At 39.6% G+C, this 288,358-nt stretch overlaps 1 protein-coding gene across 2 annotated transcripts; it reads left to right on the top strand.

The window, feature by feature from the left end:
• The first annotated feature begins 85,832 nt into the window (after positions 1-85,832).
• sema3b (sema domain, immunoglobulin domain (Ig), short basic domain, secreted, (semaphorin) 3B) lies at positions 85,833-251,861 on the top strand. 2 transcript variants are annotated; one of them, XM_041798958.1, is made up of 19 exons: positions 85,833-86,308; positions 158,413-158,490; positions 196,632-197,095; positions 204,514-204,671; positions 208,524-208,586; positions 228,101-228,220; positions 228,777-228,870; positions 230,528-230,647; positions 230,766-230,908; positions 231,140-231,254; positions 233,872-233,941; positions 234,064-234,208; positions 238,422-238,641; positions 238,754-238,845; positions 238,926-238,967; positions 241,740-241,897; positions 242,040-242,095; positions 245,161-245,300; positions 246,074-251,861. In XM_041798958.1, the coding sequence occupies exons 3-19, from the start codon at positions 196,918-196,920 to the stop codon at positions 246,584-246,586; spliced, it is 2,427 nt and encodes an 808-aa protein (XP_041654892.1). In that variant the 5' UTR covers positions 85,833-86,308; positions 158,413-158,490; positions 196,632-196,917; the 3' UTR covers positions 246,587-251,861. The 2 variants fall into 2 exon arrangements, with proteins under 2 accessions (XP_041654892.1, XP_041654893.1); XM_041798959.1 differs by lacking the exons at positions 85,833-86,308; positions 158,413-158,490 and adding an exon at positions 180,063-180,817.
• The last annotated feature ends 36,497 nt before the right edge of the window (positions 251,862-288,358 follow it).

The raw sequence follows: 288,358 nt of genomic DNA, 5'->3' as shown, positions 1-288,358 counted from the left end.
CTGCCAATTTCTGCATATTTTTCTGTCTCAATTAACCCTTTTTTGCCAGTTCATATGCATTTTTCATCCCATTTCACAAAGTTTTCACCCATTTTTGCCAATTAAAAGCCATTTCAGTCACTTTTTAATCCCCTTTTACCACCTTTTATACCCACGTTTGTCATTTTTTAAATTTTTTGCCTCTTATCTAACTTTTACCACTTCTAACCGATTTCTGATTCTTTTAAAATCCAGTTTCACCACCTTTTCCATGTTTTTTTGCCCTTATTTACTCATTTTAGCCATTTTAATTCTGTTTTTAACAAAAGGGATCTACATTTTGAGAAGGCTCATTCCTGCACAAATGAAAACAAATTGTGTCCTTGATAAGAGTGGTCATTTTTCAGGTTAGATATAAAATCTGGATATCACAGCTCAACTTCACAATGGACCATGATTTTTCTGACCTCAATGGGCCCCCAGTTTGGCTGGGCTCCAGAAAGGCCCCAGACAGCCTTGTCTGCACATGACTATTATTGAATGTGTGAGGCCATGTTCAACCACCTTCAGGTACAGTGGGGATCCCCGGTCTCTGGCACCTTTATTTTTGGGGTTGAAACTGAAAAGGTTGAGAACCACTGCTCTAAATAATATAACAAACTCAGAAGCATGGAATCCCTCATATTATTTTAAAGCAGATGAAACACCTGACTGCATCTCATTTCAACATCAACAGGCCCATGGGTGCTAATTTCCATCTTACACTGCATGGGAACTGAGCATGAAAATAACAACTCACAGTGACCTGGTGTAGACCGGGCACCAGGTTTCAAGTAACTCTGAGAAAATGCTGACAGTAGCCAGTACATTCACTAAAGCTGCAATCTGACTTCAAGCCTACATGTGTCATTTTAAAGTAGCAGTTCGACTACAGTTGTACCGTCCACAGCTACAGTTTTACTTTGTCGCTCTACATTCAGAGATCAGAGGAGGGTATCTGATAGGCAGGTGCATACAGATAAACACACACTCTCTGCAGGCTCACCCACATGCTAATCAGAGCTGACGGCAACAGAAGTGGAATGCCATGCTGGACTGTAATCAGGATGTTGACCCACATACTGATTACAACACTGCAGCTCCAGCCACTGTAAAAGCACCGCACTTAGCACTTTACACTTTCCTGTCAGCAGTTTTTTTTTAAATCTATGTATTTACTGGACAACAAATTGAAATGGAGTTTTTATTTTAGCATATTTACCCTGGCTTTGGTAGACCTCTATTAGAGATGAAACACAGGAAAACCAAGAAGCAAAAATAGCCTCAGTAACTTGTGGAAATTGAAGAATTTTCTGCACATTTTGCCTGAAATCAGTTCTGGGCTTTCTAGCTTTGCTCTCTACAGTTCCCCATTCTACTGCATTTTCTCTCACACTTTGATCCTATTTCAACAATACACCAACATGACTCTTAAATGCAATTCATGTGTTGCTCCCTCTTAAAACACTTTGATTTTCACATCAAAGCATGACTGAGTCATTTCCACCTGCATCTGACATTGTGCAAGGAAAGCCCCTTGTGTGGTTTTGTTTGCATGCATTTTTATGTGCATTTATGGCAAAAATTGCAAGTTTAATTTAAGGTGGTTTCACCATGTTCACACTGCAGTGGAAAGTGACCCAAACCTGATTTTTTTGCCAAGCTTTAAAGTGCAAAAAACAAAAATATTCCAGAAGATACTTTTGTGTCCTGAAAGTAGTGGCAGGCAAAGGGAACAAAAGTTAATGAACTCATGGTGAAATGGCAGCAGGCAGGAATTTCAAATGCCTCAGTTTTAAGCCTGGACAAGCAGTGGCTCAGCTCAGTATATCTGGTTATTTGCCTCTTAAATAGTCCTTCATTTTGGGACAGATTGGCTTTTTAAAGGTGGGTTATAAAATGACAAAGGATGGAGGAAAGGAAACCGGCACTCAAATGGGAGCTAGCTACAAAATTATAAGCCACTTTGTAGAACAGGCTCATTCTGGGACAGTATATCATTACTCTGTCATTACCTTGCAAGGTTTTTTTGGTTGATAGGACATCACCATTTCAATTAAAAGCAGCCTCTTAGCTCAGTTCAAGACTCCTCAAGATTTTCTGTCTTCAACTGGGTAGAAGATGCTTGACATGAAGTCTGCACGACTAATTAATAAAGCATAATTGCAGCATGCAGGTCCATAACAAATTTGCAAAGTGCTAACTTTCCTTTGTTCTCCTTCATTTCTAAAAACTGTCCCCCAATTCCTGTTAGGCATTCCTGTGTCACTGGGATCCCGTGATAGCAAACAACCTATGGGGACCTGGTTCCAAACTTGATCACACCTAACACAAAAGTCTGGTTCTATTTCGTCAGTGTGATCACAAGCTTACTGTACTAGAGTATGGTGCCTGAGCCCACTTCAAGAGGAAGTCTCAGACATACGGTGTAAGGGAGATGTGAATGCAACCACGCCTGAGTACTGGGTACTGTCAGCAAGTAAAGTTGTAAGGTCAATTCTGAACATCCCCTGTCTCTTCAAAACCATCATAGCAATGCAGAAAAGGCCCAGTTCATCCTCTAGCCAGGACAGTAGATGTGGAAATAGAAAAAGGGTTGTTGTTGGCATCTTGAAAATGATACAAACTTTGATGGCAGTCTACAGGACAGACTCAAATGTGTGTACAAGTAGTTGCAATGGTTGTCTCTTTTCTTTCTTGTTTTTCTTTCTAACCATCTATACATATACTACCACCTAGTGCATTGGACTGTGTGCATATGAAAGTGCTTGAGCACAGAGGGATATTAATGTAAAAGCAGACCAGCTGGGAAAGGATGGATGGGTAGCAACCATGGCCGAGCATGGCACTGAACAGTTTTGCCGAACGTTAAAACCCCCTTACACTCTTGAAATCATTCAATATTTGTTGATATTTGTAACAGTATGATATCCAGCACAGTAAACATGTAAAATTCTAGTACTTCCTGGAAAGTCAGACACTTGTAGGTTAAAGGAAGCGTGACCTATTTCCTTAAAGAGCATTTGCACTCTATTTGTCCTGCTGACAGGATGGATAGAGGGGAATGTTATCAGGTAATGTCCACATATTTCACACGGAAAGGGGCCTGTCTGTTGTGATGAAGCTCTGTGTTCACTGCGTTGTTGACAGATGCACTCGCCTTGATTAAAGACCTGTTTCCTTCTCTGCTTTGTGTGCGAGCATGTTAATTTCTTTTTACGACCTTGTGAAAGCTCTGTCCTCACACTGTATGTGTTTGTGTGTTTTTTTTTTTTTGCATCTTCCCCAGGTTAGCTGTTATCTGTTCGGGGAAACTCAATAGAAAATTATTGTATACAGTCCAGTTCCAAAGCTGACACACAGTCATTTTCTGAGAGTGACGAAAGCTTTGTACCGTAGGAGCAGCTGCCAAGCAGGAAAAGAGGTTTTCCACCATCACTCAGCTCCATCTTATCTCTTCCATTTACCACAAATCTTACACCTTGTTTTTGTTAAGTTCATGTGTGGGCACCCTCTGCATGTATTTCCTGGGTGGAAGGTGTGTTTGATTTATTGTTTCTTCATTATCACATAAAATTAATCTATAAATTAGACCTGGATTCACCAAAAGAAAATGCATCCTAAAAATTAGATAATGGGTAACAGAGCCTTTAACAGGTTTCTTTATATCATAAGCATGTTTGCTTTTAGTTTAGTGGTATAGATGAGGGAGGCCATAGGATGATTGTTGGATAAGGAAAGCAGGAGAGATGAGAGGTGAAAAGAGAGAAGAGGAATGTGAGAGGAAGACAAAACAGCTGTTGCTCTGCGTTTCTGTTTCCGTCTCCGCTGTGCTCTACTAGCCTCAACACATTTGGGCTGAAAACCACCTGGAGATGGATGGTCACATTTAGCCAGGCGGAGGTGACTTTGCGTGTTTGTGCACACACAGGCATTTCTGTGCATGTTGTTGCAGATGGAGAGGGATGTATAGGCTGTTAAAGGTGCGTTTTTTTGTCCTCTCGGAGCGGTCAGAGATGGATGTGCGAATCTGAAGCCATTAGAGGCTGGAGGAGGCTTTAGCTGACAGACTGTGACCACCCGGGTTTGCCAGCCACTGTGTGTCCTTGGGATTCAGAGACAATGAAACAAGAGATAAAGCACTTAGACAGCTGTGATTAGGCCAAGAAAACCCATTTCTCTCATTTTCTCTCTACTTTCCACTCTCTTTCATTTCAGCATCCAGACTGCGACGTGAAAACCACATAAACACTAGGTTCAATGCCGATGTAAGTCATTTGGTTCTTTGGATTAATCTAAATCAGTTCTGTTTATCGAGCAATACTAAGTTCTTTGCCTGGGCTTGGACTTGTTTTGTAGAGTATCCCTTTAATTCTGATTGATTCAGACCATGGAGTGATGTGAACTAGCAAGAGAAAATGAAGTGCTAAGATGGATGAAAGTTGATGGATGCCAAGTGGATAAAACTTTAATAATCAGGCAGTTATTGACTGTTGTCTAATCAGAATGAAGCAAACAAAAGACTCCCCCCCACCATAGCAATTTGTACAATAATTACTACTCACTCTATCAAGAAACACATGATTTGCAGTCATAAATAGATTTTTTTTATTAGAAGTTGTAAATTTGCACTTCATTTCTGTTAATCATATGTGGCTGTTCTAGAAAGGAGAAGCTGGGGTGGAGGAGGGTTGTAAAAAAAGAGCTTGGAGAGGGAACAGCAAAGCATAGCCAGGTTAGAGCAGTTTAAATATGGCAGCATAAGTGTGTGATTAGCCAATAGCATGCTTAAAAGCAAATCAGCCAGCTGACAGTTGACGAGGGCTTGTGTGAGATCAGCTGATCTCAATCATGTAGCAGCCTGCCTGAACTAATGATATATGCTTGATTTACTTTAACATGATTGAAATTGGCAATTATGTATAGATATGGATTTGGTGTGCCTTGAAATTTTGGCTTCATCTTTGATGTGCCTTGGGCAAAAAAATGTTGAAAACCACTGTCCCATAGAGTCCACACTGAAGAACAGCATAAACCATAGTATAGCAGAAGTCTGACTTCTGTTTTCACCATGAACTAGAGGGAGAGCACTGTATCACTTAACTTTGTGCTTATTTGGTCTGTTATGATATGTAGTTGAATCAAGCTAATGTTGCAAAAAGACATGTTGCATAATTTTTGGACTCACTGTAAGGTGTAAAAGTGTGCTACAACAAAACTCCATTCAAAAATCTGTTCTGTTTTGGAGAACAGATGGATTTAATGTGTTAAAAATTCTTCTGTTTCAGAAAATTCTTAAGGAGAATTATTTTATTCCTGAGCATAAACGTCTTTATTTACTGCATCTAAATGAACCCACTGATGTGGGTTCTGTGCTACTTACTGTCATGATGTTGGCCTTAATGTCTTTTTTCACAGTAATGCAGGGATTTATCCTGCACCTTTTCTGGATTTATGCAAATCTTCTGGCAGTTAGACTCATCACCACCACTGCTGCATCTCAGTGCTTTTTCTCTGTGCTTGTCTACCCATAATGCATCTTCAACTAAACAGACCCTTAAATCCTGCTTTTCTGCTTAGACTGATTTAATGGTTCTTAGGTTTGGGGATGAAAGCCACCCAGGCCCTTTGCAGTGATTTAACTTTAATGTTTCACTGAAGCGAAGTCTGAAACAATTCATTTCATGCATGTGACATTGTATACCACTTTGTAGGAATCAATCAAATCCAAAAAGTCAGGCCAGATATCTTTCATAAAAGCCTTCCATGCCAAGTAATTTGCCTGCAGGTTATTTAAATAGTTCCTGAAAGAACAGAGCTGTATTGTTAGGCAACAGCAGAAAAGATCTGAAAAGATTAACAGGATTTATGGTTTACTTTTGAAGAAGCCAGACTCAGAGATGACAGGTGTGATAGTTTTGTTTTCAAAACTTCCATAACTGTTCCTAGGATATTGTTAGAATAATGAAAACAGAACAAGCTTGGCAAACAGGATTTTTTGCATTACATGAATGAGCATGCTGCCTATGCTGTTCAAACATAAGTGAGTTCTGATGCTGCGTGGCTTTTGTTCCTTTTCTGTGGTTATGACCGTTTTCATGCCGATGCTTGCAAAGACTTCAAGCCTCCTTTTACATTATAACTGTGCCTGGTGGTTTCTTTATTGAGTGTATAGACCTATTATAAGAAAACAATGCAGAAAATGTTCCCACAGTGTACCAGAGTTTAGCTCACATACAAAAAATGCTGAGAAATTCCTTTCCTGAGACCCTGGGGTACAAGTTCATGGTGACACTTCATGCTGTGGCTGCTATATTGTGCTTTTGTGGCAAACTTAAAAAGGGCACTTCGACCCAATTACAGAGGAAACACTCTCACAGTATTAATGGTATGGTGCCTGCACAAAAAATAACAATCTTCCTAATTCAGCCAAGAAATAACTGCATCCGCTAAACAAAGAAGTGATGATAATAAAACAGTTTCTCTGCACAAATTCCCACTAAGCTCCACAGAATCCCATTACGCTCCTTCATAAGAGTTTTATGAAGCTTTTTTTGGGACTTAATTCTCCTCCTTATGTCCTCTTGCCACCTAATGCCTCCCCCAGCTGAACTTCTCTCTGATTGGATCAGCCCACACTCTTGCTGCACGGTGACCTTGTGTGCCATTGGTCAGTTTTGGGACGCGAGGTATGAAACCACCAGCAGAGCTTCATTAGGGCTTGGGCTAAAATAACAAGTATTTCACTCACACACAGCCAAACCCATTCCTGTCATTCCCCGGTCTTTAAGAGAGCTGAGTAGAACTTGAACACTTGGGATTAGTTCAGACATGAAGGATTTATAACCAACAAATAATCCTTTTCTTCTCTGTGTGGCATGATCCGTCTCTCTCCTTTCCCTTCTGACAGAAAGGAAAGGAGAAGGAGCCTGGAGAGGGAAGGGAGGATTGTTACCTACAGAGCTGGAAAGAGGAGAAGATGAGAAGCTAGATGCTTAAAATCAAATTTGACGCCCCCCCCAAAAAAAAAAACAAAAAAAAAAAACTGCTGTTGTACTGAATATTAGCACTGGTTTGTAGTGACTACTGGCTTGTAAAAACCAAAGCAAGTGCTTCAGAATCTCGATTTTGATTAAGAGGCAGCTGCATCCTCTCCTCACTGCTCTCCACCAACAGTTCCTGATGGCATGATCCTGACAGAGTCTGGCTACTTTGAGCGGTTGTATCGGGCAGATCTTCCCAGAGCAAAGCTCCAAATGATTGCAATGGATGCAGTGGGTGTGGACCACCTTGTAAACTGTGATCCACCAACTGTCGAGGAGACTCGACAGGCGTGGAACAAACTGAAGGCTGGGAAAGCTCCAGGTCTATGTGGGATCCAGGCTGAGATGCTCAAAGCAGGTGGTGAATCTCCCTCCTTTGGTTGCACTCTCTCATCTGCTCCATATGGAGAACAGGTAGCATCCCTACCGACTTGCAAGGGGCATTGTTGTTCCAGAGTGGAAGGGAATGGGTGATGTACAAGAGTGTAACAACTACAGGGATATTAAACTTGTCTCAGTGGTGGGCAAGGTCCTTGTGCTGATATTGCTGAACAGGATCTGTGATCTGCTGCTCCAACACCAGGGGCCTGAATAGTCAGACTTTTCACATAATAGGTCTATGGTAGACCACATCCTGGCACTGCGGGTCCTCACTGAGTGCTTTCTGGAATTATTGTCTGCTCTATATTCTGGTACAGAGAGCGCTGTGAAGTATGGTGGCTCCACCTCTGATTCTAGGGTGAAAACTCTTCAGTACCTGTATGGACTGGATAATGGGGTGGTAACAGCAAACTGTGGAGTGTTTGATGATGTCTAGATCATGTCTCTTAACTTACTAAGTGAGGAAACTGAGGTGTTGAGAATGCATATCTCCTGGGCCAAAACAAAGATCAGGGCATTTGGGGATGACTTGAAAGCTGTCATCAAATCTGTGTCTGTGAATGGTGAGAGCATGGAAGTTATGCAGTTCGTTTACTTTGGCAGAATAATCCATTGATCCACTGCAGACTTGGACTCAGACGATGGCTTCTCATTATCTGAGCATGCAGACTAAAGTCAGAGACTTTCGCTCCTTGGTGCCCCGCCCCCAGGCTTACCAAACTCTTGTGAGGCTTGACTTATGATCAGAAGCGCTGGCTGGACTCCATTGTGACAACTTCTCTGCAGCACATCTTTGGGTAATGCTGATGTGCTCAGGTGAGTGGAACCTGTAGAGATGGGGTATGGGCCTGGCACAAGCCTGGAGGATGGCCATCAGGAGGCCAGAGCAGTGCAGGACCAAGGTTGCCCCGACAGCCCTGTGATTAAAAGTCTCATGTCCTATCGATTGAGCTAACTGGGCCTTGGATGGTGTGAGCAAAGGTTTTGACATATAGAAAAACAGTTTATTTTGTCTTTGTTGAATCATGTTTTGCCCCCATCTAAGTTCCAATCTAGAATGTTTTATCAAATAAACTTCAATGATTGAAAGTTTTTTTGAAATTCAGGTTGCAATTTCTCATTCAGGAGGTTGTGGTACTTCTTTAAACTGCGATAAAATCAATTAAATCTAAAATATTGATTACATTTCCCCTGCATTTTGACCTGTGTAATTAGACTGTGTTTTTGTTTGTTATCAATGGTTTTGATTATATTGGAGATCAGGCCTGTGTTCAACGTTGGCAAGTTTTGGTTTCTTTGTACCAGACTGTGCTTCTGTGCCATCACTGTCAGGCGTGGTTGCTATGCCAAGTCACTGTGTGTGTTTCAGTTTTCCCAGCTGTGTTTACAGTACCAGGAAGGTGTTGGCAGTGATTTTTCCAACACGTGGAGGGTAAGCCAGCGTGTGCTCTGTGTGTTCAGAGGGTAAAGCAGCATCAGTCAGTGTGCCACACCTTATTAAGTCAAAGCACAAACCATCAACACACACTTACAGCAAGTCATATTTATATTTCAACTGATTCTGCTTTCCTTATATGCTCAAACTCATAATTTAGATCGGTGTGAATTATATAATTATGGATGTGGGTATACTCACACATTTTAGGAACCCTTTTCAGCTGCATCTATTACACGTTATTAAATGTTTTATAATCAGTCAGCTTTGTAATGGCCCTTTATTCATCACTTAACAATGTTTAAATGAGCTAAGATTTAAAGCTAACATGTGCTAATGTGCTTGAGGCATCCAATTTTTCCTTAAAATTGCTTCACATAAAACAATCCCTCATCATCTTATGCAACTGCTCTTCCTAGGAAAAAGATCATCAGTCATTTTAGCAAATATCATGAGCCAACATGCTGTTTGATCAAGTGACAGGTCTTCTCACGGATAGAATTAGAGCAAAGAAGGCAGTAAAGTAATTTCTTAGCAGCTAAATTAAATGTATATTGTTATACACAGTTCATAATTTACCTTTACATAATGTTCATTTGTCTTGTAGGTTTGATTTAGAGTGGGAAGCCCAAATGCTGTTATGAAGTCTTGATGTGTTTGTGGTTATACTGTAGCTCATACATTCTAGTGAAGTCAACAATTCATTCTCACGGCACTGCATCTGGATTGATGCTTTAACTGAAAGAAAATAGATGCTGAAAATCTCAAGGAAAATAGGCTGTATCAATCTGGAGAGACTACACTTCAGTTTAACAATGATTTGTTTTGAGTTTTGAGATGTTTGAGATTGTAAAATCTTTTGCGACTCCATCGTGATGTCTTTATGAACTTGAAGGCGTAGAGAGGCCAACAGCAAGATAGTAGACCCCTCTTAGAGTCTACTCTAGACACTGGTGGTGGTGATGGAAAGAGGAGGATAAGGCCCTGTCCACATGGAAATGAATTCAGGTGTATACGCAAAAGTTTTTTGTCGGATCGGCGTTTCATCCACACGAAAACGACATTTCAGTTGACTGTAACTGATACTTTTTGAAAACGGGTCCCAGAGTGCATAGATCAGTAAATGACTACCGTTTTGTCTCCGTGTGGACGGCCATCCGCATCTTTCTTGAAACGATTACGTCACACACATAGCATATCTCCCTTAAGGCACCTGCGTGTGTCTGACCAAAACAAACATGGCGGACTTCAGGGTTGTGCTGCAAAAGCTACTGAGCTTGTTATGGCTTTTAATGCAAAATCTGATGCTCCTTTACCACCACCGCAATGGCATAAACCATATGTTCTTAAATCCAATGTGGAGAACAACCAGAAGGGTAACTAAAAACAAGTTTGTGTCAGTTTTCTGTGATCTTCATCTTCTTTGGTGCATTTCCATGGCAGCATTACAATGCCATGTACAGGCTTGGCATATGCACTACAGTGTTTTCTGTCGTTTCAGTGGTTCCTGAAATGACTCTGTGTTTACGGAAAACTTTTTCAAAACAAAATGGCAATATATAATTTTGGTCTCCGTGTAGACGGGGCCTAAGATGAGGACTAACTTCTGAGGAGCTTGACCCAGACACTGATAAGATTACTTGGGAGGAGTAATTAAGAGATGCAGGGCAGAGGAGCAGGACTTGGACACCAATGAGGTATTGGAGGTGGCCGGGGTGGAGGAGAGTGGCAGCAGTCACAATGAAACAACAGACTGTGGAGAACAGGAGACAGATTTCAAAATATGACAGCTGCAGGGTGATTGGATTGAAAAGGTTGTGACAGAAAAGAATAGGCTCAGAATTCAAGTGAGTAAATGCCTACACCAGCTGATTACTAGAGTAAAGTGATTAATAAAGTTTGAATTAAATTGAATTATCAAGTTACCTGTCGGTGTCAGTCCGGAAAATGCGAACCCATGCTCGGGATCACTCCTGCTGAAAACTTTCAAATGAAGTTTCTCTGCCCCCCTTTAGCCTGCGCTGTCTGTAGAAGTTCTTCTTCGGTGTACTCCGGTTCATACAAATATCCTTTCGTATTCACAGTAAACAGCAGAAACGAGCATATCTATCTGCTTTGCAAGGTTAAATAACCACAGGATCAACTTCCACAGAAATCACGCTGTGGTACTAAGTACCTCATACGACCCAACTTCAAAAATCCAGAAATATCCTTTTAATACAGAGAGGTATATACTGTATACAGGTTTTGATGATATTTGTTTCCATCTAGACAATGTCTCTTTCAGCGATGCTCCTGCTTACTTCAGTGAAACAATTCCAAGTCACATTCTGCACAAGTTACAACAGCATGGCTTCACAGAAAAAAAATGCAGGTACTAGATGTCTCCCATTGAAAATGTATGGCTCAAAATGAAGCCCAGGATGTAACGAAATCCCTGCACTGTTAAGTCACATCAAGCAGGAAAAGAAAATGACTTACTTTAATTACTTCAACAATTAGTGTCTTCAGTCCACAGACATTTAAAATTTTAAAAGTTGATGCAACACAGTGGTAAACATGCTCCTGTCCCAACTTTTTTGGAGAATGTTGCATGCCCCAAATTAAGAATTTGAGTGCATCTCCAAATAAATTCTAACGTTTCAGTTTGATAAGAAATCCACTGTCTTTGTGCTGTATTACATTTAATAAAGGTTGAAAAGGATTAGCAAGTTATTGTTTCACATTTTGTTCACAAGGTCCCAACTTTTTTGGAATTTGGATTTGCATACTCTGTGACTCCAAAAATGTTTTCTTTGTGATTTAAAGTCTTAGGAGTACCTGGTACATTCTTTTAATGGTGAATCGAGCAGTGTAGTACAATGTTTAATGGAGTGTCACCAGTTCGTACAACACCAGTTAAGCTGTGACATCGGTTCTTTGCATCAAACAAAATAGATAAAATAATTATCTAAATTCAAATCAGATGGTTTGATAGTGTAACTGATTCGTTTTACTGCCAAAACCTGACCTCAGCTTTGCCACATTCCAAAACCATTCATAATAATTACACCTGGTTTTAAAGGGAATGAAAGCTCAAACTCTTCTTGGCTTGATCATGTTACACCCAAAACACAAAAGACTTAATCCAGCCCTTTGGCATCATGTCTCACCAAGCATCCAGACTGTGCGCCACTCAATTGGCAAATGTAGTCAGACACACCTCTGTAAACTTCACACCATGCACTCCAGATTATGTGCTCCAGATCTTTAAATACGGCCAAAAGTATTGAGAAGACTCTGTTTGTAGTGCTGTGCTACTGCACATTAAGGCTCAAGGCTATCATGCTTAGATTACTAATCCCAGCGCCATTATAAACCTAATCTCTCCTCTCTGCAGCTTAGCATGGATCAGCTCCTTCACACATATTTCCAAACAGCTGTCTATCATCACATGTCAGTTACCTAGGGGATGCTGTCATCACCTGTCAGTTACCATGGTGACCTGTCAGATGATCTAGTTAGTTTTCTGCTGTCCTGCCAGTCACCGCTGTTTGCTCAGCCAGGGGGATCAGGATGAGTGTTTACAGGCCCCACCGGGTCGAAGGACACCCTGACCTTTGACGTTTGACCGTGCTTGTTTTTAGGATGTCTGTGTTTGTGGTTTTCTCTTTTGGTTAACCTGTTTGTCTCTACATGTGTCTGTCTGCTGGGTTCCTGGGCAGGTTGGTACATTTAATGTTTTCTTAGGGTGTTTCTCCAGTAATCATACACTCATTCTGAGTCACTGCAGCTAAACTTGGATTTCGTTAGCATCCATCAGTCTAGGCTTTAAAAAGTCCCTTCTAGGCACTGTATTTTTCTTTGGCTTGTCTCACACCTTCGAGTGAAACTTAAATCCTTCTTTCTCGCTTGCAGCAGGTCTTTGTTGCTACATGACTTGCTTATGTTGCACTTGTCAGCTCATCAATTTTATGACTGGGATGACAGTTAATGTGTAGGTGGGTTTGTGTTTCCTCTATTGTTTGATTATATCTGGTTCACAGACACAATGTATGTGATCTATAGATATTTATACTATATGGACAAAAGTATTTGGCCACACCTGTTAATTTTTTATTTCAGGAGTTCCAATCAGACCTGTTGCCACAGGTGTATAAAAACATGCACCAATATGCAGTCTCTACTGCAAGCATTTGAGATAAATTCTGAAAAGCTCAGTGACTTCAATGTGGTTCTGTGATGGATGCCACTTTTGCAATAAGACAGTGTGAGAAATTTCATCACCTCTGGATATTACACAGTCATCTGTAAGATATTAGAGAGTGGAAGCATTTAGGAATAACAGCAACTCAGCCACAAAGCTAAGGCTGTGCAGAATCACATAGCGGGGTTGATGACTGCAAAGACACATGGTGCGTAAAAGTCACCAACACTCTACTCAATCCATAGCTGAAGAGTTTTTGACCTCCACTTGCATTAATGTGAGGTGGGAACGTTTAATGGCCGAGCAGCTGCATGCAAACCTCACATCACCAAGTCCAAAGCCAAGCGTTGATTGGAGTGTTGTAAAGCACACTGACACTGGACTGTGGAGCAGTGGAAACATGATCTGTGGAGTGATACATCACACTTCCCTGTTTGACAGTCAGATGGGTGAGTCTTGGTTTGGCAGATGCTGGGAAGTGTTGCCTGTCCGACCACATTGTGCTTACTGTGAAATTTGGTGAAGGAGACATAATGGCATGGGCCTGTTTTTCAGGGTTTGACCAGTGATTCCCAGTCTTAATGCTTTAACAAACCAAGCGTTTTTGGACAATGCTATGCTTCCAACTTTGTGGCAACAGTTTGGGGAAGGCCCTTTATATTCCAATATGCCTGTCCCCAAAGTGCACAAAGCAAGGAGTAGAAAGGCATGGTTTGATTAGCTCAGTATAAAAGAACTTGACTGGACCTTAACCCCATCAAGCTGGAATGAACTGGAAAAGAGATTCTAAAACAGGCCTTCTTGTCCAACATTAGTGCCTGACCTCATAAATACTAAGAGGGGTTGCATTCATTTTGGTTGCAGACTGTACATTTCTGCACTCTCGCGGATCATTAATGAGAAACAATATATCTCAGAAAGGAAATGCTGTGATTTAGCATTACAACATACTGCTAGTTTGAGATTTATTTTTGAAATTAAACTTTTTTCCATAAACAGTTGAAGTCGGGAGTTAAATTCATGAAATAGCCAAATTGCAAACATTACAGACAAGGAAACATTTCATAAATCAAATGGAGAAAAAGGTCAGAGGTCTAATCCGGGATTAAATTATGCGTCAATCCATTTTAGAAGTAGTTACACAAACAGTGGTTCACATTAGGCTAACATAGCTATGCTAGCTACATAATTAAAGTTACCACATAAGCAAGTTATTTAAGTTAGCTATAGCAATGTGAGTTTTAGGAAATGTCGCTAAAGCTTATGTAGCTACATACTGTAGATAACATATCTACCTAGCTTACATAGCTGCTTTGTGATCTTAGCTTTAGCCACATTTGGTACATAGCCCCATCATCTATAGCTAAGTTAGCAACGTGAGCTTTAGCAAACGTAACTTAAGCCAACTTAGCTACACAGATAATGAAGATATGTAGCTGCTTTGTGAGCACTCTTTAGCTCAGCTAGCTATGGAGCTCCATTATCTAAGTAGCTTACACAGCTAATGGAGTTGTATAAGCTACACTGGCTGTGCTGGAATGATTTCATGGAGGATGACCTTTTCTCCTATAAGCAGACTTTGAACTTGGCCTTAATAAGGCTGATAATATGGCCTAATTACATTTTGTAATTAGATTTTGCAGGCCAGGTTTTTGATTTTAAACTTTTGGTATCCTAACCCTTACCCTAACCCTTAAATGGAAGTCTAATCTGCTTTTTATTTTTTTATTTTTATTTTTAAGTTTGAATATGTATTTCCGTTCTGTGATATATGGCTTCTAAGATGTGAGAGTGGCTGTAAGAGATGAATGGGCTGCAGCCAGACTGTCTTGGAATGAATGGGCTCAAATTCCCACAGAAATAATGTAAATTCTTGTGGAAAACTTCCAAGAAGAGTGGAGATAGTTTCAGCTGCGGAAGCAAGGCCAAATCCATATCAAAGTACGTATTGCTGGCATCAGGCCAAAACCTCATGTCTCCATATTTCATGATTCAAAATTTTTTTTCATAAGTCAGTGCTATTGGTCATCCGTTATGTCTGTGGGTTGTCCAAATTTTAAACCAATAAAAAGTGTCGAAAAAATGCTGATTTTGGAGATAGGAGGTTTTGGCCCAAAGGGAGCAATGTGTTTGAATACAATGTCATCACAGTCCCTGCTGGTGTAATGGTCAGATGTCTGAATACATTTGTTGTTATAGTGTATATGTGTCTTCTGAAACACACAGACACAATTCTGAGTGTTACACCTATGCTGTAAATGCTGAGTTTTAGCTTGTGTGTTCAGAAAAACATGAATCAGGCCCTGGGGGTGCAGAGGCAGGTTTGTGCATATCTGTTTCTTTACTGCCCTGCTCATCCTGACCTCTAACCTCTAAGTTTTGACCTTTGACCCCCCCCCCCCTTCAACTAAACAGACACACCACAGGTTGACCTCAGGGACTGCAGGTAAGTTTATCACATGGTGGTTTTCTTGAACATGAAATATGGTTTTCTCTAAACGTGCTTTCATTGATCTAGCGAACAGGTGGAACCATAACGATCAGGTCTTTTTGTTTTATCTCCTGTCAAAAAAGGGATTTACACTTAAAAGACACATTCATCAGACAAGTCTGGGTAAAAACCTTGTTTTACAACACAAGGGACAAAATAGACAGGTCTAAATTACATGTAAAAAGTACAAACAGCTGAAAGAGAGAAAGTGGGGGAAAGAGTGGAGAATGACAAGCAGGGAATTTTATTGTAATGAGATAAATTTCCCTGAAATAACATCCTCACATGTATAGTAAATTTGTCAGGAGCTTTTTGGTGTAAGAAACAAAGCATGGATGAGGTTTAGGCTGACTTTAATCTGTATGAGTACTGTGTTGTTCACATTTCAGGTTTACTGTATGCATCAGGGGTCTTTAACCCAATTCTTCCACCCTCCATCATCTCTCCTTCCCCCCCGGTGACATGAAGTGAGTTTCGACCACATTGCCTCAGGGAAAATGAGCTCATTTGTAACTTCACCTCAGTCCTTCCTCCACCTACTTCTCTTCCTGTCCACAAACAGGTCCTTACCTGTCCAGGTGAAGCAATAGCCTTCAGCTCTTACACTTAATAGTTTTACTCTTCTTAGAATGGTGCAGGAAGTAGATGGGTGGGCTTTCTTAGTATTTAATATGCATTTTTCACTGGAAATAACTCATTAACATTCCCTGATGTCATATTTTGGGCAAAGCTGCACTTACATTTTTGTCTCTAGTTTTAACAAGTTGTACAGTACATATGTTTACATCAATTTAACATAGGCAACCACCATAAAACACCACAAAAAGCATTTTTGAATTTGTTATTTGTTTAGAATAAAGGAAAATTTAACATCTTTGGGATCAAATATGGATGTTCATTAGAACATTAGAAATGCTCCTGAGCTATTTTCCCCCCTGATGCTGCAGACTTGTGTAAACCAGGAGCAAATTTCATCTTATTCAGACATGAATTTTGAGTCGCACCACTTGGAATCGGCGCTGATTTTCAGTCTGATCGTGAGTTGTTTGTCCCACAGTGTACAGGAGGAAGCGATGGCAGACCAAGACATAACTATGGACCGACTAGCCGCTTCTAAGTGATCAGAGATTTCAACGTGCTTGATACACGCTCCCACAGAAGGAGCAAAGCCACAAGCAGAATCTTCAACTTTGAGGCATTTTTCCTTTGCAAACTGTCAGATCATGTCTGAAAACTTTAACAAGTTTTTAGACAGTCTAGATACCCTTTACTCTTTCCTTGTCTTTTTTTAAAGGCCAATTTATTAGAATCTGATCAATAAAAAAACAGTTATTGTTTTCAAACAGGAAGGAGTCAGCAACAGAGCTCATCAAGTCCTGCCCTCCTTGCTTAGACAAAGAGCCAATCTAGATGCGATACTTAATGAAGGTAAAACCAAGGCCAAACCGAACTGTGCATGTAAACACAGAGTGCACAGTGACTTATTTTATTTTTACTGTCATTTAACCTTAATTTAACCAGGAGAAAACCTCATTGAGATTAAAAATCTCTTTTTTCAAGAGTGTCCTGGCCAAGAAAACGACAGTGAACACAGTTTCAGACATACATAAAAACAGTCGTACAGCATAATACAAGATATGTAGTCCATATTCTATTCTATTCTATCATATTCTCACAGTACACAGTATAGCATTTAGAAAGAAGAGGTTAATACCAAAAATGTTTATTAACAACACAACAAAACTCACAATGTTTTTTGCACTCACTAATTTTAGTTTTCGTATTACCTGCTTCTCCTGCTTCCAGTGAATTCTAAGTTAATCTGTTAAGTCACTGAAACAACTTAATATCTGCTAACTGTAGCTGCTGTCTCCTAAAGTTTAAGTATGACATATCGTGCTGCTGGAGACATGTTTAAATAGACTTAAACAGATGATTAATGAAGTTTTTTTTCACATATACTCAACATAATTTTAACTTCAATCCTACATTGTTGACAGTCTTTATACATTCATCTCATTAAGTTATAACATTTCAAGACCAGAGGCAAACTCAGTAGGCAGTCCTCAGATTTCAAAGCAGACTCTTTAAAGAAAGCCTGCAAATTCAAAGTTTTCAGAGCTCTAGAGAAGGTATCCTAATTTCATCAGTGATTGGCATGTGGCCTGAATACAGTGAAAACTGATCTGCTTCCCATCATCCCTCATGCTGTTGGAGGAAACATTTTCTCAGATCTTGCTCCCAGTTATTTTGTTTCACAATGGTTAAAAAGGTGACAATAAAGATTTGTTTGATGATTGGCATGATGTGACCTGGATTCAGTGTAAATGGATCCTAACTCTACCTAAACAAGCGGTGCTGTTAAGTGTCTGAGACAGGTCATAAATCTCTTTTGTTGCTGCTCCAGCTTCTTTCACACGTGCTCAGACCTCATATGTAGGAGTATCAATAACATCCTTTAGGCAATCTGGGATGAAGGGAAAACTTTTTCTTTTTTCTTTTTAGTCCATTTTGATATTTTCTTGCAATGTTGGCTCAGAAGGTTTGTGCTATTGTATCTGTTTTTCTGTTTTTTGTTTGTTTGTAGTGATTCATGAATAAATAAGTTATCAGACATACTGAGACATAAAACAGGGCTCTTATTCATCTAGTGATTAGGCAAACTTGTGTCTTGAAATAGTTCCATACCATAAAACTTTGAATTAAAGCCCTGTAACACCTGCCAACATAATAACAGCCTGCTAGTGTAATTAATCACATACTATATGTAATAGAGATCTTCAAGTTTTGCCGCAAAAGCCACAATCATAATAAATCTCCCACAAATGTAACTGCAGTTGCCTCCAACAAATGTAAATGTCTGTAAATGTAATTGCTATTACATTTTCAGGGTTTTAATCATGTTTGTGAGAAGGTGAAAATCTTCAGCTTACAAATTTGTTCCAACAAATGTTATTTTAAAAATGAAATTATTGCTGTGGTAACTATTACAAATCATAGTAAGTTGTGTCCAATTAGTAATATACATTTGTCTTTTACTTTTTACCAAAATGAATGCTCAAAGTATAAAATCGATGCCAAAAATACAAATAAAATAAGCATGCAGATAACTGCAAGCCTTTTTGAATTAGGCCCAACTTGTTCTAGTGTGCCCTGGCTTGATTGCTCCCTTATTGCCTGCCCAAGCTAGGATTGGGCAGTATTAATTTTTTAATACTGCAAACCCTCACAAAATTTTTACTGGGGTAGACGATATTATGTAACATTACGACATGTGAAGTAAATACTTGGAACTATTTCTTGAGTAAACCACTGGGTGGAGTGACACAGTGCAGCAGCCATGTCTGGAGTGTAGTTCTGGCTTTGAATTTAACTTTAAAACATCTCTGTCTCATAATGTTACATGACTATTTCATAGCGTCGTGAATGTGCAGGTCACGGCTGTCCACGAGAGCGTTTTGGAGTTGTTGGATTGTGTATTTCATGAGTTTGATGAGGGAAAGCAAAAAATACCGTCTGCTTCCATAGCGTTAGCTGTGCAGCTGGTATATCGGTCCCCCCAGATCTAGAAACAGCTAGCACCGACAACTGACAGAAACGAACCTATTACTAAGACTATAGGAATTATGGCAATGGGCAAATTTGCCAAAATGTTGAAGTATCCCTTTAACAAAATGTTTCAGCACCAAAAAAGCAATGTTTATGAGGTGACCTTAAAAAGGGGCACTACAAGTGATTTACATCTAGAGTATTGTTTCTACACTCTACAGGTAAACTCAGTGACATCAGGACAGAGGATAGAACAAAGCTTCTTTATTTTTACTCCCCTTTAATCGTACGTATGTGCTTTTTCTCCATCTTCCACCCTCCCCCTCAGAGCTAAAATTAAAAAAAAATTAAAACACATTATCATAAAGGATCTGGGAATGTGAAGAAATGTACTGTGGGCTTTTAAACAGGCAAAGATTGGCATTAAATGTTATTTATTTAAGTTGAGCAACAATGGTGAGGCCCGTCCAACTGCAGGATCCCTTTACAGGGAGCTTATTAAGTTATGGACTAATTTAGTGCATAAAATAACCAACAAGTAGCCTACTTATAAACTTCATCTCCATTTCACATAAACAGGACTAAAGATAGTTTTAAATGTTTTAAAAAACTTTTTTATGGTTTTAATTGTACCCTATGTTGCGTATGCAGCACACAGCAGAAAAGGTTATTAATAATTTCATCTCTCATTACTGTTCCACATTTTGAAGGAAGAATTGAGGTGCTTTAAAACTCACATTGCTGTGGATCACAATACAACCAGTGGTGCACATTAAACAGTTTGACTTCAGAGAGGGCCAGAGTGCTGTGCCGGCACTGTGCCATGCCATGGTGCCAAAGTATAAATGTGCGTGTTTGTCATTTGCCAAATTGATCCCATATGAACTGATAGGAGTTCTTTCATCACTTTTAAAGCACCTTTACACACTGGTAGATGTGCTGCCTGGGATATAGACACAATTTTCATGGGTAATTTATTGTAAATATACACTGATTACAGAGCACCGTCTTGATAACTGTAATTACAGCAATACCGTGGCTGTTTTTTCTGATGCCCCAGGATACTGTAATACCGTCTATTCCTAGCCTGAGCACACTTGGGTTGAAATTTATTTTTGCAAAGTGCAAACAGTGAAGTCCATCCTGCAGGCTTTTTTCATTATTTCTAAGTTGCTGACAATCATCATCTTAGTACTTTTACATCAACTGTGCTGCTTAGAAAATAAATGGACAGATACAATGACTTTTGAAAAGAGACGTTTGCCATTGTCTTTGCAGTGCATCCCAGTTGTGTTCACATCTCCCGTGTTCTGTACCTGTAGCCCCTTAAAATTGACTCTTGAATTTGTCCTGGGCATGGTACCCGAGAGTAGTACGCTTGCATTCACTTGGATCAAATGGACTTTGGGCTCAAGTGTTCTTGGATCCAGGTCAGTTTCACCTTGTGTCTGTAGGGTGAGAAGTTGGATGACACTTTTTAAAAATAAATCAAGATAAACATTACATACATAATTTCATACCGATACTGTTGACCCCATTTGTCAATTCACTCTCTGCTTTGGCTTTACAGGATGGTGAAGAACATGGAACAGCAGGAACTCCACACCAACAGCACTGCAGTCCTCTGATGGCTCTGCTGTTCCTAAGGTACGCCTGAGAAGAAAAATTCTGGAAATTTATTGCAAGAGAGAAGTGGCAGTGGCAGTGGTGGTGGGGATGGGTTATTTGTACTATACTGGCATGTGACTTCTGCTCTCTCTGTGTACCTAATGAAGTAATTCATTATATTTCCTGCTTACCAGTACATACTTGTCCACTCTTGGCAGATGCAGTAAGTTTGATGAACTACATGTAGCACTGACACAATGGCAATGAATTTTGAAAGAGATGAATTGAAACCACTCGGTCAGTTGAAAGCAGAGTTACAGTAAGAACTCCTCTCTTGCTATGAATAGAAGAAACTTCCTTTATACAAGTTAGTAAATGCACACCTGCCCATACAAAGGATGGTTTAAAAGCGTTCTTGTCGTCATGTCTGTTTCCACTTTGTGAGTGAGAAGCCAAGCTGAACTGAAGTCAGGTTTAAATGAATGTACCTGCTCCATCCTGACTAGCAGTCATGTTAACCCTTCTCCATCAGAGGGAGATTTATGGTCCTGTCTGCAGTGAAAGGTTTATTGAGCCTCGTGGCTCAGCCCGGCTTGTTCCATGATGGAGCAAGTCGGATGACTAAGAGGAAGTATCGGAGTCGCAGGGACAATCGGGCATGTAGAAGCTTTTCTGTGTTAATGAACTCATTTACCTGAGGAAACTGTGCTTGTGTCAGTCCACAGGGCAGTCTTTGGGTTAGGGTTAGACTGTTGTGAGTTGACCTGCTCTAGAGGGTTACTGGGAGTGCCCAGTGGAGTAGATATGGCCACATTTATAGCTATTTTACTTTAGTTTAAAGAAAGTTTTGTTTCCTGGAAGAACTAGCAATGTTTCATTTGAGGATAACATCTGAGACGGATTGGATTTTGTAATCATCCAAAACTTGAGTGAGAAAACAGTCCAGACTCCCATATGGTCCCCATGCGAGTAAAGAAAATTATGATTGGTGGATTTCAAGAGAAAGCATTATACTACATTATATTAATATACTAATTTACATCAACAGTATGTTAAAATAAAACTGTATTGTCTTAATAAATATTGATCCAGCAGTTAATGTAGTATGATGCAGTTTTACAACCCCTTTCAGGCTGCTTCTTTCCATGCTGTTGCATGTCAGAGTGAGCGTGAGAGAGAAACATAGGAGGAAAAACAACTTGACATGAATCTTGATGTAAAGTGCTTCCTGACACCCATTTACACTGGAGGGCCTGTCCACTCCATTCCCATTAAGTAGTTTGGTCTGTGTCAGAGAAAGTGACTTAGAGAGTGCTGATCCTGCGGGAGCTGCCTGGCCTTTTTTTACTCATGTGGCAACATGCCAGTCAGTCAGTACTTTACATGCAGAAAAAAAGTTCAATTTATTGTTAAAGTAAAATGGGAAAAAATGTTAGACTGACTGAAATCAGACCATGTCAGTTTTCTCAAGACAACTCGATCAGTCAGATCCAAACTGGCCTGGGTGTTCTGTGCATGCTCCACATTTGTGAAACTCAACCTGCATGCAACTTTACCAATCATCTAATTATAATTAATCCCAGGTCTTACATGCTTTTTTCAGAACCTGAAAATACATTTCACAGTGCTACACTAACCTCAGCTAAAGAGTACAACCTGACCCCAGAGCCAGTGATCCCATAACCTCCTGCCTCTGCCTATGTGACACATTTAAAGTGAAAGTGTTACCTGAGCTGTGTGGTGAAGACTCACCTCCAGATAACAGCTCAAACCACAATTAGCTCACTCTTGGATGGACCAACAAGGGTTTAAGAATGTGCAACACAAACCTATGGCATGGTGATGTATTAAAGAAAGAACAATGCACACAGACACAGTCTCTTACTTGTCTCCAGTGTCTCCCTGGTTTCATGGCATCCCTTTCCTCCTAGCCAATCATAGGTGTAACACATGAAAGCTGATTAGTCAGAACCACCAAACACCTGACATGATATCAGTCCTGACTCTGCCTCTGCCTACTAACCTCTCCTACTGATGAAGACACTGATGCCAATCAGTAACTTATCAGTACTGATTTTGAGTCATAAGCTTATTTGATCTATGTCTAGTCAAATCATTGGTGTACAAACATACATCGGTTCTTGCAAGGGTAAACCCAGCCTCTAAGCACATCAGCACTGTGTAGCAATCTGACCATTTAACCATCTCTGGGCTGAAAAACCCCTGTCAACTCTGTCTTTTTCTGCCTTAAGGGTCTTGCTAAAAGTGTGGATGCATTTTGTACAGGAGGAGTCTGAGTTTTTTTTTTTTTTAAGTTTGTTCAAAAATTGTGATGATGTTAACCTGACATGCCAGATGGATTTGTTTCACACTTCCGTCTGGTAAACAACTCACAGACAGCGTTTGGGGAAGGGCAGAGCCTTTAAAAAAATAGGAGTGTGATTGGATGTACTTCTGGCTGTCACATCTTTACGCACCAATCAGAGCAACAAAACATGTGACGTAGCCGCTATATAGAGCTGTGTTCCTACCAAAGGAGTAAACTCCAAAACTGCCTAACATGAACCATGGCGACTGTAGACATGTCTGTACTTGACTTTTGTCATTTTTGAAAAGAAAACAACTCAATGCTGTTCTTTGTTCTTCTTTTAACAAAGACATTTGGTCAAGGTCTGATAAAACTGGCGCTTTAGCAGCATCCAAGCTAATGTCTTCCGCCACAGCTGCACCGGTATCTTGTTGGTTGAGGCTTACGTCACTACTCTGCTGCGCCTGAAAGTACTACCCCTCGTCACTGATTGGTCCTGCCACTTTCTAACCGGGCCCAAACGGTTCAGACAAGAGCTTTGCAAGATGGATTCACCAGTGAGAAACACGGAAACAGGTGTATCCATCTGCTTTGCAAGGTTATGATGATGTAAAGACAAGGAGCTCTTATAGGCATCATGAATTACGTCGTTGATGTCAGGTCAGGATGTCGAACTAGAGGATGATGCAAGAAAATTTCTGACTTGCTAGTCTTGTTGAATTGTGGTTGTGGGGCGTCTTGGATGCGTCATCAATGATGTCACTCTACGAGAGCATTTGTCATTCCCAACGCTCATAATTGGTCCCGTTGGGTGTGACGCTGAGCCATGATTTTGTGGTCAGGTCGAAGTCTTGCTGAATTAATGATTTCTGAGCCAGCCTTCAGTTAAAAATAGTAGTCAAATGTTGAAATCTGCTTTGATTTCAACAAGATAAAAGGTGGTTGACTAACAAATCAAGGTGATGTGAGATATCATTATGATGTGTTTAAAGCTTGAGTATGTAACATCAGATGAGAATCATGTAGAATCAACTCTATTCACCTTCTCTTCCTGTTCTTCTCCGTGTTTGAGCTTCGTAGCTCTGCCCCTCTTTTCACATACCTCCTCGCTGATGGGCATGTCCGCTGAATCCAATACTGACGGTGGCAACGTTCTTGTGGAGTGATTTTGCTCCATTTTTCCACTGAAATCAATGGCTGGATTACAGACTTCATCTCAGCATTAACAGTTTCTACACAGGACCGAACACTGCTGGTAACTCCACCATTTTTTTAACTTCTCACTGAGCTGAGTGGTGGAAGCGCACCTACTACAGCAGCCAATAGGAACGCTTCTTCTGATCTGAGCTGTGATTGGCTGCAAGTACTAGCCTCCTCATTGGCTGGAGCATCGTCCCTTGCTGGTTTTCCTCAAGTGAGAGTGCAGTGCGAGGAGGTGTTGCAGAAGTGTGTTGTTCTGTTAGACGGCTTTAATAACAAGACCCTGACGGGTTGTGTTGTTTTTGTGGGCATACGATACTAAAAAGTTACGCTTACTGCAACTTTAAGATTGACTGTTTTTTGAAGAACATGTCACAAATGTGTTTATTAAATTAGCCTTTGAAAAAGAAAATTTATCTTGGGTGTGAAACTGCAAAGAAAGATGTTTTTGAAAAGTGGCTCTTGCAAAAATATTCATGTCAATGTCAGAGTAGTTTTTCTTTGTTCCTTTAAAAGTGTGAAAGGATGGTCGACCTTGGATGGTACTAATGTGAATCAGAAAAAAGGAGCAGTTTTTATGCTTTTGCTTTGCTAAAGATTAGAAATGACTTTTTTTCCACAGTTTTTTTTTGTAAATGTAGCAGCCATTCCGCTTTTTGTTTGACTGAGGAGAGATTAAGATGCATCACATCTTGTTTGAGTCTATCATGAAATAATTTGAGGTGCAGATATCCTGATGCATGACGTGATGTTTTCTTAAACACGTATAACTTTATGTCTAGTTTGGGGAAGCAGCTTGTGCAACAAGATTATTCTGTCAGTCTGATTTATGGCTCAGGAAATGATGCCTTCTGTAACCAGGATGATGCCGTCATTATAAAACACTTACGACCAGGGCTCTAAGTGAAAGAAAATTGATTTGGTACATCTGACAGGGTAAATATGCCCAATAGTTTAAAGTTTTAGATTATTAGAGGGAGAGGGAAGATCTGAGAGGCACAGAATCCAAAGTGCTTGAAGTCCAATGTTTTCAGTCCCCTTAGTGATGGTTTGATGTGCCATGTCACGCTGCTGTTGGTCCACTTGTCTTTATCAAGTCACAAGTCAACACTGTCAGCCGTCTACCAGGAGATTTTAGAGCACTTCATGCTTCTATCTGCTGAGAAGCTTTATGGCGATACTGATTTCCGTTCCCCCTGCTCACAGTGAAGCCAAGACTAAAAGAAACTGGTTTTCTCACCATGGTGTTACTGTATTTGATTGGCCAGCAAACTGGTGTGACCTGACCCCCATGGAGAATCTCTGTGGAAATGTCATGAGGAGGATGAGAGACACCAGACTCAACAACACAGATGGGCTGAAGGCTGCTATCAGAGCAACCTGGCCTTCATAACATCCAGCAGTGCCACAGGCTGATCGCCTCCATGCCATGTTGCATAGATGCAGTTGTAGTTATTGTAATATTTTTGAGATAGTGGATGTTTTATTTTTGTGAGCTGTAATCATCAAGATAAAAACTAAAAAGCGTCGGCATATTTCAATTTTTTGAAGATATACAGTATATAGAATAAATGAAAGTTTCACCTTCTGAATTGAATTCACAGAAGTAAGAACTTTTCATGATATTCACATGTTTAACATGCACCTGTACATGTGCAAATGCAGGTGATCAGAGGTACAAAAACAAAGAAAGATAGTTACATTTACATCACTCTTGTTAATGCATGAGGTGAGACATCTTATGCTAAATTTAAACTCTTTCAGCCATTGTTTTAACATCCTGCTGCTGATGCCATGGATTTTATTACGTTGCCTTCTCTTGATTTCAGATCATTGAGATACACATCAAATCCTAATTAAGAGATAAGTCACCTTTTGTAAGCCTGTTACTTTGTCATTAATGCTTAAGACAAGTTGTGATTTCAAATGTGACCCTAAATGTTCATTGATAAAGTAAAGAGAGGCAGAGTGGGAGAGGCGCTATGCATTTTAAGTCAGTGATTCTCAAACTTATTTTGCCCAATCCACACCTAAGTTCAAGGCACATCATCTCTATGTCCATAAAAATTGCCTCTTTGAATTTTCTTACGGTATTTTTAGTTGGTATAGTTGCTGCAAGAACACAGGGTTGTTCAGATTCAAAATCTGGGAACAACTTAATTACACAAATACATGCTAATATTTATATTTTTGCAGCATTTACATATTTAACCTTATCAGCCTTTGTCACAGCTGTTGATTAAAGCAATCTATTGTAACTGATCCAATTTTTTGTACCTGTTTTAGGTTAATTTTAAACCAAATTATCCATAAAAACATCTATATGAAACAAATGTACAGTAAAAATTTACTAGAAATACTCTAAAAAATGTTGGTTTTCTAAACGGTTGTCTAATTTCTTGATACTTGCACTGACATAGCAATCATGATTGTATAAATTCTCAAGGTACACCTAGGCTTGCCTTAAAGGCACAACATTTGATAACCACTGTTTTAAGTTGTGTTAGTTAAGTTTAGATAGTGAACCTTAAAGGAAGTAAATTTAAAGCGGTAGTGAACATTTTAACATTTTTTTCAGCCATACACTAAAGTATCTGACTGAACTATGATAAAACACATGAATGCTGGATGCACCAAAATGATAAAATCTACATTTTATGGTTTTTAATTAGCATCATCTGCTTTAAGAAATCTTTTCTGAAAAGGCATTACTTATGTGACATATGTCACAAACTTTATTTACAACGTAGAATGTTACCGCCTCTAACTGACTTTACTATTCAGAGACCATCCCATCCTCTCCTGCACCTGCACTGCTTCAGCTCTGAGAGCTCTGGTTTTAGTAATGCTGGTGCTGGAGGCAGCGACCCAAACAGGTAGAGCTCAGGACCACCACGGTCCATCATCACACTACAGCCTTCTTCAGGGGAGTCTGGAGGAGAAAAATCCTCCACCTCTAAAGATCGCTCTGAGGCAGCAGTGCTGCGGGACTCTGTGTCACTTTCTAGCGAGGGGACGTCACTATCACTCCCACCTCATCTGGAAAACCCCATCCTTTTCCCCTCCATCCTCTCAGAACCAAACTGCCCATTATTGCGCATTTGAACATATACACTAAAGCTTTAAAGGGGCAACGCTTTGTTCACAATGTCCTGTGCAGCCTCCTTTGACTGTGAAAGGTGCATAAAAGCCGCACAGCCATTAAAAAAACAAAACAAAACAATACAACCCCAGAAATTTGAGATGCTGATTAGCATTGGGTTAGTAATACATGTGGACAACTGTGCTGAAATATAGAGGGTAATTTGACCTGAAAATTTTACTTTACAAAAACAGACATGGTTGTTTTATACAGCATTAAATCACAGAAATTGTGAGCAGTTATTTCAAAGTACCAGAGGTCCCCAGGTAAAACTAATCCTTTTCCTAAAGGGGCTAATAATACAAACAGATGAAGACTTTCTGTAAGTGCAGGATGCAACACTCAATTCAGTCTAAAAATACTTTCTCCTCTGAGGACTTCCTCTGTGTTATTCTCAGACATCTGATAAATCCGTTCTATAATTCTCTCTCCTCTGCTGAACACCTATAGGAGCTTAAAAAGGGTGCAACCAAGGTCCTTATTTGCAGTAAAGTCATAGTTTTTAGTTAAATTGTCTATTCAGTCCTTTGATAAGCTTGAATATTTTTGTGATAGAAATGTAGTCACCATCACATAACAAATATGAAGCAAACTACTGGAAAGATTTCATCTACACACATGAATGCCAGCAGGTGCATCCTTTACTAATTTGACATATTGTGACTCCTTTGTGGTCCAGTGCCTTTTGGTGCACACAAATACACAGGAAAGTTTTTTTTCCCTAACAAGAAATAAGGTGAAAAAGCTGCTGTTTGTTTGGAAAGGAAATGAAGCAGAGCAGAACTGCTGGCTGAATAGACATGAGAAAAGAGAGAGTTGAGAGGTGAAAGCAACAGCAGGAGAGGACAAAAAAAGTAGCTTGGGTGATAAAAGACAAGCGGTAGGTGTGTGTTTTAGGGGTGAGAGCAGAACCTCAGGGTCAGACCGCCCCAAAGTACCTCCACAACAGGAGCAGGATGAAGGCGGACCACACAGACCACAATAGATCCTGACAAATCACATAGTTGAAATTGCTTCCGATTTGAGAAATGGCTGAGTTGGTGTGCTTTTTGGCTGTCCTAGAATGTGATGTTTTCACTTCTGAGGCTGTCTGAGTGGGAAGATATCTCAAAGAGTCATTCAGACCTTTTAGCCTACAGTAGAGGAGGCAGAAGGTCACCATGTCTTTCATCTCCTTAGAAAAATGAGGAACTCTCAGTGATGGATGGATTTTTTTTCACAAGAAAGAAAGGGGACTGAACGAGGCTTTAGAGGCAATTTAATTACCTAAAATCAGAAAATAATCCTAGAGTATTTAGTGATTTATGTTGCTGATATTCATATTCTGGAGATTTCAAAGTGAAAATTGTAGCTAACCTATGCAGTGTGGAGAAAATCACTTCATGTGATGAGAGAAGGACCATCAGTCGCTCCATCATGGATGTTAACTGCACATTAGTGGATTCTTGCCTCTTTTCAGTGACGATGAACCATTTAGTACTTTCTCTGCTTTAGACACAACAATGTGTGTGGTCAGGGGGCCTGAGATTTCTGCACACAGGGCAGGAACTTTCAAAATGTGATGGCTAGTTAACCCTGAATGACACAGGCAGGTGTGTATACTAGTGCATCTCAAAGAATTAGAATACCAAGAAAAGTTTTGTTTTCTTTTCATTTAATTTGAAAAGTTAAACCTCAAATATATTTTTGATCCATCGAAGACAGTCTGGCTGCAGAGCGTTCACGTCTGATGGCCACTCTCACAGACCTTTCATCTGAAACGCTACATAACTAAGAATGGAAACACAGTAAAACTTTCAAAATGAATTGGAAATTTTGAATGAAATTCTGTTTAGGGTAAAGGTATACCAGAAGTTAAAAGTCAAAAACTGACCTTCAAAATGCGATTACAAAAATTGTAAAGCTTAGTTAACAGTCTGCTTACAGAAAATAGCTTGTCCATGAAAACATTTTCTCAAAGCCAGCAAAGCTTACATGGCTCTATTAGCTGCTTAGCTACGTAGATAACAGAACTATGGACCTTACAGAGCTAAAGCTAAGCTCACAGAACAGCTGCATAAGCTACATATTCTATATGTGCAACCCTGACAGTTTCCTGCAGTGTACTGTCATGCCTTCCAGACACTGGATTGCACCTGCCACTTTTTAGTGGCTCATGCTGAAAGTCTTGTCTTGCATAAAAAACTGTAAAGTCTATTTAGATGATATTGTTGCATACTCCAACACGTGCAAACCCTTCATGTCATTTTTGAACGACTGCAGAAAGCACCCCTAACTCTAAATCCGGCCAAGTGGGACTTGGTAGGGCTGCTGTTACCTATTTGGGTAAGGAGGTAGACCAGGGTTAGGTGCACCCTCTCTGTGCAAAATCCAGTCCATCCTAGATTACCCTGCGCCTCAGACCTGGTGCCAGCTCCGCTGTTTTCTTGGAATGGCGGATTACTATTGAGGCTTTTGCAAAAATTGTGCGGATGTTGTTGCACCTTTAACCAGTCTGACAAGCATTTCACACCACTTTGTTTTAGTGTTTGTTTGTGCTCCTTGTCCTGACTTTGTACACTCCTTTTAAGCAGAGGTCGCCTCCAGTGCTTGTGGTGCTGGTGCGGGGTTGCTGCAGGAGGATGTGGTATAAACCATCCAGTTGCGTACTTCTCTAAAAAGTTCAGCTGACATCAACCTCAGTACAGCACAGCTGAACAGAAGGCACTGTTGTTGTTGTTGCTCGCCCTGCAACAATTTGAAGTATACATGGGCTCTGCTGGTTCAGATTGAGTGTTTCAACTGTTCAAATATTAAGCCTTCTTTCTCAGGTGCAGAGGTAGTAAGTACTTAATTTTCGAAACCCAACTAAAGGCTGATCCTGAAAAAAATATGACTTTATTAAAAGATTAAAAGCACTGGTAGTCAAACCTGTATTAATGTCTTCTGTGTATTAATGTAATGCTATCATTAATTGATGTCTGGTCTACTTTCAGCACAAATATAGCAGTGGCCTTGCACGTAGAGGAGGTAGAAAGACAGAAATGTACATCAGGGATGGTTCAGCAGGTTACAGTCTGAATGATAGATTGAACTGAACGCAGAAATGAAACGAAAATGAGGTTTTCAAGGACTTTTATCAGCTGGAGGATGGACTGATGTGAGGGTCGGAGGAGTGAAAGTGAGGTGAGAGGTGTAATGAGCAAGTGAACTGATAAAAAAAAAGTAAAAGTAAAAAGGCGACTCATGGCTGGAGAGAAACAAAGGCTTTTAAGGCTTAAAATGGAGACAAAATATGACAAAACAGCCACACACATCTAGACATAGCTGGTGGATGAAAAAGTCTATTTTTTCTGAATGTGTGGTTTGCCAAAAGATCTTGTTCAGTTGCCTGATTGCAGCATGGATGTGCACATGAATTATTTTTCTGGCCATAAATTATTCAGTCATCATATACATGAGTCTGTCTGCATGCATCTGTGCACTCAAGTCTGCAATAAAGCTGACATGTAATCAAAACATGTGGCATTGTGTTAAAAAGATTCTCCACCAGATTTGCTTTAGCAGGTGCAGACTTGCAAAAATATTTTTCTGTTAAGCTCCAACCCTATCAATACAGTGTCATTAATGTTATGGAGAGATGCCCATCCATCCATACATCCATTTTCTCCCACTTATCCGGGGCTGGGTTCTAGTGGCCACAGCTAAGCAGGTCAACCCAGACATCCCTCTCCCACAGCAACATTTTTTAGCCCCTCCTGGGGGACCCTGAGGCGTTCCCAGGCCAGATGGGACATATAATCCTTGCAGCACATTCTGGGTCCGCACCAAGGTTTCCTCCCTGTTAGAAGTCGACCTCCTCAAGGAGGCAACCAGTTGGGTTGGAGGATACCCGAACCACCTCAACTAACTCCTTTTGATGCAAAAGGGCAGAAGCTCTACTCCAAGCTCCCCCAGGATGTCAGAGCTCCTCACCATATCTCTGAGACTGAGCCTAGGGAACTCTGAAAGAATGCAACCGTAGGTAAGGGTAGAAGATAGAGTTAGGAATTGGCACTTTACAAATAAAGATTGAATGATTAAACTGACTCAGCTGTCGCTTCACCACGATGGTCAGGTACAACGCCTGCAATACTCCTGATACTACACAAATAAATGACTTGTGGATGGCTTTATGAATACATTTTCAAAACTGAATCCCACTGTCTGTCCAAGTGATAAAAACTTGTGGACACAGAAGCTTTGATAATAATGTTAGGTGTGAAATTTTTCACTGCACTGATTTTCTCTCAGAATTCGGATCTTCTTCTATGCCGACATGGTTTGTGAATTTCTCTGATCACTGCGGATTTATATGCAGCGATTTGGACCTTCAATTCAACATTCATAGAAAAACAAGGATGCATTTTTGATGCTATTACTGGATAAAGCAGGCAGACATCTGCTTTAGCCATGAGAGTTTACACAGCAGGTTAACTGTTAAAACACGGTGAGGCTGCCATATGGAGGGGGACTGAGAGGGAGTGTGAAAATTAGGGAACCTGGTGGGTGTTAAAAACAAAGCAATGAAACCACATGAGGAGAGAAGACTAAGTCTGGTTACACAATATTTGATCTTTATGTTTTTTAAATTGTTTTGAATATATAGGAGATCGCAGACATAAGAACAGATTAAGTCATTTTTAACATAATCTTTATGAACAGAAAACTAGGGAGAGGGGTGTAACTGCAGCTCTCAGACACCCCCTCTTGCAGACCACTCCTCTGAGACACCACCTCTGTCAGGACAGGAGTGATGCAGCTGGTTAATTTTGCCATTTCAGACATTAAAAAAAAAAAATTCAACTTCTCATACAGTCTGATGGATAAATTCATGAAATAATGTTCTCAACATAGCAGACTAAACAACCTTTTTATAAATAAAATGGGAAAAGCGTCAGAGGCTAATCTGGAATTAAATTACCTGTTAAAGAAGTACCTACATGAACAGTGGCTGAATTTAGCTTCCTTATGCTAACTCTTAGTTATGCTAGCTAGGTAGTTAGCATTCATATATAAACTAATGTTGTGTTTTAGCTTCAGCTTTTACCCAGTGTGCTTCAGAAAATGCAGCTAACGCTAACGTTGATATGTTAGTTAGCTTCAGCAAACAGCATCAGGTAGAGTTACTAACAAACCTTCTTTATCGTTTGCTATGCTAGCTACATAGTTATTTTCTGTTAATATAGGCTATAATGAGTTTACTAGATTTGCAAACCAGTAAAAGGTGTACAGTCTTCAGCTACGTTACCTACATAGCTAACGTATCTTTGTTAGCTTTAGCAAAGATAGCATCAAGTAAAGTCGCTAACATGCCTTTTTCAGCCTTAGCTATGCTAGCTATGTAGCTGCTTTGTGAGAATATAAAATGAGCTAGTTAGATTTGCAAATCAGTAAAAGGTGTAAAGTCTTCAGCTACGTTATAGCTAAAGTATCTTTGTTAGCCTAAGCTATATTAGCGTTGTTCGTGTTTTTTGGAGGATACGATTGTTTTTTCGTTGAGCAGACAGTTTACTTTTCTTTATTAAATGAGTGTCCGCATGTCAAACACGATGAAAAATCCTCAGACACACCATTTTGTGGTCATCCTGTGTGTTTCTGCCTGGATGTGAATTTTTTACAGGCGTGGACGCACAAGACATCAAAACAGATGTGATTTTTGAAGACACTGCCCCCTAGATTTTGGGAAAATATTGTGTATACTGAAAGCATTACAGAGCCTTAATCCTTACCCTGACCCTAATTCTAACCAGAAGTTTAATCTGATTTTATATTTTAAGTTTTAGCATGTACTTCCACCCTGAGAAAGGCTGCATCTCCAGGTTATAGTCTGCATGAGGGGTGTCAGATCTTCAGTCAGACTGTCTTGAATCAGGAATTATGCAATCTGGCCAGACTATGACACCACACACCTGCAGTTTGTATTCGTAATGCCAAAAAGTTGTGCTCTTATGTTATGCTTAATCCCAAAATCGCACAGACATGAGCATGGCAGGCTGGAGAAGGTGCTCACAAACAAGAGGATGCTGTGGAAAACATGAAGCTGTGGTTACTCTGAACTTGTTTGTAGACTAAAGTTTTGCCTGGCGTGAGCTCCTGTGTGTCTTAAATTATTCTGAACTTTAGTGTGTAATCTTTCCTGTGCTATTTTGTCATTTTCCACTGTGTCCCAAGTGTTTCATTCTAATTATTCTCAGGTTTAGTGTCTACATTTTACTGTGTTATTTCATAGTTATTTCCTAGAGTGTTTTGTCTAGTTTTCCTTCTCCTGTTGTGTCTTTCTCTCTTCTTTAATTTCTTCATCTCTTCCATCTATGTAGTTTAAATCCAATCTGATTACCCATAAACTGATTCCTGTAAACCAAAGTTTTTGTTCCTGGCTCTGTAACAGGATATGATTGTGTATCAAATACAACAGTAAGATCCAACAGACCAAGCAGATCATTGGACTCTTTAACCAATGCAGTTTCAGTGCTATAATGAGATCACAGTAATCTAGTCAGGATGGGATAAATGTATGGACAAAGTTTCAGCTGCAGGGATGCAGGCTATGTTATTCAGGTGAAAGAACGCAGTTATAGTGAGTTTGGTGACATGCTTTTGAAATGAGAGTTGAGAGTCAAACATGATGCCAGTGTTTCTGATGTGGGTGGAGGGGATAGGGTGGAAGTGTTAATATGTAGGCTGAAGTTATAATAAAGCAGCTGAAGTAGCTTCCTTAAATTTCACTACAGCTCTGTAGGTTAAACTTCTACACAACATGTTTTTTTTGTGTGTTTTGAGGTCTATAAAATGATATCAAAAATAACCTAGAAATGATCTGATAAAAAGAGGACTGTCTGGGAACACAAGTTATTGATCTTAAGGCCAAATGCTAGAGTATGGTCCAGGGTGTGATTTAAGTGGTGTTTAAGTTTGTGAACAACCTGAGAAAAGCTATCTAAATATAATAATGGCAAGAAAGCTATGCTAAGGCTATCATTCAATATCCACGCTAATGTTGAAGTTTCCTACAATAATCATCTTATTGGTATTAAGGACTAAAGTGACCGTGTCTTCTAAAGATAGAAATAGGCCATATCCAACACATACAGCGTAATCTGTGAAGGAGGATGGGGGAAAAGCTATGTGGCACACCATGCAGGAGACAGGGAGAGGCCATCGTGGAGCTAAATGCTAAGCTAAGCTAGGCTAAGCTAAGTTAAAGTTCAAAGAGGCTGGCTATTGGAACAGCCGCTAAACAGCAAGAGCGCATGATGGTGACTGTGTGTATCTAAATGTACAGCAATCAAAAACAGCTGTGATCAAGGGTTAAACAGAATGAAAAATTTAAGTTAAATTTGACTTATGCTACAGCAACACGGCAGTACAAACAGGAAGTGATGTTATTTTCTCTGTAACATTAGGAAGCCCTCACATTCCAATAAAGTAAATCAATATGAATACATGTTCAAATAATTTAATAACAGGTGAATCACAGTCAGTGGAGTTAAATGTAATGGCTGAATCTCAGAGGAGCATACGACAGTAGCTTTGTCTGCTGGTCTCAACTCTGGACTGCCATAGTTTATCCACTGAAATCAGCCATGCTTTCAAATGAACAATCTCCACCATCCAAAGTAGGATGAACTCGGTTCCCTTAAGACCAGGCTTTCCCATAACTGAAACGATAGCTGGAAATGACAGCCAGCTATGTAGAAAGCCCATATCGTCTGCTGGACACCACTTCAATAGCCATGAAATGGGACATATTACTGCCACCATTACTGAGGGATCCAGAAAACACATTAAAATTTAACCCGCTGGTATCCCTAAAAATTACTGCCTCATTTTCCTCCTAGTGTGAAAAAAATGCACAGGGGGTTATTACTGTATATAAAAAAAGTTATATTAGTTTATTTTTAATTGTTTACATTTTTCCTTGATTCATCAACTTGTGCCATTAACAAAAATGCCAAATACTCAATAATTGTCATATCTTTTAACCCTTTAATTGCCATGTTTGTAATGTAAACAAACAAAATGTTTTAATGAAAAAAAACACAAATGGATTTTTTTCAAGATACTACACTGAAAGTGAATAACTTATTTATGGATGATTGCAGCCTGGCATATGTCATTGATTAGTATCAACATTGGTTGAAACACATTAATATTATTTTTTTTTGTGAGGTCAATTGTTCTAAAATACTCATGTTTTTCACCCTTCTGCGCAAAAAATGCACACCTTTAAATCATGTTATAAATGTCATACATTTCAAAATTGCTTTACTGTTATTGAATTATATTTTTCTCATTTAAGGTCAACCCTAACCATAAATCTCAAATATTCATCTTATTTTCATGTAGTAACAAAAAAATCATTTTTTGTGTATTTTGCATCTAAAAATGCCTCAATGAAACAGGGCATTTAAAAGGTTAAAAAAATTAAAATGAATAACTTATTTTTTGATTATTGCACAGACACACTAACAGACTCACACCCTGATCTGCACTTAAACAAAACCTCAGAGAGTTAGTGAGAAGGGGAGCAGAGGGCAGTATAACACTGAAATCTGGTGGAAAAAACATCTATTTCCTGCCCTCGCCCATATATGGTAAAAGTGATGTCACAGGGTAAAAAAATGGTCCAGGTGCAAATGTAAAGCCCCAACTCTCAAATGAAGCCCAGAAACCAGAAAATGCATGATCCATGCCTTAATGGTGTATGGATCAAAAGAAGTGGTTTGAATGGGTTTCAATGCACAGTTTTTGCACACCAGGGATATTAACTCTATAAAAAAGGTTTACTTTATTTATGTTGGGCTGATTGTTGTGGCTGGGACAGAATTTTGAAAATTGTGCAAAATTGAACAAAAAATAAAATGCATGATAATATTAATTGTGAAAGAGGACAAAGTTAAAAAAAAAAAAAAAATCAACTAAGTGTGCATTTTTGGCACAAGGGGTACCAGAGGGTTAAGTTCAAGTTTTAGAAAATATACATTTCACTACATCTATACTCACTTTATATTTGTTTAATCCAGATTCATTTTCATGTTTCGGACTTGCATTTGCCACCAAATTGAACTAGATGTTGCCAGCTCTGGCCTCTGGGTAGATTATTACTGTGTTGCTCATGACTACGTTTGTTAGGCCAGCCACCATAGCTGATGAGGGCTGGCTGACTACAGCAGCTAATGGTGATCTGGTTTCTGTGCCATTGCTTCAAATATAACTCATTTCTAAAGCTACAAAGCTAAATAAACTACATTTACTACAAGTACCAGTACCTCTAAGAAGACTAGGTGTGGCTGAACATCTGATGCACTGAGCAGGACAGAACACTAGAGAGAGGTGGAAAAAGAAGCCATAGTGATAGTACAAGCTAACTGCTAAGCTAAGAGTCAAAAACCATTTATATGTCACCAAAGGGAGACAGTTCTTGATGGTAACTTGTGTTTGATTTAATGTACAGCAGTAAAATGAAAGATTACAATTAATTAATCAGTTTTAGCCTTTAGTCATACAGCTAGATGCACACACAAAAAAAAAAACAAGAGGTGATGAGATATGCTCATAGAGTAAGGTGCTAAGCACTGATTCAATGTTGAGTAGTTGGGGAAAAAAAGTTTATAACCATAATAATATTTTTACAGGTAGAAGTTAAAAAATGACGAGCTATCCTTAACCTGTCAGTTTCAGTTGTTCCTTTCTACTCTGGTTCTTTGTTGGAAAGCCAGGAAGGCGGGATATGTAGGAGATGTTTTGTGGGAAAGTACAACTGAGATGAAATATTGGAGACTTTGTTGAATCTGCTGTCACTGGAGGAAAAAAAGGACATGTGCAAGCAAAAAGTAGTGGAGCGAGTAACAGCAGCATACTGCAACAGATAAGGTGAGACCTATGGTCAGTCCCAGTCCAAAGTTTGGCAAGGACATATTAATAGATGTGTATTTGTCAGTGTCACATAGAGCATAGTCACGGTAGGATGATCCTTATTTACAGCGTGTTAAACTTAAATTTTGTTTTCGGTTTTTAACACATGCAGTTCATAGGTTCAATAGATAAACTTTCAACCAAGAGTTACCTTAAATCTTTGCTTCATAGTAACATTTTAAGCATCTGTGGTGCTAGATTTAGGATGCCAGCAAATTCATTTTAACAGTTTCAATGCACAGATTTGGTTTTTAACTAGACTCCATCAGCATGCTGTTATTGAGACATGAATTTGATGCAAACCTCAAGATGTTTGTGCACATCTGGGCCTGTGCTACATGACAATGGTTTTTAAAGAGACATGAGACATTTAGACCGCTTCTGCAACTGTATTCACTCACAAGTACCCCAGTGGTTATGTTCATATCTCCAGCAGACTGTGCTCAAGTGTGCATGAATCATGCTGAGGACCACCTCAAAGTCCCAATTATTCATGGATCCAGGCTGGGATCCCTTATGTGAATCCACCCTCTAACCAGGTGAAATGTTTTGCTAATGAACATGAAACACAATGTAGATATTTCTCAAAGTCAAGTCTCAAGTTTTGTCCTTACATGGTGACTTGAAGGGAAACGAGGGAGAGGCAGAGGTTGCTGAGTGAGTGGTTTCCAGAGAAGAGTAGCACGGCTCACATCATGGAAAATACTGGCAGAGACAAAGAGGCTCAGCTGATGGAAAGAGTCGGTCGGGTGAGACAGGGAGGAAAAAAGGTTAGCTTAAGGTTGCTGACTGTGAAAGTTATCTGGAGCAGGCAGAGTTGCCCACGGTGTGGCATAAAGAAACATAGCAGGGATGATTACATGCAGCTTATTTAAATTTTAGTGTAATTGGTCCTGACTCATGGCCGAGAGCACAGTGTTCTTTTTAAGAACAATGTGGATGATCGTCCTGAAGGGCATCAGCTGTTTAATACATGAGGTGGTGATTTTTCATTTAATCATTTATTTGGGCTGTTGTACATATCTGTTGCACCCATGACTTATTAAAGACTCCTCAAAGGAACAACTGACAGGGCTGTAGGTGCTGTTAAGCAGGGGCGCCATCATCATGCTTTATCTCATAGTGACACAAAGGTGGAATCTTACTTTTTAATGTGAGAATAGGCTTAAAAAAAGGATGAAAACAAAAAAGTGTTAATAAATAAGACGATAAGAGCTCCGCTCAGTTCAAAAAGTGACAGAGTATGAGAGCTTCCACTCCCAGGTGGAATCAATCCTCAAAACAAGGAGGGCGGAACAAAACAATCAGACACAACCCATGAAACACCTGAGACTGGAGCTCCACACTGGGTCTGCCATCACCTGTGCAGTTAGTTCTTTTATAAACCTTTGACCCTATACACATCACACAAACTGAACAAAAATACATGTGCCCAATGTGCACATATTTCTGAAAATGGAGGTTTTTCTCTGTGATTTGGCTTCTCGTAGACAAAAAACAGCATCTTAGCTTGCATCTGTTCAACTCAATCCAGGGTGATTTTAAGAAACCCCCTTTACAGTGATTATTTGTAACACAGGCATAGTAGGGCGACTCTTAAAAAAATCAAAAGAAGTCAGAAGAACTAAGAGTTTATTCAGCTTTAAATTTATGAAAAAACGTAGAATTTTGTCATTTGTAAGAGTTGTAAATTTAAGAGAAAAAAAAAGCCATAGATTAATGAGAAACAAAACTCAAAACACCTGTTAGATCAGAGTCTTTTTCTGGATTCTGTCAGTGTTATTTTCTTCTAAATAGTCCCACTTTACTGCATGTCTCTTCAAAGTCTGGATGCTAATGTGAAAATTCTGAGCTAAAATTACAGCTTTATTGCTTGGCTGCATGGCAAACAGCTTCATCTGGTATGAGTTTCTTCAAAGCTATTTTTGACTTCATGTAAGCTTTAAAATCACAAGTTTTGGTTCTAGTTAAGTCAGAGGTTTTACTAGAAAATTTTGAGTTTTTTTTTCTTGCCAGTTTTCAGCTTAATGAACTAAAAAAAAAATCAGTCTGGTTTCTCAAAACCTAAATCTTTCTAATCTTAAAAACTTCAACATTTTTCTTTTTTTATAGAAGGGAAAATTTGATGTGATCATAATGCTTTTTCCTATGATCTGACCTAGCATAAGTAAAGTGTCGTCTTATGATTATAGAAAGGTGCGGTCAATATACAGGACAAGATGTGTCCTCCTCGGAGCTGAATTTTGTTTGAAAGTAAAAAAGTCCAGAGTTTATTTAAAGCTTAAATTTATATGTCTCCTTTACAGATTCAAAACATTGCTTTGATGCTCAAGAGCCCTGCAACACTTCCTGCAGCTTTCTTCTTACTTCCTGTGTTGGCGGTGTGCAGGTGGGCTTTCATGCTAACTTGATGAATTTACCACATTGAGAATGTGCTACCCAGTGTGACTTTATCCAGAACACTGGACTTTTGTCAGGGCTCATAAAACACATTACACTACAACATAGGCACATGTGAGAGGTGTTAATACTCTGCTTGGACTTTGAAGGAAATTTTCATTCCTATCTGACTTAAATGAAATCAGTGTTATGGGCGTCTTTGAGCTGTTATAAATCTGTCATCTGGAGTTTGATGTCAGAATTAAAAGCTGTTTTTTTTTTCTTATACAGTGAGCATGATTTGACACACGTGCTAAATGACACACACAGCTTGTATAAATCAGGCTGCAGGCAGGACAAGAGGAACCATGAGCGAATTAATGATGAAGAAATGTAAGTTGGAATAACATAAAAGTCAGTTATGAAATGCAGTGAGAGGAAAAACAGACGTTTGATTTCTTTCAATGAGTCATTGTTCCCTCTGTTCGCTGCAGATATACAACAGAAATGGCAGCCTCATGGGTCAAGAATGAAGTGGGTGGCTTTGACTAAATACTGGTTCAGACAAGCGGCAGCCTCCAATGTTGGATATAAAGCCAAAACTGCAGCTCCAGTGTCCATTCCCTTTAGGCCCTGTGCCAAAATGTCCATTTTACAGCCTGCTTTAGTGAATGGTTTTAGTCTAGAGTTTTTGTATTCTTTTTCTATTTTATATATATACTCATAAAATAGATATAACAGGAATAAGAGTCTTCATAAATTCTTATTATTGTTATTAGGGGCAGAGCTGATGGCTTACATGTAACAGAAGCTCCACAGGCAGCCATTGTTGTTGTTTACTATTAGTGGAGCCAAGCTGGTAAATCAAACTCATGCTGAAGCTGTTTGGAGAAGAGCAAAAACATTTTTTTCCAACAGGAAACAACTGTCGTTGTGGTCCTTTGCTCTTCTTTTATGAAGAATATGTTGTCTAGGTCTGATATACCTATAGTGGTATAGCCGCACCACTACTAATCTTTAAACCAGCCACCATTGTTTGTAGGCTTGCAGTTCATCCAAACCAGAGCTGGTAAAAGTTGCTTCTTTATCATAGCTAATTCAAGCTAATCCATACAATGACTGCTATTTTTACTGGCTTACAGTAAAACTAAACTTCACCCCTAGCTTTTGCCTTTTTCTCCTCATATGATGCTGACTGACCCTGTCATTCTCTGGCCTGGAACAATCATTTAATCTTGAATCTTTGCAAGATGGACTCGCCAGATTGCAGACATTTGATAGAGCCAGTTCATCTGCTTTCCAAGGTCAGAGTCGTATAGCCTGTGTGGACTTCTGTTGCAAACCAAATTACCCATGGGGTCTATAAAGATTCCCAATCTAATCGACTAAATGCTCATCTATGCTCTACATTTGACAGACCTTTCTGTCCGTACTCTGCGTTCTTTCTTGTACATTTTTGTCCGTTCTCTCTAAGTTTATGGATATGGACCAAACGTGGCAATACCAAAGCCAATTGCGGGGGCAGCGTTGAGCGATGTAGCCAACATTTCAATCCAGAAAGGCAAAACACAACAAGGCACAATCAATTGAAAAAGTGACAGAGCTAGTTCAAGTTTTCTGAGGAATATTCAGTGAGGTGTTAGAAAATACAAACATATCTATGATGTAAACTCACCTGGGTACAAAGACAGTCAATTGCAAGAGCACAACTGGGCAGAGGATGGACCATTTGTTCTACAGTTCATGCCACGGACGGAGCAGCAACAAAGGAGTTGTGTGGCTCAGTGAGGACAGTGACCTCAAAGACATTGTAAAAGACACTTATATGAGAACAATGATGGTTGTAACATTTGATACACACAGATCTGTTTTTGTACACATGTAAAGCATAAATGAGCTTTGAGGGATGGTTTCAGAATAGGGACCTTGGCCTTACCCCGGTCCTTCCAGTCTCATTACACTCTTGTAAGTCCTGGATGTTGACTGATGGCTGGAGGTGCTGACTGATCACCTTTGTGACAACGTCTCTCCGGTGCATCTTTGGTTGTTCTTGGAAAGACCATGTGTCTAATGTGCTAAGGAGTGCATGAATGGGAAGGGTCAGCTACCTGATATGGGAATGGCAGATGTGCTTTTATGGACACCTTGCACCCTTTCCTGGGCCTTATCCAGCTCACTGCATACTGGGTGCCCAGGACCCGGTGGGCTGCTACAGATGCCGGGTTTGACAGCGTGCGTTGTGGAGGGGGCAGCTGGGTAGATACATGGAGAGATAGGGCATTGGCTTGGCTGGCCATCAGGAAGCTGGAACAGTACAAGTGCTAAAATGTGCTGAACTGGCATATGCCTCCAAACCTGACTTGACCCCAACCTGGATCCAAGTTCACAGGAATTCCAGCATGGGAATATAGAGTGCAATCGTACCCTACTCAGGCCCTGTGCCCGAATCCTCTTGAAGAGGTGGTCTGTTGTTTAGGCATGCTTCATGTGGACTCGGATATGATATTGAGATTAAGAGCAGTGTTGTGAAGGCAATTCTAATCCTCTCTTGTCTCCTCCAAATCTGTCATATCAAAGCAGCATAGACCAGTGTCATCCTGAGCTGCATGGTATATGTGGAAGTAGGAAAATGGCTATTGTTGGCATCTTGAAAAATGATAAAATCTTCCAGAGTAGTTTACAGGAATAACTCCATTGTCTGCATGTAGGATAAAAAATTGATTGGTTGCCATGCTTGTTTGTTCTTCTTTTCTTCTTGGCAGATTTTAAAACCAACTACAGGCATACTGCCACCTACTGTTCATCAGGTTGTGTATGCATGCAATTGTGCAGGTGCAGAACAATGTTAGTAATGTGAAAGCAGACCAACGGGGGAGAGAGGACAATCATGCTCGTGCATGGTACAAATGGCGTGTAATGTGATTTACCCTAAGACAACACTTTAAACTATGGAGGTTAGAAATGATTGAAATTTGGCCAGAAATTGACTGTCATGTTCACCTAACCCAGGGGTGTCCAAACTATGGCCCAGGGGCTAAATGCAGCCCATGGTCCAGTTTTGACCTAGCCGCAGCAAATTTTAGGAATAAAATGATAAATGACCAACATTTGAACATGAACCATGTGCTTGACTTTATTGTACTTCATAGATTCAGCACAAGGCAGTGCTACCATGCTATTTCTGTAAACAAACATCTTGACAAGAAGAATTTATTGATGCATTTTTTGTGTGACTAAATTGAGACAACTACATGGGAAACATACTGCCAACCAAAATAATATCAATATCTTATTTTCTAACTCACTGATGGGTTATGGCAGCAAATAGCAGTACCAGTAATTTTTCAGGGGCAGAGCCAGTAGTTGTATCTAAACAAAGCCCCCTAAAATCTGATCCCCCCCAAACAAGGAATTGATTGTCTATTTGCCTTGTCAGCCATTAAATCAAGTGTTTAGCATTATTTCAGGCAGGCCATGGAGTCATAATCACACAAGCCCTCATTGGCTGACAGCCAGTTGATTTGCTGTAAGCATGCTATTGGCTAATTGCTCTCATGCTGCCTTTTATGAACTGGTCTTGCCTTGCTTTGTTGCTCTCTCTAGAAGCTGCTCTTGCAACCTGTTTCCACCCCCACTCCTCCTTTATTCTGCTTCTGACTTAATGAATGTCACTCTGTTCTCACTGATGCCTGCTCTGCTCTAAGTTGTTGCTGCTTCCTGAATGAACTAGCCATATACAAACCTTCATTTACCTCACCTTGTGGATATTAAAGTGGCCAATCACATTCTTATATATTTTTGTATGTGGCCCTTAGTGGAAAAGTTTGGACACCCCTGATCTAACTGCTTTGCCTGTACGATAGCTGGAAATTAAGCAGGGTTCATTTTCTAATATAGTGACCCCACTGTGGAGTTCAAAACTCATCTGCAGAAACCAGCTAGTGATGGCAGTGAGACTACATATGCTTTACAGTCAATGCGTTCAGATCACAAAGGAGTGTTCTCTTGCTTATTTGTCTGTACCAGTGATCAACACTACTGTAGAGGTAAATACATACCTGATTTAAGGTGTGTCTCTTGACACTGATAACAGACCGTCTTGTTTTGTAGCTTTGGGAAACAATCCTCATGTCCATAAATACAGGCTACATGGTCCAAAATGATGGCTTTAAAATGATGACTTCCCCCTTCACCTGTGTAATTTGAGAGTTACTTTGTCATTTGTTACCTGGTCAGCGGTTTGAGTTTGTCATTGTCGACTCTATTGTATATCAGCAGATGACATCAGTGTCAGCAGGGGTGGTTCAATAAAAGGATGAGCTCATTGCTGCACGTAACACGACAACACAAGCTCTTGTTATTGTGTCTCCTCCTGATCTATCGTGTTTTATCTGCACATCTTACAGGGTGGTAAATACAGGGTGTGTGTCTGTGTGTGAGTGAGAAACAGAAGAATAAAAAAATGTTAGAGGGTAACAGTGATGTCATCATCTGAGCGTTTGCTTTTCACGCACACGGACCATCTTTAGATCTTAGTGGCTAATAAAAAGCATTTTCTGATAGGTATGACAATGACATCACTTCAACCTGTTTGGACTTTTTAGACTCCTCTGCTGCTCATGTGGCTGTGTGTTTGAAAAAGAGAAACTTGAGCTGGAAAACATGTCGGCGTTTGTGTCTGTGATGGAAACTTTCTCCTGATAATTTAATGTGGTCATTTGTTTCAACATTTTTGTCGTGCCGCTGCAGAGTAACTAAATAAACAGTTTTTAACAAGTCATCCATTTTTCCATTTAACTGTCAAACACATTTTATGCCTCCGACTTGTCGTTGGAGCTTGATAGATGGAAAAAGGAGAGGAGGTGTAGGCGGGAAAGTTCGGCAGATGGGCTTTTTAAAACATTTTTTTCTTGTGTACATTACCTGCATAAAACATATCATATCAATAGAGCACTGGTGTCTCTGGATTGTGGGTGTGGATGGCCTGTTTCTGTCCACCTGCCCAAACTTCAACTATTAATATCTGCCTTACACCTATGGTAGTTATTACTCTATTCTTAAGGTAAGCATGGTTGTGTCATTTATGCCATGCTATGGGGATGGCCTGTCCCCCCTCCCCTCTCCCCCACTAGTCTGTTATCACATCAGCAACATTTTCCATGCTTCAGCACACTTTCTGATGCAGAAAGGCAATATGCATCAAGTTAGTTTGCAAATCCACCAAGAAGAAGAAAAAAGAAGAGGTGGCCATGGAAACCACGAACATAATGAACTTGTTGATATTTATTTATGGGAGCTATGAAGTCTATCCTGCGATTATGGATGTTCTTACCATTTGTGAGATTCCAGCAGTGACCCCTTTCCTACTCCCACATCTCATCCAGCTCAGAGGATGAAATTAGTCTGTGCTGCAGAGAAGGTACAGATTTTAAAAGGCAGGGGGTGATTACAGTTGTGTTCACAACTCTACTCCTACACTGATCAAATAAATCAGACTTTGGGGTCAAGTCTACTTGGATCCAGGCCCAGGTTCATAATGTCAAACCACCCTTAAAAGACAGCAGTTTACTTTCTAATTCGACATACAGTATATTTGCCATAAAGACAGTCTGTAAGCACTCAGCTGTGCCGCGTTCAAACTCATAAATGCAGGACAAAGACAATGCTGTATTTTAGATTCAGCTGTGAAGGCTTGGTGATAATAAGTGAGATTTTCCAGGTTTCCAGACCTATCACTAATCCCACTTAACTGCCTGCACCTGTGTGTTTTGCTTTTTGTCTATCGAGGTAGGAATAGCATTTTTACAGGAGTTTGACGTTGAATCTTCAGTGAGCTGCTGAGAAACCCACAAAGTACCCTCAAAAACCTTAGACAGGAAAGATCAGTAACACACTACATGAACAAAAGTATTCAGCCGTCTGACCATTACACCGACGGGAAATGTAATGACATTGTATTCAAATACAATGAATTTGCTTGTCAAATTGAATTTGTATTGCCCCCCCCCCCAACCATAACAGCTTCCACTCTTTTTGGAAGGCTATCACAAGATTTCGGAGTTTTTTTTTGCCCATTCATTCTGTAGAGCATTTATGAGGTCGGGCACCAATTCTGGACCAAAAGGCCTAGCTTGCAATCTCTGTTCTAGCTTATCCCAAAGGTGCAAATGGGGTTGAGGTCAGGGTTCTTCCACACCATACTCATCAAACTGGAGATAAAGAGCCTAACCCAAGTCCTGAAAAACAGCCCCAAACCATTATGCCCCTGCCACCAAATGTCACAGTTCACATAACGCAATCAGGCAGGTATGTTCTTCCAGCAACAGCTGATTTCAGACTCGCCCATCTGACTGCCAAACAGACAAGTGTGTCTCATCGCTCCACAGAGCACAGTTCCACTGCTCCACAGCCCAGTGTCTGTGTGCTCTACACCACTCCACCTGACCTTTAGCATTGGACTTGGTGATGTGAAGTTCCCATGCAACTGCTCAGCCATGGAAACCCCTTCCATGACGCTGCCCCCGCTCACTTTTTCTTCTTACATTAATGCCAGTGGAAGTCCAGAGCTCTTCAGGTATGAAATCAGCAGAGTTGGTGACTTTTATGCACCATGCATGTTAGTACCTTAGCACCTGGTTTGCAAATGGAGGCCACATGGTTAGGTGCTTCATTTTTAAGACCTGTGCCAGGCCTGCTGGGTCCCCGAAAACCCCAGAAAATAGTCTTCCCCAGTTATGCTTTTACAATGATGTCAGTGCATGTGTGTTGGATCAGTAGCATCAGTGCTAGCAACCTTGCTAACAGTTACTGCATGTTGAAGTGAAAAAGAAGAGTGTCAAGCTATTATTGGGCCTCATGTTTAAAATTATTTATTTGTGCTTTTGAGTTCATTTCAGCACTTTTTCCACCCATTTCTGCCACTTTTAGCTCATTTCTGCCCTGTTTTTGCCCCTCTAAATGCATTTCACCCATTTTTGTTTTTTTCACAATTTTTAGTCCTTTTCCAGTAAAGTTGACTCAGTTTCTTCCATTTTATTTTCTCTCATTTTGATGTTTTGTACACATCATGGCTTAGGTATGAAGTCTGTTACTTGTTTCACAACTTTTCCAACCATTTTTCCCACTTTTGTTTATTGCTGTTTTTACCCAATATTGCTGCTTTTTGCCCATATTTCCCTTTTATGCCACTTTTTATCCATTTATTGCCAACAGTTCCCCATTTATACCATTTCTTTTTGCCACTTTAAACCCATTCTTGCCACTTGTTGCCCTATTTTACCATTTACCACTTTTTAACTGTTGTTGCCCTTTCTTTTGCTAATATTAACAATTTTTCCACCTCTCTGCCCACTCCTGCCACCTTAACCCACTTTTGTCACTTTTTTGCCAATTGTAAGCCATTTTTGACCACTTTGCATTTTGAATTGGCTATATTTTACCACATCATGAATGAAACTTATTGTTTTTCTTTTTTTTTCTTTTGTTAAAAGGAACCCTGCATGATCAGACAAGTTTATCTTGTTGGATAGATATTTGTATCTCTCAAATGTAAACTGAAGTAAAAAACTCACTAAATGTCCCAGATATCTGCAGTTTAAGTAAATTTGAGCTCATAAACTCACCAGGAGGCCGCCATGTTTTGTTCTGTGTGACGTCACAGTGCCGCAGTGATCTTCGCCGTTGCTATTAACCATTTTTCAGATGGTTTTTCTGCTTGCAGTTGTTGCTGCCATAACAGCTTTCATACCAGACACGAGTTTACTGCGTGTTGGTTTTGTCTCCCTGCTGTCAAAGGTCTGTCATTCCTCCTAGTTTTACCTCAGTAAAACTCCATGCAAATGACTACATTCAGTGTAGCGGAAGCGTGCCAGGAGCTTTTCAAAATAAAAGCACTATGTACATACATAAAGAGTTTCTTCAAAGAAATGCTAAAGTGGACTTTTACTTTGAAAAGCGCAAACCTGAAGTCACACGTTTGAATAGTGTGTTTATCTTTACCTGAACCGTGTGGAAACAAAAAGCTTCATAAAGAGTAGACGTTCAGGGAACAACTTTCTTAAACAGACGCGTTTAGATTGTGGCCTTTATCTGGTTCATCAGGAAAAGGATTTCAAACATATTCTGCAGATATGGACATAAGTATTTGCTACAAGAAGGTAAGTATGGCTCTGCATTTATCGTTTTCCTGTCTAGATAGACAGATAACCGCTCGTGGTGCAAATAATAGAGGAGACCTTAAATTTTAGAATTCTCTGTGTGTAAGACGTACTGCGTCTCAGAGATGCAGCCGTAACTCTGGCTGCCAGTATGCATCAGCGGTCACTGCATAGGAACGGCGAGCGCTGTGGAACTGTGATGTCACAGTGCATGGCGGCCTCCTGGTGAATTTAAAAACTCTAATTACTCAAAGTGCAGATATCTAGCGAGTTTTTTTGTTCAATATGTATATGAGGGATACAAATATCTATCCAACAAGATGAACTGGTCTGATCATGCAGGGTTCCTTTTAAAGTGTTTTTAATCAGATTAAAATAAAATATAAAATATGGTTTTCACAGCTTTACTTTACAATAGATCATGATTTTGCTGACCTTCAGGGGACTCCTAACCTGACATGCCAGATGGATTTGTTTCAAACATCCATCTGGAAAACGTCCCACAGACACTGTTCAAAAAAGGGAGCCTTTAAAAAAAAAAACTTGGATGGTGACTGGATGAACATTCTGTCTGTCACATCTTTACGAGCCAATCAGAACATGTTATGTGGTAGGTGTGTAGTGCCACCGAGGAGTATACTCCATAGAGAGCTGCATAACGCAAACTATGGCGACTGTAGACATGTCAGTACACAACTTTTGTCATTTTTGAAAAGAAAACAACTTGGTTCTGTTCTTTGTTCTTCCCTTTAAGAAGAAATGTCGTCAAGTTCTGATAAAACGTACACTATAGCAGCATCCATGCTAATGTCCTCCATCATGATTGCACCGGCCTCTTGTCGCTGCTTGCTTACAAGCCCGAAAATAAAGCCTCTTACCCCTGATTGGTCATGTCACTTTCTAACCAGGCCCAATTTGTTCAAATGGGAGCTTTGCAAGATGGATTTGCCATTGAGAAACACAGAGATGGGCGAATTCATCTGCTTTGCAAGGTTATGGGCCCCATATTTGGCCGGGCCCCTGAAAGCTTTCCCCTTTATCCCCCCTCATGGGCGACCTTTCCTGTTGCAACGGGTCAGACTGAAACACCTGAATTCAACAATTAGCGGGTGTGGTCAAATACTTTTGTCCATACAGTGTATCAGTGGTTCTGGCCTTTAGGGGGACTGCAGCCTTTATTGTTTATAAAAAGAGTGAAACATAATGAAAACCAAAATGCATACACTTTAAATTGATCTTGTTTGCTCTGGTTCCTGCTCGGCAATTTGGCTCCTGACCCCGTGTGACTTCAGCTGACTTCAGGAAATCCTTCAGAGTAATAAACGGAAAACTGAGACTTTCTGTAAATAAAATCTGTCATGCTTTATCCGTTGCTGATAAGCAGAAAGCTTTGTAAGTTGTTAACCTTCCAAATGTTGACTCAATTTTCTTGTAAATGTAAATAAGTTTGTTTGCAGGAGATTTTTCCCTTGTTGTGGTTCTCTGCCTCCTCTCTGACCTTTATTTATACATTTTTCAGCTAAGCCTGCACAGCAGATAACTTCTTGTCCAAACTCAGACTTTATTTAATGTAAATCTAAAGGTTTGGGATTAATCCATGCTGCATGCTCTGCCTCTATCTTTCCATTGATTTATATTCTCTAAAGCCGTCTCTGTATCAGCAGTTCTGCTTGTGTTTACAGAAGTGTGTCTGCACATCCAGGCTTTTGTCTGAGTGTGTACATACACTCCTGGGAGATAACTGGGACACTGGCCAGCCCGTCACTGGTCCTGTCTTTGTGCCTGTGTGTTTTTGTACATGTGCATTAAAACAGAAGTAAACGGCCATGACTCTCATCTGTCTCTGCAGGGCCCTTACATAAGCCTATTTAGCTTCCTGAGGGGATCCTCACCTTCCTCCATGTCTTCCTCTTCCCTCCCTCCTCCTCCTCATCATCCTCTCTTTCTCTCTTGATCCTACTAACCCGCCCACTCATCCCTTTAGCGAGCAGTCTTCAGCACAGGGTTTTACCCATGCTTAGGGGTTTTTGGCCGATGCTTTAATCATGTCTGGCACAAGTTCACAGTCTTGAACAATGGTGATATCTATCCCCTATCCTATATCTAACTGTCTATCCTGCACTGTTTCTCTCCTCGGCATCTCTTTTTCTGTCTCAATCTCTTATCCGATCCTACTGGCATCCAAATCTCTCATCTGATCCGTCTGGCATCCTTCCCCTCTCCTTTAGGTCACTTTCTTATCCCGTATGAACACATTCAAGTCATCCCATCCTCCACGAAACCCCATTCATCCTACCTTTGCCTCCATCCCTTCACCCTCATAAACAGCATTTACCTTCCTCCTCCTCTCCCTCCAGCACTGAGACTCAATCCTCCCATCCAGCTGCTCCCTTGTCTCCTCTTTTTGTTTTTCATTTGGGGGGATCATTGAATCCCTCTTCATGTGTTTTCATCTCTGACTTATAGCCTTGGATGTAGATCTTCCTTTTTGGGAAGCACATCACAATCACGCTTCTTTTCTTTGTTAATATTCCAGTCTTCAGTATTTTGTTGAAAAACCTTTCTTAACAAGATGTGCATATTCCTTACACTCTGTATGACCTTTCCAGCATCTCTAACTTTTAACCCACTTTTTACCATTCTCCCTGCCTCTGATCTCAAACTGTTGAAGTACCAAAAATCTTGAAAGCACATGGCTAAAGTTTTTGAACCTCTGGTGAATTAGCAATTATGAAATTTCTTGGCCCTTAACAGCATCCTTACCCAATCTGGATCCAGATCAGGTCATAATAAAATATCTGCACTAACACCTGTAATTAGGCTCGCCTGCAGATTTGGCTGCAGAGCTGATAATGTAACAATGATGCATAATGTCATAACTGGTTGATAATGTTGCAAAATGCTGCTGTTGTAGTGTAGTCTGCAAGAAAACCACTCTTTCAATATTTTATATTTAATTTAAGACTACAAGTAATGATAATTTAAGATCAATAATAAGCTTGATAAAGCTTATAGTTAGGACTGGCTCAGTCCTAGCTTTAAGCCTGTGGCAGCATAACTTACTAAAGGCTGGTCCAGACCTGGGCTAGCCATGAGGAACCATTCAGTGCAGCAGCTGTTGCTAATATGTCTATTTTTATAGAGCTGTGGCTGTGGGCAGGCCTTAGATGCTGCTTCCTGTAAGCACTGTCCACAAATCTTAACCAGCCAATCACAAGCCAGTCTGCCTGATTTCCTCCAGGAAAGTTCAAACTGTGTAGAAATGTTTAAGAAAGTGCAGTTAAATCACAATCTCTAGGGGGTGCTATGATAGTAGATACACTGGGGTACGCTGAAAATCAGGTCAGGCTTCAAATAAGGACCATCAACCAAAATGAGAAAAAATATTATTTAGATGCTAACAAGCATTAACCTGACTCGCCGGATGGATTTGTTTCAGACATCCATCTGGTAAACCTTCCATACACAGTGTTTGGGAAAGGGAAGAGCCTTTGAAAAAAACTCAGAGGGTGATTGGATGAGTTCTGTCTGTCACATCTTTACGGGCCAATCAGAGCAACAAAACACGTGATGTCTTAGCCGCTACAGAGGGGTAAACTCCATAGAGAGCTGCATAACAGGAACCATGGTGACTGTAGACACGTCAGTACACGACTTTTGTCATTTTGAAAAGAAAACAACTCAATGCGGTTCTTTGTTCTTCTTTTAACAAAGAAATGACGTCAAGTTCTGATAAAACTGATGCTTTAGCAACATCCACGCTAACGTCTACCGCCATAACTGCACCGGCCTTTTCTCACTGCTTGCATACGTCACAACTCTTCCGTGCCGGAAAATACTATCCCTCGTCGCTGATTGGTCCTGCCACTTTCTAACCGGGCCCAAACAGTTCAGATGGAAGCTTTGCAAGATGGATTCACCAGTAAGAAACTTGGAAATGGGCGAATCCATCAGCTTTGCAAGGTTAAACAAGTATGGATACACTTTCCAAATTAGCTGGACTTTGGCATGGTCTGGCCAGTCCCCTGAGGTCCAGGTATTGTTGGGATATAGTCAGTTGAACTGTTTGGCTATAAGTCAATGCAGGCCCAGATGTTTGTGTATGAACTTTTTTTTTGTCTTAAATTAAATTAAAAACTATTGAAAGGGTACTTAAGTGCAAACTACACTCTTTTGTGACTTTTGAAACAATTACTGTGATAATCTATAAATTATTGAGTCACTCAATAATGTAATAAAATTATTACACTGATACATTATCAGCTTTTATCGCCCCTAAAAAGACTAGTGAATGAGCCCTCTGCTCTCTGTGCATGTGTGTTGGACCAGTTCTGTTGGTGCTAGCATCCTAGCAAACAGTTCACTCATTTTGGAGCTTAAAGTTTTTCAAGCTATTCTAAGGTTCTGTTGTTGAAATTAAATAATCGAGCCACTTTTTAACACCTTTTCACCACTTTTTCCATTCAGTTATGCTTCTTATAACTCACCATGTTTTTTGCCACTTCTAACCCACTTTTAAATGATTTTTGCTATTTCTGCTACTCAACCCATGTTCACCACTTTTTGCCCCTTTGAAGACAGTTTTGCCATTTCTTTGCCACTTTTCACATTTCAAATTTAGCTTGGGAAAAAAGGCCTGCCTAACAGTGAGAAATAGAAAAGACATTTTCCAGGCCAAAATGTAACCAGTTTCAGAGTATGGAGACACTCTCTATACACATGCAACTGCTTCTTTGATGCTGTACATCCCAGTGCTCTTTGCTTTTACACTGGTGACAGATTTAATTCCCATCGTGGTGAGCTCTGTCAGCCGACCCAGCTCTGTGTTCTGTGTGATTGTGTGTGTGTGTGTGTGTAAACATTTATGACTTTTTTATTTGTTTGTGTATTTACTTGTCTAGCTGAAGGGCAAATAAAAGGGTAAATAAAACAGTTGATAAAAATAAATGCTATGGCCAAATGTGTTTCTATGTATTGTATGTCTGTATAGGGACAAGTATGATAGAAGTTAACCATAGCCACACAGGGGTATCCAAATGTGACCAGTGTTCATTTTTCAAATGAAATATAGCCTGTGTTTCAACATATAGCTTGTTAGCTGTAATGAATTTCTTAGATTGGACTCCAGGCAGTGCTGCCTTGTTAAATCTGTGAACAATGTGTCAGGCAAAACTCATTAACATAGTTTTTACATGACAAGGTTGAGAAAAAAGCATAGATAATCATAGTAGTAGTAATCATACTAACAACCAAAACAACAATGAGTTTATATTTTTTAACAGCCTGTTGAATGAAAACAATAGGAAACAGCAGCGCAAATCCACTCCTTTGCTTCGCTATTGGCTCTGTCTCGAGGTACAATTTACAAAGAACATTACAAGATTATTTTTCAAGCACAAACACTTAAATGAAGTTTCACAGTTCTGTGCATTGCTGGAGAGTTTCTCACATCAAGAGCACTACAGAAGACTCCAGAAGCTCCCAACTGCTTTGTCGCTTTTATATGCAGCCCCTCCCTCTGACATCTCTTCATAAGTGCATGTATGCATTCCTGACCTCTGTGTATGAAGCATGTTCGAAAAATCCGCGTGCAATAATTTAATTTCCCACTGGGCATTAATAAAGAATAAAGTCTGTCTATAAAGTATGTATAAAGCCACACGAACTGCATGCTTTCCTCTACTGTGGCTTCATTTACATGTAATAAGTGACTTTATTAATTGTACTGAATTTGAAGCAAAAATGCAATACTTGCTCTCTGCAGCAGTAAATATTGACTGACTATAAAATAGTATGAAAAAAAAATTGATAATGTAGAAAGAAATCTCAAAGTCAGTAGCATTTCAGGAAAACTTATATCAGGCATACCCAAAATAAAATGAAAGCTGAGTTTGAGTTTGAACCATACAAGCACATGCAATGTTTCTTTGAATAGGGTCTGAGCTAACTGAAGAAGACTAAACATCAGGTACATAACAAAAAAATAAAATTATTTTGACAAAAATATATATTTTTTAATTTAGTTCGTTTAATTATTACAAACATAATTAGCCATGTGCTTGCCATCTGAGGTGATAATCAACCCCAGCACCAACAGTGGGTGGAGTCTGATTTGACGATTAGACTCAGAGTCGAATCAGACTCCTCTGAAGCGAATCGTCGAATCGCCGACTGACAGTTATCAAAGTCAGCCAGCTGCCACTCACAGGCTCCAACTGTTTTTCTGTACCAAATATTTGGAAAAGGCAACAGCTGATGTACTGTAGGTGAGAATTTTCCTCACTAAAATTAAAAATGTCCATTAAAATACAATGCAACAGTTGAATATGTGGCTGGTTGAACTTAAATTAAGTTGCAGTAATAATTCAGATTTCCTTTTTTTTAATCCTCACTCATGGTGTTTTTTAAAAATTAATCTATAATTCTTTTGACAATAAATACGTGACTGTAGTTCCTTGCACTAATAGAGTAACTTTGTTGAAACAGCATTACATTGTTTGATGTAGATTTCAGATTGGGCCTTAAAGCCCACTTTAATGTCACTTTTGAGAATACTTGGCTTTCTTTTAATTTAGTCTAATGAGATTAATTTTAAATATGTAGGTTGATGCTTTCTTCAATATCAAAACAACTTTGTTATTAATAGAAAGTATTTTATAGCAGTTAAAACTCATGTTTGAAAAGCTTTAACATGTAATACAAAACTAAGAAGTTTTAATAAATATCTTGTATTCAATGCAGTTCTGACTCTGGTTTTATTTTACAGGTGAAGTGACTTTGGAATGTATTTTGATGCATTTGGGAATTACAGTTTGGTCTTTGAACTATGTTCTGGGTTTAATAAAATGTTTCCCTTTTAAATAATTAAACAATTTAAGTGGAAAAAGTTTCCATAAAATATTTAATTAAGGTCAACATGCTATATGTTTGAGTTGGTCTAACATAAAGAAATTAATATCTCTAGTTAGTGTTAAGTATATCTGTTCAGTTGGCTCAACTTAAAATCATTACAATACTGTAGCCCAAGTTTAATGACTAACACTAAATTAAAAGTTTTGCTTTTAAACAAAATTAAACATTTACGTGGAAAAAGTTTCCACAAAATATTAAATTAAGGTCAACATGTTATTTTTTTTTGAGTGTAGGGTTTAATTTCCAAACTGAAAGAATATTTTCTACTCTGAAGAAAAACATTTTGAGAGTGGTTCTGTGGAAGAATATTACTTTTATCTGCAAACTCCAATATACACAGTCTACTTCCACCTTACAATTTCTTTTCCCCTCTTGCATTTTTGCTTCCTCCTATCTCTCTTTTTAAATTAAACAGACCTACACACATGCACAAACACAAACACACACCCTTTTTACCTGGAATAAATCAGTACGCACTCTTCGAGTACAGGGTGTGTGTAGAGATAAAGTAGGGAAGGCAGACCGATTTAAAAAAAAAGGCATGGATGATAATAGGAAAAGACAGAACAGAGAGCGAGGGACGAGAGCCAAGGACAGGACACAGAGAGAGAGCATGCAGGAGAAAGTGATATAAGAAAAGACAGAGCGCAGAGGGACTGATAAAAGCCAAGGACAGGACATAGAGGAGGAAGAGGAGGAGGGGGGGAAGGAGATGGAGCAGAGGTATAAAAATATGGGAATAAAGCATGGGGGAATTGGATGGAAATAGAGTGTCACTATAGGTGAACAAATTTGTGTACTTTATTGTGTTTTGTCTACACAGCCTTCAGGGTTTAAAATGAAATAGTCTATCTTGCATTGTAGAAAAAAACAGCTTATCTTTTGGCAATAATAAGTGCTTATTTCCTTGTTTTTATCTGCTAGAGTGAGAGACACTTTGTCTGACTGCTCTCAAGGTTTCAAGGTGTGGAGCTGTTGTGTCGTTCCACTTATCAGCATTTAAGTGTCCTTGAGTAACACTGAAAAACACTCACATGCATTTACTCACACAACCCTGAGCTTCTCTGTCTGCACTGACATTTATTCCAGCTGTTAAATGAAGTGAAGCCAGCTAGATGGGGAGTATATGAGGATGTATAATAGAGACAAAGAAACTATTTGGTTTGGACAGTGGGACATAAAGAAACATGGGTCTGGTGTGTCAACATCAACACACATACAGGTCACTCGGGTTTCCCACGGCGCGGTTTGAGTGTATTTGGTCTGCAAGCGCCAGGCTTATCAGTCTGTTGTGTCATAACAGCTCTGTGGTATGTGGGATAGATAGATACATGTGTGCATACACACAGACTCTGTGATACATGCAGGAAAGCTTTGGCACTCTGCCTTTGAAAATGTTAACATAGCTGCAGACAGGAAGTAATATTACTACAACAGATAACCTTCACTTACCAGCATTTGCACTTGTTTACTAGTTTGTTTACTTATAATGAGTTCTTATGGGGCGACGGTGGCTTAGTCAGAGTCGGCCATCTCTCAATCGCAAGGTCAGAGGTCGGGCCAAATCTCCTCTTAAGTCACATGTTGATGTGTCCAAGGGCAAGAACCTGAAACTGCTCCAGCTGCTGTGTCAGTGGCTTGTGAATGTGAATAAATATGTATGAATGGGCCAAGTAAGTACCGATGGACACTCTACATAGCAGCCTAGCATGGAGTCATAGGATATTGAGTTTTGTGTTTAAAAAAAAAAAGTTATTAAACAGCCACTGAGGCGGTGAAATAAAATAAAGTCTGACAGTCGGATAACTTCAAAAAAAAAAAAAAAAAAAAGAGGAAAAATGGAAGGAGTTGGGATTTTAATTATGGAAATTATGAAGTTACTGATCTGCTGCCTGAGTTTAACACCACCAGAAGACCGCTCTGTGTGGTTACTACATCATTACACCACCATGAATGACTGAACAATATTCCTCTGCAAATAGGATGAGTGAAAGACACATACCCTTCTCTTTTGCTATGTTTGGATGTTTTTTCCAAATAAAACTGTTTTATTGCTGATTTTACTCTGTGTCTGAAGACAGTCTATACCAGTGGTACTCAACTGGTACCACTGGTATAGACTGGAGCACCATGCATTTTTAATGTCCATCTTTTCAAAACGACATTTATATGTTTATATCACCTGGCAATCACCTGGCAATTAAAAAAAACCCAAAGGTATCTCTTGTAAAGCCAGAGGCATGGCAGCAGATGAGTCCGTAAATGTAACTCACCCTCAACTCCTTTGTAAATAGACGGCTTCTTGGGGTCAATGGAGGAGTGGATTTATTTTGCTAAGTCTAATATGAACAAATGTTCTAATGAGAGCCCCACCATTAAGATCTTAATGAGTTGACTGTTTTATTAGATATTCTCTAGGTTTAGCTAGAAACACATGTTGACATGATTTAATCAAGGAAATAATCCATATTATCCATGTGGTCTGAAGCTTTAAGTCAATGACAGTCTGAGGTAAGGAATGTTTTATCCAGCTGCTTTGCAAACATACTCACTGTGGGGACTGCTACACACAGATAGCATTTGTTCTGTTGGTAATTGAATTTTTGAGGTAATTAAACACAGACTGGACTATTTCTCTGTCTAAATGAACCGTTAAGCCTTTTTAGTGAGTGGGAAGAGGAAAGCGTTCTTGAATATGCAGCACCTGCAGACACTTGGCTACCACACTATCATTGAGAACAACACTCATAAATTTAACAATTTCAATCACATGCAACGGTTTAACTGATAATTTTTTTAATGTGCAGTGTGGAATATTTAGCCTAGTAGGATTCAGCTGAACAAACTCGGTTAAAACCACGGTATTTTATGAATTGAAAATGAGCCTTTTATTTATAAATAGAGACAGTTCCCTCCATGGATTTCTGAATCTTGCATGTTTCTACAGTACCACAGAAGAGATCACATAATAGATATATTTACATCAACTTGTTGTCGGTGACCACCAGAAATGAGCATCACAATCTAGAATCTGACTGTCAGATGTCCATAATATTCCCAAGTAAACACAATGTGTTTAATTGATCAAAACACTAATTGCCTATTGTAGAGGAAATTTGAACTTTGAGAACAGACTTTATAGCCGTTACTGTGCTGTCAGCTGGATAGTCTTTCAGTATGTATGCCTTAAAATGATCTCAACTAGGATCAAGCTCTCAGACTTCTGGGCAAAATTCAAGTGGAAATGAAGTTCCTTCCTCAACATCTACTGTGAAGCTCAGAGGATGAAATAGGCCCATGTGTTTGACCAGGACACACGTAGAAATTCCTTTGCAACTCTTCTTGCTGATGGTGACCCTAACCTGGGGCATGGTTGGATCAGCATCTCCCATGTACCACACCTGAGTCTACATGATCTGAGACCACCTCTTCAAGCGGTAGAGTGCGCTTCGATCATGCTAATCAATTAACTGGACTTTGGGGATAAGTCTGGGACCCCACATGAAACCATTCTTAATATTCCAGGCAAACACAGTTTTCACAGCCTGTAAACAGCTGATCTGCTGAAAATACGGCAGTTTATGTGCATTCACAGTGACAAAAGTCTGGGTTTTCCAGCAGTGGATACCATATCTCTTATCTAGGTCAAGGTGAACACAACGGTCATTATTAACTATTCAGCAGATCTACGATCAGTAAGGAGCTAACCAAGGCTAAAGAGAGACTGCCTTTCTTTAGGGCTTCTCCCTTTTGTTGTCTAAGCTTTCATGCTTTCTTTTTCTCTTAAAGGTCATCCTAGATGAGGTATTTGGTTAAAGGCCAGAGGACAAGGGTTAGTTAAAATAACAGGGGGGAAGGAAATTGTGTCAGGTAAATATTTAGATGACATCAGAAATTATTGCAGGTGAGGAAATGAGTTGGAAACTAAAACTCTCCAAGCTCCAAAGAAAGAACAGTCTGTGAAAGTCCAAAGTATCATGTTGCACCTACAGGTCAGTGTCCTATTTGGCCCTGATTTCTGTCAGCATTCCAGGGGCAAGGAAGGAAATTGAATGAAAAACGGACGAGATTGCAGCCTGAAATGAAAAAGAGAAAATGGAAAAAATTTGAAACTGATAAACTTGTTGAGATTCCATTCTTTACATATTTTTAAACCGTATTCACATCTCAAAATCTCAGACATATTTTACTACATCTGCTTCAACAAACAAAAACAATGTGTGCCTAAGTCGCAGATATCCTGCATCTCTTTTTCATTAGCTTAAAATAAAAAACAGCTTAAAGGAAAAGATGTGGTTCAAGAGAATGTTAGTCGCTCATATAATCCAAGTGAGTTAAAGCAAGAAGAACAGTAAAGATGAGCTGTAAAGTGCTTTTACACCTGTAGATTTTCACCTTTGTTCTGATTCAGATGATACAAGGATACTTCAACACATTTTTCCCCAGGGTTGGTTTGTGTTCACATTGCAATATTGTAAAACCAGTCCACTCTTCTTTGCAGAATTGTTTTAATTCCACCACACTGGAGTTTTGTTCTTCATTTTCTAACACGATTATGCTGTTTAAAGTCATGCCACAGCATCTCAATCAGATTTTAGTCCAGACTTTGCTGATGCTACTCCATCACTTTCATTTTGGTTTTCTTTAGGCATTCAGAGGTGGACTTGTTGGTGTGTTTTGTATCATTGTCCTGCCATATTGCCAAGTGAGGCATGCAGGTCTTTAGATTATGTTCTTGCTTCTTTTGTGACCTCCTGGATGAATTGCTGACATACTTTTGGAGTAATTTTGGTGGGCTGGCCACTCTTGGGAAGATTTACCACCGTTTCAAGTTTTCTCCTTTTGTGAATAATGGCTCCCACCATAGTTTGCTGTTGTCCCAAAGCCTTACAAAATGGCTTTGCAACCCTTTTGAGACTGATAGCTTTCAATGACTTTGTTTCCCATCTGTTCTTGAATTTCTTTAGATTGCAGCAGTGTTCATTTTGACAGCTATTTTTAATTTTAGTCTTAGTCTTTAGATTAAAAACCTTTTAGTTTTAGTTACATTTTAGTCATTTCAGGTCTGTTCTCAACTGGTCTAACATAACGACCCACCAGTATCTCCTTAACAACACATTTCTTACATTTTGCAATCATAACAAATGTATTCAATTAAAAATGTGGCAGTTACTTTTTCACATAGGGCCAGGTAGGTTTGGGGAGCTTTTTCCATTAATTAATAAAATCCTCATTTAAAAATGCATTGTACAGTTATTGTGAAGTGAAGCTCTAAAAGCGGTATGTAAAAGTCATGATAAGAAAAAAATCCACTGATTTGACAAACTGGATAAAACAAACCAGCTGTTGAACCAGTCAAGTTTTGTGCTGCTCTGATGACAAGACTGTTGCTGTTTTTATGCTAATTAGTTCCTGATCACATAAAGCAGCGTGAAAACCCTAAATTTAATAACTATGAATGCTAGTAGCTGTATTGTATGTACTGCTTACATTATTTGCTACACCCCAGACAAACCACTCCAGGGTTTTGACTTGAAGCAAGCAAAGGACTTCAAAGTGACCTTGGTTTGGTTGTTTTGTTCCAAAACAGAGTACGATTGTAGAGTTCACATATGTCCAGATGACCTTGGCCACAGTCTCTATTAACAGCTTTCTCTTTTATTACCATTGTAGCTGCTAATTCTAACACAGCATTGACGTTTTCTATCAATCATAGCTGTTACTGATGATTTTTTCACATTGTGCTACCATCATCAATAAAGTTATAGCAATATCCCACAGAATGGAACATAAGTTTATGGTCACAACTGCCGTGAATTAACGGGGCTAAATACTGCTATGGTACTCATGGTGATTAACACTAGTCTTTTATAATAGAGTGTAGTCTTTATTATAATATCAATGATTAACACTGATCTATTATATTCCAATACAGGGAGTATGGTCTAGACCTAATTAGTTAGAAATTTAGAATAAAACCTGAGGGAAAACAACAGTTTATCTGAATTAAAAGTCAACAGCTACAAATGGTGTAAGTGAAAAGTGTTTTTAAGCTAAATTTTGAATTTAAAAAATACCCTCACGTGCAGTTTTAATGCTGCCTAATGGATGGAACAAAGACAGAAACAAAGGGAGACATACAGGCTGAGAAAGGCAGAGGGGGTGTAGGAAGAAAAACACGGTGTAAGTGACGGAGGATGAATGAGGGAGTGGAGGAGATAAAGAAGCACGGTGATGGGTAGAGCGAGCCGTCCAGTCTGCAGCATGTGGAGGAAACATGGATAACTGATGGTGTAAAACTCATTTAGAGAAGGGAGAAACATGCAGGTCTTGTTCAAGCATGTATATTCATGTCATTTATCAAGGGATTATTGGCTTAGTTAAAGGAAACGCTAAACCCTGCCAATGGTAAATGATGTTTTTTTTTCAAACAATCATCAGAAATTGTAACTATGTTACCTTTATTTGCCATATTGAATATTTTCCCCCCTTTTCTGCAGGTATAACAAGGAGTTCCCAACATTTAAAATATATTGTTTTATACTGTTAAACTATGAATTTGTTGAATTATTCCAGCAACATTTGCAGTAGTTTGCTAATGCTCAACCGTAGTCTTGCATTGTTATCCAAGTAAAATAATATTCTTTATTCTTTATTTATATTCTCCTAAATTGCCCGTATGTCTGAACATGAGCATGCATGTTTGTTTATCTGTATACATCAGCTTTGACTGATGGCCAGTCCAGATCAGTCAGCCCCACCATGAGACAACAGCAACACAAACAGGAAAGTGCCCTCCCGGAAGCCCACATAGTAGATAAACTTATTAAAGTCCCCCTCAGGGTGCCTTCAAAGTCTAACACTCACAAAGTGTCCCTTTGGGTACTGTCCAATGGGCCAAACTTTGACAAAGTGCTCTTTTGGGTACTGTACAGGTGAAGAAACTTTGACAAAGTGCTCTTTTTGTGCCTTCTTAGTGGACAACACTAGCAAAGTACTCTTTTGGGTACCGTCCAAGGGGGCATAATTTGACAAAATGCCCTTTTGGGCGCTGGCCAAGTGGGCAAAATATGGTGCCCTCTTTGTGGGAATAACAAGATAAGTTTCCCTCTCAAAGGATGCAATCTGATCAGTAGCCTCTAGAGGGCACATGCCCAGTAGTGAGAAAATACAATTATGTGCCATGAAGTTCATGTTCACTGACATTCTCATTTGTGTATCTTTATGAGGAAAATAGTAAGATAGTTCATTCCTCATCCGTTGCAATACAGCAGCAGGTAAAATTGTTTTGAAATAAAATCTTAACTAGGGTTTTATTATTATTATTATTATTATTATTTTTTTTTAATTTCTGCAAATTGTGCTGGTGCACCGCTGCATACAGCAGGTTCCCTTTTATATCATTGGTGCCCCTGCCCCTCAAACATCCTGAGTCTGCCACTATAAAGCAGATATGATTTTCGGAGAAAAGGTAAATCCATGTTTTTTATTTGCACCTGCACAAAGGTTGCTGCCAGCCTTACATAGGTCAGTGCCTCAGGTGCGCCACTGCAGTCAGAAGAGTCTGCCTCATCCGTGTTGTTCATAAAGCCACAATTTTAAAAGCAGCTTCCACAGCAATGAGGTGAAAGGTTAAACTGAATGTATTTAACTACAACTTCTTGGTTCCTTTTCTGCTGAAATGACATCAAATAGAGGAGGACTTTGATCGTGAACATATGTTGTTTTGGTGCACTCCCTGATAGCTTAAAGAACAGGGCAGTCTGTGGGAAATGAGAGGTTGGAGGTTGAAATGAGAAGAAAACTTATGACATAAGGACAGATAAGTCATTGAACAGAGAGGAGCTGAAGACCAGGGCAGGGTAAAGTTTAGATACAGAAGCTCCTGATTTGACTGTTTGGACAGGCAGTTCATCCAATTAGAGGGGCCCTGCAGTGAGCCACAGAGGGAGGAAAGAATGTTCAGACAGGCATGTTAACATGGGAAACTCCTGGATTCCTGTCCTCCCTTTAATGGGAGGTTCTGACACACAGATAAGGAGAAATGACGAATAAGATGCTGCTGGCATGTGTGATGTAAACATCTGAGATAAATCCTGGTTGTGCAACTTCTTACATCTTTCCAAGGTATAAAAGAAAAAGACTTTCTGTTCTATACAAAAAATGGGGGGTCTGATTCTTGGGGGGGATGTTGGAAAAGCCAGGGGCACATATTCTTATTAGAAAAAGCCTGAAAAAGTGTATTTTGCATAACATGTGACCTTTAAAGCCCCATCAGTGCTTGAACTGATTTGAAAAATACTGATGAAAATTTTGACAGCACAGTGGAGATAAATCATAGATTTTGAATGTTTGACAGTTGTACTCTTATTTTAGTTTCCTTAACCAAAATTTCATCTACTTTGACAAAAGTTCTTATCACTGAAGATCTAATTTTGCTAGTCTTAAACTAGTCTTCCTCATAGAAAAAAGGTCAACAAACATTTTTAGTCATAGTTTTAGTAGATGACACTACTGCTGCCCACAGTTTTTCTCAAGGTGGAGAAATTAGAACCATCATTGACTGTGAATGATCAGGCCTTGTCCCAACATTTTTGGAACATTTTGCAGGCTTAAAATTCAGACTGGTGTGTAGTTCCAAAAAAAAAAAAAAAAAAAATATCTACCAGTTTGGATATTTGAAATCTTGTCCATGTGCTGTATTCAACTAAATATAGGTTGAAGTGGATTTGCAGATCTCTGTGTTCTGTTATTATTGACATCTTTCACAGTGCTTTTGGACTAGGATTTGTAAATAAAATGGTGTTGATGCTTTTGAATTTGAATTTTCCTTGGTTGCTTGGACTGGTTTAAAATGGTCAAAATACACTAAAGCTATTTTCCTTTGGCTGTTCTCTCAGTTGTTGGACCCCATTGGACCTTTACATGCTCTAGCAGTGCGTCTTTTACCGTAAGCTTCATTGTGGCTCTGTCCTGCGCTTTGGATCACTGGCTGTTAGTTTTTGGTTCTCGGTTGACCTAAAATCCAGAGAGAATCGCCCAGAGCTCTGGGATTCATAACGAAGCACAGGGAACACATTGTCCATCGCTCTTTCATAGCATCCTTTCCTCCTCATTCTTCTCTCACTCACTTCCTTTGTCTTTTTGTCATGGATCACTGTGTCCCATCCCAGACTGAGAGAGAGAAAGAAAGAAAGAAAGAGAGAGCAAGAGAGAGAGAGATTGCTGTGGGCTTGAATGTCAGGAAGTCACGGGTTTCCCAGCCAGGCAATTACACACATTGCAGGAAAACAGTGACACAGACACCCATGCACGCACAAAGGCTTAGACACACCACGCACAGCCATCCCACATATGCACATGGTCTCACTGCAAAACTCACACTTTAGAAAAAGTCATAATTTCCAAGTCCACACACATGCAACATTTTCCGGTTGCAACCTGTCACTCAGTCGGAGCGCTTTAACACATATACACACACACACACTCAGTGAGGTCAGGTGGTTTTCTAATCAACCCAGCTGTGCGCTCCTCAGAGCAGTAAAATGGTTTTAGGTGCAGCGTTGGCTGGCTTTGATGAGTCTAACACACCACTGAGTTCTGGTCCATTCTATCTGCCTACAAAGGCTCTGACAGACGGCTGCTCTACTGTTATTAGGCTCTGCAACTGCACCTGTTTAATGTGTTTGAACACACTTTAAACACACAAAGTAGCACACATGCACACGATCCAGTACTTCTTTTTTGCATGCATTTAAGGCTCATAAGAGAAAAGACTACAAAGAAAAATGGACTGGGCTCCCGCTGACCTTGAAAAAGCTCCATGCAGGCCAGAGAAGACATTGAAAAAAGGCCTTGAAAGTTTTTCTTTCTTTTAAATAATAACAGCAAACTTAAGAGGCACATGAGAGAGGTGTTTAAAGTCTAAGAGTCCTTGATGACACAAGAGTCTCTGTTCTTTAAAGGAAATTTGAAGCCAGTAATCCTTTGGATATAAAGAAATGAGCCTGCATTGAAACATTTTCTTTCAAAAACAGAGCTAAAACTAAGGTTTCAACCTTCTACTATGTAGCTTGGCTTTGGGCTGGCAATGAAAACTTACCGCAAGTCTGTCCACCTTTTGTCTTAAAACAGACTTATGTGCATAAAAGTTATTCAGACACCTGACCATTTGGCCAACAGGAAATGTAATGACATTGCATTTTAATACATGTACTTTAATATGGAGTTGGGCCCCCTTTTGCAGCTATAACAGCCTCCACTCTTCTCGGAAGGCTTTCCACAAGATTTTTGAGTGTTTTTGTGGGAATTTGTGCCCATTCATTATGTAGCGCATTTATGAGGTCAGACACTGATGATGGGCAAGAAGGCCTGACCAACAATTTCTGTTCCATTTCATCCTAAAGGTGCTCCATGGGGTTATAGTCAAGGCTCTGTGTGGTCTAGTCAAGGTCTTCCACGCTGAACTCATCAAACCATGTCTTAATAGTCTTTGCCCTGGGGACAGCCATGTTGGTCTAGAAAATGACCTTCACCAAACTGTTGCCACAAAGTTGGAACCATAGCATTGTCCAAAATGTCTTGGTAAGCTGAAGCATTAAGATTGCCCTTCACTGGAGAGCCCAAACCCTGAAAAAACAGCCCCACACCATTATCCCTCCTGCACCAAACTTCACAGTTGGCACTATGCAGGCAGGCAGGTACTGTTTCCCTGGCATCGGCCAAACCCAGACTCCCCCATCTGACCACAAAACAAAGAAGTGCGATTCGTCACTTCAAAAACACATTGCCACTGCTGCTGCACAGTTTTTGTGCTTACATTAACACCAGTGGAAGTTCAGAACACTTCAGCTATGTAAGATTGTGTGCCTTTGCAGTTGTTGACCTGCTCTGTGATTTCTTTTTTTTCCATAAAGATTATTTTTGGGTCTTATTGTCTTTATTTGACAGTACAGCTGAGGACAGACAAGAAAAATGGGGAGAGAGGCTGGGGAAAGACATGAACCAAACTTGCGCCAAGACCAGGAATCGATCTAGCAAACATAGATGACTACAACGTCTGTATATGGGTGCCTGCTAACTGAGCTTAAGTGGCGCCCCTGTTCTGTGATTTTATGTGGTCTTCTGCTGCGTGGCTGAGATGCTGTTGTTCCTAAACACTTCCATTTTCTAATATTATCACTTCCAGTTGACTGTGGATTATCCAGCAGGATACATATTTCATAAGCTATGTTATTGCAAAGATGGCATCCATCACAGTACCAGGTGTTAAGTCACTGAGTTCTTCAGAATGACCCATTTTGTATCACAAATGTTTGCAAATAGAGACTGCATAGGTGCTTGATTTGATACACCTGTGGCATCAGGTCTGATTAAAACACCTGAATTCAGTAATTAACAGATGTCACCAAATACTTTTGTCCTTAATGTGTAGTTTAAAGCTGGCTCAGACTCCATGTTTTATTTTGGTCCTTTATGATGTCAGACTACAAACCAATACTCTTTTCGGTTCTTGGCCTACAGAATGGCCACACTAGACGAGTGATCCCGACCACTCATCATATGATGATGTCACCACTGTCTCAGCAACAGTGTGCATCTTCACAGGTCACAGAGGGGTCAACAACATCAACAATGTCAGGGGTCAACAACATCAATGACATCACAATGTCAAACAAGACAATGCAAGAAAAATTCTTGCATGCTATTCTTGTTAAATTGTTGCCATTGTCACATTACAAGAACATTTGTTGTTGCTGATGTTCATAATTGGACCCAATACTTGACAATGAATTGTGGCGTTGCAGTCAGGTCAAAGTCTTGGGGAATTTGTGCAGTCTGAGCTGGCCTTCAGTCAAACCATCTTTTCAAATTAAAATTTTTGGTCTTCCTCAATCAGACATCAGTGTTAACTGTCACCACAGCCCACCCAATTAAAAACCATTAACATTAACTGGCTAGCCTGCTGATTTTCTCAGTTTGTGATAGGCCAGTTGGCCTAGACACTGTCCACCTCTGCTGGTGGCTGCTTGTCTCACATTGAGGAATCTTTTCAATTCATCCAGCAAGCCACAAGATTTATTAACAGTATTTTACTATTTCTTTTAATGCAGGGTTATGACCTAATGACGGAGAAAAGCTGCCAAAAAGTGACACAGTCTGGTCCTTATTGCTTTATACCCGAGCACACTTTGCGAAACAAAATGAATGGGGTGATTCTGAATCATGTCAGATTACATGTAGTGTTTGGTGGCTGCACATACAGTCATGATGGCCCACGTGTCAGCATATTATACTGGTATACTGGTGGAACCAGTATATAGGACGAAAAACACTTTTTAGATTAAAAAGGCACCAAAAGTGTGTCTTATGCACTGAACTTTAAGCTACTTGATAGATTTTCATGAAATTTGGCCAACATAATAGTAGATTCTATGTAGCATGACTTTTAGAGGTTTCTTTTACTTTTATAGTAGCATTACTTTTCCTTAGTAAAAGAACTGATTAAGAGAATGTATGAGTTTAACTCCTTATCCCAAGGCTTTAATAGGTCAACTTCACAGTCTCTCCTATGGGATACTTGTGAAAATGGGGTATACTAAATCAAAACTGACAATAAAATTATCAGTTTAATCTACAAAAATGACCACGATCTTATTTTTCTTTGCTGAATAAGTTAATGCAAAAAAATATTCGGTAACACTTTATTTGAAGTTTTATTCATAAGACTGACATTATGCTGTCATAATCAAAGTTGACATTTTTTCAGAAGGCATAATCATGATAACTTGACATTTGCGGTAAAGGTGTCATAATTTAGCAAATGACACTTAATGACACTTGATGGCAACATTCATGAAGCCCTATTCATATTAATGACGGGTGTCATGTCATGATTATGACAGCATAATGTCAGTCTTATGAATAAAACTTCAAATAAAGTGTTACCAAATATTCAATATGGACGGGCTTTCCTCCAGTCCTTTCTGCAGGGGCTGAGCTGACAGACATCTCCTGTGGCTGATATACTTCCTATTGACAAGCACCTCTGACAGCCCCTCTTCAAAATTGCCAAACTCTCCCTTTGCAGTGCTTCTGTGCTGAAATATTTAAAGCCTTCAATACACAGTGACTGTTCTAGAGTTATCATTTCTTCAAGAAACCATCTAATATCATTGATTTGGAGTGTCATTCTATTGGTGCTGCATTGTTTCAGATGTGAGGAAAAAGTGGTGTCACTTAAGTCACTGAAATAATATTTCATGGTCATCTGGAGACTTTTACTCATCCCTTGTCTGAAGATCTGATGTCCATGTAGCGGTGAATCATTTCATATAATTATAGGAGAGATCAGGGGAAAATAAATTCTTTCCGGACAGTTTGGCCTCCTGTGTACCATGACACTCATTTCCCGGAGTTATAAAAATATTCTGTTCATTGGATTTTCTTCCTAATTCAGTGTCTGAATATGGCAAATACATCTGGTGGTTGTAGACAATGAAACAGCGTTCCCAATTTATGCCTCCAGAGGTTTTTATACTCTTTGTCCGGAGAAACCTAAAGAGGAAGTAGATTGTGTTAAATGATACTGGTGTTATTTTTGTTGATCCTCTGGCCTCTTTTGATATTCACATGAATATACATGAGACCTCTGCAGTATCTGTGTTTTGGTCAAGCAGGGAGCTATAGGAGTGTTTTGGAAAGCAGAATCTATCAGCTCCTCTCATCCTCGTGACGTAAATCATTAATGAGGTGTGTGGATCTGCCTGCACCTCTCCCTGGTCAGTCCCGGGCCTGCAGTGCACAGCAGAGAGTGAGAGTGTGAATGTTGATCTATCTTTTGTGTGCCTAAATGTAAAATGTGCTCATTTCTTAGTTCATATTTCACCTGTACATGTGTGCGTTTGCATGCCTTTGCATGCTACTTTAAATCTACCACTGAAGTGTGTATTGTTGAGTGTTTGTGTTTGTAGTTGGAGTGTGTGCAGGAGTGTGTGCATGAGGGAGTGATGCATACACTGGGGTCTTTGAAGTGTAAAGTAAGAGGCCTTTTTAAGTTTAGGATGTGAAATATTTATATGAGCAGGAGTGCTGCTCTGGGAGGGTGAGTTAAGAGACAGAGAGATGGACACAGAGATGAACTGATGTGTAAACAACACTTAAGAAGAGATCTTGGATACCTTTGGTAACCATTTCATTATTAAATCGACCTGAAAGGATTTGGCTGAGACCCGTGTCTGGTCAGGTACTGCTGTTTTGCACTGTAAAAAACTGTAAATTGGATTAGCTTGATGAAAGAATTGTTAATTATGAATCATGTGTCTTTTTCGCTGAAATTGTCTAACTTTGCAAGGCAGATGAACTGGCCAGATTCCATGTCTGTCATCAGGTGAATCTGTATTTGAAGTGATTGTTCCAGGTCTGAGAATGGACCGGACCAGTAGACGAGGCAGCAGCTATGGAGCAATAGGGGATAAGCTGTACTGGTAGAGGGTAGCACATTCATTATGGGCACATGCAGCTCTGGTAGTAACCTAAGCTTGACTGACAGCCACTGCCGTCCGTGGCTGATATACAGTGGAGCTTGTTGGTGGATAAAACTCACACTGAGGCCAGTCGGGAGAAGTGCAACATCTTCTCTGCCTAGAGAAGCTTTCAATGTGGCTCTTTGTTTTTGTTTTTAAAAAGAAATGTTGCCCACAGTTCTGATAAAACTATTGTGTTTTATTAGCACTGGACCACATTTCTTTATTAGATAAAGAGCAAAGCTTGTCATGATGGAAAAGATGTTTCAGCTCTCCTGCTGCTTTGGTGTGAGTTTGTGTTAATATTTTGTTTTCATGTTCAACCTTTGCTTTTAAAATTTTTACAAACCCCACTACTACAGAAACCACCTCAGCTCTTCTCCTGGACCATTCACCACACTTTCACTGTCTGGTGATGGTAAATTTTACAGAGAAAACTGTAGATAGGTAAGTAAATGGGCAGGTAGATAAAATAGAAGAACAGTAATATGAAAGGCCAGATAACCCGATAGCTCTATAAGACCTAACTGTCCCTTTAAATCAAATGCATGAAAAAACCTTGGAAGATCAGCGGTATGTCTCTGGAAACTTGTTGACTTGCTAATGAATATTAGATGATATCACCCAGATGTGCCAATCACTGCAGCAAGGCACAAGAAGACAGGCGTTAAACAACTTGTCTGTGCTGGTTTTAGAAAAGCAGCTGGATGTGATAGCAGACATTGCAGAAGTTAATACATTTTTAAGAACAAGCGTGTGCATGCAGCAGTAGAGGACTCCAGCTTCAAGTATTCATCTGAAGTGCACAAGAGAGGTTATAATGTCACATCCAGTGTGCACATGTGCCAGGGCGGGTCTCTGCCTTTACTGGCATGCAGTGGTTTAGCACATGTAGCCTCCAACAACAGACGGCAGAACCTCTAGTGGCAGTAAAAGCTATAGAAAATCACAATGACAGCACAGCTCAGCAATTTAGATTGGTAATAATTCACTTTAAGAGGAGCTAATAATCTCAGAAAGAAGTTAATAATGATACTTTGCTCCGAGAGGTAGGTCTAATTTTGAATCATGTTTGTTGTATTTACGTTATATTTTCAAATCAGTATAGCTTTGTGTTTTGCATCAAATTTTTTTGTTTTGTTTTGTTATACTCTACTGGTTTCATCAACTATTAGAGGTAATTAGCAATGAAATCAGATGGAAATAACCTGCACTACTGCCACCCTCACTATGCGAGCTAAACCTCAGGTTGTGTTATGTTCACTTTTTATCAACACTTTCTTAAAGTTTTGGAAAGTTTATTAGTTTAGCTGATAAAATGTTTCATGTCCTGTCAGAAGTTATTCCTAGATCTCCTCACCCTTGTTTTATAAAGGGTGTAAGATCTATGCCTCTACAATAAAGCAATCAAACTCTGACGACTCACATAAATTTGCTGTGTGGCCCACTTAATGTTATGTAATATACAAGGATAAATGCACCAGCTATCCAGTAAATAGCAGCCTATTAACAACCGACACTGAACAACATCCTTGCAGATTTGCTATCTGTGCTCAGGGGTTGTCCTTTTCAGCATGTTAGGTGTTCTGGTTTTTGTTTGGTGGTCTGAACTGCACTGACCAATCACGTATCAGCAGGCTTTTGTGTATATGGATGAAACATTCTGTGTTGACAACAGTAAACAAGTGGAACTTTGTCCCTCCTGCATGAGGACAAACTCCATCAACAGGTTTTTATGATTTATTTGTGTCTATAAACAAAAATTGGCATCAAAGTACAGCTGACAATCCACCATAAATCAAATATTTGAACTTGAGCCATGGATCTGCCTGACACTGTGTACAAAGCCAGTCAGCGGTGAGATTATCTTACTACCTGACACATTTCCACATGTACAAATACCCAAGACTACTTTGTCAGCTCTTAGAAGCCCAACATAACTTAGAATCATGACATTGTAAAATTTTGACGTGTTCAGTCCGGGTTTTCCCTAAAAAGTAAAAGATATGCTCAGTATTGGTGCAATATCTGCGCTTTTGCCCCAAATATGCATTTCTTAATGCAAGCCATTTTACTGCACATCCATCTATTCATTATTTCATTACACATCAAATTTTATTTTGCTTGATACTGACATATTTTCAGGCTTATTGAGGGGACTGGATGGTGCTGTTGGGACAGGGGTCCTCATCAGAGACCTTTTTTGGGTGATAAAGCCCTATTTTATACTATTTTTTCCACCCTTTGTTCTCCATCCATCCCAGCTGTCATTGGGCGAGAGGAGGGGTAAACTCTGGAATGGTCACCAATCAATCCCAGGGCTGACATATAGAGACAGACAATCAGGCACGCTCAAACTCCTAACTAGCATGTCTTTGGTGGTGGGAAGCTAGAGTACCAGGAGAGAACCCACGCATGCACAGGGAGAACATGCAAACTCTGCACAGAAACACCCTGACTGTTGCTGTGAGGCAGCAGTGCTAGCCCCTGTGCTGCCGTGCAGCCCCCCTTTTGTTCTTTAATTACATAAAAAATTTATATTTTTATGAGTGCGCATGGCCTAGTGCAGGGGAATCCAAACTCTGGCCCGGGGGCCAAATGCGGCCCACAGCAAATTCTAGAGATTAAATGAAATATGGCCCACATGAAATGATGAAGCTTGTGCTCAAATGTATGGTACTTTTTAGTTTCAGCACTAGGCAGTGCTACCATGTTGATTCTGTAGACAAACATTTTGAAAAGAAGATATCTTGATTAACACTGTCCTGATAAATTATTGCAGGAAATGGCAGCACCAATAGCATTTCAGGGGCAGAGCCAGTGGTCGCCAGGGCCAAACAGGGTCCCCTGAAATCTGATTGGCTCCCTCAAATCCTGAAGATGACTGTCTCTGTGCTTTGCCAGCCATCAACAAGCCCTTGAAGTGTATTCAGTGGCTAAGCATGTATGAACTTACATTGGATTGGCCTTACTTACCTAAATATCCTCAAGGTGAGGAATATGGAAGTGGCCCCACCATTCTCATATATTTCTGTATGTGGCCCTCAGTGGAAAAAGTTTGGACACCCCTGACCTGGAGGTTGGGTTGCTCACCATGTGCATGGCTGGCCTGAGTTTGGGTCTGGCCTTTGGCCCTTTTTCCTGTGAGCCTTTCCCCCATTCTCTCATCCCTGACTGGATCCACTGTCCTCCTCCATAAAATAAAGACATATACTGCCCCCAAAAACAAATCTTAAAAAACACATTTTTGTGTATATCTTGAAACTGAAGATATACCATTGTGCAAGGCGATGTGTACTTACAGCGGTAAAGTTAAAGTCAAGACTTAAAAGGTACAATAATTAGTGAAGAATTTACCATTTGTGATAAATCAAATTGCACCATGGTGTACACTGTCCTGCATATGAAAACTCAGAGCAGATATATCAATGTACAATACAACACTATAATTTAGAACACCTGAAAAACTGGACTCAACTTTGCAACTTTTTGACATAAAAAAGAAAAACGTGATTTGTTTCTGTCATAAAATCCCCTTTAAATATTCAGCTTTTGAACAACATGCTGAATATGTTCCCTGAAAAAGGGAGCCAAGTGGATACCATCTCATTCTTTAACCGTCCTTAGCAACAATTTGTCAAGGACAATGTTCTTGAAGATGTAAAAAATACAAGTTTAGTCTTAAAACCACTTAGAAAAGTTGCAGCTGACAAAGCTGTTCAGATGAAATCATGCATGGTGAAGATTTGTAAAAGCTTCTGCTGGCATTGGTTCACAGAGGCAAATAATTGTATCATCAGCATAAAAACAAAAGGAAGAAACTGGAATAATCTGTCCAGTGCATTACGTATAGATATAAATAATAGTGGCCCTACAACTAAACTTTGAGGTACTGCCTTGTGAATCTGTAGCACCTCTATGCTAATACCCTGTATAACTGAACAGGTTGGGTTGTACCAGGAGTATCCTTTGCTAGACTGGCTGCTAAAATGTGGGGCATTAAGAAAGAGGATAGCCACTTCTGCAGTCACCACTGCATCACTGATGATAGACAATGACTGCCAAGGTTTCCCAGACTGAATAAAGCAGACTTGCAGCTGACCTCAGGGCATTGTTTATGTGCAAAATGTGGGGATTTCACTGCACTTTTTTTGGCTGTTTTCATTTTTAACAGAGGCAACATGCAAACTGTGTGTTGTAAATGTTGCTTCTATATGCATTACACTGCCCTGTCTATTTGAATCAATGGATCCAGACCTAAAAGAGCTTGGAAGGAGACCTGGTAAACTTGGCTCTCCTTTAAGTGTGTATCTGTGCATGTTTGCGGGGAGTGTTAAAGGCTAAACTGAGCGATCAGAGGATAGGACAAAGGACAGGAGAGCCTGAGACCTTTATGGAGAGCCGTGTGTACCTATGGGTGCATGTTTATGAGTCTGTGGGTTTGTGTGTTTTTGCTCACATCATGAGTCTGTGAGTGGGTGTGAGGCCAGACGTCAGTATTGACAATGGCCTGTTGAGACCTGGGAGGAGACTGGCTTCGTTAAAAGAGGCCTTGAACAAACAGAGAATAGAGACGGAAGGATAGAAGGTGGGAGGGAGGGAGATAGAGGGATGGGTGGTGGGCAGTGATTGGGGGGGTAAAGTAGAAAAGAAAGACAGAAAATGGGGATATTATGAAGGCACTATATTTATATTTTTATCTTATTTCTAGTCAAAATATTTCATTACGCTCATTACACCTCATCCATCTGACAAGTCCACTTTATTATCTCATTTTAACATATGAATAGTCAAGAATAAGGCCTTAAATGCTTGTAATATTTTGGATATTTTCACCCCCTTGGTTGTTTTACACTTTTATTGATCTTAAAATCAATCATGGCAATATAATTTTGTTTTATTGACCAAAAAAATTACAAAAAAAAACTCATGAATGTTTAAGTGAAAACAGGTTTCTACAAAGTAATGTCAATTAGATAAAAATATGTAATGTAAAATAAATGACTGCATAAACATTCAGGCTGCAGTCACAGCACTGATTCTGTGTGGATAGGTATCAATCAGGCTTGTACATAAGGACACTGCAATTTTACTCCATTCTTCCTTGCAAAGCTGCTCAAGCTCTGTCAGGTTGCACGGGTATCAGGAGTGAACAGCTCTTTTCAAGTTCAGTCACAGATTCGTAATTGGATTGAGGTCTGAGTTTGACTCGGCCACTCCAGAACATTCATCTTATTGACTTTAAACCATTTCTGTGTAGCTTTCACTTCATGCTTTGGGTCATTGACTTACTGGAAAATAAATCTTATCCCAAGCCATAGATCTCTTGCAGTCTGAATAAGATTGTCCTCCAGGATTTTTCTAGAATTTGCCACATTAATTTTACCCTCTACTTTACAAGCCTCCAGGCTGACTGCTGAGAAGCATCCCCACAGCATGATGCTGCCGCCACCGTGCCTCAAGCCTAGCGCCTTGTCTGATGGTCAAAAAAGTACAGTCTCGGTTTCATCAGATCAAAGAACTTTCTTCATATCAATGGGACCATGGAGTCTCCCACATGACATTTAGCATCCTCTATTCGAGATTCAATCTAAGTTTTCTTCAACAGTGGCTCTCTCCTTGCCACACCCCCATGAAGCTTTCACTGGTGAAGAACCTGGGCAACAGTTGTATGTAGAATCTCTCCTGTCTCAGCTGCTGAAGCTTGTAACTCCTTCAGGGTAGTCATACGTGTCTTGGTGGTCTCTCTCACTAGTCTCCTTCTTGCACGGTCACTCAGTTTGTTAGGATGACCCAATCTAGACAGATTTACACATGTGCCATGTTACTTCCATCTCTTGATGATGGATGTAACTGAACTCCAGGGGATGTTCATTGCCTTGGATTTTATTTTTGTTTCTATCCCCTGATTTTTGAATAACTTTTTCTCTGAGTTGCTTGGAGTGTTCTTTGGTCTTCATGGTGTAATGGTAGCCAGGAATACTGATTAACCAGTGACTGGACCTTCCAGACACAGGTGTATTTATACTATAACCACTTGAGACACATATATTGACAGTGATTGAATAAAAAAGGATAAATCATCCAAGGATTTTTTAAAGGCACTGTAAGTCTGGCAGGGAGGGCTGCATGGGTGTTAAAGTGGATGGAAAGAGGGATAAATGGAGGAGTGGATGAATGACACAAAGACTAAATGGATGGTGTAAAAGAGGGATTATGGAGGTAGTGGTGCTACAGAGAGGAGAGGCATATGAAGTCAGAATATGAGACCAAGTTATTAAAGACCGAATGACAGACAAAAGAAAAAAAGGATAAGAAGGAAGAGAAGCAGGGTGGGGTAATGAGGGGTTGGATGAAAGGCAGTTAGGATGGATGGATGACAAAGAGATAGAAGAACTTAAAGGGGAGGGATCTTTAGAAAAAGCCAGGGGAACTGAAAGACATATCAATGAGTAAAGGTTAGCTGTGACGAGGGAAAAAAGGCGCCACAGTCACACACTAACACAACTGTATGTGTGGAACCCGGTGCGATGGGGAAACACAAAGAGACAACAGCCTCCAACATGCTCCCTTTTTCTGGGTGAATGAAAAAGTGAAGGAAGGGGCTGCAGAGCATGCATGAGTGCGCCAGTGTAGCAGGAGTATCAAATCAATAACTGATAAATAAATTATAAGCCACAAAATTTCAAAAGGCACCGATAAAACTGATGATTCCAGTGCTCACGAGCTTTAAGAGGGAAGGATGGGCAGCCTGGAAGTGCACTGTGTGGGTTTTTGTGTGTATATTTGTGTGTGTGAGTCTTTTGTTTCTGTTGTTGCAGTGGAAAATGTGTCGGATCAGTTGAGTTGTTGATGTTGTCAGCAAGGCGTGACATTTTGACACCGCAGCGTCCGGTTTGTGACATCAGAGGGGGTTTTACATGCTTATCGGTCCCTGTGTTTGGTATCAGATATCAGTTTATGTGAAAAACTTCATTCAGTCACGCAGAACAGGGCCGCACATGTGTTTAAGAAAGAACAGAAAGAAGGGCGGAAGGCAGGAAGGAAAGAGGGCATTAAAAAAGCAACAAACACATGGTGATGGGAGCCATGGTGGAAGGGAACTGATCAATAGAGGATTTAATCAAGTCTAAATAAGACCCCCATTTCCTTTAAAGAAGAACATTAGAAATATTGCCAATTAGAAAAATGTGCTGTCTGAGATTCCAATAAAGCTACAGATAGCCTGCTAAAAGTCATAATGGCTGATTCAGGAGTTTTGTTTGGCACTTGGGTTGGCCAATTAGATTTGGTGTCCCAGGCCATGCATGCCATTCCCTAAATACGGCTTTGTCATTGAGCCAAAATAACATGCTCACCCCTACCCAGTCATTTTCTTTATTATTGCTACGCCTTAGCTTTGCTGTTGTGACCTATGCTGCCTAAGCTCTGCATACTTGTGCATTGGTGTGTATGCATCACTTTGCTGTACTCTGCTGAAACACTACCCAGCTATTTTTATGCCAGTTCCTGGTCCCACTGCTATATTGATGCACATTTCCATCCACAGCAAATTGTTGTTTTTATAGTAAACCCACATCACACCTGTAACAACAGTCAGATTCCCTTAGCATGCGTTTCTCTTTTCCAGTCCTCTCATTCACACCTTTTCTTGACCCTGATGACCTTTCATCATGGTCAAGTAAAGGCAGATAGCAGAGGACTGAGGAAGTAATTCTTTGGACATTTCAAACAGACCAAGAGACAAGGGTGAATAACTAAACCCGAAATATGTGTAAAACATGATCTCAGATAACTGATTGTCCATTTTTAAGAAATTGTAAGGTGTCTTAAATAAGTATAATGTGACATTTTTGATTTATGTTACACCAATAAATAAACTTGCTCATACTGAGTACAGGCAATGTATTTGCCTTGATTTGACAAGGATCCATTTTGACCCAAAACCTGATTGTATAATAAAAGACACTTGTACAAAAATATACCTAACCTGCTGACTGGGAATTAAAAGCCTCCACAGTTATACAAGCAGGAAGTTTTGTCGAAACCAAATTAAATATCAGGTGAAATTTCAGAATAAAACACTCTGTGTTGATGCCATATACGTAAATGCTGGAGTGTATTTCACTTTACTAGGTGAAAAAATAATAGGATATAGCCAAGCCCAGAGTCAACAAGTTAGAGAGGCAGCAGGTTTTATATGTGCTTTGCTAGCTAATGCTAACTCTACAAGCTTATAGTTTGCTGCTACTGCTGTTTTGGCGAACGTGCAGATTTGTGTTGAAATGGCTGTATTTTCATGCAGTACCGCGCTCGTTTGTGACTTTAACAGGTTACTTGAATTACCTACGCACATGCTGAGGTTTTTACTGACTAATTTTTTATTTTATATGTGATCTTGCAGTTTTACAAAAAATGTAAAATTCTTCGTTAAAGCCAAGAAAAGTCAACCCTCTTGTTTTATGGGAGACCTTCACAATGTTATAATAATAACAATAATAATAATAATCTTTATTTATAGAGCACTTTTCAAAACAAAAGTTACAAAGTGCTTCACAAAAAAGAGAAATACAATGCAATAAAGGAAATACAATGCAAATAAAATACCAGTAGTCAGGCAGCAAAGTGGGCACAGGTAAAAAGATCTAGACATGTCAAACTCAGATAAAGTCAGGTAAATAAGAGGAGTTAAAATTTAAGACTGTCAAATGTCAAATATTTGCAGAAAGGGCAGTACAATAAATATTTTTTCGTTCACATATGAAAAATTAGAATATGATTCTCCAGGCATGGGTCAGAGTTTGCCCAAATTTTAACATCACGTCTGTTTTCTACAGATTATATACTTTGTGTGGGAAGTGGTGCTTGCCAACCTAATGCCCAGTTTTGTAGGTATGCAACCTTTATTTATTAGAGCCTAAGATCATTCACCTCCAAAATGCAATGATTTTTTTGCAAAGTTTTAAGATGATTTCTGAAAATGTTCTTGATATCCTGTTCACAAGCGAGGGATTGGCAAGGGTCCAAACAGCTTGATGTTTGAAATCAAATTACTCCATTCTTGAGTCAGAGGAACGTTTATGCAAAGTTTACAGAAAACCAGGCAAAGCTATTATGGGATATCCTGTTCAGAAGTGATAGGTCCATTGACTGTGGTCTCTGTCTTCTGACGTTCAGGATCCAATCAGTTCATTCTGGAGTCAGAGTGGACATTTGTGCAAAGTTTAAGGAAGTCTGTCAGAATACTCTTGAGCTATTAGGTTCACAAGCAAGAGGTAAACGCTGACCTTGATCCCTGACCTATGACCTCTAAAATATATCAGTGTAAGCCCAGAGCTCAGCTACCGATTTACAGCTGGTAGAATGGTACTAAATGAGCAGCAAAGCTGCACAGACACTGCCAGTTAGTGACTTTACCTAGAAAAATTGCTATGCAGGAGATCTCAAAAACAGACTGCAGCTTTCATACCAAATTTATTCATCGCCTGGATTTTATGGTAAAAGTTGACAAAAGTTAAAGCAGGTCAAATTTGATCAAAACAGCATACAAGGATAAAGTCACACCTCTGTATTGGAAACAATACAGTGTAAAGACTCATCAGTCATTTCAGTTTAAAATCTGTTGTTTGCTCCTGTTATATTATATCTATTATGTAATCTCACCCTTGTCTGTATTTCTGTAGTTTCTTCTGTTTTATTCTTGTCATGGTAACAAGAAAGATAGCAGCAGAGTCAGATCTTCAGTTGACGCTCAGAAATAAACTCTTCTTCTCCGAGCCTGCAGTCTCAGCGGACCTGCCATGTATGTGCATGTGTGATAATTAAAGCTGCTGACTGGCAGATGTGATTGGCTACCTCTGCGTCCTCTAGAGATGGCCGTCTGGATGGTGCCCGCTAGACGCCAGACAGGCGGCACACAGTGTGTTCCTCTGTTTGTGTGGGTTTGTGTGTGTGAGACATGGTTGCATGTGTTTATGATTACATGGACATCCCTTTGGCAGGTGTTGTGTGGGTGTACATGTATACCTGCCTGAGCTTGGATATCCATGTGTGAGTGTGAACGTCTCCATCTGCAGTGTGTGTTTCTGTGTATGCGTCACTGATACTGTGCAGCGCCTCGCTGTCTGGGATCTGATTATGAATGCAATAAATCAGTCCATTTTTGGGAAAGTGTGTCCCAAAGGATGTGGGTTTTCACCTTGTTTCAGACTCACAATCGCTCTATTTTGGTCTACGTCTCTATCTCTGTCAATCTGTGTCTCTCTTGTGTGTTTACCTTCAAATAAACAATATAACATTGTTATGAAGAGTGGAAGTTGTAAAAGTGAATCATTAACAATTAGTAGGTAGTAAAAACTTCAGTGGAACTTCAAAGTAGGTCTACTGACAAAGCAACTAGCTTTAATTTATGTATCGTTTTTGCTTCATATACATTTTTGAGTCAACCTGAGGTGAAATAGACATGAACTTGATTAATTAAAGGACTTGATTACTGTTTTCCCTACCTCTTTAATGTTAATATAATCCTTCTTTTACTCTTTAGCTCAGTCCCCTCTGACACATGCCTTCTGTTGCTCTAATTGGCCTGTAATGAATGTGACAGAGAGAGCGTCTCTGTTAAGGTTCTACCCTTCCTAAACACTGGGTAACTGTGGCTCAGTAGATTGAGTTGGTTGTCTCACAACTGGAAGGTCATGCAAAGTCACTGCCCCAGTTTGATGCATGGGTGTGACCTGACACGCCAGATACCCATTACATGGACATATTTCCTATACCAAGCATTTGGGAAGGGCAGGACTTTTAAAATTCTCTGAAATGATTGGATGATTGTCCTGTCCGTCACATTCAGTATGGGCCAATCAGCGCGTAGAGACAAAATGAGGCAGTAGACTAGCTCAGCTCTGGTAGCCTGAGCTTGGCAAGTAGGTGCTGTCATGCTATATCATCAGTGGAGCTTGTTGATGGATAAAACTCATGTTAAGACTGGTTAGGAGAAGTGCTAATACATCTGAGTGGCTCTTTGCTCATTTTGATAAAGCAATGTGGCCACGTTCTGATACTGTCCCTATTGATAGAAACAGTGTGATGTCACTTCCTGCTCTCCAGAGTGACCATGCCCCCTTTTGGGTGAAAACAAGCTCCATGTTTTAGTGGCAGTAGATTGGGAAACAGTGACTCTGTCTCTGAAGCTGTCTGTAGTCTGCTTACCTATAAACAGATTTTTCACACATTCATCAGTGTATTAAAGACCCTGTAAAGTGAAAATGAATCTGTTTATAGCTACACCTGCAAAAACCTGGGCATCAGTCTATCTTATAAACATCTCTAAGTTTATGAAATAAAGCTTCAAAATCATGAAAAATGAGGGAGTAAAATCTGCTCCAGGATGGTGTGGGCATGTCTGTTGAAAAAGCTGAAGCCACGCCCACTCAGGAGAAATAAGATCCTCTCAGATTTAAAAATGTAACAATCTGAATGTTGACCTTATGATCAGAGTGCAGCTGCCTGGCCCTATAGCAGAGAAAAGAAACGTCTGTTTTTGGCTCAAATCTCTTTTATGATGCTTTAAATGATCCATAGACCACTGTGGCTGATATATTTGGCAAACTAACTTCACAATGAACAGCAAAACCAACACTTAACTGACTGTTAGCTTTCAATAAAGGCAGTGACATCAACTAACAGCAGACTGTACTGAGATGAACTGCTCTGTGATTTTATATTGTAGTGTTAGAGGGGCGGGCTCATTCCGTACAGTGGGCTCATGACATCATGGGCCCACGTATTTGCCCCGCCCACATTACACCAAGCCAGAAAAGAGGTGGAAACATTTTAACAGTCCAAATACAGAATTCAGTCAGATGTAGATCTCAGTGTTTTAACATGTTTACAGCAACTATATTTCAACATATCTAGAGTGTTAAGACAAAATTTGGATTTTACTTTACAGGGTCTTTAATGACGTTTTAAAAGTTAATGAACAACTCACTTAACAAGTTGGTAATGCATTCATAAGGTATGTAACATTGGTTTATGGCACCTCTGGTCACAAGATAGGGTAGTTTGTCCAGTTTGATTGAGAGTCTGAACAGACTTTCATATTCAACTCAAACTTTGTTCATTTTTATACTTTTAAGATGCCAGTCATTATTTTGAAATATCATATTTTCATACAAAACTCATTTGCTATCAGATTTGGGCTCTAAAACCATTAAACCATTCAGTTTTCATATTTTAAGCTTATAAATCACCAGTGACCCGATCTTTCCCATTTACCACCATTCATTTTGATGGACGCTTTCACCCAGAAACGGCAAGTCTTGCAAAGTTTGGGCCAAGTACCCGGATGGGTTGAAGCTATCAATACTATAGCTTCATCTGAGCTAATCGCTACACTGGCGGCAGCCATTACTAACAGCTTCCAGTACAACTAAACCCCACATGGAGCTACTGCCTCGTTCTCCTCAAATTCTGTTCTCACACAGGCCAAATAGCCTCAGATTGGAGCTTTGCCAGATGGATTTGCCTGATGACAGACATGAAATTTGACCAATCCATCTGCTTTGCAATGGTAATGTCAGTGGTGCACGAACATCTATGCCTTCATATGAATGGGTTAGTGCATACTGATGGTCTGTCTATGTAGCAGAGCTTTGAGTAGTCAGGTGACTAGAAATGCCCTATACAAGGTCAGGTCCATTTATCATTTACACCATCTCTGGGCCATATCCCAGATGAATGTCAAACATATTCCATGCCATATATATGTGAAACCTTCTATCTAGTGTGTCAATTTTAAAATAACCAAACATACCCAAAAAGTTCTTTTTTTTTTCTTTTTTTCATTTTTTATACTTCTCTTCTGTCTTGGCCAGATTTTAATAGAACAAATTTTGATTAAGAAATCAAATCAAATTGTTTTGAAATCATTTCTAATCTCTACAATCACAAGATTTAATCAAAAATGATAGATACAGCTTTAGTAGACACTGACATGTGAGGGAAAATTCTCATTGACTCATTCTTTGTAACGGTGTCACTCTCTCAGGGAAGGAAGTACTGGTATGTAAAGGTAAAATGACATAAAATGTTCTGTGATTGGGTGCTGGGTGGCCTTGTGGTTAGTTGAACCTCATGTGGCAGTTCTTAGGGCTGATGATCTGGGTTTGACTCCATTCCTCATCTCACTGACTGCATGCCATCCCTTTTACAAATCTACATTATTAAAGTAACCTGAACCCGAATCCCCATACACAGTTATTTTCTGCAGTAGCTTTTCGGTTGGTGTGAAGTTTATTTGTTACATCCTACTGATCCTACAGCATTTGACTTTATGGGGTACAGACAGGCAGATAAATAGATGGACAGATGAACAAGAGCAGAAGATAAAAAAACAATGTTTAACAATAAAGCTCATAATTATCATGGAACTAAGCCACAGTTTCAGTATTTTGCACTCACCCTTGCAGTTTGCATACGTGCACCATTCTTGTATGAGAAGGCATAAAAAAGAGGTTGGTTCTCACAATTTTTTCCCCTATAAAGTCTGGGCTAGGCACGCCAACCTTCCCAAAGTGAATCCTGATGTTCTCTCTGTATGAGTGGACAAACATGTCGCACTTCTTGTCTTTGAAGCTGCAGACCAGAGTAAGTGTCGCAGACACAAAATTAATGTGTGCTTTCGTAATAATACAGTCGCCAAAACCTCACCAATCCATAACCATAATTTATGTGTAATAACCATAGTCTTTCCCTGACCTTAACCACAACGTAGATGCAAAATTGCAGACATTGCATGATCTTTTCATGCAGCACATTCCTGTGTGTTGCAGAGTTGTTCAATATTGATGTTCTTGGCTGGAAGTGTTGTTTGCCAGTTGTGAAAAAACCACAGCTTCAGAAATTAACAAAAGAATAAAACCATGATATTCAGGATAACAATAGCGGGATTTGGCTATTTGGGTTGTGTCCCATTCCAAATGTGGTAATTTTGCATGTCTTTAAGAAACTTTTGAGTTGAGCAGTGACGAGGGAAGTATGGGGGCTAAGGGGTTGGTTTTATGGGGAAACTGTGATGACCTTTTTCTCTTTTTACTCTAAAAGTCTGTTACTTAACTCCTGTGAAGAGAAACAACTTATAGAGGGCCAAAGCTTTATGATCACTGGTCACGAATCTCATGTTGTCAGCATAATCGAAGAAATTACAGACATCTGACACCATATCATGTTTTGCCACACTTGGTCTAGTTTAGACTTCTGTGTTGAAGCTACACCAACGTGATCTACACTTTTGTGATTTATGACACTGCAAGTACAACGTGCTTCTTTCTTTGTGTGTCTGAACCACCTTGCAATGCTCCATCCAAACGTTACTCAGCAGTGCAATTGTCATGCCAGTTCCCAGTCCTGCTGCCACATTTTCTGTATGTCTGTGTACAAGAAACCATGCCAACTAAAAACCAGGAATACTATGTTGGAGGTGGAGGTGATAAATGTTGAGCAGGAGCTAATTATACTGAAGTTTTTCCTGGTGGTTTCATTGTAAAGCAGATGGATTGCCCAGATTCCATGCCATCTGACAAATCATGCAAAACTCCCATCTGAAATGATTGTGCCAGGTCTGAAAATGGACCTGACCAATCAGCTTCATTTGAGGAGATCAAGGTGATAGCTATGAGCAGAGTTAGTTGTACTATAAGCTGATAGTAATGGCTGCCACTGGATGTGCCTGTAGTATAGCAGCAGTTTTATCAGAAGTGGGCCACATTACTTTATTACAAGAAGAGCAAAGATCCACATTGAAAGCTTTTCTTGGCAGAGGAGATGTTTTTACACTTCTCCTGACCTTCCTCAGCATGGCTTTTATCCACCAAGAAGCTCCACTGTTCATAAACTACTGCAGCAGATGCCTGGAGAGCCCAGGTTACAACGGGAGCTGTGCATGCACACTACCTTTTTTTGTCACTCTGATTGGCCCATAATGAATGTGACAGACTCTATGTTCATCCAATCACCTTTGAAGAATTTTTGAAAAGTCCTGCCCCTCCCAAACACTTTGTTTGGGAGGTTTCTCAGATGAATGGGAACTATATCCAATGCATTGAATATGAGAAGTCTATACAATTCTGCTATTTTGTTTTCTTGTTTTAATGAAATACTTGAAGAAAAGGAAATCATGTGACCAATTGGGAAAGGTAAAAATTTCAAATTAAAGCCCTCATGTCAAAATTCAAGCCACCCACTGTGTTTTACAGTATAATAATAAGCCTAATTACTTCATACACTGTATTAAAATTTCTGTGGTGGTAAAAGTACTGGTGATTTAATGGATTATCTTAATGTTAGGATGAAAATAAATAAATATATAGAGAAATAAGCCTGGACTGCTCGAGGTATCTATCCATGTACTCAGCAGGAGTCAGATTTTTAATTTATGTTTGTATTGTTTGGTGGAAAGGTTTATTTATTAGTGTGTGCACATAATAAATTAGTGAATACATAAATAACTGAATAATCAGAGCAAAATCAAATAAACAATCAGTCTGATAGGTTAATGTCGGCTTTTAAAGGGCTTTTATTTTGAAATCCTCACCTTTCCAAATGGGTAACATGATTTCCTTTTCCTCAAGTATTTCATTAAAACAGGAAAAGAAAATGATGGAATTAAAAAATTTAAAAAATTGACTCCTTTTTCCAAATTGTATTTGATTTTCCATTTTTCCATTTGTTCTGGTTTCAACCAAGAAATGGATCTGCCAGAAAATACTCTGACCCAAAACACTTCCTAACTTTGTAAGACATTAAAATGGACTTCTCTAGAAAGACTTCTCTCTGTATCTTGAGTGACACAGACTTCCAGCATCCCTGGAACTGAGACACATTTATGTTTGGAAAAATGAAAAGAAGCATCAACCCATCCATACTTTTTTGGCTTGACCTTTGGCTCTTAAGCTATTTAAAAAAAAAGCTTTATAGCTGAAGACGTCTTACACCAACTTCTACTAAAAAGACAGCAATGCTGTGCTACATCAGACTGAATGTAGCATTACGCTGCAGAGCAGAGGTTTAAAGGTCAAGGATGTTAGGCGAGATTAGCACACACTGAAATCTGAACTTGATCCACTTAAATAAAATCATACATTTTTACAAAGAGAGAAGAGAGTAAAAACATTTTGGAGCTACAGGAAAGACCTTAAAACTAAATAAAGACCAAGTCCAGATGCAAGGTGCAGTTTCTTATCCCTGATCCTTATCACAGCCTGATCAGCCAAAAGATCTGCTGGCTCAATAACAAACACTAAGAAACACAAATCCACACAGCTTTAAGTGTCTGGGGATAAAACATGTTGAACCATAACAGAGAAAGACACTGCAGCGAGGGTGACACAGCGAGGGAGTGACTTTACCTCTGGACTGTGTGGCAGAGGGAGTGGCACTGAAAGAAAGAGGAGGGTGCACGTGTGCGTCTGTGAGTGTGACAGGGAGAGCTTTGCTTTCACGCCTTGCCGAGCACTGAAAGAGTATCTGTCACAGAGAACAAGCCAGAAGACAGAGCGTAAAAGTTAGGGCGAAAAAGAAAGAGACAAAGGGGGGGAGAGAGAAAGAAAAGGAGGAGAGAGAAAAGATAGAGAAAGAGTTTGCTGAAAGCAGCTTCTGTCTACCGTCCCACCCCCCTGACTGTCTTCCCCTCCTCTCTGCCCGGCCGGGAGCGGAGAGGAAAAAAGAAAAAGGAGAGCAGAGGAGAGAGAGAGGGGGAGAGAGGGAGCTGAACCACGCTCGCTCTTTAGCGCAGGACTCAGGAATTCCGGGACCTTTGGAGTTGTGCGCACGCACGCACGCACGCACGTACGCACACATGCTGGTTTTCTCATGGTGATACAAATCTGAACAAGACTCAGGGAGGGAGTATAAGAAAGAGAGAGAGAGAGAAAATTAGAGAATAGCCCTTTCCAACCCTTTCCTGTGGACTATCTGACCATGATGGCACCTGCCAAGGGGAAAGAGTGAGGAGGGGCTGAGGAAAGAAGCTGCTGATGAAGGTGAGATTTTGATATTATTACTAAATCCCCTATACTCTTACATTTATGTCTTTTAGGGCTTGTGCATGACCATATACTAGAAATACTCTATAGGAGGTCTTAATGTCTCAGAAAGTCATGTGGAAAGTAGTTTTGCTTACAAGTATGACTACAAGATGAAATGTTTTGCCATTTTTTTACTTTTATGATAAATTTAATGAGTCCTTTTAAATTTTTCCCTTAAATGTGGTAAGATTGAATGACTGTAAGTCATGCTAGAGCTGGGAAAACCCTGTGTAGGTGTTTGTGTTGGACTTCTGCAGCTCTAAATGTGTGCCAACTCTGCTGAAATTGTGTTTTCATGTCTGCTAATATAGAGACAGCATGGCTGCTGGACATTTTTAACAGGAGAATTTGAAAGTGATGACACTTTCTGGATTTGAGGATCTGCTTTCAACTCATCTTTGCATAAATAAAGAAAGCAGAAATAGTTTAGGTGCGTGTGGAAGGGTGTCTGCCTTGGATGTTTCATTTCCTGATGTTACACCAGTGGAAATGAGGGATTTGGAGGGAATCATTACTGCTTGTGCAGAGAATCTGTCATTGTCAGATGGCGCTGATAAATACCAGTGAAGTAATGATTACAGTTTGAGGACATGATAAAGCTTTCATGGATGTTTGAGCTTTGAAACGAGCCAACTTTGTGCTTTAAATGCTTTTATGCACATCTAAGGCGCTCAGATTTCAACTACAAAAAGGCATTATAGGAATTTTTAAAGAGTGTCATTCAGTGATGTACAAAGAAAGCAGTGGACATATAGAAGATTAGAAGTCTTTGGTTCCTTTACACCTGCAGTTATTGTGTGCTTCATCCCTCCACCCCTCCCTCCACCCTCCATCCTGCCACACTCTGCCACTTTTGTTCTCTAATCTCATTTACTTCTGCCTTTTCTGCAGGTTTTTGCTTAAATCCCACAACTAATGACAGAGGCTTATCCCATGCCACTCCGCTTTGCTCTCATTCTCTCTCCCTGTCCTTTTTTATGACAATATGTCTAAAGCTTTAAATATCTGCTCTCTTTCATACTATTTGTAGCATCTGCTTTTTTTTTATACCCACTTATCATCCCAGTGGTTTTTGTGACTGGGTGCATATGTGTTTTCAGTCTCGCAGGTGTGCATTCTGTCTGTCATCTCAACTATTCAGTCTTGTAATCCCAGGTCTCAGTGGTCTTTATAACCCCTCCACCCAAAAACCCACCTTAACCTGCGCCATAACCCCTCCATTACCATACCATTGAACTCTGCTTTAACCCTTTATTTACCTTTGTGGTGAGGGGGTTTCTGGGTGCAGCAGAATGTTAGACATGGTGTGACATGATGGATATCTTTTATTGTTTACATAGAAAGACATGCATAGACGTCTAATTCTTTTATTTTAACTTCAAGACACAGGCAGTCTCGACTGACGAGTTCACCCGAAGGTTACGTCTTTCATCTTCTGTCTAGGGCTTGAAATGAAACCATGCTTCAAAAATTAGTACATTTTTAAGCATTATATTTTGCCACCAAGTCAGAACTTTGCAGATTAAAGACAAAATTTGTGGAGGAAAGAAAAAAGACTCGTGTGAATCTAGGAAGATCTATTTGGGTTGTGTTGTTGGAGTCAGTGCAGTTGGAGCTGAAGACTAAAAGTTTAACCATTTTGAAAAATGCTGGTCAGTGCTACTGACCTCTTTAGACTGCTCCTCATCTCCCCATGTGGTTAGTGCCTCCAGCTAAATTGGCTGCATGCAAACTTTAGCAGCAGTGTTGCATTGTGGGTAATACAGCACACTGAGCATCCCTGCTCCTGTATACACAGAATAAACCTGATCCTGTAATTTTGATTTTTTTTGTCAAAAAATGTCTTTTTGGAGTCCAACATGCTGAAACTGAAAGAGTACAGGTATGACTCAAAGATCAATTTCTAAAATACAACATAACTCCCAAATTATGGTGCATGTACTTTTGAAGAGGTCACAAAAGACTGTGGCTCAGTGGGTAGTGTGAGTCAACTCACAATTAGAAGGTTGTGGGTTCCTCGTGTTCATGTTAATGTTTCCTCAGTAGGACTGGGCAATTCATTGAAATTTAGATTAAAATGCAATATGGCCTTCTGCAATTTTACTATCCCAGAGGGTGCAATGGTAGTAAAACATGTCAAAACAACCCTTAAATACACATTTTGCAGGAAAAATGTTATGCTTCACACATGCAAAGATGCAAGTTTCATTTTTTTAGAATAGTTTAAAAAAATTCCTCCTTTTTTATATGTTTTTCCTGATCGAACTGAAAATGGCATGAAAATGATTATCCCCTTTGAGAAAAATTCAAAGCTAATTTGAGATATGAATCAAAATAATTGCAATTAATTTTTTTCTGAATCGTTCAGCCCTAGTTCAAGCCATCAAATATTGTGTTGATCATAACATAGAATGATTTATTGCTTGTGTTTGCTGAAAAACATATATGATGAGCGACTTGAAAAAATACCTGAATATTAAATCACAATTGCAATGTTGAAAAAAAAAATGCAATTAGATCATTTGCCCAAATCCAGATATTTAGCCCCAGACTTGCCCCCCCTGCTGCGTTGTTGGCATGTGAATGTTTATGGATACATTTGAATGGGACTGGTTAATACTGATCTACATAAGGGCCTTCACCATCAGTGTGTGAATGTAGAGGGGATGGGTGTGAGTAGGTGGGTTTGACCTGCAGTGTTAAAAGCCCTGTGAGGAGTCAAACAGCTAGAAAAGAGCTATACAAGCTCAAGTCCATTTACAGTCTATTTAGACAGCCCTGTATCGTTAAGTGACAGCTATTTGTTCAAGAAGTTCTGCAATTTAAATATTTTATTTCAATAAAAAATCAATCCACACTTTGGATTACACAGCCTCCATTGCTGAAAAGTGACACCAGTGCTAGCAGAATGAACTGCGGTCTCTCAAGTGTCTTCTTAAAGCTGGCTGCAAAGACTCAGCAGTGGCATTACACTCATTCAGTAGAAGACAGTTTTGGGTGCTGGTTTAGCTCAGTAGGTAGACCAGACACCCATATATAGAGGCTACAATCCTTGAAGCAGTGCTCTCTCTTGACTCCAAAGCTTGGTGTAAGTTTTCCCCCACTCTGTCTTCCTACATTTCCTGTCTCACTTCATCCGTCCTATCCAATAAAGGCATATGTAATCTAAAAATATCATTTTTTTAACAGCAGAAATCAAAAATGTTTTAACCTGAAAATTAAATTAGTCTTGTCCTGAGGGGGTGATTTCTACACACCAGCCATCAGTTTTGACTTAAAGGTGTATTGTGTAGAAATTGGAATTTTAGCGACATCTAGTGTTCAGATTTTAGAATGAGCCCATCTGTTACCAAAACATCACATCACTAAGCGACGAGAGCCAGTGAAGACCAAAAAGGATCATGACATCATCAGCCGGACATCATTTACAGCAGTGACGAGGTGAGGGTTTATTCATTCATTTTTGTAACCATTATTTTTATAGCTTATAGGTCAGTCTTCTTCTCCGCGTGCCTTCAGGTAGATTTCAGGACCGGCGGGCAGGTTCGTATTTAAAAATCACGTTTCGCACTTTCTGTCCCTGAAACGTTGCCGTAGACAACATGGCGGTTCGTTATGTCAGCCTCCCTGAGCGCAACACGCAGTAATGTAAATTTTAAAATCTTTTTTCTAATTTTGTAAAAAGAAAACAAAAGTTTTAAGGGGATGATTGTACACTTATTTTAACATACTTCACATAAATATATAGCTAAACATTATATCCAATTTACACCGTTTCTGTTCGGCGAAATGCAGCCAACTTCTACACACTGCACCTTTAATGCTGGGTAGCCTCTTTTAGTGAGAAGACATCTTGGCCATGACATAGCTTGATTTTCATTTTGTATTCATGTTAACAAGTCAGACTGCCTGCATAAGCACTGCGTCTCATGCAAGGAGAATCTAGAGAATAGAGGGCTCTCCAATTTTTTCTGCAACCTGCATGAGGATCATGGCAAAAATGGATAGATGCATTATAAATATAGCTACATTTACCTTGTTTTAGCAGATGTTCACATCTGTAGAATACATATCCTGTGTGTTTCTAGGTAGCATAGATAAAGGCCACATGCTTAAATGCATCAGTCTGATAAAGTTATTTATACTTCTACTATTAGAGGAGCTTTCTGTTTCCACAATGGTAGAATATGTCACAGGAAAGATAAACACACTACAATTTCTGTGCTTTTCAGAGTAAAAGCCCAGCTTAATATTTCCTTGGAGAAACTCCCTTTGTTTGTTCAGAAAACTTTTATTCTGAATTTCACCTGCTTGGTTCGCCTATGCCAGCATGCTGCTCATGCACACCGTATGGCAGCCATGCATTGTGTTCCAGAGCGAATATGCACAGCAAATGCATGTAGCAAAACAGGCTGCCAGTCTGAAACAGGCATGCGAGTTATCAATAATTAGGGGCTTTGCTGATCCCACTGATATGTCGGATCATTGCAGCTGTTTGCCAGGAGGCATTTGGCCTCGGCTCCACCTCTCTATCTGCCACTTGGTTGACCAGTGTTGAGATGGCATTGCCATTATGGTGACTTCCACTTATGGTCCTCAAAAGTCTGCCTTAGAAACTAATGGGTGACATCACCAGGACTATGTCCATGTTTATTTACAGTCTATGCATTTACATCAGGCAAAGATAGCATTGTGTCCAGTGTAAGTTCACAACATAACTTTGGGTTATATCCAGTTGTATGCAGTTTTGAGAGGCAACTGGTCATTATGATGCTAAGTTATTTGAAGATTTAGATGGATTTATTGTCAGGGCAGCCATAAATTGATCTTAATTATTGTTTTCATCAGCTTGTTTTCTTGCTTTCTTTGTCTCCTTTGCTATGTCAACATTGCCCTCTTCTTTCTTCCTGCATCTCCCTCTCTCTTGTTCCCTCTCTCTCTTTATGCATTCCCTTTCCAACCCCAGCACAGCTGTTGCAGAGGGCTGTTCAACATGGTTCTGGTTCTGCTCAAGGTTTTTGCTTTTAAAACTGGAGTTTTTCCATGCAAATGTTATTTTGCCAATGTTGCTTAGTACTGAGATTATAGCGAATTATTTTGGGGTTGATATAAATAATATAACAAAGAGTAATTTCTGTCCTCATTGGTCATGATTTGGTGCTTTAGAGAAAAAGATTGATCATAGCTTATTTTTTAAATAAAAACAGGTGATGGGGTGCTGCACCTCCAAACAGCAAAAATCCATTTAAACAAATGCAAGTGTAGAAAAGTCTTTCAAATTTGGCCAAGCAGGTGTCCTGAGGCTTCTCTGTTATTGATTTGTCTCAAATTTCCCATGGGGCAAAGCTCTCTGTGCCTGAGACACTCCTATCATCATTGGTTAAGATTACCCCAATGCCAAATCTTTTCATTCTTTTTCAGGGTGGAAGCCATTATGCTTTAATATTAAACAAAGAGGTTCATCCTGGGCTAACTGTGAGAAATATAAAGTCATATGTATATTTTATGTTTGATGTCACTGAGTAAGCGTCCAGCATGTTCAGCCATGCTGGCTATCACTGCTCATGTAAAATTCCAAGCTTTTTCCATGTGTTTCCCAAAGACACAGCTGTTGCAAGTTTAAAGCACACCACTTCCTGTGTGTCATCCAGTGTTTTCCCAGGAGAGACTGAGACAGTGTGGCAAACAGCGTACATGTAATGGCTTTCACCCTGTAGTCACAGGTTGCATTGTGCTCAATCATTTTACATCAGACAGCAGCAAAGTGGACATTTATTTAACCTAACAGCTCCTGTGGGTTCAAGGCGGGTCCACTGATTGCCTTATGATGAATCGACCACCGAGGTAACTTTACAGCCAAGGTGGCTACACACTGATCCGCTGCCACACCTTAAAACCCATTAACCCTTATCTCAACCCGTCCTGGGCAGGAAAACCCATTAACCTTCTTCATAACCCTGAAATAAGCACCAGGTCAGCAGAAAGTAGGTAACAAATGTGCAAGGCAAAGACTTTGAGAAGTATGACACAATACCCCGGGTGTCTGCAGACCACAGGATGAATATCTTCTATTGGAGCGTCGTGTTAGCTCGGTGTGAGGGGTCTGAAAGAAGTGTGGAGTGACGCGAGTAGAAAGATAAACACAAGAGAGCTGATGAGGCCATAGGTATCAGGAGTAGAAAGAGAGACTGGGCAGTGATGTCAGTTTTCCTTTGTTTGAAATATTTAATGAGTTTCTCCGCTCTCTTGAAATATTGACTTTTTCCCATATAGCCAGGGGGGACAGATGGGAGCGGAGGTTGTTCCCTCATTCAAATAAAAAGCAAAAGGCTGTTAGCATCAAACTTTCATCAGTTTCTTTTATTTATTTATTTTTGTTTCCTTTTTTCGATGCTTCGATTAAAAAAAAAAAAAGAAACATGCTTGCCCTTCATTTGGAAGTCCTGGCTAATAAAGGAGATAATGTATTTGCCTGCATGTGCACGTGCATGTGCATGTGCATCAGTGGCTTGTGTGCGGTTTAGTTGTATTAGACAGAAAACCTTTGTCTCCATCAAACTGGAAGCTCTTTGTATGTCTCATTTGCTCAAAATGTGATTGTTCTCACGTCCGCATTACGAGTGTAAAGGAGAGAGGTTATTGCTGACTTGCTTTTTGCAAATTTTCCAAAGTTGCGAAATTGTACACAAGCTGTTTTAAAAGTGATCATTTTTTGATGCATTTAGAGACTTTATTTGGGGATTACAACAAACTGAGATATTCTGTGCTGAATCCTACTGTGGGAAAGCAAAGTAACGGCTATATACACTATGACGAAAGTATTCGGATCCCTGAAAATCTTTCATATTGAGTTGGTCCCCCTTTTGCAGCTATAGCAGCCTCCACTCTTCATGGAAGACTTTCCACAAAATTTGTGAGTGTTTCTGTAGAAATTTGAGCCCATTCATTCTTTAGAATATTTATGAGGTCAGGCACTGATGTTGGACAAGAAGGTCTAGCTTCATTTCATCCCAAAGGTGCTTGATGGGGTTGTAGTCAAGGCTCTGTGTGGTCTAGTCAAGGTCTTCCATGATGAACTCATCAAACCATGTCTTAATAGTCTTTGCACTGGGGAACAGTCATGTTGGTCTAGAAAATGGCCTTCACCAAACTGTTGCCGCAAAGTTGGAAGCATAGCTTTGTCCAAAATTTCTTGGTATGCTCCTTCACTCCTTCACTGGAGATAAGTGACCCAGCCCACCCCCTGTAAAACAGCCCCATACCGTTATCCCTTCTCTGCCAAACTTCACAGTTGGCACAATGCAGTCAGGCGGGTAACGTTCTTCTGTTCATCTGTCTTCGTCACTTCACAGATTGTGCTTCCACTGCCTTACATCCACTGTCGGAGTGCTTTACACCACTCTATCCAATGCTTGACATTGGACTTAGAGATGTGAGGCCTGCATACAGCTGGAAACCCATCTCATGAAGCATCCATGCAGTTTCTGTGCTTACATACATGCCAGTGGAAGTTCAGAGCTCTTCAGCTATAGAATCAGCAGGGCATTGGCGATTTTTACCCATCACATGCCTTAGCAGTCATTGACCCTGTCATGGTATTTTACATGGTTTTCTGCTTCGTTGCTGTTGTTCCTGAATTCTTCCCTGCGTGATTTTATACACCTGTGACAACAAGTCTGATTAAAACACCTAAATTCATAAATTAACAGGTGTGACCAAAGCAAAAAAAAGTTAACATATTTTGATGAAATTAGGAAGATGTAAAGTTTTAATTAGAAGTAAATACAGAAAAGCCTGTGTGTCATTTTTGTGTCCCCTCCAATGTTATAATCAAACACAAACCTTTACTCTAACCCCTGTTTTAAGGGCACGTCTGATAACAAATCTGCAAGAATTCTGAGAATGTCAAAGATATGGGACACAATGTGAGATAATAGATCTCTAGGGTGACATTTGATATGTGTAGATAGCCTAAACCCAGGGATGTGTGTCTGAATCAATGGATGGATGGATGCATAACAAAAGAGTTGAGTCTGAGGTCAGTGAAGATCGCTTCTCTAATTGATCACTTGGTTAAAAAGGAAGATAATGGATGTTGCTTTGATAGTGTAGATAACACTCTAACTGATGGTCAAGCTCAGCCTTTAAAGAAGAAGAGGCTTCAAACGATGGTGCACAAATAAATCAGGATGGCTGAAGCTAGACTTGGACAGTTGTAGGGGCATGTTCAAGAATGTAGAAGACGGAACTCTGGCTTCCTGTACAAGGAAACCAATATGATTCAAGGGCTCAAAGGAACTAATTTCACTGAATGAGGCAAGTGCAAGAGAGAAAAGATGGTAAAACTGTGTTAAGGTTGAATATTTAAGGCGTGTTAGATGCCTAGATGGCCAGAGGGGAACTCAAGACTAAGCCTGTCTTAGTTTTTCAACACTTTTTCTGATTTTTCAGATAAAAGATGTCCCTGTCGTAGGCTACATAATATATTGACATGACCTCAGTGATGTCACCTATTTGTTTCTGAGGATGCATTTTGAAGCCCAGTGGTAGATTTGATAGTTGGACTTGAGTTGGTGTAGTGTCTTTCTAGTCTTCTGACTACTTAAAGCACTCTTGACGCTATTAACACCAGATTCACACAATGATGGTGGAAGCTGCTATGTAAGTGTGCGTCAGTATTAACAGATCCCCTCTAAAGGACACCTCAATATATGACTGTTATGCCCAAAACACACCAGAGCCACAGTGTTGCATTGCATCACATGATGTGCCGTACACCTGTACCAGGACATCACTGGTCAAACTCCCCACCAGCCACTACTGGGCCAGGTGCTTTATACCAGAAGCGAGCCTGCTCAGGTTAACTTACTCTACTCCTCGAAAGGAAGATGGCGCTAAATTTCTTATTTTGTGCTCTCAAACAGAGCTACTATATGGCAGCCAAGATGCAAAACCAGCTGTCATATTGTGACGGTGCATATATAGAAAATAATGGGGATGATCATTTGGATGTGTGTTGGACAGTGCTGGTGTGTTATGGGCTTATGAACTGGGGAATTAAAAATCAGAACCTTCTAGGTGAGGGACAAGCAACTCAACCACTAAGCCACATGAGCCTCCAGTATCAACATGGCACTGGAACCAACACACCTGATGCCTACCAGACCAATATAAACACTTAGCTATATTTCATTTTGATACCCTGCATTTTGGTCCTGATAAAGGGTCCTGCTACACTAGACTTCAAGAGTTTCTCTTCTGTCATGGGAATAGAAATAAAAAGTTCGATGTCTTTCAAATGAAAAAGGTATCTAACACCCCTGGCATTTCTCTAAAATGCAACTTAACAATTATGAAAGACCTACAACAGTACTGAGTGTGCAGTAGAAACAACTTCAAGTTATTACACTATCAGCATTTGGAACTTTGTTTCTTATTTTTTAACTTCTTAAAATTGGATGTGCATTGTCAAATGCTTGTGGCTTTTAAATAGTAATATCTAAGAAAAAAAAACATTTCCATAGATTGTTCCTTTGTTGGTAAATGGTGTAGCTAGAGTGAACTTAGCTTGTGATGGATCAGTCTGAGATGTCATCAGATTAAACCTGAGACCCAACACGAAGCACTGAGGTTAGCGTTACGTAACTGTAATGGTATTAGATGCAGAGTAGTGATGGCTTCATGTCATCAGATAAAGCTGATCACTTTAACATGTTGATGGCCTGAAGCAAAGGTAACACTGAGGACAAACTGGTCTGATCTCAGTTTTCCATCAGAGTGAGTGGATGGATGTGTTTACTGGCTGTTTGGTTGAAGTGATTTGGAAACAGATGATTGTACCTTTTGCTCATGTGAAGTCTTTCCAAAGGAGGTGACGCCTTTCCTTTTTAGTTCTCTATGAATTCCAGTTCATATGCTGCAGTGAGGCCAATTTTTATAAAGCCAAGTTATCTTATTGTACAGAAGTTTTCCACTCCTGATGGTAATTTTCTGGTGTCCTTCAGAAAAAGAAAGACGTAAGAATGAGCGATTGAAGTTGATGAATCATGCAGACTCTTTAATTCTGCTATTAAATCAACACATTCCTCACATTAAAGTGTACTGAGTTATTAAAACATATCACAATATCTGCAAAATCCATGCAGAAGAAGAAACATGTTTTTCTCCTCTCCTTTCATTTTTTATTAGAAACAGGATCGGTCGTTCATTAGAGGAACAAAAAATGTAGTGGATGGGATTTGTGCTGATTTCTTTGGCACATGACAAACCACACTCCCTGCTTGATTTGGAAGAGACTCCTGCTTCTCCTCATTTATAATGTTTATACCAACTGCTATCATCACACACACCCTTCTACTCCAGGGATATAGAGGATAATCTGACTGTTGATAGGGCTGAGGTGTTAAAGCAATGAGACAAATATGAGTTTTTTGACTAGATTTAGTCAATGTGTTATCAATTTAAGTACCAGAAGTAAATGAAGGAATAAAAACTCTAAAATGTCAAAGTGAAAACAGATTTCAACAACGTAATGACAATTCAACAAAAATATGTAATGTAAAATGAGTGACTGCAAAAATATCCACCCCCTTCAACTTACTATTTAATAGATTCACCTTTGGCTGCAATCACAGCACTGAGTCTGCCTGGATAGGTCTCAATCAGGCTTGCACATCTGCACACTACATTTTTACTCCATTGCAAAACAGCTCAAGCTCTGTCAGGCTCGGGAATCGGGGATGAACAACCTTTTTCAAGTCCAGCCACAAGTTCTCTATTTAACTGAGGTCTGGGCTTTCACTCCACAACATTCACCTTTTTGTCTTTAAACCATTTCTGCCTCCCAAGCTGTAGATCTCTTGCAGACTGAATAAGGATGTCCTCCTGGATTTTCCTATACTTTGCCACATTCATTTTACTCTCTACCTTTACAAGTCTTCTAGGGACAGCTGCTGAGAAGCATCCCCACAGCATGATGCTGCCGCCACAGTGCTTCACAACGGGGATAGTGTTTTTCTGGTGATGTGCAGTGCTTGGTGTCAAAAAGAACCATTTTGGTCTCGTCAGACCAAAGAACTTTCCTCCACTTGACCATGGAGTCTTTTGGCGAACTCTAATCCACATTTGATTTGAGTTTTCTTTAACAGTAGCTTCCTCTTTGCCACTCTCCCGCAAAGCTTTGACTGGTGAAGAACCTGGGCAACAGTTGTTGTATGCAGAGTCTCTCCAATCTCAGCTGCTGAAGCTTGTAGCTACTTCAGAGTAGTCATAGTTGTCTTGGTGGCCTCTCTCACTAGCCTTCTTGTTGCATGGCTTCTCAGTTCATGAGGATGGCCTGATCTAGGCTGATGTGTCACAATCCTTCCATTTCTTGATGATGGATTTAACTAAACTGCTACTTTTCAATAACAATTTCTCTGAGTCGCTTGGAGTGTTCTTTTGACTTCATGGTGTAATGGTAGCCAGGAATACTGATTGACCAGTGAATAGACTCTTCAGACACAGGTGTCTTTATATTACAACCACTTGGGATGCATTCACTACACTCAGGTCTCTGGCACTGATTGGCTGCATTAGTTTAATTACTGTCAAGGGGGTGAATATTTATGCAGTCACTCATTTTATATTACATATTTCTGTTTAATTGTCATTACTTTGGAAGTCTGTTTGCTCCTTTACATTAAAGATGATATTTGGAGATTTTTTTCCCCAAAAAGCCAAATTATATTATTCATGATTGATTTTTTTAAAAATCAGTTTAAAAAACAACATTCAAGGGTAAAACACTTTTTATGGGCACTGTATGTGTATTTAATCGCCACAAGAAATGTTCACCATAAGTCATTCATAGTCATTACCCAGTATTGCTAAAAAAAATGCACTATATAACTTAATTACTCACTTCAGAATTAATTACATAACTCTTGCATTAGTCCATAACATTGCCTGATATGCACTGTCCCACACACTAGTATTTACTTCACACATGCCTACATTAGGAAAAAATCTCTCTTTCGTGATCTGGAATACTAATAAGGCAACACTCAGCTGATCTGTCTCTACTTTTGTTGATGCCTGGTTCTGAAATAAACCCTCAGCCACTTGGTTGGTGTCGACATCATGCTCTTATCTTAAGCATCACTTGGGATCCTGCAGTCTCTGGCAACTAAAGTGGAGCTATGGGCTAATGTTGCCTTTGCAGGTGCTTGGAAAGGCAGCAAGCTGAGTTAGTTCAGTCATTCCCAATCTTATCCCTCCAAGCACCCATTTACTTACAGTACTGTGCAGAACTATGAGGCGTATTTGGACCTAAAACTGAAGCTGATGTAGCAAGCAAGCCGCCTGAGGGCCCCATTGGGCAGAGAGGAGGATTGGCACAAGCCCGGTAGTGCTCTGGATGTCCTTGCACATTACCAGGGGCATGGGAAATTAATCTGTTGCAAAAAAAAAAACAATGTCCACACCTTAAGGGTGGATGGGACCAGTTTGAAAGATCTAGGGTACTGTTTGGGCTAGAAGTAAGGTTTCCACAAACCCCTGCTTGTGCTGTGGATGTCTCCAAAAACTACCAGTGGTCTCTGGGCATACTACCAGGGGTGAAAAGGCTCAGACAAAAGAGATGCCATTAAATTTGACTTCTCATGTCAAAAGACACACATGTCAACATGTGTAGAGCTTGACCCTAGCCACCAACCCCCTCTCCAGCCCTGGGTTTTGGCACATCAGGGCCTGTGATGAATTTTTAGCGCCCTACATGCCTAAAACTTTTGCACATGACTGGGACCACTGCTGTGAGAAACTAACATCAGCTTTAATTGTCTTCATTGAATGAATCCTAAAAGAATAGGCCTACACATGTTCTTAACAAATAACCTTTGTATAAACTATACATAAGGGTTTTAGCATTACTTAGTTATTATTTGTCTATTTTTTTTCTCAGAGCAGACCTCTGCGTCCCCCTTTCAGGGTCCCAGACTCTTAGTTGGGAACCAACTAATTCACAGGAGAAGAGAGCTGTTTGTGGCCTGGATGGTTTACAATTTACTGTCAATTCTCATTCTTCTGTACAACAAATATGAAGCAGTTTGCATACCTCCAAGCTGCAAAGATGTCCTGATTTGAACTGTTGTGACATTTTTGTTTTCCTTTCTCATGGACTCAAGCCAGTGTCATGGGAGGAATGTCAGATGAGGGTTGATAAAGTATGTATCAAATGGGACATTGGAACTGTTTGTCAGTCCTCCTGTTAAACTGATGAAGATAATTTGAGAACCTAGTAGAGCAACTCTGTCAGCCTGTGTGGGGCTTTAACACAGGCTTTGAGCTGCAACAGATCAACTCGGTTTGATCTACGCCCAGTGCTGCAGCAATCAATCTGATAATGGCTTAAACCACTGTTTATGTGTAAGTTCACTGATGACTTGCTTTTTTTTAGTTTATGATTAGTTGAAGAAGTGGGCTGTGACATTAAACGAGGTCAGAGGATCAGCTGTAAACTCTCTCTGGATAAACTTGCCAGCACAACTGCTAAAGCTACATTAAATCAGTGATAAACATGCTGTATTTTAAATACATTTGAGTGCCCCAAGTCAGAAGCCATGGTTGTCTGTTGGAAAATGGTGGCTTCCTCCTTCCAGATGGGAAGATTGTCTTCATTTCAAGTGAAGAAGTTCAAGTAGCTTGGGGTCTTGTTCACGAGTGAGGGTAGAAGAGACCACAAGATTGACAGACAGATTGGCGCAGCATCTGAGGTATTGTAGATGTTGTATCACGGTGAAGAGGGAGCTGCACTAGAAGGCAAAACTTACAATTTACCAGTCAATTTTTATCCTAACCCTCACCGATGGTCATGAACTCTGGGTAATGACCAAAAGAATAAGAATGCAGGTTTATGTGAATGAAATGAGATTCCTCAGGAGGGTGGCTAGGCTCAGCCTTAGAGACAGGGCGATGAGCTCGGACATCTGGAGGGTTCTCAAAGTAGAGCTGCTTCTCCTCTGTGTCGAAAGAAGCTAATTGAGGTGGTTTGTAACCTGACACGCCAGATGGATGTGTTTCACACATCCATCTGGAAAACCTTCAATACTAAGCGTTTGGGAAAGGCAAGAGGAGTTGAAAGAAACTCGGAGTGTGATTGGATGAACATTCTGTCCGTCACATCTTTACGGGCCAGTCAGAGCAACAAAACACATGATGTTGCTGATATCGAGGTGCGCACGCACAGCTACTGAGGAATAACTTGAACCATGGCAACGATAGATATGTCAGTACAAGACTTTTGTCATTTTTGAAAAGAAAACAACTCACTGCTGTTCTTTGTTCTTCTTTTAATGGAGAAATATCAAGTTTTGATAAAACTGGCACTTCAGCAGCATCCACGCTAAGCTTTTCCACCATAATTGCAGCGGCCTCTTGTTGCTGCTTGCATACGTCACGACCCTGCGCGCCGTAGAGTACTGCCCCTCATCGCTGATTGGTGCTGTCAATTTCTAACTGAGCCCACACGGTTCAGATGGGAGCTTTGCAAGATGGATTCACCAGTGAAAAATAAGGAAATGGGTGTATCCATCTGCTTTGCAAGGTTAGGTGGTTCGGACATCTGATTTAAATGCCTCCTGATCGTCTGTCTGTGGAGGTTTTCCAGGCACGTTCACCTGGAAGGAGACCCTGGGGTAGACTGGGAACTCGCTGGGGGGATTATATATCTTACCTGGCCTGGGAATGCCTCAGAATCCCCCAGGAGGAGCTGGAAAATGTAGCTGGGGAGAGAGATGTCTGGGTTGACTTTCTTCGCCTGCTGCCACCCTGACCCAACCCTGGATAAGCGGAAGAAAATGGATGGATTGATGGAGTGCTTTTACTATGAACACCCACATCAGGAAATATATTAATCTATGTTATCTTCATATCTTAACTTAAAGTTATCTACGTAGAAAAATAATTGTTTGTGTAACATTGGTAATGTAATCATTGAAGTTAGCAGTGGTAGGTTACATTACTGTGTTACTGATGAATGTAATCTAATTACCTCCAGTGCTGTTCAAGCTAAAATAGTATTTAGTATTGGTATACTGAAACACAACACTACACTGTAAGATATGCCTTCCTCCTCTCTCCATCCACTCTATGTCCTCCTCTTCTTACTGTTTGATTCTGTAGTCTCCACTCCCCTTCATACATAAATGCACACACTTTTCCTGTCTCTCCTAATTTCTTCTTTCCCCCCTCAGTTCTCAGGTCGGACCTGCGCTGTTGCAGAACAGCCTCTCCTCTGCTGGGCTGACCTGTAATTGCTCTCTTGATTTTTTTAGCCTGTGTGTGGCTGTGTGAGTTTGGACTTGGAGCTGTCCTGTCACCTTGGGCGGTCATGCAGTATTGAAGGTGAGGGTGGAATTGGGAGGCTTTACAAAGGGAGATAGGAAAATAACGAGATTGTGGCCGTCCCTGCCACACATATGCACAACGTTACACACTACAACACTTCTAGTTTCAGAAACTGTCTCTTTCTCCGCACACGCTCAGACACACAAACACTCGCTGTCCCAGAGGAGCGCTGGAGGGGCTTATGCAGGGGATTTTGCTGTTCTGCAGTGTGCCTGTCAGATAAGGAGGAGACGCAGGCCTGCCTGGTGACACGCTACTGAGCGCGTGCAGAACAACATCCTCTCCTCTCCCGTTTTTAACCCATCACTCAAGTCTCCTGTCACTCTCGATTGCCACTGATGATGAAGCTGAACACACAGGGACTTGTCTGGTATCTCATTTGGTAAAACTGTGAACACTGCACTTAAACATGGACAAACACTGACAGGTAGTTTTAAATGGGTTTCTCTTCACCTCGTTTTTGTCTGGCAGGAAGTTTGGCACGGAGCAGATTTCTGTAATGAGAGAAGAATCAAGGTGGCATATGCTGTTTTAACCAGAACAAGAAAAGGGAAAATGATTCACCTTTTTTAACCCATTTTCACAGCACATTAAATAAAAACAGCCTTTTTTTTCCCTAAAAACTGCACAACATTTCATCATTTACTAAAATCTTCATTTCACAGCCTCGGATGCAGATAGTGGCATGAAATAAAATCTTTAAGGGCTTAAACACCTGGATTTAGCTGTGAAAATACATACAATTGTATGTAAATTGTAGGCATATTGGGTGTTAAGGATACATGATGGGGCCTGATGTGCCACTAACCAGGGCTGGGGTTGGCAAAGGTCAAAAAGGTCAAGTTCAACAGCATCCAGGCCTTTTTACACCCAGTATTATACCCAGACAGCTACAGCACAAGCAGGGGCTCGTGGCAACCCTTCTACACACCTGAAGGAAACCCTTGGCCATGCTTATTTGCCACATCCACCCCTTACTCTGCCATTAAGGTGTAGACTTTGTTTTTTTCTTTTTCCTCAGCACATTATTTTTGCATTTCCCTGGAAATACACAAGGACATTCAGCGCATAGCGAGGATTGTGTTAGTCCTCCTGCCCACCTGATGGTGCCCTCAGGCACTTTTTTGCCACATCTGTGCCTTACATCAGTGCCTTACAATTAATTTGCATATTTGATTTCCTGAATGGAGGAACACTAGAGGCACATAGGTGCAAGAATTTTACAAATCAAATTCAAGTGGAAGAGAGGACCCAGTCTGCTTGGTTTGGGTCAACATGTTTCTTAGTGAGATACCGCGGCTCCAAAAATATGGTCTACCAAAAGACGCTGGCTGTTAAAGGGCAGAAATCTTTGATACTTTCCTTGTTTTTCTCTCTTCTTTCCGTCTCTTGTTTTTATTTTATTCATCTCCTCCTCCTGCCTTCCTGCAGACCCCAACTCTTCAGTACTCTCTTCATTTTCCCTCTTCCCTCCTCAGCCTCTTCCTTCTCCTTCCAGTCCCTCTCCTTATTGTACCCCCTTTTTTTCCCCCATTATTTTCCTCCCTCCTGCTCTCTCTTTCTCTTCTCACCACCTGTAATCCTGCTTACCGCTGTTCTGCAGCTGCTCACCATCGCTGTAAGAAAAAGAATTATTAAAGCAGAAAGAGTTGTTTTTTAATCCCTGGGTGTATTGCAAAGGTCATCACTGATGTTTCTTTTGAATTATTTTCATCGTTTATAGTCGTAGTTTGATGCCAATTTATGAGGCTAGTTGTATTGCCAAAAGTGATTTGCTGTAATGATGGCTCTGGTCCATCGAGGAGATTCTTGGCTTTAAAACAGCAATATTGCAGCTTTTTCAGCCTCTCACCATCAATGCCTGTTAAATTTTGCAGTCCTGCTGCTGTTGGCTTAACAAAAAGCCTCTTTAATAGGATTGTTTATCATATTTTTCTTTGTTGGGTGTGCTTGGTGTACCCTGGTTCACTCCCACAGTCCAATGACATGGTCTTATAAATTGCTTGTAATTGTTAGTTTGATAGCAAATAGTTGTCTGTCTCAGAATATCTTCATATTATTGACTGGCGACCAGTCTGGGCTGTACACCTCCTCTTGCCTGATGACTGCTGGGATTGGCCTCAGCCCTCCATGACCCTGAACAGATCAGGTGCCAGTGGATGGATGGGTGGATTAACTTTAGGGTTAAAATCATTTTCAGTCAGCTGAAATGTAAACTGAGCCAAAGATGGCAGCTTACAAAGCTCTCAAGTGCAGCTGCCAATGCACCGTTATACATTGCATGCAATCTGACACCATTGATAATGTACTCCATGTATTGTGTAGTAAAAGCAGCCACTGAACCGGCATGCCGGATAGACTGTTTCGCATTTACATGACATTTGATATATGCCACATCCATCTGGGCATCCATCTAGACTGTGTTTGGGAAGAGCAGACTCATTTGAAAAAAATCCTCAGAGAATGATTGGATGAGCTTTCTCTCTGTCATTAATTACGGGCGAATCAGAACTACAAAACAAATTATGTAGTAGACATGCTCAGCCCTGGGGAGACACAGCATCATCATTGTTAACCATCAGTGGAGCCAGTTAGAGGAAAAGCAACAGTATCTTTTCCACCAGTAAAAACTTTCAATGCAGTTTTTTTGCTCTTCTTTTCTTATGACAATGTAGTCCAGTTCTTATAAAAATAATGCTGTAGTTGCAATCTGTGCTCTCATTCTTCTAAAATGAAAGTTAGTTCAGTTATTCTAAGCCAAGCGCAAACATTTCATCTGGAATCTTTGTAAGATGGATTACAAATTACTCAGTCCTGCAGATCTCCTAGTTTCTAGCTTAGTGTAGACAGAAGAAGGTAGACAAGAGTCTTGAGGAGCCAATTTTGATATCATTTACAACCTTAAAACATCTAACTCATGGTGAACAGAGCAAAGACTAGAGGGTAAAAAGTGTTCCCATGTCCTCTGCCCATGTCTATGCATGCGGTGTTTAGGTTCTATCCGTATCTTTATGTTAAAATTCACAAACCCTCCCCATAAACTGCTACCTTATATTCTCTTAGTGGCTGCCAGCCATACATACTGTTCCTGTCTATTAGCATCTTCCCCTCCTCATCCACCCACCCTTCCATAAAACCTACGCCCTTGGCCTCTTCTGTATACACCAGTACCCCCCAGCTTCACCACCACCCTCTTTACCGACACCATCCCCCAGCCCCAGCCTCTTGGCAGCTCCTCCAGGCAGGCTAATTGACTCAGTCCCAGGAGGGGGGGGATCATGCCACATTTCCAATTTGGCTCCCCCTCCTCTAGATAAAAGCTACATCCCTCCATCCTACCCCCCCCCCGCCCCCCAACCTCTCAATCTCACTCCATCACCTTTTTTTGTTCCTTTTTTTTTTTAAACATCTATCTTAACTATTTTAAAGACAATAGAAATGTAAGTTCATTGTTAAACTGGCTGTCAAAATGACTGCCAGTCCCAAATGCAGACATAGGATACAAGTGAATACATGAAAGGACAGATACGCACACACACACACCCTCACAGAGCGCAGCATCTCCCCTTTGCGCTCCATGGGGTTCACCTTCAGAGAGCCTCCATCTCGGCAAACTGCACCTGGGGACTCAGATGGGTGTGTCTCAATGTGTGAGTCTTTGTGCATGTGCACACATGTGTGTCTATAAACTGAGTCTCATGTCTCGTCTCACTAACAAGCAGACAGATGGGGAACAAAGACATTTTGTTATCGATTGTATCACACCTCAGAATCAGAGGAAATTATCAAAAAAGTCTGCAACATGCCCAGATTGGGAATTAGAGATTTTCCTCTTTCATGCACCAAAATGATTCTTTTTATGGGCCTCTAAAGGTGTTATTGATTTTATACTGCACTGCTTCCTATGTCATGTTGTTTTGTACACTTGAAAGCATTGGTAGCATGTTTATGATGTGTGTGCTTGAGTCTGTGCATGCATCACAAATCCAATGCATAACACCAGAGAGACCATGGCAGTCCTTTGACTGTTTTCATATTTGTAATAAAACCTTGCTGATTTAAAAGTTACAATACTGCTGGTTTATGACTTTTTCAAAGTCTGTTTGAATTTAAACTATTATTTTATAACCTGACATGACTGGTAGGCTGTTTCTTATATCCACTGTGTAGAATATTTTTTACATTCATCTGGGAAACCTTCCATGTAAAGTGTCTGGGAAGGGAAGGACTTTTCAAAAAATTCTCATAAGGTGATTGGACAAATGTTCTGTCTGTCACATTATTTACGGGCCAGGACAAAATGAGGCTGTCAGGTATGCACACCTTGTGTAGTAACCTGAGCTCAACTGACAGTTGCTTCCTTAGTTTATTAACAGTGCCGTGTGATAGTTGCGATTAGAAAAGTACAAAAACATCTTCTCTGCCAAGAAGGTTTTGGTATGGCTTACTTCTGATAAACTACTGCTATAGCTACCTCCAAGCAAATTGCTACACTGGCAGCAGCCATTGTTCATACTGGCCTACAGTAGAAACTTAACCCCGCCTGTAACGATCACAAACTCACGCCAGAGCAGGTTGTTAAGAGAGAGAACCTCATTTCTGTCATGAAAAGCTTTTAGTTCTGTCCTTTTCTCTTTATTTTATAAAGAAATATGGGCGAGTTCTGATAAAACCACTGCTATACTATAGCTGCATCTGAGCTAAATGCTACACCAGTGACAGCTATTGCTGTCAGCTTTCAGTAGGACTAAACCCCGCGGGCAGCTACTGCCTCATTCCCTTTAAATGATGCTGATTGGCCAGGTCCATTTTCAGGCCTGACCAATCATATCAGCTTGGAGCTCTACGTAACAAGCTCTATGGTAACAAATCATAGGGGAAAAGCACAACACTGATGATAAATTATTTTGACATAAAAAAAATGTCAAAAGTTAAAATCATGATTTTTCACAGTTTAAATACTAAATAAAATTAAAAACCTGGAGTTTAAAAGGTCAAAAGATGAGATAAAAATATAAATCTCAAATCAAAAAGGTAAATATTTGGAAAGAATTTAAACGGTCAAGATATGAGAAAAGAGATTCTAAATCAAGAGTTTAGAAGGTGAAAACATTAGATCAAATTCAAAGTCTTGAGTTTAAAAATGTGAAAATATGAGACAAAATTCAAAATAAAGAGTTTTTAATGTCAAAATATGAGACAAATTTAAAATACTGAGTAATACAGGCCCAAAGATGCAATAGAAATGTAAGATTTAAAATCAAAATGGTTAATATTTTGGATTAAAATTCAAAGTTAGGAGTTGAAAGTGTCAAAACGTAAGATACAATTCATATTAATCCATTTAAAATGTCAAAATTGACTTGAAAATTCAAATGGGGAATCTAAATTGGCAGAATATGAGATAAAAGTCAAAACTAAGGTTTGAAAAGGTCAAAATATGACATAAAAAGTCAAAACCAAACTTTAAGTCATAATTGTGAGTACAAATTAGAAAATACAAAATGAAAAAACAAATTTCTTTCCCCACATTTCTGACTTTTTGTCAAATTATTTTAAGTCTTAACTCATTACAATTCCTATGACTTAGCAAGGATATTTTCAATCATCAAGGCTGAGTTTGCATTGTTATACTGGAGGAAATCTGCAGACCTCATACCAGTGGGCCAGTTATAATAGAAATATGATATGATCTGGTGGGCCAGTTATAACTGTACCACGGGATGGATTTGGCCCCTAGGCCTTGAGTTTGACACCCCTGAGTTAGAGCGATAATTTTATTTTATTTTTTTCAAAGATTTCCAAGCACTTTAAATGTCTTTCTGGTTGTATCAGGTGTCTGCCATCAGAGATTACAGAGTTTAAACTGTAGCAGTTAAAATGACCTCTCACGGTCTTTAATAGGTTTGGAATTCTTGCATTATTGTGTGTTAAATCAGAAGCATGTAGAGCCTCCGTGTGTTTAGAGCCTCCATTAGGCTGAAGTGATAAGGAAAAGCATTAACATGCCTGTTAATATAATTGCCAAAAAGAGGTGTAGTCAAAATCAAATGCATTAAACCAAGGAGAAATATCACAATTCAGCAGCAATAACTAAAAACAAGCCACTCAATCCAGGTAAACACAGAGGAACACAGCAGCAGCACAAGTCAGGCACACTGACAGGCTCAGTGGAAAAAGCATGTTTGGTATGTAGCAGTAGCTGCGGCCATTAGTAAAATGGTATTTTCAGATGGACAGATAAGCTCTTTCTGCTCGAGGCTCAGGGTCGGCCAGTCTTGTGGAAAAGACATTTGACACGTCGAGAGTTGTTACCTACAGTACACTACGTGGAAAGATTTCAGGTCTGTTTTTCATATTTATTGCAGGAGGGACAAAGCATCCTTCTTTTTCAAAACAAGTCAGAGCTGGTGGGACTGACAGTCCTTCCCTTCATACGCAGGTTTCTGCCTTTTTCCACGCTCACAATGATGTACAGAGGGGACGAGCTGCACTCCAAATTTTTCACAGATGTACCACTGAAGAACCATAATGGGCCCCAGATGCATTTACCTTTTGATCCAACTAAATGTTCACTGTATGGGTTTTGGATGTGATATCAGTGAAAATCAATAGCAGCTCAGCTTGAGCTACAAGGTACAGTTTCTAATCAAGAAACCAGAGTGTGCATGCAGAGATATTTACATTCAATGCTCTCACATTTAGATAAATGTATTCTCAGCCTACAACCCCAATTCCAAAAAAGTTGGGGCACTGTGTAAAATATAAATGAAAACATAATTTAATGACTTGAAAATCTCATAAACCCATATTTTATTCACAATAGAATTTAAACAATGTATCAGATGTTGAAGAGGAGACATTTTTTACAGACTTTTTTTTTTTACAGACAATGCAGGCCTGTTTTTTGCATTGGATATTGTGGTTGAAATAGGTGCTATATTGGATATTGTCAAATAGAAATAGAAATCTTCCATTTATTTGAGAATTTGCATGGCTATTACAACAGACATGGGTCAGTATCAGAGACTACTTTAATAATAACTATTACATTAGCAGGGGCTGCACAGTGGCTTGATGGTAGGCGCTGTTGCCTCATGACAATGCCTGATTTCAGTTCTGATCCAACAGGGCGTGTCTGGTCTGTGTGGAGTTTGCATGCCCCCCCAATAGTCCAAAGACATGCTTGTTAGGCTGATGGGTCATGCTAAATTGCCTTTAGATGTAAGTTAAACTCCTTATTTGTGTCTAAATGTCAGCCCCATGATTGACTGGCCAGTCCCCTGGCCCAGTGGCAGCTGGCATGGCTTCAGCCCCTTGCTACCCCGGTATAGATAGTGGCTGGATGGATGGATGGTGAATTAGCAGCTACAAGGATTAAGTGTAAGCAACCACTACAAACTGAGACAAAGAAAGACAGATAAAACCCCATATTTCTTTAATGTGACATCATATCAAATTATCTAAATTAAGGCCATAAAGTGTATTAGTGTGTCCGGTCTCTCCATACTGATGTGGTTGAGTGTGTGTTCAGGATAGCTCCTGATTGTCTCTGTGGATGGACATGATCAGATGAAAGGAGGTCCCAGGGCAGATCCAGAGCACACTGAAAAAATAATAGATCCCATCTGACAATAGAACATCACATGATACTCCAGGAGGAACTGAAAGTAGAGCATATGGGGAGTCCAGACAACTTTGCTTTGTGATGTACTGCATTAATGCAGCATTAGGTAGACTGAGTTGAAGTTAGCTTACAACACAGTGCGGAGGTTTATCATTATCGAAAAGCAAAGATCTATGTATACGAGGTGGACTTCAAGAAGTCCCATCTAAGACAATAGTTACATGACTTTGTCAGACCTTATGTTAGTTTAATGGCCAGATATCCCGTTATAGCTCAAATGAGCTGCACTGAACAGAACACAGTGAAGTCTGACAGAAAATCAAATGTGTTTTTGCTGGCAAGAATAAAAAGTTAGCATCCAGCCTTACGTATAAGCTGACAGTCTTTAATGTGACCACTGATTATGAACTGTAGAGAATTGGCTGCTGTCTCATGTGTGGGTGAGGGGGCTTCAAACAGAAGTCTTTCATGCTCCAGACCCCATATGCTTATATACTGCTCAAAGCATCTCTCATTAGCCATGGGGTTGTGTGTGCATGTTGGTGTGTGTGTGGTTTTTAATGACCATCTAGAATCTGAAGTCTCATATTGATTAAAGAAGGGACAATCTGTCCCTGCACACAGCAGATATATATGTTTTATTGTGCATGTATAAACTGATTCCATTTATGAGGCAATGCATTTGTGTCTGCAGTCACAGTCGACATAGGAGCAATCAGTCAAAGAGGGAGATGCGAGGAAAGAGAAAGGAGGATCAGAGTTGGTGGATGAGAGACAGGGAGAATGAAATATTCATGATTGCGGAAATAAAAACTAAGATCACTAGGACTATATTTACATGATGGTTACAGATTAAATTCTTACAGCAAACTGCTGCTTAATGTGTGCATTAATTATGTAATGAGATAAAGGTCAGTTTAAGGTTTTATTTATTTTCAAAGCAATTCTTTTATTGGCCACTTGAGGCAGTCTCCAACGCTAGTCAGTCCCCAGTAGACTCCTTACTAAAATGTCAAACTCTACAGCAGGATCATAATACTTTATGTAAAACTTTATAACCAGGTGCAAAAATAACTTTAAAAATAAGGTTTTCCATTGAATTTCTTTCTTTATTACAAATAAATAAGTGATGAATTTTGCATTCATAAGTCTTATAGTTATGCATAAAAAGGGGCCTGATAGATGACTGACAGATGGGAGCAGCAAGATGTCAGCAAGGTTAATAATACTTAGCTGGTTTGGTATTATGTCACAATATCCTAAACAGGTATGTATTTAATAAAAAGCTAAACTAATATAAATAGCTATGGAGACACCTGGCTGAAATCATCACTTTGCAAGATTCTGAACATTGATTTCTAAAACAGAATGATCTATTTCCACCTAGTTTGACAGACATGTTTGTCTGTGTGCAGCCATGATGCATCCATGTATGGCTAATTAGCAGCGAATGCATGTATCTCCAGCCTTACATCACATTCTGAACTATTAGCAGTCACCATGTAATGTACATGCTAGGGACGACTGTGGTTCAGTAGGGGCAACTGTGGCTTAGAAGTCTGTTATCTCACAAGAGGAAGGTTGTACGGCTAAAAGTTGAGCTCCTGCAGTCACATGTCGATGTGTCTGTGAGCAAGATGCTGGGATAAGCTAATACTGATGGTCTGTTCTCTAGCAACCTTTGCAATCAGTGTGTGAATGTGGAGTGAATGGGTGTGAATGGGTAGGTATGGCCTGTGTTGTAAAAGGGCTATGATACAACTAGAGGTCCCCAAAACATGCCTGTAAAGTTTGTTGCTGAAAAAACACTCCAGTATTGAATTTTTGCACATCTAAAAACCCTTCTGTTTCAGCCCTGCTCAGAATGAGCTGTTTCTGTGTCTGTGGCTTTAAATGGTTATGAGCTGTCTGACTCCGCCCCTTTCAGGAAATGGACGTGGCTTAATGGATGTGGCAGCTGAGAGGAGGATCAGGAGAGGAGAGTGGAACTTTCTTCCAAGCGGGGAGGGCGTACTAAACCTGTGGGCGGTGCTGTCTCCCCACATGACATCATGAAGGGAAAATATGAGAACAGCTTGGATTTCTCTGATTCTTGGGGGGATTGTGGACAAGACAGGGACATGTGTTTCAGCTAGAAAAGCCTTAAAAGTGAAAAGTATATTTTGCATAATATGCAACCTTTAAGCCTTTTCCATGCTGATTCCTTTGCCTTATGCTGTTCATGTCCCAGGTTAAGGCCAACAGGAGAACAGTGAAGTATGTCAATGTTTAGAGTGTACATATCACAAAAACCCACATTTTAATATTGCTGTGCATATATTTGGGGATCCAGAGTATCTATCAATCCATAAAATACAAAATAAGCCAACACAGTCCTTTGTTTGAGGTCTGCCTTTGTCTGAAAACAGGTTACAATTAAAATGTTGTAATATTCAGTGAAAGGCCATAAGGTGGAATCTTATGGACTGTTCAGGATCTGCGCCCCTTGTGACATAACGGTGAGTCATTATAATAATGCCTGGTGTCCTAAAGCCACTGAAGGAGATAGAGCTACTTGTGTGAAAACATGATAGAAGGAGATGGAGTGAGAATGACCTCGTTAACATTTTAGGAGACCCCAAAAAACCAAACACTTTATCAGAGCTGGTTTAAAAAGGGCCAGAACCCTACTCTGGTGATTGATCCATATGACATTTTGTCCAAAGCAGAAACATTTTATTTAGATCACATGGAACTGTGTTAAAGGCAAAGTGAGATATCTCCTTTAAGCCAGCTGACTGAGCTGTCTGCATGTTAGAGTAAATTAACCACACTAAAAGTAGTTGTGAATGTACAATCTTAAGAAATTTGACTTAGTCTGACTTTAACAGGTTATTTAGTACACATGTAAACACCACTGAGCTTGTGTTAAGACAATAAATTGACTTTCTCTAGCATGTAAACATACTGACTGTGGTTCACCAGCTCATTCACATGCTAATGATTTAGCCATGGGCGAGTACTGTAGAGCTTTGATAACTTGGTGTTTGCCAACCCAACGGTCCTTTTGGCTCTTTAAACCAACATGGCAACAACAACACTGGCAAACACTGGGCTTTATAATGGAATAAAAAACAACAACTACATCCACTATTTGTATAGTATATGCTTTACGTCCAGTTCAAACCTTTCTAGTTTGTCATCTTCTTTCCTCTGGATTCTCCCCTCATAAATAACCATCCTCAGCTTGATCTCTTTTAGCTCTTCTTGACAAGCTATTTTCAACTTTTCAGTATGAGCCAGAAAATCTTTTACAATGAAAATATTACAGTTAGAGGTCATTATACTGTATGTGGGCTGCTGTGGCCTCTCCCTCATTACACACTTCTGCTTTAAACCCTTTCTTCAGTGTAGTTTGTGGTTTATTGAGTTTCTGGGTGTGTTTAAAAGTCTATGCCTTTGTGTGCATTATGGCTCAGTCTGTCTTTAGACTAATGGTGATAGATGAAAACCAGAGGCATTATTAGCAGTCTGTGTTCTGGAAGAAAGAGAAGAGCAGGCTGTGGCATGTAATGACAGTCTGGTTAACACTTATACTTGGATACCTTCACTCAGCACCATGAATTCATCTTTTCCTGTACATTAAGTTCGATGTGGTTGTTGTTCACTCCAGTAAATTAATGGGTGTGTAAGTCTAATTAAAAATTAAGGGCATTTTTTCTACTCAGATTTTTTCTATTTAGATTTTGTGTATATCCACACAGTACCATATTGCATTGTTTCATAACATAACATAACAAATTGTATCGTTTTATATCATATCCTACTGTACTGCACTGTACTGTATCGAATCATATTGTATTGTAGCGTATTGCATTGTAACATATCGTATTTTGTTTTACTGCACTGTAATACACAGTACCATATTGTAATGTATCTTTTTATTTTCACTTAATTTAACTTAGATTGTAAGGCCATATTCTATGGTACTACACTGCATCAAATTTGTCAGATCAGTTTGTATCAGATTGTAATGATTACATTTGGAAAGATCAGTTAGTATCCTAGCATATGGTATGCTGACTGAATCAGATTGTTCTGACTGGATAGGATGGGATAGGATTGGTTTGGGTTGGATTGGATTTGGATTGCATGGCGGCACTGTTGCCTCACAGCAAGAAGGTCCCTGGTTCACTTCCTGGTCAGGGCCTTTCTGTGCGGAGTTTGCATATTCTCCCCATGCAGGCATGGGTTCTTTCCGGGTACTCCGGCTTCCTCCCACCACCAAAAACATGCTCATTAGGTTCATTGGTGACTCTAAATTGCCCATTGGTGTGAATGTGAGCATGGCTGGTATTTTTGGTACATTTTTGTTTTCCTTTTGATTTCTTTACTATCAACTACTAAATCATTCCCAATCATTCAACCTTTACATTTTTATTTCATGAATATTGTACTATGCTCTGTGCAACTTGTTTCCCCAGGTGGGATCTGAGTTCCTCCTGTGTTGCGGGGGAATGGATTAACAACTTCTGTTCACATTATGGAGTACACACTCACACAAACACACACATAGTCGTCAAACCCTGTCATCAGTCTTACAGTGCTTCTGTGTGGTGGTGGATTTTTCTAACAGCAGGGTGTAACTACACACTGACAGACTGATGCTCACTTCCTGAAGAGAAAAAAAAAGTGACAGGCGCAATGATTAGCCCAGTAAGCGAGACCTCTCTGAGAGCCACTGAACCGTATGGTGTAACAGTAAAGCTGCTTCCATCCCATGCTGCGTGTTATGATCTCCCAGTGAGCTGTATGTGAGGTCCTGTCATCCATCCTCCATACCAGCTCTGGAACGCTGTAAAGACCTGGAAACTTGACAATTTATCACCCAAGATACATTGAGCTTGAAAGACTACAGCACTTTAGAGAGAGTTTTTGTTGTTAGGAAACTTTTAGTACCAAACTCTGAAACCACACTGTGTTGAAATAACTGAATACAAGCACCCTAGTGACTACTCTGACCGCCGACAATAAGACAAGAACGATTAGAGTCTGGTGCCTCTAGTGAAATTCTAACCACTGTACACAGAAATAGATCTCTTAACTAATATATTTGATTTTGATGGATTTCAGACATTCAGAGAAAAAAAGAGAAAAGGAACTGTTTCGACTTGAAGATGAATATTCAACAGCATGGCCCTGAAATTATCTATCCATGGTTATTGTGAAACAATTGAGATCTTGTTGATTTATAACAGAAGAAACAAGAACTACCACCTGGCGGTTATATGGCTCTGTCATGCATTTGACTGCCAGTGGGGGAAAGTACAGCTGTAAGTCAAAAGTTTTTCTGTGAGTGTCATTTGTAGAACGCTTGAGGCAAGGGCTGGAGATAAGGCCGATGATGACAGTTGACCTTGTTGATCCAAAATCAAATCTGTTCATCTATGAGTCATGGTGGACACTCATGAAAATGTTTGCAAAGTTGAAGGATTTTACCTGTAAACATCCTAACCTTTAAAAGGAAGGCCTGCAAAACAAGGGATGTACACGGGGACTAGGAACCCTGGCCTTTGGACTATGACCTCCAAAATGGATTCAGTTTTTCCTTGAGTCAGGGTGCACATCAGTGCAAAGTTTGAAGACAGTCAATAAAGGATTATTCCATTTGCTAGAATGGCAATATGAATGGATGTATAGATGCATTGACAACCTTAATACTAATGGTGCATTACATCTACCTTGGAGGTTGGAGCTGGGAGTGGCATCACACTCAGGGTACTGAAATTGCTCAGAGTTTTCGAGTCAGAATTCAGAGTTCAGGGAGCATTCAGGGTGATGTATCCAACTGGGTTCCAATAATGCTTATGGGCACCAGCCATCAGGAGGCATAAATATATGAAAATCTGAATCAAAAGTATATTTAATTGAGGTTTTCTCAGCTTACTTGAAATTTTAAGCCACTCTTTTCAATCCAGATAGTCTTACATAAATACTCACAGTGCCCTGGGAAGAACTGAAACGTTATTCTGCACAGATTTCACATGTGCACATACCCTGATTATATCAATAATTATTTAAGTCAACTGTAAAATGCAACAGCAAAACCTGGACTGTAGAAATCAGTGTTCAACATTTGAGAGTTGATTTTAAGCCCCAAAGTGTAATTTGAGAGAGTCAGTGGGTTAAGCACTGCACACTGCCATTTCAAATCTGAAAGATGGAATTTTCCCATCATGCCTCGTGTGTTTAGAAGTGGTTTAGATTTTTTTGTATTGAGCTGTGTTTGGAATGTTTAGAAGTCAACAGTGATCACTGCTGGGATTCCTTTGCTGATGTTTCTGTTGATTTTTTGTTATTTTTGATGTTAGACACTTCTGCACCATGAGTGAAGTTATCCACTGAGTTACAGACTTCCCATATATGGCATGGAGTATTCTGCAGCGGGAAATGGATGGATGGATGCATAACTATCAAGTTTTTGGACACATTGCTCATAGAAGAATTGTGAAACTGCTGCCACTTAAAGTAGCACTGGTATAAGACTTGAATTTTGAAGTTTCAGCAGAAAACCAAAATACACTCTGGAAGGTTATGGCAGATGTGAGAGTTTGAACTGTAGGAGTTTGATAATGTTGCCAAGTCTCTTGTCATGCTGATGGAAGATGAACAACAGATTCTTGAATTGATTCAACCACAGAGAAAGAAACTTGCAGAGCTACCAAAGATGGCCTGACTGTTCAGCATCAAGAGGGGATGAAAGGAATGGTTTTAAATGTCCTGGGGGGGCTTATGGTGACCTCCTCCTAGCCACTCAGTGTCATGGCTGTGGAGGTCACAAAGACTGTTCTAAACTTTTCATTGTCTGGTCTGTCCACTGATAAACTTTCTCCAGCTTCATCAGCAATGGCATGAAACTGTGTATCCAGAAAGATGTTGGCTAGTTTTAATCTCAATATGTCCCAGGAGGAGGGTCTCATTTGGTTCTTTTCACAAACTCTGAAGCTGCATCAACAGAGGTTCATATGCTTTTGAGATACACACTGGTCTCCAAACTCAGACATTACAAACAGTTGCATTAATGCACTTAATTATTGAATAACACAGGTCATTCACACCCAGGCTAAAAATTTTCTACAATATAAATCCCTGACTGTATGGCCTTTCTTTCTCCTACCCTTGCCGGTTGTTTTGTCAAAGTCAGTTTGGGATATGCACATGTTGCTAAATTATTCCAAAACCTGACACTACTGCCTGTCCCTTCCTATCATGCTACCTGACCATGCTCTGAATTTCCTTCCAAGACTAGCTTGAATAAAACAGATGAGTACATCCAGCTGCTCTTCTCACAGACTATGTCGTGGTCCCTATTTGCAAATTTCCCGTTGCCACTGTTGGAACTTTCTGCTAGGAGTGCCATAAACATCAGCAACACTAGCAACTGGCTAATTTGTGTCAGGTAATAGATCATTAGTTTAGGACTTGCACATTTGATGCAGGTGCAGCTCAGCACTGATCAAGCTGAACTTAAAATATGTGGGAAATGTGACTTTGCATGCAAGTAGTTTTCTCTGGCTATGCAAAAGGACAAAAAAACAGTTTGACGCTTTCAAGAGCAGCAACAGATATCCATGGAAAAAGTGAAAGTGGTGAGTCATGCCTCTCTCTTTTGGATTTAAAATCTTTCTTTCATTATTTTTTTGTAAGGCTCCAAGCTGTGATTCACGTTATCATTTATTTTAGTTTTCATTGGAGGGGTTATCAAGTTGCATCCAGGGACTGTCAGAGGTCAATAAGAGGGTAAAGGCCTCCATTCTCAGATGGAGGCCTTTGGAAAAAGTTTGGTAATACATGAAAAATAACACTTTTGGTAAAACAACTTGTCAAATACATATTCTCCCTTATAAAATACATTAACACATCTAACAAAATAGTGTGCACCTTAATTTTGCACAGAAAAAGCTTGCAAACCCACTTGTGGCTCATCTCAGAAACATGAGAAATACACCAAAGTAATGTGCATGTGTAAAAAAAAGCCCAAATATTAATGTTCTTTAAACTTTATATGCAGTTGTATTGCTCCAGTTCTCAGTTTATTCTCTTTAAAGGGCATTCATCCCATGAGATGTGCAAAAATAAAACTTTGGTCTCAATGTTACATTTCAGTTTACAGATTATAAGAAAAGTCAGCAGGCCCACCAATCTTTCTCATGAGGAACTCAAACCCCTTAATGCAATTTTAATGGAATCAGACATTCAACTTAGTTTTCTTTTCTGTGATTTATTCTTATCTGAGATCAAAATCTAAGAATACTCCAACACACTCTAACAAATATTTCAGTTCTGATATCACAGGATAAAATTTTAATTTTGCGCTGATCAGAACTTAAATGAATTAAGAATGATACAATAACATAAGATTCACTGCATTTTTTTCCTCACTTAGCATTTTTTGTATAATTAGATGATATGTAAAAACACATGACTTACATATAGGCAAGTATCAAAGTGGATATGCACTGTTTGATCTGAGCTGCAACATGTTAAATCATAAAAAATTAGGGGTGCAGGTGGCCTGGTGGTGGGAGGCACGCCCCATGTGCGTGGACGGCCCAGGTTCGGGTCCAGCCTGGGGCCCTTTGCTGCATGTTTCTCCCCTGCTCTCATCCCTGTTTCCAACTCTATCCACTGTCCTCATCTATCAAGTGAAGACACTAAAATGTCCAAAAATAAATCTTTAAAAAATATATACATATATACAAAAATTAATTCAGCACATGTGTGGGAGTTTTATTGTGATATTTACACCTGTTTGCACAAAAAACAACAGAAGTGATGAATTTTCAGTGTTAAACATTTCAAAGTTGACTTTAACTCCATTCTGAGTGAATAGACTTCAGTGTTACTTGACAGCGATAATGCATTCAGTGTTAATCTGTTATCTAGTAGTGAGTCAATTGATTTAAGCAGCACCCAGTGCAATTTCAAATTTAGGGGGGCTGAGTTTTTCCATCATGCCCTTGGGTAGTATTTGGTGTTTGGATGTGCTTAGATGTTGTCTGCGATCTCTGCGGGGACTTTTTTTGCTCATGTTTATGGTTTATTATTGTTGTTTTTGATGTTATGAGTGGGTTAGTTATCACCGTGAGTGAAGTGATCCATTGCATTGGTCACTTCCTGTCTGTGGCAAGGAATGGTCTACTATGAAGGGATGAGTGCTGACTTCCATCTTAACGTGTGTTCTAGCCCTGTGTTTATCTCTTAGCTCCATCTTTGTCATAACACATCTGACTTTGTCACAGATTTCAATGTGAGGTGGTAATTTTCTTTACATATGAAAATTGCACTGCTCTGTCACCAGTTAAAGTTAAAAATACCTCAAATTAACACCAAAGTTATTATAAGAGAGTTAAAATATTTACACTTCCCAAAATATTGATTTAACTCTGAACCTGTGATAGTTATATTAACTTGGCAAAAGTGTTAAATTTAATACAATGGGAGTCAAATTAACACTGGTGATCTGTGTATGCATCAGTAGATATAAATATGTTTAAATGATGCTTGATCAGATTTTTAGAATAAATAGATGTTTTGATTAAATCATTTTCACATTGGAAATATTACCCCCTTGCCCAATTTAATTTTGAATGCATCCTTTCCCTACTACAGGTTAATATCCACTGGTGATGGGAACTTCATGCCCATTCAAACCCCCAGACTTTAGGACATTTCAATTTTTTTTCTCACTTCTTAATATTATTTATTTTTTTTATTCTGTGTACTATGTAGTAATGATGCATAACATTTCAATTATGGTGTATTCTTTGTCTAACTTCATACATCCTTCTTCAAACATCCTTCTTCCTTTGTTCCCTAGAGGGACCCTCTAGACCCCTACTTTGATTTAGTCCCTCAGAATTCAAGCTTGCATGATGCCCCTGTCCAAACTGGTATTAAAATATATTTAAACAGTCCTCTTTTGGCATTATTTGATGCAGCACTACATCCACTTTAGAAGTATTCAAAAAAGTGATTGTTTTACAGTTTATTTTAATGTAGACATTGTGGACATATTAGCTTCTTATCCTCCCACCCCTGCTTGCTTTCTGTGTTTGCACACTGCCCTGCAGTCTTGTGTCCTTATATGGGCACAAAAGAGGTTTTTCTCCATGCAAATAAGAGAAATGTGCACATGTTTCCAGCCTATGAGCACCTGGCATTCATCATCAAGATCACAGGTGCAAAAAATTTAGCAAATTGAGAACACGTCATGAATGCCACGTAGGCTTCTCTTGAAAACTTTGAAGCCCATAGACACCATGAAATCTACTGGACACTGAAAAGAAACTGAAAAAGAAATGAGTTAAAGAAAGAAAGTTAGATCTGCTGAATCCAGCTCTGCTTTCACTTCCTGCTCTCTCCTGCTTCTCCCTGCTCCTCTTCTTATCCTTACATGAAATAGTCATTAGGTGTGGTGGTAATTCAGCCCAGCCGTCTCTCCACATTAGCTAATGTGCATCAAAAATGTCAAGAGTGTGTGTACGTGAGTGTGGTGTGTCCATGTGTACAGTATGTGGAGCTGTGGATGCAGAAATACGTGCGTCAGCATTTAGAAGCGTGTGGTTCTGGAAGGACTGCTGCTGCTGCTGTGTTTGTGTCTTTCTACGTCACATGGTTCGCATGACAAGGTTTTCTGTTCTAAGGTCGACAGGTGCTAAATAATAAAGCACAGAGAACAAGTAAGAGGAGAGGGAAAGATGAGGGAAGTACATAAGGAGAAGCAAGAATAGACGAGGAAGAGGAGAAGGAAAAAAGTGGGAGCAAAAACTGATGAGGAGGAAAGTGTAGTTGTTCACCTCTAAAACTCTAAATATACTTCTCCCCTGGATGCCCTTACTCTGTAAAGGTCATGTCTCCTCTACTAAGAGAAAACTCCTTGTTTGTCCTCTCTGGTGCTGTTGTGATTAGTGCCAAACATCAGCAGCAGCACAGCGCTCCTCATTATCGAAGGGAGCAAAGGTTTCAGAGACAGCGAGGGAAGCAGCACTAGAGGGTCTGACTGATGGTTTGTTGGTATTGTATGTCGTGTGCATGAATAAGGTAATTCCCTCCTTTGAAACATGAACTTCTGTGACAAAGTGAGAGAGATACAGGATGGGGGATGTGACAGAAAATGGAAAATAGACAGACACAAAGCAGGGTGAGACATCACAAGGTGACATCTGATGTCAGCTTTCTGTCGCCTCTCTGTCTGCATCGTGTCGTATAGATGTGCACATATTTCTATAATGGATGAGTATTTTTTAAAGTATGACATGGAGGTGCATATGTCTCTGTGCTTAAATTGAGTGAAACTGCAGTGAGAGCACAAACTGTTTCTGTACAAGTAAGAGTTATTAAAAAGGCGCTCTGCTTAGCATCAGTATGAGTGTATAATGACAGCGTGTCAACAGAAAATGTCAGCTTTCTCCACTGATGCATTTCATTGATTCATCCAGATCTGAGACAGCTGTACTCAGAGGCCCCTCAGTAACTCTATACATTTAATACACTCACACAGACACACACAAAGTCAGAGGCACACACCTGGACACAGTGAAACCTATAGCCCAAGGGCAGATTTGAGGAGGACAGCTGTGAACAGAGACGGAAGCTGAGATAAACTACAGGAAGAGCTAAGTGTTAGAGAAACTAAACAGCGACTTCACTGCAGCACCACTGCGTGATTTCTGTTTGTCATAGTCATGTTTCTCACTGCAGTAGACAGAGACATCTATTTTCTCTTTACACAAAAACATTGCTGCACTGACCAAATCACATCTTATGGTTGTATTTATCCAGGCCTTTATTTTTACTCTGCACTGATTCATAGAGGTAGTGTTATTTTATTTCTTTTTAACTGACCATTTAATCTCATGCTATAGAGCCACTTATAACATTTAACTTAAGTTAGTAGCCCGATGGTAGCTATTTAGCTGTTTTAGAAACACACAAATGAGATGCCTTATTACTTTAACATCATAATATTGTCATTTTGGAGCTCATGCTTCCCTGTAAGACTGTCAGACTTATTATGCTGCTTGGTGGAGGTGAAAGCCATTTACAACAGTTTTACTAATGCTATTTCTGTAATGTAATGCTATGTTTATAACATAATGCTATGTTTTTAACATAACAATATGTTTATAACTTGACACTACAGTTATAACATAACACTATGTTTATAACTTAACACTATGTTTATAACTTAACACTACAGTTATAACACTATGTTTATAACATAACACTATGTTTATAATATAACATTATGTTCATAATATAACACTATGTTTATAACTTAACACTATGTTTATAACTTAACACTACAGTTATAACACTATGTTTATAACATAACACTATGTTTATAACATAACACTATGTTTATAATATAACACTATGTTCATAATATAACACTATGTTTATAACATAACACTATGTTCATAATATAACACTATGTTTATAACATAACACTATGTTTATAACTTAACACTACAGTTATAACACTATGTTTATAACATAACACACAGTTATGACATAACACTATGTTTATAACATAACACTATGTTTATAACGTGACACTACAGTTATGACATAACACTATGTTTATAACATAACACTATGTTGATAACTTAACACTACAGTTATAACACTATGTTTATAACATAACACACAGTTATGACATAACACTATGTTTATAACATAACACTATGTTTATAACGTGACACTACAGTTATGACATAACACTATGTTTATAACATAACACTATGTTGATAACTTAACACTACAGTTATAACACTATGCTTATAACGTGACACTACAGTTATGACATAACACTATGATATAACCAAACACTGATCATAATGTAATGCCACATTTAAAACATAATGCTACATTTCTAACTTGATACATTGACAACATAACTCTACATTCATAACATCACGTTATGTTTATAAAATAACACTTTGTTTATAACATAACACTACATTTATAACATAATGCTACATTTACAACAAAACACTGTTTATAACTTACCGCTACATTTCTAATGTAAGGCTACAGTTATAAAATAACACTGTTAATAATGTAATCCGAAGTTCATAATGTAATGCTGTGTTTATAACGTAACACTAGGTTTATAGTGTAACGCCATGTTTATAATGAAATGCTACATTTATAACATAATGCTGTTTATAATATTACACTATTATATAACAACACCACATTAATAATGTCAAGCTAAATTTATATCATAATGATATGTTTATGTCATAACACAATGTTTATTACATAACACTGCATTTATATTGTAATGTTTCAATCATAACATAACACTACATTTCTAACATTATGCTACATTTATAACAAAACACTACATTTATAACATAACACTATGATTATAACCAAACACTGATAATAATGTAATGCTACGTTTATAATGTAATGCTATGTTTATAAAATAACACTTTTTATACACTTTTTATGCAGCGGTATTAAAATTCTGTTGTTATCAGTAGCGGACATGCTTTCTCCCATTGTTCAGACTTGTGCCATATCATGCCATGATATCATGCCATACTGTTCCTACCTAATGCGCTCACACTGCCATCTTGTGGAGAGCCACGTAAAACTTTTTAATTCTTCTAGTCTAATTAATTCTCTTATTTGTCTCTTGAACTAGAGCCATATTAAGAGCCATAATAAGTTCTTGTACTTTACCATTTTAAATAAAATATACAGACAACTGACAATTTTGGTGTGCCATGCAGCTCTACTGTGTAGAGATACATTTATAACAAGACTGTTATAAATATTCATTCATTCTGCAATGAAAGAAATCAACACCAGTGATTTTATACGTGGGTTTTGCCTTATTCATTTTGAGTAAAGGAGTAATAAAGCTAAACAGGAAGATGGCAAGCTTGTTGTTGGCCAGGAATATTAAATAAGTGTCCAAAGCTAAAAGAGCAACTTGGCTCATGAATCACCAATAGATGGAGTTGTATGGAGTCAGTGCCGACAGAATGACTGTTATATACAGTGTGTGTATTTGTGAGTGTGTGTGTCCTGGGACGGCTGAGTAGGCTGAGCACTGAGGCGGAGTTTGGACAATAAAAGAATTCCTGGCTGCATTCTTCTCTCTCATGAAACTCCCGTACACAACACGGCTCTGTCTCCCTCTCTCATTCACACATTCTCACTCCTCTCTTCTTTTGGCCAATTAAACTGTCAGTCTGTCTCATGATCTGCCTCGCTCTCTCTCTTTAACTTGTTTTACTGTAGAGTAAGCATTAGTGCTACCTCTGCTCAGAGAAAGAGAGGAGGTATGTGTGACACCTAATATCCTCTAATCCATACCCCTGTGTGAGTGTGTGAGTGTGTGTGACAGTGCCACACACTGTGAAGCTTATTACCTTTGTGCATCTTACCTCTCTTGACGTGTGTCTTGCATTCCTCAGTGCATCTTTCTGAGTGCATGTGTGTTTTTGCTCTGCATGAACTTAAAGTGTAGCGGGGGGTTCCACATCTCTTTACTGGAACAGTCTAAGGTGACTTTATCTCACAGCACATGCCCCCAAACTGCTGACAGCACACACTGTTCTGTTGCTAACTTTAGTCATTTTGCACTGCAGTACAAATATTCCACTAAGCATTGGGGGGGGGGGGGGGGCTCAATGTTTAAGTGTAGTTCACCAAACTCCTGTGTCAAATCTCTCCCTGCTGTAACCACCACTCTCGCTACAAGACTCCAGGCATGTTGACACTTATGGAAATGAATTGAGCTGAGGATAAGGGGATTTGTTACCAATCCCATCTGTCATCTTCCTAAGTGGTCTCAAATCCTGGATTATATGCTAGTTTTTCTCAGAGGATGAGGAGCTACAGAAATGCAAAAGCCACTTACAGGTAGAGGTTTCACTCTTTAATACTCAAATTTATTACAGCTGGAGACTGGCTCTACAGATCAAAGGAATACCAGGAATATAGCAAAGTATTACAGAAGTTAGTTTTAGAGTAGAACACTGGTTCGCATGGAAACTCAAAGCCATGTAGAGAACATACGTATGAATTAGTGATGCACAATATTGGATCTTTGCAAATGTCTGATATGCTGATAATCACAAAATAAGTAAAGCAATATTGATACTGATATTTTAATGCTGCTCAGACCTGAAACTTGAGTCCTTAAAACACTGAGTTTAAAGTTTCAGGATGAACAGATTAACACATTTTAGTCCTTATAACACACTTTAAAGCAGTAGTTCACAACTGGTGGGTCGGGACCCACAAGTGGTTTGGGACGCTCTTTCTAGTGGGCCGCGAATGTATGCCAGGAAAAAAGAAATGTTACAAAAACTTTATGGAAGCCCTAAGTGGACATACAGTAATTTCATACATTTATTTTTTGAGATTTTCCTATGTTTATGAGTAAAATTCAGCTTTTCTACAAGATTTCTTTGTATTTATCTCCCTTTTGCTGGGAAATAAGATGCCAAGGAAATTCTTTGAGAAGTTACCAAGCTTTTATGCTATCTCAGAAAAATTGAGTAAAATAAGATTTATGCATGCAAATCCTTCAGTAATGATGTGCTTTTCATGTGATGTGCTTGTTTGCTTTGTCATTTGTCTTTGTTCTATAAGTTTTTCTATGTAGAGTGCAAACATCATTTAGTTGTCCTGTCTTGATATGACAGGATGATTACGCCCTGTTATATCAGACCACTGCAAAGGGGAAATCACATCATAGACTGGAAAACAACAGCGTTATCCTGAGAGCAAGAGTGCCAGTGATGGATCAGAGAAGCCATCAGACTATGGACCGGGACAAGGGGGCTTATACGTTATTGATCAAGGATAACTTTACTGTCCCTGCACAGAGCAAGTTGCTTCACAGCTATCAGTACCACACAAACCATTCACAGAGAAAAAGAATAGAAGGAATAGAATAAAAAATACACCGAAAAGATAATGAAATAATAGATGTCAAAAATAAATATCACAGTGAGTTGCTTAAGAGGCTAATGACAGTCGGGACAAAGGAGTTTTTTAGTCTGTTTGCCCCACATGGAGGAAGGACATATCGGCAGCCAGACAGGAGCAGAAAGAAATCGACCTCACCCAGAATGGTATCTTTAAGAAGCTGCCAGACAGTTATTGTCCTCCAACCTGCATAAGATCAGCTGATAAGACAGGCCCCATGTAATTTATTAATGCGACTCAGATCATGATCACACAGTATTTAGTGCAAACAGAACATTTGAAATATCTAGGGACTGAAAAACTAAGAACAACAGGATAAAATCTGCAAACAAATTATGAAAAATAAAAAGCATTTCCAGATTTATATTTGATTACTGGTTAATCTTAGCGAGGAATCTGAGATCTAATTGGTCACTGTAATAATCTTTTGAATGCATCATTTAATGCATTTTTATAAAAAAATAAAAACTAGATGTGTATTTACCATTAATATTTATATTCATTGCATTAAAAACACTTTGTATTAGCTTAAATTCTGTGTTAAGCTGATTAAATTAAACATTACTATATGCATTTGCATGATGAAAGCAGGTATATTTATTCCTTTTATTAAACTCAGAGTTATAAATGTTGAGAATAAAAATAATTTGGCCGTCATCGTATCCAAAGTTGCCAATCCTTGTTCTTGAATAAAGATCAGCTATCCATCCATGCATTATCTACACAGCTTATCCCTTTTGGGGTCACGGGGGGCTGGAGCCCATCCCAGCTGTCATTTTGGCGGGCACACCCTAGACTGGGCAAAGAATAGCTAACTGTAGTGAATTCTGTGTGGGACATGTTTATTATCCAAATCAAAAATAAAGTTTAGCATTAAAGTTGTGGGAAAAGTCCATCTATTATAGTGAAAGCTGCTCTTTTGGTAATGAAGACGCATGTTTCATCACTTTATCCCGTCTAAATGCAGTTGCGTACAGGACAAAGCCAGCTTTTATAGGTTAAAATTTTGGTGTTTAAAGTTTGTCTTATATTCTGGGTTTGAAGGTAACTCCCCCTTGCTAGGGTTTGTTATCTGCACTCTCTAGTGACCCACAGTAAGCACAGTAACAACAATCATAAATATTCAGATGATGTAATTTTTTCCAAAGGCTCAATGTTGCCTGTTGCCAAACAGACACAGCCTTCCTTCTCTGCCTGCAGAGTGAATTCTGTTGAAGCTCTGACAATTGTGTATTTGCCTCAAATTTATCACCCTCCTGGGTCAAACTTCACATGGTGTAACTTCTCAGAAGACGACAATACTTTAGACATGTTGTCACTTTAGGAAATAGAGTGAGCCAAAGCTGCCTTGGATTTGTAACCAATCCCATCTGTCATCCTCTTAAGGAACATAAATCCAAATCTGTTGATCCTTGCTAAAGTAATTACATTTTTATGCAGTGGTGAATTTGGACCATCATTTTGTCATTGATGTTCTTTTACAGTTAGAAGCTGTAACTCTGACTGATGACTACAAAGGCAGATGGTGAGGAGACTTCCTCATCATAATCCATAATCCTTTCATAATTAAGGATTATTTCACAGTATAATGGTTAAAACCTTCCACTTTCATATGTTAATTTGAATTATGTTTTAATACAATATGGATTAAATATCAATTGGGGCTCTGGAGTTAAGTAAGGGAAACTCTCAATATCTTTCACATTTGCTTTTTTATATCAGTTGACTTATGTCACAGTCAAAAGGTATAAAAATTAACCAGTCTATTGTAAAGACTTCAGTAGTGCCATTAATAAGGAGGGAAAAGGGGGGGTAGAACAATTTATAAATGACCTATATTTATTTGAACTTAATTCTCTACTTATTAAAACATCAAACGTTCATATTTTCTTAGTCTGTATGTTTATTCCAAAGTTACATGAGTCATGTTTTAGTTTATAAATGTTGAGTAAATATATCTTAGTTTGATCACGTGTGCACAAATAGGGCGACCACAGAAAAGTTAATGACAACGTGCTGATTTTAGGATAATTAGAGCGTTCACACCTGCACCAATAAAGCTCATGAAGCTCATGACAGGAGAGAGCTTGTGTTGATGTCAAAACATCAGAATTGGAGAATTAACTGCTTTTTTTCATTTTAAAAAAATGTGATTTGTAGACAATACATGAAGTCACCAATCACCAAATCCATTCATCTTTAGTGAATACTTTGGTGTCTGCAGCTGAGAGAAGCACTGTGTTAAGTGTAGTGAAATTATAAAGACCAATTGAATTGCTAGCCAATAAATATTAGCGTATTATTGTGAAATGCAGGAGCTTCAATAGTTCGCCTGAGGAAATCCAATCACTTTATCAATTGTTGCTGTTGTAGTGGGTCATTCATTCTTATTAGTCAAAGCAGTTTTGGTACAATCAGTAGTTTAGTTAACCCTCTGAGGCCAAAGTTTTTGTATACAAGGCACAGGTTATTAAAAGTTAAATAACTTTTGAACCATGAATAGTAGCCATTTACTTTTTTCAATCTAGCAGCCTGTTGTTGTTGTGCCATTGTAACAATGCTATCCCTGCATTCATAGCCCTCATTGAAGCTTTTCTAGCCAGCCCAAAACTTGGGTGACTTTCACGAGCATTTAAAGATTAAATCCAAGTCAGTAACTCTGACATTTGACATCTTTTATCCATTTTTTGATCAAATTATCCATCATTCCTGCTGCTAGCTAAGCATTAGCCACCATATGGTTTCCCCACAATGCACTGTGACAGGCTGTGGCAGCCAATGCAGGCTGTTCCATCATCCCATCATGCTTTGTCAAACTGGGCATGTCTCTACACTTGAATCCTGCAGGAGATTACCTGATTGGCTCGTAATATAGAAAAAGAGACAGCAAGCCTGTGATGTGGCCCTCTGTGTAACTGCAAATGGGAACTGCTTTAAAGGGATACTTCAACATTTTGGCAAATTCGCCCATTGCCATAATTCCTATAGTCTTAGTAATAGGTTCGTTTCCTACTACTTACTACTACTTTCTTGAGTAAACCGCTAGGCGGAGTGACACAGTGCCCACCTCAGGCAGTGCCATAGTTACTTACTGGTTTCACCTGGAGTATCATTGGCTGGACGTAGCAGAAACGGCTTCTTCTCAGGTTTTGTTGACGGAAATACCTGCACTAAAGGTGCGCTTTTGAAATCACTCCACCCAGCAGCGGTGCCTGGAGTGTAGTTCCGGCTTTGCATTTAACTCTAAAACATCTCCGTCTCGTAATGCTCCATGGTTATTTCATAGCGTGGTGAATGTGCAGGTCACAACTTGTCCACGAGAGCATTTTGAAGTTGTTGGATTGTGTATTTGATGAGTTTGATGAGGGAAAGGCGGAAATACCGGATGTCTACATAGCGTTAGCTGAGCAGCTGGCATATCAGCCCCCAAGATCTAAAAACAGCTTGCACCGACAACTAAGGAGACAAACCTATTACTAAGACTATAAGGATTATGGCAATGGGTGAATTTGCCAAAATGTTGAAGTATCCCTTTAATAATGGCACATAAATAGCCAATTCAAATAAGCCAAGGCCTTTTTTTTCAAAATATGTTATTATTTTGAAGATTTTTGTCAGAGAATTTCTTCACTTTTTGGACCTCAACAGATGGGAGACCATGCAAAAAAAAGTCTGTGCCAGGTCACACATACAAATCTTTGAGTTTTAATTTCTGTTTAGTTTTTCTTTTGCCTTTATTGTCCCAGAACTTTTTTAAAAATGAAGTGACATTACTGTGGCATACATATATGCCACAGTAATGGCATACATACATATTCTTAAAGCCCAGGTTGTCCTGAAAATTAAAGCTAAGGGGGTTAATGCAAGTGAGTTAATGTTTTGAGACATAGTGCATTTTATTCTTCAGACTATTTTCTATTTTATACAATATATGGCTTCCAGTCATGCGATCGTGCAGAGGTCTGGAAGGCAAATAAAAGCTTTGAACAGTGGCAGCTACCACTGAACACTGACAGGCACTACAGCATTGGGCATTGTATTCTTCATCCCTTCATTGCATCACCTGACAACTGCAGAAAAGCAGAGATAATAATTTTTACCGTACATTTCAGTTTGTTGAATTGGACCCTTACACAGCACCTGGACAGTATTTAAATCCCCCAAATCAGAAACATCCAATCCAGGACTTTGCTTCAGTGATGTTTACATCGCAGTTCATGTACAGTAGTCAAAATTACTTCTCTTTACACGGCTACCAGAATAAAAGTTAATAAAGGTTTTATTTATTTATGATGTGTTTGGGTTAATATGCGGCCGTTTGGGAAATGAAGACCAAACTTTTGCATTGCCTCCTCAGAGTTTCATCTATGTTTTTATGAATTTTCTCTGTATATTGTGCAGGAACATGCAGTTTATCAAATGAATTCTTCACTGGGGTGTGTTCAGCATGAAAGAGATCACACACATTTCACAATGTGTTTCTACATTGTGACACTTGTGGCCAAAAGTATCCACAGCTGACCTCCAGTTTGCTCACAAAGGCTCGCTCTCATTGTCTGAATTCCTCACGTGAACCAAAGGGACAGTTGTGCTACGTTAGTGTCTAGCTTTCCCATTTGGTTCCAATCAGGAATCTCGATCATGTTTACAGGAAATGTGAGAACAAATGGAAATATTTTTATGTTTCCCCTTCAGAGGGCTGGTGCCGATGTGAGAACTGACACTGCCGACCTGAATGACCCCTTTTTAACCCATTCCTCTCCTTTCCCATCATTCTCTCTTTTCTTTACATTCTTGATCCAGCTCTCTCATTTACAACTCCATGTTCTTCACAAAGAGACTGGAAATTAAGCAGTTTATTTTGTTCTAGTCTATAAGGTTTAGCTGAATCCTTAATCTATCTTTTCTCTGGCAGACAGGCAGTGGGACAGTTTTTTATCTGTCCTCACAAATGTCTGATCCACCCAAACCAGAAACATAAGCCACAGTGAGACAGAACTGGCAGAGGGAAGCGGTTAATTGGCTAATTAACTCTGTGAAGCCCCAATCAAAGAGACAATTAGCATGGGACACATGCAGTTTGACATGGCCAATTAGCGCCAGCGTTCAGGCTGAACTCGTTAACTATGAACTCTTTAACTGTGTTAATTAATTAGACCGGTGCATGAGGGGGGCAGTGTGGTTACCATTCCCACTGCTCCTGTCTAATTGTCTGCCCAGGAACTGAGGCCTCAATGTTCTTGTGTTCATGTGCTTAGCATTGAAATGATATGTTCAATCAAGTATCACATAAAACGAAATTTAACCTGGGTTTTTGTCTTTCTCTTTAAGAGCTACTGATGCTAATAATGTATCTGCTACTGTTACAGAAAGTGTGGAAGTTTTTTTACTTCCATTCATAACCTGAAATCAGTTGTTGAATGGCAAATGTAGCATGGCAGGATAAAGGATAGCAGTGGGTTTCAGGAAATATAATTTCGGAATCTTTTTTTGTTTGAGTCTGTCAGACATACATTTTGCAAAGCTTCTATCAGTATGCTTGTTTGATTTACTAACTGGCTTCCAGATAATGGAGATTGCTTCACTGTTCTAACAACTGCTACCTACTGAGCTGGCCTTAAAATGTACTCCTGGCAAGCCTACAACATGTGTTTTGTTGCTCTTGGCCCATAATGAATGTGACAGAAAGAACATTTGTTTTCATTCATACATTTTTATTTTGGAAAGACTTCGCCATTCCCAAAATGCAGAGTGGGTGTTGCCCAGATGGATGTGTGAAAAATATCCCATGACATGGATATGTCAGGACAGGTATGGGAGCATATACTGGCTTTGCTTGGGCCTTGTACTGTTTAGCCTCCTGATAGCCATGGTCCAGATTGCAGAGGGGAAGTCACCACAAAGGAGTCCAGTTAGCGCCTCTGGCCATCAGTCATCACCCAGGCCTCACATGAGTATAGTAAGATTGGGAGGACCAAGGACTGAAAGACTGCCCAGCACTGCATTGCTCAGCAAACCTGTTACTCCGTGCACAAGGCCAAGTTTGCAGTTGATCTCAGCCTCGCTGTCAGGGGATTGATGGGTAGGTCAAGATAGGTGAACTGCTGTACACCATCTTTCGCCAGACACAGACAGATTCAATGGCAGCATCCAAGACATCTCTGAATGCCTGGATCTTTGTTTTAGCCCAGGTTGTGTGTAGTGAAACACTTTATCTAGAGTATAGTAGCTGGTTAACGTATGGCTACAGTGCCAATAATAATAGTTACAGTACATGTACTTTGATCAACAACAGCAAAGTTGAAAAGTATAGATCTAATACTGACTTTACAATTGATGATGATGGTGAAGACTTGCCCTCTGAGCTGATAGGTGCTTAAAAGTTACCCTTAGGTGTGGTTGGGGATGCTGGTCTTTCTATGTACAGTATCTCTTTATAATGCACTGTGATTGACTGTTGTAGATGTACCCCACCACTGCCAAATGACAGCTGGAATTGGCTCCATAACCTTTGCAACTTTGAATAGTGAGCATAGGGGACAAACTCATTGCATTGTTTCCTTGAATTTTCCATACAGCATGTGAGCGAATCAGTGATGAAACCCTGTTTTTATCTCCATTCCTTTTGCTTCCTGTTGCTTGTGTACTCAATGATAAGAAACAAGGAGTTAGTGGAACTGGGAAGGTGTGTTCTGCAGGAGTTTTCTCGATTATTTACACACAAGGCTTGTTGATTTATTTTTACAAAGTGAAGACAGTGTTCACTGAAAGTTCTCTGACTCAAAATAGAAACGTTGCATTCTTCACAAGGCAAAAATGAAATACACAGAGCAGAGAAGTAAATATATAACAGATAAGGTGAGGACAGCAAGTGTCTGATGTTGTCATGAGATATAATGCACCGTGATTGACTGGTGACCTTTCCAAGGTGTACCCCGCTTCTCTACCAATGACAGCTGGGATTAGCTCCTGCTCCGCCACAACCCATTACAGACAAGCGTAGTAGATATTGGATGGATGGATGGATGGATGGATGGATGGAATTATGGTGATGAAGAAGACTGGAAATGTTATTATCACTGTAATGTTGAGAATGTATTGAAAGATCTCTTTGTAAAGTCAGAGTACACCAGGTAAAAAAGATGTTTATACACTGGCATCTATAGGTTTGAGTCTTGGTTTTAAGTTTATATCACAAGGTAAAGACTGTGGTTAAGCATAATGATAGGGTTGAGTAAGCCTTAAGGATAAAGTTGTACCTTTCTACAAATATGCATGTTGCAATTTAGAAAAAAAATCATCAGCATCAACATAAAAAATTAGACACCTGCTTTGCTTTGAAAACATGAAAAGAGTATAGCAAATATGTACTTATAGTGTTTATAAGTCTTTGACAGACAGACGGATGTAGACATCTTATTTGTGACCTTCTTTCTAAACTCCTCATGTGTAGACCTGAAAGAAAAGTGAGTATGTTTCTGCTCTGCTCTGATCTGTGTGTGTGTATGTATGTTACATGTGGGCATGTCTGCGCTGTCTCTACTTGTGGTGGTAGCCAGAGCATTTCGGCCATACCAGGTCATGTTTGGGCTTCTCCTCTCTGTGATGGTACTGAGTGTGTATGATAAACACTCCATGGTTTGTATGTCATCTATAGGAACAAAAGGAGAATCTGGGTCATAAACCTGGTTGGATTAAGGTCAAATAAGCACAGGAATGGGTGTGCCAATTTATCTGGAGCTATGGGAAACCTGGACACAAAACCCCTTTATTTCACAAACCCTTTTTTGTTTTTAAGTCTTTGATAAAAAATAATCCTCTGTCTATATCAATCTAGTGTTTATTTTTCTTATTTATGCATACACATACACCTTTACTGCTTCTTCTTCTTGTGTAGGTAAATTTCCTTATTTTGATTTATCCACTTTATCCACTACATCAGTGTTTCTTAACTGATGGGCCAAGACCTGGGTTGCAGAGCTGGTGAGCTGTGCATTGAAAGTAAAACGTCTAATGTCCAGAAGCTCTTAATGTATTAATACTCATATATATTTTATTTATGGGTATTAATAAGATATTGCCTTATTTATCTTATATTGGGCTGGCAAAGCTTATTTCCCATGATACAATGGGAAACAACCACATGTTATAAGAGGAAGCAGTACAAGATGTATGGGTGCAGGTGGCCCCTTTTATGATGCACCTATGAATCATATTTACATCCCCAATTTAAAAAAAAGTTGGGGCACAGCATGCAATATTTGCAAATTTCATAAGCCCCTATTTTAGAACATAAACAACATACCAAATATTCAAACTGAGACATTTTACCAGTTTATGAGAAGTATTAGCTCATTTTAAATTTGATGGCAGCTACACATCTAAAAAAGCTGAAAACAGGGCCATACTCCCCATTGTGTAGCATCCCCACTTCTTTAAACAGTCTGTAAATGTCTGGAAAGTGAGGAGACCAGCTGCTGGGGTTTTGAGAGAGGAATGTTGTTCCATTCATGTCTGATGTGGGATTCTAGCTGCTCAGCAGTTCTGGGTCTTCTTTGCCAGGTTTTCTATTTCATGATGTACCAAATGTGCTCTTTTGGTGAGAGGTCTGGACTGCTGGCAGGTCAGTTCACCACCTGGACTCTTCTACTGTGAAGTCATGCTGCTGTGATGGATGTGGTATGTGGTTTAGCATTGTCTTCCCTGAAAGAGATGTTGTTTTGAGGGTAGCATATGTAGCTCTATCATCTCTATATCCTTTTTGCATTGGTAGGTCCTTTCCTGATGTGTAAGCTGCCAACACCACAGGCACTAATGCAAACCCCATACTATCAGAGATGCAGGCTTTTGGACTGTGCACTGATAATGAGCTGGACGGTTCCTCTCCTCTTTAGTCCGCAGGACACAGGATCCATGTCTCACAAAAAGAATTTCAAATTTTGATTTATCTGACCACAGAACAGTTTTCCATTTCACCTCAGTCCATTTTTAATGCACTTTGGTTCAAAAAGATGGCAGCATTTTTGGATAGTAATCTTTGCATGATACAGCTTTCTCTTGCATTTCTGGATGGCACAGCAGAACTGTGTCGACAGACAGCGATTTCTGGAAGTTTTCCTGAGTCCTTGCAGGGATTTTCAGTACAGAGTCATGCCTGTTTCTTATGCTGCCTGAAGGAATGATGATCACAAACACGCAATACTGACTTTCTGCATCGTCTCTTGTGCACAGAGATTTCTGCAGATTCTCTTAAACTTTTGATGACTTTGTACTGTAGATGGTAGTCAACGTCTTTGTAATTTTACATATAGGAACACTTTTCAGAAATTGTCCCACCAGTTTAAGACTCAAGTGTTTCACAGATTGGTGAACCTCTTCCCATCTAAGCTACTTAGAGGCTCTGCCTCTCAGAAATGATACTCTTATACCCAGTCGTGATCTGTTGCCAATTAACATAATTAGTTAAAAAATGCTTATCCTGTTGGTTTTCGCTTGTACCAGCCTTTTTTTTTGCACCATCTCTACTTTTTTGAAATGTGTAGTTGCTGTCAAACTCATAAAGAGCTAATGTTTTTCATGAAACAGTAAAATGTCTCATTTTCAACATCTGATATGTTGCTTATGTTCTTTTGTGAATAAAATATGGGTTTATGAGATTTGCAAATGATTAAATTATGTTTTGATTTACATTTTACACAGGGCTTCAAGTTTTTTGGAATCAGGAGTTCAGTACTTCGGTTATGATGTCTCATTTAGGCAGTGGTAGTGGCTCCTTAAGCTAGAATATGAAGCATTACATCACTGAATGTCATGGCATTACTGTTACAAAAGTTATTTTTCTTGATAAAGTGACAATGTGTGAGGATTTTGACTTGTCAGCAAAGAAAAACAGTAAAATCCACAGGCAAAATCTGAGACTTAAGGGTGAAAAACCACCATGGATAAGAAGATTCTACCACTGTTAAACCGTTTATGTACCAGTCGGTGCTAAAGTAGGAATCCAGACGTTTACAATATAGAGTAAAATGTCACAGACCGTTATTGTTACTGATGTAATTATGTGACGTTCCAAGTGGGACTCTGGTATTTGGCAGCTGAAGAGCAGCAGCATGGCAGAGGAGTGAGAGCTGTTTCAGTAGGGGAGAAAAGGCTCAAATGAAATGATTTATGAGGGGGAAGTATTGTTTTTTTTCTTGGCTATTCCTTTACTACTTACCTCTCGTCTTCTCTTTCTCTGCCTTTGGTTTGACTTTCCATCTCATGTCTGTCTTATCTGTCAGCACTACATTTTTATCATCTTCACTCTCTGTCTACAGGGCTTACATTGGATGACTAAACTAATGAGCTGTGTTTGGCTGAAATTCTCTCTAAGTATTCATGGTAGTCTCATTAGAACATGTGACAGCTTCTTCAGTAACAGGCATGAGTAATCAAAAGAAGAGATGAAGAGAAGAGAAGTTTTAATGACCGAAAGGAAACAATTATTGCATTCAAGGAACTCAGAACATTTTCAAGATTCAGAAATGTTCTGTCAAAGGCTCAGACCCAAAACACCAGGTACCCCCAGTTGGTACTCCACTTTAATGCATCTCCCAGCTTCTCTTCATTCTTCACCTTTTCTTCTTGCCTAGTCAACAGTTACCACCATGCTCTCCAGGTACTCCAGCTTCCTCCCACGGTCCAAAGACATCTGTTAGGTTAACTGGTCACTCTAAATTGCTCATAGGTGTGAGTCTGAATGGGATATTTGGCACAATCCCAATACAACCCATGCTCCACCACTGAGTCCTACCTGTGTATCTTGCTCACTTCTAGGGCTAGAAGTCCAGATTCTGGCTGGATTTGAGGGGTAGGGTGAAGGCTGGAGTTGCATTCCCCTGCAAAAGGAGATTTCTCAGATGTGCACTCCAAACCAAGTGTTTTGACAAATCTCCCAAAATGCATTGCAAATCAGCAGCAAAAGAAGTTTAATGAAAAGCTTTAAAATGAAGACAAAAATCACATGATCTTAAGTCAGTCCTTTTTAATGCATTATGGTCATTTATATCAAACAGGCAGAGTCATGGAGGCTTGTCCCATTTCTTAGGGGAAGATTTTACTACCCTTCTAACTCTGTTCCTAGGAGTAAGGGGGAACTCATAAAACAAGGACAAGGGAAAAACTAAAACTTGGACTGAGCTTGTGACTCTTAAGCTGTATTTTCTCCAAGTAGTCTGGTTCAGCTCTGTTCAAATGAAGCAGCAATTATTTGTATTTGCACTGCCAAAAGTAAGAAAGATAATGAAAAAAATAACCTGACAAGAGAGACAGACTATTTCACATACCCACTGCATGGGAAATGTTTCACATACGTACATCTAGGCCACTGGTTCTCAACATGGGCGTCGGGAAACCCCTGGGGGGTTGTGAGACACTGTGAGGGGGTAGCCACATGCTTTTCAAAAAAAGAAATCATATTCTAAATTATTTCAAAAGAAAACCATGGTTATTTGGTGAGATTTATGCTGAAATCAAAGTTATGTGTTCAAATATGCTTCAGCCAACTTCGGGAGTTCCAGTCTCTGGCCCCATTATTTTGGTGACTGGTGAAGTTTGGGACCCCCTGACAAGTAGGTTTTTGAAAAAGGCAGATCAAAAAAAAAAAAAAAAAAAAAAAGGGGGAAACGCTTAAAGGGTGATTGGAAATACTTTCTGTCTGTCACATTCATTGTGGGCCAATCAGAGCAACAAAATGAAAGGTATTAAGCATGTGCTGCCCAGGTACCAAACTACCTAACATGAGCTCAACATACAGCTGTTAGCGGCCACTATCAGTGGAGCCAGGTGGTTGATTAAACCCTCGCCATACTGGTTGTTAGAGATCAAAAATATGTTTCCACCAAGTTTCAGGGCAATTCTTGACTGTTCTTTTCAGAAAGGATTTTTTCCACTTCTAATAAAACTGCATGGGGATAGGAGCAACTGTGGCTCAGTAGGTAGTTGGTCGTCTCAAGACTGGAAGGTCATGGGTTTAATCCCTGACTTCCAACATGTTGTGTCTGTGGGCAAGACGGATTTGCTTCCACTGCTAGATGGGTATGGATGGGTATGTTTGAGATTAGCTAATGCTGATGACCGATTCTTCATAACACCTCCTGCCATCATTGTGTGATTGTGAACGGATACTGAATGTGTGACCTGCAATGTAAAACTAGAAAAGTTCAGGTCCATTTACCATTGCTATAGCTTCCTCCATGCTAATCTCTTCAAAAGCAGCCATTGCTTACAGTTTTTCAGTACAAATAAACCACACCTATAGCTACCACCTTGTTCTGTTCCAATGACTCTGATTGGTCCAGTCATTCTCTAACCGGACACAAACATTTCAGATGGAAGCTTTGCAGGATGGATCAGCCTGATGATAGACATAGAATCTGGGCATGCATCGACTTTGCAGGGTTAACAAAATAACTCTGTACCATCTTACTTTTTTGGCTACCTTCTGTTGGGGTACCAAACAATCCTATGCAACCCTAAATGGTGGAGCTAGACTCGGTGCAGTCTGCTGATAGTCAAAAGATTCTTCACTTCCCATGCAATGGCGGCATTGGACAAAAGCCCAAAATTTAATAATAATTATGTTTTTTTAAGCCGAACATCTTAAAACAACCTAATGATAAACATGCTTGTCATCAAGATAATTTGTGGGGCCTATTGCCTTTGTTTGGATAGGATGGCTGATGAGAGACAGGTATCATGGGAAGAAAAGTGGTGGACTGCAGCCTGCTCAACCAACAAAGCTAAACCACAGCCCCTAAAAAACTTTTTTAGGAAACAATGATACCATTTAACTCATACAATAACTCTTGCAGGGTACTTGTTAGACTGAAATGACAATTCAAGATGAAACGTTATAAGGGATTCATAATGTGTCGTTTGCAGATGAGCTGGTTTTATTTTTGTTGGTGTCTAATAGACAATGAAGCTGAAATGGTTCCAAATAAAGGACCATTTGGTGGCCAAAACACCAGCTCGTTTTACTGAGTTGAGCCAAATTATCCGGATCTCCTGTATCTCCAGTTCGTGTAATATCTATTTGACCAATCCAGTGGGGATGAAGGCATCCTAAACAACTTTCATATACAGCCTGGGCTATCAGATATCACATAATTTGATTACACATTGAGGTGCATCCACACAAAGCATTGAAGGTTACCACTTGGTATCTTTATACCTAAAACTGATTTAAATCTCTGTTAATACACTGTGCAAACAAGATCATTATCAGATATATGAAGTCCCTTTGAAACAAAGTGACGTGTATAACAAAGTCACAGAAATTGCAGGCTTGTTGAGCCCAAACATAGTGAGATCTTTCCGTTGTGTGTCTTGTTGCAGGTACAGTTTATTTATCCAGCTTTAAACAGAGGTCACATTTGAGAGGTAGTAAGGCAGAGCAGATATAGTGTATGATGTTTTTCCCATCTGAAGGGTGGACTGGATGTGCTGGCTGAGGCTGAGGCAGGGGAAATCCATGGCAATAAGAAAGACAAAAATAATAAACCACAATGGGTATGGGCTGCTTTCACAGTTAGTTTAATACAGCCTTATATCATTTTGTTTTATTTTATTATCATTTTGGTGGAAAATTAATAAAAAAGTCATAAAGGATGGAAAGTGGGTTTATAAAACAGAAGACACAGCATGAGGAAAAAGAAGTAAAACACAAGGACAGAAGAGGAAAAGATAATTTTAGAGATTAGAAAAGATCAGGGACAGGAACAAGAGAAGGAAGGCAATCCTAACCAGAGCTCCTCCAAATGGCATCTTTCTGCTGTTGGAGTGGACGGCTGCCAGTCTCTGCACGTGTGTGGCTTCTGTGACCACTTTAAAACATATTCACTGCTTAGCTCGCTCACTTTTTCCTCTGAGCAGTGTGCAATGAAAGCCTGACCACATATTTACAATTCTGAAGGGTCCCACCCATTTAACAATCCATCCTTAAACACAAGAGAGGGAACTCTGACACGAGGGTTCACCATTGTGGCACTGAAGACAGCTCCCATCATGCATCTGTCTTAGATTAGCAATCAGGCCATTGGTGTTATTTTTGCAGATACACCCATTAGATACGAAAAGGAAGTGAGGATAGAAAATATGAACGTACTGATGAGTTTTTCTTCTGCTGGAAGACTGAATTTAAACACTTTTACATCCGAATTAAGGGAAAATAAATATGTAAACCAGTGAAAAGCAAAGATTTAGCAAATCATACAGCACAAGTTTCATGACATGAAAAGTCTGCAGGGAAAGGAAGAGCTTCTGCAGCATATTGGCTCAATATTTTTGCGTTTAAAATTCGCAATTTATCTTTCAAGCAGTGTGGCCAAACTTTGGTAAACCACAGGCAATGTTCTTTCTCCAAGTCTTAGCCATGCTAGGGTTATATGAGGCTGCATGAAACACACATATACAGAGTATGCAAACACTCATACACTGCTGGTCATGTGGAACCTCCGTGGTGTTTGTGTGTGTGTGATAATGAGAGCTGCTGACACACTCAGCACACACTCATTTTATGGTAGAATGAGATTTGTGGGAGCAGAGCTGTGACTTGAATATCATAAAATCCTCCAAAAGCCTGTGTGGAAAATTGAAAATTACCACATTTAAGCTCCCGCCAATTATTTATCACGTGAAAAAGCCTGAAATGGGAAATTTAGAAATAATCATAGGTATGATATTTCAATCTCTGTATGAGTGCATACATCAAATGGATTTGAGAAAATTCCTTGAAATCTGTGTTAGCTGTTTTCTTTGGTGCAGCACATCCTGATTACTTTGGTTTCACTTCTTCTTTGAATTCTTCACAACAAATGGGGGTTTTGGCCAGAGAAGTAGGAAAGAAGTAGAACTTAGAAGCAGGCTTCAATGAAAATTAAGCGAACAGATTGCATTTAAACACTTGTTAGCTTGATTTAAATGTGATTAATAGGAAAGCTGAGATGCAAAAGTGGTGAAACAGAAAGCAAGGCACAGAGAGAGAAAAGAATCAGAGGGAGAATCCCACTAATGACCAACAGATGTAGGAGACGAGTCACAGAGACCTCAGCTCAGTTTTATACTCCAAGCTGTCAGCAACACACACAAATGAACACACACACCAGGGAAATCGAACACATGCTTCTTTCCTCTGCTACTGAGTTGCAAAGGAAGGAACTATAGCCTCTTTAGTTTTTAGACTATTTCACCATCTAACGTCCATTTCAGACTGGGTGCGTGGCAGCTGCATATTGGAAGTGTCATGGTTCAGTTTTCATTTAGGCTTGCATGTTTAACAAGTCAAGGCTTTTGGACTGCCTGTGTAAGTTCACCACCTACATGTGGATATGAAGCATGAGGGATCAAAAGAATAGAAGGCTCGTCTATTTTTCCACGTCTCTTTACCATGCACATGTCTCTCAGCCAAGATACAGAAGGGTGTATCTGCAGGCTGACGGGCAGCAGTTTCAGGACCCTGCTTGCACACATGCTTGTTGTTTACGAGCATTTTTTTAAATACAGATTGCTAGCAATTGCTATTGCGAATATTCACAACAGCAATGCACGACAATCACACAGCAAAATCACCAGTGTTAGATTAACACTGAGTGTTACTAGAAAAGTGTTCATGTCCACACTTTTGAGTGTTAATTTAGCACTTTTTTAACATGAGTTACTGAACATGTGTTACTCCAACACTGTATGGTGTGAAAAATTTACACTGGTGAACACCGAATAATGTTGATAACACTCTACACTAGTGTCAATGTTAAAAAAATTATCTCTATTATTCATTGTATACCAGGGTTAGCAGATAGAATACATTTATACATGTTTGTTGATGACCCTCATGAAGGCCACAAGCTGAAACTTGACAGTCTATTGTTTTCTAAACTTTAACTGTTGCTAGAGTTTTTGTTTCCACAATGGTAAAATGTGAACCTTGCAAAGCAGATGGATTCACCCATTTCTGTGTTTCTCACTGGCAAATCCATCTTGCAAAGCTCCTGTCTGAGCTGTTTTGGCCTGGTTACAAACTGACGGGACCAATCAGTGTCAAGGGTCAGTACTTTCTGGCGCAGCAGAGTCGTGACGTAAGCGAGCAGCAGCAAGAGGCCGTTGCAGATATGGCGGAAGACATTAGTGTGGATGCTGGTAAAGCACCAGTTTTATCAGAACTTGATGACATTTCTTGGTTAAAAGAAGAACAAAGAACAGCATTGAGCTGTTTTCTTTTGAAAAACAACAAAAGTTGTGTACTGACATGTCTACAGTCGCCATGGTTCGTGTTATACAGTTCTTCATGGAGTTTACGCCTCGGTAGCGGCTACGTCACATGTTTTGTTGTTCTGATTGGCCTGTAGAGATGTGACAGAACGTTCATCCAATCACCCTCCGAGTTTTTTTCCAATGCTCTGCCCTTTCCTAAACGCTGTCTATGAGTGGTTTTCCAGATGGATGTGTGTAACACATCCATCTGACATGTCAGGTTAGTTAAATGTTACACAGAGGATATAAACAGTGTGGTTACACTTCCAGTTTGTAGATTTCAAAGTAAAAGCAGTTTAGCATTTCTTTGGAGAAATCCAACTCCTTTGCTCCAAATGTTTCAGCTGTATTATGAATCAAGCCATTTGTAGTGACATTAACTGAGGTAAAACAACATGCAGCACAAACATGTGGCATGAATGCAGTGATGGAACAAACTAGAGTGTACATGCATGGCAGTCATATGCAGCAAACATGTGCCCAGTCTGAAGCAAGCACTACATTTTATCATATTCAAGCATGAGCTTTATCAGCTTACACAGAGCATGGTAGCAATGACCACATGAAAATGCTCTGCAGGATTTTGCCATGATTAGTTAAATCTAGGTTGAAAAGGATATGGAATTCACTGACATCATTTTTTTAGCCTGCACTATGGTGAAGTGGGTAGCGCTGTTGCCTTATCACTAGAAGGTTTATGGTTCCAGTCCCAGCTGAAGAGGTACTTCTGTGGATTTTGCAAACTCTTGCCATGTGTGCCTGGGTTGTATCTGCTTCATTAGTCAGCCACTCAGAATGAGTTACTGAATGAATGAATAAATAACATGGTTGTAAGGTTAATTGGTGACTCTAACTTGCCCGTAGGTGTGTCAGTGCGGTCACTGATGATCAGTCCAGGGCGTACCCTGCCGATTGTCAAATGGCATCTGGGATTGGCACAACCCTGGATGACTAAAATGTTATGGATATTGTATGGGTATTTCTATGTTTTTCCTCACGTTTTTTATAAAGTCCTGAGATTTTTTGAAATTAAGGTTTGTACATACACTTGTGTGTCCCTTCAATGAATCCTGGCTGTAACCTAAACCCAAACTGTATTCGTTTTCACACACGTTTCCTCAGATGTCTGAAACTGGACCTATTTAAGATAAAAGTTCAAAAACAAAGACATAAATCCTTCTCTCCTCCACATCATTTTCTTCACTTCTCATATGATTTCAGTCAGATTTGTTTGCCTCATTTTGGACCTGATATATTGTTCAGCCAACATGGAAATTCATATAATTAATAACACATGTGAATATGCATGAAACTGTTGTCCTTTATTTTATTGCGGCGGGTGTGCTGAGGTTACAGAAGGGAGGCTGCAGGCGACATATTTAATGTCTTCGGGAGTAGTCACGTTAGCCAAACTGACTGCAGCAACTTGGCGTTAATGGCCTTGTGGTTTCATTTACACAGAAAGTAGGACCGCATGCCTATTTATTTGCTGTATGAGACATATCAGCACTGCTGGAGGGTCAGTGATTAATCCCAGTCTGTGGTTGAAACCAGGTGTTCTTCTGAGGGAGGGATGGCTGATGCAGTCTGGTATTACCTCACAAATTAGGGGGGAAATTAAATAAAAGAGGAATCATTTTATGAAAGGTGCAACCATTTCAGGGCAGACGTTTTCATTAACTGCCCCTTTCAAGAAGAAGTTTGGCCTTTAGACTGAAAAATGGGAAATGAATGCATTGTCTGGTTTTAAAAGCTAAATCATTGTGAATGCAAGCAGCAGGGGATGCCTCTAGATCCAAGTCTTTTTATCCACAGGGATGATCATTCTCTAAATTATGATCCCATTTGAGAATAAAAGTCAAGGCAGGTAGGCTTTTAGGTATGGTTAGGGGTGTTTCTAGCTAAACTACAAGCCCAAGTCCAAGTTTGATGGCTTGAAGCGTACAAATGGTAACTTCTGGTGTAGAGGAGAGCAAAAAAATCAACAGTTCCTTGAAGTTCCACTTGAGACCAGTTGCAAAAGACCTAGTGGTCACATTTACGCCTACATTAAAATGCCCATTTTTTTCTTCAATATATTTTTGGGCTTTTTTTCCCTTTATTTATAGAGAAAGACAGGGAATAGAATCTGAAACAGGGATGAGAGAGTGGGAGAGAGACGTGCAGGAAAGGAGCCGAAGGCTGGATATGAACCCAGGCTGTCTGTTTACATGGGGTGCAACCTAACCACCAGGCCATCTGCACCCAAAACACCCTGAAAGCAGACATTAACATGTTACTTTGGTACAAAAATAAGTATTTGGTCCAAACAGCTCATGCATTTTTGATACAAATTAATGATTTGCTTTTAACTACTCGTACATGTCACTTACTCAAAAAATTCTGCAATGTGGATCCACTGATGCAGAATACGTAACCCATAGGGCAATGTGGAGGTGGAGATGTGACAGGAGTAGGCAACAGCAGCTGCGAGTTTTTCAGTCCACTATAATCCTCATCAGACTGAAATGTTATTGTCATTGCACAAGGATGTCTAACTAGCTGGTGACCAATTAATTCTGCTGTCAATGTTTAAATGTGTAAAAATAATGAAATTCAGATTGGTTTAAAAATTTAACAAGCAACCATGTAAGCTGGCAACTTTCAGTCCAGTGTGTCCATCCTTGTGTTAGTTTTTCATTTATGAAAATCCAAACAATGAAACATTTGATGGACTCTATTTTGTACCGCTGCCATCAAGATCACAGCTAACTTAAAATCACCAATTTGCACGGTTGCAAATTAAAGTGAAACACCGGAATGGTGTCAGTCTGAGCTAATCTGATATTGCTATTGATAACTGATTTTAATATAAAGTGAGTTCTGATCTCAGAATTCACAGTAACCTTCTCAAGTGCCACCATGTTTGTAGTCTACATTCCACACAGCAGGTACCTGTGTACCACCTGAGCCCTCTTTACGACTCTAGAGTCGGGGTGCACAGATACCCGATACCAGTATCGGGTATCTGTGCTGATATCAAGCCTCAATACTAGTACTTATAAAACATTGCATATACTATACATGGTATCACAAACAACACGCATGTTGTTAGTCTCTCATTGTGTGATTATGTAGTCAAAGTTGGAGCCATGTCTGCAGTTGATATTTTAACATTAATAAGGAGAGGAGAATGAAAACTATGCACTCAGAAATTTCATGTTTGCATGAAGCATGCACTCTAAACCTGAATTAGCTGACATTACTAATAAGCATGAGTAAACCGATTGCCTTAAACCACTTTAGTTTTTACACAAGCTGATACTAAAGACGTTTAGTTGTATTAACATAGAACCTTAATTTAATGCAGTAGGCATATTAAGTGTGTGTGTCATTAGTTGACATAAATGAAGTCTAAGTTGTATGAAATAACAATGCTAAGTTTAACTTCCATGAAAATATATTGTGGCGATCCAGGAAGCAGTCACCTGGAGCAGGGACTTCTGGGAGTGCTTTGTGTATAAGAATTTGTTCTTCTATTGTTATTATAATGTTCATGTCCATTGCAAAGTTGTAATTGTGCATGTTTACTTCATTAGTTTGTGTTTTAGTGAGAAGTGTTTTCTGAAGTGTGACACTATGAGTGAGGGGGTCAATGGTGCAGACCACCCTGTCTGTGTGTGACTGTATCTGTGGTTCAGAATAAATAATAGCTGTTCATGCTTCCTGTGCAAGAGCTTGTCAAACTCATTCAACTTGTCTGGGAGCCATTCCTTGTCACTGCTTGCCACAATATGAACCCAAAAAAGCACTCAGAAAACACAGATTTCCGCCATTAGCCCTATCTCCCAAAGTGAAGAGTCCTTTAAAAACATTCCTGGATCCAGGAAATCTACTTGTGACACAACAATGGTTAATTCCACTTCTTTTGTACAATCATTGGTAAAAAGGACAAATTAAAATGTAAATTTCTATTTCTCAGTTTAGCTAGAGCAACGCCTTATTTGACACGTCTGATACTAAGTGAATGGCATTTATCAAAAACAATGACCTGCTGCAGACTTTTTGTGCTAAACTACTGTGTACACCAAGTTCCAGAAGACTAACAAGTCCCACATGTTTGTTCTTTAGGGAGCTAACCAGGCACAAATCAGAGTGACTAATCCCTTTTTAGAGCTAAAAGCAGATACAGCAGACTGTTCCTGTGTTTATGATGATGTTTACAGAGCATTACTTTGATCCATCCTGTCAGTTAATGAAGAATGTGTTTAAAATCATCTAGGTTCAATGTGTCCTGTCCCATGGATGAGTAGTATTTGTTGATCAGAGCTGGCTTCTGATCAGTGTCTTAAATATCCTCTCAGTCTCCATTTCCTTTCTCCCCTCTGGACTCAGTTTTTTTTTCTGTGTCTTACTCATAAATATTCCAAGATGCTTCTTTATGATTTGGAAGGCTGCTCATGTTTTTAAAGATCCTAGAGGAGACGTCCTTATGTAACAAACAGATGTGATAATGAAAGGAACCACTTGCTGAAAGACTTAAAAGAATAATTCATAAGAAGAGCATTGAGGAGATTAAGAAGGATTTGTTGTTGCTATCAGGTTCAATGCATTAAATGAAACAATGCAATAAAATATATATATTAAGCTTTTTTTTCAAAGCATTATTGTGTAAGAATTGAGTTTTGTGCTTTGGTGACCACTGAGGGTCACTGAGTTCAACTTCATAGTCGTTCTTCATGCAAATGTGCTGTTGCGTCTACCATTCATAGTGAATGTACATTTCAGTGTTTACAGGCAGCGTTTGTTTTACTTCAAGTCTTAGTCTTTAGATTTCAGTTCTTATTAGTTTTCATCACATTTTAGTCATTTTCATTCTTTACAGTTTAGATTTAATTGATTAAAACTCTTCTACAGTACTTGCAAAGATGACAAACAGCTGTTTTAATGTTGGGCTTTATCTGCTGTAATTATAGGTCCATATCAACTGTAAATATTAGTCTATATTGGCCCTTAATGGCTTTAAAAATATCAACTGTGAATATTGTCCTGTATGTCTATATAGTAGCTGTAAATACTGGGGGATATTGGCCTTTATCAGCTAAAATTATGAGCCTTTATCAGTTGTAAATATTGGCATATATTGGGTTAATTGGCAGTAAACATTGCGCAATATCAGCTGTAAATGCTGACTTACAGTGATAGTATGAGTCTTAATTCTACTACCAGCAGCATGTACAGCTAAGTTTTTTCACCTGGTTACTTCATTTTGGCTTACTTTGTACAAAATCTACCCCACACACGAGTCACAGATTTAACCTTCCTACAGCTCTTGGTGTCTCTGTCACACTGTTTTGCACAGGAATACACACATACACTCTCTCTCACCTCATCTCTGCTTGTGTTTTGATGGATTATTTGCATTGTGTGGATTGTAATATTTTATAAGAAAGCCCATGACTAACATCTAATCCCATTAGTCTCCTGGTACAAACCAAACTTACATTCACAGTAGAAGCTGGAGTGTTGATAGCTACTGTGTTAAACCTGCAGATTTGATAACTCTCAAAGTGTCATTTTAACTTCATTCTGAGCTGAATGGCCTCCAATGTTGGAGTTAGTTGACAGGGTTAATCTATTCAAAATCAGTTCAGCAAAGTAGAGTCAAACCCTGGTTCACAACCTAACTCATCATGCCATTGGGCAGAGTGTCTAGATGTGTGCATCATTGTTGTTTATGTCAAACATGTGCACCATGAGTGGAGTTGTCCCTTACATTGGTCACTTCCTGCCTGTGGCAGGGAATGGTCTGTCATAAAGGATAGACCGTTGACTTTCAACTCAGCGTGTATTCTACCTCTTTGTCTCTTTCCACCATTTTTGTCATAAGTCACCTGACTTTGCCACAGGTGTTCAATGTGAGGAGGCGGTTTTTATTAACTATGAAAAATGCACTGCTCTGTGTCAGTAATTTAAGTTATGAAAAGCTACAATTTACACCCAGGAAATAACACAATATTGTGTTAAAAGCACACTTTAACATGTTAAAGAAGTATTAAACATTAAAGGGATGAGAGAGTTCTCACCAGGACTGGTGAAAATTGCGTTAGCTCAGAAAAACTGTTAAATTTCACTCTGCTATGGGAGTTAATTAACGCTGGTGATTTTGTTGTGTTTAGACAGCATTTTGATCATAAAGTTCTATTTGTAGCCTGTCTTAGTCTTGGCTTAAAGATTGTTAACTGAAATTTTGAGTCACTTGAGTTGACAAAGTAAATACTGATGCATTTGTGGACAAGTACAGGGTGCAAAGTTGGCAAAGATGTTTGAAAAGCCACACAAAATGTTGAATGAAATTGTGCAATATTAATAGCAAATTTTGCATAAATATGGCTTTTCTAGAGTTTAAAGTCATTTGCTTGCCAATCATTGCTGGTGACCTTAATGCATATTACTCATTCATCTTTCAGGCTAAAGTTGAACTTGCACTCCACTGTTGGACCAAGCTCTAGCCAACATGTGAAAGCCTGTCAGATATTTACTGTGGTTTGGCTTCTTCCTTATTCTCTCTTTTTCTCTTCTTAGCTTCTGCTCTCACCGTCTTCTGTCTCTTTGACTCAGCCATTGTACCAAAAAGTACTGTGGGCTAACTGGCTTCTTTTTAGCTAAAGTTTGGTGTGTGAACTAGTATTAGAAAGCCATCTATTTCTGATGTGAAAGAAGCAAAGCCTGCTGATATAGTTAGATTTTGCAGAGAGCAGGTGACGATGGTACTCTGTGGAAAGGGGATGACACCATTCTCCCATGCTGGCATTACTGTACAACTACATCAGCTTTAAAGCTACTGTTTTAAGGTGGAAAAGTAAAAAAAAAAATGACATGAATTGCCTGACTTATTGTGTCTTATGTGTGTGGTCAAGATTTTTTTTTTTTTTTTTTTTTTTTTTACTGAAGATAGAGACTTTAAGGAGAAGTAAATGTGTCTTATTCCTCTTTTTAACTGAGTCCGTCCATCTTTTCCTCTCCACCTTCCTCCCTCTAGCTCTTTTAGTGCTCCTCAAAGTTTAAACAGCTTTGTTTTTTTCCCCTTGACACGTTGGCTCTAAGAGGAGGGGAGGAGAGGAGAGGAGGGAGGGGAAGGAAAGTAAGGGGTGGAAGGAGAACAGCTGAGCCAAAACAGAGGGAAATGACAGTTTGTTTGGCCTGGGCAGCCTATTACTGTGAAAACTTCAATCTTCCTCTTACTTGGCTGACTACCTGTAACCTCAAGCAGCGAGGGCAGAGAGAGAGAGAGGGCTCAGAGGCTCAGGGTCTGATTATATTCATGGACTAACTTGCATATTTGACCCAATTTTGCACCATAAATAGAATAAAGTACCAGGTTCTGCTTAAAATAGGCCCTGCACAGTATTTCCATAAACTTAAGTATTAAAATAGGAGACAGACAGCTTCAAATAGGGCAGAATTTATAGAATGAGACTCAGCAGATGTTTTAGGGTTTATTTATTAAGAAAAAGGGAAAGACTGAAGAGTAACTAAACCCCGAAGACTACTTTTTCAGCTGAAAAAATATGTACATTGGTATTTATTAGATTTATTGATCAGTTAGGATCCAAATCTCATCATTTTAGTACATTTTTTCAATTCTACATTTTATACCAGAAAAATGAGGGTGGCTGGGCTCAGCCTTGGAGACAGGGTGAGGAACTCAGACATCCAGAGGGATCTCGAGGGTGAGCCACTGTTCCTTTACCTTAAAAGGAGCCAGTTGAGGTGGTTTGGGCATCTGATCAGGATGCCTCCTGATGGAAATGTTGCTGGGGTGAGGGATGTCTGGATGGACTTATTCAGCCTGCTGCCACCCTGACCAGCCCCCAGATAAGTGGAAGATTGGATGGATGAATGATGTATGGATGTATGGACGGACGGATGGATGGATGGACGGACGGACGGACGGACGGACGGACGGACGGACGGGCGGACAGACGGACGAACGGATGGATGGATGGATGGATGGATGGATGGATGGATGGATGGATGATGGATGGATGGATGGACCTACTGTACAAATAAGCACACACATGGGGCATCAAACCGTGTTACTGATGTGAAAGCAGACCAGCAGGTAGAGGAGAGGGGGGAACAATCATGCTCTGGCATGGTAAAATAATCTGACCTTGTATGAGAACACGCTTTGACTCATTCAGAAAAAAATCAAATTTCAAACATTTTTTTAAGCGGTAACAGATCACTGTGTAGGTGGTCTTGTTGTTTCCTGTCAGCCAGCTGTGATTGGACATCTTGAGTTTGACGTGTTGGTCTAAAGCAGGAACAGGACTCTTTATTATCCTCAGCCGAGGCTGGCATCAGATTAGAATGAAAAAAATGTTTTTAAAAATATGGGCTCTAGGTTTTGTTTCAGTGAGTCATTTAGACATTTTTATTGCATCGACATGGATGTATTCTTTGTAATCTCTGGGCTATGTTAATAACAGCTGTTGGCTCTCTGATAAATGTGAGGTGATTTCCCATGTTGCCCTGGCAACCCTAGAAATCACCACCTGTGTCATGACAGTGTGTGAGTGTGTGTTAGACTGTCTGACAGACTCCTTTGCGCTGCTTTGTGTCTGGAATGAATGAGCTCTCAATTGCTCTTCAATAGCTCCGCAATTCAGCCCAGTACTGCCGATAGAAAGCCTTTGTTCTCCTATCAGAATTTGAACATTGTCTTTAAATTTTAGAGGCGTTTAAATCTGAAGCATGTTCAGCTTTCCTGCTTTGGAGCCAATTGGCATCATAAACTTACTTTTATGTAAGAGGTAAAACGTAGGGCATTTGCTGGTCAGTGGAAGTTAATTTTGTTTTGTCTGCTGTGATTTTATTGTTGTAGAATCAGCAGGGAAAACTTTAAAGATGATTTAATCACCTTGTTTCATCAAGCTGAGACACTCTGTATAAATTCTGCTTTCTGAATCAAACCGTTGGGCAAAAAGACAATTAAAAACCTCAAATCAGTTTGCAACAGTCTGCTGGTGTGTTCTGGTGTCCAGATTTTACCAAAGTCTCGAATTCCATTTTTCATCTCACCAGATCCTCTGCTGCAGACCTTATGTGACTGGCAAAGGATAAAGCACACAACAACAGATTTGTTGGGTATTGAATTCTGACTTTGATGCTCTTAATGAGAAAGATTCATTACTAATCTCATGAATCAGGCCATCATATTTCACTCTTCAAACAGGTTTAGAGCACTCGTGGGTAGCATGACCAGACTTTCAAAAACTCCAACCAGGGACACTGCAAACCCACATATTTGAGCTCATGCAGCCTGGTGGATATTTTACCGTTGTATGTGACAAAAGTAAAAAAGAATTGGGATGTTTACTGATAATATTCTAGGGCTCAGTATTTGAAATTCAAAGTATTTAAATGAGTGCGCTATCAAGTATTAAACCTGTCAAAAGTTGCCTTCCTTCATACCTAAACCAAATATTTACAACTGTTTCAAACTGTCAAAGTTCTCCAAGCGCTCCTCAATAACCTTTAAGATTTTTCAAGGCATGAATTTAGTCTTTAAGGATAACCTTTTCTATTTGTCTTCAGAATTTCTTGCCCTCTCTTTCAATATTATAAAATAAATGAACTGTAGGATTTACAAGAAACTGAATCCCAGACAAGCCCCAGTTGTAACACCCGGCCAAAAGACAATGACAAATCACATGTGAAAAACTAAATATTTGACTATTTACATTAAAATTTAGATAGTCAAATAAGCATTGTAAATTGATGTATGAGTTTCTGGGTTATAAATTCAAACTTCAGAAACACGGAGCATGGCTTTCTCTGTGCTTCTCCTAACTCCAAACAATGAGGAAGTGGGGCCTGCTTTTTTGGATTGGGAACACCAAATCAGTGATGACACCGCCACGCCTACTGACACATGGGACACACAAGTACTACAAGCAACCAGTGGGATCATCACAGCACTGTTATTCACCTTTTAGTACTTAAGTTTTAAGTTATTAGATCAAGCTGTAATGGTTACGGGACTTCTTGTCTGTTTGAGGTTGGTTTGATGTCTGTAACAACTTAATGTAAGCTGTTTTAATTTGCTCTCGCTTTGGCTAGAGCTAAAATGGTCTTTTTGATGAAGGTCAAAGGTCTAATTCTCCCCAAATGGTTGGTTAGTATCTCTGTGTTCTAACCCATAATAGTCAGTGATGATAATTGGTGGACTAGCTGCAGAAAAAAAGCAAGTTGAACTTCAACATCACCGCTGGAGTTTTCAATCTCAAAAGGCAGACTGACAGAGATCCCTGGTTGGATTCATGCTTGAGTTATCTCTACTTTTGCTGCATGTTTGAACAAAAACAATTGGCTGTGATTATTTTACGGAAACTGTTGAAAGATCCTGTTATCTTAGGAGCTGTCACAGGTTGGTTGGATCACCTGCACAGTTGTTGGTGGATCAGAGATTGAGTGCTGAGATGAAAGACGGTCCATGTGTCGTACAGGCGGCACATGTCAGTGTTTACCCTGACGCTGCCCTGCAGGCTGCACATGGACAGGACTGAGGTCCAGGAAGAATGGTTTGATTTAAATTTAGAACAACAAAAGGGAAAAATACTGCAACTAATTTGGAGTAAAAGTTCAAAAAGAGGGTAGGAATCAGACATTAAAACATGGACGCTGTCTCAGTAATGTCACCCAGTCCTGGCCAGAGAAGATCACTGGTGTGAGAAACGTGTCAAGGATGTCAAGCTGGAAAAACTATCTTTGAACAGAGGTGGTGGATGAAGACACTTCTTATCTGCTACATATAAGGCAGCCTTGGATTCTTTTCAACAGCAATGAAAACAATGCTTTTACGCTGGATCACAGGACCTAACATCATGCAGCCATCATCCATCTCTTCTCTTTGTCAGTGTGATTGTGTTATGGTTTACAGGATGGGCTATGTAAACACCTCAAATCAACTAGTCAGTCAACCAGTTGTCAAGGCCGGCTGGTCCTGACGTTAATCTAACTTTACATTTACTTTAGTTGCCATGTCTGTGTTTGTTGTGCTTCCTCTGGCGGTCAGCTTTCTTCCTGATTGGCTTTCGCTCCATGCTACACAATCAACCTGCTCATACCTGCTTGGCTGTCCTTGGTGTTCCCCCCATACAACAAGATTTTCTGATCATAAATACTGAAAATGTGTAATATTTACAAAGTCATGTCAGAGCAGCTCTGATTGTCAAGCAGGTTAGAGGGGGAAAACCACTTCACCAAGGTTATTATAGTTGAATAAAACTAACTATATAAAGAAAAACTAATGTGTTTAATCATTGCAGTTAACTGAAACTAAATAAACACTTAAGCTTTGAGAAAAACAAAAGTAAAATGGAGAGTAAAATGGCCTGAAAAACTTCACACAATGGTTCATTTTAGGTCTTGAGTTGTATTCAAGTATCAAATTTCAATGTTAAAATTAAAAGTGAAAAGTAGCCTGTTTAAATGTAGTTTTTAAAACTGTGTGATGTTTACTATTTCTGATGCTTTCAGGCCTCGTTCCTGACAGATATCCCTCATCGCTGAAAAAAACTAAACGTAACACCAAAACTAATAAAAACTAAACTTGAATTAAGCATTTTTGCTAAATAAAAACTAACTTTAACTCAAAATCAAGCATTAAAAAAGTAAAAACTAAACTAAATTTTAAAAAATCAAAAGTTAAAACTGAGTAAAATAAAAACTAATGATGAATCCCAAACTATTACTACCTTGCTCTTCACACACCACAGAAAATTCCAGCAAGATAATCTTTAATCTGATAATCTGGCCTTTGCTGACTTTGGTCAGTGAAGAGGGATCTGACCCAAATTTGCACCATTATCTTGTAGTGTGTGCCCCACTTTTTGAGCTCTCTTATGGCTGAGATGCTTTATGAATTCCTCATCTTATCTTTAAATGAAGAAAATGTCCTAATTCTAATAATTTCCTCAGGATTGTATAACTACGGTAGCTCTTACTTGTGAAGCTTTGTGAATACAGCACCACATTTATTGGAAAGACTAAAGAAACTGTACAGAAACAAGAAGTAATTAGCACTCATGAACTTAACTATTAAGATGGCAGAAATGACATAAAAAGCATTAAAATGTCAGTGGTGCTTTCTGCAAAAACTCCTAAATGAGACAAGAAACCACGGAAAGAACCTGTCTGTGTTTTCAGTGGTAAGACAATGATTTGACAGCTATTTTTAATTGTAGTCTTTAGATTAAGTTTCTTTAAGTTTTAGAGTCATTTTAGTCACCCTTTATAGTTTTAATCTAGTTTTGGTCCATAAAAACTCATAACATTTTATTCTTAACCTTTAGTCCAAGCATTTATTCTCTTGCCTGAACCATGGTGGTGTATTCTATGCACCCTGCCAAACCTAGGGTCCCTGCTTTCTACAGCTGAGAGGCAGAAGCTACAGACAGCTACATCGTATTTTAAAGGGATATTTCAGAATTTTAAAGTTGGGTGATATGAGGTACTTCACGATAGTAGTGGCATTAGCCTCCAGTGATTTCTGTAAAAGTTGAACATTTCTGTGAGAGTTGTTATTATGAGCTCAGAGAGATCCGCGACATAATGGCTATTGATGGGAACGTTCTATCCGTGTAGTTTAACAAGTTTTACGTAGAAATGGGCCAATATGTTGGCTCGCTTTTACACTGTGTTGAAAATGTACAAAGCACTTCAATTCCCCCCAAAAAACCCCTCTGTGTCAGGCACTAATTTACAATGCAGCTTTCAGGATTCTGCACACTGATCCTCTGATCATGGGTTCTCATTTTCCTCACCTACACCCACAGGTAACTCAGGATCTCTCCTGCTCAAAACTTTTAAATGAAGTTTCTCTGCTCTCTCTCTACCGGTCAGCTGACTCTCCAACTGTATAAGTTCTTCTTTGGTTTGGTTTGGTCTTCCAGTTCGTACAAATATCCATCCCAAATATCCAGAGTGAACAGCACATCATCATCACTCAAGTCAAAAACGCTCATTTAAAAATCCCAAAATATCCCTCTAACAGATTTACCAACACTGAAGAAATATCATGGATTTTGATTGTCCGACCAAAACAAAATGACATTTTAGTTCAGTTTTAGTCATCCTGATGGAAACTCAACTTACTTTTAGTCAGTTTAGTCATCAGAGATGTATTTTTGTCTAGTCTTCCTCACGTAATAAAAGGCTCTGTGAACCTTTTAGTCGAAGGTTTAGTCAACAAAATTAACACTGCAGTAAGAGTGCTCCAATCCAAGGAATAAGCTTAACACACCTGGTCTCAATCAGAGTTGGTCAGTCTCTCTCGTGCATACACACCTGGCTGTGCAGAGAAATGATTTCCTCAGTTGTTTGGCTGTAATCATGTTTATTTCTACTGTCAAAAATAACATTTTTACTTGGCTGATCATGGACTTCCTTGGTTTTTGCAGTCAGTCTAAATTGGATGCTAAACAGGCTGTGGCTTAGGAGGAATGTGTTATAAATGGACTGAATGTTTGTTTCTTTATATGATGCTTCATCATTTTATCATTTATCAAGTTTATGTGATTCCTGTTCCACTCCTTCATCATCATTCCTCCACACTTTAGACTGTAAGGACTACCTTTAAGAATATGGAACAAGCGCTCTATGGGTGGTCTTAATAGGAAGTACAGCATAACCATCATGGCAGTGTTGGCACCAGCCAGAGATAAATAAGAAGATGAATCCTTAATATGATGAACTTTAAATTGCTACTTAGATGCACTCCACCCTCAGGTCATCCTCCTTTCTCCAAAAGGTTTTCATTCATTCATTCATTGCCCTTTCTTCCTCCATTTTCCTGTCTTCAATTACCCGCTGATGGAGGGGATTTCTGGCCCGCCAGACACAGACGACTCTCAGTACCCTTCAGAAATCTGTGTGTGAGCAGGAATAAATGTTTGTGTACGAGCAGCTGTTTGGGAGCACAAATTTAAAAGTGAATTTCCAATTATGGCGAAGCTGAAAGTGCTTCATAACCACTTGTGTAATCTACTGCAGCAGTAATGATCACAGGCTGAGTGTTTGATGATCGTCTGGAGTGTGAGTGTGTTTTGTTTCTCTGCATGTCTGGCAGAGAGGAGCGAGCAGCTGCATATTTTGCATGCCTCACTTTGGGAAAGTGATTTTAAGTGAAGGTTGACGTGGTCTGTACTTATAGGTTTTGTTGATAGTGTGTTGTGCAAAGGGGGTTAAACTAGGCACTCATTTCTTCTCACCGCTGTGATAAATCTCTGATGTGTTGTTTTGACACATTTTAAAACTGAAGACCCAAAAGAATGAGACAAAGTCTGTCCCCGTCTTTTAAATATCCACACTGATACCCATTGCAGACTGTGCCATACAAATGCCCTGATTAGAGGTTTAAACTGAAATAAGAGCTTTAAACCACTTTAAAAATTAAGAATGACACTGTCTTTGTGCATCATACTTGAAGGTCATAGATCCTTAGTGGACTGCCTCATTATTTATTGAGCACACATGTCTATTTTCGCTCATTTATCTGGTCTAATTCATCTTTTTACCTAATTTGACCAAGGCAAGATCCATGAAGAATCTCTCTTTACACTCAGTCACTGTTTGAAAGAAAAAATGTGAATAACCAACAGTTCTAAATAGAGAAGCCAGCACTGAAGTGCTTTAAATCTACATTTTCTAGATAGCTTCTAACAAAAAGATGCTGGATAGTATAAGAGCCTGTGCCCACTAAGGATGGAGACGTACTTGCTATAAACTACATCATGGTTGCACACAAACAAGTCCACAATTATTTACATCACAATGCTGGGTTATTGTCCCTGCAAAGAAACAAACAATCCTGTGTAAGCAGCTGCTAAGTAAATTCTGTTTCATGTGTCAATTTTTAAACATGTATACACAATTTATAGATATAAGATAGGTGTTACAGTGCAAATTGGTGACTTTCAGTCAAATGAATCCATGGCTAAGTTTGTTTTAGTTAAGTTTTTCATTAAAAACATATCTAACAAATATTTTTTGATGTAATGATAAATAATGGTAAATGGTCTTGAGAGCGACTATCTGATTATTGGCCTGCTCAAAAAGCTTACATGTATTTACACTCATTTGCTCCACATTTATCCATCCATGCATCCATTTTCTACACTGTTTAACCCGTTTGGGGTCGCGGGAGACTGGAGCTTATCCAGCTGTCATTGGGCGAGAGGCAGGTTACACCTTAGACTGGTCGGCAGGACTGATATGTAGAGACAGTCAACCAGATATGCTCTCATTCACACCAACAGCAAATTTAAGCTCACCAATTGACCTGAGAGAAATCCAGAGTGCCCGGGGAGAACCCACGCATGCACAGGGAAAACAAAACAGAAAGGCCCTGGCCATGAAGCAACCAGGAACCTTTTAGAGCTATCTCATGTGCTGCTGTGCAGCCCAGAGTGACGAAGTTGGAGAAGTTAGTCTGCAGTTGAGTACGTCTGTCATGTGTCATGTTAAGTCGTGTCAATAAAGTTGCCTAAAGACAGTCATAGCCTCCTAATAATTCTACATAACAATACAACTCACATAGATCCTCCTTCTAATGAGGAGGACTTATAGTAGAGCTCTACTTTCTGCTTTTAATATAAAAAAGGTGACAACACAGCACCTCACAGAGAAAAATGTCAAGAACAAGGCCATGGTAGGTAACATTTCCTCCAGCATAAACTCTGCCATACAACTATTTATCTCAGCTTTTGTGGCTACCAATGTTGAAAAAAGAGCTCTGGCTGCCTGGTAGATTTGACACCTGACACATCAGTTGTCTTCAGCGTTGCATCATTGCCATTTAAAGGGGTGTTTGTTTTTTCTTATTTCTCTGTACTCCTGTTGTACACACACTGTTGCATTTTCTTGCCATAAAAAAACAAAGATTTTGTGAAATTAGCTATGCAGAAGGAGAGTTGGTCGCTTGTAGATTTTTGGAGCTAAAAAACCCCCAAGGTCAGTCCTGAATTGGTCCTGGTTTTGTATAAAAAAAAAGGGAACTTGCAAAAAAAAAAAAAAAAAAAAAACAGCATAATTAGCTGTCTTATAATATTTGATGCCTTAGGAAAATCTTTATAAAGTTTTTTTCCTCAATCATAGTTCAAGTGTTTAACCTTGTATCATGTTTGTTATATACATTTTGGTCTCATTGAAAATACATTATTGTATGCTTAAGGTGTGTGTGGTTCCTTTTGATTGATAAATTGACCATCAGATCAAGTAAAGGGTAGCAAAAGGAGTATAAACTCTTTTCCAAATAAGGTTACTCCTGGCCAAAACAATAAACAGAGTGACTCCTGCGAGCTAGCTCAGACAACTCAAGCACACTGGTTTCACACCTGATATACATCATAATCAAATCACAAACACACATCCTCCTAATTCAGCGTCTATGTAAATTGCGATTTCTGGTCTCTTTCTCTGCAATTGCAATTGCAATCTCCTCCCTGAATCAGTACTGCACTCTTACATTTCACCTTCCTCCACCCCAGCATCCACCTGCAGGCTCTGACTGGGGGTTTAAGATGTTACCTATCATTTCTCAAATTCTGCATTTGACATAAATATTTAAGGAGTTATGATGACAATCATGTAATGCTGATATAAAAAAAAGCTTGAACAATTTCAAACATGAGTTTACTGATTGGAATTAGTGTCTGCTGTCCACATGTCATTCAGTCTGAAGCTAACTGACCTGTTTCTGCTTCCATTTTAGGTCTGGATCTGGTTTTCTACAGTGTGAAAACCCTAAGGATGAAGAAGAAGAGTGTACCTGTGTTTAAAGCATAGCTAGGTATGGATTTTTTTCTTTCCATCTCTTTTTTGTATAATCTACATTAAATTTGATCCCTCCATGTTTCACAATCAAAGTTATCTAAGACGGGGGTGTCCAGACTTTGTCCACTGAGGGCAGCATACAGATATATACAAGGATGTTGGGGCCACTTTAATAACCCAAGGCGAGGAATATGACATTGATTAAGTCAGTAACAGAATAAAGGAGGAGCTGGGGTGGAGGAGGGTTGCAAGAGCAGCTTGCAGAAAGAATAGCAGAGCCTGCCCAGGCCAGAGCAGTTTGAATAAGGCAGCATGAGAGCAATTAGCCAATAGCATGCTTAGGGCAAATCAGCTGGTCGTCAGCTGATTAGGGCTTGCATTTGATCAGTTGATCAGGACAGAGCTTGACTCTGTGGCCTGCCTAAACTAACACTAAAAGCTTGATTTCATGGCTAATAAGGCAAGTACACAATAATTTCCAAGTTTTTGGGGATGCCAAGCAGATTTCATAGGGCCCTGTTTGGCCCTCGCTGCCACAGGCTTAACCCCTGGAATATTACTGGTACTGCTACATGCTGCTGAAACTCCTCAGAAAGTTAGAAAACAATTGTTATTATTTTGACTGCCAATATTTTTACCATGTACAGTGTTGTCTCAGTTTAGTCACAAAAAAATAGATCTATAGATTCTTCTGGTTGAGATGTTTGTTTACAGAATTGGCATGGTAGCACCATCATGTACTGAAACTGAAGTACATTACAGTCAAGCACAAGCTTAATGTTCAAATGTTGGCCATATTACGTGTTATTTCTAGAATTTGCTGCAGGCCAATAAAAATTGGACTGTGGGCAACATTTGGCCCATGGGCCATATTTTGGACACCCATGTCTTAAGAGGTCTCACAAAGAGTGGTGTTGACTGTAGTTATTGTTAAATTAGTAACAAAGCCTCATCATTAATCCATCATGAACAGATGCAACATTTATCAAAGTTGTGACAAGAAAAAACCCTTTAACTTTGAAGAAACCTGGAGCAGAACCATCAGACTTCATTTAACTGCTCGTTCTCTGAATCAGCAGCAGGATTAGTTCTTAAAGCCTCTCAGATAAGTCACATTCACTAAATCCACACTTTTCTACAATGATTAAGATGATTTCATTTCAGATTTAGTTTAAATGCATCTCCAGAACACAGCCTACTGTATTTCTGCAGCTGGCAGTGTTAGACAGTATTTATATTACATATTGTGACTTGTACGATCACCTGTGTGTGTCAGAGCCACTTATGTTCTCATGAAATCTGCTCGATGCTGAGCTTCTCCCAGATTTCCCCTGCGGGTGTATATGCACACTCTCACACTAATAACTACACAATGCGGTGTCTCAGCAGCCCCAGGGGAGGTGTGTGCATATTATTAATCCATGATGGTGCTGAGAGCAGCCTGTCTGCTTGGATCAGTGCCCATCAGGATCAGGAATCGTTTGGTTAGGTCTCCTTGCTGCTATCATGTCTCCAGCCTGCACAGCAGCATTGCAGCGAGTGTTGAGTAAAAAATGTCTTTCAAAATCCAAACATTTTGATGACACTTGTGTATTTTGACATTCTGTTGTGAATGTAGAAAAAAAACATCTGTCATTCACTATTAAACACTCCTGATCTTTTAATCCACTGTATCCACTCCTTTCAGTGCAGAATTACGCTTTACGCTACGATTTGTGAAACATAAAGTCAGAACATGAAACTGGAGCATTTTTCTTATTTTACTCTGTTTTCAAAGCTCAGGGCTGAAAAGAGATCTCTCTGACTCGGTCCTCTATTTTTTTTTTTTATTTAACCTTTATTTGACCAGGAGAACAACCTCACTGAGATTAAAAATCTCTTTTTCAAGAGTGTCCTGGCCAAGACAGCAGCAGCACAGTCAAAGTTACAGACAAAAAAAAAAAAAAACAAGTAAAAATACAAGTAAAATGTCAAACAACAGCACACTGAAAGAGAAAGCAGCAAGTAACTGTTTAAACCAGCTACGATCAAACATATCATTCAAAACATTTGCAGACAGATCTGACTGCCTCCAAGTCAACCAACCTCCTCTTAAAAGCTTCCAATGAGACCAGTTCACTAAGTTTTAGGTCTTTCTGTAAGTTATTCCAGGCAAAGGGAGCAGCAAAGCTTTAACCTCTTAACCATTTGCTGAATGTGAGGAGTAAAGGACAGGGAATCATCAATCAAAATGCCGAGGTATTTATAACATGAAACAAACTCGATCTGTGAACCCTGAGAAGTGGAGATTGATGGCAGGCTCAATGGCGTAGATTTATCATTCAATAGGAGCATGACTTTTGTTTTATCTGCATTTAAAACAAGCTTCAGGTCATAGAAATTTTGTTGAACAGCATTAAAAGCAAGTTGTAGCTGGGAAAGAGCTTCATTTGGAGTAGGGGCTGAGCAGCAGATTACGGTGTCATCCGCATAAAAGTGAAAATTGGCATTAGACACATAATGATTAATGTCATTTATGTAAATAATGTAAAGAAGTGGCCCCAGGACTGACCCTTGAGGCACTCCTTTGGAGACAGTAAGTGAGCCCGAAGTACAGCCAGATACCTGTACACACTGAGTTCTATCAGAAAGATGCAGACTCTATTCAAAAGGCTTACACCTACCATTCAGAACAAGTTAAATGGACCTGAGCTTGTGTGTTTTTTTTTTCTAGTCTTCTAGAAAAGCGTTACTCAAAGCAGACTACTCAAAGCACTTTTACATCCCATGACACACCTACCCATCCACACCCTTTCTCTTCACATTCACGCACTGATGACATTTACACACCACTGACAAAGCAATGGGAGCCAAGGACACATTGAACATGTGACGTCAGGAGCTTGGGATCGAACCCAAAACCAACTGGCTCTATCTACTGAGAAGCAGTCGCCCCTAGTTGCTCATTGTTTAAAAAAAATAAAGACAGTAATCTAATCTAAAGACAAGGCAAAATAGGCCTTATGGTCCATGGGTCTACAAGAGAGCTGGCCATTATTTCAGTCACCAATGTAAATTTTCCAGCAGACAATCACAAGCCCCTTAAATTTCTGGACAAACTGGCCCTGAAATCTTCCTGGCTGTTGTTGATGCACCACACAGTAGGAGATTTTAACTTTTGAATGGGAGACGGGTCTCAGGAGGCAAGACATGCTGTAGGGAACATGGTGTGTTTTTGGCCGGTGAAGCAATGATGCTGAAGTCACAGTTTTTGCCTTTGTATAAATGGTCAATTGAATGCCTCTGTGAGGTGAATAATTTCTGAATTGTGAGAATACAGTGGTTGGTAAACCCTGACACCAGTGTTGGTATATGCAACAAGAAGAGGTATTATTCAAAGTTAAATAATTTTTGAACCATAAATTGTAGCCACTTAACTTAATCTGTAACAGTAAATCCAATTTTAAATGTCGTTTCTCAACGTTTGTATTCATTTTTGATTGTTTCTGCTGCGAGCTTTTCATGCTAACCGCCATATCACATCAATGGTTTGTGACAGGCTGTGAAAAATCAATGGCAGGTTGTTCCATCGCCGTGCCATTCTGTGTTAAAGTGCACTTCTAACTGGGCAGATAATGCAGGAGACGTCCTGAGAGAAAGAGACACAGAGAGCCTGTGAGAGGAACTGCTTTGAATGATGACTCAAAAACAGCTAAAACAAAAAATCATGCATATGTGTATATATTTTGAAGTCTTTTTGTCACAGAATGATTATTTTTTTATTTTTCGGTCCCCAAGAGATGGGAGAATAAGTTTGAGCAGAGAAGTCTACTCCTGACTTTTTACTGTGTGTCACACATAAAAATCTATGACTTTTGATTTCTGTTTAGTCTTTATAGCCCCATAACTTAACAAAAAAAAAAAAAAAAAATCAAGTGACATTACTGCAGCATGGATATTCTGAAAGCCCAGGTTGTCCTGGAAAAAAAGATGTTTAGAGCTTGACTGTGCACCACAGGGTTGATGTCTTACAAGCTCTTTAAGACAATAGGTCCAGGCGAGACAAAATGGTTCAACAATAACTTGAAGGGAACATCTTCCATGAAAATAAAATGCAGAGGCTTCAATTCTGATGAATTTGGCAGAAATAGTGTGTGTTTATCACTGGACATTTAACTGGACTCTAGCAGAGAGCAGAAAGTAAAGGCTGCTGCTTTGAGAGAGACACAGCCACAGCCAGTTTATTTTAATAACCCAAGACTAAAGACAAGCAAGATATCAGTGAAAACACCTTCAGAAGGTAAGGATACTTATTACACTATGCTGGATTTAAGAGGCATTGAGACAAGTCACTCCAGCAAATAGCCTCCCCGAAATATTCACCCTTTCACTACAGTGTCAGAGTGCAGCTTCTGGTCTGTTTCAGAGCTGGAGAGGCTCACTCTCTTACGTTACTTTTAATAACTTGTTCCCCACCGTGGCCAGGAGGTTTGGCAAATTCACCCAAAACTGAATACAAATTCAGCATTTGGCTGAAAGCTAACATCCAATGAAGGGACAGTTAGCCAGCTAAATAACAGACTGTATTAAAATAAGGGGCTCAAAGCTTTCATATTGATGTACTTTTTCCTACATAGTGCTGTAAGGGACAAATTTATGCTTGCAGAAACTTAAAGTGTTCATGAGATATCTTGTTCAAAAGTAAGAGGTCAACACAAGTCCCAATGACCTTGTCCTTTGGCCAACAGCTTTCAAAATCAAATCAGTTCATCCCTGAGTCAGAGTGGACATTTATGCCAAGTTTGAAGAAAATTCCTCAGAGCATTCTTGAGTTATCACATTCACAAGAGTGGTCTGGAGGAACAACCCAGAAACATAATGCCTCTGGCCCCCAGCTATCACCAACATGGAAGCATGGAAATATTAACAGAATAAGTTCAAATGATTGGTGAAAAAAGAGTGGAACTGTGCTTGTTAAGTGACATGCTGGCACTGATGCATGTGTGGGCCTTTGAAAACTAAATTTGAGTGCTCTGTGTGCGGGCTGATGTTGAAAGCTCCTGTCTTTTAGTAGGTGATTTCCCTGTTTTTTGTCTTTCATCCGTCCTTACTGTGATCTGTGCAGGGTTTCCTCAGAAAAAGCAACAGAGTACCAAAAGCACAGGTTTGATTAAAGTGAAGCTCAGAATTACAGGGTCCAGTCTGTCTGGAAAACCAGCCCCTGCCTGCCTTTTCTAACTCTCTGATCCCCATCTTTATTAGATATGGAAGTTTAAAATTCTTATTTAAAATTGTCATGAGTGAATAACTGTATTAATACACGTATTCCTTTTTGACTGACTTGATCAATGTTCTTTGAAGTCCCCGTTATCGTGTGATCAGCCAGCTAGATGTAATAGTGGTGGGAACTAGTGCAGCAGTGTGCATTCCACTGAGAAACGCCGCTTGTTGCCTGTTGCAGAGAGACAAAGCTGTGGTCATGCAAGGTGCTGTAATCCACTCCGTGACCTTCAGAACCTGCTCCGAGGTGTATGTGTGTGTGTGACAATGTGTCACTAAAGTAATGCTTACACTTAAAGGTGGTCTGATCCGCCCGCTGACCCTCCAAGCCAGATGGTGTGTGACTACATGCCTGTGAGAGTGTGTGAGAGTGTGCGTCCCACCTCTGAGCCTCCTGGCACCACAGCCAATACCCCCACCCACACATACTGCCCTCCTGACACGACAGACCACCCCTCCCACCCTTCATCCTCCGTCCTTTCAGTTGGGTGTGATCACATCAAAGTGAAACAGGGAGGATTACAGGTTTCTGTGCCCCGAGGGTTCCCAGGCAAGACCTCTACCTCTCCAACTGTAACACTCCCTCACTCTTTTTGGTCCCTGTCACTCTACTGGGGCCCCCATAATCCTGCAGTGTCAGGAGGTCAGGGGACCGGGTCATGGACGACCAGTCAGGACACATATCATGCAGATGGATATAGATAGCTGAGCCTGAATGCTGAGACTTTAGGCAAGATTAGAGGAGTCTTGTTTTCCCTCTTTTTCCAATCTTTATAGACTTCACTTCTTTTCTGTTCCTTTGCCCAGTATCTTTATTTCCCACTTTGTTTTCTTGGTAAGATTTCTGGCCTTGCACACAAAGCATCACTTCATTATTTTAAGTAACTCTGAAAGTGAGCCATAACCCGCTGGAACTGTTTCTGCCTTGTGAGTTCAGACAACAACAGAGATTAAAGCAACATAGATAAAGATAACAGCATAAAAACAGAAGGTTTCTCTGCATTTCTGAGGTTAATTTGTTGTTCAGTTGGAGCCTTTTTGGCAGTCTCTGCAGGGTGTTTTATTTTGAAATTGACCTGTTGCTTCTTGTGTTTTGTCTAACTTACTGTCTGTGTTGATCTTCTTTGTCCAGCTTGATTGAAGCACAAGTGGTTTGGTGCAAATTTTAAGTAGAGTTGTATCTCTGAAGACAGGCCTGAGACAGTAATGTGTGCAGTGGAGAGGACTATTAAATAAAGGGAAAAAAGATGTTTTCGCTTTTCTCCCAACATACTACTGGAATTTTTTTTATCCATTCAAGCTCCACTATACAACCGTTCCCGCCTGTCAAGCTCAGGTTACTAATGGAGCTGCACATGCCTGTTATTTTATTTTGTCTGGTGGTGTTTAGTTGCACTGTAAGCTGGTATGGCTGCCACCAGTGTAGTGATTAGCTCGGATTTAGAAACAGTATAGTGGCAGTTTTATCAAGCTGGGCCACATTTCAAGACTAAAACAAAAGCAAAGAGCCACAATGAAAGTTTCCAGGGAACAGAAGCTTTTTCATTCCTCCTGGTTGGCTTCAGCTTGAGTTTTATCCACCAACAAGCTCCACAATTCATAAACTATTACAGCACCTGTCTGCTGAGCTCAGGTCACAACTGAAGCTGTGCATGCCTGATACCTCATTTTGGCCCGTAACGACAGATTAAAATTTCATCTAATCACTTTCTGTGGTTTTTCTGAAAAGTCCTGCCCTTCCCGAATGCTTTGCATGGGAGGTTTTCCAAATGAATATGTATTACACCCTATGCCATGGATATATAAAACAGTCCATCTGTCGTGTCAGGATGTTACATTTGCTCTAAGGTTAGGCAACCTGGTGGTTGCCAGTTTTGCTGCAAAGTGGCAAGTATATAACCTCATATTTTATGTTGTTAACATCATGTATTATATCACCTTGCAGCAAAATTAGCTATGTAACGGTACTGTCAGTTAAACAATCAACTTTTGCTGGCCTTCAGCTTCGTAACATTAGCTTGTCATCAACTTTTCAACTTTTTTTTGTTTGTCTATCAATGCGCAGTGTTAATTGTAGCCAAAGGCTGTAACAAAAACCATCAGCATTAACTTGGACAGCATAACAATAGCTAGTGTGGGTGAGCTAACAGGGTGGGGCTGAATGATTGGTCAGTTTATGCGCACAACACAAGACTAGAAGCTACTTTTACTTATGCAGTTAAAACAGTTTATAAACAGTTACAATGAAAATAACAGAGATATAGCGATGCACAGGTACAAGTGTCCATGATGACTGCTGGACCAAAAAGCACCGGGTGTTACAAAGCAACATGTCCCAACATTGGTTGGGACATGTTGCTGGTTCCCCTTCTGGGGCCCGGGACCCCCCTGAGGGGTCACCAGTGATTTTACATCAGGCAAAACCTCCTTTATCCAAAACCACCACTTCTGAGTGAATGAAAAAAAAATGCTGTATTTTTCAAATAATTTAACAGTGAATGGCAGAGTCAGCATCTTTTTGACACTTTTAATTGCTTTAGAATTTCTTTAACCCTTAGAGTTCCACTGGCTATTTTGCCATTTTGTCAATTTTCTTTTGATAAAATGAACCACTCAGAAAATGTATACCATGCTAATGTTTGGTGTAATCTTTTTCAGCACTATCTGACCTATAGGGCCTCCAAAAAACAGAACATCCCACAAAAATGGATTTTTTAAAAATTGTTATTTAAAACAGGATATTGTCATTTTTAAAAAGAAATTACAATATGCTGAAATTATGAAAAAATACCAGCGCCAGTCCTATACAGCATGGCCCACTGTCCCCTATGTGTAACATTAATTTTAATAGCAAATTAAAATGATCATATTTCCTGTTTTACTTAGCCTATTGGCATCAAACAAAAACTGAAAGAAAGCTTAAAGATTCTGCTTTCCACATGAAGTGATTGCAACAAAAAATGTGGCTTTGTTTTAATGCTGTCACGTGACAAAAGTAGCGCATGTTGAAATCACGTTGGTACACCCACTGACAGATGTGAATGATGAATAATAGCTCCGTTTATGGGAAAAAACAAAACATTAAAAATGGAGAAACAAGGTTTTGGCATGACGCCTGCGATTTGCACATTGCAGCAAAAGTCATGGTAAAAGCTCACTGCATACTTTACAAAGGTCTGTATAAGGAAAAATATGTTAACCTATTTTTTTTTAATTCATCAGTGAAACATCTAAAAAGAATGTGCGTAACTTTTTGATTGTTGGTCTTTGTACACGTACAGATAACTTGTACTGTACAAGGATTCACATTAGTAGAACAATCAGACTCATACACATAGACAGCAGCTGTGCCTACAGCTGGCAGACTGACCTCCGTATTTGAAATGATGCTAATGATCCACTTAGTGCTGGTATTTGTTTGATGTTGGAACAGTGAGTAACTCACACTGAGCTCTAAAAGTGCACACAAAAAAGGAAAGTTCTTGATTGTCTCTGTGGTATTTCATGCTGCTAATTTTACTGGCCCTGGCATCTACACACAATTGTTTCTGCATCTGTTCAGCAAATGTTCATAATGCAGTACATAAGATGTTGGCAGTTGCTACACTACCTCAATGTCACGCTAATTTGACTGCTATGGTTGACCTACTGTACATGCCCTTAAATCCTCTTTACTTATTCACTTTTGAAAACTCTTCTGGACTCTGCATCTGTTTAACATGATTTAAAGGCCATTCTTCATCAGCATGAAGTTATAATTCAATGTGCCTGTGAAGACCACAAAAAACAAGCTCAGAAGGATAAAGTTAATAAAACTCAGGTTTATGACATGAAAGCATTCCTCTTAGATAATCAGTTAGTTCCAGATTGACAGTTATTATTGGGTTAATAGATTTGGCACTAGCAAGAGCTGTTTTACCCCCAGAGTGGATTTCCTTGGGGTCCTCACCAGTAAGCAGGCATCTCTTTAGCTTTGCTTTTCCACTTTCATATCATCATTTGTGTCACAACTCAAGATTTTATCAACCAACCAGGCCATCTGCTCACCAGCCCTGTTAATATGTTTTAAAGAACAGAATCTCAGAGGACACACAAGTGGGAGATGACAGAGGCAGCTGGAGCAATATTCTGCTGGAAACACAATATAGACATCTGAAGTTTAGTTAGCTTGATGTTGAGGCAAAATAGAAATGGTACTTAATATGCTAACAGAAACAGTGACATGATGGCAGGAACTAACTTAAGATACTATGTATTGATTTAACGATACTGAGTAAAATAGTATCTCAAATATTGCTGTTCTTAGTATCTTAGCATCACAGGAGTCTGTTGGTGCCCTGTAGTCTGGATGAATTTCCTGCATATGTTCAGCAAATCCAGAGGATATGCCATGACATACTCATTTATTTACACCACAGGAGAGAAGGAAAGTGGGTGCTTGAGCTATAATGCTTGAGCTATAATACAAAAGACGATTTTCAGCTATTGCTATTTCCCTTGTAACTCAGAGGTTTGGCGGTTAATCCAGGCTCTGCTTCATTGGAGATATACAGCAGGTCTATTTTTGGTGCTGTCAAACTTTTGGAAACCATGCCAATCCACATAGAGCAGATGGATCCAAACAGCCGCTAAATGTGCAAACAACTTCAAAATACCACATAATGCACAGACTCCCGATCATTAACCATCATTATATCAATATTACGTCTCATCTTGCTGCACAAGCAAAAGGCCAGAGCTACTACAGTGCTATTGACGAAGAAAGTTAACTATTGAGGTAAAAAGCCACAGAATTTTACACGAAAAAACTGCTTTACTTCATAATGTACTTACCCATGATGGAAGCAATAAAATCATGGAATCATGTCAAAATGAACAGCAAATCAACCCTGAAAAGGAAAAATAATTCATTGTTGATATGCTTTCCTGCATGAACTTGGAGATCCCCCTGGTATCTGCCCTCTTGTTGCAAGCTGATCAGAGCTGTGCTAGACGTGCTTCCAGTGTGCAAGGACACTCGCCTCTGGTCAGAGCAAAACCATGGTGCTGTGGAGTGCAGCACAGCCATTGTATGTGGAAATTATGGGTCAGAAACAGGGATGAGATGGGGGTGACACCTGCAGGAAAGGAGTCACAGGCTGGACTGGAACCCTGGCTGCCTGCCTACATGGGGAGCAACCTAACCGCAAGGCCATCTGTGCCCCCAAAGTGATCGTTTGTATTTGATGAATAAATCTCTTACAGAGGACGACCGCCCTGTTAGTCCATTTATACCATCCTTCCATGATAGAAGTACATTAAGGCCATCATCTTCAATCCAGTGAAGGCCATAAATTCACAAAGCATGTCCTACAAAGGAGGTGATCACTGAAATGAGATCAGACTACAAAGAGCACTCCAACATCAGACGGTCAAGAGCAAACTGCAAACTTCTGACCCTCTCAACTTCATACCAGAGCACACATCAACAACTTGAAAACACAGCTTGAATCCAATATTTTGCTCAGAAATCATCTTCCAAATATAACACTCCACACCCAGAGCACTTGTGATAATATGTTCAGTTTAAAAGTCAATATTGTGTCATTAACTTCAATGAAGCATGACCTTCTTGAACTGAGGCTCTCATATTTTCATTTTATTCTTGGTGCTTTCTTTGAGGCGGCCTTCAAAAAGGATTTATTGCTGCATTAATATTAGACCAATATGACCTCGCATGCATTTGGACTGCAGGTATTTGAAAGACTTATTCTGGGGCCCTGACCTCAGTGTAAGGAGCCAGCTTCCAGTCAGACTGTATATTTCTGTCTAGTAACAGACAAAGAATGTAGCTGAGCTTCTTGGCAGCTCATTTGTTCAGGTTTGTGCTTCTGTTGCTGCTGAGATGAAAACAGTTTCCCTGGATAAATTATCCTCTGGAATATGTCAGAGCTATAGAAGCATGCTTGTAATAAAACAATAATGTTCCTGCAGGACTGATGTAATAAAGCCGAGGCATGTCTGTTTTTGGTGCTGATATTGTGCATTATACATACTGAGCATTACATAACACACAAGGCTAAGTTAATCATATTACAACACCAAAGGTCTTTTGTTCTATTGTTGTGAAACGTACAAAAAAGAACTACTTGTCACCTTAACAGTGCACTGACCTATACAGAAGAATGGATAATGCTCCCTATTTATAGCTATTATTCAGTTAAAATTCAAGATTTCTCTGCATTTTTTTTCTGTTCTTCTTCTGCTCAAAGTCAAAATGGAAAATGAAAAGGCAAAGTGAACAGGTTCATGTGTAAAAAAAAGTATCCTGAAGAAACTGGATGACATCATGACTGGGAAAAGTACTCGTATAAATAGTGTCGCTCAGAATAGTGGTACAGCGTTAGTGCTATCATGTGCACACATTACGTGTCATTACACAACAGGGAGCTCATGACAGAAAACAGTAGTAGCTCAATCACTTTATGAAAGCCGTGAGCTCAACATGATGTCACATATTACTTCATTTAAGGTGACAGTACTCACTCGGTTATGTATTTGAACATAAGGTTTTAGTATAACATAAGCTGGTAGTTTAGTCCTGATGATGACCTGGCTGGTTTGTAATATTTAACATGCTCTATCATGTAAACTGAAGGAAACCCCTTGACAAATGAATCATATATAAATATGCCTCAAGCAGTGTTGGAGCAATGCATTACATAGTCATCAGTAAAAGAAATATAACTTTTAGTTGCTAAGAGTAATGATACACTTAAGTTCTGCAACTGGAGTAATCAGTTAGTTCTTTACTTTTAATAAAAGTTAACAACAGTGTATTTCCAAATCCTTTTTGTAACTTATGCTTTCCCTAAGATTAATATCACTTAAGGGACCTGGGTTCGGACTGAGCACACTTAACCCCAAAGTCTGGTTCCTTTTGGTCAGTGATAATACAAGCATACTGTGCCTGGGCGATGGGCTCGAGTTCGCTTGAAGAGGGGGGCTTTGGGCATGATTCTTCTCTGCTCTGGCACAGTGTTAATTTCATTGACTAAAACTATGAGTACAAGAACTATGAGTACAAAAACTAGACTAAGACTAACAAAAATACATCTTTGATGACTAAAACTGACACAAAGTGAGACAAAAACTAGATTAAAATGTTTCAGAGTTTTCATGGACTAAAACTAGACTAGAACTAAAAAGGGTAGAAATGGCTAAAATGTGAGTAAAACTAAATGACATTTAATCAAAAGACTAAAATCAAAAATAGCTGCCAAAATTAACACTGCTCTGGTATGATATGCAGGAAATGTGAACAAAATGGTGCCTAAGCACAGGTAACTCATAAGCAGAGATGTAAAGTGAATTCTACATGGGATGCACCGAGACCACATTTTCCCACATAAAGCATGGGGACAAGAACTTACATTCACTGATTCCAAGTATGAGTATTGCATATTGCATTAACTGCTCTTAAAATCATTTGAAAGTTTGTTTTATTTGCATAAATAATCCTCAATTTCTTGACAATTTATCAGTGCAGTGTTTTCATTCTTTTCTGTTTTTGTCATCTGACCAAGAATCAGAGTGGTTTACATGCTCTCCTGGATATTACTTAAAATGTAACAGTTTGAATAACTGTAGTTTAAAAAAAATAGCACTTTAAAACTGTCTCCTACCTCTAAGTCCTGCATTCAGACTACACTGATGTTGCAATACAGTACTCATTTAAATACTCAGTCTGAAAAGGACATCATAAAGAACATATCCATGCATTCATTTGGTTATCAATCTGAAAAGGACATCATAAAGAACATATCCATGCATTCATTTGGTTATCAATCTGAAAAAGACATCATAAAGAACATATCCATGCATTCATTTGGTTATCAAATCAGCAAACTGTCAAGATGGACTTAAAAATACTAATTTGATATTTGAAAAACTGGATTTTCAACACATCATTAAATGGGATTTGTTGCATTTGACTCAGTGATTAATCATGATTTCAGAAATGTATTGTTTGACAGCTTTAATGTGAAATCCTAATACTCATTCAAAATAAGCTGCAACTGAAGCAGCACTCAGGATATAAAAAAAACACATTTTTATCAAAACTAAATTTATTGATGCAAACTAACTGACCTGTTTATTACATAAAGCTTGTTCACTTATAGTATAACACACAACTCGGTTATATTTTCAACATATCTGCTCTTTGCATATCCCCTTTTTGCTCAGTTTCTATAAAAACATTACATAATTGAATAATTAATAGACCAGAAGACCACAGGGGGTGACTCTAGCCTGATTGTAGTCCCACTACAATCTACAGATCCTTCTGCTTCATTGCCTCCCAATAAAGCCAAAGATCCACTAAGAAGCTATTAGCACCCTGAGCCCTCTTCTGTTTCAGAGGCGCAGAGGCTTCAGCTGAGACAAAAAGCCTTTGTCAGGATCACAGTGCTCTCTCTGCAGCCTGTAGAGACATCAGACTGGTTTATGACGGACAGGTCAGCAGGGGGCGGGCAGCGAGTCGAAACACACTCTGCATAAGCACAAACACACTCACAGAAATATGCATACATTCTTCTTTAGGAGTAGCTTTAATTGTGTATCTGTCCATCTGCATGAAAGCCTTTAGAGCACTGAAGGCTACTTCGTATTGTGTGTTGAAATGCAGAAAAAGTAGGAGAAAACACACACAATTACAGCACTGAACCCCCCAGTGTGAGACTCATGACCTCTTTATATGGGACCTTACACTGGTGAGGGTGGTGGTAGTTGGTGTGAGTCTGAGTGTCCATCTTTTCTCAACTTGCCCCCTGTCCTGTGGTCTTCATTCTTGTTGCAGGATTGGTGCTGCGCTTGGCAACCCTGCCATAAACTCACTGACTCACACATGTGTATGAGTGTAATAAAATGTGACTGAAACCAACTCTATAGAATGAGTGGTTAAATTGAACATCTCTGCTGATCTCTGCTTAGTGATTGGTGAACAGCCAAGAACTTTACTCAGTGTTGAAGCTTAAGTGATCCACACATGCTAAGGTTAATAGGCAAAATTAGGTCTAATTCTCCCTTTTTAACAAAAATAAGCAAATTCCCAATGTTTTAATGGTTCAAAAGTTTATGTAGCCGGCCTTTTCCTATTGTTTAAGGTGTCTAAACCGGGATCTGGTATTCTCAAAGATCATCAGGGCTGAATCAAATCAAAAATACTAAACATATCAAGTTTTGCAATCCAATATCCAGGGGAACATCTGATCCCCTCCGTACTGGCGTTGGAGGTAGTGTTATGGTGGCTGGCAAGGGCAAATAATCAGCAATATCTTAAAAACAAATATGCAGCAAATTATAGAATGCAAACGCCTCCATTCTTAAGAACTGCAATGACTGAAATGCTCTGGAGAGTAAACAACACACAACTTTAAAAATTGGTGTTTATCTGCTAAGTTAGCCAGACACCTACCAGTACTGTTGCCGGGTGCAGGCCCAGGATTCAGGACTACTCAGACCTGGACGCTTTTATGCCAATGGCAGTGGTTTTAGGTTGGGAAAGTGTCAGTTTGATATCAGGAATTGCAGCTGCTTTTGAGTCTACATGTTTTTGACTTTGTACCGTGTCCGTGTTTGCAGCATGTTTGATGTTAATGCAGTTCTTCAGGTTTATTGTAGTGCATTTGCCTGTTATGCAGTGAATGGCTTTTGTTGTTGTTGTTGTTGTTGTTTGACATTTGCATGTGCTTTTTAATTTGCAGTTTCTGAATATGCATTGCTCTTGTCTTAATGTATGCCATTTTGACCTGACACCGTAAGTATAAAATAAAGGCATTACAGAGACGAAATGGCATTGGTGGAGCAGTGCTGTGTTTGTGTGTCTGACTGTGTTTATGTTAGGCTCTGTCACACTTCCACAACACCATAATGTAATGTGAAATGATACAAATAATGCATAAGTCAAAGTGCAAAAGTTTATGAAAGCTTCATCTGACAGCAGAGCTTTGACACTGCACTGTTATTCTGTTATGCTGCTTAAAGGGCCTCTGGTTGTTGGTGAATGGAACCTTTTAGTTTGTAGTGTGCTGTTTTGGGAACACTGTTGCTCTCCAAACACTATAGCAACAAAACTGTTGGACCTAACAACATTTGAACTCTCACGTTTTGAGATCTGTTGAAATTTTAAAAATCTTCTAAAATCAGTCAGATTTCATGCCATCTTTAAAGCAGTGTGAACTCTAATGATGGGAGTGTAAAGGATGTGTTTAATTATGATTTCATTGTCTATCTTCTCTTATCTCGCAGACTTATTTTCAGCTTAGCACTGGTTTGTGGTAGCACACATGAGAACATCATTGGACAGCAGAGGCAAAGGACTAAACTGCAGTTGTCTGAAGAACTGAATAGGTGCTTTGATACTTTTCCCCCTCGTGAAAATGTGTCATCGAAGAAATACAGCGTGGCTGACTCTATTGAGATAAAAGCAAATGTCCTCTTTTCACTTCCTTTTTTAAAAACCTATTTTTCAGAGAAGGAAACAAACTTTTACTACTTTTGTATTTAATACTGCATGTTTGTTGGTTTCACTGTACCTGTGTTGGAAATGATGTCCATTCAAGATTTAATAGGGGTTGTAACTAAATAAAATTAAAGCCTGTTAGGAGTTTGTTTTTCTCCCTCAATTCATTGGGCAGGTGGAGGATATCTTTCCTGAAGTCAGTGATGTTTTGTTGGCTTTTTCAGTAAACTATCCTCCTCACTGGGCAGACTGGGTTACTGATGTCAGTGGATTGGTTTGCCATAGGGCTTCTGACACAGGGTTTCTGTTCCCTGGGGTTTACAGTTTATCAGTTGGGGCTGCTGTGGTTGCTTTGGCTCTAAAACTATTATTCTGTAAAAGCAATTAAAACTCAAAGTTAGAATTAAAAGTGTCTGTCTGGTCTAGTCTGTAAACTCTGACACTGTTTGCCTGCCAAGCTCAGGTTACTAGCTGAAGCTCCGATCCCCACCACCTCATTTGTCTCGTTGCTCTAATTTGCTCACAATATATGTGACAGACAGAGTGTTCAGCTAATGACCTTCCGAGAGTTTTTTAAAAAGTCTTTCCTTCCCAAAACACACTTTATGGATAGTTTCCAAATTGAATTTAAAATACAAGTATTTGGCCGCACCCGTTAATTATTGAATTCAGGTGTTTCAATCAGCCGTGTTGCCACAGGTGTATAAAATAAAACACCTAGCCATGCAGTCTCCATTTGCAAACATTTGTGATGCAAAAATTGTTATACAGTGATAAATGCCACCTTTGCAATAAGACAGATTGTGAATTCTCTTACCTGCTGGATATTCCACACCCAACTCTTTGTGATATTATTAGAAAGTGGAAGCGTTCAGGAACAACTAAGCCATGAAGTGGATCACCATGTAAAATCACATAGCAGGGTCAACAATTGCTTAGACGCATGGTGTGTTAGAGGTGCCAACGCTCTGCTGATTCCATCGCTGAAGAGTTCTGGACTTCCACTGGCATTAATGTAAGCACACAAAAATGTGTGGCTGGAGCTTCATGGACTGGCTTTCCATGCAGCTGTGTGGAAGCTTCCTATCACTAAGTCTAATACCAAGTGTTGGATGGAGTGGTGTAAAATACACTGACACTGGACTGTGGAGCAGTGGAAAAACATTTTCTGTTGAGTGACAAGTCACGATTCTCTGTTAAGCAGTCGGATGGGCGAGTCTGGGTTTGACAGATTCTGGAAGGACATCACCTGTCTGACTGCACTGTGCCAACTGTGAAGTTTGGTGGAGGAGTGAGAATGGTTTGAGGCTGTTTTTCAGGGTTTGGGCTAGGCCCCTTATCTCCAGTGAAAGTCCATCCAAATGCTTCAGCATACTGAGACATTTTGGGCAATGCTATACTTCTAACTTTGACTGAGGAAGATCCTTTTCTATTGCAACATGACTGGACCCCAGTGCACAAAGCAAGGACTATAAAGACATGGTTTGATGAGTTGTGTGGAAGAACTTGACTGGCCGCCGCAGAGCCCTGACTTCAACCCCATCGAGCACCTTTGAGATGAACTGGAATGGAGATTGTAAGCCAGACCTTCTCATCCAACATCAGTGCCTGACTTCATAAACGCTCTACAGAATAAATGGGCACAAATTTCTACAGAAACATTCCAAAATCATGCAGAAAGCCTTCTAAGAAGAGTTGAGGCTGATGGCACTACAGCCCTTGTTGGTGTAATGGTTAGGCTGCTAAATACTTTTGTCCATATAGTGTACCTCCCATGCGTGGAGGTCTATCTGGTGTGGCATGTTAAGCCTAACTCCCATCCTGAAAACAAGGTATAGGGACAACCCAGAAGACACTACTTCTCACTGCAAACTAGTGACACTGATGCAAGAAGTTGAGCTCTAAGGAAAACAACCTAAATGTAGTTGTTATTGTAGGAGATTGAGGACGATCAAATGTATGGATGTGAAATCTAATCCAGCGCTACTACATGTGAATTCCAAGTATAAAAAAATAATTCCAGACATAGCAGCCTGGCACATGGTGCCCTTATGAAATCTGGTATTACACACCAGACACATGTACCACAAACATATCCTTACTTTCTGAGCTTTAACACAGTCACGTGTCCAGAGGCTCATGAATAGCTGACCCATACTTCAACTTAGCTACAAACAGAGGATGATGTAAACCCTCATATGTTATAAATGTATGCCAATTACCCTCTAACTGTATTTACAGTAGCTTATCAGCTTACACCCTGTCCACACCAGCATACAGTCACTCTGATATATCTGCACATCTCTTGTCCTCTCTCTGTTTGTGTCTTTTTCTCGCTGTGTTTGCGTTTTGCAGTGATTTATATCCGCACTGCTCTGCTATCATCCTCATTCATCAGTACACTTTAAATCTGAGTTGTTTTTAAGTCTTCTGAGGGAGGTCATGAGTCGTCATGAGTAAGGCTAAAGTCTCATATCACGTCACTGAAATGAGTCTTGAGACCTGGGTGTAACTGCTGTGAGGCCTCAGTGCAACAACATTGATTCTACTTATCACATGTTTCACAGTGTGGGATGGGAGCTTAAAAAGTCTTGGTTGCAGTCTTTGCCAGAATACGCAACATCCCTTTTGAGACGTGTTAAATTATGCAACAGTGAATCATAGCATGCAGATGTCACTTTTAAAATATGTGACAGAGGCCATAAATCAGTCTTGTGTCAGCCAAATTTAGTAAGTTTCAACTAAAATTTCAGAAAATTGGTACACAAGGTGACAGCTGAATCAAGAGAAACTGTTGATGGCTTATATTTTACAGAACTGTGCAAGGAGAGCAGATGTGGAGCATGTTGGTACACCAGCAGAACCTCAAAATCTGAAAAATGTTGAAAACATCATTAAAATCTGGCTTTTTATTTTTTCCTTATGCATTACTTTTATAAAAGCTTTTATTCACCACCAGCGGAAATTTCAGTTACCTTGTGTGCAGCCCTGTCCCACTTAAAACAATCATAGCAAGCAAACAAAATCCTTTGCAGCATACTTTTTTAGGTAACAAAGCAGAGCATATTCAAATCTGAAACATAAATACCCAAATACCAGACAATGCTTCATCAGCTCTTAAAAGAGCACCATAACTCAAACTCACCATATTGAAATGTTGCAAAAGTTTCTAGGCCATGCAGAACTTTTAAAATGAGATATATTCACTGTCGGTGCAATATCTGTTCCTCTGCCACAAATCCAACATTTTTATTCATTCCATTCCATTTCCAAGACAGCCTGGCTCCAGCCCATTGATCTAAGACACCCCCTCTCACAGACCGCTGATGTGAGACGCCATCTCTGTCAGTGATTTACTGGTACGGCGTATTTTCAGTCTTTGATTTAAAAAAAATGAATACAACTTTACTCATAAACAAAGTCTGGCAGTAACATTTCAAAAATTACATTAGCTCAGCAACATGAGCTTTAGCAAACAGCTAAAGCTAATGTAGCTACATTGGCTTACGTAGTTACATTACTGACGTAGCTAGCATAGCTAACATTACCTTTGTTAGTATAGATATACATTAGCTTCTTTAGCTATTTTAGCCACATTGCACTGTTATCTATGTAGTTTACACAGCAAATGGAGCTACATAAGCTACATTTGCTATGTTAGTATCTTTTCATTGGCTCTTTCATGTATCATGATAAATCGTATGATGATTTTCCCTTTTCGCACATTTTGGTTTGCCTTAATCCTAACCCTATGCCACTACAGTGTTTCAGTCACAGTGGTGTAGAGTAAGTCCACCTCTACTCCTTAAAGTCTCATTTCATTAAGAAAAACTCACAGACAGCTTAGTGCTTTTCAGACAGCTTTTTTTTTTTTTTTTTTTTTTTTTTATCCACCAAAAGTTCTTTTTTCTGGGTCGAAGTTCATATTAAAATCTTCGATATCTCTTTAAAGGCAGGTCCGTATCCTGGTAGGAATCAATACTTTTAGTTTAAGCCAGCAGAGAAAAATCCAAAAAACCCAAAATAGTTCTAAATGCATAACAGTGACATTATAAGATATGATTAAAAGATGCAATTAATTGCGATCAACTACAGAAACTCTGGGATGAATCATGATTGAAAACTGTTATCTTTCAACAGTCCTACTATTTGTAATTTTAAATACAAATACCTCATTTTATAGACACCTATAATGAGTACATAGAAGCCCCTTGAGGAATGTGTCAGTCAATTTCCTACCTTTATGTGACAATAAAACCACCTATAATAAAATGCACAGGTAGACTCTGTATGAAATGTTAACTGAAGCTGAAAGCCAATGAAGACGCAGTGATGTGGGAATGACAGGAATTATGTGTTAACGATCTAGCTCCTGATACTGAGGGCTGAGTGATGAGACTGGGTGAACTGGTAAATGGATTTGTACTGGTACAGCACTTTTTGAACCATCTTACTACTCGAAGTTTTTCTGTCCTTAGGTTAAAATACAGCAGAATTAAATGCTGACTCAGACACTTTGTTTTATGGCCATGTTTCTTTGGCTGGTGAGTCCTGTATCGTTTTGAGCCACATTCCAGAGTGGTTTATGGAAATGGGTCAAAGCAGCAATCCCATTGGACTTTGTTTTGAGACAACTTGGTGGCTTTATCTTTTCATTAGTTACAGACTTACAGAATGGTTATTTCTTACATTTTTGTAAGAAATATAGGAGATAGGAGAATATCCTTTGCAATAAAAGCCTTAGTAATTATTGTTTACTGTGTGTCACACGAAAAAATCTTTGAGTTTTAATTTCTACATTTTTCTATCTTTATAGTCCCATCAATTCTTAAAGCCCAGGTTGTCTTTAAAAAATATGTTTAGAGCTTGACTGTGCACCACAACAGTGGTGTTTTTTTTTTTTCTTTTAAGGGCCTTTTATGCCTTTATTAGAAAGAAGAGGACAGTGGATGGACTTGGAAAGAGGGATGAGAATGGGGAGAGACATGCAGCAAACATCTGGCAACGGGCCAGATTTGAACCACTCAGCCCCAGCATTGATGTTTTACAAGAGTTTTCAGACATTGAGTTCATGAAAGACTGATGGTTAAAAATAACGTAGGCTCAATGAGATAACTTTTGGTGTCTGAAAGTTTTTGGATGCATTCTTCCTGACAGCGGTGGTGTCTGACAGCAGTGGTCTGCAGAGCAGGTGCCTGGTGTCTGCAGCCTGACTATCTTGGCGGCACGGGGGCAGTGTTGAGTAATGTGGCCCACATTTCAAGCCAAAGCAGCAAAACACAATAAAGAAGAATCATTTGAAAAAAAGCAGAACTTTACTCAAACCCTTAGAGGTCTTGCCTAATATCGTGTGAGTTTTTAGAAACAACAAACATATATATGGGGTTACTTACCTAAGCACTGAGGGACAACTACAACAGAAAAAGTATGTGGGCGGTGGCAGACAAACATTACTTCTGTATCTCATGCTGGTTAGACTAAATAAACTAGATAGAATGAATGTGCTCTTTAATCTGACCAGAGGACGAGTCACAAGTCTGCATTGTGAGTCTGTGCCGCTGTAGAAAGCCCTAATAGTCTCAGCAGATGTTAATTAGAGTCACTGATCCCATTGATGGTTGTGAAGAAGAGAACATTTGATCAGGATACTGATGCAGATATACAGTAGCTCACACATTAGAAGAGCACAGTGCACGTCCCTGCCCCTTTCCACTCCCCTCTTCTCACCTCCCACCCCTACCTCCTCCCTTCAACCCCTCCCTCTCTCTCTCTTTCTTTCTCCCCCTCTTGAATTAAGTCCATTATTCCTGCCTGCTCTCCCTCTGAGCACTTCCACTCCGCTCTGCTCCTATGAAAAACCTCTGCATGTGTGTGTGAACTCCTGGCGTGTGTGTGTGTTAAGCAGACTTTTATGTGTGTGTGTTTTTCTGAGTGGTGTAGCTGTTCATCAGTGAGAGCTGACTGCAGACAGGGGAATACTCAGCTCTCACTGCGCTGCTTTTTAAGTCACGCACCGGCTGCTGCTTCTCTGGACTTTTTGGAAGACTTACTGACTTTTTTGAACCTAAGCGGGACGCTACTGTTGCTCTCTTTCTGCCATCCTGGCACCATTCCCAATCCTGGAATTACTCAAAATTTTCAAATTCTGTTTTTACAAGAGCTTTACCTTCTTCATACTTGGTATTTTTTAGACCAGCTTATTTATGGAATAACACATTTTAAACATCAGCATCAGCAGTTTTCACCGGGAGGAACTGAGGAACTTCTCTTCACTTTTTCATTTAATTCAGAAATGCACAGCTTTAGGAACAGGGTGTTTTGCAGGCACAAAAAATAGCCCAGTGACTGCATACAGGTGTGCATACAGAACTTTGTGAACATAACCAAGAGGGTTTTGTCTCAGTGTTTATTTCTACTGAAATGGACGGACTATGAGAGTTATAAAAGGATAAAGCAGCACTCTAACTGTGGAATCAGCCCCGGCTATTAGAGGCATGTCAGGCTCAGGTGGACGCTGATCCCGACCCAGAGTTTCCTGAACTCTGATGGGATTTGGTTCCCCATGGAAACAGATGGACAGGTGAGTTTATTCTGAATAAAGTCCAGTTAGGTTTAATCAGGAGCATTGCACCACTAAAATATCTTGATTTTCTTTAAATGTTTTATTTTTTGAATACTGAAGATCTAAAGTTGTTGACATAGCACAAAAACCTTTGGATTACAAAGTTATAAAAAAGGGTGCACTGATATTGATACCAGTATCAATGCTCACCCCAAGTAATCATACTTTGACTGGTAAGATATCACCATTTAACCCTTGCGGTTTTTTTTTCATTTGAACTAAGTGTTTGTTGTCCCTGTGTGGTCTCACTGTTTTCAGTGATAGCATAAAGCCGGAGCTCTCAAACTTTTTTAGCCCATGATCCCCAAATAAAGGTGCCTGAGACCCCACCCCCCACCCCCCATACCTGAGGGTGGTTGAAGCATAGTTCAGCACAGCAGTGCACATTCATGAACACTCATGTGCAGACATACATTTGAAGGATTTTTTAAAACATTAATTTGATAAATCTCACTGAATGACCATGTTTCTAATTTTACATTCAACTCATTTCATGCATATATTTTTATAAAGATGGGTAAAATAGGTAAAATATACAATTTGAAACTGTTCCCCTCCTCAGTGTCTCATGACCCCAAAGGGGTCCTGACCCCCAGGTTGAGAATCACTGCCATAAAGTGACACCAAAGTCTGTGTTGCATCATTTTTGCTAGCTTCTTTTCATTCACACAAAAGAATCAGTGCTTGTTTGACACTTTTTATTCTATATTATGGTCAGTATGTCTTATTTACATTAGATTGTTCCGTTTTTGGCACGTTTTTAAATATTTAGGTTAACATCAGACTGTTCTGTCATTGTGCCATATTTGCACATGTATATCTTGGAGAAGATGGCCCTAATAGCTCATAATGGAGAGCAAGAGACACAGAGAGGCTGTGATGTGTCCCTCTTTGTCACTGCAGACAGGCACTGCTTTGAACAACAGCACAAATAAAACTTAAACATGCAAGGACCTTTTTTGTTGTAAATCTGCAATTAATTTGAAAACTTTTTGTCACAGAATGATATTTTTTCCCTTTTTGGTCCACAAGAGACAAAAGAACAAGTTTTCAAAAAAAAAAAAAAAAAAAAAAACTCTTTGAATTTTAATTTTTGTTTTCATTTTTTCCCCTTTGTAGCCCCATAACTTTTAAAAAGTTAAAGTGACATTACCACCATTATATTGTTTGAAAATGTAATATGAGGACCCCAGGAAGAATAGCTGCATATTTGCTGTATCTAATGGTGGATCGAAATAAATAAACAAACAAATAAACAAACAAACCACAGCACAAATGATTTTAAAGCCCAGGTTGTCTTAAACAAATGGACGTATAAAGCTTGACTGTGCACCACAGGGTCAATGTTCTACAAGCTTTTTAAGACAATAAGTCCAGACCAGACAAAATGGTTAAAAAAATAGCTTTGGGCTTGAAGTGTTGAATCTGACCATGTCTGGTTTGCCTCTTTATGTGTAATTAACCCCCCTTTTTTTTTCGTAAGAGCTTTTCAGCCAACTTTACTCCATTGATAACATGTTTTTGAAGCTACATCTCGTTTAGAGTCAAATTTTGCAGAAATTATTAATTACTTTGACAACAGCAATGGTCATAGCACCCCTTTGTCATCTTTGACCTCCCAAGACAACTGCTTTTCATTTTTATAACACCCTCTTATATTATAGTAAGAACTGGACATTACTGGGTATTAGCTGAGGGTGTTGTAGGGAACCATACATGTTATTTTTAGGGAGTTTGGTCAAATGATTACTTATTTATCATTTAAAAAGCTTTTGCAAACTGGTCAAAATTGACCCCAGGTCAACATAAAGATTAACAGCCTCTCATTCTTTGAGCAGGGAGGTGAAGTTGAAGGGGAAATTTTACCCTAAATAGTAAAAAAGACTGCAAACTATGCATTGCTAAACTGTCAAGAGGAAGGGTGAGAGACATCTGATAAAATCAAACAAACTTTCAAAATGCTTAAAGCTGTAATGGTGCTAAGAATGCACATTTGTACTCAGAGTCAGTGAGAACCCAAATGTAAGTGCTTGGTCTGAAAACAGCGCTATCGAAGCCTTCCTGGTTGTTATACACAGTCAAATTGCACATTTGTGCATCTGTGTATTCCCACATTTGGCACACTTTATGAAATAATAACTGCTGTTCAGCTTTAAAGTTCATATTTTTCTTGGCCTGCTGAGTTTGTGACTTGATCCCGTGCAGCGCTGCTATTTCTGAGCCTTTACCAAACCAAATCTCTTCTTACAAGTCATGCTGATGACATGTGGCTTCACCCTCAGAGAGCAGCTCTGTTTCTTCTTTAAGGAGGGCCGAGTGAGTTGTCTTCCCTCAGAGAGCCGCTTGGAGTTGCTCCAGTCAGGAGACCAGAGGCTGCTCTGTCAGGTCCTGACTTACTGCTGCTCCTAATGGCCAGCTACCAGCTAGCAGCAGGCTGACCTCGCCTCAGTGGCTCCTTTAGTGTATCATTAAAGAGTTAGTTACACCAGGCAACAGGTTTGATGTCTCATCTAGTGAGGCAGCTCTCAGGGAGTGTTTATATCTTCTTTTGGATGTAGAAGGTCATTCCCAAAGCAAACTGGTCCGATCACAGCCTGCTAATCTTTCTGCATTATGGAGTCCAGCCAAACAGGTCAAGCCGTCAAAATTTCCTCCCTTTATTAATCCTTATCAAATGCCATTGGGCTAATACTACCAAAATGAACAAATGACAGCCACGAGTTTGCAGGCTGGGAAACTTTCCATTCAAGACAGGGCCAGATGGCTGAGTCCCAGAGACCGGCAGAGTGCTGCAGCCTCCTTGGCTCCTTCATTCACCCGGAGTCTTTCAGGAGCAGTCCTGGATCGTCTCACTTTCTCCTTCTTACTTTGTTCTCCTCAAATCCTATAAAGACTGCGAGTCACTTTTGGCTTTTAGCTGCTTTACTTCACCACTTGTTACATGTGTAAAAACTTCCAGAGGCTCCTGGAACTCTGTTTCCAGACCTGCCACTGTACTCTTAAGCCACATTGCACAATGGATATAGAGACTGATTTGAATTCTTTTCTTGAACCTTCATGTGACTGAGCTTTAGCTTCTCATGTGGCTGGAAATAACTGTTTTAACCTCTCTTTCATGTTCAGTTTTCACTCAGATGTCCAAAATGTACAGCTTTACATGCATCATATGTGACAAAGTTGTATAATCCTGCACTTTTAAAATGCTGTCTCCCTGATGGTGGCCAGTAAACAAATAAGAAGAAACCCAGCCCCAGCTCTACTCTCTATTCTGCAAAAGCTACAGAATGCATTCCTTATGATCAATAACATTGTCATGGTCATCTTTCCAGGAGCTGTTCTTATTTTAGATTTGCTGTTTCAAGATTTTTCTTGTTAAGGTCCGCAGCTTGATGACGTGCAGCCATGTTGCCCTGCAGCACCTGCTCCCTCTCTCACTTCTCCTCACATTTAAGCCTCTACTGTTTTCATGTGTTTTATATTCTGGAAATGAAGCAATCAGAGCCTCAAGCCAAGAAGATTTTTATCCAGGCTGAGTCAAAACGTCAACTTTTCCAACTTCTTGAATGCTCTCTGCACGCGTGCTCTCATACAGCGCTGCAGTGACAACAGTTTAGAAAAACTCAGTCCTCAGACGTCACATAAAGTATTAAATAAAACCTCCCTTTAACATGGACAATGCTGTTATTCTAACCCCACCACCTCTACTCTAAATGCAGGCCTCTCTTGAATAGTTTACCTTGTTGGGATCAAATCAGATTGTCCCCAGATGGACTGATTCTTGATGATTTATTAACTTGATTTAGTAGCTGTAATGGCCTGAATTAGAACCATCAGTGGCAAGAAACTAGAGCCTGTATTCCCAATCCACTTCAGATGTGTTTTATTCCATCAAAATGATTCAGCGCTACAAGAATGCCATCTTTTAACTCATTATTGTGTGATGAAAATTAAAAATTATCAAGTCAATGATGTCATTTTCTATTTTATTGTTGACTAGCTGTGTCCAACCTGGCTCTATTTCATCCATGCTGTCTCTTTCTCTGCTCCTCTTTATTACTTCTCCTTCCTCTGCTCTCTCTCATCTTCCAACAATGGATCATTCAAAATTCCTATTTTGAAATCTTTACTTGTTTATACTGTATAACAATAAATACCCAAAGGAACCGTATGTGACTGATTATTTTAGTCACGAAATCACTGGACTGGCCTCTCGCAGGTTCCACATGTACTATGCAAATAAGACTGGCTTCACTCCAGGCAATGTTTTTTTAATTTCAACAAAATAATCCTTCAAACGCTTACACTAGATGATTCAGCCCTACTGCAAGACCACACACCACCTCACCAACATGGCTTCAGAAATAAAAAAAAAAAACACGGAGGATGATTGACATCCTCAGTCTTGTTGAGGTATCAATGCAACCATGTTGTTCCAATGACTTGTCTTCTTTTTCAATTTATAGCAGTAAATGGACCTCACATACTCATAAATACGCCCCTGGTGAGTTAGAGGGGCCTCTTACTGCTGTGCACCATAGAGAAGCTGACGGTCTTGGTTGCCACATATGAGTTTTAGACAGTTTCTTTTGTTCTTTTATGGAAGACACTTGTTTAACTGGATGCACCAACTTGTTGGTTCCTAACCTGGAGTCCTGGCTCCCCTTGGGGCCCTGGGACCTGTCTGCTCTGACATCAAAATTAGATGTGCATTTTTTTTTTTTTTTTTTCAAAATGATCATTAGAAACATAATGTTCGACAATGTATTTTTTTTTTTTTACATTAAAAAAAATAACCATTACGGTTTAAAAAGTTGACGTTTTATGCTAAAAAAATTCTAGTTTTTTTAAGTCGTAAATTTATGACTGTAGGGTCAAAAATGTATGAGAAACTGAAATGAAAACAGTGTTTGGATAGCCACAGTTCACTGCAATGTCTCCTCTAAGTCTAGGTGACGATGGTTATGTGATGATTCTGGACTTTTTTTAGAAACGATTAGGGAGCCCTGATGAAAACAGCTTGGGATTCACTAACTGATATGAAGACAAAGAACCCAATCTGAGAAATAACACATGGTCCTCTGTTCCTTCTGTGGTGCCCAATCAGACTTTCCCTGATCCAGCCATCAAACGTTGCGTTAACCTTAGTGGAAGTGACTGTCTTGATCTTAACTAGCATTACAACACCGACAAACAGCTGGCAGTGATCCTCATACTAACATTAAGTAACACAGCTGGTAGCTAAGTGGTACTCACTGATGCCTTTATGATGAGGAGTTTCTTTCCTTTCACCTCCTAAAAAGCAGCATTATTGACCTCAATGCATTGAAAATGCTTAAACTGTCTGACTTTCATCCCAGTAGCTTTGCAGGAAGAATTCTCCACTATTGTAGACACACCTGCATGTAAACATCAGTGGAGTAGAGTGATCTGGTCTAGACTGTTGTGATATTATTGAATTAAATAGTGTCCAGGGTGTGTAAGGGTCCATGGTTCATATTAATATCTCTGTTTTTCTGCAGCTGTCAGGTGCTGTAAACAGGCATCATTTTGAGACACAGCTCCATACAGATCTCAATAGCTTCTACTGTCCTGCGCCTTTTTGCCTTGAAGGCTTCCTCACTGGTCATGTGAGCAAAAGCTATGAGTATTTCCTTTGGCTTTTGGCACATGTGTGTTTACATTCTCGGGCATGTTTGTAAGTTGTAACAGTGCTCATCTGATTGGTGACACTTCCTGATCTGCATTCTCTTTATTGACTGTTGCTGGAATACTACAATACAACATATCAGTGGTTCTCAACTGGTGGGTTGAGACCCAATAATGGGTCCCAAAGCCATTTTTTGTAGGTCGCAGATGTGTGCCTGAAAAAATATGTGGAAAAAAAATCTATGATGGGCTTTTTTTTTATTTTGAAGGATGTGTCTCCATCCCTTTTTCCATTATATCTTTTGGTCCATTTCAAATCAAACAGCCACATTTTTAGTTAAAAATATTTGGTTATATTTGCAAAATGTAAGACATTTGGGTTGTGATTTGTTGTTAAGGAGAAACTGGTGGGTTCTGATGTTTGACCAGTTGAGAACCACTGCTATATGACTGTAAATATCAATCATGTTTGATGTCAACAATTCCAGATCAAGGAGGCTCCGACTCAGGTGGTTGGAAGCAGGAAAGTAAAAATACTGAAGTCACTCTCTTTGACACTTGTTTGGACAAATTACTGGTTGCAAATAACTTTGAATTGTTGATTGTTGGGGGCCCAAAATTGGTCCTAAAAATGCCTAAACTGTAGCCAGACTACTTCGTACCTTAACACCCGGAGAACACTTTTTAATGTTTCTTATCCAATAACTTTACATGGTTATGCTGAAAAACACTGAAAATAACTCAAAGAATCCAAGTAAAAACCATATTTGCATTTTTGCATATCTTATTCCCCAGCATCCCCTCATTCTTCACCCTTCTCTTGCCCCCATCTCTCCCTCCTGTCAGACAAACTGGTTCAAAAGCCACCAGTAACCTGCTGTTTCAGTCATTTGCTCTGTAAAGCCAAAGCCCTCCCTCCTCTTCACTAACCATTCTTCCTCTTTTTCCCCTCCATCCATCCCTCCCTGCTTTCATTTCATCCGTCGCAGGGGAGGCTTAGACTTGTTGGTCGCAGGCCAGGGAAACTCTTTTCTCCCTGTAGGCGAAACAATTGGCTTCTTTCTCTCCCCCACCTTTCTCTTTGCTCATTTTCTTCTCCATCCCTCCCTCCGTCGCATTCCCCCTTTTCAGTGGGACGAGGTTGAGGTCCTCTAATGTCTGTAAATTGCTCCGTCCCTTTCTCTTTTTCTCCCTCCAACTCTTCTACATCTTTTTCCTCCACTTCTGCTTCTCTTTCTCTATTTCTCTTCTTTTACTGACTTCTAAAACTCCTTTCACCTTTCTCCATGCTTCATGTAGAGTTCAACCCCAAATTTTTCCTGTTTTAAGCCTCTCACTACTATCTCCTTCTTTCCCTTTTTTCTCCTTCTCCCACCTAATTAACCCTTTTTGCTTCTCCATCGTGCCCTTTTAATCCTCCTTGCCCCATTAGTTAACAGCTTTATTTTTGACATTTACTCCCCTCTGTTACCTCCTCTCCTCTTTTTCTCGCTGTAACATGTGGTAGAGAAAGGTTAGAGGTTAAACTGTTCAGATCCACCCATTTGTTTTGATGTACTGTAAAGTAGGGTTGCACTCTAACCTCTTTCTGAACAGCGTGTCTCACCCTAGAGGCGAGCCTCTTTGTCTGTGCCGGTCTATTTAGGCTGGTTTTTGACAGTATGGTTGCCCCCCTCCCCTCCACATTCACACACACATATTCTAAAGAATCTCCCTCTCTGTCTTTATTTTTAATCCACTCCCTCTTGGCATACCGCTGCTCTGTGTCTATTGAAGCTGAACTGAATGCAAGTGTCAGCGGGCCCAATGGCTTTTTTATTAAGATGCATTATGGAGTATGTGAGGAGCTTGTGTATGTGTGTGTTTCTGTGTTTGTGTGTTGGCAGATCTAAGTGCTGAGAAGCAGGAGTTTGTAGATGAGTACATGTGCTCCTGCACACGCTCAGGGCTCTGACATGAGACCAGGATGTACAAGAGGCAGTAATGAGTAACACTTTATAATAAGTACAAAAAAGCTGCCATAGCTGGATAATGAATGAGTAAATAAGTGCCAACTAACTGTGCTTGTTAACATTTAAAATGTCATTTTTACAATCCCCTTTGATCTATTTGGCACTAAAAGATAACCAAAGATAAAAATAATTGTCAGATAACGTGCTGTTGAAGTTTTTTAGGGAACAAATGGTGACTGAATTACAAGTTAACCACTTGTTAATGGGTGGTAAGTTACTCATCATTTGCCTTGTAAGTATGCCAGTTTAAGTAGATGGCAATTAGTTAGCAGTTTGTGGTGATAAACTAACAGTTGGTTAATCATTCATTGTCTTGTAATAATGCTTAATTTAATATAGATTACCGGCAGATAGTTACTCTTTAGTTTCCTTTTTAATAAGTATTAAGTTACTTTTTCTTTTCCTGGCTAACTATGTTTAGCAGTTGATTCTGGGGTAAGGCAGAGGTACGTCTTTGCCCCTACACCCTTCGGTACCTGTATGGACTAGATGATGAGGCGGGTAGCTTGAGCCGTGAACTGTTTGTCATTTGGCGATGTCCAGATCTGGACATGGCTGATGATGCTGTGATCCTTGCGAGGACTGTAGATGTCCTTGTGGGGGCTCTTAACTTGCGTTGGGAATGCACGTCTCCTGGGCCAAACCAAAGATCCAGGCTTTTGGGGATGCCTTGGATAACGCCATCAGATCTGTGCCCGTGAACATTGAGAGCACAGAAGCTGTAGAGCAGTTCACCTACCTCCAGTTATTGACTGACTGCCATGCTGAGAGTGGCAGTCCCAGTAACTGAGCATGCAGATGAAAATCAGAGTCTTTCCCTCCTTGGTCCTTCTGGTCTTACAATACTCTTGTAAGGCCTGGACGTTGACCGCTGGGCTAGTTAAGATGCTGAGGTTTGGTACTCATCTGTTGCCAGGTTAACAACCAGTTGGTAATTCATTAGTTCCCTGGTTCATTAGCAGTAAATTGCTGATTTGTTCCCTGGTTACTCATTTCAGGAACATTCACAGTTAGTTTCCCATTTGCTGCCTGGATAAGTAGCAGTTATGTATTCATTCATTCCTATACCTAACGTTATACTTAACGTATAATTATGTAACATTACGACGCATGAAGCAAATAGTTGGAACTATTTCTTGAGTAAACCACGTGGCGGAGTGACACAGTGCAGCAGCCATGTCTGGAGTGTAGTTCTGGCTTTGAATTTAACTTTAAAACATCTCCGTCTCATAATGTTCCATGATTATTTCATAGTGTGGTGAATGTACAGGTCACAACTTGTCCACGAGAGCGTTTTGGAGTTGTTGGATTGTGTATTTGATGAGTTTGATGAGGGAAAGCCGGAATACTGTCTGCTTACATTGAGTTGGCACAGCAGGTACATACTCAGCAGCGGCGATCTAAAAACAGCTTGCACCAACAACTGAAGGTAATGAACCTATTACTAAGACTATAGGAATTATGGAAGTGGACGAAATTTGCCAAAATGTTGAAGTATCCCTTTAAAGAGCATTCTCTCTTTAATTTTAGTTTTCTTTTTAACAAATCTGACAGATCAAAACAAGGTGTCTGCAACTCTGCAACTAATGAAGTCAAAGAATCACAGATCAGTGCTGGTCTCCACCGGTCTTGATGAACATTCCTGAGTCCGGCCAGTCCAAGACCGAGACAAGACCGGGTGAAAATGCTCTTGAGTCCAAGACAAAACCAAGACATTCAAAATGTGGTCTTGAGACTGTTTTCAAGGCCAAGACCGTTCTCAAGTACTACAACACTAGGGATTATATATTCCATCTGGCCTGGGAGCACCTCGGAAACCCCCAGGAACTGGAACTGGAAAATGTTGCTTGGAAGAGGGATGTCTGGGTTGATTCACTTTGCCTGCTGCCACCACAAACTGACCCCGGATAAGTGGAAAAAGATGGCTGGATGGATTATCTGTTAGTTACAAGTTTGTTCCCCAGTAATCGTCCCAGTTAGTTGTTTGTTCCCTGGTTAACTGGATGCTGATTTGTGCCCTGTTAGTCTTTATGATTAGTTTTTTTATGTTTCCTTGTTAAATGTCAGTTATTTTCTATTATTTATTCCCCAGTTATCTTTTTGGTAGTTTTACAAATGTTCCCTAGTCAACTACCATGAAGATACGTATTTGTTCCCTGGTTAACTGTCAGTTAATCACTCACTTGTTCCCCAGTAATCAGCTGTTAGTTGTTAATTTGCTCCTTGGTTAACTCACAGTTATCATTCCCATTGATAGATAATCAACACTAACTCATACGTACTCATTCACTCTCTTTTTCAAAGCAGTCAAACAATTTTTTGTCTAGTTAACCACTCTACAAATATTTATTTGGTATGCAGTGACTTTGATAATTTTACTGTATTTTAACTGGCCTTTAGTTACACAGCAAATTTTAAAGTATTACCTAACACTATTCCACTTAACTTTTGTTTTAAAGTCCCACAAACACACACTCTCAGAGACACACTCACAAAGCTTGGGGAGACCCAAGGGAACAATGGGACTTGCTGCTCCTTTTATAGCAGCTGGCTAGAGTGTAAGGGCTTTGGTGCGGTCCCTGTCACTCCCACAGACTGTGACATTAAGTGTGTGTATTTGTGTGGTGCATGTGTGTAAAGGAGCTGCAGCTGATGTGAGTGCTGACGTCCTTTTCCTTGAAACACTGCAGCCTCTTTGCAGCATTGAGCACAGATACACACTCTCTATGCCTCATATACACAAACACACAACTGGATAATGAATATTACATGCTTTGATTTCTTTTTTACTTCACACCTGAGCTCTGCAGGCCAGAGCTGTAAAGTGTCCCAGACAATTCCCCCCTCATACAACGCCTCTTTGTGCCCATTTGAAACACTGTGTTGCATGTGCGCTTTTGTCCATTCATGAGTGTATGTGAGTGTGTTTACATACTGCAGGGTATGTGGGAGTTTATGTTCCTGTTCAGCTCTGTCCTGTTGTGTTGTGGCCTGGGAGCTGTGAGCTTATGAGAGCTCTCCTGTCTCCACGCCTCAATAGCTCCATTATTCATAAAACTCTGTGCCAACAGCCTTGACGGGCCTGTGTGTGGATGTTTCTGTGCATGTGTGAAGGGAGAGAGTTCCAGTGTAGATTCTTATTTCAAAATACAGATAAAGTTCATCGTCAGATTTCTCAGGAGTGCAGCAGCTCAGGATAAAGAGAAAACGAGATCAAGTGAAATACTGCATGTCTTTAGCTTGAAATTCACAAGAAAAAATTGAGCCTTATGTGGAAATTCCCCCAGGTTAAGATGGCAAATATGATTGGGGCAGTAAAGAAACACTCCAGTCATTCTCATCATAGACAGCAGAACAAGACCAGTCTGTTACCAATCACCTACTTAAGACTGGCTACACACTAGGCCATTTTTAAATCTAGACTGATCTCAGGAACCTGTTAGACCTCAGATATGAAGACAGATACATGCAATACAGACTTTACAATCCTCTGAAAGAACACACTATGATTTGCCCACAGTGTAATATCACACACCCGCTTTCTGTAGTAACAGTTTCCACAGACACGAGATCTCCCAGACACTCCTGCGATCCAACCAAGCGGCAACCTCCAGTCCTGAAAAAATGAAACCAATGCAGAAGTGCAAAAAATTGCTATACGGCGATCCACTTGAGGCTGGCTGCAGGAACACTGGAAGTCCCGTCTGAACACCCGTTAAAAACCTGTCTTTTACACTAGAAATAAACCGGTTTACAGCCTGGTTCCAAAAAACAAACGTGTCTCATTAGCTAATGTCTTCAAGTCCTCTGACTGTCTGGGGTGTGAATATTTTTGTACCACAATGGTTTAGATTATATTTAGGAAAAAACCTCACTGCGCACCGATTGACACGTCTCATTTGATTGACAGATAGCTCAACAGGCAGAAGCTACGTTTCTGTCAACCAGAATGCTAGCTAGCTGACAGGAAATCGAGCTAAGTGGGCTGGCAGTTAGGTTGATCCAAAATTTGGTTGAGACCACGATTTCAGTGTGGAGCCTGCTACGGATTGCCTTCAAAAGCTGTTTGAGTCCACCTATTGTAAGCAGATGGTTGACATTACACAGAGTTTGTCCAATTCTTTTTACAGTCTATGGAGCCAACATTAATTTAATTTAAACAAATGTGACGGATGGTCAGCGTCATCAGCTGGCTTTCCTGGCTTGTGCTCTATTTTACAGAAAAAATCAAAGACAAAAAGAATGCAAGTCAAATCTACTGATGGGTCATTTGTGAACGAGCCGTTTCAAAGAGCCGACTCTTTTATGTGAATGAGAAAAGCCGGATCCCATTTGAGAGTCATTTTATATCATTATAGCACTTTTTTTTTTTTTTTTAAGTATGTTGTTTGTGTGATATGTGATTGATTAGCAGGAATGATCTTTTCTACATGCACATCTTGCATTAGGGACACAAGCTTGATGGTACAACATTAGCTATATAAGGTGTTTCACACAGCCCAGCCAGTAAGCAGATTTCATTTGACCCACAGGGGGTTTTGGGGGGACAGCAAAGTATATTAAAAAAAAAAAATTATAGCATGATATTTTCATCAATTCAAAAAACTGATCACAATTGAACTAAAATACCAGAACAAATATTAATTATATGTCATGACATTGCTAAATCTGGTTGTCAAATGAGTATAACTGGCACCCAAATGACGAGCCATTTGGGAGCCGAAAGAGCCAGCTCTTCTTTCTGAGCTGAACCAAATGATACTGATCACATAAAAGAGCCAAAATTCCCATCACTAGTCAAATCCTTTCCTTACAATATTGCACTTGACTCTTGTCACAGTTGTGGTGGCGACCATAGGAAACATTTATAATAACTACACAGTATTAACCCTCAGGTCCCCCTTTAAAATAAAATATCCCACTTTTCCATTTAAGGCCATTTTAAGTCATTGTATATATTTAAGAGTATGAAACAGAAAATGTTTGGGTCATTAACTCCAATCCTAATCATGTATAGCAAATGTGAATTCATTTTCATATTTTAACATCTAAATGCCAGTTTATTTACATAATGCATTTTTTTGCAAAAAAAAAAATATTTTCCTTTTAGTGAATGCAGGTGTTTTTTTTGTTTGTTTGTTTGTTTGTTTGTTTGTTTGTTTTTTTGTGCAAAGATTTTCTGTCTGAGATAGGACAATCATAATCTAGTTTTTCTTTGTAGGGCATTGAGGGTGTTAGTTCCCCAACTTGTATCTAAGGAAAGTTCGGGAAAATGGTGGGAACTACTGGTCTAGGGATTTCTTTACCTAAATTTAATTAAGCCTCCTGGTAGGCAACTGCATCAAAGCCCTGTAATGACACAGAAAGTCTTAAGTTGGAGCAATTTGTTGTGCTTAAAAACCAGAAATGCAACCTGGGTGCTGCCCAAATATCTCTGCATGCATTCAGCTACTCCCAAGATTGTACAGGTGGACCAATCAGAGCCAAAAATCAGCTGCAGGAATAATATTTTTGGTGAACCTTTGTGGAGTACAAATACCAGAATAAGACTTCAGTTTGGCCATGTGCTGTCTCCATGTCCATGAAGAATTTAAGGGAATTTAATGAACTGTCGTAGGCATGTATAGGATATTGCCCAGTGATGGATGCAGTGTAGTGTACAGCTGAATGGAGTCTGAGACACAAACGAGAAGAGAGGCAGATAAAGGACAGTAGAGGTGATTGTTAGGAACTAGAGAAAGAGAAAAGATTGAAAGGAGGAAAAGCAGACTGGCAGCCTGTCACTGACCAAGTGCCAACTGCGAGGTGTAATATAATAAAGGAGGCTTTCTACTCAAAGGCTTTATTGTTGCAGCTGACCGCAGAGTCCAAAGTTCTGAAAGAGAGGTGTGTGTCAGGCACACTCTTTACTACACAGCGCTTATATAGATGTACGCTCACAAACCAGTGACCTCATTCCAGCGCTCGTCTGTGGTTTTGCTGTGGTTTACAACAACACGCTCGCAACCCAGGCCCGAAGTTATTGGGTACTTCTCCCAAACAATAACAAATCTGTCACTTAAAATTTGACCCAATTGCTCAGCTAAGTTTATAGAGATCCATTTTATATAAACAGCATGGCCACCATTCACCAAAACATCAGATCTCATTTTTTACCATCAGCTGGATTTTAGGCCTCACTCTCCTCTTGTAACAAAACTTAGCAAGGAGCTAATTTCTTGGTTTAAAAAAATAATCTTGACTAAATTTTCTTTAGTTTGAGGTTTTTTAAAGGTGGTCGCATCTGCTTGGGTGAAAAACAGGGCTGCACAATTGTACTATCTGGGAATCTTAATGGCACATAAATATTTAAAATAAATGAATTTCTGCTTATTTTTGTCTCATAATAATCTCAAGCAAGATTTCTGCATGATTACTGAAACTTTATTGTCCTTTCAAATCAAACACGAACACTGAATTCAAACTTTATTTAGAACTGATTTCACTGCACTGCATCAGCCCAGAGGTGATGTTACCTGTACTATCACACATGTGCACAGCCACCTTTCAGAGAAAGTTAGACCGAACCATCACATAGAGTTTACTTAAACTGTTTTAATTAACATATGCAAAGCATATTTCCATTGGGTTTAGTTATTATTACTGAATGACATTTAGTTTGATGTAATTTAGTTACACTTTACTCAAAAATCTGTTAAAGACCCTGGAAAGTTTAATCCAAAATTTTTGTCTTAACACACTAGATATGTTGGAATATGGTTGCTGTAAACACGTGAAAACACTGAGATCTACATGAAAGTGAATTCTGGATTTGGACTGAAAGTTTTTCCCCTCTTTCCTGGCTTGGTTTGATTTGGGCGGGGCTAATATGTGGGCTCATGATGTCACGAGCAAATTCATTTTCACATTACAGGGTCTTTAAGTTTACTGAGTTTGTTTTAACTGAGTTTATATAAAGCATATTTACATTTTGTTCAGCAATAATGATTAAATTACACTTGATTTGATTTAATTTACTTAAACTTTACCCCAAAATAAAGCTTAACTATTACTAAGGCCTAGAATCATGTTTTTTTTGGTGTACCTGAGCCCATGCCCTATTTGAGCCGAGCTCCTTAACCGTATTTACAGGCTTGAGGTGGATAGACTTGACATTTCGTTAATACATCCAAAGTTATTTTTAGTAATACAGTCAACAACTCGGATAAAATTGTGTTGTACTGCAACATCTGATAGGATGTCTTTGGCTCCCCTTGGGCCTAAGAGGAGGTATGGGAACCCAAGCTCAACCCAATTCAATTTGGGCCACTCTATATGAAAGTTTTAGGCAGGTTTTTATATGTGAATAGGGATTTAGTGTGTGGCCTGCAGTTTTGGTTATTGTTTTCCATCACAGTGAGAACAAACTGTTTCATCTTTCATTCATTATCTAGGCTGAAGTCTTTCAATTTTTTGATAAGTTTTTTTTAGCATGGATCATGCTTTTGAAATCATGTTTTAAAGCTTTGAATAACATAATTTTATTCCTCTGATGCTTTGTAATTCAATTTTGACACCAAATCTCAGTACATAAAAAGTCTTTGTGTTGCTGAATTCACTCACAAGTGACTTTCTGTTGAGCACCAATGCACTCATCCATTCATACATCCATCAGCGTCACTGTCGGCTCATTAGTCCTTACAATGAAGAGAGCCCAGTGCCAGTGTGGAGAGGGCGAGAGACAGTGTGAGTGAGCCAGAGAGAGAGAGAGAGAGAGGGGAAAGCCACTCTGAGTTGGCAGAGCAGCTAACACAGAGAGATTGTGCTTGGCTTGGCAGTGGGCATATCTCTATCGCACACAAACAGACTTCAACACTGTAGTCTGTGCGTGAGTTTTGGACACTGTTTCAAGTCCTACTGTAATGTGGAGAGATTATAGTGTTGTTGTCATAATGGGGGCTGGCATTAACACAGCCTGGCAGGGGGATCCATCTGACTCTTTCTAAATATACCTCAGACACCAGTGTATTAGTGTATGTGTGTCTTTCTGTGTGCAGTGGCATCACTAGCAAAAGTACACTTATGCAATTAGTGTCCATTTCTAAATCCTCTCCTTTTTCTGTCTCTATTTTTAGGTCTCTGTGCTCATGTGTGAGGTTTTCGTCCTATCTCGGATGCAATAGGTAAAGTGAAAGCGAGCTCTGCACCAAGACGGACAATACAATACAGAGATTACAGCGGAAATTAGGAATTTCACTGGAGGAGAGTGAAGCTTTTTAGGCCAACAAGGGGGGAGAATCTGTGTTGGGTTTGAGCCTGAACTAGTCCGAGGAAATCACTGGCATTAAATCACCGTGGAACCTAAATTAGCTTGGACAACGGAAATTTGAACATCAGCGTTTGAGAGAAAAGTGTGCCAACATGATGACCATGATGATGATGATGGCGGCCATGATGGTCACCTGCAGCTCGCTGTTCCTGCTCGGTCTGGCTACCGCCCATGCCTCCTCCAGCACATCGTCCCGCACTTCCTCCTCCTCATCTTCCTCGTCATCCTCCTCTTCCTCCTCCTCACCACGAATGAAGCTCTCATACAAAGGTAATCAGATTTTTTTCACATTTTGTGGTTTGTTGGTGCAAGTTTACACCTGAGTTTTGTCTCTTTCACTACACATGATGTATTTTTCATCCACTCACTCTCTGTGCTTGTCATACGAGTTTCTGCCACATCTTTTTCACTGTAATTGGTTCTGATCAGTAGCCAGCACTAATTTGTGGTTGCTGTGACTATACACAAACAGTGCACGCACAGTTTAAACACGCCGTGGTACGGCTTTGTGTTCCATATCCAGCTTTGTGAGTTAGAAGCAGGCAGCTCAGTGCCCAGCAAAACCACAGAAACCAGGGACGTGTTCCATCATTGATAGCCAGCAATTACAGCCCGAACTAACTCACCAAGGACGTGATACTCGCTGAAGGCCGTCTGCCCAGCTGAGATATGCGCTCCCTTTAATTTAGTCTGAAGGTAACATGAAACATATGGTTCTGGTTAGAAAGACAGCAGAATGTTTAGCTTTAGATGGACCACGAGGGACTTAAAGAGGTACTAATGACTGCATACATCACTGAAATGGCCTGATTTTATGGAGCTTTCAGTGGGAACAGCAGCAGTCTCTGCAGCTGGTGGCTCGTCTTTCATATCTTATCTAACATTGTCATTTGTAATAAAGCCAAGTTATATGAGGGCCATTTTCAGCATTGGTGGCCACCAACTTGAAACTCTTTGACATACTCTTGGAACTGAATCAACTCTAAAGCCACAAAGCAGCTAAAGCATGGTATGCACTATAAGATAATCATACAGATTTTAGGTCAGATTCCCCTCTCTCTGACAAAACTAAGCTAAGGCCTGGTTATATGATGGTTCCAAGGATTATCTGGCTGGATTTTCCTGTGGTGTGAGGCGTGTTTAGAGGGATCGTCTCCATTCCAATCAGCCTGGAAGACGATCAGAGCTGATCTGACTTGAAATCATAAAAATATCAAACATGTTGAATACCTACAATAAGAAGTCCTGTTGTAGTATTCCAGTATAGCTCAGCTGGTAGAACAGAGAGTCTGGAGTCCTCAAAGTACTGTTTGCGAAATCAGTTCCTAGGTTTTGTATTGTTTAGTGCATGTCTTTCCCCACTCTCTCTCCTCAAATTTCCTGTCTCTCTTCAGCTGTCATCTGCATAATGGCATTAAGCCCCAAAAATAGTCTTTAGGTGGAAAAAAAAAAAATCCTGTTGTGTGGTGGGAACACTAAGGATAGCCGAGCATGCACTTGTTGGATCACATGAAATGAAGCAATGGCCAATCAGGAGGCACACTGAATGAAGGAGGAAGCACAACAAACCCAGCCATTGTCAATGCACAGAATAAATGGAAGATCAGCTTGTTGATTTGTGACAGCAATACAAGTGTATTTACTCTCTTGTGTAAATATAACACAATCAAACTGACAAGGGCTAAAATTGTTACTGCCATGTGCTTAGCAGTTAGCTAACAGCCAGTCACATCTAGCTTGTTTGTGACAAAGTCTCATTTGACCACACAAAATTTTGAGTTTTGACAATCAAGACTCTGGTTGTTATTGAATGGCTGTGTGAAGTGTGTGGTATGCTGTGTTGGAAATCTGCACCTCACTACAAAAACAAAACTATTAAAGTCCCTGTAAAGTGACATCCAAATTTTGTGACTCACACACAAGATATGTTGGAATAAGGTTGCGGTAAACATGTGAAAACACTGAGATGTATGTGTCACTGAAATTTCAATTTAGATGGTTAGAAAGTTGTTCACATCTTTCCAGGCTGGGCTAATTTGAGCAGGGCAAAAAAAGAAGCCAGTCTTGACGGGGAATTACTCCGCCCCCCTACTGCAACAATGATATAAAATCACAGAGCAGTTCATTTCAGTCCAGTTTGTTGTTAGCTGATGTCACTGTCTTTATTGAAAGTTAACCGCAAGCTACATGCTGTGTTTTGTTCATTATGAGCTAAATTTCCCAAATCTATCAGCTACAGTGGCCTATGAGTCATTAAAAGTATCATAACAGAGAGATTTGTACCAGAAAACAGTAAATTTAATCCCCAACTTCTGTCTCTCTGCTCTGGCACACAGCCAAACAGCTGTGCTCTGATCGGAAACATTTTTTAAAATCTAAGAGGACTGCATTTCTCGTTAGTGGGCGTGGCTTCAGCTCATTCTACCGACACGCCCACACTATCATGGAGCAGATTTTACTGACTAATTTTTCATGATTTGAAGCTTAACTTGATAAACTTATGAGATGTTTTCATGACTGAAATTTGCCCTGGTGGCTCATAACACTGTAGCTTGTCATACAGCCAACCTAAAATAAAGGTTTTGTTAATGACTCTACAGGGACTTTAAATCTGTTACCGTGCGTGTGTCTCTCATTAATTAGTTGTTCAAGTTTTTAAAGCTCTTGAGTGTGAACCATGTTCAGCAGTTTCATCTCTTAAGCTTCAACACTACAGTCAGCTGGTCTGCCTATCATTCTTATTAGCCTTATGAAATGCAAATTTTAGCATTTCAAACCAGCATGATAGTCATGAGAACATAATCAAGCTAACAGGTTGTATTTAAAATCATTACCAGTCATGAGTCCTGTGTCATTTGAACATTTTATACTTTGTTTTGAATTCTAAATGAGAGTACAGATAAATAATACAGATAAAGAAGACTTTATAACCCTATAAATGTGAAATATTATCATTTTAATGTATACATTGTTAACATGTGGGTGGTAGTAGCCTGCTGTGAAATAGGGATGGGAATTTAGGCTCTTTTTGGTCATTGGATCATTTTGCTCAGCTAACAGAGAGGAGGGTTGGTGTTCGGTCTAACCCTAACCCTTTCAGCTTCCAAACGGTTCTTCATTTGTGTGCCAGTTTTGCTTCATTTGACCTGCCAAGATAAGCAGTGTCATGACGTGACTGATCTTTGTGCCAGTATTTTACTCCTATTTTTTTTTCTTTTATTTATGAAAATATCATGTAGCTTTTCTAAAATGCACAGTCTCCCCAAAACACATTGCTTGCAGGTCAGATTAAATCTGCTCACTGGCTGGGCTGTATGGCACACCTGATACAAAACAATGTTACACCATCAAGTTCTTGTTCTTAATGCATGGTGTGACCATTGCAGAGCAATGAGGAGAAAAGATCATCCCTATTGATCACATAACACAAAGAAAAAATGGAAAATACCCAAATATATATGAAACTGTAATAATGTTATAAATCTTTAAGGATGGAATTTTGCACTGCTTACTATGTAAAGTAATGCAGAGCAAACCTGCAAACACATATGTAGTGCTCACAATGGCGTATGCTGCTACAGAGTGGAGATGACACAGAAGTATGATCCAAGCTTAAGACCACATTGAACTATTGAACCATGAGCAGTATGAGTTTTACAAGATTAACAGCATGTATTTGGTTTCCACATCTTTCTTTGCTAATTTTACAAACGCCATATATAAAGTGACGGAAAAGGTAAATGATGCATATCCATGCAATGTGACCACAACTTGTACAACTCCTGTTCCTGCAGCCCTCACCGGGATGAAAAAGCTATTTTTAAACCACTTTTGAAGTTCTAAAAATAGCACCATTTATTTTTTCTCCATACAGCCACACCGTACAATAAAAGTATCTTTACTCTTTTCCATTACTCATGTCAGGGACTTAAAAAATGCATGTCTGTGAAGAATTGGATACTGTGATACTGCAGCAAGTGTCTTATTCCCAGAGATCCTGTCAGCTCAGTTTGGTGGAACAGAAGAAAAAACACATTTGCTCAAAGAGGCACAATAGAAATAATAGTAGACCTAAAGTCCTGATGTCATGCAGGCGACTGATGGGTGGCGTCAGTCTTAATTAAAGTTATTTATAAATCCCCATAAGAACAACAGCAGACTAATAAAGCCATTTTGATTTTTAGTCCAAGAAAGCCTTAATCTTGTTCTCTAAAGCGCTTGTTTAATGCTAAATCAGCAGGGAAGGATGTAGTCCCTCCTTTTGTTAAGAACACAGTGTTTTCCACTGCCTTTGGGTAACTATTGTTGTGGAAGTTTAGAAAAAAACAACCACGATTTTCCTCAGCACTGCTCCCCCAGGATTTGTTTTAACCAGTTTGGAAACAACAAAGACATTTGATTTTTCCATCCACAGCTAACTGTGTTGTGGCTGATTTTTTTTCCTTCCTGTTTGCAAGTCACTGACTGGAAGGCACAGAAATGTGAATATTGATATTAAGAGGCAATCTTCTTTATCATCCTCATGGCTTTCAGCCCCACAGCCAACAGTCTGATACAGATCTTAAGACTCTGATAAAGCTGGGGATGTTTTTGAGGCCCTTTGAGGTCACTGTTATGCATTCATTGTATTCAATTCATAAAAAAATTATAAAGACACAAATAATGGCAACGAATAAAGTACTGTCTGTTTAGCACTTCACGGAGATTTAAAGAGGCTAGTGAGAGTTTGCATGTTGTTATGCAACAGGAAGAGGCTTTTATCCCAACATAAGAACACAGATTTAGTTGTTAATTCACAATGAAAGGTCGAACATGAACAAACAGTGCTTCATACTTTATAAAATAGACTGACTAATCCTAGCAGGTCATACAAAAATATCATTAAAGTTTACAAGGCAAACAACCACCCTAAATCTTTCCTGATTTTTAAAAGTCTCTGAAGATGCTATAACCTGAAAATATCCAAAGTTTTGCACTCACTATTAAGATGCTTGTATCCCCTGCCTCTAAGAAAGGAAGCATCTTATGATCATTTTTGGAGACTTGATATTTGTTATCTGTAGTAAGCAATTTATTTTTAGTGCCGTATGCCCACGAAAACAACACAACTCATCAGGGTCTTGTTATTGAAGCCATCTAACAGACCAACACACTTCTGCAACGCCTCCTCGCGCTGCACTCTCACTTGAGAAAAACCAGCAAGGGACGATGCTCCAGCCAATGAGGAGGCTAGTACTCAAGGCCAATCAAGGCTCAGAAGCTCGGGTCAGAGGGAGTGTCCCTATTAGCTGCTGTAGTAGGTGTGCCTCTGCCTCTCAGCTCAGTGAGAAGTTGACAGAATGACGGCGTGTAGAATTTGTTCATGCTGAGATGAAGTGTTTTCCTGCCTGTGATTCGGCCACTGATTTCAGTGGAAAAGCTGAGCAAAATCACTCCACTAGAACTTTTTCAGTATTCGATTCAGCGGACATGCACATTCACGAGGAGGTATGTGAGAAGAGGGGCAGAGCTACGGAGCTCAAACACGGAGAAGAACAGGAAGGGAGGGGGAATAGATCTGATTCTACTCGGTTCTCATCAGATGTTACATACTCAAGCTTTAACTCATCATTTAAGCATTCAGAGTTATAATTCAGAGCTCAGTTATAAACCGGTACCTCCCAAAGTATAGGCTGGGTCCAGAAATACTGTAGGTGGGCCCCGAGAGGTAAATAACAATTACTAATGAAATGGAATAACAGTAATTGTAAAAATATATATATATATACTTGATTACATTTTTCCAAAGTCTCAGAAGTGACAAAACAGAAGTTTTCACTAATGTCATCTTCTTATTGTTTATTTTGTCTGATATATTCCGTCGGTGTCACGGTTTAACTGGTGTTTGATTAAGTGGTGGCGCTCCATTAAGTATTCTACGATCCTGGCCAATAGAGGGGTGCAGGAACGAGTCCTAGAATGTGGAAGTGTGTTAGCATTTTGGCATTTCCGGTTCCCTTGTCTGAAAGTCTATGGGATTTTTGATTGAGTTTTCAGTTAAATGCCTGAAATACGTAGGTAACCTGACATGCCAGATGGATGTGTTTCACACATCCATCTGGTAAACCTTCCATAGATGGCATTTGGGGAAAGGCAGAGCCTTTGAAAAAAACAACCCATAGGGTGATTGGATGAACATTCTGTCTGTCACATCTTTACGGGCAAACGAGAGCAACAGAACACGTGACGTCCTAGCCCCAAATCGAGGGGCAGCTGCCACCGACCGAGGAAAATCCTTTGAGAACTGCATAATGCGAACCATGGCAAATGTACAAACATCAGCGCACAACTTTTGTCGTTTTTGAAAAGGAAACAACTCAATGCTGTTCTTTGTTCTTCTTTTAACAAAGAAATATTGTCAAGCTCTGATAAAACTTGCGACCAGAAGTACTGCCCCTCGATGCTGATTGGTCCTGTCACTTTCTAACGGAGCCCAAACGGTTCCGATGGGAGCTTTGAAAGATGGATTTGCCAGTGAGAAGCACAGAAACGGTGAAATCCATCTTCTTTGCAACGTTATGAAATAAGGTCTGTGGTGAAAACAGTTAACATTTTATCCTACAACATAAAATACATCAGAAACATGCCCCACCTTTGAGTTGTGTATCTTTTCACATCTATATAAAGGTGGTTGACAGATGTGGTTCACATCTATATAAAGGACAGCTAACACAGCGTTTGTCGGGAAGATTATATGCCATCATCTGAAGTGCAGCTGAGCCTGCTGCTCACTCCTATCCTCTGTTGGTAACGCTGAATTCAGTCGACCATGTTGTAGTTCAATATAATAATAATAGTAATAATAATAAAATAATAATTTTTGAATTATGGATCTGAAAAAAAATGCCTTCGAAAATAATTGTGAAGACCTTTACTTGATCAGTGGGAACAGTGGCTGGTTAGTTTTGCTTTGTGCTTTGTATAAATGTCTCTGGATCCAGGTTTTCACACTGAAACACACTTTTTATTATGTAAAATTATGGAGGTTAATACGTGTCAGGTCATGGTTTTAGGAGGGTTAGGGTTAAAGCATTCCTGCAAGTGCTTGAGACTGGTCTCAAGACCACATTTTGAAGGTCTTGGTCTTATCTCGGACTCGAGAGCATTTTTACTCAGTTATGTCTCGGCTTGGAGTGGCCAGACTTGAGATTTTTCATCAAGACCAGTTGAGACCGGCACTGATCTGCTATTATTTGACCTAATTAATGTGATAATACATGACATGACAATGCATTTGAAATACATACAAAGATTTGTTTTTTAGTTAGTTGCAAATATTTGTTGAGATTTGAGATTTTTCATGTTGTGCTTTGAAAGAGTTATAGACTCCTTGTTTTTATCTGTCAAATGTATTTTAGAGAAAACTAAAATTAAAGAGAGAATCTCTTTAACTGTTCAACCTTGTCATGGTTTTTTAAAAGGCATTTTTATGGTCTTGGTCTTGTCTTAGTCTCAGTCTTGACGCAGTTTCCACCACCAACAGTCTTGGTCTTGTTTTGATCTCAGTGCACTCTAGTCTTGGGCAAGTCTTGGTCTCAGATAGTGTGGTTTTGAGTCAAGTACTACTACAGTCCCTCTCACTATGAGCGATATTTAACAGGGCAAATTATAAGGTGACACTGTCTTTACTCATATTTGTGTGATTTCAGAATTGCAGCAGTTCCATGGAGTGCGGCGGTTCGAGCTGGAGCGTTCCTGCTGCTTCAGTGCTCTGCTGTTGGATGAAGAAAGAGGCCGTCTTTTTGTCGGAGCCAAGAACTTCCTGCTATCGCTGTCATTAGATAACATCGCCAAGCAGGAACACAAGGTAGGTAAATCCCAAGAGGAACAACTCAAGGAACTTTCCTGTCTGACAGAAAACATAGACATTAAAACACTGAAATGTTATTCCACCACAGCAGGATGAAATGTTTGTTGATCAAGCATAACTATGAAGCTTTTACTTTGCTGTGGTTCAAACATTTGACATTTTGTTATTGAAAAAGACACAGAACACATAAGAATGTCAAACACATTGCAGTCCATTAAAACAACGTGGTATAATCCAAAACACCAGAGAAATGATTTAGCCAACAGTTCTGGTAAATATCTTTGGGTCATAGGAAGCAATGTCAAATTACCATGGATGGATTTTAGCACTTGTGTTATTTTTAAACAACATCAATGAGATTATTTTGGCAAATGATGAAAATGAGGAAGCGTTTTAATCGTTTTCATAATGAACTCCATGTTGTTGCAGTTCCTACTAATCATTAACAATCTGACCACACTCGCAAACTCAGTTTGTTTTCATGGGGCACAAAATACACAAAAGCAAAAATGCTAACAGGCCTTTACACATGGTATCAAGATGCCCCTTATGAAAAAAACGCACATGTGTGAGTACTAAAGTGAGCTTTTCACTTATATGCAGAGGAGACAGGGCATACAGTATATTGCCAAAAGTATTCACTGACCCATCCAAATAATTGAAATCAGGTGTTCCAATCACTTCCATGGCCACAGGTGTATAAAATAAAGCACCTAGACATGCAGACTGTTTCGACAAACATTTGTGAAAGAACGGGTCGATCTCAGGAGCTCAGTGAATTCCAGCGTGGTACTGTGATAGGATGCCACCTGTGCAACAAGTTCAGTCATGAGCCTTGCTCCTAAATATTCCACAGTCAGTTGTCAGTGGTATTATAACAAAGTGGAAGCAATTGGGAATGACAGTAACTCAGCCACGGAGTGGTAGGCCACGTAAAATGAGGCGCATAGTGCACAGAGGTCGCCAACTTTCTGCAGAGTCAATCGCTAAAGACCTCCAAACTTCATGTGGCCTTCAGATTAGCTCAAGAACAGTGTGTAGAGAGCTTCATGGAATGGGTTTCCATGGCCGAGCAGCTGCATCCAAGCCATACATCACCAAGTGCAATGCAAAGCGTCAGATACAGTGGTGTAAAGCACGCCGCCACTGGACTCTAGAGCAGTGGAGACACATTCTCTGGAGTGACAAATAACACTTCTCCATCTGGCAATTGGATGGATGAGTCTGGGTTTGACGGTTGCCAGGAGAACGGTACTTGTCTGACTGCATTGTGCCAAGTGTAAAGTTTGGTGGAGGGGGGGTTATGGTGTGAGGTTGTTTTTCAGGAGCTGGGCTTGGCACCTTAGTTCCAGTGAAAGGAACTCTGAATGCTTCAGCATACCAAGAGATTTTGGCCAATTCCATGCTCCAAACTTTGCGGGAACATTTTGGGGATGGCCCCTTCCTGTTCCAACATGACTGTGCACCAGTGCACAAAGCAAGGTCCATAAAGACATGGACGAGAGAGTTTGGTGTGGACGAACTTGACTGACCTGCACAGAGTCCTGACCTCAACTCAATAGAACACCTTTGGGACCAATTAGAGCAGAGACTGAGAGCCAGGCCTTCTTGTCCAACATCAGAGTGTGACCTCACAAATGCACTTCTGGAGGAATGGTCAGAAATTCCCATAAACACACTCCTAAATCTTGTGGAAAGCCTTCCCAGAAGAGTTCAAGCTGTTATAGCTGCAAATGGTGGACCGGCATCATATTAAACCCTATGGATTAAGTATGAAATGTCACTTAAGTTCATATGAGAGTCAGGGCAGGTGAACAAATACTTTTGGCAATGTAGTGTATGTGGCATTAATAGAAAAATATAGGAAATCAAAGAGATGGACAGAGAATGAAAAAAATAAATCCAGTATTCATGCTAATAATGATATCTGAAAGAGATATCTTGAGTAAAGCTGTGTTTGAGCGTGTGATAGTGATATTCACTGGTTTGATTTGCAAAATCTCAAACTTGGAAATAAACATTAGAGCACACAATGCATTCATTTATAAATGTACACAGTCACAGAATGACTATGAGACAACAAAAAGCCTCCTGCAAACATCTGCTCACAGCTGTTTTGGGTAAATGACATGCTTTGTGGGTTAGATCTAAAGCCTTTGTTGGTTTAAGTGCTACGGGGGAGTTTGATTTATGTCGCGGGTGTGCAGATTTACTATAGCTGAAGCTGTTAGGAGGATGTAAAGATAGAGAAGCAGATGGGACAGGGCGGAAGCCAAAGAAGAAAGTGACGATTGATACAAGTATGGAGGGACTGAGAAGAAGTAAAATGATATGATTTATTTACACTTGGCGCATTCCTTGTACAGCGGTTGTGTACTCTGTGTATGTGTGATGAGCAGCCATAAAATTGCATTTTTGGCACCAGCAGGGTGTTTATTTGATATTGATTGGAGAGTATTGCAGCCACTCTTCCTCCAGATGTGGGTATACTCTTAGCTTATACCCCACCTTTGACCTATCCAGCAAAAAGCGTTGGTTACATGCTGCTCCTGCATACTTAGTACACTTTAAAGGCTGTTTTGTATTTGCACACTGACCACCAACTGTGGCTGCTTGATTTAATTTAGTAAGGATCATTATGAATAGTTGGAAAGGAGTTTAAGTATCTTGGGGTCTTGTTCACGAGTGAGGGTAAAAGAGAGCGTGAGATTGACAGGTGGATTGGTGTGGCATTGGCAGTACTGCAGGTGTTGTGCCAGACCGTTGCGGTGAAGAGGGAGCTGAGCCGGGAGGCAAGCTCTCAATTTACTGTCGATCTACTTCCCAACCCTCACCTTTGGTCATGAACTCAGGGTAATGACCGAAAGAATGGGATCGCAGATACAAGCGGCCGAAATGAGTTTCCTCCGGAGGGTGGCTGGGCTCAGCCTTAGAGATAGGGTAAGGACATCCAGAGGGAGCTGGGAGTAGAGCCGCTTTTCCTTTGCACTGAAAAGAGTCAGTTAAGGTGGTTCAGGCATCTGATCAGGATGCCTCCTGGTCACCTCTGCATGGAGGTATTTCAGGCACGTCCAGCTGGGAGGAGACCTCGGGGAAGACCCAGAATGCGCTACTTATCCTATCTTGTCTGGGAACATCTTGGGATCCCCCTGCAGGAGTTGGAAAGTGTTGATGGGGAAAGGGACGTCTGTGTGGACTTGCTTAGCCTGTTACTCCCCACGACCCGGCCCTGGATAAGCTGATGAAGATGGATGGATGGATTATGAATAGTAGTGCCACCAGCTCTGTTCACGTCATTAGATATTCAAGAAAGCTGTAAAGTATGACCCTCTTACTTTGCTTGTGATTGGCTTACCCTGATTTTATTTTCCAATCACTTATCAAAGACAGTAAAAAATACTAAACAATCAGAGGCAGGGTCAAGCTACTACCATACAATGTGCATAGAAATGAGGAGACTCCATGGAGACTAAACAATTGTAGTAAATGGATATTATCTGTTTGCCTGTGAACACCCATCACTGCACCTCTGCTTTTAAAGAAATAAGCACCAACAATGCTAAAACTGAGAATACAATAAAACATCATCTACTGACATGGGGTTGATTAAAACAGCAAGTTATGAAATCTTTACCATATAAATGTTTTTTAACAAAAACAGGTGCTTCTCAGAACAGTTGTAGGAAAAGTCACATTTTGCCTTGGGTAAACTAGACCTAACTGTGGCTTTAATGTTTATGCAGGGGGAACTAGCAAGTTCACACTATCTAGTAGCATACAGCAGGTTTAGACTGCTAAATGAATTGAAGACTGAGATGACCATGTGAATTTTTTCATGCTGTGTTTCAGATCTACTGGCCGGCTCCTGTCGATTGGAGGGAGGAATGCAACTGGGCTGGGAAGGACATCACTGTAAGTCAGTTTGGATGACTTTACCTTGTCTAACCCTGTCTCATTTTCATTTCTGTTCTGGATTCAGTTCCAGTCAATGTGACAATGCTCACTTTCTATCTCTTTGATACTGTTTTATAAAGAAGTAGATCAACATTTCCAAATGCTGAGTCACACCAAACCCCTTTTCAATTAGGTTAATGTGGTCTAATTAGCTGACATGCCAGAAAACCAATTACATAATCCATTTTCAAAATCACTGCTCATAAGTCCCGAGACGTGCAGTGTTTAATGAAAAGGTCTTAGGAGCTCCACATGGAGGAGGCAACACTCCTCTCCTACGCAGCCCAACACAATGCTACCTTTTAATCCACTGCAGTCATGGGAGTCGTCACAAGACACAAACACTGCCTTTAAACTAGATCAACATGTAATAAAAAGGTGCAACACTCCTACTTCAGACCTGCCCTGCAGTGAGATCACTTCCTCACAATATGTTTGCTTTAAACTCCATCAGACGGAGACCTGCCCAGCCTGTGGGGTTTTCCACAACAATCAGTCCTTCAGTGTGTAATATGTGGTCTCATGGAGAAGAATAAATCTCTTTAATGATGTTTAAATGACAGACTTGGACTTGGTTAAGGTATTAGATAAACCTAATCAGCACAGTTTGATTTCTACTGGAGAAACCTTGGTAAAGCATTATCACATGGGTAAAAATAGGGATTGACAAGATTGCTGTGACAGCAATTTAAAGAGAGATAATGTTTCTATTTTTGGTGCTTTCTTCTATAGTCACTTTCAAGTTCAACATTTTTTAAATTAGGACCCGAGACATTCATAAGGGCTTATTTTATCATATATAAGACAGTGCAACTGAAGGTTATGCCAGAGGTAAGGGCAAATCATTTGATCAACCCACAACACATGAACATAAGATTACATAAAGATTTCACTGCAGCTTCTGTTCTTTCTTAGGCCTTTCAAGGTTCTAATTTCAAAATTAAGAGAAACATCCTATATACATTCTGCATTTAAAGAAAACAGTGGTCAATTTTTAAACCTTGTGGTGCTGATTGACTGAAAATCTTTAATTGAAGACAGAAAGAGACCAGCAAGACTTACCTGTGCTATAGGTCCATCATCACTGACAGAACTTAGAGTACCTGTAGCAGGACTGCAAACATCTCATGGTGAAAGCAGATGAAACCGGAAAGAGTGAAGCAGCTGTGAGCTGTGGACTTTGCTGAATAATTGATCTGTTCACATCACAAGACAGTTTAAACCTTTTTCCCCGAGAGACCGTCAAAAACAGCATGCAAGTGCAAGATATCACATCACATCACATAATGGTGACGCATTCGTTAAATATTTAATTCTTTGCTCTGTAAATTTGTTTTCATGGACAGGATCTCAAGTCACAGTCTGATAGAGGACTCTTCAGGAGGCACAGGGGTGGTTTGCAGCTGGGTGAAGTGACTGGGATAAGACTCAGCACCTCCATGTCTGAGATCAAGGTTCTCTCTCTGGGGCTTGAATCTTTGCCCAGAGTGAAGGAGTTCAAATATAGTGGGGTCTCATTCACAAGTAAGAGTAGGATTGGCCGTGAGATTGATGGCGGATTGGTGTAACATCAGCAGGGTTGCAGGCAAAGACAAAGGCAAAGCTTTTAATTTTACAGTTGAGCTTTGTTCTAACCCTCACCTATAGGCACAAGGTCTGGATACCAACCACAAAAATGAGAGTGCAGATGCAAGTGGTCGAAATGAGATTCCTTTGGAGGATTCTGGGACATCCAGGGTGAATAGGGTGAAAAGTTGGACACCTGGGAGGACCTCAGAGTAGAGACACAGCTTTTATTGCAAAAGAAAAAGTCAGTTGAGGAGGTTTGGGCATCTGATCAGGATGCCACCTGATGTCTCTGTGGAGGTCTTCCAGGCACATTCAACTGAGAGGAGACTAGAACTTGCTGGAGGGATTATGTATCCCATCTGGTATGAGAACACGTTGGAAGCTGGAAAACATAGGGAGCGGGATGTGTGGGTTGGCTTTCTTCGCCTTCTGCCATTGGATTATGACCCTAGATAAGTAGAGGATGGATGGATAGATGGATGGATGGATGGATGGATGGATGGATGTAAATCCCCCCCCCCCCCCACACACACACACACACACACTTTAAACAGTAATCCATCTTTTATTTGGAACGTAAAGAAACACAAGTGTTGTGCTTTTTATTGACAAGCCGTTGATGATCCATGTTAACAGTCGCCATGGTAAAACAATTCAAACATGCAGATAGATACTATTACAGCATTATAAGCTCCACTTTGACAGGCGAACAAGCTATATTGAGTGAGAAAAATGAGAGAAAATAGAATATGAATATCAGACTCTCCTGGTAATTTGTCATCTCCCTCTTTCTTCACTCATGTCAATGGAAGCAAAAAAAGAGGAATGGAATAGGGTGAAGAGGTTGAAATGGCTTTCTGCCTCACTTTCAGATGGTTACTACTTTATAATAGGAGGCAATTTAAGTAAACTGATTTTGCCTGCTCATGATGCATGCAGTTAGGACACAGTGTCATATATCATTGCACTTATATTCCAGATTTTATGGTACTTTGCTATTATTTTAATACTGACATTTTGTGGATGGCTCATGCTAAGTTTCCTGCTAAATTACAGTCATAAAATCATATTTTTATTGCTCTACATGGACTTTAAGGTAGCTAGAGCTGATGTTGCAATGACTGAAGTCATGACCTACTATAATGCTTCCAGACCATAAGCCACCATGCTACTTTTACTCTCACTGACAAAAAAAAAATCTACTTTGATGTACAGAAGAGAAGTATTTGGTTTCCAAAAATATGTTAAGTAAACAGTACATGTGATGATTATGTGTCTAAATGTGATCTGTGGATCTGGGCAGAGCAGGCTCGACTCACTGACCGACACATAGAGGCCACCAGCAGGCTAAAGACCACCCAGGATTACATCACACACAATTAGCAAACTCTACATGTGTGTTTGAAACAGTAACTTCACATAACTGAGCACCTCAGACCCGTCTATACTGTATTTATGTTCATGCTTCTGACAGCGTGTGGACATTTGGTCATGTATGTTTAAGTATCCTGAGTGTGAGTGTGTCAGTCTTTGTATGTGTGTTAAACAAACCTTCATCAGTGTGGTTACACAGCTGGAGCAGACAGACAACGAGCTCCATTCACACACAGCTCCGGGCTCCAGTTTCACCTGACCAGCAGTCTGAGTGGACTCTCGTCTGTGTGGATGTGTTTTGTTTTTGAGTGTATGACGGACAGAGTGACAGTGGAGACACTGAGTGGAGGAGAGAATTAGTCAAATTGCTCCAGATGGAGGAAGGATTGAGCGATGGAAAAGCATGAGATAAGAAGAAAGGGTTTTCCCCGGTCGGTTTTTAGTCCTGCCCACTGGGCCTTTAAGATCTTTATTATCCTTTGTTTAACACTCACTCCCCTCTTATTCCTTTTGACTTTTAGTATCTGAGCACTCACCCACACACGGAGAACTGAGCTGACCTCACATTGTTGACCCTAATTACAGAGAAGTGTATTTCTCTGAAGCCACCATCTTTCTCCCCCACTGGCTCTCTTCTCTAGTACTTTTCATTACTGCTCTCTCACAGTCCTTGGCTCTACAGTGCTCTTTCTGATGCATGCGATATGTTGTGTTGATATCCAGAGATTATTGAGTAAATTATGGTCCCTTAAGCCCTTCATTATTCTTCCATCATCAAACAATTGGTCCATTCTTACATTAACCCTTACAGTTTGAGTTGTTGCACTTTCTATACTGTAATTTACCCATGTATAAACAACACATGCTAACACAAAAACATCCTGTTTACATTTTGCATCAACAATGCCTTTTGGCATTCAGATACCAAGTGAGTATTCTTTACTTTACATTATATCCATGGCAACTTGGTATCCTTGCATAATTTGTGCAATGAAGCTGCCAGCAGTACAAATGAATAGGGGCAAATTAGCCTCAAGCTAAGAAGCTAGCAGTGCCTCTTTAACAGCTTTTCTCCCTCGTGTTTTCATTAACATGCTTTGAAGGGACATGGAGGTATATTACCTAGCAAAAACAAATCATTTGGGGCACTGGTTAGATTGAAATGATAATTCAGTTTAAGAGGACATGATTTGTGGGAGCTGTATTGTGTTGTTTGTGGATGAGCTTGAGGAGCTGGAGCCAGCTCCACATTGAGGGGTGGTTTCTTTTCTGTCCATTTTTATTATTTTAAAAACCTCAAAAAGCAAAACTGCACCAAATCAAGATCCATTTGGGAGCAGAAAAAAATGTTTCTTACAACTGAGGTGAAACAAAAAATCAAGATCTCTAAACGTAAGGTCAGGTATGGGAGCATGTACCAGTTCGGCACTCACTTGGCCCTGTGCTGCCCCAGCGTCCTGATGGCCATCGTCAAAGGCTGAGACAGGTCCATTGCCCCATCTCTCCAGGTAATCCCTTCATAATGCACATGGCCATACCAAGGTCTGGTCCATTCCACCATCCTCTGGGTATTCAGGATGCCGTGAGCTGGATCAGGCACCGAAAAGCGCACCAGCAGCTGGCATTTCCCATCCCCACTTTCCTGAGTATGTCAGAATTGGGCCTCTAAAAAGAGCCTGAATTCCCATCACTATGAGCAAGGCTGGATGGACAATAGTTGTGTTTTTGTTTACTATCTGAATACAGAAGATAACATCAGTTGATGGTGGCCGATATGTTAGTATTTTATCTGGATGAAGACAACCTAGACCACCTCTGCATGCAGCTTGAGCTATCACCTATCAAACTATTTTCAGTATACGTTGAGGTGCATCCACACAAAGCATTAAGCATTACCACTTGGAATCTGAACTCCCAAAAAAAAGATATAAATCCCTGTTGATTCACAGAGTGAAACACTGCTCATACTTTGTCTTCATAGCAGAGCAACATTGCCTCACTGGAATGATACTGGTAGTGTATGAGGTAATGGACTCATTCCCTACTCCCTATTACTGATATAATGAGGTGTCATTAATGGGCAATAGAGTGGACTCCTCATAATTAAAAATCATTTCAGACAGTATTCTGACCGTCGACAATGAGGACATACCATTCTCACAATCGACATGTGCAGCAAAAATGGCTCAGAAATCTGTCATCAGCAAGGGATTGAAAAAACCATTAGAATTTCACTAAAACTGATACTGGACACAAAATATTTACACAAAAAAAATGTAAATGATGGATAAAAAGTTGTGACTTTGTGGCAAAATAACCACATATTTCAGTGCAGTGTCATTTGTTTGTGCACATAGATGATAATCTCAAACATTACTTGGCTTTAAATCCTAATACTTTATTACAGATAATACATTTTGGTCAAAATGTGAACTACTGTGTTTCTGTACTCTGTACTCACACTTGCAGTGCTCCTCTCATCCATCTGTCATGTATTTAAGCAGTCAAACATCACTCTCTGCCCTTTAAAGCTTTAAAACCCAGTGCACCATGGTAAATATCAGTGGACTGGTGACCACTATTCACTACTTTTCAAAATGCAATGTGGGATACGAGTGAACTACATAGGCTGTAATTCTGCCGACAGAATTCAGACACAAGGAAAAGCCATATTCACTAGTGCATTATAGTGGATATGGTGTGATTCCTGACACAGTCAGTCTTTGGCAAGGTTGTCTTTATTTTGGCCAGGCATTCAGTCAGATCCTCACACAGTAGCATTGATCCCTACTCAGATTAAATTCCTGTATTTTTCACTTCAAGCAAACGGTTTGAATCTCTGAACAAGTCTGAAATCAGAACAGTTATTCAGACATTTAAAGCCGGACCAACGTTTGATTTCTAACCAGGACAATCAATGTGGGGGATGGAATAAAAGGGTGCTGTATTTTCTTTCTGCATTATGCTGTTCCTTATATTTCTAAATAAATAGTGACCTAGTTGATGAGGCAAAACTTTTCTATCAAGTATTATTATCTTAAATTGAATGCAAAGAATTCAGCATTTGAATAAGAGAAGTAATACACCTTAATATTACAGACTAAAGCACAACAGACCATTTTCAGCTGGACCCTTGACAACAGCAGTGGCAAGAAAAAGTCACACTACCCAGACCATGAAACAATCCAGCCTTTAACCCTCCCAAAAACCACATCTTGCAATATTTGATAGATTAAACAGGACCAGTACAACATATTTTATTTATTTTTACATGCAGAGAGAGCCAGGCTGTTTGCATGAGATTTTCTTCAAAGTTAAGCCAAGCCAAGTATTCCCTGTTTCAGATTTATGGGAATCTGCAACCAGAAAGTATCTAAATAAGTGCATTTCAGTGTCAGTTCAACAGCTTGGCTGTGATGATGTTTTATTTATAACCTATTGTATGAATTCAGTTAAGACATCTCAAATACAGTACACACTGTAAAGGAAGCTCACTAGTAATGCAGTAGCTTTGACTGACAGCCCACACTGGGACTAGTATCAGCTGACTTTATCACTCACTCACATCTGTTGACCACAGCAAAAACATCTAGCATGCACTTAGAAACACAAACATAGACTCAAACAGTCAAACAGTAGCAGTAAACAGTTAACAATCCAGACGGGCTCTTAGTCTGAGTCAGCTCTATGACTGTGGCGTCACTGTAGAGCTATTTTCAAACTACAGAGAAGAGGGACTGAGTGTTTACACCATTATGTCGACCATGACTTTCAATGCATTTAAGCTCCTGAATGTTTAAGCCATGGCTGGTACCACCAGCTGGGATTTGATCAGTAAATGTGTGGCTGCTCCTGGTGTTTGAAACTGTTGCTCAAGTCTGTTTGTTTTTTGCTGCTAAAGTTTAGTTTGCTTTATACTCCAGCTTTATAACTGAATTATTTTTCCTTTAAAGGCACAATTAAGGATCCAAGTTTCATGGTGTGTGGCTAAGGCCAGGTTTTAGGAGATCTAAGGCGCAGTTGTTTTCTGTGTCCTCAAGAAAGGAACAGCCCAGCTTTGTGCATGATCCCTTCTCATTTAATGCCAAACACACCCCTGAGTGCTTACGGGAGTTCATTGCTATTGCTAGGGCCTCATGACTCCAAAGCCTCGCTAGCAGCTCTGTAAGGTCAATCACTTTTTTGCATGATTGCTGCAATGGGCCCTCTGTGTCTATTTTGAGTGCCAGCCGGATGTAGCATGCACTTTAAGGGTGCATTCACACGAGGCCCAGTAGGTTCGAACTGTGCTGTGGCATGAGTCCTCCCCCGCCCCCTTTCCCCCACTGGCATGCTTTCATACTAGCAACATCAATCCGTGCCCGGGCCCATTTTCGTATTTACTCAGTCTGACACAGCAGGTGGTGGTATGCACGTAGCTGGATTAAGAACCTGCCAAAGAGGACAAAGTAGAAGAAACTACCATGGCAACCACTCGGGTCGTGACCTGAGCAAGGATTGCTTTTGTTTTTGTTTTTTTTAACCTGGCACAAACTCTATCTTGCCACCATGGAAGGTTTTTTTAAGTGCCAGTAACATCACTCTTAGCATCTACACGTAGTTCAGTGGATAAAATGGGTTCGCACATTGCCAATACAGCATTTTTGAGGGGACAAAAGATTTTTATTGCCTTTGCATCTCATATCACTGACTCCAACTTGTGTTCATCTGTAAAGTGAGTCATAACACAGCTGATAAGACACCTTGTCCCGTATTTAAGTGTGGTTGCATTCACATCTCATCCGAGTGATGCCAGAGTCCACTTGAACCATGCCGAAGACCACCTCCTTAAGTGGGCATCCCAGAGGGGATTACCACTAGAAACATGATTGATTAACCCTCTGAGACTGATGTCATATACCAGAGGGGACTCAGGTTACAAAAAGTTGAATAACTTTTGCACTGTAAGTTTTAGCTTATTACTTTCTTCCTCTTTCAGCCTGCTGTTGTGCCGTTCTAATGACGCTATCCATGCCTTCAAATCCCATACAGCAGCTCTTCTAGCCAGTCTGGAACCTGGGTGACTTTACAGGTCTTCAAAGACACTAAACGGCTTTTTATACATTTTCTAAAAATGTTTTTTCAATTATTTCTTCTGCTAGCAGCTAATGCTATACACCATTTTGAATCCCACAATGCTTTGTGATAGGCTGTGACAACCAATGGCAGGCTGTTCTGCCGTCATATCTTGCTGTGTAAAACTGTGCATGTCTTAATACTTAGATCATGACTGAAACAGCCTGAATAGCTTATAATGAAGAGAGAAACAGAGACCCTGTCATTTGGCCCTCTGTGTCACTGCAGACAGGAACTGCTTTAAATAATGGCTCAAATAGAGCAAATACATATACAATACAATACAAAGCAAAAGGACTTTTTTATGGAACTATGAACATTTTAGAAGTTTGTTTGGATTTTTTTTTTGGTCTCATAATGATTATTTTTTACTGTTTCCCCTAGAGATAGGAGAAAAAGTTTGCACAAAAACAGTCTTAGTCATTGTTTACTGTGTGTCACACATAAGAATGTTTGAGTTTCTGTTTCCACTTAGTTTTTTTTCTTTTGTCTTTAGAGTCCCATAGCTTTTATTAAGACTCAAGTGACATTCCTGCAGCACACATTTTCTTAAGGCCAGGGTTGTCCTGAAAAAAGGATGTTTAGAGCTAAATTGTGAACCATAGGGTTGATGTTTTTAAAGCTTTTTAAGACAGTAAGTTCAGATCAGACAAAATGGTTAAAATAGCTTATGACTCAGAGGGTTAAACAGGAGAGGGGACAACCAAAACTAAGAGGTAATAAGCCAAACCAATAAGCTCCCACGTCTAAATGTCATGAAAAAAGAGGAGTTACTTCACTGCTGCTTAGCAGCTGACTAAAACCAAAACTGCTGAAGGGAGACTTAGGAAACACTCATTGAATAAAACAAAGGTCATCAGACTGGTGCTAATAGGAAACCAAAAAGACTAGGTAAAGACCACCATGCAGCTCCAACAAACTACAGGCTCAGACAATCTTGCAAAGCTTTTAAAATGAGGTCTTAAGTAGATGATCATACTCAATACAAAAAGAGAAACCATAGAGATGCTTTCACTAGCTCTAACAGTTAGACAGTGATTCAGCATAGAGCACTAGAACTCGAGTATATCTAAGCTACCCACACCTGATCTTAATCAAGAACAATTAGCACATACACCTGACCCTGCACTGAGCTGATTGCCTCATTGGCCTCTATGAGTAGTGAGAATACACAGTGTAACCCAGGGGTTTGCTGGTGGGCTCTCACTGAACAGCTACTCTTGTTGTTATAAGATGCTATCCTGAAAATTAAGGAGTTACCAAACAGTTCACCCCAAGTAGTACACACAAATTCAAACAAAATGTAACAAAAACCATTCCAAGACTTTTTGGGGCATTTTCTTTGAACTCATAAATGTCAGTGTCATGGTGGTACATCAAAGCAAATTGATCCAAAATTGATCCTGATTTATCCTTAAAGAACACTGATTATCTTTTCCAAATTTCATGAAAATCAACCTCAGGGCTAATGTCAGCTTTTCTGCTATAAACATACAATTACTGATTTTTAAAGATGCATACTAGCTCTGTAAAATCCATAAATTGGTCATTGATAGAAGACAAAGACAGATTTAATTTATGTATTGGAACTTGAAAGTGCCCTTCAGCTAGGGGGTATGCCCTTAATCGAGTACTATCATACTTGAACGGTGTAGAATTACCGTGAAGATTTTCATAAATCATGAGTTTGGGAATTCTTGTCATTCACACAAAACAGCTACTGAAACAAATCAATCATGAATTGGAGTACATGAAATTGTTCTCTTTCTTGATGTGGTTGTTCTGCTTTATTTTTGTCACTGTGTCATATCAGCTTGGTGAAATATACCAGATATCAGGGCTTCTACAGTGTATTATTCTGTTCAGCAGAGGTGATCAAAGGCATTCCCAGGCTATTACACTGTGCTGTGTTGTGTATCTAATGGTTGTCTACTGTGTGACATGTGTGCGTGTGTTCAGGCTAAACCTTTCAGCCATTAACTTTATTAACACTGACCATCAGATTCTCTACTTGAAGAAACCAAAACAGAGAGACTGTATTGTTGGGTTCTATCCTTGGTTGCTGATGCATTAAACAGCTGAGAATATTTGTAGGCCTGGTATGAAGTTTTTCTTTGTCCAGTTAAGTTTTATCAAGATTCTTGGGTGCAGATTTGGCTTTTTTTGCTCTAATATTCTGATAAAAAACATGTATTATGATTTAATTGTAGCAATCAGAAGGATTCTCTTGTTCTATTTTAACTATAAACAAAAATAAAGTCATTCAATATACTACAGAGATTACAAAGTCTTAAATAATGTCTACAAACAGTGCATGCCACGTCAGTCTGTCTTTGCTTTGCACCTGCAACACCCAGGTGATCTCTAAAGGCAAATATACTTTCTCTGATCTCATTTGACAAATTTCTGTAGTCTCTGTAACCTGGGTGAGCAGTCCTGCCCCGTCTAGTATGTGACTGGTTGCTTGGAGCAGGGACATCAGCTCCTTTCTTAATGTGTGGGCTGAAAATTTTCAGTAGCACCCAGACTGGCCAAACAAACACTGAATGTTCTGAGACAGATACTGGGAAAGGCTTTTTTCTCCACACACACACAATGCTGATTCTCACTAAAACAAAGCTATACACTGACTTGCATTGAGTTTGCTAGCACTAGCCAACAAAGTCTGGTTGCAGACCACAACCCTCAGAAGCCTGCCCCTGCAGATCTCTGCTGCCAAACATCATCACTGTCAGGACAGAAATCCATGCAGAAAACTTTCAAAATAAAATGGAATTAGATTTCTTGTTCGGGTTAGGGTAAGGGGGTTATTGCAAGGTTGTAAGGAATGGCCTGAACAGTAAAACTTATCATTTTATTACAAACTTTATGCCTTTTACACCAAAAGTAACTAATCTGGCCTGCAAAACTTAATTAAAGCGATTAATTTTGACCATTGCACAGTATAAAAGGTCCTCCATGAAAACACACTAATTCAACTAATGCAGCACACTTCTCATTTGGTGTTGTCTCAAAGTGGTGGTCTCCAGGAGGGGTTGTCTGACAGTGGTGGTGTACACCCAACTCTCTCTAACACCTAGAAGGCAGACTTAAGCATGCTAGTATTAGCTTTCTTACAGCTGACATTGTGTCATTGCTCAGTCCTTTCCTATATCCTACAATGCTGCAAAGGTACATATTTTAATCTCTGATGCTAATGCTAACAACCAGCAATAACCTACACTGGGTCATCACGCTTCAGCCTGGGACACACTCAAGGTTTTTTTAAAATCTTAATTGATTTAGTTAAACTCAGAGACCCAAACATGACGATATATAATGGCAAAGTTTTTTGTTCTTAACATGTGGTGTGCAACAACATGACCAACATGGCACACCACACACTAACAACAACAACCGGAGTCTACACCCTCAAACTCCAAATCTCACAAGGTCAAACTCAACTTCAGAGTAAACTAGCTAAATGGGGCTGTTTGCTATCTGCTACATCCACTGTGGTGGCAATTTCAGTCCAGCTCCCTCCCTTCTCAATGTTATTGAGGTGTGCTTTACAGGACGAGTTATATTAACACGTGTTGTTGCTAAAAATCAACAAAATTGGTCCTAAATTTCTGGTGTCCATCTAACTTTATGCTCCATGTTTACTATCATTGCCATGGCTGTGTTTGTTGTGCCTCCTCTTTCAGTCAGCTTGCTCCCTGATTAGGTATTGTTCTGTTCTTCATTACAATCAACTGCCCTCAGAGTTGGATTTTTGATTTTACATTGGACCGAACTCGTCATCCCATCGGATTGTGTGCAGCTACAGTAGGCCTCTGAATAAAACATAAAGGTGCCTAGGGTATTTGTAAGTTTATTTGCGGTGCACAAGGCCACACAGCAGCTCTTCAGTACTAGAGTTAATGGTCTGCTTGTCCCTTGGTGCAAAGCGGATACGACATTTTATTCACATTCCCTTAATACTGACTGTATCTATACAAGCATGCTCAAGAACCTGAACCTAGGGTTCCTCAGTTAATACTTGAGTATAGATTGATATGGGAGGTCGCAGAGTCATAGCTTTATTGTTATCCTGCAAGAATCATGGTTCTTAAGAAAACAAGGGATGCTTTGTTTTTATTTCCCCTTCTTTCATCTGTTTATGGCTCATGTCAGCTGTTTTTCCAATGGTGGATTTGACGTCATCATCAGTTGCAAGAGAATAGATTGCCCAGTTTAAAATTGCAATACTTGAATGGATACTTCCCCCACCTCTTTCACCCCTAAATATGGTGGAAAAATGCAGTAACCTGCTTTTTCATACTTGGTATGCAGTATATTAATTAACCAACACATAATCCTTGAATGAAAGCCAAGAGGTGAACAGAGAATCAAATAAGTAGCAGAAGGATAGACAATGGCTTAAATGATTAATAGGTAGATCGGGTTAATCATTTCTAGAATAGAAAGGATGAAGACAGAAAAGGAAAAAAGACATCCACTGAGGAACAATGCAGCTTTAGAAGACATGAAGGGAAGAGCTAAAGCTCAGGCCATGCTGAGGTCACAGACTGCATTTTGCTCACTGTTTCAACTAATGAGTCAGGGGAGGGTCAAAGGTTGGCCAGTGAACCCTCAAATACCCACCCACATACACACAATACTACACACACACACAACGACACACTCTCACAGAGGGATTGTGACTGCTGGCATAATTCACCCTCCTTTCTCTCTGATCCTTTTAAGATTTTTTGAACGTCTTCACCTTATTCTTCCCTCTGCTCTTTTGGTCCCACTGCCACTCTGCTGACTTCCTCACCTTCTCCTGCCCTCTGACACACACACACACCCGTACACTCGGTACAATGCCATGCAGAGTAAAATCGAGCTGGTCTGCCATCCTTAGTGCAAATGCAGCGCGGAAGAATTGATTTATTGATGGAGGCTTGTCCAACTCCCCTATAGATGGCATATGCCCCCTTTTAGCTTGTTACTGTGGACCTTTTTTCCTGCTGACCTTGTCGACAAGTTTGCAGTCAGCAAACCAGTTTAATGTTGAACTGTGAAAATCTGAGCAAACTTCACAGGCTGTATAATTTGGCACAAGCCTGCTTTGTTTTTCATAAAAAGTAGATGAACTCCATTAACTTCTTGGTCAAAGCTTGGGGTGATAACTGTGGAACATGTGCAGAACATCTAGTCTAGTCTGATCCAATTTTATTGTGTACATTTAAGAGTTAAAAACCCTAATTCTAGAAAAGTTGGGACACTGTGTAAAGTGTGAATAAAGAGCAGCAAAGGGATATACAAAGATATACAGATGAGCAGTGGTCAAACGAATGAACTTCATTGTGTTAGACACCCATTCTGAATTTGATACCTACAACATATTCCAAAAAAGCTGGGACAGGAGCATGTTAGCCACTGTGTTACATTATCTTTTTTTCTTTTAACATCATAATTGTCTGTGAAATGAAAACCCTCAGTGTATTTTTATTTAAAGTGTACTTCTGTCCCACTGTTCTGTTTTTTGTTGTCATACTTTGTGTTTCATAGTGTGCCATACATTTTGAATGGGAGACAGGTCTGTAGATCAGTCTAGTACCCACACTCTTTTACTGTGTAGCCATGCTGTTGTCATTTGACTTGGCCTTTTCTTACTGAAAAATACATTGTCTGGATGAGGGCATATGATGCTTCAAACCTGTGCATTAACCTTGCAAAGCAGAAAGATTGGCCAGATTTCCAGCCTATCATCAGGCAGATTCATCTTGTAGCTCCAGTCTGAAACAAATATGCAAGGTCTGAAAGCAGACCTGACCAATCGGCATTATTTTAGATGAACAAGGCAGTAGCTACTGGCACGGTTTAGTTGTCCTGTAAGCTGATACCAGTGGCTGCTACTGGTGTAGCATTTTGCTTGGATGTAGACGCTATAGTGTAGGGACAGTCTTACCATAACTGGGACACATTTCTTCATTAAAACAAGAGTAAAGTGCCACAGTAAAGACTTCTCCTAGCGGAGAAAATGTATTTGCATTTATCCTAAACACTCTCGCCATGAGTTTTATCCACCAGCAAACTACCCCATTCATAGACTATGGTGGCACCTGCCAGTCAAGCTCAGATTACAAAATGTTCATCCAATCAGCTTCTGAGAATTTCTTTGAAATGCCTGGTCCTTCCCTAATGCTTTGCATGTGAAGTTTGCCAGAAGAATGTGAAATATATCCGAGGCAATGGATGAAACAATCTATCTGGTGCGCCAGATCACCTATGTACCTCTTGGTATTAATGGTGTCTCCACAGATGTGCAAGTTACCCATGCCATGGATACTAAATACACTCCACACACTATGAGGGATTCTGACTGTTGAAATTTACCTTGATAACAACATGCATGGTCTCAGGACGTTATTTCCTAAACAGTCTTAAATGTTGACTTATCTGACAACAGCACACTTTAACACTTTAGGGCAGTGCGGTTCAGATGAGCTTGGGTAAAAATAAGTTGTCCACACTTCTGAAAATAATTGTTTTGTTGCTTTTGCTTCTCATGGTAGAGCCTTAGCTTATACAGCAAGGATTTGCAAATCCCGACTTTTTTGGAATCAGGTTTTTACTACCTACAGTCACAACATCTAGGTATGTTAACACAAATTTAAAGAAATTCAGTTAAGTATAATATCAGTCAGACTAACATGTTTATCATTATTACAGTTTTAGTTGATTGAACACTATTATTTATTTTTTCTAGCTGCATGTAAACGCACTGACTGTATAAAAGCTTTGAAACAGACTGGATCATAGAGGACAAGATCTGGCTGCAGCTACATTCACTAGGAATCATGGGAAAAGGCCTGATTGGAACTTGGCACAAGCTTGTTTTATCAGAGGAACATGCGGATCTGCTCAGGTGTGTGCTAAATTGTGTGTCAGCTTGAGGGTTAAGACATAGTGGAGTGTGTTCTCCCTCCTTTCACTGAAACAGAGCTCTCCTGTGTTTGTCAACAGCTTAATCGGCGTGTCGATTGGTTGAACACTTTCACATGTGCACGCACACTAGCACACACACAACGACAGATGCATTTATTCACACACCAACCACTCCAACCATAAACCCCTGGTGGTTTTCAGAGGCTTAAAAGCTGCCCTTTGTTCTTAAATGGTGTTGTGTGTGTTTGTGGTTCTAGTGTGTATGGTGTGTTTTTATGCCTAATGAGGCATAGGTCTGTCTGTCTGTCACTGCTTTCACTACCAGGCCTGTCCGTCTGTCACCCTTGGGTGAAACTGAATGACAGATCAGACGGATGAAGAAAAAAGGTCTGATGTAAAGAAACTAAGTAGAGATATTAAAACAGGAAACAAAAACAGTAGTGTAACTCACTTTTCTGAATTCTGCATGATAGCAATGATTACAGTTTAATATTTTCTTTAACATTCATACTTAAACTTGTATGATGTTGGCTGCTGAATTAGTTAATCACTGATTTTATATGTTCCACCATACAGAAGGGCACACATTTAGAGGAGAATTTTTGTCTTTTAAGTGATTTCCCTACAAACCGATTCAGTGGGACCTCCACACTGAAAGTTGTTTTTCAAGAATTATCAAGAGAATTTTTTTTTCTGTTGTTGTTGCTGGTGGTCTTGGTTTCTATTCTTACACAAACAATCTGGATTTTCATTTAATTTACTTTTCAAAATCAGTGATTAATCCCCACAGGAAAATAAAGAGAAAATGTCTGAACATCTCATTTGAAGCTTCAACAGTGTTGTTTCCAACGTTATCCCCTCTGAGCCCCCATACTTCTATCTAAGATCGGCCCACCTAGGACCCACATGGAGTAAACATGAGGTATTGCTGGTATAATTTGCATCATTTTGAGTCTTTTTCATTGATAAAATCTTAACCTAATAGGCTTAACATTTTCCCACTAAATAAACTATCCATTGAATGTTTTGTCCTATTTTTTTTAAATATGAAGAAATGGAAATATGACAGTCTCAGAGCGGAAAGAGCCTCGCCACCCCTCTGAGATCTTTGACGTCCCCCTTGAGTTGCCAATTCCTAGGTAGGGAACTAGTGTTCTCAGTCAAGTCCAGTTGCCCCCTGTGGACCAAATTGTGGACAACCATGACCTGGATGAAATTAACCTCTAGCTGCTATGTTTAGAACAAAACTGGAAGATCATTGCAAACACTGGTCAAAGAAATAGCTGTTTAGGCCCACTACTTAAGGCCTTGTCCACATGGAGACGAAAACAATATATTTTTGTATCATTTTGAAAAAGTTTTCCGTAAAGACAGGATCGTTTTAGGAAATGTCCTCAGAAGCGCGGGACCACTGCAAATGACTGAAAACGCTGTAGTATATTTGCCAAGCCTGTAAGCTGTGCTGTAACGCTGCCATGGAAATGCACCAAAAGAGAGAAGAAGATTACAGAAAACTTCTCCAAACTTTCTCCTGGTTGCCCTTCTGGTTGCTCTCTGCCATGGATTTAAGAACATCTGGTGTGTGCTGTTCTCAGTGGTGGTAAAGAAGCATCAGATTTTGCTGTAATAGCCATAATAAGCTAAATAGCTTCTGCAGCATGAACATAACCCTGTAATGTGTTATCATTGTTTTGGTTTGACATGCGTATGTGGCTTAAGTGGGCTACGCTATGTATGACGTTATCGTTTCAAGAAAGATGCAGTTGGCTGTCCACACAGAGACAAAACGGTATGTGTTTACAGATTTGTTCACTCTGGGACCCGGTTTAAAAAAGTAGCATTTCCAGGCTCCCAAAACACTGTTTCTGTGTGGATGATTCAACCAAAAACTTTTGCGTACACTCATGAATTTGTCTCCGTGTGGACGGGTCCTAACTTTGCAAAGCAGATGGATTCGCCCGTTTCCATGTTTCTCACTGGCATATCCATCTTGCAAAGCTCCCATCTGAACAGTTTAGGCCCGGTTAGAAAGTGACAGGACCAATCAGAAGTAAGAGGCAGTACTTTCAGGCGCAGTGGAGTCGTGAAGTAAGCAAGCAGCAACAAGAGGCTGGTGCAATTATGGTGAAAGAGATTAGTGTAGATGCTGCTAAAGCCCCAGTTTTATCAGAAGTGACGACATCTCTTCGCTAAAAGAAGAACAAAGAACAGCAGTGAGTTGTTTTCTTTTCAGAAACAACGAAATTCGTGTACTGACATGTCTACAGTCATCATGGTTTGTGCTATGCAGTTCTCTATGGAGTTTACTGCTTAGTAGCGGTGCAGCTCAGTAACTGCTACGTCACGTGTTTTGTTGCTCTGATTGGCCCGTAAAGATTTAACACACACTGTTCATCCAATCACCCTCCGAGTTTTTTCAAAGGCTCTGCCCTTTCCCAAATGCTGTCTGTTAGTGGTTTCCAGATGGATGTGTAAAACATAGATGTGAAACACATCCATCTGGCATCTCAGGTTCGATGGGTCCTAAGATGAGGTGGTGGAAATAGAAACACGAAATTTTGATCAGGAGGAATGTGTCCACACCTTATCGTCGCATTCTGCAGCAGACAGATCAGGTCCCTTTACAGCCCTTCTACAGGGGCCTCTTAGGGTCAATTACTGTGTGTAATCTGATAGACAGACAGATGTGACAGTGGCCAGTCAGGGTAAAAATAGGCAAGACAGAAAGGCAAAGATGTTTGAATTAAAAGTGAGGGCTTTTTGTGTAAGAAGGTGAGTGAAATTGGTAAGACAGTTTTCAGGGGAGAATCTTTCCATCACATATAGCAGCATGGAAAAGGGAGTTTTCCTCAAACCTGGATGCAAGTTTGGTAGTCTGACTAGAAATAGATTCTGTAGAGTCCAGTCTATAGTGTACCGTAAATCATTTCTTCAGTGGTCTCCTGAGGTACAGCTTACTGTAACCTGACTCTGAGATGGACAGATGTGACTGTGGGTCAATAAACTGTGGTCTAGAAAAGACATGAGGGGAGGGATGGGGGGATGAGGGCACTTAAAGTCACTGATGTGACAGGAAAATAAAAGGGGTAATCAAATAATGTGGAAAGTGGCCTGTCTCAAACAAGCCGCTACCGCCACTGTTGACAAATGAAGCCAACGTGGAAGTGCAAATGCCTGCAGTTTTTCAAGTTTCCACTTGAAGCTGGCTGGAAAAGCCACTGAAGTCACATACAAACCCGTTCTAAAAGGGCCTTTTTATGGCACCGATGAACATGTTTAGGTTGGATTTAGTTGACATTTTGAATATTACATAATGAAGCTGTCAGCTTTCCCATACTGGCTTGTGTTTATAGGGTCATTTTGTTCTTCGTAGTCACGCATAAAGGACAAAATGCTGTATCAACAGTCAGTATGAGGTGGAGCTCAGGACAGAACAGTGTTGTCACAAGCAGAATGGGTGAGATGAGCTATGTGAGGAATGCACATATCTAAACCAGAGAGAAAAAAGGCGAAGCTTTGGTTGATCTTAGATCCATTATGAGTGTGTGAGTTTTTCATGGATGTGTAGTTGAGTGTGGACTTTCACGCTTGTTTTCTTACTTTTGAACTCGACTGCAGCTAATGGCAGTCCCTTTCTTGGTATTCTTTGAGAAATTAAGGTAAATCTGACAGATATCTTTTGAATTTGGTATACCCCTCGTAAACAAGACTGTTCATCTTAAGGGGCTATCTGGAAATAAATAGATTTCAGTTGTGTCTAAATTTTTAATCTGAAAAGATAAAAATCAAATACACTCGGATTTAGAATTGTCTTTGTGTAAATTTTGCTGAAGAAACAGGGATAAATGTCACATCAAAGCCACACTTCTTCCCCATTCTGATGTGTCATTTACATCCCTTAATGCATTGATTGCTGTCAAGTGATTGGCTGATTGGATACTTGCAATAATGAGCAGTTGCGCAAGTATACCTTAAGTGATCAGTGAATGTGTATCTGTAGACAAGGAAAAAGAAAGATGCAAACTTATGAAAAATTGAGAAGAGCATTGCCGTATGTTTGAGATCAGCTGATCTCACAGAAGCTGTCATCAGCTGACAGCTAGCTAATTCGCTCACACCGCCATATTTAAACTTCTCTAGCCTGGCTGTGCTTTCCTGCTTCCTCTGAAAGCTGCGTTTTGAAATCCTCCTCCACCCCAGCTCCTCTTTTATGTTGTATCTGACTAAATCAGTGTCATTCATTTGTCACTAATGCCTTCTGTGCTCTGGGTTTATTTCTGCTTCTCTGCCTGCCTAAGGTTTTCCTTGTAGGCAGGAATATGGTCTGTTCCTGCTTGATATTTTCCTCATAGAGTTGTGGAAGAGCAGGAGGATCCCAGAACAGCCACACTACCAAATATAAATAGCAGCAATAAGAGCAGTCAGTCCTGACTGAACAGTTTTCCTTCAAACTGCTGTTTTTGCTGACACCTTGTATCTGTGTGCTCCTCTTTCAGACCGACTGTGTGAACTATGTGAAGATTGTGCATCATTTTAACCGCACTCACCTGTACGCCTGTGGAACTGGGGCCTTCCACCCTACATGTGCCTTTGTAGAAGTGGGACACAGGATGGAGGTAAGAAGTCCACACAACAAACAAACAAACACAGCTGAACTGCTGAACGACAGAGTTAGATTGTATTTTTCCTGGTTTAAATCACAAGATCTTTTCTAAATATATTGAAACACGCCTAGGGGTTCAAAGCTGCTTTTAAAAAGCTCAGACACCAGCTGTTTCTGAATCATTTTCATACATTGACCAAGCACAAGTCATGGTGCAGATGGGCAGAATTAATCTATAAACACTTCCTTTGTTTGGCTCAAAAGCTTATTTGAAAACTGTCAGACCCCTTACAGCTACATGTTTTTAGGCCATTAAAACTGATAACATTATCAAAGATAAGCCGAACATCTTTATGGACTGTACATGAATTCTGGCGTCTGATATCCAGCAGTTACCCGTGCTTGTAAAGCTTCGCATTATAAAGTTAACACATGGAAATCTGTGGTTATACTCCCTGAAAAATACTGAATTATTGTTGACAAAACTGAAGACCAAGAGCTGCTTTCCAATGCTGACAAAAGAAAGCACAATGATACCTCCTTTTTGTTTTGTTCTTCTTCTCAATCAGGACCACGTGTTCAGGATTGACCCCTCTAAGGTGGAAGACGGGAAAGGAAAGAGTCCCTATGATCCTCGCCATAATGCTGCATCTGTTCTCGTCGGTAACTGAATTCATATATATCTACATGAGCTGCTCTTCTCAATTTGTGTAAAAACCTTTATTACCATTTTTAATATTTCTCATCACCCAATCCTCCCTAATTTTGCTTCTGAAGTGCCCGTTTGGCAGTGATGGGTAAAGATATTTTTAAAAGTAACTCATTTTGTCACAAGATGCTGCCATTTAGAAAGTAATGTGCTAGGTTACTGCATTGCATACAAAGACAAGCAATGTGAGAGTAACTTTGCATTCGCAAACCCTTACTACACATTTTCATCTGACCAGAGGCAGATTCAGTATTACCCAGGGCTGACCTGGATCCCCCCTGAAATCTGATTGGCCACCCCTGAATTCCTTGCAGTGCTTGACTATTTGTGGTAGCCATTAATGGAGGCTGTGATGTGGGCTGAATTTCTTTAATTATAAACTATATTTTAGCCTACAATGGATTCGTTTTGGCGTCTTACACATTGAAGGTAAGCCATCCAGAAGTGGCCCAGTCATCCTTACTCTGCGGGTTTGCCCTCAGTGAAAAAGTTTTGGATATTTCTGGTCTATTGCCTAGTTTATAGCCCATTATCTGTAACTGCAGCCAAATGATTACAGGAATAACATACAATAGGTGATTACCTCCCAACAATCTGATATGCAGAGGAAACAAAAATAATGCAACAAGCTCTTAAACATGTTTTTTTTTTTTGAAACAATTAACATAATGGGAAAATTTCCAAAAAGAAAATGTTGCCCTCTCTGCTATCTCGCTAGTTAGATTAGAGAGCTCTGCATGTTGATGACACAACAGCAGATTTACCCTCTGCTGCTGCATAGCTACCTGCCCAGAAGTCAAAAATAGATAGAAACTGTGCAGGATATTTTACGATATTGTTTTTATTCTAGAAAATAGCTAAAGGAAAGTACATATGTTTCCAGAAAGGAAAACATTACCATGTAAAGAAACCCAGCAGATGTAAAATCCTTGGGGGTCCCCAAAACCCCTGCTAAAACATAACATGAAACTAAGAGTTTTTCTCCTCGTGTTTTTATTTCATAAACAGAAAATTTTAGTATGAATTCCTGGTTTTCTGAGACATTAAAAACAACTAGGAAAGCGTATGCTAAATCCCAAAGCCAAAATGTGTCTTGTTTTTATCAGGGGTCTGCAAAGAAACCTGTATTTACTGTTCTATTATTCATATCTTTAAATACACGTTGTGGCTTTGCGAACTCTTTCCTAGTAACGTTAGTGTCTCAGAAGGCTCTTATAAATCTTACAATAAGGAAGTAAGCTGTACTATTAAATCATGCCAACAGCTCTGTACATCAGGCAGAATAAATGAGAAAAACAGACATGGTAGTTAAGTCTTCTGATTGTTCTTTGTTGGTTTTAACCAGGTTTTTATGATCATCTGAAATATTGGGGCTCACCTGCACTATTCCTGGTGTCCACCAGGGGGCTTGGGCCCTCACTTTCGAAAGCCCTTGCATTAACAGACTACTTAAAATGCTGAACTAACCAATGACTTGTTACAACAAAAACATAACCTGAGCACTCCAACAGATAAATTACCAACATTTTACCCACAACAATGCCTTTTGGAAATACATTAGCCACCAGAATGTGTCATAAAAATCACTGAGTAATTGACTCTTTCTCCTAGGGGATGAACTTTATGCAGGTGTAGCCACAGACTTGATGGGACGGGATTTCACCATCTTCAGAAGCCTGGGGAGACGCCCCTCCATCCGCACCGAACAGCACGACTCTCGCTGGCTCAATGGTCTGTTTGCATTTGCATCTGATGCGTTCCCTTATTTTCATGTTCAGATTCACTCTGATTGTATTTGGAATCAAAGATATTGAAGTAAAATTGTCATTGTTCCTCTTGTGTCCAACAGAACCAAAGTTTGTTGGGTCCTTTTGGGTGCCGGAGAGTGAGAACCCAGATGATGACAAGGTATTTTTCTTCTTCCGTGAGACGGCAGTTGAGGCCCAGGGGTTGGGAAAGTCCACCTACTCTCGCATCGGACAACTGTGCAGGGTAAGATATTGTTTCATCATCCTGTTCAGCATTAAAACCCACCAGGAGTGTTAACAAGGTCTGAATAAGGCCTGCTTATGATGACTATTAGATTCCTTGACAAAATGAGACTATATCAGGGTTACCAAATACAATGTTTTTGATCTCAGCTGCATCATTTGAAACTTAGAACAGTGAAATTTGAAATGTTATATCTGTTAAATGACATCTGATTTGTTGGTCTTGTATCAGAATGACATGGGTGGTCAGAGAAGTCTGGTAAACAAGTGGACGACATTCCTGAAGACCCGTCTGATCTGCTCAGTGCCAGGGGCTGATGGCAGCGACACATACTTCGACGAGCTTCGTAAGTTCAGCTTTTCCCTTTAATATGCCGGGTGTTTTAAGTTCAGCCATTCGCTAAGTTATGACAACCCCTACATCAAGGAAAAGTGTAACCCACTTCCAATGAATGACCTAATGTGGAGCACAAGAAGCCATCACATTATTCAAAAGCTCCAAAGAGCAAAACTAAGAGTTGAAATTTGGGCTCATTTTCTGACCTTCTTTTGTCCTTTGGGTCTTTACCCAGAAGCACATTCTTTCCTTGCAAACAGAGAAAAAGTCTAGGAAAGCATAATAAATCAACCAAGATTTCTGACCTAAATTGCAGATTACCATTCAGACTCACATTCCTGCAGACTTGGAGAAAGCATGAGTGAGAGATTAATTGGTAATTGATTCTGGTCTGATCCAAAGCCAGTGTTTTTCTCTGTGGGTTCAGAGAGAGTGACAGGCTTTTCTTTTCTGAGCTATCATATGACAAAAGGTGTATTTTCTACACAGAGTCCAGAATGAAGTTTAAATTTTTAAGGCTTGGATTGTGGAAACAGGAAATATTTTACGATAATGGGTCATAATTTCAGCTTACACTCATACATTTGGATAGGTCCCAGCATCTGGAGCTGCAACCACAACAGTTCAAGACTGATCTAGCCTTAACGCTTAGAATTTCAAAAATATATATTAGATCAATTTAAAACAAAACACACACAGATATGGATATGGATGAAAAATTGACCTATATGTTAACCATACTATTTCCTTTGACTCTTGGAGAGTTGTGTAAGATTTCCTTTTTATTTTATAAATTTATATCTGAGCTTTCAGTCTTTATTTTGATGGGACAGAACAATAGAGAGCAGGCAAGTCATACGGTAAAGGAGCAGCAGGTCAGATTTGAACTACTTTAAGGACTGGATCGTTAATGTGACGTCTCTATGATTGTTCTGCCCAAGCCTGGATGGCAAGTAGTTTAATATGTATTGGATACCAGTGCTAAATTAATTCTCTTTTCCACAAATTTCCTGCACTAATCTTTGTCATGCATTTGTTGCACAAGGAAAGCTTATAAAGCTTTAAAGTCAGTATTAGATACCTCCAATTCATTTCAAAAAGCATAAAAACTTTTTCCAGTGCAGTGTTTGTTTAAAGAGGCAAGTCATTTGCTGTTGATTTTGGCAGTTTGAGATGTACTTTAGGCCTACTTATACATAAAAGGGAAAATTAAAGTTAAATGTTAGTAGGCATAATTGGTTAAAAATAGTTTGGTTAATATACAAATAAAAGTTTTAATGGCTACTCAGTTAGCTTAGCTTAGCTTAGCTCATTCATCTGTTCATGCTACATTCTTAGCAGGTCCACTTCTCTACTTATATGTTGACATGCACAGTGCTGTTTCTGCCCTGGTAATTCTCCTTGCACATATTCCAAACTACTGAACGGTGAAAAGTCAACCTCTGCCCCATGGCTACAGGCAGTTTCTATCATGTTTCTATCCAACTGTAAAGAAGTGCAAGGATTTGCAGAGGCATTATCCATACATTTACAGATCTAGGGAAATCAGCCACATGTGAATTGCAAGTGTAACTGAGGGGTTAAACATACTGCTTTGAACAGACAAATGTCTCTTTCAGTCCAGTCTATACAAGTCTCTCTGTTGGCGATCACCCTCAAGGTGACCCTTCATTTTAATCATAATGCATGGTAGACCAATGTAAACAGTGACACTTCTGCTACTCTCTGTAGGGAGTATGGTACTCACATGTCTATAAGTGGTCAATAACCTTCATACACGTGGTGCAACCTCGCCGCCAGGCCATTAGCACCCGGTGAGATTTCCTGTTATGAAGACTTTGCTGATCGTGATTAGTATCTGTCTGCAAGCTGTCCCAGTCACGTGTTGCTCCTTACACAATACAGGAGCAAAACTGTCCAGCCTACCGTTATTTGTTGTCAGTGGGTTCTCATATTTTCACCAACTGTTGAGATTTTTAAAACGTTTTTGTGTGGACCAAGCTTAAGTCTAGTTTTTATCTGACTGGGCATGATGCCAAGACTTCGAGGAAATCTTGAATTATGAAAAGAAAGCTCAGTTTTCTGAATAAAGCAGGAAACACATGACAGTGTCACATCTCACAGTGAGAAAAACCAACCTTCCAGTCATGGGTTAGCGCAGCAGCTGCAACGGTTCAGCTCTCAAGATGTTTCAGGTTGATCTCTGTGACCATATCTGCAGGCAGTAATATGATAAAGCAGGGGAAGGTGAACTAGGTGGAAAAATTTGTCCAGACCCCAACTGGACCTGAGGCTAAATCTGTCCATCACAGTTCCTTAGTCCCTATGAGAAGCCATATGTTTCACCTGCAGTACTTCACAAATTTTAAAGCTGAAAATGCATCTTATCTGTGGTACCCCTCATGAAAACGTTGATTTAATGGGACTAAATCTTGTTAAATATTTTTACAAACCTTATTTGATGTTAAAGGGGATTGTCCTCCATGTCATGACCCTCAGTTATTGATGAAATGCCTCTTTAAAGTACTTAAACAGGACCGTAGGGCTTTGCTTATCTTTCTCTCGCCCTTTGACCTCTGGGCTACCACAACCTGACCTTAAAGTGTGTGTTTGTGTTGTGACCTCAGGCGATGTTTTCCTGCTGCAGACCAGGGACAGAAAGAACCCTCTGGTGTACACCGTCTTCTCCACTTCCAGGTCAGAGTCCATTAATTGTGCATTTATGGATGTTGGCGTGTTAGTAAGAAAGACAGTGAGAGAGTTGGTGTGTCCACGTGTGTTTTGTTGTTCTTAACCCAGCTTCCCCTGTCCCCCAGCAGCAGTGTATTTAAAGGCTCAGCTGTGTGTCTCTACTCCATGAATGACATCCGGAGGGCCTTCCTGGGGCCGTTCGCTCACAAAGAGGGGCCCAACTATCAGTGGGTCCCCTTCCAGGGAAAAGTCCCCTACCCACGCCCAGGAATGGTATGTCAACAGCCATGACCCACCCATTGAGTAGTGTCAAGTGTTTCTAACCCTAATTAAAGTATGTTCACAAACTGTTTTTAAATAAGTACCTAACTTTGTTACACATAGAGCTTTTAGTTACTTTAAAACTTTTGATTTTCTTTAAAATATGATGACCTGAAAATCTAATGCATTGCTTTAGTGAGACAAAAAATAGTTCAAATACATTCAGCCTTAAAAACGCTGCACTATAGGCATGCACCAACATATTAGTTTATACATTAAGCTTCAAAACATCCGTACTATATACTGTACTGTGCAGAACTTTTAGGTATGTTTGGGCCAAAACTTTTTGAAGTAAGGGTGTGGAATGGTAAGTAAGCCCAACTATAGGTACCATCGGGGGGAAGGAGGATCGACACAACCCAGGCTGTGCTCAGGATGTTCTTGCATATTAGCAGGGGCATGGGAAAATAGTCTGTTGACAAAAGTTAACACAGTCCACACGTCTAAGGTGGAGTAAGGGGTGGATGTGGGAAGTTAGCATGGCCTAGGCTATCATCCAGGCAAGCCCCTGATCATGCTGTAGATGTCCGAAGTTAAAAGGCCTAGACAAAAGAGAAGCAGCTGGGCTTGACTCTGGCTGCCACCCATGTGTGTCAACATGTGTCAGTGCGGGGTCGTAGCATGTCAGGCCCCACAATGAATCCTTAGTGCCCTACATGCTTTTAAACTAGTGCATAGAACTGCATCTATAGTATGAACCAGTGTTAATTTTGTCGACTAAAGCTACGACTAAAAATGTTCACTGACAGTCTTTTTCCATGACAAAAACTAGACTAAGACTAGCCAAAGATAGATCTATGCTGACTAAAACTGAAAAAAATTAAGTTTAGTTTTCATCAATCTGCAGCTCTTCTGCCTCTCAGCTGTAGACAGCAGGGATCCCAGGTTTGGCAGAGTGCATAGAACACACCAACATGATTTGGTACCAGATTTAGACAAGAGAATAAATGCTTAAACTAAAAGTAAAGACTAAAATGTGAAGACTTTTCATGGACTAAAACTAGACTAAAATGTTTGTAGTTTTCGTCGACTATAACTTGTCTAAAACTAAAAAGGGCAGAAATGACTAGAATGTGACAAAATCTAAAAAAGCATGAAAACAAAAGACTAAGACTAAAATGGACATGCACTCTGGCATATCTCTTAATGTGTAACAGTGATAAATCATGTTTAACAGAACAAGCACTTAAAAGCTGTCTCCTTCCTCTATAAAGGTGTTTCAGACCACACTGGTGCAGCAGTGCAGCACTTATTTCAATTATAAATCTAAAATTCAGGATTGGAAAGTACACCTCTATATTATTGGATACCTAAACTAGGTAATGGTAATGATAAGATTTGCCACACATTTTCAGTATGAACTTAAAAATATAAGTTTTCAGATTCAAAATAACAAAATCATACTAGTCATAATCTAAAAAACATTTTAAAGCATAGCTTTTAGTAATGTTAAATTATTATTCTTAATCTTTTAATCTTTTCTAGAGATGAACTAGTTACAGTTGTGTTTAACAGTGCATACATTTAAGTTTGAATGAAGGGACATGGATGTTTCTGATTTATATTTTCTAGAATTTCTATTTGGTGTACCAAACTGTTAAAAAAATAAAAGGTGGCATATGAACAAATTTAGCCCTTAAAGCAGCCAGGCAGTCTGATACTTAAAGACACTTAATACACTTGCAGTACTCAGTCTTGAACCTCATCTAATCCAAAAGCTCTCCACAAAACCTCACAATCAATATGTGCTTATCAGGCCTCTTACTTTCTGCTAAGCACACAAGCGTAGCGTCAGCAGGATTTGTTATGCAGAGCTTCAGCTGTTACTGCCACAGCAGAACAATCCCCATTGTATTCTTGCAGAATGGTAATTGTATTTGGCCTACAGTAAACCCACTCTCACGCCATCATCACCTCACTGGGTTGTAAAATTAGCGGAACTAATCAAATTACAGAAAATGATCTTGCTTAAAAGTGAATTATGCAAAATTGCCTGGAAAGCAGAGTCACTGTTGAGAATGCACAAACAAGATGGAGAGTTTTTTCTGCAGCTTTAACTACTGTGCATACTATAAATAAGTTACAAAGAACTGCATAATGCTGCAGAATTTTTAGGAAACATCTGAAGAAGAAATCAGAAACAGTGGCTTGGCTCTGACCAAGAGAGAAACTTGTGTTTCTGTTTTATTTGACCATAATCACATCACTGATACCTCATAATCATATCACTGATACCTGCTGGACTGTGGCTTTGACCAGTCACTGTTTTTGTTAGTAACATGGAGAGCAAGCGGAACCAATGCCCATCAAATGTTGTGTGACTCAAAGTTAATCGATTTTATGCCCAAATAGTTCTGTTTGGCAAAGAACCCCAGATCTCCTTCATACCTAGGATTTTGAATTGCTGGTTTGTGTGTAACTCCTCATATAAATGTAAAGCATGCATGTACATACATATGTGCTTATCAAAGTGTTAGTTTAAATTGTGTCTCATATTGAGTTATACCATTTGCCATCACTCAAGAAAAGAGAAGAGAAGTTAATGAATTTATTCTTTAAAAAGTGAAAAATTGAAATTAACTGCAAATATGCATACATTGGATATTTTTCTAGAAAAATAGCATGTCAAAAAAAAGCTTAAATTTAAGTGTTTTTGTTATTTTCTTGTACCATTTGGCAACCTTTTAAAATGTGCAGGTACCTTTTTACTTGTAAATGTGCAAAATGCATGCTTAAACATTTACAGCTGTGAAGTAAAGCATTTGAATTTCAACTTAACTTCAGATAAACTATGTCTCACATTTACTTGCACCATTAGGCATCCCTTTGATGGGTACATTTTTCCCTTTTCTAAATGTAAAAAAACTTTTCTAACAAATTTGCAATGAAAAAATGTTCATTCCCAATTGACCTTCAGTTAAATGATATTTCAGAACTACTTGCAACATTTAGCATCCCTAAAAAAAAAGACATTTCACATCTTAAATGTGAAATATGAATTTTAAACAATCAAAAATTCCCTTAAAAAATCTGAAAATCAAATTGGATCTAATTTTAAAAACATCTCAAATTTTTCTGAAAGATTTGGCATCTTGTAAATATTAAATATATATTTTAAATATGTTTTAATATATATTTTTTATTTTTTATTTATATTTTTTATATTTTGATTCTTTTTTTCCAGATAATTATTTGCATATCAAAATAATTTTAGAAGGATTATTCAAATTTACTTGGCATCCCATTAAAAAGTATTTATCTTGTAAATGTAATTATAGAACTAACACATTTCTGGGAAAGTAGTTGGATATAAAATTCACTATGGTTTAATCTTGTTTCAAATTTATTATCATCTTTTGGCATATCCTCAAAATATATATTTGCATTCAAATTGGAGTTGATTTAAATGTCATAAATGTACTTGGACTATCTGGTATCTCTTTAAAGAGACAATTATTCCCTTTCAAAAATTTGAAATATTTTCTATTCAGAAAATTTTCACAGCAACATTTTCAGTTCAAACGATGTCAGACCATTTGGCTTCCTATTTGAAATTTAAGTGTATAATTTGAGTCTTAAATGTGTGAAGAATGCATGCTCAAACAATAGCAGTTTTTAGGAAAATATTTGCTAATCAGATTTATCATGCTAAGTGATCTTTCAAAACTACTTAAACCATTTTGCTCTCCATTAAAAATGGGAGTTCAACACTTTCGTATCGTAAATGTAGAATATACTTATTCAAACATCTGCAAATTTCCAGGAAATATTTGCTTATCAAATTCTCTGTAGATTAAATGGGGTTTCAGATTCACTTACAGCATTTTGCATCCATTCAAAAGGCCAAAGTATTTCTTTTTGTAAAGTTGAAAGGAAAGTGTCTGCATATCAAAGTAGCTTTATCTTAAATTATAACTGAAATTTACTTGCACCATTTGGCATCCCTTCAAATATTCAGTTATTGACATCAATGAGAGAAAACTGTCCTTACAAATAAATTTAGACTGAAAACATATGTCAGAAGCAACAGCCTCTAACAAGGCCTCTTTTTGTGCTTAATCATTTAATTCAAAGCCCATGCTTTGCATTTGGTTTGAATTGTTTTATTATCATAGGAGCTTGTGCTGAAGACTGATTTAGACTTTTCTGTTTTGCCTACAATCAGTGTCCCAGCAAGACTTTTGGCAGTTTTGAGTCCACAAAGGGTTTCCCAGATGATGTGATCCAGTTTGCTCGTCACCACCCTCTGATGTATAACCCGGTCTACCCCATGAGTAGACGGCCCATCTTCGTCAGAACCAACGTGGACTACAGCTTCACGCAGATAGCCGTGGACAGAGTCAACGCTGCAGACGGACAATATGATGTCATGTTTATTGGCACAGGTGAACTACTTCTTTTCAGATTATCACATCACTTTTTTATAAGTTACCTAGCTACTCATCGTGACAACATAAAATATGAAAGTGACCTGATGGACTGCAATTTCTATTTCAGACAAAGGGACTGTTCTAAAAGTGATCAATGTTCCTAAGGAGAGCTGGAACAACATGGAGGAGCTTCTTCTGGAAGAGCTTGAGGTCTTCAAAGTAAGAAAACTCAGACTTTTCTTCTGACTTAACTGTAATTGAGAGAATATGTCAATTTATGTATGTTCTCCTCTTTTCAGGATGCTTCATCAATCATCAACATGCAGATTTCCTCAAAACGGGTATGTTGTTTTTTTACACTTTAAATCACTGATGACAAAAAAAAAACATTCTGGTCCCTCTGGATCAAAAATCAGACAGATCTGCATGTTCAGCTAAAAAATGCACAAGGATGCCCAGGCTGTGCCAAACAGAAGGGTACACTGCCAACAGTCCCAGTAGGGGGGATGTTGAACCAAAGCAAGGCAGGTTTTTTTTTTACAAGCTGAGGCAGCACTTGTACACAAACACTAAAGGGCAGGTGTAGGGCAGGGACTAAGAATAGAACAGTCTAAGAGGAGGAAAGGGGCAGGTGTAGGGCAGGAGGAAAGTGGCTGTAAAACAAATTCACAGGCAAGAAGAGGCATCAACTACCTCCCAGACACAACAGATTCAATGAATAAGATCAGAAAGTTTAGAAAAGATGATTTTAGGTAGATGGAGTGCAGGGTGAGGCAGGTTTGATTAGTGCAGGGAGAAACATCTGTGCTTCTACTTGTTAAACAAGCTTGTTCTAAAGACAATTACCTTTTTGAGAAGTGCTGAATTGTCAAGCAGCAACAACTTAGTGATGTAAGGAATGCAGTAAGAAGGAGAAAGAGGCAACCTCGCGTAAAGAGCCAACTCTAAGGTAAACAAGTCAGGCGGCATGCATGATGAAGGGAGTGTAACAGTAGGCTGGACACAAAGGTCAACAAAACAGCCTGGAAACACTTGAGAAATAGCTACATATTAAAAGTGTCAGATTTTGTGTTGCGGTCAGAATTATATTGCGTCAACGTAGGGGCTAACAGAACCACTGGAAGAGTAAAAAACATTTTAACCCCAGTTCAGGCTAAAGATTTGCGTTCCAAGAAGACAGCTTTTGAAGATTGCAGGGGATCATTGCAGTGGTGTGATGGGATGTTGCAGCTCCATTGAGGCAGGTCATTGATGTTGCCTGTGATTCACTTTGTCAGGTTACAAACAGCTGGTTTTAGAAGTTAATGTTACAATCTTGCAACTTACCAGTTAGTCACAATGGCAGAGTTTTGGACATCGTTTTTTATCGGCTTCAATCTCACGGCATAAAATGACACAAGCCCTGAGGGTATTTCACACAGAAGAGACTTAATTCAAGTTTAACCAAGTTTTTTTTCTTGCAAATTTGAAATCATGAGATGTCTTTGGTGACTACTATGTGATGTCTTTATGAACTTGAAGGGGTCGCAAGGTCGACAGCAGGATAGGAGACCCCCCTATGGAGTGTAGGCACTGGTGGTGTTGATGGAAGGAGTTGGATAAGATGAGGAATGGTTTTCTGAAGAGAAGACTGTGGAGTTTGACCCAAATACTGATAAGATGACTTGGATGAGCACTGAAGGGATGCAGGTTGCATGGAGTTGCTGGACCTGGACACTGTTGATGTGTTATGGAGATGGCTGGGGTGAAGGAAGGTTGCAGTGGTTGCACTGAAACAACTGACAGTGGAGTAGAGGAGAACAGATTTTGAATATGACAGTGATATGTGGTGACTTTAGAGATTGGAGGCTTTGGCACGAGGCAAGGGATATGCAAGTTTATTAGTACCAATCTAAGTTCAGTACCTATATCCTTTATCTGTGAAGCAGTTGGATTAAGTGTATGGTGTGATACTTGCAACGATAAGTTAGAAGGAGAGATATGGAGAAAAAAAGTTTGGACAACCATTGCCCATCATCAACCAATAGATGCTAATTTTCTTTGGAATTGTGGCAAGGCCAGCTTTTGGGGTTATATCACTTCCTTATTCATGTGGCATTGGTCTCTGCAAAGGTTATGCTGCTGTCTTGGTCTACAACATCTTCAAGTAGAGTCTGTTCACCTGTTATATCTCAGCTCAGCAGTAGACTGACTTTATACAGCAGCCTCACTTTGGTTCACTATATTCCCAATAAGACAGAGTTTAACAGGATTTAAGAGTGCCAAATATCAATGTAATTGTGCAGATTTGTAAAAAGGAAAGTCCTCTCCAAGAAGAAAATGTAACACTATTTAAGGCTTGTCTTGTGAATGGATGTCAGATTAGTTCTGCTTCATTTTAGGTAGCTCAGAAATCTAAACACTGATTAAAATACATTACACAGCAACATATTTGTTTTTCAAGTTATGATTTCTGCTCTATTATGGCCTGTTGGCTGCAATTGTATGTAGAAATCTATTTAAAGAGACAACTGGTGGTCTGTGAACACCTTCTATCACTGGTATGTAATTAGTGAGGATAATGTTCCACCTTTTTGCTGACTCTGGTGATTCAATACAGCTTTGACTACAAATCTACTTCAAAAAGAAGCAAGAACACTTCCTATACTGAAAATCCAGCATGTAAAGTCTCTATGTTCTAAATAGAGATTAAAATGTATGAAATATACAAGATTAGTCCTCCCTTTGAGCGGTTTGAATTTAACAAACCTTTAAAATGTGGCTCATTGAAGCAAAAACGTCTTCTGTTAAGTAAAAGAAGTAAGACCAGTGGAGCTACATAAGTAGGGAGTAAGTATGTATGTAAAGATGACAGGCAGCATAATTGTAATGCCATAACCCACAAAGTGCATCGATGTAGCAAGCGAGGCCAGCCAAGGCAGTTCAACAAGCACAATGTTCAGACCACAGATTGTCTGCTATCTGTTTATGGAAAGTGGGGGTTAAACTTTCCTACAAGGTAAGAAAGGTCAGGGCCAGAGAGTGCTGACCCTTGCCATAGGCTACAGGAAATCTGGGATGATGACAGTTCTGATACAGCCCTTTAGACTTGTTTTTCCTCTTTGTCCCCACAGCAACAGCTGTATCTGGGCTCAAACACAGGGATCGCCCAGGTCCCCCTCCATCGCTGCAGTGTGTATGGGAAGGCCTGTGCTGAGTGCTGCCTGGCCAGGGACCCATACTGCGCCTGGGATGGAACATCTTGTACTCGCTATCTGCCAAACACCAAGAGGTCGGTGAAATAAACACTAATGACACAAAACAAATAATGACTCAGCGAGACAAGTACAACAAAACTATTGTAATTGCAAGTAAATCAAATACTTTAACTCATCTAGGAATCTGTTTTAAACTCCTATGTTCAACCTCTACAGACGCTTCCGTCGTCAGGACGTGAGGAATGGAGATCCCAACACCCTGTGCTCTGGAGGTATTATTTCAAAACTTTTGTTTTGGTTGTTTATTATAATGAACCAGTGAAAGTGCATGTAGCCGTGACCCTTTTTTAGGCTTGCCCCCCTACAGAGGCATTTTTCAATAAATAAGAACAAAGCTTCACTCTGATCCTGCTCCAGCTCAGAGACTCTTGGCATCTGACATCTTGCTGTCTCTGTGCCAAAAAAATCCAAAATCCGTCCACCCTTCACCCCTGGGTAACCTCAGTACGCCTTGACCACAATACCCTCATTCTGTTGCTATTCATCTTTCTGCCACATAATTGAAGAGGATAATCGCTCAAACTCTAAGAGCTCCTGGGTAATTTGATCACATCATGTGGCATGCAGTCTGGGTTGTGTAAAAATAACGGAGACCAGGGTAATTGTTGCTGATGAGAGGGAGATTGCCTCAAAGCACTCAATAGGGGGCATTTTTATAGTTTATACTCCTTGTTCCCCAAATAATTTACATTTACAGCACTGGGGGCTGTAGAGGAATTTGGTTTTACTCTGACCAGACCATGGACTTAACCCTAGGCTCAAAGTGTGCTTGTCTCATTACCTGAACCCACCTCAATAATTGCTGCGTTTGTGGCACCTCATTGTTTCTTCTATGGCTTTTTGCATGTGGACTGTTCCAGCAACATCCCAGCTGCTGGTAAACACTAGCCTGACTGGTTTACTTAACTAGAAACTGATTGTGTAGGCCAGTGTTTCCTAACCATTTTTCCTTGGAGCCCCCCTATGTGTACCTAAGAAAAGCGGTGATAATCAAACGGTGATAATCAAGACCACATATCTGCTGAAAAAAACAAGAGTATAGTGTTAGCTCTGACAGGCTTTGGAGCCCAGCACTATACCATCTAATTGACATCAGCTGATCTCTCGTAAGCCGTCATCAGCTGATTTCTCTCTAAGCACGCTATTGGCTGATTTCTGCCATATCCAAGCTGCTCTGGCCTGGCTATGCTTTGTGGTTTCCACTGAAAGTCACTTTTTGCAACCCTCCTCCACCCCAGCTCCTCCTTTATTCTACTTATGACTTAATCACTGTCTTTCTGTGGTCACTGACGCCTGCTCTCAGGATTCCTTGTAGGAACAAGAAAGTCAGGACTGGTGCTGGGGATCCCAGAAAGCCACACTGCCAAACATAAAATACAGATAGTAACTGGCAAGTTACTGTCATAACTGTATGCTTCCATTTTTATATGACTGGTTTACTGTGAGCAAGTTGCATAGCTAACTAGTTAGCTTATGTGCTTCTGTTATGAACATTCAGTTTTTTAAGGATGAAAATATCAGCTTTCATTCAAAGAAAGTGGAATGCCTTTGTTTAGTGCCAATGCAGCCTTTTGGTCGAGCAGGCGCCCATATACAGAGGCTACAGTCTTTGACATACCAGTTGCAAAAAAAAGACAAATGACTTGGAAAAACATTAGCTACGGTTGGCTAGCTAGAGTTAGCGCTGATAGCTTACTTGCTATGTTAGATCATGTATTTTTTTTCTGAGTTGTTCCCAATGAAGACAGAGCAAAATCTGCACCTCATTGGTACTCGAAGGACAGCCGCTGCCCCCAGCATCTTGTCCAGAGCTTTAAAAGGTTTTATTTAGAGTTTTATGACTTGACTTTTGCTTTGATTTAAAGGGAAAATAAAATTTACATAATTGATACCCTCGTAATAAATATACTAACAGAATCACAGTACAACAGAAACAAAATATAAATCTAATAAGCACCCAAGAATTGTGATAAAATCACATAATCCTTTAATCCCATATTGCCCAAGCTCCATTGGGAAGACAGGTGGACGTAGGCCAAGTCAGCCCCTTTGCTGCAGAAGTGAATGGACTTGAGTTTGTATAGGGCTTTTCTAGTCATTTGACCACTTAAAGCACTTTATCCACGTAGGTCACACTTACCTATTCATACACAGTCATGGAGGCTGCTATGTAAAGTGTCCATCAGTATTAACTGATCCTTTTCATGCTCCTCCACATTCCACTGATGCAAAAGGAGAAACTTAAAGTGGAGTGTCCTGCCCAAAGACATGTGGCTGCAGGAGCTGGAGATCAGACCCCCTGTCTTTTAGCTGAGAGTTGACTGACATCGCCATCCACAAGAAGCCACCATGTCTGAGTTTCCTTCCCAACCAAGAGGAAACCTCTTAGCTGATTTTTAAATTGCCAGTGTACTACAGGTGTTTCTTCTGCTTCTACTTTCCAACCTTGCTCACCCATTAGCTATTCTGATGAGACCAAGTGTTAAGTTCACATGGATGATGGATCCCCTGATGCCAGCATGTCTTTGACAACAAGTGCCGTGCCTCCATCTTGGCTGATCCTGGATTTTTCTGTCTCTTTGAACTAGACATGAAAATAAACTTGCTCCAATTCAAGGAAACATATGAGCATTTTTTTGCAAAGGTTAAGACCACTGATGCAAGTCCTTGGTCATAACTCATACTGCTAACATGCATGACCAAGTCCTGGCAGGACAATGAAAATCGCTGTTTGAATTTACACATCTATCTTATGACTGAATGTTGAAATCAGCCCACTTAAGTTCTGACCAATATTCTCAAATGTTCTGAGGAGTGCTTTGTATTTTTGTTTGAATTTTCCTATTGTCAGCCTTACCCACTTGCTGCCATTAATCACTGGTGACTAGTGGCAGTGGTGACTTGTGATACAACAATCTTGTGATCAAGTTTATTTCATCAACTTGATCTCATAACCTCTGACATTAGTTGTTTGTTAATATGGTCATAGATCAAGAGGACAGCAAGCTGTAACAGCTTCCAGGGCAAACATAAGCTATTAAAATCTCATCAAAACCTCCTCATTCTGTCAATCCATGGTCAGTTATATTGCACTCATTTATCAGCAAAGTCAGAGAAGATCTTAAAAGTTCTGAGAAAGTTTCCCTTCCCCACTGACCTGTCCTGTCTTGCCCCTTCATTTGTTTTTTGCCTTTTTCCCACCTGGACTGTTAAGAGTGAACAGATGTCCTGAGTGACTATAAACCGCTAATGTCTTTGTCTCTGCTGCCCCCTTCAGACCACCACAAGTACCGTGCTGCAGAGAGGAAGCTGTATGGAGTTGAGGGAAGTAGCACTTTCCTGGAGTGTATCCCAAAATCCCTTCAGGCCAGAGTAACCTGGACCTTCCAGAAGCATCCACAGAACCCAAGGGAAGAGGTGAGAGTGATGGAAAGTGGACAGTAGAAAAGTTTCAACCCAGGAATTTATATTGAAAAAGGTCATTGGAGTCCTTATCTTTTAAAAGGGCCTGTAGAAACATTTCCCCATAACAAAGACATTACTCCACGACACTATCATTAATAATCATCAACAGGAAGTCATGGATTGTGGGAAAAGGTCCAATAGTTTCCAGTCAAACTGAGCCAACATACAGTCTGTAGGAGACATTATTCAGCTTCAATTCTCTTAGCTTCATCAAAGTCAAACTCAGCTATGACTCTGAAGAAATGGTTACTATCTGAACCCTCATTCCAAAAATGCTGGGGTGCTGTGTTAAATGTGAATAATAACATAATTTAAAGATCTGCAAATTTCAAATTCTGATAAAACTGGCAGCATCCACTCTCATCTCTCAAGCCGTAAGTGCACCCATAGCTATGATTGCACCAGCCTCTTGTTGCTGCTTGCTTAAGTCTCGACTCCGCGCCTGAAAGTACTGTCCCCTCACTTTCTAACAGGGCCCAAACTGTTCAGATTGGAGCTTTGCAAGATGGATTTGCCAGTTAAAAACACAGAAAGGGCAAATCCATCTGCTTTGCAAGGTTAGGGTGTAAGTGATTTAACCCTGATATTTCAACTTGCTGAGACAATCTATGGACAAATGTATAAAGAAACTGGGAACAGATTTTGGGGCTGAGAACAAATAGTCTCTCTCCAACATCTTCTAAACATGGCTTTAACAGTTCACTGAAACTTGCTTTGTTTTCCAGGTACGTCTAGATGATCGCATCCTCCAGACAGACAGAGGACTTTTGATTCGCCGTGTCTTGAAGAGAGACGTTGGCATTTACCAATGCCACGCCATGGAGCATGGCTTTACCCAAACCTTGCTGGGTATCACCTTAGAAGTCGTACCTTCAACGTCCTCTTCATCCTCCAATCTACCCTCAGATGCTCCTGTCCGGTTAGACCCCCGCAGCGGAGGTGGCCCCCCAGTGACCAATCAAAAGCTTTGGTACAGGGACTTCATGCAGTTGGTGGACCATCCTAACCTCAGCACTGTCGACCAGATTTGCGAGCAAGTTTGGGCACGCAAGAACACAGAAGCTGGCCAACTGGAAAAGAGCTTCCCTGCTCCGGTGAAGGAAGTCCCGCCTTTGGCCCCAGCTGTGCGCCCTGCTAACAAGAAGTGGAAGCATCTTCAGGAGATCAGAAAGGGGAGAAACCGCCGGACCCACGATGGGAAACCAAGTCCTCGGGCGCCTCGCAGTGCAGGGGAGTAACATTGTGGAGAAAAGATGGAGGGAGAAAGGAATGACTGATACAAGATTAGAGGATGAGAGTGGTTGAAAGAAAGACGAAGAACTTCTGGAGGTGTTTACACGTACAAAAACATCCACGCACATAAAAACACATACAGACACACACACAGCACCTCCTCTATTGTGTATATTTATCTATGGATGCTCCCACTATATGGTACCCCAGTCCCTGAGTCCTCGTCCCACTGGCCAGCCCCTGCATGTGCTGCCTTACTGCCCACGTTGATTCTGCACGATCCCTTTACACTGTTCCACTAGAGTAGTCGAGTGTCCAAGCAGGTCCTTATGTGTGGCATAAACTTAGACACACCGTCATTTCCTATGCCACTGACTATACATGGAAGGTTTGCTCAGAGCAAAGAGAAGACCACATCTTGTGATCTACACACTTTATGTGGATAGTGGCTCACAGTATGAACCCCTAACTTCTGGACTACACCACTTGAAAAAGCCCCAAAGTTTTTTGGATGGACTCCTCACCTGAAGATGTCAAACCAATACAGATGAAGTGTGGAATGATTGCTGCATATAATGGGAAGAAATGGAGAATTGTGACAACTGGAATATACTGGAATATAATGGTCTCTGACTGGAATCACATCCACGTATACATGGGCGATTGCACGAGCATGCAAAGAAACAATTTTGAACCCATTCTTTTGAACTAACTAGATGAATTGAACTTCCTGTGGTGCTCTTGCTGCAAATACTTCCAGTTACCTTTCACATGACTCGTCTGAGCATAAAACACATTTCATTGATAGAGATGCCAGCAGTTAGGGGGCAGCCTGTGGAACAGATCAGCATGTTGCAGAACTGGTTATAGTATATAGTTTAGTGGTTTCCTTAGGCACATTGAGGCATGTTGCAGCAGAACAAAAACCCACAATGCCGTTGGTTAGAGAGTGGTTGTATCTGAGCAGATACGATTATGTTATTTCACTGGTCCAAACCACTAGAATGAGGAAGGGGAGGGAGCTACTAGCATTCAATGATGTGAGAGACAGATGAGATGTTTACACTACACAGACCAGGCTGGAGTACAAAGAAGCCCAAATATCACCTTGACTATATCCAAACAAGCTTTAGATGTGAGGTAGGACTACAAACACAAATGGCAGACATGTTGAAAGTGCATTTAGATACTTTTTTACATATTCCCAAACATTACCAAAAAAAAGTTATATTTAATGGTTTTATTATTGGCTGTCTGTAATGTACAATGCATTATTGTTAAGGAGAAGTGTTGAGTAGGGTGGTTATAATAAGAGGTATTAAAGAGTAACTAAACCCCAAGGTTAAGTGCTCAATTGAAAATCTACATAGATATTAAGCAGTGGTGTTTATCAGAAAGGATCCAAGTGTTAACATTAAAATCAGGGATGTCAGCATTAGTGCATTATTAGAAAGCAATTAAGATTGATAATTTAAACCTTTTTTTTTAAATCACATGCCTCATCTTCTCTTTCCACACACTTTGGTTAAACCTCTGCAAAGGCTCCCTGCAGCAATAGTGATGTAAAATGAGCCCACCACTGCTCCTCAATTTCGCATGTCAGTTTAAAAACTCACAGACAGCTCAGTGGACAGGCCAGAAGTCATCTGTAGCTTTTGCTATTAAACGTTTGACTTTCTACTGTTCCCCTATTTCCTCTTCAATCAGTCACAACTTCCTTTTTCTGTAGTTCAGTTTATGCCATTATCTTCAATCTACCTACAGTTCTGTATTTTCTATCAAAATACAGAAAGCTCTGTAGCCTAACAGGTAGTCAACTAAGAATTCACAGTTAAACAAAAAACATTTTAAATGCAAAATAATGGAGGTTCAAAATACAACAATAGGGAGATAAATCACAATAGCCGCATGAAAAATGACTTATTGGACATCCCTAATTTAAATTTAAAAATACATATCTTTTTTTTGCATTTCATCCTAAATGCACATGATTTAAGTAAGTGATGCAGCACGAAAGACCACGAAAAAGCGCACTGCAGCATGAAGTGCCACGTCTCCGCACAATATGGTACGTTCTCCCCACATCATCCTGTTCCTGTTTCCCTCTCTGATGCTCATGTTGAAATTGGTGAAGAATGAGGAAAGAGGTAGATGACAAGACAACAGGAGAGTAAGACAGGAATATTTATCTTGATAGCTGTGCATCGATAATAATTCTGTTTCTGTCTTAAATGTTTTGCTCTGACTTGTGTCAACACAGAGACAAAACCGTTCAACTCAAAGCCATTGATACAAAGCTCCTCATTTTTGTTTGTCCAAATTCAAAATGAAGACCTAGATATCATACATATTTGCAAGAACCTGAAACTCACAGGTCATCGAATTAATTTGTAATAGATGCCCTGTCGACAGCAAGATTAAGATGCTATGCAATGCAACATCTGACACTTAGATGCTGCTAGGACTGTGTTAGAGTGATTGTTCTGTTCAGACTGAAGTCTGGCAGCTGCAGCTGAATTTTTCTGTTGGCTCATATGGTAACGTATATGGTGCCAGCTCACTATCACAGAGCTTAACAGTAATTCTACACTTTTTCCATACCTATTGCCCTCAGCATTTTCAAATGTGAAAATTATCTGGTAACAGCGACCTCCACCAATCAGAGAAATGGCTCTGACACTCTAGTACTGTGGGTAGTGTAGTTCATCTCCTTAAGCTCTCATATTGATAGAAAAAAACAAATGCTATTGCACTGCTTTTGATTATCAAATAGTAAACAAAAAACTTAATTTACCATGTTTTTTCGTCCTTAAGTGATGAGGGAGAGTAAAAGAAGAGCTCTGGGCTAAAACCAGTGAGGATCGTAGCGGTCAGATGTCAAACCATTACTGTGTTTCTACTGACTTAAAGTCAGCAATCATTCTGTAACAGCTGAAGCTGTAGTCTGTTTGCCAGTAAACAGATTTTTCACACATTTACCAGCATATTAAAGAGAAAAAAGAATAATAATGAAAAGGTTGAAGATGGGACCGTTTGTCCAGTTTGACATAGAGTCTTAATAGACACTTGTATACACCTAAAACTTTGTTTTAGAATTTCAAAATGTCAGACCTTACTATGAAATGTCATATTTTTTATGCATAACCAACTATTTGGTTTGGGCTCTGAATAAGCGTTACACTGTACGGTTTCCATATTTTAAGTTTTTAAATTGTGAATGACCCAAATGACCCAGACTTTCTCATTTACCATTTAGATTGAACATTTTCACCCAGAAAGAGGTGAATGAACTACCTAGATGGGTTGAAGCTATCTATAAACCATGTTTTTCTTAAAGTGAGATTGATAACATACAAAATTTGGCTTGTGGTAAGTCTACCTTGGATGGTACTTATACAGCAGCATACTCTGTATAATGTATATGCTGCTAGCCAGGTCTTTCCCCTCCCTCCTCCCTGCCCTGTCCATGAGGTCCAAAAGTGTATTAGCACTTCAGCCAAAACTCTGGGGTTTAGTCACTCTTTAAGCCACCAATAAGAAAGGGGGCAGATTGATAACCCTAACCGTAAGTAGATTCTAGTATTGAAAGCATGACAACCCATGTTGCTGGGCTTCAGTGCAGCACATATTTATAAGTTTTATGATTTATTTTGTATTCCAAACGGTACATTTTCTCCTTGTGCTTTTACACTGTTCTTGCATATGTTGTTTGTGATAAGTATATGCAAATAATATAAGACGAGCAACTCACTGATGCCTCATTCCAAATGGTACGACACATTAAAGCTGCTATTTTGCGCTTCCCACAATGCACCTCACTGTCCAAAAGAAAATAAAGAAAAAAACAAAGAAAAATCTTTCATCTGACTTCACACACTGTTAGATTCACATCGAAACGTAGTGTTGCAGTCATCACTATCATTGACTTTTTGCTGCTCAACAATGTCATCTCTGCCTAATGGACATTTAGTACAATAATGTCTTCCTTCCCTGTCTTTGGTGTGATCTCTCTCTGTGTATTCTGTGTAAAGAAACCTTGTTTGTGGGTCGTCTGTGGTAACATGGTGTGTGAAGCCTGCCCCCTAGTGTCTATTGTGTGTACAGGCTCAGATGAAGAGCCTACCTGTGGTACGATGCTTCATTATATCATAGTCTATCCACATGACAGAAGGCAACCAGCATTGTAAGATAAAACATGCATTTATCTTTTCATAAGTATGATTTTTATGATGGTCTACTTTGTGTCTGCAACACATTTGTCAGGAGTTTCATGGTTTTAAGTGGACTGAATTTCACTCCATGTGTTTGGCCCTGAGAAGAGGAGGCAGCACAAACTAGGTCATTGAGTGGATTTTAGATGTATGGAATCATTGTTGTTGTTATTTATATACCTTTTTCTAGAGATGTAATTAACTCTTTAAGTGAACTGAACTGACTGAATAACACCTGCAAAAGGGACACTCTGCATTTTGACTCCAGGATTTACTGCAAAAACATTCAAACAAATTGTGTTTATATGTAGAGCTTTATCTACATTTAAGCAACACATTTAAGTTAATTCACTTCATAGAGGTTTAACTCGATGGCTGTGTTCTTTACGTACACAGATTCTTCTTTTTTACATTGGTAGTGATGTCAAACTTGCCTGAGTCTCCCTCTTAAACCAGCTGTTGTTTTGTGCTCTTTTGAAATTGCATGACCAATGTTAGTGGCTAACGCGTTTGACAATGGTACGGTGGCGCAAAAGAGCGAGAGAAAGAAAGCACAATGTTGAATATTATTATTATTCCTATGTATTTATGTGCAAAGATAAGCTGATATGTTGTTGTGGTGGATTTTTATTTTTCTTATAAATGTAGATTTACGTCTGTATTGTTCATGTTCTGCTGAAAAAGATTCATCCTCAACATTGTCCAGACATTACAGCCAATGGGAAAACTTCTCCTGAACACAGTGTCCAATTAGAGTTTGTCGTTCACACAGCCTTCCATTCAACACTCCTGTTGTAGCCCATGCCATGTGACGCACCCCTGTACGATAGCTTCAAAGAGAGGCTGGTGTGTGTGTGTGTAAGTGAGAAAGGCTTGTGTGTTTGTGGCGTATGTGTGAGTGAGTTTTGGGGAAAGCAGAGCTTTGTATATAACGGCAAAGGAACAGTGGCGTGTAAGTAGAGCAGTCTGGTTTAAGGTGGAAGGCCAAACTTAACATGGTGCACTGTAATTCTCCCAGAGGTCTTTGTGAAATGTCATGTCAGATTGTTTTTGATTAACACAATAAAATATGCAGTTACTTTAAAAATAACTCTATTATCTCTTCTTTTATAGAAAAAGGAAATAAGATTTGTGACATTAACTTTTTATTTTTACCAATTATAATGTAAGTCTATTATGAATTTTAAACATACGTATAATGTGTTATAATCAGAGGTGGATATATGACTAATGTACTAAAGTAAAAATTAAAACTATAGTGGCTAGAATTTACTTAAGTAAAAGTAAAAATTCTGGTCTATAAATCTACTTAATTAAAAAGTATTTAAACTTTAAATAGGCCTACTGAGTAGCTAGTGAGGGGTTGTACAGTAAAAAATGATCTTGATACCAACAGAATAGATCTCCAACAGATCGTTCAGTTAAAAACACACCTCACAATAAAGTAAAATACACAGCAAAATTAAGAGTGTTGATTAAGCTTACATAAAGATCAGTTTTATTCTTTAAAAGTGTCTACATTGGTGAACACTATATACAGTTAAGCTACACTTTTGAAAGAAATACTTTAGAATTTGACGGAACTGTTTAAACTCATGAAAATCTGTGGCTGGGTTGGTCTACTATGACCATAGGTGGCGCCAGGGAGGAGCTTGGGGGTGCTCCAGCTACCCCGAGAGTGACCTGGATACAGCCAAGGACAAGAAAGTCAGAAATTAATCAAGCTTAACATGCAACCACGAAAACTCATTTTTCTGTTCAGGAATGCAAGTAAATAACTATAATTTGACTTATTAATCAAGAAATATTAATGTGCTTTACTAGTTTTTCAGTTTTTTGTAAATCAGATAATTTGAAAATTCATGGATAAGAATAATAATTATATTTTAGCATTAAAAATATCATTTGGGTAAAAGAGCTTCTAAACATCGGTGTATTAACCATTGCAGAAACATGCAAAATGATTTTGGTTTTACCAATTTTTACCAGTGCTGTTAATTTAGGGCAGCTGTGGCATAAACCTTACTCTGGGTGGTGGTCTAATAAATTTGTTAATTATATATATATATATATATATATATATATATATATATATATATACAGGGGTGGCCTGGGACCAAAAATTGGCCATGGTGGCCCACCATGATTATTTATATGGTATGCTAAGGCACACGACATACCAGGGCATACATGTGCACATTGTGTTGTTTCAAAAAATTAAAATTAAAGCACAGCAGCCTACATGGAATAGAGTAACCATGTTAAAAAATTGATACACTCTTTCACTGCTCACAGAAACTTTCATCTTGGAGATGGCCACACACTGTAAGTTGGACACAGAGTCTACTCGTAGCATTATTTGAAAACAAATGCTATAAAGGAAATTCTCACACACACACACAAACCAGAGTGGCCACCTCTAAATCAGCAAGGACGAGGTTGTGCACAAAACTCTATAGGCTAATGTTATTATGCATGTTTTAAGTCTGACTGAAAAAAAAAATAGTCTTGTAATAATTTTCTATGTTGAGCATTTGCACACTTTTACCCTTCAATTTCCCCAGATACTATTTAGTGAAGGTGTGTCTCTAATCATTTTTAATAATTTTTTAATTGTATTAATTTTAACTGTTTTCTAACTGTTCTAACTTTTGTCGGTTTCTTACTTTTTTACGTTTTCTATTTAATTTATTATTATTATTATTATTATTATTATTATTAATATTATTATTATTATTATTATGATTTTTATTGCACACATCCCAAAACATTTTCAATGTTAATTCCACAGGCTATCATAATTTATTTGTCATTTCAGTGTCTTTCTGACTGCATGCTAGCTTAGGTGTGTAGGCTACCCCCCCCCCCCCCCACACACACACAAACAAACAACAGCCCTCTGCTCTCCCTACATGAAACGTCCCTTTTATTAACCTTTCGGCTACCTCTTACAGCCCAGTAAGATTTGTAAAGGTCCCGGGATGCAAGCAGTGTCTGTTGTCTAAATTAGTCTGATAAATGAAGTGTTAGAATCATAGCTATTGATGTTACCTTGACTGGCTGCACTGAGTCCATGTGTCCACAAGAGGGCAGCATTTCCCCTTGAATGTAGAATACACCTGAGGAAAAGTACCCAAACAAGCTTACCGATTTCTCGACTCCAAACAGCAAAAGGAGCTAACAAATCGAACAAAATACTAGCAATCGAGTCAAGAATTTTTCATTCATCTTATGTAGAAAATTTGTTCTGCTAAAACAGGGTCTGTTGTCTAAATTGGTCTAACAAAGTTATGTTTTACAATCATAAATATTGACTTTACCTTCACTGGCTGCACTGAGTCCATGTGTCCACAAAAGGGCAGCAATTCCCCTTGAATGTAGAATACACCTGAGGAAAAATACCCAAACAAGCTTACCAATGTCTCGACTCCAAACAGCAAAAGGAGATAACAAATCAAACAAAAGACTAGTAATCGAGTCAATAATTTTTCATTTATCTTTATGTGGAAAATTTGTTCTGTTAAAACAGGGTCTGTAGTCTAATTTAGTCAGATAAATGAAGTGTTAGAATCATAGCTATTGATGTTACCTTGACTGGCTGCACTGAGTCCATGTGTCCACAAGAGGGCAGCATTTCCCTTTGAATGTAGAATACACCTGAGAAAAAATACCCAAACAAGTTTGCCAATTTCTCGACTCCCAACAGCAAAAGGAGATAACAAATTAAAATACTAGCAAATGTGTTAACAATTTTTCCATTTACCTTAATGTAGAAATTTTTTTTCTGTTAAAACAGGGTCTGTTGTCTAAATTAGTCTGATAAATGAAGTGTTAGAATCATAGCTATTGACGTTACTGTAACTGGCTACAGTGAGTCCATGTGTCCACAAGAGGGCAGCAATTCCCCTTGAATGTGGAATACACCTGAGGAAAATACCCAAACAAGCTTACCAATGTCTTGACTCCCAACAGCAAAAGGAGCTAACAAATTAAACAAAAGACTAGCAAACAAGTTAACACTTTTTCATTTACCTTTATGTAGAAAATTTGTTCTGCTAAAACAGGGTCTGTTGTCTAAATTAGTCCGATAAATTTTGTCTTAGAATCATAACTATTGACTTTACCTTCACTGGCTGCAGTGAGTCCTCATGTCCACAAGAGGGCAGCAATTCCCCTTGAACGTAGAATACACCTGAGGAAAAATACCCAAACGAGCTTATCGATACTTGACTCCCAACAGCAAAAGGAGATATCAAATTAAACAAAAGACTAGCAAACAAGTTAACAATTTTTCATTTACCTTTATGTAGAAAATTTGTTCTGCTAAAACAGGGTCTGTAGTCTAAATTAGTCCGATAAATTAAGTGTTAGAATTATAACTATTGACTTTACCTTGACTGGCTTGGGTTTTTTTTCGTTTGATGTTTTGAACCAGGCTGTAAACCAGTTTATTTCTAGTGTCAAAACTGGCTGTTTAACATGTGTCCAGACGGGACTTCCAGTGTTCCTGTAGCCAGCCTCCAGTGGACACTCGCATGGCTTCATTTTTCATGGCCGCTTGGTTTGGGCTACCGCTGGGATCAACAAAAAATTGTGTTTCATTTTTTTCTAATTTAATTTGACTTTTGTTTACATTATACACATTCAAATTCAAATAAAAAATTAATACACATTTTATATTTAAAAAATCGATAGCGGAAATATGCACGTGATTAAATTCAGCCAATGGAACAGCACTCATGTCACCTTTGACCCTGCGCTTCTCTTCAGCTAGAGCACAAAGTTTTTGCTAGCTTCGCTGAGGTATGTACAGCGCAGAGATGGGTCGTTTCTTTTACCAGACACGTGCACAGGTGGATAAAATGGCTTTAGAGGGTGGGGAAGCAAGCGAGGCTTGCTCTGTTTTAGTGGCAAATGAAAAATTTGAGCCGCCAGGAACCGAGCAGGACCAAGAAGAGGATGAGGAAGGCCAACTGCCAGCGCTCTCCACTGACAAGTCTGGCCGTGCAGGTGACATTAGCTCTCAGCCACGCGAGGATGCATGGCGGCCTGTACTGCAAAAATACCCTCGAGGCCTTCGGCAACCAGCCGAGGAGTTTAACAAAAGCTGGATGGATCAATATGGGTGGAGAACAGTGAGTTCAAAGACGCAGCCTTCTGAGAGGCCAGAGTGAGAGTGAGGAGCCAGCAAACAGAGGACATTTTCGTGAGCTTCTGGATGTTACTGGATTATTTAATCCAGTGATGAATTAAAAGTCAGACAACAACCCATCAAATGCCAAATACATTCAACACGACATCAAGAATGATTTTTTCCCGTGATGGTTGAAATGTTTGGAGAGACATGAGTGATGAGGTGAGGGATGCTGCTACTTCAGAGGAAGGAAGAACACGGCCATAGACCGTACAGGGATGCATTCATAGATTTGTTTAACTCCTGTCCATAACTCTGACCCTCTTTGTCACATCGGTGAGCTGTGATGTCTGCGTCTTTTAAGAACTATTTGAGGAACAGCAGCGGAGGCTCTCGGACCAGCAACCTGGCACTGATGGCAGTAAACTCAGGCTGAACCCGAGCCCCGGACCAAGAAAAAATTCCTGATGCCTTCGCCCTCAACCATAACAACCGGAGGATTGTTTTACTATGAAGACGTCAAAGGTAAGAGCTGTTTCTGTCGGCTACAGTGTGTTAATGAAATGTGATTAAGGCGCCTATTTTGAATTCTTGTTCTTATCTCTTTATGCTCATTTATATTATGGATATAATTTGAAATAAGCCTTGTGTTGATTTTTAAGCTGCAGTGTTAATTGGCAGCAGAATCTGGTTGATTTTTGTAACTGAGGCTGTAGTGTGCCTGCGTAAAATGCAGAGCTTTCACAGCGCTGGCACAGGCTCAGCTGTTGCTTATTTTTGATCAAGAGTGTTGTGTTGAGGTAAGATTGTTCATGGACTTTCAGGTGACTATCACATTTTAACATATACCCTTTAGGTCGTGCTGAACAGGTGTTAAACACAAACGTGCGTGTGTGCATAGGTGTTTGTGCGTCATGGGTCTTCTCCTCCTTAGAGCTAAACATATTAGCTTCACCAGGATATTTGGACATCAAGTGTTCGTCCTGTTAGCATGTTGAGCCTCACTGTGTCAGTGGATATGAGGATTTCACTCTTAAAAAGCCTGTCCTGCACACACAGGAGTGCTCACTCAGCAGCCGCCTTTGATAAAATGTTTGGGATTTGGAAAATAGAGGAAAAGAAGGTCGTGCTCCGTGACGGTGCGCAAAACATGGAAAAAGCAATGACAGACTTCTGTGTGCCAAGGCTCCTGTGGATGGCACTCTGTCTGTGGATGAAGGTGCTCTGTCCTCAGCATTGGAGATGATGTTTGTCACTGTTGTTACAGAGCTGTTTACAGTGAAATGCTCATTAAACTTGGTTGCTTAGTTAGTTAGTGCTGTTTAAAGCAGAATCAGGAGAACTACTTCAGTTGAGGTTTTATTTCTGCTGTTCATCTTGAGTCTCAAAAATTTAAATCTTATTTAAGCTCTGAATTATAGAAAAATTTTTGCATTTAGAAGTCTTTTTGTTGTTGTTGTTTTTATATAAAGCACTTTGTCAGGAGTATCTCAGGGAGCCATCCTACAAACTGGCTGAGTAATAAGGAGAATCAATCTAAATGTATAAGCTATTTCTTTTTTTGCATGGTGGAGCTCAGTGTCTGCAGGTTATTTTGCTGCTTTTTATTTCCCTCAAAGATGCAGATGACTGTGTCTGTACTGTAAAAATACATGTAGCATATAATGCACATGTAACTAAGTTTTTCATTACTGTTTGGCTGCATTTGAAAAAAAAAAACAATACATCCTTAATCAAAATCAAATGTTTTTTTTTCTGTTTCTAAAAAAAACGATTACCAATATTTAAAAAAAAATATTCGTAGTACAGGATGGAAATGGTCTTTTTTACAGTGGAAAAAATATAATTAAATATCGGTATCGGCCAAAATGAGTTTTAAAATATCGGCATATCAGCAAAAATCCAATATCGTGCATCCCTATCTAATGACCACTGATGTTAACTTGGAATGACACAACAACATATAAGCAATGCCTATAATGTGTAAGCGAGACTAAAATGCATTACAAGTATACAAAATGTAATACACTCTTATTTTTGCAAATATGTTGTCGACTTCCAACCTTAGAAGTCATTATAAAATGATCAGTGATGTATGATAACCATTGTTATAAATACTTCAGAATATCTATGAATGCTTTTAACTTTACGTACATTGTAAGTATGTTAGTGATTCATTTTATACTAGCATTGTAACAGTTATGAGTACTGTTACACATCATAAATAGCCGTGGTACATGGTTATACATCACTATAGGTACATTATAATGTGTTGGAATACTTTTCAGGTTCATTATAGAGGTAGGCTTCATAGAAAGTGTTCCCATTTTTTTTTTTTTTTTTCAGATTTGTTAAAAACTACTAGTTATAGGCTTCACATATCTAAGGGTAACGGATATGCTTTTTTGACCACTGAAAGACTATATTTCTAAAAGAATTTAAAGCAAAATGACAACAGTAGAGAAAACAAATTGATTCATTCAGATATGCTTCGTTTTTTCAGGAGTCTTTGCTCTCCTGGATGAATATTAGTGTCATTACGATGTCTGGCCACTAGGTGGAGGCCTTGTAACACAGTCTGTAATACATGTTGCCATCTAAATGATACTCCTACTGAACCCAGTGTCATTAAACAGTGCTATATCTGTGGTACTTTCAGTGTAAATGAAAGTTTCAGGATGTTTTAAATAAAATTTATGTGAAATGAAAAAAAATTATCAGTGTTAATCCGGTAGACATTTTCAAAAGAGAGTAATTCACCTCTTAGAAATTACAACTGCTTAGATCTGAACAGTAAAGCCTAACAAATACATCCACACTGAGCTGCTGTCTCTAAAGAGGCCACTTTCTGTGTTTTAGTATTTCTACACTGTTCATCCACAGTAGATTTTGTGGTTATTGCAACCTTACAATCAAAAACTTCTGTCAAGGCAAACACAAATGCACTTGACACTGTTTTTAATGTAACATTCATTTAACATGCATCTTTGCACTTCCTGCATGCATTCAACTTGAAAACAGAAAGAAAATAAGTCAGAGTTTAACAGGAGTTATGAGGTGACGGGTTCTTGCACTGTTTTTAATGTAAACTATCTGATCTACCTCAGGCAGCTGTGCCACATCACTGCATTTCTCATCTTTCTTCATCATATTCATCGAGCAACTCCGCTGTTATAGACTTGAGTAAATGGTAAATGGACTTGAGCTCTTAGGGTCAGAGTTTTTCTAGTCATCTGACTACTGAAAGCACTTTTCACTCTACATGTCACCTTTACCCATTCACATCCATTCACTCCACCTCACACCCTGATGGCTAAAGCTGCTTTAGAGTGTCCATCAGTATATTAATCTCAATTAAATGCATCCACACGCTTTGACACACCACTGACCCAGCTGTGACCATTTTGGGGTTAAATATCTTGCCATTGTCATGTGACTGCAAGCGCTTGGGATTCAAATCCCATCTCCCAGCTGGGTGACAATGACCGGTCCGGCGATTTGGACATATTTTGTTATTATGGCTGTAAAATAGTCAGGAAATGCCCTAAGTCTGAGAGCTTTGGTCCCTTTTCCCAGGAGTACTTGAACTTGACTTTTCGACATCTGGTTAATGATTACTGCACATTATATGGAATTGTCAGCAGTTTAAAAGAAGAAAAACACAAAAACGGATTTGTTTTTCATGGCTTTTATGAGAAGAAATTTTGTTATTGCTCATGAAGTTTTGATTTGACATTTGAAATGTGAACCTATACATGTTTAGAACAATCACCAGTCATTTTTTTAGTCTAGGACTCTGGGTGTGCAAAACACAGTGCAATAGATATCTATATACATAGGCGAAAATTAGTGCAAATAAAGGTGGAAAAATGCATTCTCAACATTCTCAAGTAACATATTGTTATTGCACATGACAGACACGCACAAATGCCACTAACACTATTTTTGAAAACAAAACACCACTCTCACTCGCTCTCCTTTTACTCTCTTACTTCACTCTCCTTTCTCACTCGTCTTCTGCCAAAGCTGCTGTTTTCCCGGTACATTACCATAATAAATATACCACACATCATATATTGCCAGAAAGCACAGGTTCTCAGCTCTCTGTCAACGTTGGAATTTTTTAGATTGAGCAAACTTTCGAGGAGTTACAGTGTTGAGAATCCTTGTAGCGGTCTCGTGATACTTCTGGTGTTTTGCTATGAATGCCCACGTCATATGGTTGCGAGTACTGAACATATAAAACACAGCACCGGTGCTGGGTCAGTAGGTAAAGGGTTAACCATGAACTGTCAACCTCATTTCACCAACAATGAAATATGAAAAAAATAAATCTTTGCTGATGATAAATGACTTTGACATTTAAAATGTTGTAAAGATAAGTTTAAAGGCCCACAATCTGAGAAAAGTAAATTTATTAGTTCAAAAATGTCAAAACATTAAATTGAAAAATGTTTTTTAAATGCAAATATCAGAAAGAAAGTCAAAATCATAAGTTTAAAGGGTCAAAATATGAATAAAATTTGTAATCATGAAGTTAAAAGTCAAAGTATAATTCAAATTTTTGAATTATGAATCATAAAGCTCAAAGTATTGTATGGGAAGTCGAAATTATGAGTTTAAATGCTCAAAGTATGAAATTACAGGTCAAAATCCTTAGTTTGAGTCCTAATTGTGAGATGCAAAATTGAAATTGTAAAGATTAAAACACATTCATTTCTTTTCACACATTCCTGACTTCTTATCTAAACTCTTTAGCTACTCCTTACTTTTTCAGATTCCTTGACTTAACTAGGATATCTTAAATCATCAAGGATTAGTTCATATTTTTATACTTAAGGAAATCTGCAGACCTCATACTGATGGGCCAGTTATAACAGAAATATGAGATCATCTCGCGGGCCGGATTTTACTGTTCCATGGGCCAGATTTGGCTCTCGGGCACCTGTGCCTTAAAGTGTTCATGTTAGCGTCAGCTTCTCTTACAGACAGACAGAAAGCAGAGGGGATAAAAGACGATGTCTGCTGCTCATTAAGTCCAGACGAGTGAACTTTTCCCTCTCACCTCCGTAAATAAGCGCTGCGTGCTGTCTGCTTTATGCTCATTAATGACACGGCGTGGGATGGATCAAGTGATCCTGTTTATAGTTACTGTTATAAATGAATAAAAAACAATGGTCTGAGGTTATTTTGTTGGCAATATGAGTTTGAAGACTTATCACGCTGGGATCATGGAGATCATATGATCAATGGCAGGCACATGCTGATTGTTTCTCAGTTGTTTATTTTTTATTCTGATGTGAAGAGCCTAAAAAATGTATTAATACTTCAAAAGGCTTGTTATGTTCATTTTAGGATCATATAGAGTAACAAACAGGTGGAGTAAGGAACCTGTATGGATAAAACTGGTCCCCAACAAGGTGATTTAAAAAGGTAATAATAATTTTTGAATTTTTTTACCTGAACGACCAATTGATTGGTTGATGCCTGGGTGTGATTTTGGTCAACCAAGTTTTTCTTTGGTTGACCACAGGCCTAAACATTTTGTGGATATTTTATGGGTCTGAATACTTTCTGAATGCACAGTAGACTGCAGCACAGTAGCTACTATGGTTTATGAAAGTCCATTAGTATTAGAGGTGGGAATCATTGGTGGCCCCACAATACGATATTATCATGATACTTACACCACGATTCGATATTATTGCGATTTTAAACATTTTGCAATACACAGAGTATTGTGATACCATATATTGCTATCAATACCATTTTTTCAACTGTTTAGCTGATTTAGCATTAGCCTTGCCTTCATTTTTATCGTATTACTGCAGTATTTTACTTTTATGTAGCACTCCTTGCAAACTCGATGTGTCATGTCCATGCTTTTCGTGCCCTGCATTCCTAATGTCCTTTCCCTGGTGCTGCCATATTGTATAACCGTCACCTCTGCCAACCTCACTGGACAAAGGGCAGAACAGCATCATCAAGTGGACAGAAAAGCAATTGATGCTATTCATCAGGTATCATAGACTTCAGTTCATATTAGCAATTAATTTGAAAAAAAATGATACTTGCGATATATTGCCACACAAAATATCGCAATACTATGCTGTATCAATTTTTTGCCTCACCTCTAATTAGTATGGTGAAATGTTTTAGAATAATCAACAAATGGCCTAAAACTGGGCAGAATCAGCATTTAAAGACATGAAAACAGCAGAAGAGACAAAAGATAGAGACTTAACTTCACCCTTTGGTTAAAGAGTATGATTTATGGTGGATTTGAGTCATTTAAATCATAATTAGTACAGGTTTGCATCTCATCGGAGTGCTGCACTATTCATTTTCTCCTTTTTTAAATATTTTAGCAAATGTGAGAATGTGTTTACAGCAGAATCAGATAAAATCTCAAAATATCTGCAAACCATCATATACAATCTAAAGGAAAGAAAAAGAAGAAGACAAAAATGCCTCAGCTTTAAGTAAAGGGTAAGGACGCTGCCCCCCCAGTAGGGCACTTCTGAAAATATTCTTTCAACAGGTCTTAGAAATATTTTATCTTATTAAGCCAAAATTTCCACACATCTGGTTCAGTCAACAATTTCACAAGGGTCACCTTGCATTTGTGGTTAGGGTTAACAGTTTCTTTTGTCCCTTCCTTAATACTACAAACAGTTTAAATGTTGAAAAGATCATGCCATGTGAAAATCAAAAGTGTTTGAAACAAAAATAAATAAAATCCCTTTAGCACAATGGCATAAAAACAATATTTATGTGTTCCTTTTCATGCCCTCCCCCTCAGCACCACTCCACACCCCCTCCATGTCTATCAGCGTCTCCATCTTTGACATTAAGACCCACATTCCTCATAGTAATATCATCATGAGCTGCCTGTCAGCACTGGGAACAGATCCACACAGAAACATGCAGCATGCACCAATAAGAGAGGCCACTAGCATTCCTTCACACATGGAAAACAGTCACATATGTCAAAGTAGTCACTGACACACAGACCAATGCAGCATGTGGTCACCAGTCATAAACATAAGATTAAATTGGGTCCATATTACTCAAACTGGCAACCCATTAGTCCCCCAGTGTTTTTCAATGGCCTTCATTTTTGCTGTTCGTATGTGTGTGTGTGTGTGCGTGTGTTAAAATAGGCCATAGAGGGTCCGTGGGGTCCCGATTAAGAGCTCATTTCATGGTTTTACCATTATTCAGAATTGCAAAGAGAACCAAAGAAAAACTGCAGATGTTAAACAGCAGCTCTTTAGTTGCGACTCTGCCCTCTATGAACAAAACTGGGTGTACTTGACTTACCACTCAGTGACAAAGAATTTCTGTGATTTCCATGATTATTAACATGATTTTTGAATTTGAGACACACTTCGTTTTGGTTGGTGGGAATCTGAAACCAGTGGAGTGTTGGAAAGATGCATGATCATGCTTATAACCACATAAATACAACATATCAGCCATTGTAGTAATGTTTGTAATCACATCTCAGGTAGGTTGAACTTTCTTCATGTAGCCACATCAACATGTTCTGCAGTTAGGCAGGTCTGACTGCCTCATATATGCACCAATGCAGTTTTACTCCTAAATGATGTATAGGTACTGATCTTTCACCTTGTGACAATATCCAGGTAAGTAATAGCCTTTTTCTACTTGTACACAGTCATGGTGTATTTTATGGGTGAAGCCAAACTCGAGGCAGAGGGTTCGCTAGCAGTAGCTTGGGGTAAATTCACATCAGTACGTCAAAAGGTCTATTCAAACAATCCTTTTTTTGGCAAGGATGGTTCCATTCTGAGTGAAATGGACCCCCCAAAAAGCACAAACTGGAAGTGTAACCATGCTGTGACATACATATCCACTAAACCAATATTTTTATGGCTCTCTATTAATCATTTTTCTCTCTATTTTGGCTGATAGGTGTGTGGCTGATGGTAAAATAGGCGAGTTCTCAGTTCTTTAGATTGTGAGACCAGACCAGATCCCATATGAGACCAGACCAGACTAAATCAAGCTGTTACACAGTCTCCATGCACCCAGTCTGAAACAGCAATCCCAGCGGCACAGTGGTCATGATGCAAACACTGAATGCTGAGATATTTCTGATGCTTTTTGTGTATGAAGGACCTGATCTGTGTATGGATGAACTGCCCAGCCAGCAGCAACCACATAAATGTAGGTTATTTTATTACTAAGTCAAACAACTACACACTGAGCAGACTGCACATGCATGGCAGGATTAGTAATACATGCTGTTTGATTTTCATTTTAAATACACAGCACTGTGCATTACTACTGTTTTTCTGTGTTTCTCTCCACTTGCTTCAGCTGTTTACCTGTCACCACAGTGTGTGCACAACAGCTGTGATGTAATTGTCATGTCTACTCCAAACTGCTCTGTAGGTGTGTTGCAGGCATCTCCCTCTTGTGAGTAAAGCTAGCTCATGACCTTATATAGCTGAGTGTATCATAATAGGGTAAATGTTACTTGGCACACGGTGGCTTTCAATGTGAAACATGATACCAATGAAACTCCACAACTCACATAGCAAACACACTAAGGCTCTCTTTATGCACTGGTGTGTTTACATTCAATTTGTCGCACCAGTAAAGGAGAATAGTGAGGCTTTTTAAAGGCATTCCCATGCAATTCAATACAATGTTAAACATAGACATATAGGGAGCCCATCGAACACTGGAAGTTCTCAGTGAACTCCTAAATGAATTAAGATCAGAGCATGCTATTCTGACCCACAGTAATGCCATCATTGATTTTTATAAAACACAGATTTTCTTTTTGTTGGCCAAGAATCATGAGGCATGATTTAGTGATTTAGTGGTTGGCCTCATAATGCAACTAAACTTTGGGTTATTATTAAATTCACTTTCTAAAAATGGGAAACTTCTTAAACAGCGCCTGTGAAAGACATAAATTTAACTGGGTTATACATTTAAAATGCTATTTGTGGGTTACAGTGTACAAAATGTATTAACCCCTTAGATGTTTTGTCCTTTTATTGATCCATAAATGATATATAATTGTACTTTTTGACAAAAATTACAATAAAGTACTTGAATTAAATAACAATTATAATATAATGTAAAATAAATGACTGCATTAAGATCCACCCCCTTCAAGTCAGTACTTAGTAGAGTTACCTTTGGCTACAATCACTGCACTGAGACTGTGAGGATAGGTCTCAATCAGGCTTGCACATCTGGACACTACAATTTGACTCCATTCTTTTTTGCAAAACTGCTCAAACTCTGTCAGGTTGCACAGGGAGCGAGTGTGAACAGCCCTTTTAAAATCCAGCCACCAGTTCTTCTATAGATAAAGGTCTGGGCTTTGCCTCAGGCACTCCAGAATATTCATGTTGTTGTCTTTCTGTGTAGCTTTTGCTATATACTTGGGGCTATTGTCTTGCTGGAAAATAAATCTCCAAAGCGGTAGTCCTCCAGGATTTTCCTGTATTTTGCCAATTTATTTTACCCTCTACCTCTACAACCCTTCAAATGCCTACTTGCCAAAAACCATTCCCACAGCATGATGCTGCCAGCACTGTGTGCTTCACAATGGGGATGACGTGTTTGTGGTGATGTGCAATGTTTGGTGTCTGCCAAACATAGTGTCTTGTTTTACAGGCAAAAAGCACCATTTTGGTCTCATCAGACCAAAGAACTTTCATCCACTTGACCGTAGAGTTTCCCACAAGCCTTTTGGTGAACTCTAGGGGAGGTTTAATATGAGTTTTCATTAACAGTGGCCTCCTCTTTGCCACTCTCCCATCTCAGCTGCTGAAGCTTGTAACTCCTTAAGAGAAGTCATAGGTGCCTTGGTGGCCTCTCTCGCTTGTCTCCTTCTTGCACAGTCACGGGACAACTGAATTTAGGCAGATTTACACATGTGCCATATTCCTCGCATTTCTATCATGATGGATTTAACTAAACCCCAAGGGATGTTCAATGCCTTGAATTTTTGGTACCCATCCCATGACTTACCCTTTCAGTAACCCTTTTTTTTCTGTGTTGCTTTCAGTGTTCTTTTGTCTTCATGGTGTAATGGTAGCGAAGAATAATAATTAACCAGTGGCTGGCCCTTCCAGCCACAGGTGCCTTTATAGTACAATCACTGCATTCAGGATATCCCCATTTCACTAACTGTGAGACTACTAGCATCAAATGGCTGGACCTCTATTGTTGTATATTTATATAAATAATATTCAAGTTAAATTGATAATGACCGATTCATGAAATAAGTAAAAAAAATTAAAACATCCAAGGACGTAAATACACCGTATAACTTTTTATTTTTGATCAGGAGTCTGAGTCTGTTCTGTCATAAAGCTTCAAATTATTTTACATAGCAGGTGAATGCCAAAGAAAACTTTTTATTCCTCTGAAATTATATAGGCATCCTGAAAATATTCGTAAAATTCAACCTAGGGAGATTTCTTGTATCTTTGAGTTTTTTTTTTAATTAGTAAATAAGTTTATATTCCTCTCCTTCATGCTTCATTGTGACTTATCGACCAACTGTGGACCAGCAACGTTTAAATCCAAGTTCTAAAATAAGACTACTTTTTCACTGCCTTTGCCACAGTGTGATGCAAAGTGGGTGATGACACAAAAGTGACTAGAAATGTGCGTGCACAGACATTCCAGGTCTTGGTAAGGAATAATGGATATATAGTTCCATACAGTGGTTCTTGGAATTACTCTGAACCAGTGAAGTAATGCCAACCAGCCTCAGTCAAAGTGTAAAGGTTAAAAAAACAAACATACAACAAAAAACAACAAACCTTCATTCTTTGTTTTAAGAGAGCACTGGGCTCACCACAGTTTGACAGTTCAAGGAAAACTTGAACAAGCCTTGGCCATTATTTCTACTGGCAAAGTAAAAACATGTCCACACCATAACCTTTTAAAAGACCACATGTCAAATAAGAATGAGAAATACACATATAAATTATAATGTTTATATAACTTTCCATACATCTAGTAGACCATGAAATGGCAAAATACAACACAGGTACACAACTACGTCTCTTTAAATTTAACGCACCTTTTAATACACAAATTATGCCTGAGTAAAAACTTCTCTACTAAAGGTTAACAAGCAATATGACTGTTTTATGGCATGCAGTAGATGAACGAAGTCACCAATGACCAAGGAAGCTGTATTATCCCAACATTTTATTCATGAGAAGGCATTCTAATTTTGCTGTTAGTCTCTCCAAAACCCTGTGGCCATACATCATCCACTGATTCAGTTACACTAAAAGTCTTCACTCGCTGAATCAGTAAATACCTTTCCATTACTACACCATGAACTATTTGTTGGCTTCTAATGAGAAACAGGAAAATTTTTATCTTTGGAACTGCATGACTGTTTTTCTGAAGTCTGATTTATTCTTTTGTGTTGTATCTGTGCCATTGCACATGTGATAGATACAGTCTGCATCCAGGGGAACAGCTTTACACACTGGGTCATTGAGTGGGATCTTTCGCCCTTTTATGGATATATGGAAAATATGACCACACGGACAACAATCATCTGATTGGTTTAATACTGTATTATCATTTGCAAATTAAAAGTAATGACTCAGTAAGGACATTACAGTTTGTTAGTATAAACATCAGAGATTAAAATCCTTCTATGTGTAGTGTTGCCAGATTGTTTTCCCCCACAAGATGCCCCCCCCCCAGCCATGATACAATGCCATATGTAGCCGTAGGCCCACCCTGACCGCTGCACAAAGGCCTATGCACTTAGCCGATGTGCATCTCCCCAAAAATGTAACTAGGTGTCTAAAATACTAAGGCTGCAAGCCTTGTTTGGTTTCAACAGGTGCCTGCTGGTCTTTAACTCGGGTCTTCAGCATATTGCGTGAACCGGTTCTCGGTTCCCATCCCTATCTCTGATCAGCTTTTGAAGATTGTTTTGAACAAATTTGAATAGTCGTCGTTGGAATCAAATGCCACTGTTGATGCTTTTCTTCTATTTTCTATTTAGACATCCTCAACTTTTGAACAAGTTCTGGCATGCTTGGGCACCTCTGGCCAAAGCGAGGCCTGGAATCAGGCCCCCCTATACTGCATGAAGCCCACAGATGATGAGGCTCTATGCACAGCTTGTGGTTTGCTTATCGGAATTAGCAGCACCCTAACATTACTGGACTCAAGTTGTGTTCACCAAACCCGAATGTTGCTTATTCATGTGTATCTGAACATGCAAATACGGGGAGTTTGCTTGATTAATTTTTAAATTCATGCGACAAACTAAACACTTCGTCAAATCATGTCAAATCCAGTATATGCAAGTAACCGCAAGACACAAGAGGGGAGGGGCTGCCCTCTCCCATATCCAGCATTTCAGTGAGTTGTCAACAAACATGGCTGACCTTGACTACATTGAGATGATTGGTGCTTTGCATCTGCTGTGACAAAGTGATGGACAAAAGTTTTTCACAACTTACCAGGAAATCTGAACCCCTCCATCACTTTCCTCAATGCGAGCTCTTTTTTATTCCTGGCACGCTATGTCACAGAGCTTTAGGTAGCCATAGACAGACTCCACAAGTTTCTCCTCCATTTTCCAGTTGAATTAACCTTCTCCCTTACCAGACTGGTCCTTTTGAGATCTTGTATTCCATTGTGATGTGAGTGACTGGCTTGAGTTCAGATTATTCAACTCTCAGGAACTTGTGAATAAAGCAAACGGCTTGTTAATGTGTCTCTTCTTTACATTGACTTCAAATGTAATTGACTCATGCCACTCATGCACACCCATTCTGTAAATGATGGTTTAGTTTCATTAGTATGGCGCTGTGGTTCCACTAGAGTGACCCTGCCCTCCAAAGCTGGAAATAGGCTGTATTTTATATGAATGGCATTATGGGTAAAGGAGGAAGGGGAAAAACTAAACATTTGGAGAGAGCAGGAGAAGAAGCAGAAAGAGAAGCCATTGCTAGGCTAAATACTAAGATAAAGCTAAGCTAGGCTGTGCTAATTTTGAAGGGGAAAGGAAGGCAGCCACTAAACAGTGAGGATTCATGTTGTTAACTATATGTACAGTACATCTAAATGGACAACAGCTATAAAACCACAGTGATAAGAGCGAACAATCTAACTTTAGCTCGATCAACGTCACGAGAAACACAACAACAAGGCAACTGTACAAAATGGAAGGGATGCAATATGCTCACTAGGGGTGTAACGGTACAGAAAAATTTTGGTTCGGTACGTACCTTGGTATTTAAGTCACAGTTCGGTATGTTTTTGGTACGGTAATTGAAGCAAATAAATAAAATGTAATTTGAATTTTTAAATTAAGTTATATTAAAATAAATAAGCTCAATAAATTACATTTATATTATTGATAATGCTGTAACCTCCTTCCAAAAGTTCTTCAGTGATTAAAAATATTACTAAATAAATACATTTTTGAGTTACTAGGTTATTTTCATTGATATATTGACATATTTTATACCCATCCTTTAAAAACCAAAATTTCCCAGCCAACTTGAACTCATCATCATACTACTGTGCGTTAGCTTAAGTATGCTAATTAGCATCTTTCCTGCTAATTTCAAGACAGACTTCAGCACTGGATTACTTATTTAATCAATGGGACCTACTACAAAGTTTGGGAGAACTTTTCACAGCCCATCTTGGCGGATAAAAAGGTTAGAGCCATGTGAAATCTGAGGATAACTTTATCTAGGACGCAGCTGCAGAGTCTTTCTCTCCCTCCTCCCAGGCTGACGTATGAAGGTGAAATTAATTTGATTCACAGAGCCAGAGCACCATTGTTAAAATAAAAACAATCTTAAAGAATAAGACATTTATAACCGGCTGGTAAGACTTTGCTATTCCTCCTGTTTACTGTGATGTTCTTGTTTGAGTGGAGCTTTTTCAAATGCTTTGATTGGTCCACTGGGCGACGTGCTTTTAGTGACACAGCGGCAGTATAGTGTCAGAGCTATTGATGTTGTCTTTGTCCACTGTTGTATTTTACTGGGAAATAAAGTGTTCCTAAACAGGACACTTTTATCTGGGAATATTCAGGCTGTTGCTGTCATTTGCTGTGGTTGTGTTGTTGCCAGGAAAGTGTGTTGTTCTCTGACTTTCCATCTGTATGTGAGCTTGGCTCCACATTTATTCGTTCAGTACACGTCTGTACCGTACCAAGAGGCCTGTACCGAATCGTTTCGGTATGAATACTCATACCTTTACACCCCTAAAGCTCACTGTACTTCAGTGGTCAGAAGAAAGGATACGCTATGCAGGGGAATTCCTAATGATGACTCGATGCAACATTTCAGGATGCTATTTAAACTATGTACAGATTCGTGATTGTTTTAATGGCACCAGTTTCAAATCAGTACACTTAGGAAGTCTTCAGAGAGGTATCAAGGACATTGGAGCAAAGGTGCAGCCTGCAAATCAAAACAGACAGACAGATGCCAATTAGATAAATACATAAATACAGGCTGCTAACACTTTATGCAAGAATGACAGGCAACAATAAATCAAAAGTTTTTTTTTTAATTTTTACTCTAATAAGTAAACATGCAGTTTTGGTTTTGCATTAATGTTAGGTTAGAATTGCTTAGATTTTTAGATGGACCATGTTTTACTAGCCTCTGTGGACCCCCTCCTTCTGCTGGGCCGCAGAGAGCATTCCCCTTTCCCCTTTATGGCCAGCTCTATGTCCTGTATGAGAACAAGAGGTATAGCAGCAGGATTGGATGGTGGCAAAACAATATCGCTGCCAAGTGAGTGTTGGCTGAGTGTTGCAGAGTGATGCAGATGCACCATCGCACAAGTACAGTGTGTGTTCCCTACTTTACATTACAGTTGAGAACCACTGTCATGGGCCCACAACTATGGAGCAGATTCAGTGCAGATTGTTACATGATTATTGTACAGTAAATGCAGTGCAGTTTTAATAATGTACTGTTTCATTATGCCACTGGTCTCATAAAAACTATGAGAAAAGGTGTATGAAGATTATTTTAGAATTGTTTTAGATGGAGGGATTGCTGCCACTTTAAATGAATTTACACAAAAAGTTTCAAACTGGGGTGACTAGGTAAGATTGAAGAGATATATAATCATAATCCTAATCAGTAGCAAACTCCTTTTTCATTCTTAATTAAACAAAGATTAACCCAGTGTTCCTGAGCTTTTTACCTCTCTTTACTACATACACCGTATACACACCTCCACAGACACACATGCAGTCTAACCAGCTACCAGGCAATGACCAGACTGACAGGTCTAATGATTTATGAGGCTACTTAACAGTAATTACCTCGGTGATTAGCCTCAGCAAGGAAGGGAGTCTGTTGACACAAAGGAGACAGAGTTCTCACTAACTAACCATGGTCACTCATTCATACACACACGCTTCACTGCAGTTTGATTTACAGTGACTGAGGCCCAGCACCTTCACACTGCTGTCACAAATTATCTCTGCACAGAACAAAGAGATTAGACACAAGTGAGAAAAGTAAAACAAATCAACATATAATTAAAAAGAAAGAAAACTGGAAAGATGAAAACAACAGCAGGAGAGAAAACAAACTTTTACAGGAATGCTGCATGAAAAAGAGTTTTTAAAGGTTTATTTGAGTTGAAGTTAGCTGGCAGCATGGGACAGTTTATCCTACTCAGAAATCAACACACCAAGATTATCTCCAATTACCACCTACCTGAGCCAACTCAATTCATAATGAGGTTTTAAGAGTTTTATCCTACAAAAGACACAGAGAGTGTAATAATTGGGTGCTCTAATACCAGCGCCTCCCTGTCTCTGTTATGTCAGGTGCCAACACATGTGTGAGCAGGCCGCCTGAATACCAGGCTGTTATTGAGCTCTGTTTAAAGCTTATAATGCACATGTTCAGCCAACATGTTGTGTCCCCTGAGCAAAATCATGTTACTTGATCATCTGTGAGAGTAGGGGCTGCTGTGTCCCTGACTCGCACCTCATTCAGTCAGCTCTTTACGTAAGAAGGTTGGAGTGAAGAGTTCAGAGCTCATACCAGAGAGACAAACTGTACGACTGGAGGTCATTATTAGGCGCGTCCAAAACCAGCAACTACGACTGTTTCAGAAATGACTCCTAAGAGAGTTTCCTGCCACCTCCATGGTAAAGAAGTTGGCACCTGAAAATATGGCTGTGGTGAGGACAAAAAGTGCATGTCTGGCTATTTAATAAGAAATAAAGTTATTATTTCTCATGACCTCATATTGATTTGATTTCAAGCTTATACTTCTCAAATCTTTATAAAAATACAGAGGAATCTATAGGGGTTGCCTTAACTGTGGTGCAGCTTGGCTTCTGCGGCTGTTGCCTGCTGACTGTGACAGTGGTGTAGATAGATGACAGATAGCAGCTGATGTAAACACCTTAATGGGGGATCTTCACAGTATTTTGGTTGGACATATTAGACATTGTTAAAGACAATAGCATGAATAAATTCTGGAGAAAAAATTAAAACTACAATTTGCCCCCTATTTGATAAAATGCTGTGTTATAAAAAAATAATTCAACAAGCCAGTTAGCTTAGCCAGTTAGCTTCCTCTGGAGTATCCTTACATATGCCATTTGTGACTGTCAATGGCACAGGTAAGGAGCTCACAGCCAGCCAGCCATTAACTACTGTGAATGCTGTAACTGGGGGTCAGAAATGGAAGTTTTCATGCAGTGAATTTGGTTCGCTATGCTTTAAGGTCCACCAAAGGTCTTGCTCTTCATGAAACACATGCAGGGATGTTATAGCTCGCTTTCATAGATGCATTCATTGAAAATCAGAGGGTTGAGAAGCTGGCAAATAAGCTGTAAAAAGCCATAGAATCATGTTGACTGACCAGGTACAGTATTACCTATTACCCTTGCACAAGTATTACTCTGCTGGTATCTGCTGCCCTTTTCAAATGGTTTGCATGCAAAGGTGGAGTATGTTTATTTAACTTTAAAGGTCAAAATATGAGATAAAATGTCAAACTTATGAACTGAAATGGTCAAAATATAAAATAAAATGTCAAAATCACATGATTAAGTAGAAATTGTGATATTTAAAATTGGAAATATGAAATGAAAACACAAATCAGTTTTCTTTCCCACATTCCTGACCTTTTATTTTATTATTTTTACTCTTCACAAGTTTTTATGACTTACCAAGGACATTTTTAGATCATCAAGGTTCATCAAAGTTTCATTTTTTTTATATGGAGAAATCTGCAGACCTCATACCAGTGGGCCAGTCATAATAAAAATACATGATCTTGTGGGCCGGGTTTAACTGTACCACTGGCCCGATTTGGCCCCCTGAGCCTTAAGTTTGACACCCCTGCCCTACAGGTTCATGCCTCATCTGATGGCCATCACAATCAGGTACGAAAAATGTCAAAGCAATGAGAGGAGGATGGAAGCGTTTCTGAAGTTAGACTTTTGCACTCCACTTTTATTAGTTTAATAAAGCAGATAATGCTCATACTGGAATCACCAATGAATTGAAACAGTGTAGATACTAAAAAACGCCACTCTTCACATTAAAACCAGAAAACATGAGAAAAAAAGTCATACATTAAAAGACTAGACAGCAATGGGCCATACTGTAACACATGAAACATGCACACACATACACACACACTCAGTAGGATGCTGGACAGTTAACAATGCCTCTGTTGGACTGACTGTGTATACTGGCAGGGAGCGTGACTTCCTGCTGGTCAAGGTTAAACCACACCTTTAGGAAGGAAGTGACCACTGTTACTTTAACAGCTACTTCCCATGACATACTCATTAACACAAACGCATGCGCACTTCCCTTCCACTGTACTGGTCTGTAACCCAGTCCACCATAGGAACAGTGTGTGTTGGACGTGTGTGTGTGGCTGAAATATGTTCTTGATCAAAATGCAATAAAGCCTAAATGGATTGTATGAGAGAGAAGGCCAGTTACGCTGACATTTTTACGGCCATAGCTGTAAAGGTGAGTGTGTTTGAAAAGGTTTGGTCTCAGGTGGCCTGTTCCAGAGGTGCCAGCTCTGTTACTCACTACAGCTGGTGCAGCGATTACACACATGCACACACAACAGCCAGTCACAGTCCAGTCGTTACGTCTGACATAATCAAGGCATCTGGTGAAATACAGAAATAAAAAAGCCCTGTTCCTAGAGGGGAAAAAACAGGATGCTAATCACTGGTGTGATGTGGTGGGACGGTAAACAGACACTGGTATATGACCTGACTTTACAGCTCTAATTACAATAGCAGTGTCAATAGAACCACATTGTTGACTTCCACCTTTAAATAATCATCTGTTCATCCCCCTCTCAGCTGTTTATTCCGCTCTGGCTAAAAACAGCACCTCTTTGTTTTCTTTAGTTCCTTTTACCTAAAGAATGATTTAGTCAGAAGCCACATGGAAACACGTACAATCCTTTGCTTTGTCATAAACATCTGCTCAAAGCTGTTCTAGTATTTGTTGAAAAGGAACTCACTAATAACAGGAAATTACAGGTTGAGAGCAGTTCCTGATGACAGGCTGCATCCTGATTATGATCGCAGCTCAGCAACAGCAAGGATCATTTACATAGTAGACCTAAGTGCTTAGCTGACGCCAGTGGTGAATCATCGCTGCATATATGATGGTCAGGGATCAGGCAAACAAGGGGAGGGTAAAAACAATCAGTCTATTGTTCTCTCCTAGCCTTGTTATAAAGAACGCCGTCATTTATTGTGTGGTGAAGCATCCTCTCCCTGTATAACAGTGACTGCACTGAGGCAGAGGAACCTCTCACCATGAAACAGGCCATACTATCGACCACAGCAATCCAGAGTAGTATCACGGCTGTTTACATCCTCAGTGAGTGCTAATGCTGCCCAGGTGTTCAGGAAACCACATGATATCATCGGCTCAGTCCAAAACAAGCATCTGTTCTACTTGATTACAGGTGATTTTAGCTAAGTCACCCTGATGGGAATTCCACTAAGGTTTCACCTGAAGGCCACCATGACAACCTGAGGTGAAGTCAGGGGGTCGCCTACATGGCTTAAGTCACAAATGTTCTCTAAAGCCCAGAATTGTTCAGGTTATTGATAAAACTAGAACTCCGTGCCATTCACCATCAGCCTCTCCCTTTATGAATGAAGGCAGATCAAGACAAAATGTGCCTCTTTTGAAAAGTTTTCTCTTGTCATCTCAGGAAGGATAACAGTTTTCAGTGGAGTTTGTCCATCTTGCTGGACATTTTTGTCATTTTTGCTCTTCCAGTGAATGCCATAAGTAACCTTGTGAAGCAGATGGATTTGCCAGATTCCATCTCTGTGATTCGGCAAATCCATCTTGAAAAGCTCCAATCCACAACATTTGGGTCGAACCGGACACTGTTCTGACCAATCAGCATCATTTGAAGAGAACGAGGAGGTAGCTACAGGTAAGGTTTAGATGTACCCAAAGCCGTTTGCAATGACTTCCTCAAGTGCAGTGATTACCTCGGATATCACTCTAGTAGAGCGTCAATTTTACCAAAACTTGACCACATTTCTGTATGAAATAAAGGATAAAAACAACACAAAGCTTTTCATGATGGGAAAGATGTTTTCGCTCTTCTGCTGACCTTCATGAATTTGTGAGAGTTACAGGGGAAGAGGAGGCTAGAGGAGTGATTAGCTCAGACTTAGCCACAGCAGCAGTTATGTCAGAACTTGACAATATGTCCTTATTAAAATAAGTAGGAGGAGCAGTAAGAAGTAGCGAGCAACACTGAAACCTTTTCATGATGGAAAAGATGTTTTCACTCTTCTCTGGGCCTGCTTTGACATGAGTTTGCTATCGTTATGACTGCTGCCTTGGTAGCTGTTAGCTCGGGTGTAGCTGGAAAAAAGCGGCAGTTTGACCAGAACTGGACTATATAAAAAAAAAAAAGCAAAAAAAAAAAGCATAGAGCCATGTCGAAAGCTTCAGCAGAAAAGGCATTTTTGCATGTCCCTCAACCAGCCTTGGCATGAATTGTATTTACTGAGAAGCTCCGCCATTATCTTGAACTTGTCTGCTCAAGCGAAACGCATGTGTACAACTTCATTTCATCTTGTCGTTCTGGTTGGCCTGTCATGAATGTGACAGAAGGAATGTTCCTCAAATCAATTCAATCACCTTTTAAGGATTTTTCTAAAAAGTACTGCCCTTTCTAAACACTTTCTATGGGCGCTTTCCCAGATGAATTTGAAATATATTCATGCAATGGATATTTGAAACAGTTGATCTCTTGTGTCAGATTAGCCATACTTGGATTGTCCTGTAACACTTTATTTGAAGGTGTTTGCCATTCACATGAACGAGGCTTTATGAACTGTTATGAATGTTGTTATTAAGTGTCATTTATTCATTTATTTTGCCTTTAATGCAATAAACTAAGAGCACACTTACTTCTACACACACCACCTTACCACTGAACATTCCAGCAGTACTGGGCACAGTCCACAGTCAAGCTAAAACTAACAGAAACTGGTTTCCTGACAATGTCATTACTGTGTTTGATTGGCCAGCCAACTCACATGACCCAAACCTTTTGCCAAGAGGAAGGTGAGAGACACTAGCCTCAACAATACAGACCAGCTGAAGGCTGCTATCAGAGCAAACTGAACTTAATAAGACCCCAGCAGTGCCACAGACTGATTGACTCCATGTCTGGTTTGTGCAAAAGGACCCACAACCAAGTACTGAGTGCATAAATGAATATAATTTTCCAGAAGGTCAAGCTCTCTGTGTCATCAATATATTTATTTTGGACTGATGTTTCGTAATATTCTAAAATTTTGAGATTTGTGGAATTTTGATTTTCTTGAGCTTTAAACAGAGAAAGTCTTGTGATACTTCACTCTGTATGAGATAAGTCTAGAATATAAAGAAGTTTAACTTAAGCAAGAAAAAAAAAAAGAACTGTTTCATGGTATTCGTTTTTTTAGATGCACCTGCACCAGTCTACTTGGGCAAACTATGAAACCTAACACCTGTCATATAGTAATGATCTGACTAAAGATGAGATCTCTCAGAAACATGTGTGATGAAAAAAATGAAAAAAAAAAAAAAAAAAAATAGAGGGGAATCCTTGCTGAGGTATAATTGTGTAATGTTTATGAACTGTAGCAGATGCTGCCAACTGTCATTGGTTGTTCTGGGTATTCTGTCTTTAATTATGTGGAAACCACACACTTCAGGATTGTTTGGACAGTGGTTGCAACCCCAGATCTGCCCCAGCACCCACAGTTAGAGGGGGAAATCTGGCCTAAAGCTGGATTGATAATCATGCAATGTGTGGCCAGCCTTAAAAGGTGCATTCTGTGGTGTAGATGGCCTATCCGTTAGGCCATGCCCCATGTATGCAGGCAGCCTATTCAAGTCCGGACTGTGGCTCTGCTGCATGTTACCCCACTCTCACATCTTAGCTGACTGAAGCCTCGCAAAAATCTTTACAAAGGTGCATTCTATTAGTCATTTTCATATCACATACAAACAAAGGACATTATATTATATAGAACCTTTGAAGGCATCAACTACGACCTTTTCATGTTTGATCAACTTGTTTTAAACTGGAGAAGCATTAGATACTGGGGTGTGATTAAGCCTGGCTAAAGGTTTGTGGGTCATGGTTTTTAGTGAAACTGTTTGGATGAGTCACACTCAAGAATGTAATAAGCAGCGCTTACACTGACCCTGCACCTGCTCTGAACAGCTCCTTGGAACATGTGAACTACTTTGCTTACAAACAGTCCTGGTTGAACGTGATTTTCTTTCCCTTTGAACCCCTGATCTATGCTCAGATAGTGGAATGGAGATATCACTTAAAAATATGTGAAAACAAAATAGCATGATTGCTTTGTTTCAACCTTGAACTATTTTAAAATGCATCAAACTAGTACAAAAAGTAAGGACATTTGTGTTTATTCGATTATTTCTTTGTTGCAACAATGCTTCTTAGGAATAAAATACTGTTGGAAAGCCTGTTTATTACCCTTTTAAATGGTGCCACATTTGTAAAGAACATGCATTTGTAGGATGAGCAGCAGAGCTGAGTATGTGGGTTGCACCTATGAAAAATTTGCCAAATCTTCTCTGCCAATGCCAAACAGCTTCTTCTGCCATTGACTCTTGTTTGGTGTTTGATGGATTTGATTATTGAAGTCTGAAGAAACAAGACATATTTGCAATTTAAAAATGTATTTATTTAACAAACAGGAGCGTAAGTAGTGCATGGAAGAACCATACACAGTCACAACAGCCTGGCTCCTCCTCATGCTGGTCACCAGCCTGGTCACACAGTTCTGTGGGATTGCATCCCATTCTTCACCCAGCATTTGTTGCAAGTCAGCCAGTGTGGTTGTGTTGGTCACTCTGGCACGAACAGCACACCCAAGCTGATCCCACAAGTGTTCAATGGGGTTAAGGTCAGGACTGCTTGCAGGCCATTCCATCCTCTCCACTCCCAAATTCTGGAGGCAGTCTCTGATAAACCCCGCTCTGTGGGGGCGAGCGTTGTCATCTTGGAGGATAGAGTTTGGTCCCAGACTGTGGAGATATGGGATTGCCACTGGTTGCAGAATCTCATCTTGATATCTCGCTGCATTGAGATTGCCTCCAATGATGACAGGCCTCAATTTTCCAGTGGGGGAGGTGCCACCCCACACCACCACACTGCCTCCACCAAAAGAACTTACTCTATCAGTGCAGCATTCAGCATGGGCAGAAGGCCTCCTGGCAGCCCTATGAGACCAGAGCTTGGCTGCATGAAGTCTATTCCAGATAGTCTGGGCAATGAGCCATCATCCATATCTTCCTGCAAGCCTTGACTGCAAATCTGTAGAAGACTATAGTTCCTAAGTGCTGAAAGGGTGAGGAAATGAAGTATTGAGGTGTCATCTTCTTGGGACGCCCACTTTGATGCCTGTCTCTGACATCCCCCATTATACAGAACTTGGCCTTCAGTTAAGAGATGATACTAGGGCTTACTCCAAATGATGCCATAGCTTGGTTTTGTGGAACACAAGCTTCAAGTTATCCCATTGCATGGGCCTTATCCAGATCAGTTAAACATGGCATGCTGATTCTTGGAGCAGACACCACCGACCACTGTAGCAGGGTCAATGCTCACAGGTGCTGACGTTCTGGGGATACCAGTACCCTTAAACAAGACTCAACAGCATCAGCAAAATAATCTGTTTAAAATTGGCTGAGAAGATTTGGCAGATTTTCCATGGGTGCAGCCCACATACTCAGCTTTGCTGCTCATCCCACAAATGCATGTTCTGTACAAATGTGGCATAGCTTAAAAGGGAATTAAACACACTTTCCAACAGTATATGGTTTATTGCCAAGAAGTATTGTTTCATTCTTAGTTTATATAATATTAACTGATGGAGTTCAGAATAAAAAACTTACTGGAACGTGCAGAAATGGTAGTGTTCATAGTGTTATCATTTGCATGTTCCACTATTAAAATAACATTTCACAGTGACTTTGAAGCAGCAGGTTCAGAGGTAAACCTTGTTCCCTTCCCTGAAGATGAAATCCCAAATTCTGCCGTCATATCAAAGAGTCCCTGGCTGAGACGCTGGAGCCTAATTTTTGTACATATTTTCCCACATGAAAGATTGTTTTGAGTGACCTTTGAAAAGAGGTTGACTGGTTTCTTATGAACTTTAACTTTTGGAACTAATTAACTAATAAACAGAAACAATCTAGTATAAATAGACTATTTCTTTGCTATTTGGAGAAATCCCATCTGTTCTTCTAAAAGAAGTTAACTTCATGCTGCACACGTCCACGCACCATTTTAATTACGTGTAGTTTTTTAAGGTGCTTTGGGGAATTCCTCTGAAAGTGCTTTGTCTCACAAACTTTTACAGTAAAAACACAGAACATGAAGGAAAGTGAAGTCTCTGTGGTTTAGGGGACATCAAAGGGTCAGTGAGTGATAAATGAATCTGGTCTGAACACTGAAAGATAAATAATGTACAGTCTGCTTAAAGTGGGTCATATGTTTCTACTAGTGCGCTCGCTGTGAGTCCTCAGAGGTTTACTGTAATGACATTATCTTCCTCTTGATTAATGGCTTGTTTTATTGGGACTGGGATTCTTAATGGCCCATGTGTAGATTCCCAACAGGTTGTAAAATGCTCCATTCTTTCTCCCAGGGGATGAGTGGGACTGAACATAATAGATTAATGATCAAACTTTCCTGCCGAGTTTTTCTCTGTAAACTCAGTCAGACCTCAGCTTTAATGTAGCTCCCGCCTTCTCTTCATTCTTCGCCACTTTCCCTCTACATCTCTAGTCAACATTTACCAATCCCAAACCATTCTTAGTTTTTTTCTCTTCATCATCCACTTTTTTAGGTTCAGTTTGTCATTATTGTCTGAGAGTTGACGCAGGAGGGAGACGGAAACACTGGGACATTAGTTGGGATACAGACAGTAAAAGGTCAAAAATTAAATCTGGACTACTACCAGCATCAAGGCCGCCCATAGGGGGAGATAAAGGGGAGGGCTTTCTAAGGCAAAGTCAGTGGGGACCCATGGAGGTCGGCAAAATCCTGATTCATTGTAAAGTTTAACTGTGATAACCATGTTTAATTATTAACCTCAATAATATCCTCTCTTATCAAAGCAATACAAATCAGACTATGTTATAGTAAAATCTGGCCTTATTTCAAAATGTAACCTCCTTTTCCTAAAACAGAATTACCTTCTTTGGTAATGTTAGCAATGTGGTTATGTACATTGAACTAAGCCATTTGGAAAGTAATGTTAGACAGCAATAATGTGCACAAACATTACAATGTTTGTACTGAGAGAAGTAAAAGGGACAATGATTGCATAACAGTGACAAGACGAAAAGTGGCACAAGTGGATCAAAGTGTCAGAATTGGTGGTGAAAATGGATGAGAAACAGGAAAAAATGGGTTTATAGAGGCAAAAATATATTAAAGAGTCAAAAAAGGGTTGAAATGGGCAAAATGGGTTTCAAACATTTGTGATGCAAAATGGGTGTTTCTGATGAGCTCAGTCACTTCAAGCCTGGTGCTGTGATGGACGGCACTTTGCAGTAAGATGGTTTGCAGAATTTCATCCCTGCTGGATATCCCACACTCAATTGTTAGTGATAGTATTAGAAAGTAACCTTGCAAAGCAGATAGACATGCCTGTTTCTGTGTTTCTCACTGGCGAATTCATCTTGCAAAGCTTCCGTCTGACCCGTTGGAGAGTGACAGGACCAATCAGTGACAAGGGGCAGTAATTTCGGGCGCGGCGGAGTTGTGACGTGAGCAGGCAGCAACCAGAGGCCTGTGCCATTATGGTGAAAGATGTTAGCATGGATGTTGCTAAAGCGCCAGTTTTATCAAAACTTGACAAAATTTCTTCGTTGAAAGAAGAACAGAGAACAGCAGTGAGTTGTTTTCTTTTCAAAAACAACAAAAGTCTTGTACTGACATGTCTACAGTCGCCATGGTTCGTGTTATGCAGTTCTCTATGGAGCCTATTCCTTGGTAGCTTTGCATCTCGGTAGCTGTGCAGCTCGGTAGTGGCAGTGACGTCACGTGTTTTGTTACTCTGACTGGCCCGCACTGAGCCCTGACCTCAGCCCCATCAAGCACCTTTGGGATGAACTGGAACAGAGATTGGGTTAGCCGGGCTTTCTCTTCCAATACTAGTGCCCAACCTCATAAATCCATCCATCTATCAAAGCTTCAATAGGAAATGTTTGAGAAAAGGCAGAGGATTTGAAAAAAACTCAGATTATGATTGGGTAAATGTTCTGTCTGTCACATCTCTACGGGCCAATCAGAGCAACAAAACATGTGACGTAGCTGCTATCAAGCGGCGTGTGCGCGGCTACTGAGGAATAACGCGAAACCTGGCGACTACAGACATGTAAGTACTCAACTTTTGTTGTTTTTGAAAAGAAAACAACTCACTGCTGTTCTTTGTTCTTCTTCTTTCACAGAAGAAATGTTGTCAAGTTCTGATAAAACTGGCGCTTTAGCAGAATCCACGCTAATCTCTTCCTCCATAACTGCACCAGCTCTTGCTACTGCTTGTTAACGTCTGGACACTGCTGCGCCTGAAAGTGCTGCCCTTCGTCACTGATTGATCCTGTCACTTTCTAACCGGGGCCAAACAGTTCAGATGGGAGCTTTGCAAGATGGATTCACCAGTGAAAAACAAGAAAACGTGCATACCATCTGCTTTGCAAGGTTACCAAGAAGAGTGAACGCTGTTTAATCAGTAAAATGGGGTCAGCTACATATTAGCTTGCATGTTCTTGAATACAATGTCATTACAGTCCCTGTTGATTTAACGGTGAGGTATCCAAATATTTTTGCCCATACAGTGAACCTTTTGAATTTCAAAAGAATTTTTCAAACTTTAAAGAATGAAAAATATTCCTTTAAAAAAAGAATATATGTCCACAATAAAAGATGAAAATGCTGGCATACTTAAGATCAGCGGTGACTGAGAAAAAATAACCATACAGCTGCATCTCATATGCACAAACTAAGTTAAATTAGAGTTCAAGTGGAATAATTAAACACATGCAGTGGAAAGTAAAACTCTACAGGGCAGGGCAGGCTCTGCAGTCAGTCAGTGTGAGAGTGATTCTTTCCAGCACACAGACTTAAAAGGAAAACCTCAGTTCTCCAATCAGGATCAATGAGTTCAACAGACTGCTCCAGTGGGTGCGATCACAACCAGAACAAAAAAGAGCAGAACAAGAGGAAGCTTGTTTGTAGTCGACCAGACATAAAGTAGACCCGGCGAGGCCAACAGGACGACTGGGAAAGCTGCCTCTGAGGCAGTAAGGCTGCTGTGAGGTGCTGTAATAAAGCTAAATCAGAGCTTATAAAGCTGCTTTGTCCCACCACTTGGAATATAAACATATCTGAGTACATTCAAACTGACACTGGGACACAGCAGTTTGGGTTTATGTATCTTGGGAATGCAGCAGACAGAAACCCAACACATTTTTTGTCTAAATGATGTGAAAAGCGGGGGTGAGAAGGGTAAACCACTGCTGTGCTAATATATGCATGCAACATTTGAGATAGCTTGTTTTGTCACTTTTACAACTCAGGGAGGATGTTTATTATCCTGGGAATCTCATGCTTTCAGGGAAAAACAGTATTTCTAGTGGAACTCAAACAACAGTAGATTTAACTCCTTTTTACACTTATTGTTGGAAAAAATCCCACATATTTCTAAAAATGAATAAAACATTATTAAAGTAATTTAAGTCATTCAGACTGAGCCAATATGTTGATTTAATTCATCCTAATGCGCTAGTTTAATTCCATTAAACCTATAAATGAGAGTATTCCTGATAGGTCTTTGGCTGTGTTTACATTTGTGTTGTAAACTGTTCCAGTTGTTTCCTACAGTTTGGACAGCCACAAGAGGACTGTGTAAAGCACTTAAAGCTTTAAATAAAGAACTATGAATCAGCCTGAATGTATGGCCCAAACATAATCTGATAATCTCTTTAATGTTCAAACAAGTCTGTAATGTATATATGGGATTACAAACAGACTAAACTGCTTCAAAGACAGAGTTTGGCTAGAAATAGTAGAGCTCTTACAGAATAACCCAAACCAGGAAGAAAATGTCTTCAATGTTTGTATAATTTAGCATTAAGTCTGGAGACAATCCCACGCATTATTTGATATCCATCTCTCTCTGTTGTGAAGGTTTTAAAACTGTATGCAACACTGATGGTGCTGCTGGTTTATACAACAGGATACAATTGCAATACAAAAAAGTTACCACACACTGGAGTTGCAGTAATCCTTTAAGCAACCAATCTCAGATTTGCCTTAATCAAACAGTGGCAGTATTGTAGCTTATGTAAAGATGTAGCTTATTGTAGAAGATGTAGCTTATAGTATTTGCCTTGTAGGATGAACTTCAAGCCAGTGCAGGAACATCCTTGTATTTGAATATCGTAAAACTCTTAATCCTTAATGACAAAACAATCACCCTGTGGAATCCGAAGGTTCACAGCATTCAAGAACAGAATATAATGTTTTGGACTAACCTTGCAAAGTCAATGGATTGGTCAGATTTCATGTCTGTCACCATGCCGGTTTTGCTATGCTTCAATTTGAAACACTTGTTCCCCGCCCAGAGAATGACCAATTTGTGTTGAGGAAACAAGAGGCGGTAGCTGGGCGCGGTTTAGTAGCACTGCAAGCCAGTTAACAACGGTGGCCAGGAAAGAGATTTGCTAGATACAGCTAAAGTGGCAGTTTAAGAGAATAGGAAAGAAAGTGGAAGGCCACAGTCTGTCAGAAGCAGAGAATCAAATCATGTAAGTCCTTACTTAAATCTAAAAATATACACTTTATACAATATTCAACTAAAATTAGTCATGGTTTTCTTAATTGCATGTCTAATACAATTACAGCGCAGTTAAAGGTGCAAGTCATTGCATCATAGTATGTAGGGCTCTATTTTTGGAGCCCCCATCAAAACCAAATACAAACACAAACAGGATGAACTCAGCAATGTTGTAAAAAGTCAAAGAACCATGTTGACTGACAAGGTACTGTAGTGTTATCAGGTTTAATGCAAATATCATCTGTCTCTTTTCTTATCATTCATCTTTTTTAGTTTTAGTAAACTACTTTTGTGTGCATTGGTCTCTAAACCTTTTTACCATTTTACCTTTTTGTCAGTCACTTTTGTACAACCCTGGAAAGCACTTTGAACTGCAATTGAATTTGTTTGAAAGGTGCTATTGATTGATTGATATCACGCTGCTAGACTGTTTGCAAACTGTTTGCATGTGGACTATGTGTATGTGTTGCCGTGACATCTACAGTCTATAACTAAATGACTACATTGGAGAGGATTATCAAAAGCATGGCAGTTATGATGGGTTTGAAATGTTCCAAAGCAAGCTTGAGGCTTAAATACAAAGTATGTGAAATACCGCCACCTGGGGGATCTCAATCAAAACAATAACACTATATGATGAGTACAGACCAGTGCTGCGCAGATCCATCCCTGCTGTCTACAATTTTTTTTTCTTTCTTTTTTTTTTTTTTGTTGTGGACGCTCCTCAATGAAACTTGCACCTCATAAGGTGCATTTGCTTAACAGAAAACTGACATTTTGTTTTCATAAATTCTCACAATAAGGGGGAAATGCACTGAAAAAGGCTCTTTCTGGTTTCTCTGGAAGCAGTCATGTACTCTACCAGGAAAGGCCTTTTTCAGTGCATTTGTCCCTCATTATTAGTAAATTATGAATGAAAACGCCAGTTTCCTGTTCAGTGAATATGCGTCATGAGGTCCTGTTTTATTGAAAAAAAAATTGATCTCCGAGAGATGCTGCAGAGCTGGGCGGTTCCAAGCAGTGCTGCTCTTAACTCGCAGGAAATGCTATGTGTGAGGTGTGTGTGAGGTGTGTGTGAGGTAAGTATGGGCACTTGCTCACTTGCAACCTATAGCAGGCTCCATAAAAAGACACACCCCGTAACAATTACAAAAATTTAGAATTTGTCTCTTTAAACATTTTTGATAATATGTGAGATACTCTAAAACCTCAATTAAAAAATATGACATAGGAATAGTCACTTTTTATAAATTGAAGATTCTTTTCAGTGGAGAAACTGTACATACTGTATCTTTAAGACAGACTGAGATAAGTTCATTGGTGCAAATGCATTAATTTATCATTTTGTTTTTAATTCCAATGCAAGCGTGAGATGGAACTTTGTTAAAGGACTTTCTGCACCTGGTAAAGCAGCTGAACATGAGGCAACAATGATGCCAGTAATATATAAATACAGCTTTGGTTTGTTTCATATTCTGTAATAACTGCTGCAGGGATGAACTCTGCCTTCAGATTTTTGCATTTTGAGTTTATTTTTTAGTCACTCTCTTGCTTTTTAGCTTCATCTGTCACTGTCCTCTTCCTCTCTTAGCTTCAGCGTCTGTATCAAAAAAGAGCTGAGACAGGCAAACTCGCCTCTAGACCCATGAACCAGATGTACCTCTCTTGAGAACCCTAGCCTGTTGCCAAAGTTACATAGTGCAGAAAGCAAGGAGCCAGGCCACTCTGTGGAAACTGGGTACGCCATTTTCCTATCTGAAGTGTACTTTGATAAAGACTTTGAAGCTGCTATTTCAAAGTGGAAAAGGTAAATACTGTTGCTTTAAATCTGCTCTCTAACCCAGTGCAGAGAGGCAATAAACTCTGGCTTTTACAGACACTTCATGTATCAAAACAATATTTGAACTTGACAGTCTATTATTAAAAATATAAAATAACTTCCACAGTTCTGGATTATTTTAAAAGTATGAAAAACCACATGATTATGGACAGGAAATCCCCATTTGAACCCAAAAAAGGCAGCTTTAGGGTAATCCATCAAATAGGATTTATATTACTCAACGTAAACCAGCCATGATTTACACTGACCTGTGGTTTTAAATGTTTAATCATTCATATACAGATTCTACAGTTTAACTAAAGATAACAACTCCTTTGAGATAAAACCTCCAGAAGTAAAATCCTTTACTGAAAGATGTTTGTGTCTGCAGCCTGTGGCTCGGTCAGCAGTAATAGTATGCACATGTTTCTTTAAGAGCGTCTGTGGTTGGACACAAGCATCGGCCGATGTATATAAAACATTTTACAGAGTTGAGGATTGTGGTACGGTTTTGTTCTCTACCAGCTGGAGACTGTTGGCTGTGGTTTTGAAGGGTTTCATTCTTCATGAATGTTGTATGTGTCTGGACAGGGACAATGGGACACACTAAGTGGTGTAGTGGTTCCTACAGAAGTGGGTGTAATCTTTATTTTTATGCCCCACATTTTCTGGTGACCCATCCATTAATGCAGTACCTGAATAAATCAGTTATAAATAATAGTTACTGTTGTTTTTCATGGTAACACTCAGAGTTACCTCTAGTACAGTCTTGGACACATTAAAATAATGCTGAGTATTAAATGTGCATATAGAGACTTAACAGCATGTATTTACTGGTGATTGCTGAAGTAAAGGATTTCTTTAGATGAATAAATAATAGTATAAAGGTGTTGATTAATTTTCATGAATCAGGGTGTGTTATGGCTCCTGCAGTCATAAAAAAATGTGCCTTTAGACTTAACCTGTGTCAGTCTATGGCCTCTTTAGGGTTTATTTATAAAAGATGGATTTTGAGCCTTTGTGTGCGTTTCTGTGCATTTGTGGTTGCAGTAATTGTCGGGGTGTGAAGTCGTTTAGCGGGTTTAAGTTGCCGGTTTAGGTTTTATGAGATGGTCTGTTTGCAGAAGCAAAAGGCAGTCATTGTTACTGCACATTTCCACAGATGTTTCAGCCCAATTACCCTCCAATCACATGAATGGCCGGACCCAATCACTGCTTAATGTAATGAGCCAACTCTGGGTCTGTAAATCTCTAATCAGACACAAACTCACTCTATACTGAATACATGTGAACTCATGCCATGAAATATGAAGTCTGGAGGGCTTCAACGTCACCCCCCTTCCACTTAACATTTTAAGGGTGTGGTTGGGCATTTTGGTCTTTAAATGGAAGAAGCAGTCAGAAGTAAACAGAAAATAAGGTACATGGAATGCTTTTCTAACAGACCATAATAATGAGATTTGTTGTTATGGTAACTTGTGCTAAACACATAGCCTGGTAAGAGATGAAAGATCAACCTGTATGAAGAAACTTCCTATGACAAAGGCCCTGATCCACCTTCCATAGATGTGGCCTTTGTAAGTGTCTCTTTTTTTAAATCAAAATTGCTGCAGAGTGCAGGAATGCAATCGGATGTTGTGTTAACCATGTTTCCACACTGACTGTGTGCTTCCCTCCAAGGTCATTTAATGCCATCATAACGGTCCTGTATTTAGTTAAGATGTGTATTTGAAGGTTGACGTTTTTGGCCTTCCATGGCTACCTATAGCTTAGTTCAGTTCAGAGAGAAGCTGTGGTGCAGCAAAGTGGCAGACTGGAGTCAGCTAGTATCAGCTAATGCTAGCAGTCTTAAGTTTGTTTTTTAAGAGTATTGGAAACGTATATGTCTATAAGTATGGTTGTTTTGGACTATATGTTGTTGTGTGTTGAGAATGTGTCATTGAAGTTTCCTCTATTATTGCTAAAAATAATTGTGAAGCTTTTCATTAGCTTGTAAAGGGATTCCATTGTGTGTTAGCATCAAACTAATGGACCTTTTGTGTTTCTGTGTAAGATGAATGCAGATAGTATGCTAGCTACACGGAGCATCATATAAGGACATGCTATAGTTTGGTTACAGGGAAAATGCTGTTTTAACTCTGTACAGTAAAGACTATGTTCTCTGTTGTTTTTACAGTTGTACAACAT

Source organism: Cheilinus undulatus, linkage group 11, assembly GCF_018320785.1.
Source record: "Cheilinus undulatus linkage group 11, ASM1832078v1, whole genome shotgun sequence".
Classification (NCBI taxonomy): domain Eukaryota; kingdom Metazoa; phylum Chordata; class Actinopteri; order Labriformes; family Labridae; genus Cheilinus; species Cheilinus undulatus.
Note: the sequence above shows the minus strand (reverse complement) of the source record. Positions and strands in the feature narration are given on the sequence as shown.

Coding starts and splice junctions, on each gene's coding strand:
- sema3b (XM_041798958.1), top strand. CDS start 196,918: ATGATGACCATGATGATGATGATGGCGGCCATGATGGTCACCTGCAGC. Junction 228,871..230,527: donor TGCTGCATCTGTTCTCGTCG/GTAACTGAATTC, acceptor TCTTTCTCCTAG/GGGATGAACTTTATGCAGGT. Junction 241,898..242,039: donor TATCTGCCAAACACCAAGAG/GTCGGTGAAATA, acceptor CAACCTCTACAG/ACGCTTCCGTCGTCAGGACG.